General features: G+C 45.5%; 1 protein-coding gene across 9 annotated transcripts; it reads left to right on the top strand.

Moving 5' to 3' along the window:
- Window positions 1-94,745: 94,745 nt before the first annotated feature.
- On the top strand, window positions 94,746-271,421 carry LOC121445049 (DNA-binding protein SATB2). Of its 9 annotated transcripts, XR_005973869.1 has the most exons (14): window positions 94,746-94,971; window positions 99,032-99,114; window positions 102,062-102,248; window positions 103,551-103,799; window positions 124,981-125,157; window positions 172,587-172,713; window positions 173,862-173,985; window positions 181,160-181,262; window positions 197,085-197,557; window positions 213,878-214,090; window positions 218,742-218,897; window positions 233,851-234,048; window positions 268,181-269,324; window positions 270,570-271,421. XR_005973869.1 is itself a non-coding variant. In XM_041647026.1 (13 exons), the coding sequence occupies exons 4-13, from the start codon at window positions 103,610-103,612 to the stop codon at window positions 268,640-268,642; spliced, it is 2,223 nt and encodes a 740-aa protein (XP_041502960.1). In that variant the 5' UTR covers window positions 94,746-94,971; window positions 99,032-99,114; window positions 102,062-102,248; window positions 103,551-103,609; the 3' UTR covers window positions 268,643-271,421. The 9 variants fall into 9 exon arrangements, 8 of the variants coding, with proteins under 8 accessions (XP_041502960.1, XP_041502963.1, XP_041502967.1 ...); XM_041647026.1 differs by having other exon boundaries at window positions 268,181-271,421; XM_041647032.1 differs by having other exon boundaries at window positions 94,747-94,971; window positions 103,551-103,778; window positions 268,181-271,421.
- Window positions 271,422-288,358: the final 16,937 nt, after the last annotated feature.

Genomic DNA, 288,358 nt, shown 5'->3' with positions numbered 1-288,358 from the left:
CCCGGGCAGGCCGGGAAGAGCTCTGCTACTTCTTCTCTCTGTTACATCTTCTCTCTGTTACATCTTCTCAGCTGTGCCCCACCCTAGTGTTCTCTTTGAAGTAGATGCTAATAATTAGGAGAACGGATGCGGATATGTTACAATTAGTTTTAATAGATAGAGAGGTAGCTGAGCCGCTGTCTCTTACAGATGTGCGTTTTCTAATGACTCTCCTTTTCCATCTTGTGTACATCGTGTGGGATAACAATGCTCCCTTTAGTAGGCCTTCCCACCTGGGGTATAGGTGAGATGGTACCTGGGCCTTTCACCTAGGATGCTCGCTCCTGGCGTTTTCTGCTTAGTGGCTGTGCTGGGAAGACAGCTCCCATGGGATTCACTGGAGGTTCTGGCCTCAGCCTCTTCAGTCCTTAAGATCAAGGAGGCAGAGTTTAGAAACAGCCCAACCAGCAGACTATCAGAGAGCCAACAGCATGGGAAACTACATTTAAGAAAAAGAAAGAAGTGGATAGAATTTTACATAAAGTACAACATCTTTTACTGTGGCCCATTCAAAGGGGGCAACCCTTGAACAGCAGATGTAAGGTGACTTCTGAAGACCATACTGGGAAACTGAGTCACGTAGTGGCTCCCTTGGGGAGAGCTCATTGTCTCACCGGTTTCTACTTAATTGTGGGTCAGATAAAAACACACAACCCCAACACCTGTGGCCTGGGGACACAGAGCAGCCTCCAGGAGAGAGAGCAAGGCTGAGGGAGGAGCCCCTTTAAGGATATTTATACTCTGAGCGCCTAGATCAGTTGGGTCCTTTTCTGAGTGTCCAGCTGAGGAAAGAACCTGACTGGGTCCCATTTGGGACCTGGGAAGACGGAACATCTGTAGGAAATGACAGACTGGTTCTTTGCAGATATTCGGTCCTTGCCCTCTTATATCAGCCTCTGGCTTCCAGAACATCTACATTCATGTGGCTCACTGGGAAATCCCACTGTTTTCCTGCCAAAGGCCTTGTTACCTAGGTTTCATGTCTGTTTGGAATGTAAAGTATAGTTAACTTGTTTCTGTGGGCTGTTTTAGAGAGATATGTAAAACCAAAGTTAGAGCAATGGAAAACAAACATTAGAGGAAACACATAATTAGGGGATACAAACTCAAACTTGGGGGGGGGGGCTGATTGCATAAAGAGGACTGTGTGTGGCCATAGAAGACCAGAGAGGATATGCCAGCCTGCCCCCCCCCCAAACCCTCCCTCCCAAGTGGAATACCGGGAGCTAGCAGGTTAAAGGAACCTGGCTTTAAAAAGAGTCCACAGCCAAGTCATACCTAAGAATTAAGACTGTAATTACTTAATTGCAAGTATTCTCATTATCTCTTTTAAATGGTGCAGTTTTGCATGAAGCATAGCACCTTAAACTGTTTTTACTCTTTACTTGTTTACTTAAAAAATTAGCTTGCACAGTCTTAGGTTTCATTAAGGCACCTCAAACAAAATTTGCTGTTGGTTCTCTTCCGCCACATTCTTCCCTGGGCCCAGTTGTACTCTTCCGCCCTCCTGACTTCCTTCCCACTCTCCTGCCACATATATCCATCCTATGCTCCTTTCTCCGGACTCTTGCCGCCACCATTACCTCCTGATGCGCTTCCCAGCCTAGACCTACATACGGAGACCTTAAGCTGGGATCCGCGTGTGACAGAGAACGCGGGGGACACCCTGAACTCTTATTCACTCAATGGAAAGGTGACCTGGATCCTTCAAAGCTGGGTCTCTGAAGACCAGGCTTCATAAAGTTAGCCAGGACCGGGTCGCCGTCGGTCTCCCTGGAGATGTTTTCTGTGAAGAGTGAGAACTGCGTTGTGGTAGAGCCTCAGGGAAGAGTGAGGGAGAGCGGCGAGGAGAGAGAGAGAGAGAAAGAGAGAGAGAGAGAGATCCCTCTGTAAGAGGAGAAAGGAGAAAATTTAATAAAACTAAATGTACCTACTCCCCCAAAACGTCAGACAGCACTATTTCTCAGAAGAAAGATAAAAGAAAGAAAATTCTCATAAGAAAACCAGTATGGCGCTGGGCTGGTGTGTGTGTGGGGGGGGGGGGTACGATGGGCAAGGAGAGTTAGAGCAATGACACTGGGTGGGTTTCTTTTCTCTTCTTCAGGGTGCAAAAGCGGCAGTCATTTCAATGCCGTCGAAGGGCCTTTCAGCCCACACAAAAGAGCAGACGGTTCCACTTACTTCCGAAATTAGATGCAATCATATCTGTGAATCACGCAGCAGCAAACCACCGTAATCTGCATTACAATACATTATCCTGCCACGCTCCCTAACTGCAGTCTACCGCAGCAACAGAAACACTTTGCGGTGACCCGCGCCGCTCCAGCAGAAGCGCCAAGCCCCGCTAAGGCAGCGACAGAAAGGAACCGCTTTCTGCTGAGGGAAAAAAAAGAGCAAATTACAACAAGAGTCAAGTCTCTGCTAATGCAAGACTAGTGTCTTCTTGTTCACAGTTTGCATAATTAGATATCCTGAATAGGGTTTTTTTATTGTTCTAAAAATACGCCTGCTTTGTTTAAATCAGCTATTTCCTTAACAGCATGACTTTGGTACCAGAATTAGTGAGGTAGTTAGGGCGGCAGCAGAGATAAGGGACTTTTAGTTAACATTTAGAGGGGGGATCTCTTTATGTGCGGTTTCCTTCCTCCCTCCTAGCAATTGCCCACTGAAATGGCAGTGTGGATCCGGTGGAGGGTGGAGCAGCTGGGGACCCCAGCATCCTAGGACTGCTCAGATCAACTTTTATAACTTTTTTTTTTTTTTTTTTTTTGGCATTTAGAACCATTGCAAACATTTCACCAACTAAGTCCTTAGTACACTAGGGCCCGCAGTAGGGATACATAAAGTCCAAGAGACAGCGCGAGGGTTCAGGTCCCAGCAGAAAAAGAAATCACTTTGACCTGAGTGGTGAGAGTCATGCCACATTTTCCGCCCTAATGAGGTGAAGAGCAGAGGGTTAAGGCCCTAAAGGCTTCATCGTGTGCCTCCTCCCTCCCCTCCTGACTGTTAAAGGGGGAGACATGAGCGCTGGTGTTCTCTAGGGATTAGTTTACTTAGTACAACATATATTGTCTGTGTGTGTGTGTGTGTGTGTGTGTGTGTGTGTGAGAGAGAGAGAGAGAGAGAGAGAGAGAGAGAGAGATGGGGGAGAGAGAGTAGTACTGGCGGAAGAGAGAGAGTAATACTGTGTGATGTGTGTGTATGTGAGAGAGAGAGAGAGTAGTAGTAATAGTAGTGTGTGTGTGTGTGTGTGTGTGTGTGTGTGTGTGTACGCAGCCTGTAAGTCTGACAAACCACAGCTGACGAGTTCATTGGCAATGACCCGTTCTCCCGTCTACCTTAAGATCAAACACCAACAAGACTCCAACAACGGAAGGTGACAGAAAAATTGTGGGCAGAGATTTTTCTGTCTCTCTGAAAGCCCAGGTCTAGATGGCGAGTCCCTTGGGCTGGTAGACTCCCAGCAGCCCCACCCTTTTCTCAAAGGCCAAGGGAGCCTGGAGCCAGTCTCCAGGACAGGCACACTGAACAGATGGGCTTCTCAGGGGTGCCCTGGCATCCACTTGGCAGACGGTCCCTAAGACCCTTAGTGCATGCTTGACCTTTGTCCTTTGTAAACCGCATTGTGATATCTATAAACATACAAGGATTACGGCAAAGGAAAGAGCATTGAAGCTTTTACTTTCAGTTAGCATCGTCCGTGCTCTGCCTAAACGCTTCCCCTTCCATTCTTGTCTTTATATGGAAGTCAGTACTACTGTTGTAGTTTTTCAGATGGAGGCATTGTTCCTTTCCTCCTGAGGACTAAGAATAACCACAATAATGAAGCCGGGTTATTGATGTGCAGTGACCTACCACTTGGTAAAAAGTTAGCTCTCCGAGTCTCCCGGCTGGGGTTTCCAGCTGACGGAAGCTTGGGAGTTTGAGGAGGTCGCCTGATCCATTCCTCTTCCTCCCTGAGGTCATAGGAACCAGAAGCTCCCATCCTGGGCTAGGTCCTCTATGTGTCTCTGACGGATCGAAGTCCTGGGGACTACTGCTGTGGTATCACATCAGTAAAAGGGCTGAACCTTCACCGGGAACGTGGCTTAACCTTCATGAGGTCTTGGGTACAGTGCCTAGCACTGGAGATGAAGGAGGGAAGGAGGGAGAGGAAGAAGCAGGGGACAGGGACAGGGATTGCCACCGTCCCTTCACACCCAGTTAGAACTTTACAGCTACAATCCCGTCTAAATTTAGAGCAAGCTGGCTTATTAATATTTAAGAGCGCAACGGCTACAAATTCCCTACAACACAGGAACTTCTTTCTGCTTTATCTAAAGCTTTCCTTGTGCTAGAGATGGAAAATTCGGCTTCGGCAAGCCAGTGTTTATTCTTCCACCACGGAATCAGCTTTCGTCTTTTCTTATAGACATGCACTACTTTTGTAGTCTAATCTCAGCAAAAAAATAAAATAAAATAAAAAGAATAAAAATTCTCCTTAAAATCCAGCATCGTTTTTTCATATTTCTCTCTGGGTAAATTTATCGTCTGTTTTGTTTTTCTTGAGATGCCTTGACCAGAGGCTCATGGAGCAACACAGGTGGAAATAAATCCTGTCATAATAGGAACCTGACATTGTTTGTAGGATCGAGAATGCCCCAACTCTTGGCTTCTTAAATCTAAATAAAGGTATCTTTGATGCTTCTAATAAAACACACTTAAAAAAAAAAAACTTCAGCCTTCAGACTTCTACAGATAAAGGTTTTCTTGGCCTCATATTAATATATCCCCATTCATAACTGAGTGTTCTGTGTTTTAATTGTAACATGAGCTACACCGTCAATTTAGGTATTGCAAATTATTTCAAGAGACATTTCCAATTTTTACTTGTCGAAAACTCGACGTGGCGTCTCCCCAAGAGTTAGACACTGTTGATGCATGAATTCTGACTTTCTTTAATTGTCTGGAAGCCCTAGGATAAGTTTTGGGCATATTACAGTGTGCCCTCTGACCCCTGCTTTCTCGTTCCAGGCCTGTCACATCTGTCCTTGATTTCTTGGGCAGAAGAAGTGACAGCAAGCCCAGCAGAGGTGGGGCAGGGCGGGGGCTCACAGACCGGGATAACTCTGTATCAGTGTGTTCACGGAGAAGAAAGTAAAGTTCTACCAGGCAAGCAGCGATGTGGCGTCCACACACCCCACCCCTTCTCTCCAAGCCAACTGCCAACTCACTCGACATTTCTCATGGTGATTATAAGGGACGCTTTGACAAAGGGGCATTCTGGGTATCAGACAACCACATTATAATTCTCCTGAAAAGTGTTCTTATTGTTTCTAAATTGCTGGTTAGAGTGAGCAACCCTTGTGACTTGGGAAGGGGGGGGGGGATTCTGAACAAACACATTTAGCCTTAAAGCTGCGCTCTATGAATGGTGAGGAGTGGCTGATTCGGACGACTGGTATACCTTTATATGCAAAGTGGCTCTGGCTTCCTATGCAGGCCCGTTAAGTTGCAGCATTGCAATTAAACAGCCTCCTAGGGTACCCACCGAGGACGACCGTGATGGGCACGCTAAGTTCTCCCATAAAGGACACATAGCAAGCCTATATCGGAGCCCCGCGAGCCAACAGAAGCTGTTTCTTCTTTTCTATTGTGCTTTCCTGACCTACAGGGGTATGTGCTATATGGTGCCAGTCTCCAGGGTCCCTGCGAGAGTGAATTTTCTGGGAATGATCCATATTCTAAAGTTAAGACAATAAAATGACTCTCTCCCCACGTTATCATGCTGTCCTCCACACCCAAGAGAGCTTGGTAAATGCAATGCAATTCACGCACTTCTGAGCGTCGAGGAAGCATTAAGAATCCCCCAACCCTGGGTTTGTATGTTATCTGTGCTAGCGCTGTCTTCCAAGTGAGCCTATGTAATCAACACATCGCTTATTTTCTCCAATTTGCTTGGCTGGTTCCGAGACCTTCCGTAATCCCTCTGAATTCTTGAGTTCTGTTTACTGATGTGGAGACAGAAATCACAAGAGGCAAGCCATGCGTCTCAGAGCAAGCCGTGCTATGGGTATGGGACAGCAGCGGGTCCTGAATAATGATGGATTTGAGAAGCAGCGCTGGGTGAAGTCTGCTGTGGGTACCATTCCCAGCAGGTCTGGCCTTGCCCCCCCCCCCCCCCCCCCGGAGACGACCAACATGGCAAGTTTCCCTACACTCTTGTGGTCACTGCTGTAAGAGGAGAGGATAATAGAAGGCTCTTTGGTCTCAAACAACTGATTTATGATGTAAAACTCCTGAATATTTTTGGCAAGGGAATGCATTATTCTTTCTTATTTCTTGCTAAAGCCAAGACCTTGAATATTTGACCAGAAATATTGACGTCTACTTTATATCCCTAGGCAGTATTGCTCTTTAGATCACCGTAAGCTGTAGCTGTGGGCTCTTTGGTCCCCATCTGCCCTACTGAATTTCCCTTTTCACTCCCCATCTGCCCTACTGTCGACTGAACAAATCATAGAACTCAGCTTTTGTGACTTGGATATCACAGGTAAAATGGGGGAGTTTCTTCATTTGTTTGGAACTCGAAAGAGCCCTTCATTGGCTAATTTTGAACTAAGGGCTGAATTTCTCTCATATTTCAGCCATCACAGCATTGAGAGTTCTAGGTGTATAAGCTTAGAGAACTAGGTGATATATGCAAGGATTGGTGAGTGACCCCCGTGTCACGCTCTTGATAGCGTGTGTGGAGACACGGAGGCATCAGAGGCTGCACCAGAAGCTTGAGAGTCCAGCTGGCTCCTGCCCTGAGAACTGTTTCTGACATCAGCGCTCCTCAGCAGCCAGACACCAGGGAGAGGTTCTTAGGTCCTCTGGAAACTGAAAGTCTTGGTCTAAAGAGCGTCCAAATAAAACCTGTTTGGCTTTAAGCATCTAAGGGTTTGGGTATTTTTTGTCTGTTTTGAGACATTGTACAAGCCAAAAAAAAAAAAAAGGAGTGGGAGGGAGGGAGAGAGAAAACACAAGACAGAAAGACAGGGACTGAAGCTTTGAGAATGAGAGTGAGCCTTCGGTGCTCTGAAGTCGAACAGGGTTTGCAACATGAGACTGTCCACAGGCTGAGGTCCAGAGATGCAGGGACACACAGCACGAGACTGTTAACAGGCTGAGGTCCAGAGATGCAGGGACACACAGCACGAGACTGTTAACAGGCTGAAGTCCAGAGATGCAGGGACCTGCAGTACAAGGCTGACTGTCAACAGACTGAGGTCCAGTGATGCGGGGACACACAGCAGAAGATTATCAACAGGCTGAGGTCCAGTGATGCGGGGACACACAGCAGAAGATTATCAACAGGCTGAGGTCCAGTGATGCGGGGACACACAGCAGAAGATTATCAACAGGCTGAGGTCCAGTGATGCGGGGACACACAGCAGAAGATTATCAACAGGCTGAGGTCCAGTGATGCGGGGACACACAGCAGAAGATTATCAACAGGCTGAGGTCCAGTGATGCGGGGACACACAGCAGAAGATTATCAACAGGCTGAGGTCCAGTGATGCGGGGACACACAGCAGAAGATTATCAACAGGCTGAGGTCCAGTGATGCGGGGACACACAGCAGAAGATTATCAACAGGCTGAGGTCCAGTGATGCGGGGACACACAGCAGAAGATTATCAACAGGCTGAGGTCCAGTGATGCGGGGACACACAGCAGAAGTTTATCAACAGGCTGAGGTCCAGTGATGCGGGGACACACAGCAGAAGATTATCAACAGGCTGAGGTCCAGAGATGTGGGGACCCGCAGCATGAGACTGTCAATAGGCTGAGGTCCAGAGATGCAGGGATGTTGTGCCGATAGTTTTGAGGGCATCAGAGCCATAAGTCAAAGGTCTGGCTCGCTGGCGAGCGGATACACACACAGGGACTTGCAGACCCTAAACCCTATTGCTTTAAGCGGAAGCATTCTGAGGGAAATTTGAAGAGAAGGAACGGTGTCCAGAAACAGGACAGAATCCATTTCTGAATATGCTGTAGCAGCTTCCACATGGCCCCGTCAGTCGGCCTGGAGGAATTCAGTTTCTCACCTACACAATAGAGATGATGTCTCTGACTTAACCTATTTTTAAAGAATAAAATGGATAATACATTAGTGATTACTGTCATGAAATATACAGTACAAACGGCAGTATTGTTGCCCAGCTTAAAGTCATACTTCTGCGGGAGCCCCAAACAGTTTTTAGAGGCCCCAGGCTTTGCTCATTCAACAGGAGGCATTTGCAAAGTGTGGGAAGGAAACTCAGTCTTTGAAAGCTGTGCCCTTCCTACCTCATGTAACAAAACTGTGCTCACAGGAAGAAAGAACTAGATTGCCGACGCCCGTGTTTCTCACTTGAGGAAACCAGCTCTGCAGAGATTTAGGGGGCGTTCCTAACCCTGTCAATCTTCGACAGGAGCCAAGGTAGATTCTTGGCCTCCTGTCAACCCATTAATTTGTTTTAAAAAATTGTTCTTCCATTTTTCTTCTTTTAAGCATACTCTAAGATATGTGTAATCATTGTCCATAGACAGACATGTGATTAATATAGTACCCCAGGTCCTTAATGATAATTTTTCTTTAGATGTTTAATAAGAAAGAAATGGATAGTGGGATGTAAAACCAGGTTGGAGCAAGGCGAAAGGAAGCCATGATGTGGAGAGTGAGAGGGGGTGGGACCAGAGAGGGGTGAAAGCATCCTTATTCAGTCATTACCAGCGGACAAGTGACATCTTTCTAAAATTTCACATCGGGGGCCAAGATCTATCTAAACGCATTGTTTTTTAGGCCACTAAAAGAAATACGGTGTGAAACTCCTGATTCTCATTTCCCAATGTGCTCATCATCCTTATTTATTCCCTCCCAACCATTTTTGAAACAATCTCTCTCTGGGACAATTGAATCCTGTGTATCCTGTCAAATTTTAGTAGAAAGCAAATTTTTATAACCAAATTATAAAGCTCTCAACATGGAGGCTTATTTATGATGGGAACAATGACGGGATGTTAACGAAGGCGGCTTCCATGACACAGACTCCAGAGAGACAGAATTTCCGAACAACAACAAAAAAAAAAAAAAAAAAAAAAACCTGGCAAAAATTATTAAGCATCTATTTTAATGCCCTTCCTTCAACATTGTGCGCCATCTCCCTCTGCCCTATTTTAAGAGTATTTTATCCATTTCGAGGATGTTTTTATTTTTCAATGTTTGATCGCAATGCTGTGTATCAATTGAAAAAGAGAACGTCGTGTTGTGGGTTTTCTTTCCTTTTTTCTTTTTAACGGTAACACCTGTGCTAGATTCCCCCAGTAATTGCTATAAGAACAAGATGTGGCAGAGAAGTATCCGGCAGCTGTTTGATGTTGGACCTTAAACTTAGCTCCCCATCGCTACAATTACATCTCCTAGACTAAAGCACACATTTGCTTGTTCCCCTGAACGACAGTTGGGACGACAAGGAGAAACACAAGTCCAACCTTTCTTTATAAACGTCATTCGCCGAGTGCAAACAGGCATTGCTAGGACTAAGGGAGCTCCGAAAAGCCGCACAACTTTCGGCGCATGGACTCCTGGGAAAGACTCCTACTATGGTAAGATTTTCCCAAGCTTCGCCGACCCAGGTTAAACTTAGTAATGAAATCATGGAGGAGAAGAGAGGGGAGGAGGGGGGGGGCAAGCAGTAAAATATGAAAAACAAGCAAACAAACAAACAAAAAACGAAACTGAGACCCTCCCTCATCTCAGGAAGACCACCCGGTGCACGTACGTGGTTCTTGGCTGAGGACATCGTTTCGCTCTGAAATTGCAATCTGTGGCAGCCACAAACCCCCAGCCTGGTGTGGAATGAAAACGATCATCCCAAGAAGAGACCAACTGGAAAGAAGCAACTCGTTCAGCTCCGAGGAGCCCGGGGACTGTGTAGGCAAACGCTTTCGAAGGCTGTGTCTTTCTGACTTGGAAAAGCCATGTGGATACAAGGTGTCCAGAGAGAGGGGGAAAGCTATTAAAAGCTCGTCTGTGTGGAGGAGCGGGAACAGCAGTGCCAGCCTTGTCTGAGGACAGAGAAAGGCCAGGGCGTCAGGGGGATGAGAAATGCAAACGACATTGTCTTCTCCAGAGCTGACAATCGCCACAGAGAAGAGCAAAGGCGGAAACGAGGCCCCTGCAAAGGTGAACCTGGAGTTGCTGGGACTTTAGTGATCGAAGAGCTGTTACCATCCTTTAGGACAATCATCTTTTTTTCTTTCTTTCTTTCTTTTTTTTTTTTTAAACAAAATAATCCTTTTGGCTGTAAACCTTTGGTGACATCATGCTCGGCTTCCTTTCTTTATGTAAAGCCACCAAGCCTTCTAGTGTATTAAATAATTTCCCCCAGAAAACAGATAAAAGTATAATTGAGAAGTCAAGCCAAGTGTCTTTGGCGCCACCGCGCCTTCATCAAAAAATGTGTGTCAAAGGTCAAAAAAGCACCGCTTCCCTGTCTCTTAAGCACGTCATTGTCATAATATAAAAACTGACTTACCAACTTAGATTATTTGGAGAGTTAAGTGCTTGTGTTATTGCAAATTAAACTAATTAGTATCATTTCCTGGCAGCTGCAGCTAGCGTTAGCAATTCCACAATTTTCCTTCAGCCTCTAGAGTGGGATGCAAGGGAGGGGGGGAACGCTGTCATTTAATGGAATGGGACCAGCTTCTCAGACTAAGGGCACATCGTGACACTCCATGTCCCTCCCTGGTTTGCTTCCAACTGTGTGAGCGCACCGATGAGAGGTGTCAGTGGTTTCCGAGAGAGAGCCCCAGCTGGTTGGAAAGACATTGGAATTTGCCGGTAACATTTCCCTTTCAGAATGGCTGAGACTGTGCGCTCCATCCTTTCGACCAAAATTGTAGCTGCCCATAAAAGATGCTGGAACTAATCTCCTAACCACAGTTAGCTTAATTCTTATAAAGCAGCCTTGTAGAGAAGCCCCGGATGGGGCTTTTCCGCATCTGTGAATGGATAACTAAAGAGAAAAGCTTCACTGGGTTTTTTCCCCCCCTCGGAACCCACATTTAACAAAGCCCACGGACTGCAGGTGCTTTGCCACACCCAGCGCAGGAAAACTCACCCGACGGCATCACCCTGAGGAGGCTCAGCAGTGAAGAACAGGTGCCGCTCTGAAAAGCACCTGAGTTCAGGTGCAAGCATTAAACAGATCACAACCACCCTGCAGCCCAGCTTCCCGTGGGGTGCCGGATCCGACAGCTCTGGCCTCCACGGATGCCTGCATTCACAGGTGCATACCCCACACCCCCCCACACACACATACAATTAAAAACTAAAATAAAAAACAAATCATCCTGACTGGATGCTGCTAGCAGGAACCTGATCCACATGGAATGATTGCCACGCTTCATAGCAGTGCTTCTCAACCTGTGGGTCGTGACCCCTTGGGCAAACTTCTAGCTCCAAAAGCATTTGCGTCATGGATTCATAACAGCGGCCTAACTACGATTCTGAAATAGCAACAAAAATAATGTTATGGTTGGGGGTCAGCACAACATGAGGAACTGTGTTCAAGGGAAGGTTGAGAACCACTGCTCTTTCCTACCCGTTCAAGAAGGGGCTGCTATCTTTCAAAACAAGCACGAAAAAGGAAAGGAAGGGGAGGGAAGGAGAGAAAGTGAAATATAAAAAAATGCATGCATAAAAGGAGAAAGCACAGATCTGCAAGAGTTGCATGTAATAATGCAAGAAAGGATTCAGATCACTATAGACTCTCCCACCTCTTTCTTGACTTCCCTTGTTCCTTCCTTCCTTCCTTCCTCCCTTCCTTCCTCCCTCCCTCCCTCCCTCCCTCCTTCCTCCCTCCCTCCCTCCCTCCTCCATTTCCCCATCTTCCTTCCTTCCTTCTTGATTTCTTTCTTGTCCTTGCTACATAGCCTATGCTGGCCTCAAACTCATGTTTCCTCCCTTAGCCTCCTGAGTGATGGAGTCCTATGCATGCACCACCACACCTGGTGTGATTTGGCTTTGGGCATCTCCTAATACCGATTTCATCAACCCACATTTCCTAAAGGAGTGGAAGATCCAGCAACGTCTCTGGGACTTCTTAAGGTGAGGCAGTGGAGAAGTGAGAGAGGGTGATAAGCAGGAGGACCTCGAGCCTTTCCTTTCTCACATTCCCGCAGCAGGTTTTTGGTTTGGGGTTTTTGGTTTGTTGTTGTTCTTTTATGCTGAGTCTTTCTGTGTAGCCCAGGCTGGCTCTTACAATCCTGCCTAAACCTGGCCCATGCCAGGATTGCGCATGGGCTCCCTCACAGCTAGCTTCCAAGAACAATGTATTATTTTCGCTTGAACAATTTTTTTTTTGACTGCCTAGGTTATCCATCTGGATCAACCTAAGCATGTCCAAGGGAGAATAGTGGGTCTGCAATCTAGACCTGGAAAACTGCAAATCAGAGCCAGCAGCCAAAGCAAAGTATCTGAGAAGGCGACTCTGACCTTTTTAAAGGCCCCACGTTGAACGTGATGTTCAGTACTCTTCAGAAACAGACTCCTGTAGAAATTAGGATTTTTTTCTGGAGAAGTTCCAAATAGCAGGTGCAGAAGAGGTTACTGCCCTTCAAAACCCCAAATGTTTTATTGAATTGTGGAGGACGTGTCAGAATTGTGCCCGTTCCTGATCCTGGCAGCTCCGGTCAGAATATTCCACAGCTATCCTCACACAGATACACATGTAACATGCAATCATTTGAAATAGCAAAAGACTGTAGAAAGCACAGGGGGCACCTGGGTAAGTGACCTGTGTGCAGATGCGCAAGTTAAAACACGACACGGATGTTAAAGAGAGTGAGGGAAGCCCACGGTGCCAACACAGACCAGCCTTCAGATACATTAACCTCGAAAGTCGAGAGCAAATGATGTGCTATCATTTTATAAAGAAGAAAGGATTGGGGGATGTATTTGTTTGCATAATCATAGACTATCTATGGAAAGACGGATAAAAAATCTGGTAAGCATAGCTGCCGTAGTTATCTCTGGGGAGGGGATTTGAGAAACTGGGAGTCGAGAAGAGGAGGAAGGGTTCCCACCATATGGCCTTCCCTACTGCGAGGACTGTTTTCAGTGCCCAGGGCACTGGAGTAATAATTCATTTTTATAAAGTAAAAAAAGAACCCTGCTCTAAAAAGCTACTTTGTAATAACATACGCAATTGTGAGCCCTCAGTGTATACCTTAAGAAAGTCTTCTGTCTTTGTTTAATATAGCTAAGCAATAATACCTAATTCTTTGTGAACCCTTTTGAAATTGGTTCTGAACAATGAGTACTGAGCCTGATTCACTGCAGTGGAGAATGTTGGGTGGTATGTACTGAGCCTGATTCAGTAAGGGGGAGAGTGTGGGATGGTATGAGGGTATGTACTGAGCCTGATTCACCGCAGTGGGGAGTGTGGGATGGTATGTACTGAGCCTGATTCACCGCAGTGGGGAGAGTGGGGTGGTATGTACTGAGCCTGATTCACCGCAATGGGAGTGTGGGGTGGTATGTACTGAGCCTGATTCACCACAATGGGGAGTGTGGAGTGGTATGTACTGAGCCTGATTCACCACAATGGGGAGTGTGGAGTGGTATCTACTGAGCCTGATTCACTGGGGTGGAGGTATGCTTAAGCCGCAGTCTGAAGCAACTTGTTCCAATTGCACTGTGAGAACATACAAGATGAACCTTCCTATTGTGAGCCCTGGGAAACAGACGAGGAGCACAGGATTATAGAATGGTATAAGAGAGGAGAGAAAAGAAAAACAACAGAAATTTCAAAGTCTGAATTTTTGGTGTTGTGTGTCTATGCCAAAATTTTCAGTGGTCCATATTAAAATAAAAATAGTTAAGAGATAAAGTGGACTTCTGAAAACTGGGTTTATTTGATTTAAATGTCTATTTAGGCTCATAGGTTCTTCTGAATCTTGTATGGCATACTTTCATGAACTAATGGGATAATAAATAATAATTATCAGATTTTTTTAAAGATTTTATTTAGTAAAATGAAAATTTGGTTAAAAACCTTTGTTGAGCCTCAAAGTTTTACTGTATTTATTCGTAAGTGTAAGAATGAGGAGGCTGGAGAGATGGCTCGGGGTTTAAGATCACTTCCTCCTCTGGCAAAAGACCTTGACTCAGGTCCCAGCACCCACGTGATGGCTCAGAACCCATTCCAGGTGATCCAGCACCTCTGAGGCTATGTGTGCATGTGGGGCAGATAAGCAGATGCAGGCACACACACATTACACACACACACACACACACACACACACACACACTGGAAGGTAGGTAGATAGATAGATAGATAGATAGATGATAGATAGACAGATGGATAGATGGATAGACAGACAGACAGACAGATAAACAGATAAACAGATGGATAGATAAATACAAAAAACCAATCAGGTTATACTGAGAGATATGAAAAAAAATCAGAATAAGCCCAGCAGTGGTGGTGCAGGCCTTTAATCCCAGCACTTGGGAGACAGTAGGCGGATCTCTGTGAGTTCAAGGCCAGCCTGGTCTCCATAGCAAGTTCCAGGACAGCCAGGACCACACAGAGAAACCCTGTCTCGAAAAACCAAAACCAAAACCAAAAACAGAAAATCAGGATAAAAGAACAATGGAAAACAAAAGATTTTCTGTTAACTGTGTTGGTTGATTGACTTTCTATCAGTTGATCTGAATAAGAAATTATTTATATGTAATAAATATGAACAATAAACTTGCAGGTTAAATATTATTTGTTTTTAAAAATAATCATCTAGTATTTCTACCTTTTTTTTGAAATTTACTTGGAAGTGGTAACTCTTCTGAAATGATTTTAAGACAGTTGGAAATGAAACCTAAGGCCTTCTCCTGAGTCACCATGAGAAAAGACTCTAGTTAGCTGAAATATGGGCCCCTTTAATTCCCACACCCTCTCTTACCCTTGCTGCTCTGAAGGCCTGCTCACCATTGCCAAAATGGAAACAATATCAGAAGTACGACGGCGATTTCAGTCTGTTGAGAACAATTTTGTGGTTTTCAGGGTGTAGGATTTCTTTAAGGGAACACGTGACCTTGAAGCAATGACCTTGAACTCCAGGGATTAAATGCTCTGCTGGAATTCATTCAGAGGAGGGCACCTATTGTGTTTCTATGACTTGTCAACCTCCATGGGTACCACAGTGCCAGATACATGACATCCAGTCCTGTCCAACTGCCGATGGCTCGCCATCTGCCTAGGATCTGCGTGTGTGTATTTGCTTGTGTCGCCGTTAAGTATCTGACTAAATCTATGTCCTGCCAAAAATAAGATCAGTGCCCCGATGAGACAGTTGAGGGCTGGGATCCAGCTCTACCTGAATCAGGACAGCCTCTGGAGACTTTGAAGAGATGACTAGTCTTTTAAAAAGATCCATATTTTATATAATAATTTATTTATTCCTTGAGAATTTCATAGATATATGTTAGATTTTAATCGTAACCACCTTTAATCCTCTCTTTAGTACTTTCCCCTCTCGGCTTCCTGTCCTCTTGTTTCTTGTCCCCCTCCACTGAGTCGTGGTGCTGCCCCTGTGAGCAAGTCTGAGACCATGATGGCTGCTTCTAAGGAGGATCTCTGCAACCCGAGAGGCTGCTGCTCCAGCAGCTGACCCTACACTCATGCACACACTAAGCTAGCTATATGCTATCGGTGGGTTTTACAAAGAGAGCATGTGAGGCTGGAGGTAATTGTGGTCTAGGAGAGATAGTGGAGGAGCTGGAGGCAGGATGGGGAGGCTGGACATCCTCAAAGCATATTCTATGCATGTATAAAATTATCAAACAATAAAATAAATAAAGTGAATCTTGAATAATGAATAGTAAATAAAAGGATTCCAGTAGTATGATGGAAATTATTCCCAAAATTATGGGATAATGATGCTATTTTCCATATTCAAATGTGAACACCTTAGGGTTACAGCTCTTTCTTATTCAACTTTGTAATCTCTACCACTAAACACCAGGTCTGCTACATAACAGGGATTCAAATATGGGTGAAAAAATAGACAGATGGGTAAAGAAAATGGCCCCCAAAGAGAGTGGCACTACTAGGAGGTGTGTCGTTGTTGGTGAAGGTGTGGCCTTGTTGAAGGAAGTGTGTTACTGTAGGGGTGAGTTTTGAGGTCTTCTATGCTCAAGCTACACACTGTGTGTAACACAGTTCACTTCCTGTTGCCTTCGGATCATGATGTAGAACTCTCAGCTCCTTCTCCAGCACCATGTCTGCCTGCATGCTGCCATACCCCACCATGATAATGGACTAAACTTTCAGACTGTAAGCCATGACAATTACATGTTGCTGCTGTGTTCATGGTGTCTCTTCACAACAATTGAAGCACTAACGGAGACAATGACTAACAAAATGAAATTTAAAAGGCAAAGGTTTAGGAATTCCCAAACCTTTAGCATATAGAAAATCTAGGACAACCAAAGAAACTCTAACCTGTAACACAGGTACAGTTTCTCAGCTACCTAAAATGTCTTGAAACATGTTTTCTGCTGTGAACGTAGTATCAAATCTTATTTATTATCGTTTGTCATTGGTGAGCAGATGCTGAGCTTTAGTGACAGGAATCCTGAGGCCTGACTAAATGTTGAAATAGCCATGGAGAAGTTATGCAGCTTGAGAGAGGACACAGAACAGTTAATCAACAAATGAAGTGGCTTAAGGCACTGTCTATGTTCTGAAGAAATTAAAATCCATCCCATTTGAAAGAAAACTTGCTTGATTTCTTGGGTGGTTCCCCTGGGGAAGAGAAGAGAAAACATTTTTCCTTCCTTTACTATTTTTTCCTCACTTCCTCCTTCTCTTCTTCTTCCACCTCCTGCTCCTCCTCCCCACTTCTTTCTCCACCTCCTGCTGTTTTTCTTCCTCTTCCTTCTGCTCCCCCTTGCATTTCTTGCTTTATTTTCATTCTCTGAAAGCAGGCAGGCAGTTCTGGAGTTCCAGCACAAGGTTATCCTTACTGCACTTTAATGTTCTGCCCCATCCCTTCATCCCTCAAGAACTCGAGGAATGACCCCATTCTTTTTTTCTACTCATTTCCCCCTTGAGTAATATCCACAAAATCCTAAGATATCACCCTATTTTTGCACGCACATGCCTTGGCTTCCACAGAGACCAGTTCCAAGGTCCTCCTCAGATACCAACATCTGTGGCTATTGATGTCCTTTGCATAAAATGGTTGTTGTCTTTGCATGTACCCTGCTGTGAGTCCTCCCCCATTCCTATTATATTGTAAATAGATATGTTGTTGTTTGCTGATAAGGAGGAAAGTCATTGCATGCTAGGTACAGAGACAATTCATCATTCCCTTTTAATATCTAATCCTCTGTTGGTTTAACCTACAGAAAGTGAACCTGAGAACACAGAGAGCCACTTGTTCTTGCTGCAGTGACTCTGATGGAAAACATAGCCCCCCCTTGGTGACCCCCTCCTGAGCAGAGGAGAGCGATACCCTGCAGGTTGAGATTACCTAAGTACATGGGAGACAGGGAAGAACTTACTAGACGCTCTGTATGCTGAATGGTTTTCAGCTGCTGCTACCCTGGTGATGGTAAAATGCTATGCTCCGTGACATTGGGGCAGTTACAATTTTGGTACCCAGGTAGAGCCATCACCTGGGCTGGTTTTCCATATCCCATCTCTGTAACGACACTTACTGTGGAGTTTGGCTCATGACTGCAGTGTCAGAGAAGCACCCGTATCTATCTTTACACTGTGGAGCAGAGAGACTTTGGCTATGTGGAGCCAGATACTCATTTTTTAAATAGCCTGAGTAGGAATGTAAATGGTTCTTGGTCGCAGTTCAGAACACATTCTGTTCTCTGTAAGAATGGCACACACACACACACACACACACACATACACGCACACACGGTGCAGGCTTGGAAGGAGAGCTAATGGGTCATTGGGTAATGAACACGTATGTTTTATTAATGGCCTAAACAAGCATCCACATCAAGGCTTCACGGGGGTGGGGTACACGCAGCCACTCTTTCGGGCCTCCAGACATGGGTCAATTATTGGTTCTTCTACAGAGTTCTCTACCCAGGAAGGAACACGTTAAACAATGGTTCTGAATGCCAAAACCTCAGTCTCCCCTGAAGGTGTTTCCCATTTAGACTAATGGAAATTTGGCCTGAGCTCCAGGAAGGGCCAGAACAGCAGTGGTGTAGAATGACGAAGTTTGTCATTTCTGAATCTTACCATTGCCAGTGGCTCCTTTAAGGGAGAAAACAAGGTGAACCCTTCCATGGACAGAAATGTCTGATACTGCGTGACAGTCAGATAGGCTCCCTAATGCTGTCCCTAGCTCAGGAAGGAGTAGCAGGCAGAAAGGAGTGAAATGGAAGGTGAGACAGAGCCTTAGAGACCCAGGGCTTAGCAAGCATCTTAGGGTTTCTATTGCCATGAAGAGACACCAGGACCACCGCAACTCTTATAAAGGAAAGCATTCCACTGAGGTGGTCCATAAACAGAGACTGTACTTCTGTTTCCTGAATGCCTAGACCCCAATAATCACACAGAAACTATATTAATTACAAGACTGTTTGGCCAATGGCTCAGGTGTATTCCTAGCTGGCTCTTTCATCTTAAATTAGCCCATTTCTATTCATCTGTGTATCACCACTAAGCTGTGGCTTACTGGGAAGTTTCTGGCCTCTTTCTCCTTCAGCAGCTACAGTCTCATTGACTCTGCCTACTCTCTCTCTATATCTCTGCTTGGATTTCTCACCTGGCTGTACTCTGCTAAGCCATTCGCCAAAACTGCTTTATTCATTAACAAATAAAGGGACACATATACAGAAGGACATCCCACATCATCGGTCGCTTACAGTTCGGAGGTCTAGTCCATTATCATCATGGCAGGAAGCATGGTGGTATGCAAGCAGACATGGTTCTGGCTACATCTTGATCAGAAGGCAGCAGGAAGCTGATGTGATAACTGGACAATATCTTGAGCATAGGAAACCTCAAAGCCGGCCCCCACGGTAACACATTTCCTCCAACAAGACCATACCCACTCCAACAAAGCCACGCTTCCCAAGCGTGCCACTCCCTATGCGTTTCTGAAGACCAATTACAATCAAGCTACCACAGCAAGCAAAAGCAGTTCATGAAGACCTGCTGTGTGCTTGCAACCGGATAGCTACTTCAGTCTGAGTTTAGATAATCAATAGCTTTCCAATTGAAAACACTGTTATTGTTACTATTGCAAGGACAGCATATTTCAAGTTTTAAGAAGAAAAGCCATGAACTCATATGCAAACTTACTATCTCCTTTCTCAACCACAGCCATAGAAAACCCCTTGGAGTCATGGTCTCCCTCTAGTGCCTTCTTTTGTCTCTTATTGTCTGTTCATATTATCTGTCCATATTGTCTGTACATAACAGAATATGTAAAAGCTTTAAATATGCTACGTAGGACATAACACACTGCTCTCTGGTCCTTTTTTTTTTTTCACTGAGAAATCATGAATGTGTTTTCATGGAAATAATCCAAACTTTTAATGACAAGGGCAGATGCATCATTTAAACCATGCAATTAGGTGGCAGCAAAGAAGAATGTTTGAGGGGGAAAAATGCTACATAAATAACCAATGTCAATGTCATTCTATTCCTCTCCCCCGCCCCCGTTTTTTTTTTTTTTTTTTTTTTTTTTGGTTTTTCGAGACAGGGTTTCTCTGTGGCTTTGGATCCTGTCCTAGAACTAGCTCTTGTAGACCAGGCTGGCCTCGAACTCACAGAGATCTGCCTGCTTCTGCCCCCAAGTGCTGGGATTAAAGGCATGCGCCGCCACCACCCGGCTGTCATTGTCATTCTTAACATCAATGCTACTATATCTCTGCAGTCTCTCATTCTTTTAAGCTATTGACCATGATACCCCACTATACACGATAGGTAATTAGCTATACCACGACTTTTGTTACTACCAGGTACAATGACGGTTCCTTCCAGCATTTCCTTACTCATTTGCCTTATCACAAAAGGTTAGAAGTAAGATTCTGGGGTCAAATTTTGTACATAGTATCCCTTGATCATTAAAACAAACAAACAAACAAAGCTAAGCCGGTAAGATACTTAATGGTAAAGGTGCTGGCCACCAAGCCTGGCTAAGTGGGTCCAGCTCCCAGAATTCACATGGGAAGAAGGGAACACCAACTCTTGCTAGTCATCCCTTAGCTTCCGCGCGGGTAAACACACATGCACACCATAAATAAATAACTGTAAATTTTAAAAAATCAAAGACGGAAATGTCTACCCTGTCATGAAAGTAGTTCTGATAACAAACATCTCTGAGGGCTTTCCCATTGATCTAGACAGTCAGGGCATCCTTTGGTGATTTACGTATTCGTGGTTGACCTTATCTTTCTTGGTCATATTCTTCGTCTTTTTGTTCTGGTAGGAAGACATCTCTTGGTCGTGTATACTGCTATTTGCTTTTCTTTGGGGGACCTGTATCCTAAGAACATCTCCTGGTTGTGTTATATTGCTATGTGCTCTTGTCTGTGGGAACCTGTATCCTAAGATTTGGGAAATTTTCATCTTCATACCATCCATTTCCTTGTTTCGGTGCTAGTGATGCTGTTGAAATGGAGTAGAATTCTCTGCTCTCACTTCTAAATGTGTGTTCACTGGGAAGTGAGCTGCTTGTTCACATGTGTGTGGCAGCCAGGGACCACCTTGAACGTCCCTGAAGCACCACCTTCGTTTTTGAAACAGAGTCTTTCATTGGCCTGGAACTCACCGATAGGCTTGACTAGCTGGCCAGCCCATGTTGGGGAGCTGCCCAGTTCCACCTTAGCGTTGGGCTTTTTAATTAACGTGGGTTCAAAATCAGCACCTCACGCTTGCGCAGCAAGCCCTTTGCCAACTTATCTCACGTCAATCACTTAATCTTGAAAGGCAATAGGGCTTGTAAAGGCAGGTGTGCTTCTTATGGGTTGAGATTTTATATGAAATCTGGATATTGTACGTCAATAAAAAAAAAAAAACCAAAAACTCTACATGGTTTTTGAGAAGGAAAAACTCATTCACAAGATGCATCTCGTGAATCGCGTTCAGTTATGAGTCTTCGACCTATAGATACAGAAAGCTCTGCCTCAGAAGAACGCGCTCAGGTTTGTGGTGGTGTTCGCTGTGGCTTCTGAAAGTAGAGCAAAGTAATCCATAGGGTTTCTGTCGTTCTGTTCCTTACCATCGACCATATTGACTCCCTGGCTTTCGGCGTTGTCTGGCTCAGGGAACACCCACCGAATGGATGTGATAAAGATCTACCAGGGAGAACGCCGCCGTGGCGGGCTAGCGCGGACTAGAGGAGCTCAGGATGCTCGCTTCAGCCCCACAGCAGAGCCGGGGGGCTCCGGGTCTCCTCTAAACACTTCAGGGTCCCACTTAGCAACTGTCAATAGGAGAATACACGTTTGTCTGCTTCCCGTGAGCTGATTAGAGCTGTGGTCTCTTGTAAGTCGTGACGTTCCGTTGTATTTCTTTCTCCCGGAATTTTCAGGCTGAATGGCTGTAACCAACACGCCCCGACGTCTGCAGCAAGGGCCCTGACCTTTAAAACCCTCCCTCCTAGCAGAAAATTGAAGTAAGAAATTTCAACATAATAAATGCTTTAATTTTTTCTTTTGCTTAATCTTGATCCAGAATTCATATGGTTGAATTTAATTATGTCAGCAGCCCGTTGCCACCAGGATCAGTTTAGATGAAGGGGCTTGGAAGATGGTCACGATAGGAGAGAACGAGAGAGATGAGATAATTCTATTTGCAGCTGATTATTAGAGGAGGGAAACGCAAACTCAAAACGAGAGACCCTTTGGTCTTTTCTGCAATGATTTGTGCCCACAGCTCAATTGGAGGGTAGATTGGAGGGCCCCCTGAGCTGTGCAACCTGAGATTCCTTTTGATCTTCGGCATGTAGCCGAAGAGTCTTGGTGCCCACCAGTTGATAACAAAACCACCGCCTATTTGCCGTTAGCCTCTTGTGTGTGGGATTAGGGGAGGTTTCGAGGAGATAGCCGGAATGCGACATGTCCTCGAGTTGGTGGGGAGGCTGCAGAAACGGGATCTAGTGACTTCACTTCTTCTTCTAGGAACCACGGATCTTCTCTGGGGAGAGGGCAGAGAGGAAGTCATCTGAGATATTGTGACTGGCAAGTCTGTTATGCTTTGGTTCGTTTGTTTACATCTGTGTTCTGGAACCCTTTAGAAATAGGGAAGCCCATTCTTTCCTCCTGAACTGGGTGATCCAGAGGTCTCGACTAGACTGGGTTCTCTGGCTCCGTCTGCCAACCCATTTCTGTAAGTTCACGGGAGGAGAAAGTGTCTAGTCCCTGAAAGGCCTCTAGAGCTAAGGGCAGAGTGGCTGGCCATGTGATTCTGCTACAGTTTACCCAGCACATCATGGGTCACTGTTTGATTTGATTCTCAGAATAGCAAGCGTAACAAAGAACGCCATGCCTGTACTGGAGAAAACACGCTTAAACATATAGGGATGTCCCCCAAACCGATGAGGGATGAGAGAGAAAATCAGGAATGAACATAGTTTGCAAATGATGATCCCTTCTCTTTCTGTGAAACTCCGAGGGGGTCAGAAAAAGTGTGGATGGGTAGAGGTTGGAAGGAGAAGGCTGCTGACCCATGGTTAACACAGCTGTCCTCTGGGGCTCCTGGGCTTACGCTTGAATAAAAAAACCCAAGAACATACAACCCCCATTTCTTGCACAGTGCAGCTGGCCTAAATGAATTACCAAATTAACTTGCAGCCAACTCAGGATTTGGGGAAATCTCTAGTTAGCTCATAATTCCCACCTACACTGATTAAAAAAAAAAAAAAAAAAAAAAAAGATGTGATTTGTGCCTTCTTGCCGCTTTCAAGGCAGAGCGGGGAAATGATGGCTTAGTTCCCAGGCAGTAACTCCAAGACATTGACTGACTCTGGGAGAGAGGAGAGCAGGCTTCCTTCTCGGCAGTTGGAAAGAGTTTGAGTAATGAAACATAGCAGAATTGTTTGGAAAGACATGCTAACTCTACTTGTGTGGCCAAGGGCCTAATCAGGATCTCCATCAAAAGGACTAAGCCAAGGTACATATGGGACTCATTCCTACATTTGTATGGCTTAAAGACATGAACTGTGTATCCCGTTACACAGCAGACCAACGGGAGTGTGGGCAAGATAAGGTCGAAGAAACACAGCAACTCCACATGGCACTGTGATAACCTTTACATCAGACACTAGAGGCCGAGATTGTGTAATGGCGCTTTCTTTTATTGGGGTTTTTGCTCACTGCCTTCTGTATTGACAAATGCGTGTCTTGAAGAAGCCTATCGCCCTGTGTCACTTGCTAACGGAGTGCCACCAGAATACTGTGGCCCCTTGTGGCTTCCGCAACTTCGAAAACCTGCAGAGGGTTCAGACAGGACTTCAAAATAAAAGCGCCAGAGAAGGAAGGGCTGGAGCAGGATGAAAAGGACTGCTTTTTTGCTACGGTTTAAAAAGCTAGCGAGCCATCACGTCAAAGATTCTCATATAGGGATGGAAGCGATCGTTTTCTCCTCCTGTCTAAAACAAGAAAGCAAGAAGAGACTCAGGAGTTTGGGTTTCTGGTTCATGGACTCCCAATCTAAGGACAGGCTTGCTGCTGAATTATTTCTTGAGACCTTCACATTGATTTTATTTAATCCAGCACTAAAAGCAAAACAGTATAACATGTTGTGAAATGTTTGCTTTTAAAGGGAGACCCGAGCAGCCAGTGAGATGGTTCTGTTGGTAAAGTTACCGCCTCCAACCCTGGCAACCTGATCTTCATCCATGGGACCTAGGGGTTGGAGGAAAAAACCGACTCTCGTAAGTTGTCCTCCGACGTCCATACGTGGCCCATGACAAGCCCCGCTTACACACAAGTAAATTAAAAGTGTAATATGTATGTAATGCATATACATAAAATTAAAAGGGGTGTTTGCTTCTGAAAAAGCGAGAGTCGCCTCTCGTGAGCATAACCGTGGGGCGTGGGCATGCTATGAAAGTTAACTTCCTTCCAATAAACGTTGTTCACTGACCAACAGCGATCTATGTTTTGCTAGGATAAAGTAACTAAGGCCATTATGGTTTCAAGGTAGTAAGGAGTTAGTATAGACTCAGCCTACAGTTATTCAATGAACCATAATCCACGTGTCAGTACCCTGTAATCCGTGCTCAATATGACTTCTGGCTTCCGCTTACATATTACTGTTCATCATCAAAAAAAAAACCAGGACAGGAACTCAAGCAAGGCGAAATCCTGGAGGCAGGAGCTGACACAGAGGCCATGGAGGGGTGCTGCTTATTGGCTCGCTCCTCATGGCTTGCTCAACCTGTTTTCTTAGAGAAACCACGGATAGCTCCACCCACTGTGGACTAACCCTCCTCGGTTAATCACTAATTAAGAAAATGCCTTACACTCTTGGCTACAGCCGGATCTTATGGAGGTTTTATTTCTCAGTTGAGGGTCTTTTCTCTCCTGTGACTTTAGCTTGGGTCAAAAGGACATAAAACTAGCCAGCATACAGTGACACCCATCTTTAAACAAAAAGGCAAACATTTTTGGTAGTAAAAGCATAACTAATTCCTGTTTAATGTGGCACAGTTAAGAATATGGTTGTTGGTGTTCACATTCTTCTCACCCTGGCAGAGATCCTTACATTGAGCACTTAGTGCAGGTAAGCTATTCACAACGGCCAAGTGACAGAGCCACCTCAGTGAATAGAGAAACCAAGTGCAGTGACATCCACAACAGATGTTTTATTCAGTCACAAAGAACGCACTTACATGGTTTACAGGGGTTGGGGCGATGAAATTGGAGGACATCATCTCAAATGAATTCAGCCAGCAACAGCACATCAGATACCGTAAGCAGACGCTCCTGTCCTGACCCTCAGAGTCTGAATGTGAATTATAAATGCTCGGCCAATAGCTCAGGCTTATTACCAGCTATTTACGCTCTGCCATGTGGCGGTACCTCTATTAGCACAGCATGTTCATCTCTTGCTCCCTCTGCATCTGCTGGCAACTCCTGACTCCGCCCTTCTCCTTCCAGTAATCCTTAGTTTGGTCGCCCTGCCTACACTTCCTGCCTGGCTACTGGCCAGTCATCTTTTTATTAAACCAATTCGAGTGCCAACTCCTTACAGTGTAGAAGAGGATTATTCTACAGCAAAATACTACACGTTCTCTCTTGGCTTTATAGACGGAAACAGTCTTATATGTAGAGATGCCAAAGTAGGAATGAGTCTGGGGTAAGCAGGGGTGGGGGAGGTGAGAAGAATATGGGAAAATCCTTTTAAAGCACATCACATAATTGTGTGAAAGTGGCCTGCATAATCCTGTACAATTTTTTTAAATAAAGAGGTAGGACACAATATATAATGCAAATTATTTGTTCAGCTACTAATATCGAAATGTATTGCACATGGGTAAACATAAATTATTGATATGTTTGTCAGGTGGTCAGTACTTCAACCTCAGATAGATGTAAGGACCGAGAAAACTTGGTGTTTGATATGAACCATGGTGACTAATGGCAGATATACATGAATGACCACTGCCCATCATTCCCATCACCTTCTGTTAAAACCATCGCATAAAATGGGGCACTGATCTGAACAGAGAATTCTCAACAGAAGAAGTTCAAATGGCCAAAAGATACTTAAGGTCATGCTCAACTTCCTTAGCGATCAAGGAAATGCAAATCAAGACAACTTTAAGATACCATCTTACACCTGTCAGAATGGCTAAAATAAAAAACACCAATGATAGCCTTTGCTGGAGAGGTTGTGGAGAAAGGGGTACACTCATCCATTGCTGGTGGGAATGCAAACTTGTGCAACCACTGTGGAAAGCAGTGTGGCGGTTTCTCAGGAAATTCGGGATCAACCTACCCCTGGACCCAGCAATACCACTCTTGGGAATATACCCAAGAGAGGCCCTATCATACAACAAAAGTATATGCTGAACTATGTTCATAGCAGCATTGTTTGTAATAGCCAGAACCTGGAAACAACCTAGATGCCCTTCAATGGAAGAATGGATGAAGAAAGTATGGAATATATACATATTAGAGTACTACTCAGCAGTAAAAAACAAGGACTTCTTGAATTTTGCATACAAATGGATGGAAATAGAAAACACTATCCTGAGTGAGGTAAGCCAGACCCAAAAAGAGGAACATGGGATGTACTCACTCATATTTGGTTTCTAGCCATAAATAAAGGACATTGAGCTTATAATTCACGATCCTAGAGAAACTAAATAAGAAGATGAACCCAAAGAAAAACATATAGGCATCCTCCTGAATATTAACCTTCATCAGGCGATGAAAGGAGACAGAGACAGAGACCCACATGGGAGCACCGGACTGAAATCTCAAGGTCCAAATCAGGAGCAGAAGGAGAGAGAGCATGAGCAAGGAACTCAGGACCGCGAGGGGTGCACCCACACACTGAGACAATGGGGATGTTCTATCGGGAACTCACCAAGGCCAGCTGGCCTGGGTCTGAAAAAGCATGGGATAAAACCGGACTTGCTGAACATAGTGGACAATGAGGACTACTGAGAACTCAAGAACAATGGCAATGGGTTTTTGATCCTACTGCACGTACTGGCTTTGGGGGAGCCTAGGCAGTTTGGATGCTCACCTTACTAGACCTGGATGGAGGTGGGTGGTCCTTGGACTTTCCACAGGTCAGGAACCCTGATTGCTCTTTGGGCTGATGAGGGAGGGGGACTTGATCGGGGGAGAAGGAGGGAAATGGGAGGCGGTGGCGGGGAGGAGGCAGAAATCTTTAATAAATAAATAAATTAATAATACTAATAAAAACCGTCGCCTATGATTCTCCAGTCTTATGGGCGTGGTCCACATTGTTTTGTTCTTGCAGTACTTTTAGACCATCTGATGATTCATTGTGTTGATTTGTTTGTTTTTAGAGACGGAGTCTGTCAGTGTAGCCCTGGCTGTCCCAGAGCTCTCTGTGTAGACCAGGCTGGCCTCTAACTTAGAGATCCGCCTGCTTCTGCCTCCCAGTGCTGGGATTAATGGCATGCACCACCATGCCAAGCTGTGAGGCTGACACCCTCAGGATGCACTGATGTGGGTTACCAACTCTATTGCTCCTGCTGCCGCTGTGGCTACAGCTGATGGCCTTCTGACCAAAGTCACAGTGCCTCTGCTCTGTGCTTTCACGAATACACCAAGATTCTGGGTCTTCTCCTTCCCCTTCCATTTTCTTCATGTTCTTGGCAGCGAGCCCAGCATCTTTATTTCCATCAGCTCTTGCTTTGCTCTGGAGAGAGATTTGTTGAACTCTAATACTATCAGCAAAACTGTCAGCCACACAGACGGGTGGCAAAACTCTGCCCTTCGTGGCACATCTCAGGGCCCCAAACTGAACATGGTAAGACAGGAATGAACTGGCTGTGGTACATAGAAAAAGGACTTGGTTATTGACAGGGAACACCATGATCATTACCAGCATTTAGCTTATTTTTTTTTTGACTTACAAACGCTTCGTCTGGAAAATATATTAAATAGGATAACACTGGCTCAGAGAGACCAGTTAGCCCGCCTATGTGGATCCTCGCTTCTAATTGTTACAAATGTGTGCTTGTGTTGAAGGAAGTGTGGATAGAGGCCAGGGAACTGTAAAAAGAGGCCATGCAGCAGGAAAGAGGGACTGTCCTGAAAGGGGACGAGGAGGGTAATGTAGAACACAGGTGTATGAACAGAGAAAGGTGGAACATTGGGAGCAGTGGGTACGGTGTGGGGGACATCAAGGACATCAGGGAGAAGGTGGGAAGAGCTCAAGGGAGAAGCGTTCGAAATGACATGTGAAAATACCATGAGTGAGGGCTGTTACTTTGTACACTACTTTCAAAATAACTGCGAACAGCTGTGATGCCAACCTGGTCTCAAGAGCAAATTAACAGGCCAGGCAGCACAACCTAAGACCCTGTGTCAAAATTACTTAATTTAAAATAAAAAGCCCTAAAGATTTTTTTTTTAAATGAAAATCATAAGGGCTGGAGAGATGACTCAGTGGTTGAGAGCATTTGCCATTCTTCCAGAGGACCTGGATTAAATGCCGAGTACCCACACGAGGGCTCACAACCATTTATAACTCCAGGTCCAAGGGATCCATTACCCTCATCTGGCCTCAGAGGGCACAAGGCACACACATGGTAGATGCAGAGACATCGAGGCAGGCAAAACACTTATACACAGAAAATAAATAATGATTAAGTGCTTTTAACTAGCAGTAAAATATAGAGCTTCTTTTAACTCAATACCTAAGTGTGTGTGTGTGTGTGTGTGTGTGTGTGTGTGTGTGGTATATCCCTACATAGGCAATTAGTTAATTAACGTCACAGAGTAGATGAAGACCACAAATTACTCATGTTTATGTCATTAATGCCGAGAGTACCTCCAGTCTTTCTCTAGTTCTCCCCTTGTGTATGGGTCATTGGGTAGGAGCCCTCAAGTTTAAGGCCTGCCTTGGCTACAGAAGAAGCAATAGGCCGTCCAAGACAACAACATGAGACCCTGTCTCACACTAAGAAGTGAAAATAATGCTTGGGTATGTGACGCTGTTGCGGGTCACCTGCCCAGCATGCACGAGCCCCAAGTTCAAGTCTCAACACCACAGAGCTCAGAAATGATCTGAGTCGCCTAACAAGACAGCAAAGCAACACCCTCATACAGAAGCAGAATGGTGTGGTATGTGAGATGCTTCAGGTCCTGTGGACACCTAGATGCCCATTTAGTATCCAGGAATAGAATAGTTCTACATTGTCTTCATTGCTCACCTGTTATTCTTCAAGAGTAAGCATGAAATCAATGAAGCGGACTTGGGTTCCCTATACACAATTAGATGGTGTGTACAGCTGACCCGGGCCTAAGTCGTGAGAGCAACAAAGAGCCCATTTCTCCTGTCCCCACTTCTGGTGTTCAACTGCTCTCCATCTTTCCCCTCTGGCTGTTTTTATGCTTGGACACTAAAGATTTGGTGGGAGAAACACACCGAACATTATTCTTTTCTCCTTTTTCAAAAGTTGGAGATCCTGAAATCGATGATGCTCCTCAGGAAGACGAGAAGTTAATTTATTCAATTAACCAGTTTTAATCAGTGAGGGAAAGAAAGACACACACGGTTAGACCCTGGGGAGGACGCAGAGAGGTTCAATGTAATCCCTTCTTTGAAATACATAATTTAATTGAAGAAGCAAGGATAAATACATTTTAGAATTTAAAGTGATACAAGTACAAGACATAAGTGGTTAAAGTGTATGATAATTTCTAATTACACAATCAAAAGAACAAAAGTGACATGATCCTATACACGCAGTGTTAAATGGCAATTTGATAACCCATGTACTGCTAACGAAATTCAACACTAGTCTTTCGGGTTTTGTTTTTCAAGACCAGGTTTCTCTTTAGCTTTGGAGCCTGTCCTGGGCCTAGCTCGTGTAGACCACGCTGGCCTCAAACCCACAGAGATCCACCTGCCTCTTTCTCCCGGGTACTGGGATTAAAGGCATGTGCCACCACTGCCCAGGTTACACCAGTCTTTTTAAAGAGATTTTTTTTTCTTTTAAAAATATCACAAATTCTAATATTCTATGTTCTAGACTACTCAAAAGTCAGTTGGAGTCAAAATTCTGTTTAAAATATGTATTCAAATAGTATTAGATCATTTGGCTATATCTAATCTCTAGCCCTGACAAAAAACTCTCTGCAATGGGAAATAAACCGAACTTCAGTCTTATAAAGACCATCTCTGAACAACCTACAGTTAGCATCCTTAACAGGAGAAGTTTCAAAACTCTAAATAGGTACGAGTCAAGCCAGCCTGCATCTACCACTGCTCCCATTCAGACCATTGTAGTCAGACAAGAAAAATAAATTAAAAAGCATCCATATAGGAGAGGAAGGAACGAAATTGTCTTTATTCGCAGAGACCATCTCTATATACAACATCTGATTGGATCTACAGGAATTCAGAGCATGTGCGTTCACAGAGACGTCTAACTACCAGATGGATATTTCTTAAATATTGGTTAAAGTCTAAAAGAAATGTTATAAAGAGTAGCAGGAGGGAGCGTTCCTTAGAAATAAAATTGCCAAAAGATAAGGCTGTGCTATCACCACTGAGAAAACCCAAAGGTCCCAGTGCATAAGCTGTTACAGACATGTAAATTTAGATCAGCACGAGGGGCTTGCGGGGTGCCTCTGTGGTTAAGAGCACTTAACACTCTTGCAGAGGAACTGGGGTCCATTCCCCATGCCCAGATGCTGGCTCACAACCCCCTGTGACTCCAGTTGAACGTATCCAATGTACACTTCCGGCCTCTGCGGGCGCCGCACGCACACGGCACACTTGTAGACACACGGTCCAAATGCTCTTACATATATAATAAAAATAAGGTTAGGGGTCTTGAAAAGTGGAAGGAGATGCCACGGCACCCCTTTAAAGATGAAAATGAATGACCACCAAGTGTGGATGAGGATGAGGAGCAGCAGGATCTCTGGGCACCGTAAGAGGGAATACATGATGGTATGATCATCTGGGAAAACAATTACTGGTTTCTTTAAAACGTAAGCGTGTATCTACTATGTGAATTAGTGATTCCACTCCTAAGTCTATCTCAAAGAAACGAAAGTAGTGGCCTGTAAATGAATATCTCTAGCAGGACTGGAGAGATGGTTTGGTGGCTAAAAGCACTTGATCTAAAATCATGAGGGCCAGAATTCAAATCCCTACATTCGTGGAATAAGCCAAGAGTCCCCACAAACTCCTGTTACCCCAGCTCTGAGGAGGGACAGAAACAGGACACTACCAGGCCTTACTGACTTCAAGCTCAAAAGAGAAAACACGAGCCGTTGGTTTAGGGGAGACTAACTCAAAGAACAAGTGCAGGCTGATCTAGAAAGGCACGCAGCACCCCGTATGGCCTGCGTGCATGGGTGTGTTGCGCAGGCACACACACTCATGGACATGTGTTTATATATACTCGTAGAGACTTGAGAGTAGAGAAACATAGACACACACGAAAACAAACATAAGTATCAACAACAAATTTGTTTATAATAGCCAAAAACTTGAGGCAATATAAAGGTATATGTACACAAAGATTGTAATACCTCTTTATCTAACAAAAAAAATCATTCTTTTTTTATTTAGGTATGTGTGTTTCTGTGTGGATCTATGTCACATGTGTGTAGCTGCCTGAGGAGGCCGGAAGAGGGTGTGGCCTCCAGGGGAACTGCAGCCACAGGACGTAGTGAATCTCCAGATGTAGGTTCTGGGAACTAAACTCGGGTTCACAACAAGAGCAGAAAGTGCTCTTAACCACTTAGCTATCCCTCAAGCCGCAAGGTAGAGCTTCCAAGAAAGTAATTTTTGCAGAGTCTCTTTCAGCTAGAGTCACCGAGGAGTCAGAATCTGTGGAGATTCTTGGAGTTCCGCCCTCCTTACGAGGGCCAGCAGTTTGTATGTACAGACAGAAGGATGTGGAATGCAGACATGGTTTGACAGGCTCCAGGTTTGCCTTCTGTGAGCTTCGTGTGCTGAAGCATCTGCCCTCTTCTGGACACTGGTCACGTGGTAGCCTCTGCAGGGCTGATGCTCAGCTGCTGGGACTGGCTGAGACTGGGCTACTTGCTTTAGGAAGGCCCTCCTTAGTTGTCTTGTCATTTGTACACATACTAAGTTAGGTTGCAGTTTACTACATACGGGAGCAGGTTTAGCCTAAAACTGGGTTTACTTAACGTATTGGCACAACAATGGCACTTGCCAACGAAAGGCGAGACATTCCTGATGTGAAGAATAGCACAGATTTGTCTCAGAACACCTCCTGAGGGGATGGCGAAAGACGGGAGCAGATGTGATTTCCCCGAAGTATAACTAAAGAGTTACGCAGTAGGCTTGGGGAAAAAGAGTCAAAGGGGAAATTATAAGGAACTAGCAGGAGATGTGGGGACCTTTGAGAACAGTTAGCTAGTATATGCTTGTTGGGGTGTGTGGATATCAAAACAGATGCTATATATGTGTGTGTATACATGTATTCATATATATATGTAAATATACATGTATATACCTATATATAAATTTACAAGAAGTTTGCAGTTTAAATCTACTTTATACTTTAAAATATACATTTTATATATATGTATCCTATTTTTCTGTCAATTATACATCAATAAAACTATTAGATTCTTACAGATTCTCCCAGCCAATACACTTAATTCTCTCAATCAATACACTCAATCATTTCAGAAGCTAAGTAATATCTCCAATTATGTTTAAAATGTTCGCCGTTTCTTCTCAAATGACACAAACCGTAACCGGAAAACTTAAATTTTCACCCACTGCTTTATGAATCGTTCTTGAGTGCAAAGTTGACAATTCGTTATTAAAATAATGCCTTTCACAAAGGCTTCAAAATGATTTCCAACCAGACGACAGAAATCTAACAGAAACAATGTTGCATGGAACCCAAGCTGGAGTATAGATGGGATATATGTTCCTATCTACACAGGCACATACACAGAGACTCTGCAGAAAATCCTAACGGGCTTCTCTCTCTCGGTGCAGTCCTGAGCCTACGATGAGAAATATCTTTCCCTGAAGTGTATAATTACCCTCTGTCACTCTTAAATCTCCTCGGTATCTAAGCTCGCTTAATAATGGTGAACAGATGAGCAGAAATTAAAAATAAAGGCCTTCTACCAATTTAGCGCCCCACACATAATGTACCTATAATGATACTTTGATTGCTCATGCCCATTATTTTGCTGCCGTCTTTTTTTCTATTACTGCACAAGAGCCCTAGGTTTCAAGAAGAATGCCGCTCCCTGCTCTATAAAATCAGAGCAATTTACATGAACGCCGGCTTTGGCCTGTATTAGAAAGATGCACGGGATAAAACGGAAAACATAATGTAATGCTACGTGGACCATTTAATGTCGGCGGCACACTCTTCACTTAAATATCATGTTACATTTTGGTTAATTTATTTTCCGGGGGGGGGGGGAAGCAAAAAGCATGAATTTTTCTCCAGCAGACGAGGGGAGAAAATTGAAGTGTTTATGACTATTAGGGATGAATAAGAAAAAAAAATACGTTGAAAAGAAGATAGCAGGTCTCCTACAAGATTCCCTTGGTAGCTAGAGAGCAAGTTTTTAACAGTTATTAAAGGTAAGAGACCAAACAAGATTATTCAGATTTAGTGTAAACTAAAAGGAAAAAGTCATGAAATAGCACTATCATTTTAACGATTCCACCTTTAAAATTCATTCTTAGACTGTTTTTATTTTGTTGGACTGTATGCATGCTTGTACATGCATGGGAGTGCACGTATATCCTTGGTTGCATGTATGTGCACACAGAGACCAGAGGCAGCCTCTGCTATTGTTCCTCAAGATCTGTAAATCTTGGTTTTGAGGCGGGGTCTCTCAGTAGACCCTGAGGCTTGCAGGTGAGGCTAGGTTGGCAAGGCAATGAATTCCAAGAATCCTCCTGCCTCTGCCTGCCCAGCACTGGGATTATAGGTACAAGGACCAGGCAAGGCCCTTGATGTGGCTCTTGGGGTTAACCTGGGTCCTTCTGCTTGCACAGCAAGCTTGTTACTGCCTGAGCCCTCTTCCTGGCCTTAGTTGCTGCACTCCCTCCAGCCTTACTGAAAAGTTGTCTCCCCAGCCCCCAAACTTTTAGCCAGCCATTTATAGGTATTTTTCATATTACCCTTCTCCCAAGGGCAGCTTATTATCCCACAAAAAATTCCTATTAATGTCTAACTCGTTTGAAAGAGAAGCTCAAACAGGGTCCTGATATCGAAAGGCTGTGATCCTAGAAATTTAGGATTTTTTTAAATGTTGATTATTCATTTATTTATTCAGAACTAACATTTATTCAGAGCTAATTGGGTTCCTCTGTAGCTTTGGAGCCTGTCCTGGAACTAGCTCTGTAAACCAGGCTGGCCTTGAATTTACAGAGATCTGCCTCCCTCTGCCTCCTGAGTGCTGGGATTAAAGGCATGTGCCACCACTGCCCAAAATTTAGGATTTTAGAAGCCAGCCTGAGCTACAGGGTGAATTTCTGCTGCCAAACAAAGAAAGGAAGAGAGGGAAGGAGGGAGGGAGGCAGGGAGGGAGGGAGGGAGGGAGGGAGGGAGGGAGGAAGGAAAAGCCAACCTTCACACTACAGATAAATTAATAAGTTGGATGGTTCTCATTTACTAAAGATGACTTCTTCCACTCATTAAAACTAAGTTTGTTTCATTATTTTAGTAAAACATGACGTCGCCTAAAATACCAATGACCCAGGTCCTCACTGAGGTACTCCCTTTGGGAGCTATTCTTGGCTAATGTATAGGAAGGATTTTAAGCCCTTTGGGTGCGCCATGTTGGGCCGCAGATGTGGACGAGCGTGGGAGATGACTGGTTAGCACAACCTATTTAGAATCAAGCGTTCCCCCAAGTCCCGTTCTGTGTGAAGGCCTCATCTCTAACACGTCGACTTGGTGCCCAGCTGAGGGCTCAATTATCACCAGCCCTGCCTGGCGGGCCTAAAGTCTGTAAACAGCCTGTGGTAATATTGGGGGCCGTATCTCACGCCCGTCCAAGATCTTCCTCTCGGCAGACCTATGAAGTGGCCCAGGGGAACTGTGGATGGTTTTCAGTTACCTTCCAAACATCCCATATAGGCCCTGCTTGTACGTGGACAAGCAGACTCTATGGATCATTTGTCATTGTGTGTGTGCTTAGTCCCACCCTCCGCCACCTGTACAAGCAACCCCAGCAGCCGATGTGAATATCTTCAATCATTAGAACCTTTTCCTCAGTCATTTCCTTAATTTTATGACAAACTTTTGGTCTGTTTTCCCCTTAGATGTTCTGTAGCTTGCATAGGAATACAAGTCAATTCTTTGAGCGATTTTCTCAGTCTCGTTCTGTGTGGGGTCCTGGCTATGCTTGTCAGTGGGCGAGGTGATTCTGGGGGATGAAAACCCCTTTTGCCCTCATGCTCCCTTGTCTCCAGGGGAGGTGGGTATTGCAGAGAACACTATTTTACACATAGTAAGTGCCTCTGAGAGCCGAGTCCTGTAGCGAAGCCAGACTAGATTTTTGTTCAAAACAAGGGTTCACAGACTGGAGCTGGTGGGGGATTGAGAAGAATCCCTTTATTCAGGAGGCTAACACAGGGGTCAATCCTGCCTCGAGACCACATTTAGACTGCTCAGGGCTACAACAGTCTCTTAAGCAGGGTTTAATGTCAGTGAGCTGGAAGCCGTGCAGAAGAAAAACAGCAGAGGGTAGGAAAGGCAAACCACCTCGGCAGCAGCGGCTGCGGGGTCGCCCTTGCTTGGCTAAGTGATGGGCCATGAGCCATGTCAGCATCTGGGAAACTCCTGCAGGGCAACCGCTCTGAACAGCTCGGCCGTGCTTAAGGGGACAGGACACGGCTCATGGGTGTCCACCCTTCCCTCCTAAATTGGCGCCAGAGACTTTGGGCAAAGGTCAGAAGTTTTCAGCGGGCAAATTTTGGCGCTGAAATCTGATCAAATGCTTGAGAGAGCAATGGATGGGAGGGGAGGCTCATTTGGGTTCATGACTTGAGGGCTCCATGCAGCCTGTTGCTTCTTGGTTTGTGTGTGCTGGGGCGGAGTTCCACCAATCAAGAGCCAGGTAGAGCAGAACTGTTTACGTCATGGTGGACAGGAGGCAGAGAAAGAGAGAGACAATGAAGACTATATAGGTATACATATATATGTATGTATGTGTAGGTATATATATATGTGTGTATATGTGTGTATATGTATATATATATACACATATATATACACAGGGGCAGGGCATATATAGCCTTTGAGGGCACAGTGATGCCCTTCTCCCTGCTTGGCCTCACCTCTGAATAACCCCGTCCACTTGGGAACTCGTTAACAAGTTAATCTATTTGTGACGTTAGCAACCTGGGAGCCAAGCACCTTTTGGCTGCATCACCGACTGAGCGCCAAACCTTCCACTCTTGCCTCTTGAGGGAGTTCATATCCAAACCACAGCAGATCTGTCTTCAGGAGCCAAATCCCACAGCTATCATGTCTTATAGCTGGCCAGTGCCCAGGAGACAGACAAAAGATTCTGTGAATATGTCTTACTGTTTTCTCCTGTCTCCTCCATGGCACTCACAGGTCCAGTAGACTCTAGGCAGGGATGGCGAGCTGCTTCCCAGGGGTGGGAGGTAAGGGCACAGCAGCTTGTTGGTACCAGGCCCGGAGGGGAGCTAGTCTCTATGAAGAAGCTGACTTAATAAATATTTTCGATCTCTAACCTCAGCAATGGCTTTCATGTATCATACTTCAGTGAAGAATGATAAAAATCAAAGTTTCCCCGGTTGGATAAGACCCTCAGTTGCTGGAGTAGAATCTTAAGCCATTCTCTATGCTAGAGAAGTCACTACACTCTCTTGCTAGACAATGGATGTCTTCCAACCTCTGCTCAGATCTATAAACTTGGAGAGTGCGCATCCTTCGTTTCCTCCCTAGTTACACGGTTATCCCTGGTGGTCTCCTCCCCACTCACAAATCCACCCCCCTGGGACCTTTCCCTGCCCCTTTCTCCCTCTGAGACAGAATACGTTTCTCACTTCCAATGGAGAGTTTCAGATAAATTCTGGTCGCAGCCGCAGCGTCTCTCTGTGGGGCAGGAAATGCGGTCAGAGGAGAGAGAACATCTTCCCGAAAACTGTTTGATTTGCTACACTTAATTGAGTCCCGGTGGGAAGTCAACATCCCTCTTGCTATTTTGGAAAATTCTCGGAAAGGAGAGGTACAAAACGTTCAGCAAAACATGTTCAACCCTAATGACGTCTGTAGGTTGTCCCAAGGTAAGAAAACAGGAGATGGAGAAAGGGTCCCTAAAAGAAACACAGCTCCCCTCCAACACTACGAGGCGGAGGGCATGCTCACTGAACAAGAATCCTGGTTTGGGAATGCTCTTGTCCCAGAGAAGGTTAGTAGCACAGAAAGTCCCATACAATCTGTTTCAGATCACATTTTCTCTTCAGGATCTAATGGGCAAAGCTATGTTCAGAACTATGTTTGCTGGGTCAGGTCTAGTACTCAAATAAAACCCAAATGATGTCACTGGCGGTTCAGAAGCATGAAGCCCTAGTGGACGCCTCCCTGAGGTCCTGTGTCTTTAAGATGCTTACCTCCGTTCTAAGGCTTGGTTTGAGCCTCTCATTTTTTTTTTTTTGTTAAGATTAAGGACACATTCTTTTCAGGAGATTATTGCTTAATGAGAATCAACACTGAAGGGGTAGCAGCTACCAAGAAAATATTCTTTTTTTATAGAAGCAAACCAACTGGCTATCCAATCCCAAACAGTCAGGCCTGAGAACAAATACACAGTAACATGTTACAGACTGAGCATATTATATTTGATAAAAATACATATATAGATAGATAGAAATAGATATAGATATGCATGTAATAATTATTAATTTAAAAGGCAAAAATTTTGAAAAAAGAGCAAGGAGGGTTTGGAGGGAAGAGAGGGAAAGGGAAATATTGTGATTATATTCTAATTTCAAAAAGAAAAAACTAGAAATGTATTCTTAGGGTTCTTTTTTTCATCAGACTACCCAAGAATCTTTTGAGGAAAGAGTGGCTTTAGCTTGGAACCCACACCCCCACAAAAAAAGCATGACCCACCTTCTCTTGCCTAGTCCAGGAAACAAGAAGTTCAGTGGATGTGTGTTGATCCTGAGGTTAGTGTGTGATGACAGAGAAGAAGGAAGCTGTCTGAGAAGTCCTGTGGTCAGAGCCCTTTCTCACAGAAGAAAATGGGGAGAAGCCTCAGAGGGCAGCTTGGAAGCTAGTGGAATATCCCTCTGGACCATCAACTGCCTTTGAAAGTCTTTATACAGGAGACTGTTCACTGTATGTGCTTTAGTATGCAATCATATAGCATTGCTACATACATAGTTCCGTGTCATAATTGTGCCCTGGGCATCTTTTCATGAAAGGGCTCACTCGGTATCACGTCAAATCCCGCACGCTACCAAATCCTACCCACCCTTGTTCCTCTCCCCACCACCGTCTTCCCTGTGTGGCCGTCGCGCTGGCTGCAGGTCCTCGCTGTGGATTTTTGGGGAGAAGAACCACAGAGTGTGTGCCCTCTGGCATCTGCTTCTCATACTCAACACTTTGTCCATGGACTCCATCTCCTGTGCTGTGGGTAGCAGCTTGATGGCCGTCTGAATAGCACAACTTATTTAGCTATTCTGCTGTTAGACATCGTTAGAGGTGCTTTTGGTCCCTATTTTTATGCATAAATAAAACATTTCTATGCATTCTGTTGAACATAGGTATCGTTACTGGTGGAGAAGCGCCGAGTCATAGACTATATGAGTTTTACCTTAATAGAGATTACCTAACAATATTCCAAACCAGCCCCACCCACTCCACCACTCTGCAACCAGAGGCTGGAGGCTCTGTTAGCCAGAAATACTGGTTTCTTTCTTTCTTTTTTTTTTAAGAAATTAATGTGATTGCATTTCTTCTGTTTGTAGAAAAGTTGGAGGGAGAGAAGAAGAGAGAGTTTCTGTTTCCGGATATTTATATATATTTAATCTCTTATGAGATGCCTCAAGTCCCTTTGCCCTTTATGGCGGCCTTTGGTGAGTGATGGCAAACTTAGGAGTCTAACAAAGACTCCAACATGCACGCTTCGCTAAGATACTGCAATTAAGGATCATTTTCATCGGCCGCTAAAGTCTTATACATTTTAGGGTACCTTAATGAGAAGTCTACATTTTCCAATCAGCCAGGATCACAGTGGGTTGTTCTAGGATGGTTTGATAGCTGAAGCCCAGCCTTAACTCTGAAGAGGGTGACAGAAAGGAAGAGGTGAGGGTGTGAAGGTGCATCACGGCGCCACCTGTGGGCTAAGGGCCAACTTGGAGCCTACACTTCTAGTTAGGTTTGCGAGGGTGTTTACTAGGGTTATAGAGGCACAATGAAATCAGAAAAGAGCTACAAATTAACAGACAATAGCAAACAGTCATTGCCTTTAAAACCCCAACTAGTTTTTTTAAAATAATAAAACCTTAAGACCTCAAGCATTAAGTTCAAAAGTAAGATTGCACCCCAAACAGTCTAGTATTTTTTATGCTGAGTTAGCAGCCGTTTGGTAAGCTACTATGAGACCGTCTGGATCAGCAATATTTGAGCACACACTCAAAAAAAATAATTTATGTCTCCAATATCTAGGGTAGGTATAAATTACTCCATTAACTTAGATTTAACAATACAGTGCCACTTATGGGAACCTTACGCGGCCTGTATATCAGATAATACTCTCTTTGCATAGACAAGTCCATGGACAGACGTCGCCCTCTGACAAAGCCGAATTACATCTTCCGTTTTGTATATAAGGAAGCCAAACTGTAGAAAAGGTTGAAAGAGCATGACTTTCCCTAAACTGCAGAGCCGGGATTTGTGGCCAGGTCGGCGGTGTTCCTGGGTGAGCCCCTGCCTTTATCAGTCCCTGAAACACACAACAAACTACAGCTGGGCTCGGACCAGAAAGACTTCTGCAGGTGCCCTCAGCCCCGTGCCCCTCCCACTTCCCTCTCCACCTGCCCCTGCCATGCCCGCGGCCACTTTTCAAAGCCTGTCCGGATGTCACTCACCGGACGGACTCTCGCTTTGGAAGGTGCAACCGGTGTGTTTGCCTCTCCCGGTAGATCTCTGACAGGAAAGGCCTCACAGCCACCGTTCTGTTGGAAACAAGCTCCAGCGGCACCGTCTGCCAATTGGAGAAGCCCCCCCTCCTTTAATTAGGAACGCTGAAATGTCGGGAATCCAGGCCAGCTTCTAGCATTACCGAACAAACTTCGGGTATGGAATCCGAAGGGGTGGAAACCGAGAGCCGGGCCAAAAATGCTCAGGGAAAGCACACAACTGTACAGGGCTGAGGAGACATAGAGCCTTGTGTCCAGCCTGCGGGAGGTGGCCCTACCCTGTCAGCCCGCATCCCCCAGTGGTCTCCGAGGTCACACTGATGGTGTCGGGTGTACCGAAGGAGGTGTTCGGTTGTGTTCACAGGCCTCTCGCTCGCGTCTTCCCTCACACGTGTGGGCGTAAAGAGGCCAGCCTCTTTCTGCATTGTGGTTATTCAACGGATTCAAGCCATTTTTCTAACCGCACCAAAGACAATGTCCAGAAAAGCACTTTGAGCTCAGATCTCGGGTTGTGTCCTTTCTAAACTATGGAGAACAATATTGGATGGCGTGAGAATTATTCCTTATCTAACATATAATTTGCTCGCCATTCATTGCAGAAGTAAGGTATTGCTTTAGTCTTTTAAAGATACTGTTTATTAGAACAAGTAAACTGTAGTCATGAAAGACAAACTGAGAATTTTTTCTTTGCATTAAATAGATTTGAGTACAGTCAGTCCTTCGATAAGAAAGCAAATGGGCAAATTAAAATGGCAGATTCATTTTATTTCAATATTTGATATTTTTCAGTAATAAAGGGGCTGTTTTATTTCTAAATTTAGACATATTTTATTAATTTAAAAAATAAAGCATTATTATAACATACCTGATTGAATTGTTTATTGTTAAAAGAATTTTATAACGTAGTTTGACAGTGAGACTCAACTCTAAAAGTAGATGTGTGTGTTAGAACTTAAGGCTATGATTGTATTTAATATTAAAAACTCAGAAGAATGAACACAGGCGAGATTTACTTTTAAGGAAGTACATAAAATGTCAACTCCTAGATGAAATTCTATTAGGCAAACTCAAACAAGAACCATAGTGTTTCAGCATTATCGTATTCCTGTCTCTGTGGCTAAAATCTCTAGAATGAGGTCAGCAGACACAGCTCCACTTGGACTATAATTTATAGAATCAGCAGCATTATTACATAAACCCTCTCTAAAAGGGCACACGAAAAGGGAAATGAAGACATGGTCTCAATGAATAGAAGCCAGGTGATATTTAGTCTAAGCAATCGATTATCGAGATAGAATTTTATCGATCTTTTGTTCCTCACTTCACAAAGACAAGTACAAACACCGAGCCTTAATCCCGAAGGATTTGGTATCATGCTAGAAATAACCCATACTGAAAGAAAAATTGCTTTCTGCCATGTTGCCTTGATTTGCTCATGGAGGATGCGCTTACGTTAGGAGAGTGTTACAGTAAATGCCTTGGCTAAGTAGGGCCTTTGCTCCTACTTCTCTCAGATAACCTGGTGTTATCCATAGACCAGTGATTTCACAATCGTGGGCTTTCCTGGGAAACATAGTATAAAACTAGTAGCATATTATAAAACATACATCCCCTGGTCAGTCCTGGGCCTCCAGGTAACAGTTTAACATCCTTAACTCCAGAGTCAAATCTATTCATTTTTAAATCATATCACGGTTTCAGGCAGTGGCAGCCAAAGGGTGCCCGGATCCTGGATTTTAACTGATAAGAATCGGATCCGATCATCCGTGCTGCACCCCATGCTTTCTTTGGTGTTTCTGATACCTACTGTCGATAGCTCATTCTATGTCGCTTTCCAGAATGCTATCTCACAACCGATCTTCCTGGAGCTCCTTTTCCCCTCTGCTTGTTCCGTCTGTCAGGAGTCCCTGGCCTGTTGGTTCCGAAGTTTAGCTCTTGGAAGGCTAGCCTCGACAAGCCTTATGGCAGAATTCAACCCCTCCTCCCTATGCCTCCCTTGGACTGAGCACAATTGGCTGTTCAGAATCACCGATATAATCACATCAGCTTCCTTCCAAAGGATTTTCCAATCAGTGATGTTCACCCTCGTCCCTTTAACTTTTTAAAAGTCACCTAAAGGTCTCTGGTATAGGAGTCAGGAGTGACAGATCCCGCATCCCATGTCACCAAATAAGGGTCTGTCCTGGCAAATGGATGGATCTAGAAAACATCATATTGAGTGAGGTAACCCTAACCCAGAAAGACAAACATAATATGGACTCACTCATAAGTGGCTTTTAGACAAAAGTAAGAAAAAAAAAAAGCCTACAATTCACAACCCCAGAGAACCTAGACAACAAACAGGACCCTGTGAGAGACATATGTGGTTCTAATCTACAAGGAAGCTGGAAAAAGACAGGATCTCTCCTCCTGGGAGGGGTGAGGAAGGGAAGGAAACAGAGAAAAATATATAGCTCAATAAAAACAATAAAAAAAAATAAGGGCCAGTCCTAAAGTGAGCTGGAGGTCAGACACAGATTATTCTTCCTTTTCTCAACAGTTTCTTGGGGTCTTGAATTCAGTGCAGAGAGATCTGACCAACCCCAGCTGAAACACACACGTTCAAAGACAAATAATTGTGAGTTCAGCAATGACAGGCACTGAATTTCAGGTTCGAGGTTTGTCTTTTTTGTTTGTTTGTTTGTTTTTCAACGTGGTTCTCAACCAGGTAATCAGCCTTCTCCAAAGATAGGTGGACCTTCTCTGTTCAAGGAATGGACAGAGAGGACACATAGGGCTGACGTGGTGTCTTCATTGGATACTTTTTAGAACATTGAAAATGAGATGTTTTTCTTTTTTTTTTTCTTTCTTTCTCTTTTTTTTTTTTTTTTTTTGCACACTGACATTTTGTCCTACCTGTTTTGTAATTAGGCTCCATTGTAGCGCTAACGACTCCCCTCCTGGTGTCCTAGCCACTGTCTAGCCTTTGTGACATCTTTTAGCATTTCAGGCATATTCTTTATGGGTTTCTATTCCAGGTGATCCAAGAACGGACCTGATAAGGATGTTGAGAGACCAGGTTTAGTTCTGTCGCTGCGTCAGCGAGTTCTTCTCTTCCTATGACCATCCCGTGCGTGTGCCACGGAAACGCGAAAAAACATTATTTCCCTTTTTTTTTTTTTTGGTTGCCACTGAATCACGACAAACAGAATGTGGGGAAGACTCTTTCTTCCAGCCAGCGCCATGTGGACTCCTCCTGGTCCCAAGCAGAGCTGTAGCTCAGCGCAAAGGGGCTGAGCAACACTCCCAGGAGCCTCCTTCCCAGGTCCAAGTGAGCGGCCCTGTCTAGCGCAACTTGAACACAGGCAGGGCCCATCCCCACGTTAGAAACTCACGTGCAAACAGCCTGTCTGTCTAACCTCGCTTTCAAGTCAGTTGAGTTTATCTGAAGCGTGATGGCCCCGGGAGGGCAATGAAGGCTGGCCAACCTGGTCTGGCTAGCATTCCACCGAGATTTGTGGCAGAGTTTGTGGGGGCGGGGTGACGCTTCATTACCAAATAACTCAGACAGGGGATTAGCCACATTTCTACGCAACTGTGGCAGGTTTGAGTTTTATTTTTACCCCGCAGTCCTTAAATTACGCTACCTCTTTTGATGTGACGTATGCGCATTGTGTATTCCTAACTACTTATTTGGATACATTTGGGAATCTCGCAAGCTCTTATTTTTTTTTTCACTATAGATGGCAATAAATTTGTCTTGGAGGGAGGGTAAATTGCATTTTATATTCCTGGTTTGGGGATCCTAATAAGAGCATTTAAACTTTATAACTTAGTAACAGCCGTGTCCCCCTGCAGCACACCGGAGGGCTTTTATTCCCCTTAAAAGGAAAGATGTGGGGATCTTTCTCTGACCCACGTGGAAATTCTGAGTACCGCTATTGTCTGCTGTTTCCCTGTGAGAGCTGAAACTGTACTCCACTGAAGGAGAGCAAGAGAGTCCTCTGAAGGGCTCTTCTTTCTCTCGGGTAGTCCATTTTATCCCCTGGCTGTATGATCTTGTCCCTATTGACTTTTGACTTTTTTTTTTTCTTTCCTGTTCAACACCTGCTGCCGTCTAAGGGTTTCTATACTCCCCCCGCCCCCCCAAAATTCGTGTTTGGAGACCTCATTCTATGTTGGTAGTCATAGGATCCAAGGCCTCTCCGAGGCATTTAAGATCTTGAATGTGGAGCTCTCGAGACACGGATGAAGGATGCCCTCACAAAGGGGCCCGACTGCCTTGCTTGCAACTTCCTCTTTGTAAGCACATGGGAAAGGTATTCTCTGTGGATTGAGAGATGGACCCCCAGGCTTTCCCAGCCTACCTGAATTTTAATATTGCTCTTTCCAGCATCTAGACCCTTGAGAAGTAACTGTTGCTTGTAAGCCTTTGGTGTTTTTGTTACAGTCTCCTGGATGCACTAAAGACAGCATCTCTGTCTTATCTAAGGCTGTGCTGACATAAGTGATTCCTGAGTGTGCTTTAGGGCAAATGGGCAGGAAGAGCGACGATCCACCAAAGAGCTAGGAAGCTGCCAGGACAAAGCATGGTGCACAGCTCCCGAGCATAGAGAGAAGATAGGGAAGAACAGAGCACAGCGTAGCCTAGAATCCCTCAACCCGAGCCTGAACTCCCTGCCTTCTGATGAGCAGCTTCATGCTCTGAAACCCCCACATTCCTGTCCCACTTGTAAACACAGAAGAGAACATAAGCAAAAGAAAACAGGAACCAGAACTACGACAGAGGAGAAACAGCAGCTTGTTACCCACCAGATCTGCGGCTGAGGCCCCTGGAACTGCAGACAGATGAGGGAGAAAGAAAGCCAACAAACTGGTTGCATGCTTCCTAGATACAAGAGTCTTCGCGGTAAAATTAAAATTTGAAGAAAGGGGTAAATTTGTGTGCATGCGTGTTGATTCATGTTGGGCCTGAGGAAGAAGGGATTGTTCTGGGGACACAAAGGGGCTGAAGAAAACGATCCAATAATGACACACCGGGAGGAACTGTGACAAGTGGTCCACTTGTATAGCGTTCTCCTGATGTCGTCAGGATAAGGCTGCTCCTTGGCTGCTCAGAGGTGGGCTAAGAATCTCACGACCTGCTTCAAGGGACAATCAGAAAGTTCTTCTCAGAAACCAGGCCCTATTAGCACGTACCTATAATCCGAGCATGCGGGAGGAAGGGCACAAGATTCTTGAATACAAGGCCAGCCTGGACTCCGTAGTAAGATCGTGTGTCAGAAAATAAATTAATTTTTTTAAAAAATGAAATTTTTAAAAAGGAAGAAAAGGGAGAATCCTTAGTTCCTGTTAGTGGTTTCAAGGGGACGGGCCGAATAAGGAAGGAGAGGTAGTCTCCTGTTTCTGTGTTTCTCTCAAATGTGTGGTGGCGGATTTAGAAAGGGGACACTCAAAATCCACCCGTATTTAATGCTCACCAGTCACCAGACGCCATCTGGGATGCATCCGTGTGAAAGTCACCTCTAGAGGACTGCGGTTCCCCCATTCTTTTCCAGGGCTGAGGGGCCATTCTGTTCAATCCAGCAGTTTGATGACTGGGCATATTTTATGTCTCTGGACTCTCCTATGTGAGGGCCGAGCAGGAGATCCGGGGTTGTGGTTGGATTTCTCTGCCAAGCATAGCACTGTATGTTGCCCTGACCTTTCTCTGGAGTTCTCAGGGCCCTAATTAAGAGGGCCTATTAGTGGTGTGCTTTAGAAGAAAACAGTGTAAGGAGAAGAACAAGGACTGTCCTGTAATCATGCATGTAAACTGCATATTGCAAAACCCACTGTCAACCAATACTCAAAAAAAAAAAAAAAAAAAAACCCGATATATCAAATTGACTGAGACGAAAACTCTTTTGGAAGATTTGCTTTTTTAATCTTTTTAGTTATTTGAAAATTTTTATTTTATAACACTTAGCCACTCTTCTGATTGCGCCCTTTGGCCTGGCTTCTAAAAGAAATAAAATCTATTTAATTCCATAGGAATGGTAGTGGTCACAGGTGGGTGGTACCTTTTATAGGTTTTACCTGATTGTGCTAATTATAGTGAGATCTTGAACAAGATAGTTAATTTCTGTTGATAAGGGTAGGAAAGCAGGTGGATCTTGGACCAAAATCCTTCCAGATTTTCAAATAAGTTTTATTTGAATCTTAGAAAAAATGTAGAAATTCTCAAAGAAGTAAAACAGAGGCAAATCTGCATTTATGGAGGCAAGAGAATGCAGTTTCTTAATTAACACATGAGTACATCACATTCCAGAGGGGACGGTCTACTTTGAGTATTATTGGGTAGATGAGATGATTATGCAAATTGCTTCGCATATTTCTGTGTTTATAGGAGTGTATGTGTACGGAATCTGTGGGCTTTCTTGTGTGGGTGGATGTGTGGTCAAATTATGTGGACGAGCTTGTTTGTTCGAAAGTGTGGGCTGTATACAGGAAATTAGGAATTAGAAGTCCTTATGGTTTTACTTTAACAGAGGTAAGTATGGATTCAAGTGGTTTTCATTATTCATATGAAATCATTTAGACTGGCATTATTCTCATAATACACATCAAACGTGAACCCAGGACGGTTTTAAGAAATGAATTAGACAAAATTAGTAGGCCGATCTTTGCATGGAAAATACCTGACCCACCACGCAACAATTTCATTTCTATAAATCTGACTCCAAGGTCGTGGAGGGAACAACTCTTCTACACCTTCGCTTCTTCAAAGCCAAGCTGAATAATTTAAGCCCGCTGGAGACGAGGAGTTACGTCACCATCTGCCGAGATGCGCTTAACCCTAAGCCAATGAGTGCGGTGAAGAATGAGCTCAATGAACGCTCCAAAAGAGTACAGTCTGCTGCACGCAGCGCAGAACTGAAAAAGGACACCCGCATCCACAGATGGGTTTGCCTACCACATTGAAATCAACATGGCAAAGATGGGAGGCATCGAGCCGTGTTTATTTCCTTGGGGAACCTCATCTATTCCTACCAAAGGGAACAGACATTTTGTGAACGCCTACTATGTGCCAGACCCTGGGTTAGGTGCCAGGGACGAGCCACGGGGGAGCCTCTTCGCATCTGCACGGCAGCCATATGGATGGAGGACGGGAGCGTCTAGTCTGGGAAGACCCCTGACTGCATCCCGGGGAAGGGTGGACTACGCCGGGGGACGTGACATTTGGGTTGTGTCCTGAAGGATGAGGAGAAAATGGGATGACAGCAAGACAGCCCCTGGTGAGGTGCGCTTGGTCCCCGGTGTGCGCTCTGAGAAGTTTGGTGAGGGCTGAACTCAAAGCTAAGCAGAGAGCACCAAGCTCCTGCCACTCAGGAAAGAGGTCACAGTCTAATGTCCCACTCCATGCAGTTGGCAGACTTTTTTTTTTCCTTTCTTTTTGGCCCATGTAGTGTTTTAAAAATATTTTGAATTAGTTGCCAAGATTTGAAAATTGGAAGATTTCTCATAAAATTCCAGATTTCTGGCTTCTCTTGGGAAGAAAAAAAAAAGCTGAAGATCTGGCAAGATCGGGACCACATTCCCACATGGCAACACATGACTGAAGCTAAGCCGCGGCTCCCAGGCCCCGCCCTCTTTGCAAGAAGCCAAGCTCGCCAGCTCACCGTGGCCCCACCATGTCCCCACCATGTCCCCACCATGCTGCATGATGCCTCGCCACCTCTGTCTGTCCTGACTGGTTTTGGAGAGAATGTTGGACAGATCACCAGGACTCTTCTTCTTAGGTAGCATAGAAGCGGAAGACTTCCTGGGGCGCTTGGGTATGAAAGGAAGTTGGGGCAATGTAAAAAGGAGGTGCTCTGTATCTTCTTAAGGAATTTTGCCTTCATCCCGTGGGCCTACAGGGAAACCAAGAGTATTCTTAAAATTATATGATTAACTCTTTGTTTTGGAAGTCTGACGTCAGGGTGGCAGAAGATTCTGGAAGAACCGGAAGGAGAGATTCCAGAGCAAAGAAATAGGCAGGCAAGCTGTGGCCGTGGCTGAGAAACCCTCTACGTAAGATCCTGCCTTCGTTTGCATCGTTCTGCCTGCTGTTTGTGACGAAACCTTATGGTTTCTGTACTACCCATCAAATGACCCTCGGTTCTAGAACTCTCCCCACATTCCCTCCCTCAACCTTCCCCTCCCTTACCCCCTCCACCTGATCCTCCAGTTCCGGTTGCTACCACCACCAGCCCATCCATAAAAATCTTCTCCATTTTCTCCTCCCAGGGAAATCCGTGTGTCCTCTCCAGCCTCGTCCTCTATATCTAACCTCTGTGAGTCTATGAATTGTAGCCTGGTGATCACTGACTTTATAGTTAATATCCACACATAAGTGAATTCACATCACGTATATCTTTTGGGGTCTGGGTTTCCTCACTTGGGATGATTTTTTTTTTCTGGTTCTATTTATTTGCCTGCAAATTTCAGGATGTCATTTTTTTTAACAGCTGTGTGCAGGGATGTATGTGTGTGTGCCGCGTGTGTGTGTGTGTGTGTGCACACGCATGTGTGCGAGCAAACACACACACACATGCTACCATGTATCAGGATACTCACATCGTGGAAACGTATAGAAGTCAGAGAACAACTTGGGCTGTCTGTTCTATGTTTTTTTTCCTTTCATCGTGTGAGTCTCAAACGCCAAACTCAGGCAGCCAGGTTGGCAGCAAATTCTCTTACCCACTGAGCCACCTCCTCCGTGTCCTGTGTTTTAAATTTCATATCATCCGTTTTATATGTTTATTCCATTTAAATATTTTATTTCCAACTTAAGCTACCCAAAGACAAAATTTTTATTTTAGATAAATGCTAATAACCTTCCAAGTGTGTCTAAATGAATGCTTTCTTCAATGAGAAATCCTGAATGAGATCCATAAGTGCTCAAAATGATGATTCTTTGTTTTGTTTGAAACAGGGGTTGCCATATAGCACAGGCTAGCCTCAAAGTGCTGGCCCTCTTGCTCTTGTCTCTCCCAAGTGCTGGGATTTTATACATGTACGACTCCGCCTGAACAGAATAAAATGTTTCTTTTAGAGATTTATTTTAGTTAAGTTATGTATACATGGGGATGATGTGTGTCCCTGTGAGTACGGACGCCCTCAGAGTCCAGAACAGGGCATCAGATCCTCGGAACTGGAGCTCCTGGTGTTTGTGAGCCACCGTGTGTGAGCAGAGAACTGATCTCAGGTCCTCGGCAGGAGCCGCGAGGGCTCTTAACCGCTGGGCCGCCTCTCCAGCTCCCAGAATTAATTCTTAATGGTACCAATGCCTTACTAGAGATTCAACTGACCTTGTGTCGAAGCAGTATGTTGGGGTCAGCAAGATGGCTCAGAGGGTAAAGGTGCTTGCCAGCAAGCTGAAGACCTAGGTTCAAGTCCCAGGACTCCTGGGGTAGAGAAAGAGAATTGATTCTCAAAATCTGGGTTCTGACCTCCGCATGAATGCCCAAACAGGCCCATACCTGCATGTGTGTCATACACACATATACATACATACTAAATAAGTAAATAAATGTATTCTAGGTATATTGAAAAAGCAAGAGTTGAGCAGTTCACATTCTCAATCAATTACTAATCAATTTCTCTCATGTCACAAATGTAAATAAAAATCCTTACTGTTCAAAAATCCTGAGGGACTAAAAACTTCACAATCTGATATGAAAAAAGACTTGTTAATATCTTTTTTCCCTTTGGACTTCTTTGGTAGCTATGTCCTTCTCTTTTTAGTATGACTCATTGGTAACATTAAACTATTTGCTAAAGATGACTGTCCTGTCTTCAGATACCCATTGGAATTATTTAGGGAGCTTAAGAACATATTGAGACTCAGAGATTCTCAATGACATGGTCTTGCCTTCGAGTTTTTAAATGTTCCTTAGGTATTTTTAATGTGCTATCAACTGGGATTCAATATTCTAAAATAAGCCAAATTAGCAATAATTTCTCGCCACACCATCAAACACTGTCATCAACACTGCCCCCTGTCCTAAGCTTTATCTTTTGGGGCCACCAATCAGCTTACACATGTTCCCAACCATATCTTTTAACTTAAATTAACCTGTTTCTCTTTATCTACCTTTTGACTCTGGGCTGTCTTTCACTACTTCTCTGCATTTGCTGCCTAAGGTCCATTTGACTTCTTGCCCTGGGCATCTCCCTCATCCTCTCCTTCTTCCTTTTCCTTTTTTTCCTCTCTCTCTCTCTCTCTCTCTCTCTCTCTCTCTCTCTCTCTGTTCAGCTTTTTATTAGAACAATCAGGTGTCTTAGACAGGCAAGGTGAAACAGATGTAACACATCCTTACACAATTAAACACACATCTGCAACATAAACAAATGTAACACACCTTTGCACAGTTAAAGTCACATTCTGCAGCACAAACAATATAACACATCTTTGCCCAGTTAAAATAATATTCCACAACAGACCCCAATATCTTAGTGGTGGGGTTTAGGAGTACAACGGTGCCAACGTAGGCAGTCTCTCACTTTCAATTGAATGTACGTTAGGGCATGTAACTGCGTGTTGTTTGTTTGTACAGTCTCATATAACTCACGCTGGCTTCTAACTCATGACCCCCCCCCCTGCATCCACCTCACAAATACTGGGAAGGCAAGCATTTGCTACTACATCTGGCTTTAGAAAACATAAAATGATACAAACTTACATTCTAAAGGAAAACAGAGGCAATGTTCCACCATATGCCAGACCTTCATGGATGTCCGTGAATAAGGATCTGTGTTGACGATCTGTGTTTACAATCTGTGGCATTCCCACTATGTCCCCCTGAATAGGGATGAGATCTTTTGACTAGTGTAGAGATAGAAGGATGCTACTGTTGTTAATCTCTGTCCAATGATGCAATAAGTTACATCAGTCCGCAAATGAGGTAGACCTTGTTTTCAAACTGTGGAAACTATGGCCTCCGATGTTAACCTTCCCCTCCACATCAGTGGCTGTCACTCTCTGGCCATTCAAAGACCATATATGGCTCCATAAAGAAGGGCTTTCCCTGAGGATAGTGGCTCCTTTGGTAAATCAAGTCCATCTTCAGAGTGAGAAGCGGTGTGGGCTTCAAGTCTGCCCTGTCCAGTGCTAGTCTCTTGTCACTTGTCTCTACTTGACTTAAATGAACTGAAATAAAACTGAGAACCTCCGCTCCTGACTCACGACTCTTATTGCATGCGGTAAGTAGCTTCTCTGGCGGACACGACAGACGATAGATCATGTCCATATTCAGCGAAAATCCCATTGGTGTGATTGTTAGTGTTAGTAAACCATCCTATGGAATCTCGAATCCATCAAAGGTCGTTTTACTTTTTTTTTTTTAATGCTGGAGAATGGAGAGCCTTGTCTTATCCAGGCCAGGAGTCTGACTGCCCTGCTAAGCGTTAATGCTGCACACTGAACTGCAAGGGAAATCTCTACCTGATGGTCTTGCTAAAGTAGCTGATTGCCTGGTTGCTTGTCATAGGAAGATGGCTGCATGGCGGGCAATGGAAGCCGCTCGTATGCTTCGGGGCGAAATGTGAACATCCTTTGCGAACTTTTCACACGGTAAACTAAAGTAGGTTGGGTGGTAGTACGATTCTATATTAAGGTATCACACAAAATTAACTTGCAAGTACTTCGCCAATAATTATTCTAGGAAGAGCGTATTTTTAGATAAATCCCCAAGCTTTTGATAAATCAAAAAAATATGTATTATCAAAGTCATCAACTGACATTTTATATTTAAACTAGGAGACAAAAATCTTCACACTATTGCCGCATCTCCATAAGTGTGCCTTCTTAACGTGAAGAGTGTACAATAAGTGACATGCATTTCTAGTTATACACTTTATTTAGACATAAATTCAACACAGAAAGATGAACTTTTCTTGAATTGTGAGATTTTTTTTTTAATTCTGTCAGGTGTAGTATTACATACTTGTCCCAGTTAGCCAAAAAACTGAGGTAAGAGGATTTTGTGGGCCCAAGAATTCAAGGATGTCCTGGGTAATACAGCAAGACCCAAGTTCACATATAAATATAAATGATATAAATATAAATGAATATAAATATAAATAATAAGTGTGGGTATGTATATATGTGAATTCTAGAAGGTTTCACAATAATCTTGAGTTCACCTGATTTTTTTTAAAATAACAAATCCATTCATTTTTTTTAAGTCCCCAGAATCCAAACCAATGGCTTGGAAATTCTCTGCAAGCAGCCCTAATAAGAACCTACTGATTGCCATCTATTCTTTTCTTTATTATGTAAAGGAGCAAAATGATATCTGTTCATCATATCTAAGAGATTTCCGATAGGGACCTTCAGATGAAGTCTCAGAAGTTTGTCATCTGCAAATAGGGAGCTTTGGGTTTCTTCTTTTCCTGTTTGTATTATTTTAATCCTCTCTCCTACTTCATGGTAACAGGCAAGGTTTTAGCTGTTATATTGAGAAAGAGAAGTAAATGTGTGCACCTGTACCTCATTCTGATTTTAGAGGCGATTTTTCTTGTCTTTATTCATTTAGTATGTTGTTAGCTAAAGATTTGTTGATAAACTAAGTCTTATGATGCTGAGGCCTGTAACCTAGTCTTTGTTTTTACAGCTTTGATTGTGAGAAGATTTTGAATTCTTCCAAAGGTCCTCCCTGTGTCTATTGAGATGATTGTGTGTTTCTGTACATGTATTTGTCCATGTGCTGATATATTTGTTGAGTTCTGCATTTTGAACCATCCTTACCTCCCTGGGATGACACCCAGTGATTATGGTGTACACTCTGTTTAATGTGGCATTGCCTTCTGTTCCCAAGGCTCATTAGAAAAACTGGTCTTTAATTTTCATCTGTTCTTGCTATTGTCTCATCTAATACCAAGTCATCTGTGCCGGGTGACGCTGGACTCACGGTGGTTTCAGAATGGCCCTTCTTTTCTGCTTTATGGACCTGTGTAGGCATCTCTGTCAGCTCTGTAGAAGTTTGTAGAATCCATCAATGAATCCATTTAGTCCTTCACTTTTCTTTCTCTTGAGGGGTGGGCACAGAGACTCCTTACCACTGACTGCATCCTTCCTATTCTTTATGGATCTGTTTCAATCCATACCCTGGGCTTTCCGTCTTTCTCAAATGTAAGTCTTCAAATGATTACCTGATGATCCTCTGGATCATCACTGGTATCTCTTCTCATGTCCTTATTTCATCTATAACTTTATTAATTTAGGATTTCTCTCTCTTTCAGTTGGTTTAGATACAGGTGTGTTGATCTTTATTTTTCTGAGAACCACTCTGTCTTATTAATCCTTAATAAAGTTCTCTTTCACCTCCATATCATTAACCTCTGCCCTAATCCTTGTTTCCTTCTGGCTAAAGCATTGAGTCTGGTTTGTTCTTTTTTTTTTTTTTTTTACTGGGCCCTTTTGATGTATTGTTGGAGTATATCTCCTTGATGTTGACAACCAAAGCACTCAGGGCCTCAACTTTTCCTCTCTGAAAACTGTCTCTGCTACATTCTAAGTGTTCCAAAAAAGGCTTTTAAATAATTTTTGAAAGATTATATTTTAGAGTGTGTGTGTTTTGCTTGCACCATGTGGGTACCTAATAGCTATGGAGAACAGAAGCTAGTGCCTTGTAGTTGGGGGTTTTAAATGTAGTTGGAATTTTCTTTTACTCCAGCCCCATGTTGGAATGCCAAAATGTTGTTGGTTGTTTTACTCTTATTACTCGTTTAGGCTCTTTGGGGGCGCCCACCACCCAGCTCCCAAATAAATCACACACATGGAAGCTTATTATTATTTACAAATGCCAGGCCTTAGCTTGACTTGTTTCTAGCCAGTTTTTCTTAAATTATCCCATCTAGCTTCTGTAATCTTGCTTACACTCTTACTCTATGGCTGGCTGGGTGACTGGGTGGCTGGACGGCTGGGTGCTTGCGTGGCTGCGTGGCTGGCCCTTGACCTCCCCCTTTTCCTCATCCCTTCTCCTAATTCTTCTCTCTGCCTGGCAGCCCCGTCTCTCCTTTCTCCTGCCTCACTATTGGCTGTCCAGCTCTTTATTAGACCATCAGGTGTTTTTAGACAGGCAAAGAATCATGGCTACCCAGAATTAAACACATCTTACCATCATTAAGCAAACGTCCCAGAGCATGAACAAACGTAACACACCTTGAAATAATACTTAGTGTCAGATCCCCTGGAGCTGGAATTACAGACAGATGCGGGCCACCATGTTGGTGTTGAGAATGGAACCCACGTCCTCAGGAAGAGCAACCAGTGCTCTTTACCACCAAGCCATTTCTCTAGGCCTATTCCAAAAGTTCTGATCAGTTGTAATTTTGTTTTCAGTGGATTCTGGGAAACTAACATTCCCTCTTTAATTTCTTCAGGAACCTACTGGTCGTTCAAAAGTGTTTTGTTTGTTTGTTTGTTATTTGGGATTGTTTATTTGTTTGTTTTTTGAGACAGAGATCTTTTGTCTTCATAGCTCTGACCACTCTGTAGACCAGGCTGGCCTCACACTCACAGAGACCTTCCTGCCTCTGCCCCCTGAGTGCTGCTGGGATTAAAGGCATGCATCACCACAACTAGCAAGTGTGTATTGTTCAATCTCCATATATTTCTATAGTTTCCGTGGATTCTCTTGCGATTGATTTCTGGTTTTGCTCTACTATGATCTAGTAAGATACAAGAAAAAGTGGTCTATCATGAAGAAAGAGCCATCAGCTACTGAGAAGATGCATATTTTATAGTCATCGGATGCAATATCCTGTAGATAACAGTTAAATCCATTTGATTTTTGATGCAGTTTAACTCAGAAGCTCCTTGGTTGATTTTTTTCCCCCCAAACAACCTACCTATTGTTAAGAGTTGGGAGATGAAGTCACAATGCTCTGCCTGGATCTAGCTACCCCTTTATGGCCAGCGTGGCTTTTGGTTTATAGAATTAAATGCACCAATGTTTGCTGCGTACATATTTATATGTATATATAATCACTGTATGCTCTTGATGGCTTACTTTCTTTAGCAATATGTAATGACACTCTTCATGTCTTCTGTCTGATCTGGCATGAATCCTGCTGTCAGATGTATAAATGCAGCCAGCATTTCCTTGGGGGGTTGCATTTGATTGACCTCCTCGTTCTCAGTCTCTGCATCTGTGACATGCTTTCCGTAGTCAACACACAGTTGGATTTTGTTTTTTAATCTTATCAGCTAGTCATTATTTTTAAGTCGCATTACACATAGAATTTTTTTTTTAAATTAACCCAAGTCTGCTGAATCCGCCCATAATTTTGTGAGTTGTTTTTCCGTTGGTAGGAATGTTATTTGTTCTTTTCTTTCTTACCTATTTGTGTTAGCGGTTTACTGGCTTACTGAGCTGTACACAAATGTTGCTCTCCTAACTCTCCTCTGCCAACCCATTCTTCTCGTGAAATGCAGCCTTCAGAGTGCTCTCTTGATGGTGACTACCTCCTCGAATGTGGTTAGAACCCTGTTCATGTCATCTGCCGTTCTATCTTGGTAGTCTCCAATTAAGTTTAGGCTTGTCTTGAAGGGTCTCGATGTCTCCATTGACTTTCTTTTTAAGTAAAATCTATGATGGATCTACTAATCTTGGTTCGCGGTGATTTATTTTTAGCTCGACGTCGCATTGCACGTTTTCCTAGATTTTAGAATTTCTGCTGAGAGAACTGATGTTATTTCAATAGGTTTACCTTTATAAAAGAGTTGACATTTTTGTCTTGCATATGTTAATATTTCTCTAAGTTTAGGCACTTGCTTGTACTGTGTCTTTGATCATGTATTTTTGGGTTATATGTCTCTTATACTTGCATGTCCATCTCTTTCCCTAGATTAAGGAAACTTTCTGCTTTAATTCTATTGCATTGAATTTGGGCATCTTTAGTTTTTAACTTCAGCTCCCTCTTCTGTCTTCTGGATTGTGGGGTTTCATTTCTTTCCTTTTTTCCAACATTTTATTTTTACTGATTATTTGGGAATTTCATGCACCCCAATCACACTCACTTCCTGGTTGTCCCACGTCCAGCCCCAACCTTGTGACCTCCTCCCCCCTCCCCAAAAAAGAAAAAAGAGAACAGGAGTCCAACTTGTGTACCCATATACTTGCTGGAGCATGGTCAAACCCCGAGTAGCCAACCCCCTGAAGCAAACTGACGCTGTCTCCACCTGCGCCCCTGCCAGAAGCCTTGTGGGAGCTCCGCATCCTTATCACAGTTTTTCAGAGTGCAGACAGGCAGTTCTCTGGGTTTAACTAGCCTGAGCTGTATGATGTGTTCCAGAAGGTGAGTGGCTCCTGAGGAATGACGTGAGGTGGCCTTCTGGTCCCCAGACTCAAGCAAACACGTGTGCGTGTGTGAATATACACATGCACACACTTGCACAGGCATGTGTGTGCACATGAATATATACACACATTTGCACAAGCACTGTGAGCATGTGAACATACACACACAATCGCACAAGCATGTGTGAGCATGTGAATATACACATGCACGCTTTCACAGGCACGTGTGTGCACATAAATATACACACACATTTGCACAGGCGTGTGTGCACATAACTATACACACTTGCACAGGAACGTATACGTGTGTGAACATACACATGCACACTTGCATATGCGTGTGTACACACATGACTATACACATGCACACTTGCACATGTGTGTGTGCACACGTGACTATACACATACACACTTGCATAGACGTGTGTGCACACGAGAATATACACGTACACACTTGTACATGTGTGTACACACGTGACTATGCACATGCACACTTGCACATGTGTGTACACACGTGACTATACACATGTACACTTGCACATGTGTGTGTGCACACATGACTATACACATACACACTTGCACAGGCATGTGTGCACACGTGAATATACACATACACACTTGTACATGTGTGCACACACGTGACTATGCACATGCACACTTGCACATGCGTATGTACACACGTGACTACACGCGCACACTTGCACAGGCATGTGTAAGTGCATGAAGAAAGTCACTCTGGAAAAAGAAAAAAAAACCCAAAGATCCAATTTCCTCTCAGATATATTGATGTGGAAAATCTGCCGCTTGGGTTTATCCTGCAAGCCTGTATTTGACGGGCACTGACACAGAGGGTTGCGTTTAAGTGAGGGGCGATGCCCTGCAAGGGCAGATGAAAGCTGCGGTCTCTGGGTGTTGCTCTCGGGTGAACAGTAGCTACCGTCTCCTCCAGAGAGTCACCAAGTTTGACGCTGGAAGGGAAAATAAGAGCTGGGATGAATCTTAGTATCTCTGGACCCGAATATCTGTGGAGTGATTGCATCAAGAACCTGAGTGCTATTGAAATGGAGTGTTGGGATGTTGTTTTCCTGCCTGTGGTCTACTTGGATTCTGAACCACACCGGCTGCCCTTTGACCCAGGGGTTGGATCTGTGTCCACAGGTGTCCAATAGCCAGCCCCGTCTCTACACCACTGTTCTAAAGACCTAGGGAATTACAAACATCTCTGGCGTCTTCTTCTGCACACCCTGTTATCTTAACATTACAAAGGGCAAAGATAACGATCATCTTTCCTTATCAATCCTTCCCTACCTGTAGTCACTGGTTCTCAAGAGTTTCAGCAGGTAGACAAATTATACACTTCGTATTTAGGGATGTCTAGTTAGAAAGAATAGGACCAGCTTGCTAAAGAGCTTTTTTTTTTTTCTGCAAAAAGTCTGTGATAAAGACAATTAATTAGAGAGTGATATCCTATTTCCACTAAAGTTGTGAAGAACTAAGAGTTAGAAGTGTCAAAGAAACAAGAAAAGTAAACATCCCTAGAGACCCAAGTACAGACAGCACGGAGGCCTGGGCCGACTCCTGTCCACTCAGTGTGGGAGATGTAGTTTTGTCATGGTGGGCTCTAGACTTGGGGACCTTAAGCTTATAACTATTGTGTTTTCTGGATGTGTGGATGAAGTCTTCGTTCTTAAAGTCTCTATTTGTCTATCCTTAAAATGGTTATTAAAATATTAGCAAGCTCACATTTTTTTCATTCTGAAAGCTTAACAAATTAATTCCTATTTCTATCCCTTGTGTATAGAGAGTTTGTTTAAGCCCTGACTATGACTATCTATAAAGTATAACATCTTAAGACTGTTCTCATTTTGACATTCGTCATGGATTTGGGCACTCCTCCCCGCCCCTCCCCCCCACTTCCACCTGAAGGTTTGGTAACTCACTAGAATTCGTAAAAGCTCTTGCCCTCACAATCTCAGTTTACTAAAGCAAAAACACAGAGTCTAAGGAGAAATGCCCACAGAACAGGATATAGGCAAGATTTCTGGGCCCCTTCCGTTTCCCTCACAGGAGGGCTCGTGCACCCTCCTTCCCTCCTCCGGCAACTGTGTGCAGTACTAGACAGCACCGGGGAAGCTCTGTCTGGAGTTCTTCTTAAGACTCAGCCACAGCCAGGTTGTTGACTGGCTGTAGGAGACCTCAGCCTCTAAAGATCAAGCTGATAAGGCTTGGCTGAAGGTCAGGTCCTCCCCACTGTCAATCACCAAGTTATTAACACAGACCTGGCCTGGCCCAAGGTCCCAGGTAAACAACAAACACTCAAGAAAGACATTTCGAGAGCTGAAAGGTTGCCTTCCAGGAGCTAAGGGCAGAGGTCAACCTCTTAGGAACAATGTCACCCGTTACTACACATTAGCAATGAGCAACCCCTTTTTGCTCTTCCTATAAACCCACTAAGATAAATTGCAGAACACTGATCAGTTACTAATTAGCTCCTGTATTACAAATGTTTTAAGCACTTACTATGATCCGTACAATCTACTGAGAATGCAGAGCTCCGTGGGCCAGTGCCTCTCAGGCTAAAGAAGAGATAAGATGTTTAGACAAATAATTAAAGTGGGGTGGGGGAGGGGGAAGTGTTCAGTTTTGTTTGCCAGCATGGGGATAGGATAACTTCTTTGACTCAGGAAAACTGTTATTTATTATTCTAAAAGCTAGATGCTTCAAACTTGAAACAACGGCTCCGGCAGGAATGGCATTATTGATGTGTGAGCGGGGACTAATAGCAAGGCCCTGATGGTTGATAAAGATAGTCCCAGTTTTTCGAAGCTCACCTTGTCACCCTCTGAGCCAATCCCCAGGCTTAATCCTTCGAGGCTTTATGTGCCTTTGCTTCCAGAAGTCTCAGGCATAAAGTGAGGGGGAAAGAAGAGTTTGCTGCGTGTTTAAAAGTGATGCTCACATATTATAAGTACTCAATTATTCAGATGGCAGAGCAGCAGGTAAGTATTTTGGATCTTGCAGGATTGTCTAACTCAACTCCGTCTCTAATGTGTTAAAGCAGCCAGCAAAACATGCATTAGTGAATATAAATTGGTCCTGAGAAAATAGAAACTGACTTTCTTGCAAAGCTGCAGCTGGGCGTGTTTGACTATGGACTCTAGCTTGTTGGGTGTTAGTCTAGCTAGGTCATGCATTCTTGTATCAATCCTGTTGAGTCACCTGGTGCTGAAACACTAGAGGATGAGACGTTTCCTAATTTAATGCAAACATCTCATTAGCTTAGTCCCGTAGTTTGAATCTGTAGTGTCCTTCACGGGTTAAACACTTAGCCCCCAAATCGTCCCTTTGGGAGGGGTGATGGTTATTGTATCTTAGAAACTTGACTAGATTAACAAGAGCCTAGGGGACGTAAGAAGGGCCCCTGAGGCTTCTCTTGAAAAGACTAAGGGAGAGATGAAACGGCCTGAGCTGAGAACCCAGGCTGAAAGAAGAGAGGGCAGTGTAAGTCCTGGTGAGAATCAATGATGGATCATCTCTCTCTGCTTCCTGACCGCACACATGATGGCAACAGCTGCCACCTTTTGACCCTGATTTCTTTCTCAGTGGAAATCTGATTTTACTGAGTTGAGCAAAATGCCTTAACAAAAAGAATTCAATTTCTCAGATTATTTTTCCAAGTAGAGATAGTCCACACGAATTAATTCTGGTCAATGAGATATAGAAGTCAACTAGGTATTAAAAACAAAGACACATGGTGGCTCACAGTGGCTCATGACTTTCATCCTATACTCTGGAGGCGAGGCAGGAGGATCTCTATGAGTACAAGGTTGTACTGGTCTATACTAAGTTCCAGTTCAGCCAGAACCCTATGTCTCAAAAGTAAATAAATAAAAATATAAATAAAAACAAATAGACCGTTTTTCCTTTGCTAACAAAAGGCTCAATTCGGCTGTTAGGTCCATACTTCATTTTTCTTGCTAAAAATTCAGATGTTGTTCTTAAAGGTAGAGCAAGGGAGGAAATCAAATATGGTGTAATACCAAACAGAAGAATCATGGAGGATGCTCAGTCCATGCTGATTATCCTAATGACTACAGTGCTTCCTTCCAAACTTCTTTATTTGAAAAACACAAGACTTCATCACGTAAGCCTCTGTTGGTGGCTTTCTATTAAATGAAGCTGAAGCAACTGAATCAAAAGCCGTCGGAATTGGCCCATTGTTGGTTCTGAAATGCTGTTAGGGGTAAATTATAAAACCATGACTTTGCTGTGTGTGTGGACAGCAGGGTTGAGAGCCAAGTAGTGCCAGAGAGGCCACAGTTGTGGTTCTGGTCTTGTTACCCTTCCGCATCTCATTAGCTGAAGTTCCCGGATGCTGAGTGGTTACTGAGAAAGGCATTTCATGATGACAGAGCCTGGGCCCATTAAGGATTCTGGGTGGCTGAATACACTGCCCCTTCAGGCTCTATACATTTACCATAAGAAGTTCGACCAAAACTCAACAGGCAAGCAAGCAGTCAAACAAACAAACCGACCAACCAAAAAGAAAAGTTCCTCTCGACTTCCGTTAATTAGCTCAACTCCCCAGAGAGTGTTCCTGCATTTTTTTTTCTGTTATCTATGTAGTTCTTCAAGTTAATGATTCTACAGAGAAGGGGAAAAAAATGTTGTTTTTGCTTTTTAAGTTTTAATTATCCATTCCTGGTTCCCTATGCAGCTTTATAAATAAACTTTTATTGAAACCATGTTTATGATGAGCAACTCTTTAAAAAATTTTTCTCTTAAGAGCTTTTCGTCATTAATATTTCAGTTAATTAAAATTGCATTATGCCTTAATCCTTTGTTAAGGGCCCAACAGAATAAAACAGTTTACAGTACTGTTGTCGGAAGGTTCCTTTGGAATCAGACGGCCAGGCTACATTTGGTGGCTTATTAATGTGAACCCGGTGGGGGGTAAGGCGGAAGACATTTTTTTGTTTGAATGTTTGCAAAAGAGATCACATTTACAAGGGCATTATTTCTTTCCTACTGAATTTCTAAATGTTACTATTAAAAGACAGAATATGTGCAACACAAACATGCGTGTCCCGAGGGACAGTTCAAAAAGAGTTCTAAACGTGGAAAGTTTATGGAGCCATCCAAAGTCAAATTAATATCCCAGAGCCTGGGCACAGACTTGGATGTGGAATGCTTTCCCGGATTAAAAGGGAGTTTGGGTGTGGGGCTGGCTCCATATGGAAAACATGTATAATTTATTTAAAAGACCAAAGTAAAAGTGAATTCACAGTTCAAAATCTGGGTAATGACGCTATAATTAAAGGTCTAGCTTGTTTTGTTTTAAAATTATTGTCTTCAAAGTTTCCGCCCAGCGCCCACGACTATTCAGGGATTCCAAAGCCTGCTTTATTTTTAAATGGGCTTTTCATAGCCCTGCGAGGTTTGTGTCTCTCACTCTCCATTGAATGCAGTCAAAGTCAATATTCTGTACCCTCTTCTCTCCACAGTCCCCTGGGGGAAATGCTTCTGTCCTTCCTCTCATATTGACACCCTGCTTTAAAGTTATAACCAAAAAAGGTAAAAGAGAAAAAGAAGTGAAGAAATAAGTAAACGGGTTTGATCGGCTACCTAAAAAGTGAGTCAGAGTGAAAACACTATACCTAATCATTTATTCAGGATATATTTACTGGACCACTTCCAGATGTTGAATGTGATGGGTATACCCTGGAGATGCAGTCCCTACACCCCAAAGATTTACAGTCATCGTGCTATACAGGTTCCAAAATATGTCACCCGTGACCCTCCCTATCATAAGATAAACAGGAGGTCTTCAACAGAGTAGATCATCAACTCATCTTCTCCCTACATTTTATTAAATCATAATCAGAAACCTGGAAGCTGTATTCAAGGGAGAAATACAAATTTTTCCCAACCGCTAAAAGTTCTGCAAAGTAGATTCCAATGAATAAATATACATCGGCTTCTTCCAAGACCATAGAGAAATGGTACTAATTATATATTCAATTACAAAGACTAATTTTGAGGTAAAAATACCCAAGATGCAAGAAAGTAAAAAATATTTAAATTGTGGTAGCAACTAAATCTTTGTTTCCACATCCTCTCTCTTCTATGTGTATATGTATTATTTAATTACACGTTTAAGTTGCACAACATTTAAGTCACATAGCATTTTTTAATATGTGATAGAAGCTATTCTATTAGACGCCCACTCAAGTAAACTATAGCTTGAAGGGATAATGTATACATCCATGCTTCTGACATAAATCCAACCAAAGTTTCACTTCAGAGAAACAAACAAAAACATACCTATTATTCTGAGACTGCCTTCATGAAATCTTGATTTCATTTATTTGATCCAACACTATAGAGACTATTGCCTCTTATATAGCCTAAGCAACAGCTTGAGGGAAATGTACTCGAAAGGTGTGGTCAGCTACAAGTTGCTGATAATGTTAGTCTGACCCGTGTTTAAAGATAAGCATGATCAATCTGATAATGTTAGTCTGACCTATGTTTAATGATATGCACGATCATTCTGATAACAAGCCTTAGACTTCAATCCACATATAAGCTTAGTTCGTGGTAATAGTTAATATTGCTTAAGACCAGATTTAGCCTCATGATGGGTCATCAGAGAGTAGGAGGAAGAAGGAGAGGCCTGTGATGTTAAAACCTGTTCTGGGCGTCCTCAAGAGGAAGGCCTTGAGAGTCAATCCTTACACAAAGGCAGGACTCACTCTTCTCTCTATCTGCACCAGAAAGACAGTGTTTCTGCCCGTGTTAACTGAAGAGCCCCATTCTTGTCCAACAATCAAATCACACTGACCATGGGTAGAAGTTGTCCCCACTTTCTAATTAAACAGAAAGAGCACCACAATTGCTCCAAGGTCTACGATGTCATCCTCTAGTGTTCAGGTTCCGTTGTGTGAAGGTAAGGGTGGTGAAGGGAACAGGAGAGGAGGAGGTAGCAAAGGGGGCAGGAAGGAAGACAGGAAGGTAAGGAGGGGAACACACGGTGGGGAGCACAGATGAAGAGAAACCAGGCAGAACCTGGAAATTTCTGAAGTGAAGTGGAAAGGACAGGAAAGAAAAGTTAGACACTGTGAACAGCGAAGTCCCAGGAAGTTTTAGATGGTAATTAGCAAGAGAAGGTCTTTTCAGAGAAAGTCTGCACAGTGTGTATCGGCTTCAAGGAAACATGCTGTACGACTGAAACTGCTAGTGATTTGAGGCCTTTTACACACCAAGTCTGCTTGTACTGTATCTGAGGCCTTTTACATACCAAGTCTGCTTGTACTGTATCTGATGCCTTCTTTCATGTAAAAATAATCAAACCTAAATCACTTTTAAAGTCAGCTGCAGGTTGGGTTTTTAAAACTATGAAATGTGGTCTCGTAAGACCTGCCCGTCTTTTTTTTTTTAATTACTATATTTATTGTGGGTGCGGATTTGTCCGTGAGCTCTGGTTCATGTGTGGAGACCAATGAGAACTTGAAGGAGCTGGTTCTCTCTTTCTCCCGTGTTCTGGGGATCAAATTCTGGCAGTTCAGCCTTTACCCACTTTCTCTCATTGCCCCTTATCATTTTTTTAATTAAACAGAAGTATTCAATCTCAACATTTCACCCTTTATACTGAGAGATCGAACTCCATTTCTGATCTCAGAAATAAAAGTATTTAATAAGCACACATTGGTAAACTACAACCTTTGACATCTATTAAGTATTGCCGACTTAACTATATCACTGACGGTGTAAAGTATCTGAAAGAAATTTCACTGTAAGCTGAAGACAGTAGAGACCAGCGAGGTTAATTTGAAAAAAAAAATGTGGTCGACTCTGGTTGGGGAGGGTGCTTCTGAAAGAGAGATTCAATAAGAGTACAGAGACAATTTCGATGGCCGTTGCGGTTGTGCACAGGAAGTAAATCTAGTCTGAACCGGGAAGTTCAGTAGGAAGGGGGATGGAGAGAAAAAGTCCATGTGTGTTAGGCTCTCAGTGTATGGCCACTCCCATCTGAACTGATATATGATTTATTCTAGAAAAAATGAAGGAGGGGGAGGAGGAAGAAGAGGAGGAAGATGTATAAGATAGAGATCTATAAGATGGGAGGTTGACCCATTTGCTCACAGAATGATGCTGAGACTTGGGACTTCTGAGATAACAATGACAAGGGTATGAGATCCAGTCTACACCTAAAAGGAAGAAGCCCAGAAACAGACTTAAAAGAAAAAAAAATAGTGGAAGAAAGATTTACCCCAAAGACTAAATTTAAAGAGACTGGTGATTCCCGAGTGCTGAGGAGGCCAATGCAGCTGAGGTTTCTCTCTGATGCCAGAGGAGGCAATGGTGAGGATGTCTCAAAGCTGGTCGGCTGTATGGGTGGCTAACCGAAACACAAGAAAGGCTTATACTCTCCTGAGACACACAGACAAGAATGCCCAGTATATACTCAGCATGACTCTCACTTGTTGCTACCACAAGATGTACAGAATTCCTAGTGCAGTGTGTGTGTGTGTGTGTGTGTGTGTGTGTGTGTGTGTGTGTTTGTGTTGCTGGGAGTGGAGCCCAGAGTCCCCACGGTAGACAAGCACTCTAACGCCGAGCTACAACCTTGGCTCTTAGTAGTTCATTTCAAAGTCTCCCTTTGTATTATAAATTCTATTTCCAGAAGATTCAATTTTATTTTCATTAGGCTTTGTAATTCTAATTTCTCCCGGTCGGTCATTAAAAACACTCAACTCGGCAGAGCTTTCATTCACACTTTTAAGTGGCTACAAAATTAAATATTTTCGCCATTGGATTGTCTCTTAATCTTGTAAAGCTTCATTTATGTTACTGTATGTATCTCAGTGTTTCCCCTGCACGTGTGTGTGCGCTGCACACACGTGCCTGGTGCCTGCGGAAGTCAGAAGATGGTGGCAGATCCCGGGGCACTGGAGTTACACACGGTTGTGAGCCACCATGTGGATGCTGAGAACTGAACCCACGGTCTCTGCAAGAACAGACAGCTCTTAACCACTGAACCGTCTCCAGACTGACAGGTTAACCCCGTTAACAGAATTGGCTCTGTATTGGAGCTCCTCGTGTTATCATCCGTGCATCTTAAAGTGCAGCGTGGAAGCGATGTGTCAGAGTTATAAGGAATCTTCCAAACAAATAATAGGAAGTTAGGGCAGTGTGAGAGGAGAAAGCAGGATTCAGATGAACTCTAATCCCATCACGACTCACCAAGGGAGAAAGTGAGCAAGTATACCAGAAGGAACTATATTAGTGTAGTTGAGGAGTTTTTTAATATTTATTTATTTGTTTATTACGTATACAATATTCTGTCTGTGTGTATGCCTGCAGGCCAGAAGAGGGCACCAGACCTCATTACAGATGGTTGTGAGCCACCATGTGGTTGCTGGGAATTGAACTCAGGACCTTTGGAAGAGCAGGCAATGCTCTTAACCTCGGAGCCATCTCTCCAGCCCAGCGTATTGAGTTTTAAGAAACATGTATTCCCTTTTATTGCTCTGTGTACGTGTGTGTGTGCATTCCATACCATGTGTGTGGCAGACACCGGCAACTCTGTGGGGCTATCTTCTTCCACATGTCCGTGGACTTCAAGGATTGAGCTCAGGTCACCAGGCTTGAGCACCAAGTACTTTTACTGACTATATATCATCATGCTAGTCCAAGTGTAGTGTTTGATGTTAGAGTTTTCCTAAGGACAATTCCATCAATGTGTCGCCATTTAGCGAATTTCGGATTCGCAATTTCAACACTTAGTTTTAAATGCAATACTATCATCCCCCAGCTCTTGCCTTTTAATCCAAGTGTAATAATTTGATGTTTGATAGTTGATATTTCCGTAAATGCAGAAATGTGTTTTAAGTACACAAATCTCAACAACTATAGCTTTAAGTACACACAGTATTTAACGTTCGTGTCTTTTTCTGGCTTTCTAGCTTACGTTTGTTCTCTTAGAGAATTTGTACCTTTCCTTGTTTTAGGCGACATTCAGATTTTGCAGATTGTGAAAGATGAATTCTGTCCCTGGAGGGAATGAGTCGTCATGCTTGCTGCAGTAATTAGCAAACAAAAAAGAAACAAACAGGAAATGCCGCTTGCTTCTTCTTGATCAAGACGCTAACAATTTAACTCTAGCAAAACGTAAAAAGGATAAAATATTGTGGCCAACTGGGTTTGAAACTCAAGAATGCCAGACTGGTTTAGCATTTTGAAATACCAACCAAGAGGAGCTGAAAGAGATGGCTCCGTGATTGGGAGCACTGGGTTCGATTCCCAGCACCCATGGCACATGTGTGGTACACAGACAAAAGATTGTGCATGCAAAATAAAGATAAACAAGATCTCAATAAACAAGTCTCTCTGCATCTGCAGAATTAAAGGGAGTGGCCATATGATATCTTACCAAATAAGATATCAAAATCTTATTTGACAAGAGCCAATGCTGTTGTGTGATAAAAAGTCTCAGCAGCAGCAGAGGAGAGAAGTGTCCTGTTTCTGATGGAAAGTGTAGGCACAGCGATCAAAACACAATTTATAAGGCAAAAGAATTGGGGTGCCAACATAGCCATTTGCCACTGTCCCAGTACCAGGGTAAATAAGCCGTTTTCCTGAATCATTCGCTTCAAATACCAACATTAACAGTTACTTAATCCTCTGTAATCTGGGTAATCTGGACCTTCCTTTCACGGTAAGGTCTGTTCCATGAATCATCTTCAACAACTAACATAAGCCAAACCCAACAACTCTTCCCTCTTCCAAAAGCCCTGAAGAGCACACTGGCTTTTAAGGGATCCTGGAGAAGGCGCTGGGCATCTGTGTGCAGTGTGAACTGGTTCATCCCTTCTAGAACTCTTTTCCCTCTTCTCAGAGCTTGATCTGATCATCTCAAACTCAGCCCCCAAACTATAGCTCTCAGTGGCCTTTTAGCTTCATGCCACCATGGTAACCATGTCCTCTTCCGAAAACTGCAAGGCCAATGGAGCAGCTCCCTGGGACTCAGGCATAGGGCTGGCTTCAGATTCTCTACCAGCCCTGCATGGTCTATGCACCACTTCTAATGCCGTGGGTTTCTGAGGGATTTACTTATTGATCAATAGAGTGTCTGAATGAGTGATCCGTTATCTGAGGGCCACTTCATCTTCACATTTTTCGCTTTCTTATGTTGGCTAGAATTCATATACTAATGCCAAAAGTAGAAGTGATTGTGGGTATGTACATAGAAGTCACATAAAGTCAAGTTCTTGACTGAAAGAATTTTAAGTGTCTTGCATTAAGAACGTGATGTCTAGCCAGGTGGTGGTGGTGCATGCCTTTGTACCAGCACTCAGAGGCAGAGGCAGGAGGATCTCTGTGAGTTTGAGGCCAGCCTGGTCTACAAAATGAATTCCAAGAGAGCCAGATCTATTACACTAAGAAACCCTGTCTCAAAAAGCCAAATGGGGTAAAATAAGAATGTGATGTCTAGTATTGGCTATTTTCAATGTTTGTGGTAATAGTTTTCAGGCATGCATGCAGATGACTAATGTACTGCCATTCTAACTTTAAGAAAACAAACCCAGGAGACCGAGACACAGAGCGCCCAAACCTGCCGGCCCACTCTGGTGAAGCATTCGCCGTACGTGGAAGTGTGCTTCTTCCTGCCGTCACCAAGCCACCGGGGACATTGACTTTGAAGGTAAGAAGGACATGGCCGCGCAGGGCTCACCGTTGCCTGCGTTGTTTCACATGTATGAAGCCTTCACCATGACATAAGGTAGAGAGCTGCCAGATACAACTCAGAAGCAGCAAATTCTTTTGTCCTTAAAGGGCTTAAAGCAATGAGGAGCGTGGACGCGTAAATTGACGGTCACAGTACTGGAGAGAATAGGGTGAGCATTTGTCTGAGTTATAGGAATGCCTGAGATATCTTCAATGATGGGGAAATACGGTTTTGTTGTGGTTTGTCTTGGTCTGTTGTTTGTTTTGGTTGTCGTTTGTTTTTGAGAAAGGGTCTCTACAGGTAACCCTGACTGTCCTGGAAACTTATTACACAGACCAGGTTGGCCTTGAATTCACAGAGATCCACCTGCCTCTGCCTCCCAGGTGCTGGGATTAAAGGTGCGCGCCACCCCCACCCAGACAAAACTTGTTACATCATCTAGATTATATAGAGTTCTATTGCTGCACCTTTTATTTTTAAAACGTTGACTTTCTTAAAGACTGGAAAATTTCTTAGTCAATAAAAGTGAATGTGATAGAATGCTCTAATTTCTTGAATTCTGTCAAAATCTCTGACAAATGGTAATTTCCATTAATGAATTGTTGGGACGGCACAGGTGGTGAGAGCCATGGGGACTCTGGAGCAAGGAGCGCTGAAGATGGTTGAGTGCTGAGCATCAAGCTTAGACCTGCTCCCCAGGTCTAGGGATCTAGAAGTGAGGATTTAAAGTCGTGAGGTTAATACTCCAGAGTGTCCTGTAGACAAGATCAACATGGAAAAGGAAGCTAGAGGAGGGGAACTCCGTTAAGATCACATATAGGAGGTTTCTGACGGCTGGCTACGTTACAGAATGCATTTCCATAAGTTGTCAACATGAGCTATGCCAAAGGTTGGTGCTATCAACCTAAACTTGACTTTGAAGATTGGTCTAGACTGTTGGCTTTTCCAAAGAATCGTCATTTAGGTGCCTGAGTTGCTTGTGCTATAGGGTCTGCTCAAACATCAAGGAAGTCTCTTCTTTGCTCACATAAATAGCCCCAGATGCTTCCAAGTAGTTGAAAGCTTAGGGTTGGGTTAATAGAGAGAGCCTGGTATCATACAGATTAGGTTATCTTTACTACATGGCTTCTAAACTCTCTGTAGGTTTCTTTTTTTTTTTTTTTTTTTTTTTTTTTTGGTTTTTCGAGACAGGTTTCTCTGTGGTTTTTTGGAGCCTGTCCTGGAACTAGCTCTTGTAGACCAGGCTGGTCTCGAACTCACAGAGATCCGCCTACCTCTGCCTCCCGAGTGCTGGGATTAAAGGCGTGCGCCACCACCGCCCGGCTTTCTCTGTAGGTTTCTACTTAGCCTGACAATAAGAGAGCATACGAGATGTGCATGGGCACTCAGCTGCAATTCTAACACTTGAGAGGCAGAGACAGGCCAGCTCAGACTACATGATCTCTAGGCTGGCCTGGGACATGTGGTGAGGCATTGTCACAAAAACAAAAGAAAAGAAGAAAAGAAAAGAAAAGAAAAGAGAAGGTAGGAAGGAAGGAAAATGGAGGCAGAGACAGAGACAGAAAGATTGCTTTTAAGATTTCATGGGCCAGGACTCAGACGTAGAGTGTAGTGCTTTTATTAATGTGTTGTTATTGGCTAGAGCACAACCATGGGGATGTTTCTGACTTCCTGAGAAAGTGGGAAGGAAGATCTATTATATACCCAGGAAAAGGAAACCATTTTAGTAAGATGATACTTCTTGTCATTGGTCGTATTGATTTTCCAGACGGACTAAGGGATTTTTTTTTTAGTATGAATTCTTCCTCAAAATAGCCTGAAGTATTCCTAATTTTGATTCATATACTCATTCCGGCAATCAGTTCTTACTTGTGGGAATTGCCAGATACTCCGGCTTCTAGAGTGTGAGAAATGTTTGAGTACATTCGTCTCGGGGAGGCCCGGGCACTTTGCGGACATGAATCTTGTCTACAAAGCCCTCATCAGTCTATACTTCTGTCAAACCAGACACTGAATTCCACCTCCTGTCTGTCTGTCTGTCTCTCTCTCTTTGTGTTTGTGTGTGTGTGTGTGTGTGTATGTGTGTGTATTCATTGTACGTGTATCACTAAGGGCCTTTCCACACAAGTATATATCCAAACACTCATTGTTTCAGTGAGCACTTAAGAATTTTTGTGGCAAAGAAAATGCTGATTTTTCACATCGAACTCAGTAACTCCTCGAAAGCTTGGGTGGTGGTTTGAAAGAAAATGACCCCATGGCATCCTAGCCAGTGTGGCCTTGTTGGAGGACGGGTGTCACTGTGGAGGTGGGCTTTGGGGTCTCATATGCACTTAAACTATGCCAAGGAGACAGACCATTTCCTGTGGCCTGTAAGTCAAGATGAAGGTAGGACTCCCAGCTCCTTCTCCAGCACCGTGCCTGCCTGCACACCACCGTGTTGCGCCATGATGATCTGTAAGCCACCCCAGCTAAAATGTTTTTCCTTCAGAAGAGTTGCCATGGTCATGGTGTCTCTTCACGGCAACAGAAACCCTAGCTAAGACGGCTTGTTATTCCCACTCCAGACAAACCATCCTTTTTTTTTTTTTATAACTATGCAGGATGTTTAATGAGTGCTTTATTGGAATGATATTTGAATTGCACAGTTGACTGGCCACACATATGACTCCTCAAACTGGTCTTGTTCTGTTTTTTATTTTCAAAATTAAGTACTAAAGTTTAGAATTATAATTATGATTACATCATTTCTTCCTTCTTCTCCTCCCTCCAACTTCTCCCATGTCCCCATTACCTCCCCCTTTCCAATTCACAGCCTCTTTTTCTGTAGTTGTTATTTTTCCATATACACACACTCGGACACACTAACAGCTGAGTCCAGCTAGTGTTTCTCATATGTGTGTATTTTTACAACTGGCAGCCTGGTTTTAGATGACCAATGGGGGGGGGCTCAATCCTAAGAAAAATTAGTTATTTCTCTCTCAGCACTAATTACTTGTCGATCTAGTGGTGGGGTCCTGTGAGTTTTCTGATTTCCGTGTTAGCGTGTCCACCGACGTTGTCCTTGTTCGAGGTCTTGTTTGGGCAGCCATGTGGTCGACATTTTATGGCTGTGGCATCCCTCACAGCAGATTTCCGCATCCTTTGGTCTTCCGGTCTTCCTTCCACATCTTCCCCAGATGTGACGTTGGCTATGACGCAGGAGGGGTTAAATCAGGCAGACACAGAAGGGCTGGACTGATAAACAGGCTGCTAGCCCAAGCCTGGAGGCTGGAATCACAGACGCAGGGCTGTGGGACAGGCTTTGGTCTGAGGGCTGGGGAGGATGTGGAAAGGACAGAATCAGAAGACTTACACAGTCTGGCCAAGATGGGTGGGCCAGGCCACGCTTAGGTATGGCATCGGTGGGGATGAAGTGGAGTGGCTTTTGTAGTGCTTTTTGAACTTGGATGTTTGACAGCCTGTTAAGTGGAAACTCTTACCACGGAGTTACAGAAGGTTGCGAGACATCATGTTGGGACAAGGAGCTGAACCCAGGTCCTCTTTAAGAGCAACCAGGGTTTTGAACCTCTGAGTCATCTCTACAGCCCTTGTGGGATGTCTCTTAATATCATTTTCTTCTGGGCTATTGGCAGTCCTCTGACTGATTCATAGGAGATATAAATACGGGGGCTCTTACTTTCCCCTCCAGATAAAGAAGAACAAGTTCTATGTGTGTGCTCAGGAAGCAGACTGTGGGATAGGATGCCTTAGAAAGGAAAAGCTAATAGGAACTGGGGGGCGGGGGACACCACATATTCCTCTCTCTTTCTCTCTCCTTGCTCTTGTGACCTCAGAGGTACAGATGTGGTACAAATTCACACTTCACTGATCTCACTCAGCACTGTGAAGACTGTCCTGTACCAGGAATCCATTTTGAAAGCAAGACAGAGGTGTGTTTTTCATCTTGCACAAGGCTTTTCACATCCGAGAGCATAACAGCCAAAACCCAGCGGCAGAAACACCGCGAGCTTCCTACACTCGTCCCCCAGGTGCCCCTTCCTCCCCGGTACCCAGCACCCGTCGAGGGCCCTGCACACAGGAGCGTGGCTTAGAAATCTCTTCCTGCACAATTGAAGCCTGGCTCTTATCCACAAAGCAAGCATTCCTGTCCTCCAATCATAGAACTCTTACGCTGAATGGGAGGAGGTGTGGAGTGTCATCAGAGATAGACAGGACTCTTGTGTGTGCAGTGTTCTTCAATGGCAGCTCTCAGCCATGCCTGTATCTCCCAGGCCTCAAGTAAAGTGCAATGGACTTGAAGTCTAGGAGGGTAATTAAATATGAAGTTCCTCTGTTTCTTTTGGAGTGGACAGCGAGTGCTAAGTCAATGTAGACATCTTATGATATTTCTCCACCCGAGAGCCAGCTACCTCGGTGAGGACTTCCAAGATGCTGGCGGTTCTCCACCCCTGCCCTCTGCCTGAGGTGGGTAACTTGAAGACTTCTGCAGAATCCCCAGCCTGAGCAGGGGCAGTTGCTGTCTGAACGGCATTCTGTCAGCTCAATGGCTGCATGAACGTGTCTTGTCTGTCAGAAGACAAGTACGGCACAGCCTGTTCGGGCTGTCCTGGAGTTTGCCATGTTTCTCAAGCTGGCTTGTTACTCACAGTTCTCCTGCTTTTGCCTCCCAAATACTGAGGTGATAATCAGTTAGTAGAATATGGCAATAAGTTGGGTGCAGATGGGGCATGCTTCTCGGGAAGTAGAGTCAGGTGAAAATCTCTGTGAGTTCAAAGCCAGCCTGGTCTGGTCTACAAAGTGAATTCCAGGATATTCAGAGCAGTTACACAGAGAAAACTTGTCTCAGAAGTGTGTGTGTGTGAGAGAGGAGAGAGAGCATGTGTGTGTGAGAGAGAGTGTGTGTATGTGTGTGAGAGAGAGAGAGTGTGTGTATGTGTGTATGTGTGTGTGAGAGAAAGTGCGTGTGAGAGAGAGTGTGTGTGAGTGTGTGTATGTATGTGTGTGTATATGTGCAAAGACAAAGGTTCTTCGGAATTCCTTTCTACACATACTAATAATCTCATTGCTCGTGTCTTGGATAGTTTTAAAAACACAGGAATAAGGCTGGAGAGATGGCTCAGGACTTAAGAGCACTGACTACTTTTCCAGAGGATTCAGATTCATTTCCCAGCAACCATATGGTGACTTACAATCGGTAACTTCAGTTCTAGGAGATCTATTGCGCCCTTTTCTGACCTCGTGGGTACCAGCCCCACATGTGGCCCACAGACACGCGTTGTGGTGGTTGAAGTGCTTGGTTTCCAGTTAGTGGAACTATTCGGGAAGGATTAGGAGGTGTGACCTCATTGGAGGAACCTCCTCTCTAGAACCCACCCCATGGTGTCTGTGGCACACAGCCACCAGGAAGGCCTTGCTGAATATTCCATCATTCTCCTCCAATCACTCCCTCAACACTCAGAGACCCCGAGGTCCTTACTGCAGCCCTCAGGCCTGGCTGCACGCCTGCCTCACCTCCTAACGCTCTGTGTGCTCCTGACTCTCTCTAGACTCACCTGCCCACCCCTCTCCAGACACCCTCGTTTCGGCCAGACGCCAGCTGCTTCTTCACCTTGTCTCCCCCCACCCCTACTCCTGCCTCTAGACACCCACTTGCTGGGACCTCTGTCCAAAGATCACTTTCTCAGGGTAGCCCTCCCCCGACTGTGACTAGCATATGCAAAACAGGAACAATTTGCAACTTCTAGGTTTGTTTGTCGTCATTGTGCCTCCAGTTCCCTTATTTTTTTTTTTTTGCATTTTTAAAAAGCAACTGACGTTAAGTTAAATATTTCTATATCTTTGGTTTTGTTTTTCTTCTCTTCTTGAAGGCACTCCCAAGGGCTTAGGCTATAGTTCAGCTAGTGGAATGATTGTCTAGCACGTACAAAGTCCTGGCTTCAATCCCCATCACCACATATACTGAGTATGAAGAATAGGGTTTGGAATACCAGCACTCAGAAGGTCTCTGGAACAAAACCCTTCATGGGGGCTCTATGTCTGTCTCAAAATTAGATTCTTCATAGTCCACTACATCAGACCTGCTCAGACATGCCAAGTCCCAAGGAAAAGAAACTTCAGGTCACATCAGACCCACCCAGTGCATTCATCATATGCTCAGGTTTTTGGACATTACTTGTGTGTAATTTTTTTTAAAAATGCAACTAGCTGGACGGTGGTGTCACATGTCTTTAATCCTAGCATGGGAGGCAGAAGCAGACAGATCTCTGTGAGTTCGAGGCCAGCCTGGCTACAGATCGAATTCCAGAATAGCCAGGGCTGTTACACAGAGAAACTCTATGTCAGGAAGAAAATAAAAAACAACAACAACAAAATAATCCATTAGTACTTCCCCGTTATAAAAAATACAAATTAAACAAAACATATGGAGTAAACTTGAACGGCTCCTTTCATGTCCTCTCCTTGGAAGATTAAAAGTCCACTTCCGAAAAGTAAGATGCCTCTCTTCAGCCAGGCGGTGGTGGTAGCATACACCTTTAATCCTAGCATTCTGGAGGTTGAGACAGGCAGATCTTTGTGAGTTCAAGGCCAGCCTGGTCTACAAAGAGAGTTCCAGGACACCAGGGCTACACCAAGAAACTCTGTCTCGAAAAAAAAAAAAGTTGGGTGATGGTGGTACACCCCTTTAATTCCGGCATGGGAGGCAGAGGCAGGTGGATCTCTGTGAGTTCAAGGCCAGCCTGGTCTACAGAGCAAGTTTCAGGACAGCCAGGGCTAAACAGAGAAACCCTGTCTCAAAAAATTAAAGAAAAATTGCTTCTCTTCAATCCTTTATTCTGTGCAATTACCCATGCGTATAATATGTTTATAGAATATGTATGATATTTTCATATAAAAAAAACATATGGCCTTTTATGTGATTAACTTGGGCTCATATTATTTTGAAACGTATATGTTGTTGGCTGTTTTTACTCTTTACTCTTTGAGCTTTTTTGGACTTTTGGGGGAGGCCCACCTCCCAGCTCCCAAATAAATCACACACTGAAGCTTCTTTTTGGTTTTGAATGCCCAGCCTTAGCTTCGCAAATATCTTGCCAGCTTTTCTTAAATCCTCCCTTACCATCTTTTGTCTCAGGGTTTTTTTCCTTTCTTCTGTATATCTTTTTTTATTTTTATTATTTATTTATTTATTACGTATACAATATTCTGTCTGTGTGTATGCCTGCAGGCCAGAAGAGGGCACCAGACCCCATTACAGATGGTTGTGAGCCACCATGTGGTTGCTGGGAATTGAACTCAGGACCTCTGGAAGAGCAGACAATGCTCTTAACCTCTGAGCCATCTCTCCAGCCCCTCTTCTGTATATCTTGCTTTCACTCTTTCTCCATGACTTGCTGTGTAGCTGGGTGGCTGGCCCCGAATGTCCTCCCTTCCTTGTTCTCTTTTTGCTCCTTCTTCTCTTCCAGATTTCTCCTTCCTGCTGCCAGCCCTGCCTATCCTGACTCCTGCCTCACTATTGGCCGTTCAGCTCTTTATTAGACCATCAGGTGTTTTAGACAGGCGAAGAATCACAGCTGCACAGAATTAAACAAATGCAGCATAAACAAAAGTCACACACCTGAAAATAATCTTCCCCAACGCTTATTCCACCCGACAGTGTTTCTTCACAGGTTTTCTCTTCAGTAAATGAAAATCTTTTATAGCGACTGAATGATAGTAATATAGATAGGTTTTCTGTTCAACCGTCCGCTACCCTCCGAGGGGTCCTCGGGTGTTTCTAAGTTTCTCTGGTGGCCATCTTTGTGTCCCTGTTTTTGTATGTGTTATGCATGCTTCTCTGCAGCACCCTAGGAGAGGCAATGAGCGGGCAGATCTTCTTGCTTTCTCTTCGAATTTCGCTACGGGCTGTGAGTTTCCTCTTGTATCTCCTTAGATGCTTCTAAGGGCTAGTCCTCCACGTGAAGATGTCTGCCACTGCAAAGTTAGTGATTTCCTAACAGGATCCATGCCCCAGTACTATCAACCCAGCAATATGCCTGGCAGTCCCTCTGATGGTTGTGCTGGATCCTAGGAAGGAAGGAGTATGTGACCTGGTCACAAGGGCAATCCTTCAGGCTTTTAAAGCTAGTTGGGAGTCTCTCTAAAACTTTGAGATATGAAACTGGTTTACTTCAGTACATGAAGACAAAGCTAGAATGCCAAAGCCAGTGTTTATTATTTATTTTTAATTGTTAACTTTTATTTACGTGAATGTGTCTCTTTGTAAGCGTATGCTACATGTGTGTGCATGCCCCTGGAGTCCAGAAGAGGGTGTTAGCTTCCCTGGGGGTGGAGTTACAGGCTATTGTGGATTAGCCAACCCAAATGCTGCACCACAGACTAGCATTCTCTATGGACTCAGTACATGCTCTGAGCATTCTCTCCACTCCCACACCCTTTATCAAGTCCTATGGCACAACACTAAGCCAAAATGGCTGATATGAGGTTTGCTGGTCACGAATGTTTCACTTTTAAGGAGCCCTGGGTCCTCCTTAAGTCTTTGTCTGAGCCTGTCTGCTATCTCAGTTTAGGGAGCAACCCTAACATCTTGGGTTTTCGTTCCCACAATCAAGGGACATTGATCTAGAAAATAATTCAGAAGCTGGAGCGTCTGAGGAGAATCCTATCTGCTTTTGCTGTGAGGCCCAATTCTACTAGAACCCAAGTGGAGGACTTGACTCTTTTGCCCAGTAGGGTGCAGTATTGAGAGGAGAATTACCCTTGGCCAGTGGAGAATATTAGGAAGAAACTTGGCAAGGTTTTTCCATCAGTTCACCAGCCACTGTCTGCCTTCCTAAGACTTCAGGGAAGGCAAGACAGAATGGAAACTGGGAAAATTGTGGGTAGGGAGGAAGAGGCAGGATGGGCCAAGGGGTGGTGACACACATCTTTAATCCCAGCCTTCAGGAGACAGAGGCAGGCGGATCTCTGTGAGTTCAAGGCCAGCCTGGTCTACAAGAGCTAGTTCCAGGACAGGCACCAAAGCTAAGGAGTAAACCCTGCCTGGAAAAACAAAGCAAAAAACAAAAACAAAAGCAAGCAAGCAAACAAACAAACAAACAAAAAACAAAAGCAAAAACAAGGCAGGAGGAAGCAGCTCCTGGCTCTGCTCCTTGTTTGCCTCCAGGACTTCATTGCCAGCAGGGAGGTAATGCTTACTATTCTTTATGCTTAGTACCATATTTCAGCAGTGCTTTGGGTTGAACCATCACTGCAGAGTAAACAGAAGTCTGATCAACACGGGTTCACTTATTTATAACTCTAAGAGATCCTCATTGTGTGTTGCTTGAACATTGTGCAGTAGGATTGCGTCAAAACTTTTCTATGTAAATATTACGTTGTACATCGAACATTTTCTTCTTCATTCCCCACTCTTCTTCCCTTTCTCACCTCCCTGGGTCCCCTCTGTCCCCCAGATTGTTTCACATTCATGGGATGTCTGATATCCATACGTGGATTATTGAAATCAGGAGCCATGTATGAAAGGAAACATGATATTTGTCTTTCTGAGACTGGCTTTACTTTCTACGTATGAGTCTTTCCAGTTGTATTTATTTTTGTGGAAACTACAGAGCTTCCTTCTTGCTTGTGATGGAATCCCCCCCCCCGCTGTGTGCACACACCCCACTTCTTCCTTGTGATGGAATTCCCTCCAGTGTGTGCACATACCCCACTTCTTCCTTGTGAAGGAATCCTTCCATTGTGTGCACACCCCACTTCTTGCTTGTGATGGAATCCCCTCCATTGTGTGCACACACCCCACTTCTTCCTTGTGATGGAATCCTTCCATTGTGTGCACACACCCACTTTAAAATCCATTGTTCTGCAACACCAAAGTTGGTTCCACAGCTCAGCTTTTGTGAACAGTGAATGCTACAGTAAATATGGATGGCGAAGCATCTCTGTGATATGTTGGCTTCAACGTGGCAACATGATTCTCTTTTCCAAAGAAGATTGTCATTCTCTGGAGACTGTTCCAGAACCCAGGCCAGGTTGCTGTGTCCCAGGTCTCTCTGTAATGAGATCTGCGTGGGCTGCTTTATGGGTTGACCTGGCTAAGGCACGTTAGTTTTTCATAGGTCTAGGCTGATGGTTTTGCAGTTTGCAACATGACCTATGGCGTTTGGAACTTTGCGTGGGCTCACAGCCTGAGCGCATTCCTAAGAGGGCAACTGTGCCTTTGGCCACTGGGGCCACGAAGTCTTGCAGCCTCCCCTGTGTAAGCATTGTTGGTGGTCTTCTCTTTGTCCAACTTGGGGCTCTGCCTGCACCCTTAATTTGACCACTTCCCACCCTTCTTCCACAAAAAATACTTTATCACACACACAGAGAAAAAATATATATGTGCACATATATGTATATATGCATATATGTGTATATGTGTTTATTTATGTATATATATATATGTAAGTATGTATTCAAGATCAAGATCTGAAGACCCCAATCTTCTCCTCGGTCAGGCAATAGAGGCTGAAATTGTGGTTGTCACCCTAGAGAGCCCCTACCTCATATACCCAGCAAGTTATCACAGGCAGAAACAGAGTCACCCGTGGGTTTCAGTGTCTGAAATGTCCCCAATGCTTATGTGAAATAAAGACTATGTCTGCCTATCTGAAATAAGACTGTGTGGGAAGAAGGAAATATCAAAGGACTTTTGCTCTTGGCTGAGATCGTATAAGCTTGCCAGTTGTGACATTGGCCTATGGAGGTAAGGAAGTCCTGGGTCACAGCTTCAGGGCACTCGTGTCCGGCACCCTGTATGGCAGTTCATGCTTCCTGAATTAAGTGTCTGAGGTGGTTGCCTGCACTAACTCCATCCTTCACTCATTGGAAAGACTTGTCCCTACTCAGGAAGAAGGAGCTAGGCTTACCCGCTTTGACCTGAGGATTCTGGCGACGGTTTCCCATCTATCCAGTTCACCAGCCACCGCCTGCCCTCAACTTGACATGAAACTTCCGTCAATTACACATTGTGGGGTTTAAACCACTGGTCCCACTTAGGGGTAGCTGCTTCTCAGCAGGGAGCAGGGTTGATGAATGCGAAGTTGAAAACAGCTAATCAAAACTGCATCTGGGGGGACTGGAAAGATGAATCGGCTGTTAAGAGGAATTGACTGCTCTTTCAGAGGTCCCAAGTCCGATTCCCAACACTCATGATGGCTCACAACAGTAGTCCCAGGGGATCCAATGCCCTTTTCTGATGTGTGGATGTACAGGCAGACAGAACGGCCATCTGCATCAAACACAGAAACAATAAATAGTTTCTTAAGTATTAGAAGAAAAGGACCGGTCAAAAATGCATTTACGGGGCTGGAGAGATGGCTCAGTGCTTACGTGCATTTTGTTCTTGCCGAGGACCTGAATTCAGTTCTCAGTACCCATGCTAGATGTAACTTCAGCTCTCAGGAGATTGGGCACCTCTGGCCTACAAGGGCACAGGCAACCCTCTGCACCTCTCTCTGCACGCACGTGCGCGCGCGACACACACACACACACGAGTTTTGAAAACATTTAAAACCTTTTGTAAAAATGCGTTTGGCATTCCCAACCACCCGACTTCACAACTTAGTGCCCCTTGGTAAAGATGGTTTTCCCTTGTGATTGCACGGCTGGCTGTTAGCTTCAGCTCCCCGTGACTGCCCAACTTCAGAACTGGATAGTGTGTCTCTGGCCTGGGGCAAGCTGACAGTTCCCCCGTGTGGGATATGGTTTCTAATGAGCGTACATCATCCTTGCACCGTGATCATGTAAATAAATCACAAGTCAGGGCATAGTAAGCTGGAGACTGTCTGTATGTCGGTTACTCAGAGGAGGGGGAGGAAGCGTTGCGTGTGCCAAGTGTACCAGCGTGAGTGTGCACAGTGTGCCGTGTCTGTGAAAGAGGACTCTTCTCTCATGACCGCTGAAGACAGGCGGTTTCTATCAGGTCATGGCACCGGTGCTTCTGGAGCCTGGGAACATTGGCTTTGAGGATAAAGGCTGGCGAATAGCGGTGACTCATTCTCGTGCCACGCTGTCAAATCTAGCAGCCACTGACCACACAAGGCTCGCCAACTCTGGAATTTGACTAGTCCAGACTGCTGAAAATATAACAAGCTTGCCTTTTTTTTCTTTTTTCAAAGATTCGGTGTGGGAACGAGAAAGAAAGATAAGAGAATTTGTTGGCAGCTTTCATATCGATTGCTTATAGAATAAATAAAATACACAATAACTTTGTTTGTTTATTTATTTATTGCCCTCTATTTTTTTCATTTTTGAGACAAGGTCTCATGTATCCAAGGATGGTCTCATTGGTTAAGTGTCCAAGAATGACCTTGAGTTGGTGAGTTTGCAAATGTTTCCAATCCCTGGTTTGCCAGAATTACAGGTATGTGCCACCGCACCTGGTTTATGGGGTACTGGGGATCAAACAAACCCAGGATTTGGGGCACTTACCTATTTTTAAAAGGTGGTCGGTCCCTCCAACATCTGAGTTTACATGGGTGGCATATTTATATTGGACAGCAATAGCTGATATGACTTAGAAGAGCGACCCCACCCTAGAGGGCGCTGAAGTCCAATGAATGGACAGAGGTGCCTCAGGAATGAGACCGACCTGGAGAAAAGAGCCGCCTTATCACAGGGCCTGTCAGGACCAGGACCCCTGTCTGATGGATTCTCTTCTCTGACCTCCGGCCCTACAGAACCGGAGTGGGGTGAGGGCTTATATTCACGGCTCTGGTTTGGGATTCAGATCCGAGTAAGTAGCTCTTCCCTTCCTGATCCCATGTGTGGAATCTACTTTGTACACTCACAAGATGCTTGATGTGAATCTGATGCTTCAGTAAGCTGGAGAGGGCCACTAATTCTATTATTCCGTCGGCACAGAAATGTCAAACTCAGCGTGGTGATGGGCGGATGCCTGTAGTGCTAAGCACTTGGGGAAGACTGAGGGGGAAAGACAGGAGGATCGGGAGTTCAAAGGCCAGCTTGGGCTACGCAGTGAGTTTGAGACCAGCCTGGGCTCCTTGAAATCGTGTCTCACGCACACGCAATTTTTTTTTCTTTTTTCTTTTTTTTGGGCAATACGTTTTGCGCGTAAGAGCTTGTTTTATTGTTTTCCTGGGCTGACAGGAGATCGACACCGACACTGGTGTCGCTCAGGAATAACCGCATTTTGCATAATAGTTTACAGTTTTCCGTGCCCTTTTCAACAGATTGCCACTTTTAATTGTCACAACATCTTGCGAGGCGGGCGAGGCATGTATAGATTTTTTTTTTCATCCATATGTTATAGCTAAGAAACTGAAAGGAAAAAAAAAAAAAGGTTGCCTTGACCAGCATTTGAAAGCTGTTTAACTGACAGAACTGGACGTGGGTTGGGGGGAATCTGATTCGATAGGTCGGCTGCTTGTCTTTGGTGTCTTTTCCTTGTACCCAGAGGGGCGCAGAGATGGGACCTGCTGGTGAGTGGCTTACAGCTTCCCTAATTCGAGCAAGCCTGACCCCTTAAAGATTAGGAAAGGAAGGGTCACAGACTTCAATATTTGGAAAGATGCCATCTGGGAATCCGGGAAAGACCCTAGTTGGATCATTGCTTCCCATTCTGTGGGAATGCCTTTGAAGTCCTTGTCTCTCCTGAACTCCTTCAGGGGCCTCCCTGGGAGCCCTGGGAGGCTCTGAGTGACAGATGCCCTCAGAGGATCCTGGGGGCCAACTCCAGGGTGAGGCAGAGCTAATGTTGTCAGCTTTTTAAAAACGGGGCTGTTGGTGGGGGAGGAAACCTTGCAAAAGAATGGTTATACAAGGGGCTGGAGAGATGGGTCAGTGGTTAAGAGCATTGGATGCTCTTCCAGAGGACCAGAGTTCAATTCCCAGCACCTACACGGCAGCAACTGTCTGTAACTCCAGATCCAGGGGGCCTATACCCTCATACAGACATATATGAAGGCAAATGTGTATTAAATAAATAAATTTTTAAAAAAGAATAGTTCTACAAACTGAGGCACTGCTGTAATCCCAGCAGTCTGGGAAGCTGAGACAGGAGGATGCTGCAACTTTCAGAGCAACCTGAGCTACCCATCAAGTTCAAAGACTGTCTGAGCTGCACAGAATGGCGCTGTTGGATCTTGAGAGTTTTCTATCATGGCTGATGACGATGATGGAGGCGATAGTGGGATGTGGTCTGGAAGCGTTAGAGAATCTGAAGCAAGTTTCTACCTTCAGATTAAATTAAAGCTGTTAGTCTTCAGATGTCAGCCAAGAATAAGGGAGAAGCATGAAACAGGAGCTGGTCTTGGCCACGCTTGCCTGTGTTTGGAGACTGCCACGTCCACTGGCACACGTATGATGGCGAAGTAGGTTCAGCTACTTGTCATCTAGAGCACAGCAAGCAATTGCACAACCCAACTTAAATTCCATTTTCCATCCGAGTGAAGGAGTCACAGGTGACTCAGGAGAGAGCCCTATAAGGAAAACAGGATTCAGAAATGACTGTGGTCAACGGTCAAATCCGTGGTACTTAGTGACATAAGAAATAAAAAGCAGCCCAACCTAATGGTCAAGAATATTAGTTCATCTGGGCCTTAATCTCAGGAGGCTGAAGCAGGAAGATCACAGGTTCGAAGCTCACCTGAAGGGGAGAGCAAATTCAAGGTCAGTGTCTGCAACTTAGTGAGACCCCCATCTCAAGGAGGGAGCAGAAAGTGTGTGTGAACCAGACCCGGTAGACGGCGGTAAAGAAATGGTGTGTTTTGGAGGCTGCGAGGCAATTGCATGTGTGAGTGTTCACCAGTTGTGATCGTGTGCACCAGACCCGTGCAGTCTCAAGACAGAACCAATCACAGGGTGGAGGGGAGGGGCTGGACGTGAGATATCCACAATTGGTAGCTGCCGGAGGAGGGAAAGTCAGTTTTCTCGAAGAGTGTAGCCCCTGTTAAGTCAGCCGAACTCCAGTGGATAATCGTATATGGATATTATTATATAAGAAGAAGAAGAATATATGGATAGTGTAAGTTTGACTCTATGAGTGTGAAAAAAGAGAAGACAAAGAGAGAACACAAAGTTTGGTAGGTCTGGAAGGAGAGATGGACCCGGGAGGAGATAAGGGGCATGAAAATGATCGAAACATGTTATACAAAACTCCCAAAGGCAATATCTGTGTGTAATCTATATATGTGTGTGTATGTGTGTGTGTGTGTGTGTGTGTGTAATATATGCTGTATGTATTTATAAACTGGGGGAAGGTAAACAAACGGGCTGGGGACGTGACCGGCAGCTGCATACTTGTTGAGCTTGTGTGTATGAGACTCCAGGTATGACCCCAGTGTCATAAAAGAGAAAGTAAAAACAAAAACTTGGCTGTAGAATCATATCTGGCTCAAACGGGAGCTCCCGCAAATATTCGTTCTATGATATTTAATAAGTTATTTATCTTTCCTTTAAAAATTGTTTTCTTGACTGTAATAGAGGAATAAAATGTTTCTTCAGTTGAAGGTTGGTGTGTTGCGTGGAATATAATAGCAGTGAGAAGCTTGTGTATAAAAAAAGTCATTCAATAAATGACATTATCAGAACTCAGCTTTGTGTGTGTGCGCGCGCGTGTATATGTGTGTGTACATGTGTGTGTGCGTGCACATGCACACACACATACTTGTATGTAGAGATCAGAAAATAACTTTTGGGAATCAGATTTCCACCCCCACCATGGGATCCAGGATCAGACTCTGGTCCCCAGGCTTGTGTAGCAAAAGCCACACTCACGGATCCTGTTGTGACCATTCTATTCGAAGGCTGTGAGACAGAGATCAATGGAACAAGCTAAGTCTAACTGAGTCTCGGCCACCTTCCAGATTAAGTCAGTTCATAACCTCGGGTCCCTTCAGTTCTTCTGCTTCTCTGTCATTTTGGTGGTGTGTCTCTGTCCTATACTTTGGGAAATAAACTTTTGCCAACTGTCTGCCTTGTCTTCTTGTCTTCTCAGTGAGTTCCCAGTTCTTCAAGGACAAGCATAGAACTCTGAAAGCCCTCTGGCAGGGTTCTAAACACGTAATAGGTCACCTGTTGGTTTTCTTTTGAGCCCTTCATTCACAACATCTACAGCTGCGTTAGTGCGTGTCTTCCCTCCTACGGATATTTATAGAAGGCGTCCACAGGCATGAGGGTCATGAACTCCGGGGCTACGGAGGCCTGAGGTGTCCACAGCAAGTTGGCGGGGTGGCCTTGGAAAATATCAGCGTGCCTTAGTGTGCCAGCCAGCAGCTCTCTCTGAACGTGTCACCTGTCACAAGTACCTGCTCCGCTGGGTTGAGCTGGCATCCTTAGGAGGCTGTGAGCTTCTCTGTCTTCCCCAGACTCCCTCCTCCGTGGCTGTGAGGCTCTGTTCATCTGCCTCATTTTCAGCAGCACTGGGGGTGCCCTCCTGTCTCCAAGGATCAGCCCCTCCTCACCTGCTGGAAAGTCTCCCTTTGTGGATGCAGCTCTTTGACAACGGACGTCGCAAAGCATGAACTGTGCCCTTGCGCGCAGGATTCAAAATATCTACTTACTCTCTCTTCTGTTTATTTAATTTTTGTCTGTTGTCTGTGTGGTCAAGCAGGATAGGGTCCCCTGATAGTTGCGCTTGATGTAAACTCGAGAGGGATGTTGCGTTTTGTTTTCTAATGTGCTTGAGTTACTCCCTGGCTCGCAGCAGCATGTCACCTTCACTAAGTGGTGCCTAACCATCTATTGGCTGTCCTTGCTGGACTGGTGACAGACCCTGACAGAGAGAAAGAGCAGGCGGCTCTCATACTGATTAAGTCCCATTCCCCGTTCACACTGTGTGACTTTGTGTTAATTATCGACCTCTCTGAACTCACTTTTGAAAGCGAAGTGGAGAAGACAGAACTTTCCTTATAGTATCCTTGTGAGGACTCCCCGAGATAGAACAAGCAGGATAATCAGTGCCATTAGGGGCTGTTTGTTACCGCCCTCTCAGGACTCCTTAAGGCAGAAAGCAGCTGAGCAATAAGGCAAGTGGACGGTAGCCCAGGGTTTGCTGCCTAGGAGCAGATCAGTGACCCCACATCCAAGGCCCTGATGTCACCAGCAACCTGAGCCCCTTTGAACTCAGTGTGAAGACTGCCAGTAGGAGCCCCCTACTTTCCTTTTGGACAATATCCACAGTAGAAAACAAAACAAAACAAAACGCACTCTGAGGTAGAGAGGGCAGAGCGAGAGTTGTTGCCTGCCTCAGACTCCAGGGTGATTTCATTGCAGCTTGAATCACCTCAAGTGCCTGGGCTTCAAGTTGAAGTCTTCTCTGAGGCTGCTCAGGAGTATTGATTGGGAGAAAGCCATTGATTTGTGTTAGGTTTGTCAGAGCCAACGCAAGGACAGGTCATCGCGGTTTGATTGTCTGAGTATTTGAAAGTGATGGAAATACCTAGGCAGAGCTCACAGAGGACACAAGGGTGAACCAAAAAGAAAGCCAGACAGAGGGGTGAGTCAGGTGCCCCCCATCAGGTGTCCCACTGAATAAGCTGCCTTTCCATCCAAGGCAGCGGTGGGCCCAGTGGATCAAGACCACTTCTGCCCCAGCTGAAACCTGGAGCTGGGCCTTTGAGGCAGCCCGGCCTGGAGTCGTGTGCCTGTGGATCCTCTTGGTTTCTGCTTTTGGTCTTTCCCTGAGGAAGAAGGCCTCCCTCCCTCTTCCCTGCCCCTGTCCTGGGGTGACAAGTGTCCTCAGAGTGGCCAAAGACCTCAGGCAGGAATCGATCTCACCACAGTGACGGCAGAGTGGGTCTTTGTAAATCAGACCTTTGGGGACTACGGCCCAGGCTGTGAGGTGTAGCTTCTGTCTTTCATAAAACCAGACAGGGGAAACGGCGTTGATTCATTTCTTCTGTCTTATTGCACGGTGTGCAAGTTTAGTACAGAGCGGTCAGGGAGCTGTTTCTCAGAGACACCCCAGGCAACAGGACACCCCGTCCCTCAGCAGGAGCAGAGACAAGAGGGCAGCCTAAGCCTCTTATTCTCTACCCTGTGACAACAGAATGCCATACTTTAGGAACTGTATGCTAAGAAGTTCCACCTATTAAGCCCAGATTTCTGTGGATCTATGCCTATCTCCATGACACCCTGCTAACTATGGTAGAGTTAATGTTTAATTCCTCATTTAAATACGGGAGGGGGAGTCATTAGGTTAATGATTATTATGTCTTACACACAGATAAATAGATAGGGATTTATTTTCAGCTATGTTCCAGGAGAGGGTTCCAAGGCCGAGGTCCTTTTGGCAGCACTCAATATTTGTGTGTATGTGTGTGTGTGTGGTGTATGTGTATATCTGTGTGTGTGTGTGTGTGGTGTGTGTATATCTGTGTGTGTGTGTGTGTGTGGTGTGTGTATATCTGTGTGTGTGTGGTGTGTGTGTATATCTGTGTGTGTGTGTGGTGTGTGTATATCTGTGTGAGTGTGTGTATGTGTGTGTATATATCTGTGTGTGTATATCTGTGTGAGTGTGTGTGTATGTTTGTGTGTATATCTGTGTGTGTGGTGTGTGCGTATATCTGTGTGAGTGTGTGTGTGTATGTGTGTGTGTATCTGTGTGTGTGTATGTTTGTGTGTATATGGTGTGTGCGTATATCTGTGTGAGTGTGTGTGGTATATGTGTGTATCTGTGTGAGTGTACACTACATGTTTGTAGGTACCCAGAAGAGGGTGTCAGATCCCCAGGAACTGGAGTTGTTTCTTTACTGCCATGCCTGGAACAATGACAGGTATAGATTGCCGGAAGTTTTTCTGTCCATAGCCTTTGGACCACAGGAAGCCCTTTTGCGATCAGCCTCACATTCAGGTTACTCAGGGCTACCGTGCAGCTTCTGGAGTCCCCAGCAGCATGCATGGGCTTGCATGTCAGGAAGCAACAAAGGAAGTGCCTCCCATCCTCCTCCCTGTGAGCCTCCTCTTAGCCTACCGCCTCTAGCCTTGCAGTCCGACTGGAAACCTAGCGGGCTCTGACATCTAAAAGGTTGAGATTTGATGGACAAGTGAAATGACCGGGCTGGGGACAGGCAGGTGGATGCACTGAATGGTTTCAATGGCATCCCTTTATGAAGCTCAGCAAACAATACTTCTGCTTTGTTGAGTGTGTCAACAATTTGTGTGGGATACAGGGAGTATTGCCTCTCTCAGCCAACCTGTGCTTTTTTCTCCTCCTCCTCCTCCTCCTCCTCCTCCTCCTCCTCCTCCTCCTCCTCCGTTCTCTGCAGACTTTGAAGAAGGGGAGTCAATAAATCAATGGGTACCTTGTCCGATATCCATTTCAATGACATCACAGCCCCATTTGCTAAAGATCAGACATTGGTTACGGAAAAAGACACAGACGTTTCCATTCCTAATGTGTCTCTGCCTTCATGAACAGGAATACAAATAAGAATGATGGAGAGAAATCATCAATAATAGCATTTGTGTTGGCATCACAAAAAAAATAAGAAAAAGGGAACTAGGGAGGGTGACAATGTCACTTACCTTTTATTTATAGGATTTAGTACAATGATGATACAAGTGTCAGATAAAAAATATAAATGATAGCATTAAATAGTATGCCTTACGAAACTATGTGGAACCTAAATTATCCTGTAGGGATAAGGCACCCGGCCTCCACAGCCCTGTTAGACTCAGGGCTATGGAGAGGAGCTCCAGGCTGGGCTCTTCCTGGAGATTGGCTCTTTGTAGTCCCACTGTGGTGGGTAGACCAGATGATCCTTAGGCTTGATTCCCCCAGTGTGAAAATCTCTGCTTTTGCATCCTCTGCAAAGTGGCTTGGATGCTGTGGTTAGGAGAATACCTCCCCTGCTGTCGCTGGTGCATTCTCCTGGGAGGACAGATTGGTGTTCGGAAAAGAGGCTAGTTTGTGTGTGTGTGTGTGTGTGTGTGTGTGTGTGTGAGAGAGAGAGAGAGAGAGAGAGAGAGAGAGAGAGAGAGAGAACTGACCAGGGAGTCCACACTGGGCACAGGGGATTTACAGTTTATTGTTTTGCACTTGGCCCTGAATTTGTGCTGTCTTTCTTCCTTTATTCAAATGTTTAGTTAGCATACAGAAAAGTGGATTTCATCACAGTGCTTAGCGTTAGACCAGTCCCCTAGTCCCCGCCATTGCTTCTCTTTAACAGTAGCCACACCTTGACAGCTTCCAAATCCTCCGCGAAGTCCTTGGGGTCAGGGGAGGGGTTCTGATGCTGATATTCATGAGGCGAAGTCTGCAGATCTTGGCTCTCCGATTCCTCCCGAGGTTACATAAAGCTCCTGGAAACAGCTTGAGGAATAGAATGGAAAGGGATTGAGATGGCGTAAAATATTTAAAACAAGGCTTAAAATCTGTGGCACCAAGACTCCGCGACAGTATTTATGCATGCACGTGCAGGGTGCAGGGAAAAAATGCAATATATCTGCGTCTGAACATAAGCAACCTCCTCATTCCCTAACATGCTCAGGCTCAGCTACGCTGCTTCTTTTGTGTCTTTGCGCTGCAACAACCGGAAATGAACAACCATCTGGGCACTGGGTTCCCTTCTCTGCTCCAGGCTCAGGTATCCGAAGGCCAAATGAGGAAGCTACCAGCAAAAGGTGTGCCAGGTAGACTCTGGCAAGCGGGGTGACCCTAGGCCGGGACCTAGTAGACACAACTGCAGGGACCCAGAAGACACAGCTGCCTACTTAGCACCTTGGCTTCGAGGGTGAGCTTAGAAACTGCGGTCCGCTTGTGTGCCCCCACCCCCACCCCCAGAAGGACCGGGCCTCCGGGCAAGCAGCATTTCCCAGCACAAGCAATTAGCTGCAAATAACACGAGAAGCACCGGCTCTGTAAACCATGCTAATCAGTGTCCACCTCTCGCCCTCTAACACTAGGGCCGCAGAGGCTGGACGTGGAACCTTTGGGAACGGGAACGTGGCTGGGCCTAAGAAAGATCCTGGGTGCTGACCCAGGTCTATAGGGAGGTGTCTCCCTGCCACAGGAGTTCGGAGGAGGCTTTTCTTAAGTTGCCACAAAGTCTGGGCCACACTGCAAAGAGCCGATTTGCCTGTTATATAGAGCCCCCTTTCCCTGCTTGGAATCATCTCAACTCTGATGCTCCTGCGGGGACCTGGGCTCGGTCCGGGGCTTCTGCATCCTTTTAACTGAGACCCTGGAAGCCAAGGTGCCAAGTGAGCTGAAGAGGCCCGAGCCCCTGTCCCTGTCCCTGGTCTTAGGCACTTCTCTCCCTTCTCCCTTCTCCAAAACCAAGTCATTTAGGGCGAAAAACTAGGGTTCTGATTAGTTTCAAAGAAGAAGGATGTTAGCAAGAGGCCGGGGTGCCTCAGTGCCGGAGCTCCCGCAAAGGTTAGCTCTGAATTCAGGTTAGTGTAGGGCGCGCTCTGCTGGGTCAAAGCAGTCATCAGGAGTGCCCAAGGGCAAGCTGCCCGGGGACTCAGAGTGAATGGGGAGCAGACCGCCGAGTTAGTCAAATAAGCAAGCTAACCCAGCTCATGGGGCATTTTCTGGGGAATGCGCTAACAGACTATGGCTGTCACATACCTTACAACATGAGGTGGTGGAAAATACAGAGTAAAGGTTTGTTGCACCTCTGAGTATCCTGCACTCGCTTCCGGCGTAGGCCAGGGCAGTTCTTTACCCCCCACACACAGCTCGCAGCGAGTCTCACCTGTTCTCTCCCGACCCTGCTGAGGCCACGATCTGTGGGCTCAAGACCCCCAAGATGCCCTCCACAGAGGCAGGGCCTAGCTAGAGGACCTGACGGTGAGGCTGGGGCTCAAACCAGGGATCAGACTCCAAAGAAGGAAGGGCTGGGTGTCGCTAGCTACTTTCCGGCTACCCGCGAATTAAGTTGCCACTTAGCCTTTCCCCATATAGGTGACTGTGGGTCAAGGGCGCCACCGAAAACTGCTAAGGCCATTTCCAGCCACCCGCACTTTATGACGGTAAGAGGCTGAGCCCCAAAACGTGGTGCCCATACAGCCTCACTTCAGGTTTCCCGGGGCAGACGGTGAGGTGCAGGCCAGGTTTAAAGGTCTCTCTAGCAAAGAAGGGGGAGTCCTCTTTTCAGAAAACGCTCACAGTGTGCATTTGGGAGTTAGAGAGGGTCTTCCTAAACTTCCCGCCCCTCCTGTCCCTGTCAGGGCTGCCCGCCCGCCCCCAAATCAAACACACCTTTCTCTATGCAAATGACTCCACAAACTTGGTGGGAACAGGGTAATAGGTGCGAGAGGGGACTAACTAGGTCATCTGAAGTGGAGCCGAAATAACAGCATGGGAAAGGGCTTTTGTAAAGGGATTTTTACACGGTGCTGATGTGCGGGGCGCTGAGGAGATCTGCTTACTTGCTTACTGGCGAACAAGATGCCCGGTCTGGCAGCAGTGGTCAGGGTCAGCTATGTGGGGCGCTGGAGACAGTTTGGTCTCAGCATCCCTGGGCTCAGGGCCCTAGGATTCTGACACGGTCCAGGAACAACAGGTTTCTGAGTCAAATTAGCCACCTGGCTTCTTTAGGCCTGAGCGACCACACTACCAGTCTCTCTCCTCTCCCTCCCCTCTCTATCCCTCTCTACCCCCCTCTTTTGTCCCCCTTCTCCCTCCCTGTTGTAGACAGGTAGCCCCGAAAGCAAGACGTGAGAGTGATGAGCGAGCAATGAGCGGAGCGATCTAGGGGCTACCTCTTCTGGATTTAGGACCCTTGGGGATCAGGGAAACAAGAGGCGAGTCAGAGGGGCATCCGACTCTCAGAAACTAGGGCATGGCTTACTTCCCCCAGGACGGGCCAGGTCAGGGCTAGAACTCCAAGCACAGGGCTCTCTGGGACGGCGGCTCTTCGAGCATGTAAATTCGGTCACGGGATCCAGAACTGGTGAGTGACCCTTGGTGATGACTATCAGGTTTGGCAGTGCCCTTTTCGGGTCTCAAGATGAAGAACTCCGGAGGTTGTTTTGTGGCAGGATCACCCTGGCCACTGCAGCCTCCCTCTTTCTGGAGATTGGGATGTTCCTTCAAAAACAGAGTCAAGGTTTCTGGCCTGGGCCCTTTCTAGTCTTGGATAGGCCTTTATTAGTGGCGATGCTGAGGGACTCATGGCAGTCACACAAACCTGTCCGTTCTTGACGCCCACCTCAGCCGAACCGCGCTCACCGGCTGGGTCCCCTTGGTCTCTAAGGTCACCCCTCCCCCGCAACCACTTGTCTGAAATTTACCAGATTCCAACCTTAAGGCAAGAAAAAAAGTGTTTCATATACAAACCGATCAGGGTATTTGCAGATAATTGCAAATGTCAAATACTCGGGCGCGATGACGAAGTGCAGAGATTGCCAGGGCCGGAGCTGGGCCCGAAGGGCGGGGGTTTGCTGGGCTGCCCCACCACCTCAATCCTGCCCAGAGGCGGGCCTTGGGGGCGGGGCGGGGGGGTGGGGGAGGCGCTCGCCAGCATCTGCCCACAGTCCAATTAACTAAGATTTGCTTCTTAGAGCTAGCACCAAGGAGTTCGTTCTTATATCCAGTCACAGAGCGCTCTCCCTAGCTGCCTCAGCTAGGGTAGGTGCCCAGGGTGAAGACTGCACCAGATGTGACCGGCCCCTTCACTTCCAGTCCCTAAGCATGAAGTACACAGTCACCAGGTGTCTGGGTCTCAAAGTAAAGGCCCTGCCACCTGGGTCTCCCACGGCTAACCCTACTGTGCTTGTAAGACAAGCAGGAAGGAGACTCATTGGCCACTCTGGTAGCAACAGCTTTCTAGTTCCAGGGTTGGTTTTAAACAGAAATAGAATAAAGTCGGGGGTGGGTAAGACAAAAACCCCAGCCTTTTTTTTTTTTTTTTGCCTTTTTTGTCCCAATAACTAACATGGTTTGAAGAGGCCTTGGCGTACCCCTGGAGGGGATACGCCTTCAGCCTGCCAAAATGGACCCTGCCCGGGTTTCAGCAACAGTCAAAGGGGCAATTCCCTGCAGCTTTTGGTCAAACCTTCCCAGATTCTCTCTTCCATGAACCGCGCTGCGGAAACAATCCCAATGTTTCGGGTTCCTCCAGGAGCAGGGCTAGGGGAGAGGGTGGTAAATACTCTTCCTAGACTTAAAAAGTGCTGGCAATCAGGCATCTCTTGCCCCTGAGGATACCCCGAAGCTGGTGGCCGAGCTGTGATTTTGTGAAGGATGGTTCTGGAATTTCAAGGTGACAAGGAGTAGGTTGTTGGTCAGGAGGCTGGAGTAGGTGGGAGAGGAACAGCAGAGGAGGTTCACCACTTACACTGATATCTATCCAACTGCACACCAGGCTCTTGGGTACAACTCTGCAGGGGAGGAGAGTTAGCCCAGTTCTTCACCTGGCCCTCACCTTTCCTTTTGAGAACAGAAGACTTCAGGGTGGAAAAGGAAAGACAGAGAACGTGCCTGCATGGCCGCCTCCCTAAAATGTTGCATTCCAGTTTCTGGGGACACACTAGAAAGCCTTCCAGGGCTGGAGTGGAGGACCTAAGAATTGAAAGGAGGGAAGGCATATCTTAAGGATTGTAGAGAGGCCTGCACCCGGTGAGGGGGGCAGAAGCGGCGGGTCGAAGGCCTTGGGATGCAGAGCTATCCAACATTTGAAAAAGTCGCATCTGGCCCCCCGGAAGTCCGGTACCAGGTCCTTAGCCAACAGCCACCAGGAGCGCTCTGAGCATCCAGCCCTTCACACGCCTAACCCTTCCGGAAGGCATCGATCTGGCCTGAAATCCTGACTTGAGGTTCCTTGGAAGTCAAAGAGCAACTTGTCTACAGGGAATCCGCCCAGGTCCAGGGAAGTGGCGCAGGACGACAGCCAAGGTTTTTGAGAGCCTGGGCGGCCAGCGGCGCCGCAAGTGTAGGATGTGATTCTATTTGACTTTCTAAATCAAAGCGCATTGATTGGCGCCTAAAGAGTTCACGGCACATAACTGTCTTAATTAAACCTGCTGTAAACAGACAAATCACTTCTTGCTCTTGCACAGAGAATTTGGGGAGATGGCAGAGGGTCTGGCAGAGACTGGGCTTGAGGGATGCGCTTTTAAAAACACACACACAAATGAGGCAAAACCAGAAAAAGAACAAAAGTGAATTTTCCACATCCCCGGAAAAGAGATGAACTGAAACAAAAACTCAGGATAGCAGGGAGTTTTGAGGGGCAGCCAGGATTCCCTCTGCAATGAGTCTGGACGCAAGTCCGCAAGTCCGGAGGTCAGAACCAGCAGGGGAAAGGCAGGAAGGTTGAAGAGACTGAGGCGGCAGGTTAGCCAGACTGGGCCCTGAACTTTTCTCTTAACCTGCCATTTCCTCAGATCCCCACAACACTGAGGGGGTACCTCCTTCCTCAACGTGGCCACTGTGGAGAACAAAGATAACTCGCAAAGAGCGAGTGGGTGCCTGAGAAGATGAGACTACCGAAGGTGATGTCTGTTGGCAGGAGCCCGGTAAAGGGTGGGTGGAAGGGCAAGGTGTTTGCCAGTAACCCTCTTTGAGAGCCAGGAGAAGAGGTGCTTGGTCACTAGAGCTTCAGGGTACACTGGTGTTGGCTGGAGCTGAGCATCAGTGGCTGGGGGAATCTTCAAAAGGGTGAGAAGGGCCGAGGACCCCGTGTTGGTGTTGCTGGCCTTTGGGATAAGGAGGGTAGAATCTGCCAAGGTCAGCGGGGTGCCTTTTCCGCCAGGACCTTGAAAAGGGATGGGTCTATCTCGGAATAACCTCAAGCCCTCCATAAGTTACCTGGCCTGGACAACCCTCCACAGACTTCAGGTCTCCCAGCCTAAAACCACTGGAACAAGAAAGTCTGTCAATTTCCTAGCTAACCGCGGAAAAGAAAAATTTCCCCAGTACAGTGAAAATACAGGAGATACGTTTGCACAGGTTTGGGTATGCTTCTGGTAACTTCAGGAGTGAGCCCATTGTCCCTGGAAAACTTGTACAATACTTCTTTTCTCTGTCTTCTTTGGTATCGGAGCCCAGTAATATCGCGGAGCCCAGTAATATCGCGAAGCCCAAACGGCTCTTCATTTCCTTAGGCTGGCGTCTGTAGACAGTAACTATTGCTGTCCTTGAGGGAGAATTTAACTTCAGGTAAATTATAGCACAACACATTTCTAAGTTTTTTTTTTTAAAAAAAATCCGTTTTTAACCTCCACGTGAAAAAGAAGAAAAACAAAACAAACAAGACCCACATGCTAGGTGAAAACCGTTCTTAGATTGTGTTTAGTTTCCAAGATTTTTGTATAGGTGGATACAACCCCAAAGACACTATTTAACTGGCTAAAAGCAATTCTTGTATATGGAGAAAAAAAAAATCTTCTCTACTTTAAAAAAAATCAAGGTTCAATTCACAGATGGAAAATATCTACTTTTGAGAAAACATGCGTAAAATAGAAGTAAAAATAAAAATTTAAATTGTGGAATGGTATAGAATTTCGGCTAAAACCAAGTTCTCACTAAAACCTAAGAGTCCGAATGCAGTTAAAATTAGTTAAAAGGGAAAGCGTGCAGCCCCCCCATCACATAAAATGGAAAAGTCTTTAAGACCCTTCCCTCTCTTCTATTTTTCTCTTCCTAAACAAGAACCGTCCACCTTTTAAAATGCTCCGCTGCCGAGCGCGATCCTGTTTATTCTGTATGCAGAGGACTTTGAAAACAAACAACTTTTCCACACTCACAGCCACTAACACCAAACGTAGTCGCCCGTTTTTTTTGAAAACGGGGAGGAGAGAGAGAGAGAGAGAGAGAGAGAGAGAGAGAGAGAGAGAAGAGCTTAGGTAACCAACAAGCCCAATTACTAAGCTTTATTGATACTAACAGGAAAAGTTCCCCCTCGTAAAATTTCTCCGAGGTTATTAGTTATTTAAATCAGCCCGGGGCTGGACCTGCGGCTCCTAGGGCACCTTCCTTGGCTCCTGGAGGTGAGCAGCCTACTTCGGCGCCGCGCTGACCCTACCACTTCCCACTAGGGACGGGGCCGGAGGGGCGAAAGCAAGCGCAGATTGCTGAGGTGAGCCACTTGACTAGGGGTGCCAGGCTTGGCAAGGCCGGATGGTCATGGGTACCAGGCTTCAGAAACGAATCAGTCACCACCGCTGTGGAGGCTGTGGGAAAGCAGGCCAAGTGGTCACGGAGAGCCTCAATTCAACCCTCCCGACTGCAATGGTCTTATCTCTTGGGTGGCGCTGGTCACCACTGGTCCCAAAGACCCGGATCTGGCCCGGCATGGCACCCGCCGGTTCCGGGGTCCAGGGCAGGCTCCTGTTATAATTGAGGTGGGCTCTAGGTGGATTTACATCTTTCTGGGTGAGCTATTGCCAGAATAGCCAGTTCCACCGTCTGTGTGTGTTTGTGTACGTGTGTAACTGAGCGGGTGGGTAGGGGTGGGTAGGGAATTGAATTTATGAAGACAACAGCAACCACAAAATACCTCTTCCTAGCAAAGTCCTCTAAGCAATTCATGGAGGCTCTCACGTCTTGTTGTAACTTCAGAAAGGTGCCAGGTGACCTGATGGCCACCTCTGCCGGGCTTGCCCTTCTCACCACAGGAGGGAAAGTGAAGAGGACTGAGTCCCGGGGAGGACGGTGGAGTCTCAGCCAGAACTTTAGTCCGGAAATCAAGCCTTAAAGGGCTAAGTTGGTGTCTGGGGGACATCGTGCAACCCTGGGGAAAGCGAAAGCCCTAACCATGGACGCTCTCCAGGTCCCCTAACAGGATACACCTACTGCGCGGCTTATCCGTGGTTCCAATAAGAGCCCTGGACGCTGCCTGCTAGCTGTCTCTGCTTTTCTGGGCGCCTCAAGCTTAGCTCGGGCCCGAGTACCAGTGTGCCCCGGCGACTGCGCTGTCCTGGATCGTCTGGCATCCAAAGGCCTGTGCTCTCCAGCCCTGGACCAAGGATAGCGCTGGTCGGTCGGCCAGGAAATAGGAAGGAAGGAAGGTTTAATGATATGCCTTGAGGTTTTATATTTGGGTGTAGTTTTCATTACCAGAGGTTGGGGGCAACTGCAGGCAGGGAGGTTTGGCTTGCCGGTCGCATCTTGGTGTTGGGTGGTCTGATGGTTCCCCAGCCCGGGGACCGCACCCGCTCCGCGCCTCTTTAACCTGAGGATTCTCGGCGCTGCGCAGCCCACGCGGTGGCGCTGTAGGGAGCCGTCGCCTTCACTCGGGGCGGGGACCCCTGGCTGTGACCCGGTCTTGGAGGTGGAGGGACCCTTGACAACCAGCCTTGGCCTCTAGTTCTCCGCTTTGGGACGGGATTCCTCGGCCTCCGTTGGTGTTTCCCCAAGGAAAATAGCGCAGTCCGCGCGTAGCCCCAAGACGGGGACCAGTGGCCGCGGCGGTTCCTTTGGCCTTTTCTCCCTCCTCCTGCTTTGTTAATTTTCATCATTTATGGTAGAGTTCTACACTGAGGTTACGTTAGCGGGGCGGTCGTATGCTCGTTGCGCCGCTGCGGAAGGAAAACCACCCTTTAAGACACTGAAAAAGAACGTCGGATCCCGGGAGCCCTGGCGTGGAGGGAAAGCGTCCAGAGGTGCAGCCTTCCAGGACTCTTCCCACCCATCCGGTGACCACGAACCTGACATCAAACCTTCGCCCAAGAACTCTCCTAGCTCTAAACCCCGTCACCCACCTTCTAGGAAGCAGAGCCCACAACAGACGCTCAGCTCTGTCTCCTAGGACCTCAGGTGTCAGGAAGCCAAAGAGATTCCCAGCCACAGTTCGCCGAGCCACCCCGGAGACTCTGTCCCTTTGCGCTTTGGTGCAGTGGGTTACCCTGAACTCCAATTCCCAGACACTTTGGCAGCTTGGCTCCCAGGACTAGTGTCCCACCACCCTTTCCCAAGACGGGGCATCCTCCGGCCGGTCTCACCTCCAGACCAGGCCTCAGTGGCGCGTCCCTCTGAGGTCCTTGGAAGAATCCCACCGCACCGCCCACTCCTAGGCCCCTAGAGAGTCCTTTTTAATCTTTGCCTGGCGCGGGTTGATCTCTGATGCCAAGGAGGAAGCCGGGTGATAACGAAGTAAGTGTTCCCTGGCCCTGCACTCCGGGCAGTCCCCAGGGTAGTCTGAGAAAGGGCTTAAGGCACCCTTAGTGGACTTGGCCTTCTTTCCGGGGCTCATCCTGGTTCCCCGGCACCCCGGGGCCTTCGATCCCTTGTCCACTTGACTCTCTGGATTTGACATCTAAACGCAGTGGTCTCCTAACTCTCCACGGACAGACCGAAACGGAAATTGTCTTCAGACATGACATGGGCATCCTTAGAAAGAAATGAATGATCCCCCGCCAAACCCCATCTCTACTAGAGAAACATTTGGCCTGTTTTTGGTTCCTAGAAGCCGTGGCCCGCCAGCTAAGGCTTTCTTAAGGTGGCCATTTCCAGGAAGGTTTAAATGCGTGTCCTAGAGTGGAAAGAAAAAAAATCGGACCAAACTTTCAGTGCTCTGGAAGAGGTAGCCTGCCTCTGGAAAGGCTTCTTTGCCTGGGTGACCAAACTTGAGAACCAGAGAGGCCAAGGGAATGCCGGACCTTTAGGGCCCGAAGCCTGAAAGCAGAAGTGCGGAGAGCTTGGCACTCTACGTCCTACCAGGGCAGTCGGGCCTAGGTGGCCCACAGCCAGAATACCACCGAAGGTTGACTTGGGCTGAACGCCTGGCAAGCCAAAACCTCAGAGGAACCAAGCAACACCGTCATTAAAAGTGCAGGCCTTAAGAGGACTTAGGCCTGGGAAGAAAGAAAAACAGCCGCGAAAGAAAAACTATGAGCCTTAAATCGGAGCCTAGGAAGTCCCATTGCTTTTTTGTTGTTGTTGTTGCTTGAGAGAAATAGATAAATAAAAACAACGGAGAGGTTGTGAAAGAGGAGACCTTTGGCTACATAAGGGGAAAAATTAGGGCTAGAAGCACCCTAGAAAAGTCTCTGTGGATCCCCCTCAAAAAATGTAGGTCGGAAGCAAACCAAAGAAACATATCCCACCCCCAACTTCGCATTCTGGGGGGGGGGAGGGGGACAGTTTCCTAATCGGGTGTGTGAGTAGGGGAGCGAGCAGGAGTTTTGGATTATTAATTTAAAAAGACGAATGCACTTATACCATTTTTAAAAAGGGTGATTTGTTTCAAAAAATGTTTGGAGCCAAACCGTCATGGGGAATACAAAATGAAACCAAACCGTTTTTTTTTAAACATCATCAAACATATTTATTTAGTTTTGAAAATGAAAATCGTAACAAAAGGTTTCAAAGAGTTCTTTAAAATCTATCTTATTGTAGAAATTAGAAGTGTTTGAAATAATTAGTTGAAATGGGGTTAGTAACAAAGCTGGGCTGGGCAAAGCATGTGTAACTTGAAACAGAAAAGGCCTTTATTAGGGACAAAACTAAAGGGAAACTTCACACTGGGCACACTTGGCAAAACTTTCCAGAATTCTCCTTTTGCGAAATTTGAAAAATGAAATTTGAAAATTGAAAAATGCTCTACTAAAAATAAGTCTGCCAACATCCAAAGTTCAGTTTTGGTAATGACATCGAATTGGACGTTTTTATGTATTTTAAATGTAACTTGTTTATTTTTTGAAATGTAATTCTAAATAACTTAGACATTTTTTTGTTCCAAATGGCAGATCTTCTTTTCATTATCAAAAATAGACAAGAGAAATGATGAGTTTGAAAGGGTGGTGAACCTAAGCCACAATGCACATTTAATTGTACTTAATTGTATAGTTTATTTAAGTAGACTTTCTAGGGGGTTTTTAATAATTTAGAATCAATAGTTCCCTTCAAAGAATAATAAAATATTTACTCTTTATAAAATATTAACTGATTAACAATACTGCCATATAAGAGTGCGTAGTAGCCGAAGTCCTTAATCACGCTGTTGACAGGAGCCTGGGAGGTTAGCGAAGCGATCCTTAGGAAAACGCAAAGGAAGATTTTTCCGACTGTGGTTTTTATAAAATAGCTCATTAATGACTTGGGGTAGAACCGTTCCAACCATTCGCATCATCAGATATAATAATACTGACGAATCAGACAAAAAAGATCCCCACTAAACGGTTTGCATTTTTTTCCAGGAGTACTGAAGTCCTAATATCATCAATTCTTCTTATTTCGCGGTCATTGGGCTGGAGGTGGATTCTGCAGTTCTAACATCAAGGTAAGAAAGGAAATGGGGGAACTTATTGTTGTTAATATATAAATAAGATATACGCAATCCTCATCTTAAAAACGGGCTAAGTTTGACAGTGATAATTAACTTTTTGAAACTCCCCTTTCTCATTTAGATATGCTATTACAGATTTTTATTTTTTTTTTAAGCTTGTCGATCAAACTTACAGTTTCTTTCTTTCTTTGCTTCCAAAACTCCTTTAGCTACCTTCATGGGGCTGATTTACTCGACCTATTTTGCTTTGACGGGCTTCGAGTTTTCTCTAGCCCCTTCAGCTGGGCTGGTTGTTGGGGGTCGGAATTTGGGGGGGGGGGAGAAAAAAACAGGGCGAAGAATAAGCCTTCCTAAAACTGCGGTGGCTCCGCGGAGTATTGCTACCCTGCTGGCCTCTCTCTGCTTGGCTCAGCTCCCCAGTCGCCTGGGGCTTCTGCTGAAGTTGGTGGGCCGCTCCTCGGAGTAGGGCTCGCCGAGTTCTGGGCACCCAGATCTAGGCCAGGGACAGGTTTCGTTTTGGGGACCCTTCGGCTTTTAGAAGCCCTCAGTCCTCGCTGGCAGTGAGCCTGGGGCCCTTGGGGCTTTGGGGGTGTTAGGGGTGGGGGGAGGGAGGTGACAGAGCGACTGGACGGCCGCCTAGGGCTCCAGCTCGACCCGCAGAAGCCACCTCCACCGGCCCTTCTCAAGGCCGGGATTTCGAGGTTCGCCCCGAGCGCGTTTCCCGAAACCGAATTTAGTTTGGCCCTCTGGCGCCGCCGTACAGCCGACGCTTCTTAAGGGGGACTAGTGGCTCTGGCAACCCGTGGTAGCGGAGTCCTTGGGGTCCTGGGGAAACGGGAGGGAGCCCGGTGCCCAGCATGGCCGGGAGGCGCCGCCGCTTCCCGGGGCTCTCGGAGCCCCACGGCCGGAGAGGACCGACTGCTATTTCCTTCCCCGGAGGTCCCCGCGGCTGACGGGCGCCCCGACGCTGCGGGCACCAAGCCGGGGCCGCGGCCCCTGCCCACGTGCTTATTCTTAAGGAGGTCCGCGCCCCAGCCGGGCGGCCGAGACAAAAGCGCGGCCGCGAGCCGGGTCCAGGCGGACTGTGCTCGCGCCACCTTAAAGGAGCCCCGCGGCGGGAGCAGGGAGGCCGGGGCCGCGGGAGTCGGCAAAAGTTTGCAGCCTCCTCAACCCCTGAGGAACCGGCTAGGGGCGCGTCGGCGTGGCCTCGCTCGTGGGGTGGACGGGCTGGGTCCCCGCGGCTCGGCTCCGCTCGCTCCCGCATTCAGTGGTCTTTGCAAGACCCCAATGCCGCAACCCGAGGGTTCGCAGCCCTCGCCGGGCACCGCGTCCCCGGCCTCCCGGGCGGCCCAAGCTGTGCTGCTCGCAAGCAACGTCGCCCGCGTGGCGAGAGTGGCAGGGATGCGTCCCGCCCTGCGCCCACCGAGCGAGCGTGCGTGGGAGCGAGCGAGCGAGAAAGCGACCCTCTCTCCGGTGCCACCCACGGCCCGGCGGGCGGTGGCTCGCTCCGGGCGTTCGGGACACCCGGGCTATTGTTTCGGACCCGCGGCGGCGCCCGACCCGAGAGGGACAAGCGGCCTTCCCCACGCGCGGCCGGGAGCGCAGCGGGCCGGGCCGGTCGGCACGGAGCTGATGGGGACCTCGCCCGCACCGAGAAAAGTTGCTCCGAGGGGCGGAGGCGGTGGGTGGTGGGCGGAGGCGGTGGGTGGGGGAGGCGGTCGCCCTCCTATCTCTCCAAAGTCGAAAGTACTCGGCGGCGCAGTTAGCAGAGCCCCGGAGACGAGGCTGCCGCCGCCGCCGCCGCCGCCGCCTCCCGCGCGCCAGTCTGCGCCTCTGCGGCGAGCCGCGACACCGAGCGCCCGCCTAGTCGTCGCAGCCTGCGCGCCGGGACGAGTGCGCCTCGGGGCTGGGCGAGGCGGCTGCTCCCTGGACTTGCCACAAGGAGGAGGACCAGACCCTGGGCCCTGGCGTTCGTCAGCGCCCGGACGCACCCATCCGCCGGCCGTGGCCACCGCCTCGCGCCGCACTCAGTCCTCAGCCATCCGTCCTTCGTCGCCCGGTGCAGGAGGTCCTTGCCACCCCGCTCCCACCGCCGACTCTCCCCTTCCTCCTCCTTTCTCCCTGCCTCCCACCCCCTTGCCTATCCCTATGCCTCCTCCGCAGCCCGGCTCGTTGGGTCGCCGCGCTCACAGCGATTGATTGATTGATGTTTAATTTCCTGCCAGGCGGGGCCCCCCTCCCCCCGCAACCTCCCCAGCCCTCCTCCCCGCCCCCCACTCCCCTCCTTCATTGCGGTGGACCAGTCTGGCTTGGGTTTAGATCCGTCCCCCCCATTCCCATCCCGAAATAACCCAGAGACTTCCCCTACCCCCACCCCAAATTATTATTTTGAAGGCGCTAGATCTGGGGACCGAAAGGGGGAGGGGGAGAAATCGGAAACCGAGGACAACCCAAAAGGACTCACTTTGCCTGATGACTCAACGCAACTAATAATCATCTCCCTCTCAGTGTGTCTCTCTCTGCGGCTTGTCAGTGAGTCCGGCTCTGGCTTCTGGCAGAGGCGGCCGCGAGGGGAGAGGTTGGAGGTGACAGCTTGGGCGGCCGCGGCGTTTTCTCTGGAGCGCGGTCCGGGGTCTCCGCGCCTCCTCCGCTCTTGGTGGCACGGTCACCGCGGCTCCGGCCGCGCCTCCTCTGGAGCTAGCGGCGGGTAGGAGCCGGCAAGCCCGCGGCAGCCTCCCAGTCCTCAGCCCTTTCTCTCCAGAACCGGTCTCCTTCCCGAAGGTGTGAAAGGCTCATTCAGCCCCCTCTCTCCCCCCCCTCCCCCGCCGTCCCCTCCCCCGCTCGCTCGGGTGCCCCTTAGGAGGAGTCCTCCTTCCCCTCTCCTCCTCCTCCTTCATCCCCCCCCCCACCCCCCATCATCATAACAACCATCTCCGAACAGAAGACACCCTGACCCAGGACCTTAAACGCTAGGACCCGGGGAAGAGGAAAAGGAAAGGGGAAGGAGGAAAAGAGAAAGGAAGACTAGGACAATCCTACAGATCACCAGAAACTTTCCACCCTGGATTCTCTACTTTTGCTCCATGGACAGAGCCCCAGCCAGCCAAGTTTCAGACAGACCGTGAGCAGTAAGTACGCTGGGCGAGGGCTCCCGCGCGGCTCGGAGTTCGGGAAGCCTGGGGCGCGCTCCCTTCCCCGGCTGTCCCCGGTTGTCCCCAGGCTCCGGCTCTGGCTCTCACGCTCCCAGGCGAAGCTGGGAGCTGCGGTGGAAGCCTCTCTCGCTACCCCTCCGCGCACTCCCTACCTCTCTCGCCTCCTTCCTTTCCCCACTCGGTCACCCCCCACCTCGTCTCTTCCACCCGAGGCGGCTAGGCTTCTCCCGCGTTCAAAGCTCCCTGGAGGCTTCCGAGCGCCCCAGGTGTATTCGGGGGTTCCTCTCGCGGGTGTCAGTGACATTTCGGGCGCCGGTTCATCAGGTGTTTTTCCCTTCTTCCGGGTCACTCCTCCAAAATTCAGGAGTGCGGGGGAACTGCGTGTAGCGTTGCCTGCTTGCTTAAGGACCCCGAGGAAAACTTCCCAGATTTAGAAATTGGGGTTAATGAGGGCTGCTCCTGCACCCAAGATTCTAAATTTCTTTTTTTTTATGTTTTATGCTTATTTGCTTTTTACAAAAGCACTCGGGAACAGATGAAGATAAGAATGCTCCGTAATAATAATAATTGTAATCTTGCGATGGAGGAGAGCCTCCAAAAACCTCGAAGTGTTTGGGATGCTCGTTCCCGTGGATTATAGTTAATTTTTTTTGTGCAAAGGTGTGTGTGTGTGTGTGTGTGTGTGTGTGTACGTGTGTGTACACGAGTGTACTCGTGTACTTGATCCAAAAGGTAAAAAGCGGGGATTCCATGGATCCGTTGATCAAGTCTTTGGCTCCTGCCTGGCCTTTCATAGCACATTTATCAAGCAATTAATTTGCTTAAGGATCCGTGTCTGTCCTGGCTCCCTCCCAGGTCGGGTGGGGACCTCTTGCTCTGAAGTACTCTCATTTCGAAACCCCGACCCCCACCCTGTGGAGAGGGCGGGGGTGGGGTGGGGGCTCTCCATCAGAGAAGGGCTAACGAGGCGCTGCCCGCTATGAATGGGGGAGCATTGCTAAGTGCTGTGAGCTCCTTCGACTCTGTCCACGACACCGAGGACTAACTCTTGGGACCTGAGGTCTCAGTACCTCAAGTCCTGGGCAGCTTTGGGGCCTCCAGTGTTAAGGTTGGGACCCGCTATCCTGGGACCCTTTGGGACCCTTATGAAGCGTGGGAGGAAGTTTGTGTGGCTGCGGTGTAGCGCTCTGCCACTGGCCTGATCGTCTATCACGTGTGTGAGCGGTTTTCCCTCTTTTTTTTTCCCTCCCCCTTCCCTCCCCTCCGCCCCCTCCCTAGGTCCCAGCGCGTTTTATTGCGACCTGCCGGTGGGAACTTTGTCTCCAAATCGGAGCAGCATGGAGCGGCGGAGCGAGAGCCCGTGTCTGCGGGACAGCCCCGACCGAAGGAGCGGCAGCCCCGACGTCAAGGGGCCTCCCCCGGTGAAGGTGGCCCGGCTGGAGCAGAACGGCAGCCCCATGGGAGCCCGCGGGAGGCCCAACGGCGCCGTGGCCAAGGCCGTGGGAGGTAACAGCCCGGAGCTGGGAGGTGCGCGCAGCCGGAGGCCCAGTGATAATGGCCTGGGTGTCAGGGTTCAGGTTGATTAGGCGCTCTTTCAGTGTAGGATTACAGGAAGTCAAATCCAGGTTGCCAAATAATGCCCTGCTTGCCTGTCTTGCAACTGGTAGTAGCTTCATCTCGAGTTATAAGAAGAAAGTGGTTTACCCAGAGGGTGGCATTTTTTGGGCACTTTGCCACCGTGTGCCGAGGTGTTGGCAGGTCTGTGTCACAGCCAGCTAACTGTTTCTAGATTTTCCTAGAGAGCTCTTGCGTGTTTAACTCCTTTGCCTTGCCTAGGAAAGGTTCTAGGGCTGGAGCTTCTAAGCCTTGATTTTAGTGGGGCATAGAGGGAGGATCAGGCTAGAACAGGGGCAATGTTTTTTTGTTTGTTTGTTTGTTTTTTTCCTGTAGCCAGGACAGGGCTGAGGGACGAATAAGTTCTATGAAAAAGGAAGAATCACCGTGAATCCATTATGTTCTTCTTAGCGGATTTGATGCTAAAGTTGCCTGCGGAGTTGAGACACGGGCGGTTTTTTTTTTTTAACTTTGTTAGGATTTAGAGAATTGGTCGAAAAATAGCAAGCAGCTTCATTTGCTGCCTGCTGCTTCCCTACCCAAGATTTAAATATTACTTAAAGATAATCTTTTGATGTTTTCATTACTTCTGCAAATACTTTATTTAAAACTGGTTAGTGAGGAATCTCAGAAAACTAGATCAGAGAAAGATTTGAGCACTGAACTATTTTCTGGGTTGCAGGCCTGTCCACTAGCTGTCTGTTAAATAGGAAATGTACAATTTTACATGCCATTCAGACTTTTTTGTTTGGGATAAATCATTCCTTTAATTTTATCATGCCCGAGATTCCCCTTCACCCTAGACATTTTCAGCAGCAACATGTTTAATGTAATTCTTTATGTTGACCAGCATAAAATGATACAACTTTATGGTAAAGTTTGGTGATAAGGTCCCACCCCTGTGTCTGCGGTGTACATAGAATTTTGGAGTAGACACTTAGCTTGAAACATCTCCATGCACCTAATAAGATGACACTTGTCTGTTTTTAATTATTTACTATTTTTCTTTGTGGTAGACGTTAAGGATGGCTCGCCTTAAATCTTTGAATGGGCCATTTCTCTTGAGAAGGAGTCTTCCTCTCAATTTTTAAAGTTTTGACAACATGATTTGGTTTCTGTATAGTCTATCTAGAGATATGAAAATATGCTTTCAGTTTGACAAAAAAAAAGGAAGAAGGGAAGGAAGAGAGAGAGAGAGAGAGAGAGAGACACCACTTTTCAACGTGGGGTTTCTGAGTGCCTGTCCTAAGACTGGAGCAATGACTTTAGCCTTGCTGGATGTATATGTACCTATGTGCACATCACAGATATGGTAGGAACCAAGCTTGGGCTGCTGTATGTGCTGCTAATGTCTGGTGAAAACAGCTTTGGAAATCCTCGGAGAAAGTGTATTCTGAAAGTCACTTTTTATGTAAGAAAAATCTTAGACCTAACATTTCTGTCTCTGTTACTTCACTGCCCACTCTGAGCTCTATGAGGTCCCTCCACAGTTTGGAATGTAAACTGTTAGAAATTGTGCTGCCCTTCTGCGATGTTTTCTTCGTGTCCTATTGGACACTGTGAGAGGAACTGCTTCTGTCTGCTGACCAGGGCACCTTTAGTGTGGAATGGTAGTCCTTTTTGCAAATTTTCTGAAATTATACTTGAATTTGTCTACAGGCTCTAAATTTGATAGACACTAAAATTTACTGCCTTTATGAAGAATAGTAGATTTATTTCAATCGACATCTCCGGTCACCATCTTGGAGGCTCCATTTTATTTAGAAACAGTGAGGATCCTATTAGAGGTCTCTCAAGCTGGAAGTGAGATGACATTTACTGCAATAAACACTGTTTGCAGTACTTAATAGTAAGCGTGTATATGGTGTCTTTGTGTACGGTGGACTTTTAAATATGCTCTTAAAGCTCAGTTCTCTATGGCAATATAGATTCTTTGGAAATAAACTAATTTAGAGATTCAAAATATCACAACTTGGAATATGAAATTTTGGAGTGAGAAGGTTTTGACTGAGCATTAATAATGATTTTGTGAGGTCCAGCTGACAGAGTTTCCACAGGTATTCTAAGATGTTGTCGGTTTTATCTGTATAACCTCTAACCATGTAGATATCACGTAATCTTCGTGATAGGCTGGCTGAAAGTCAAGACTTCTACAAATGTGCATCCTGAATTTAAGAGATGTTCAAATTATATTTCTAGTTAGAAATATTCCCTAATTGAAACTTTTCTCTTTTAACGTAGGATAAATATAAAATAGATCGTATTTCCACCATTCTACCTCTTTTGTTGAATTTTCCTCATAAAGCAAACACAGATAACCACAAAAATACTTATAGCTGAGTCATTTATTATCATTTTGGGGTCTGTTGCACTCTTTCCACGCCAGGAGAATGGACATAACGCTCTCAGAGCTCAGTCCTTGGGGGTGCATGCCCGTTTTTCTTGAGTTCTTCCTGAAAATCGTTCTCATAGCAATGAGGGAAATCATTATGTTTATTGGTTGCTCTGTAAAACAGCAATTTATCCCACCGGTTTTGATGAGCAGGGAGAGAGACATGCTTTTCGCTGGCTGCAAGAGACAATTCTGTTGCTGTTCTCCTTCTTAAGGAGAGGGAGCTTGATAGGATTTTTGGCGAGACTTAGATAATTCATAAAAAGGTGGGAACTGAACGGTCTCGCAGGTTTGAGCCGGTGGCAGTGGTGTGTGTTCCTTCCGAGTCTCCCGAGTTGTCTTCTGAGAGGAAACTTAGGCTGACCCAGATCCTTGTTTACAATGTGGCCAGCCATAGACGCCCATCAACAACTACACCGGTTTTTGCTTTGTCTTCTCCATCTCCCCTAGTGTATTTCTGCTGCTTGTTGATGTTGTGTTTTTCAAGGCATGTGTATAGATGCAAGTGCCCAGCTGTATCTGACAGTCGGCTTTTGTCGAAGGTCCTCAGGGGGAAGAAAAAAAAAAGGCTAATATCTCTTTAAAAAACATATGAAGGCTGAGAGAGAGAGAGTTTAGACAGGCAAGAGCCCTGTGGTGTTGACAGCTTTATATTCCTGCTGGGTGACATTCACTTACTAGAACTGGCGTTCCCTCTCAGCTAGTAATTCACTCCATAAGGATGGGGGGAAAGGATGATGAATGGTGGGGACATTTATATTTGCGCAATTGTTGATTAAAACTTATAGGTCTATTTGAAGACTCAGAAAAGAAGGAGAGGATTAAAGATGAATTAACGGAGGACCAGATGACCCCGAAAACAGTTCTGCTGTGGGGAACCTACAACCCAAAAATGAAAGTGGGACCCAGGGAAGGTTGCAGAGGAGGCCAGGCCTCTGGCCTTTTCCAGGCCGGTGCCCAGCTCATTGTTAGCAGGAACATTTTCACTTTTTGGGGTTTGGCTTCAAGAAGAACTTCCAGACAGCTTTATTTAAGCTGAATGAACAGCACTTGGCTATACCAGATGGTGTATTTGCTGATGGGAGGCATTAAACACCAGAAATCTTTTTGGTATTTTTCTTTTTCCTATGATTTTTTTTAATGTTTTTTTTTAAAAAGGGGGTCTTAAGTGTCCTAGATTTTTTGGGGGGGAATGGGTGGGATTTAAACATTGGGAATTTCTTATTGAAATATCTGCTCCTTCTGGGAAAAAATTTATTTTTGAAGAACATTTTACTTAAAAAAAATAACTGGATTTTATTGGAAGACTGCCGGCTGGGGTCACCTGATACAGCAAACCTGCCTGACGTGGATGCTGGCCTCTCTTCCAGGCCTGCTCAAGCACATAGCCGCCTTGTTGCAAGGCGAGGGGAATGCGTTGTTATACAGTGCACACTTGATGCATTGGAGCAGGCGCAGAGATTGCTAGGCAGGACCTCATTGGGAGCCGGGCATCATCTCCCAAGGCAACATTTGGCTCAACCGTCTACACGGGCAGCCTTGCCTTTGCAACGGAGAGTCCAGGACACGTGCACCAGGTCAGGTGTAGACTCGCCATCAGCTGGAGAGGAGCAGTCATCTTGCTCTCTTGAGAGACGGGCCGATGGGAAAGAGCAGAGATATTTATATAATATTGAGATGTATAAGATACTTAGAAATAGAAATTGTCAACACCGGGACACGGGGGGGGGGGGAGAGAAAGAGAGAGAGAAAGAGAGAGAGAGAAAGAGAGAGAGCTCTGTTTCCAAGGACGAATGCCATAAGGTACCCTGGCAGTTGGAGCATATGTTCAGAGGGAGGACTCCGAGCCTCAAGAAAGGCTTCCCTTGCCTAGCCTAGCTACCCCGCTATTACTATTTTAAAGGTTTAAGGTCTTTCAAGAAGAGCGTGAACTTAGGCTCCGGGGTCACCTCGCCGTCTAACGTGGCCTCTGTAGTTCTGCTGAGGTAGAGAAATAGCTCTTCCCTAAAGTGCTTTTAGCCCTTGGCCTGTTATTAAAATAAAGACATACTTGGTTAAAAAAAAATATATCTATGCAATAGAACATACACATTAAAGAGAACATAGGGTATCCGCCCCTCAGCGTCCTGAGTGTAATTTGGTGTTTCAAGTAATTTTCAAAGTTTCATGTTCCATCAGCAGAAACCCCCTGACCATTATATAGTGAAGATCTGTTGCAGTGGCGTGCTCTGTGAGCATGTGTGTGCATGCGTGTGTGTGTGCGTGTGTGTGTGTGCGTGTGTGTGCACGCATGTGTGTGTGTGTCAGTGTGTGTGCACGCACGTGCGTGTGTGCGTGCGTGTGTGTGGGGTTAGTGTGTGCATGCGCGTGTGTGTCTGTGTGTGTGGTGTTCAAACTGCAGAGATGTCCCCTAAGCCTCTGTCTTAGATGACACTGGTGCAGAAAATAAGCCATACCGTCATTTCCTGGAAGTTGTGGCCAGCAGGGTTAGTCTGTGCATCTTAGAAATCCTTCCTTCCTGTACTGACTTCTTTTTCTTTTTTTTTTTTTTAATTCCTCTTTCTCCATGGGAAGAGCAAATAGATTAATGATCGTCGATAAGATCGCTGAGATGATGAATTTGGGTAATCTTAAGGACAAGTCAATCAGTTATTTCAGGCAAAGACTATGGTGATTTTTTTTTTTGGGGGGGGGTACTGCTGTCAGGACAGCCCTGTGACTTGATCAAGGCTTTCCTTTGGTGATTTGAAACACTGTTACTATTGCTGCTGCTGCTGCTGCTGCTGCTTCCGCTTCCTCCCACCTCTCTTTCTTCTGCAAAATAAGAAATCAGTGAGCAGTTTATGCGAATATTTAAGAAGCGTGCTACACCAACAGAGTTAGATATGCTTCGTGCTGTATCATTTTCTCTGGAGACAGCTATCATTTCAGAGTTGTGTTTTGGTTTCTGTGGAGATAAAGTTGATATAGGTTCTTAGCATGAGAACGAATGAGTCCACATTTGGTATATAAGTCCACAGCTTGTTTCGCTTCGGGATGCTCCGTGGCAGGAAGCCTGCCTATCACTAAGATAGTTGCATATTTTTATTTAATAAGTAGGCTGTAAAATAATGCTGGAAGAAGTGTGCAATAGCATAGTAACTTTTACTATGTTCTTCACGCTGACGCTGAGGTACAATGGCATTTTGGAACATATTTAAAGACAGAGCACTTGACAAAAGCTGTATGTGTAACAGTTTGTCAGGGAGAAATGACAAGTGGTAAGTGACAAATGAAATGTTGGCATCATCAGGCTTTATTTTGATAAAAATGTCTCAATTTGCAGTGATATAATCCTGCTTCATATTATTTCGTGAGTGGTAAGAGATGCATCAGGAGAATTTAGATTTTGTGAACGGGAAATTAGCAGCCCAAACTCTCAGCTCAGAAACTTTGGCAGCGTGTCCTACCCCCTGCTCCCCGAGAACAGGAACAGCAGTGAAATGTTGGACCGAACCCATACATTTTAACTCATTATTTTTTTTTTGAAAAAAAAAAGAGGGGGGGTAACTGAAAATGGTTTCAAGTAGGAGACCTTTATGCTGAGCTGAAAAAAAAAATGGAGAAGAGTTTGCCTTTTCGTTTCCTTATTTTCTTTATGGCAGTTTGAAAAGGAGTGATTTCCCTCTTGTCTCTGATTGCCTGCATCTTTCCTCACGCCCAGGCCTCAGGGCTCTTCAGCCTTAATTTAGCGAGCCAGCAAGGTGAGCTGTGGATTTCTCTTATTTCGCGGAAGAGGAGAGGTTTCAAAAGTGTCTGAGTCTTAGAAGCAGATCTTTAAACACAAAGGATCCCTCATCCCACCGCTCGCTCGTGGATGGAGCTGGTGGTGTCTCCAAAGACAGAGTAAATGCCTGAGAGCAGCTGAGGTGTGAGTTAGAACCACAGTCAAGTCAGCCGGGGACTTCCAGAGTTTTGTTTTGTTTTTTGAAGGCACAGGTGGAGCTGCTACGTAGCCCTGTTCACCATTTTCCGAGGAAACCTTCCTCCTTTTAATCCTGTCCAGCAACCCAGTGTGTGGTTTTTTTCCCCTTTATGTGGAGCCCCCATGAGCCTGACCTACCATGGCGTGTCTGTAAAAACCTTCTGTGACATTGGCCATGGTGGCTTCTGCCTGTAACACCAGCCCTCCAGAGGCTGAAGCCAGAGAATTCTGAGTTCCAGAGTAGCCTGGACCGAATGTTGAGTCTGGGCCACACAGCAAGACTGTGGATCTCAACAGTGCTCGGACACAACAGAATATTCCCTGGTGAAGTTTTCAAAATCATGGAACCTAATCCAATATTATATATTATTTTTCACTCAACAGAATTGTTTTATTGATTAATTGCAAATGATTAAAAACTGATAGGTATAATTAGATGCCACCAAAGTCGTCAATAGTTGTCATCTATTTTGTCCCTGGCTGATATTGGTGAAGCTTTACGTAATTGCAGATTAACAAAAGCATGATAAAAAAAGCTGTAAATGCATAAGTATATTTTAGACGTGGCGGTCACGGTCACTGAATTTATGGCGTGTATTTTAAAATGAATATCTAGACCTCTAAAGCCAAAACCAGAAAGTCCCGGAAGGAGGCCGAAGTGTGGCGATGATAGATGGGTATGAAGAGCCTGTGATGAAATCCAGCAGGTTTTGCTCACCTAAAATAATGATAACAGTGAGGAGGCAGATCTAGTGGGCGTTACAATTACAGCTGGGGCGATGCATAGAAAACGCAAAAATCAGCAAAGCCGCCGCAAATCTAACCAAAAAGTGTAAGTTCATGAAGGTGTCGACAATTTAACCCTTGACATACAGCTATCAGTAAGTCATGTCAGCGTAGGGCAGACCTATCCGTTAGCTGTTGCTCCTCTGAGGAAACGCACCTTTCAATTTCACTTGTTTCTGATACTGTTAGTTACCGTATAAGGCAAAATGACTTCTCTTAGCCCCTTGCCTGTTATCACAACAGAGTTCTGCCCTTGCGCAGCTGGGTATTAAGCTGTGGTATTAACACGAAAAGAAAGATTTTTTTTTTTTTTAAAAAAACTAGAGGCAGAAGCTAGCACCACCAGTGGCCGTTTATCAAAGCAAACACATTTTCCAGCCATGTTTGATGCCCACTCGTGGGTTCACGGCTCCACGGGGCTCAGCGCCTGCCTTTGTTTGCATGAAACCTTGTACAGATAGGGGCGAGAGTGGATTCCAGATAAGAGAGTGTTTTCTAAACCCCCCCCCCCCCCCCAAAGTCGGGCAGGCAGTTTGCGGGCATTCTCGGGGATAGCTGGGGCTCCAGCACAGTCCTGGAGCTTTATCCCTCTCTTCCTTCCTTCAGAAGGTCCCTGCTTGGCTCTGGCACAGAACTGGAAGACAAGCATATCAGTCCTGCCCCAACTAATAGTTTGATTCTACGTAAGAAAATCTCTTCTTTGCAGAGAGAGCCGCACGGCTCTGGAGAAATGACCAAAGGCTTACAGTAAAAAAGAAGCCATATTTTGATATTTTTCTGATTATGTCAGCATGAAAATTAAGCATTTCACTGCTTTAGTATTTACACGTACAAAGAAAGCCAAAATTGATATTGCTGATAGCTTATTAGAAAAATGCATTCATATAAAACTCTTAAAATTGCTGTGTTTTGAAACATTATTTGTTTTTTTGGTTAATAGGAAGAAACTTTCTTTTGTCATAATCTGAAGACAGTAACAGAGGCACATGATAAATGTCTCTTTAAGTGTTGTAGTAAAAGAAAATGGCCTGTCTTCTGAGGCAGTAGAGACTTTATGTTGCCTTGGACCCATTTCCAAGCAGTGATCGGAAACAGATTACAATAACAATTATACAGTCAGAAGATGCAATATCCATTTCTACTTTAATTGAGTGAAGGAATAATAAAAACATCATTAAGAAAAATGAGCTGGACCTGTCGCAGAGTGTACAAAGTCTTAGGCTGGTCGGCGAGGCAGGGTCGACCACAGTGCTTCTCGGCTTCTGTGGGGTTTATTAGCCGGGGTCTGCCTTCCCTGGGACGTCCACAGAAAAGCCCGTGGGAGTGCGCCCAGCCACCACAAGCATGGGCCCAGGCACCACAAGCCTGCACTTGGCCTAAGGATATGGCGTTTTCTTGCCTTCTACCTGAGGTGCAAGGGACCCTCTTTTAACCTTTGGAGCTGGATGTCCACAGAGATGACAACTTGTCCTATGTTAGCAAGAGCTAGGGAAGTTCCCCCGAGCTCCTCCTCCCAAAGTTCCCCAGAGTCGAAGCTGAGAAGGTTGAGGCCCACCTACAGCTGTCTTTCTTCTCCCTAGACATGGGGGAGCCTGCACCTCGTCTTCACCCTACCTGCTGTCCCTCAGGTGGCGTGGACTGTCACTTGAACACAGAGCATCCGCCTTCCATTCTCTGTCCTCATTTCTTTCCAAGCAGCTAAGTTTTCTCTCTGGGTTGGGTTTGCTCCTGGGACACCTAACAGTTCTGCAAACCTGGCGATGACAGTGTGGGTAGGGTCGGCAGCCTCTCGTGGCCGAGCCCAGAACGCAAACTCTGAAGCCCCTAGCACAGTTACAGCCCAAGCTTGCGCTCAGGAGACGCACTTAGGACGAACTATTTTTTTTTTTTGACGCGTTGTTGAACATTTTCTTGAGGTCATTACTTGATCAGAGCTTTCTGGGAGCTGCAACATGAAGGATTAAGATTGGTGGTACAGCCTGGGGTGGAGGGTCCAGAAGCCCTGGCCCATCCCGGGGAGCACCCCCTTCAGGGGGGAATTTATATCGAACAGTCTATAAAAGCTTACAGTCGAATGCACCGTAGACTGTTTAGTTAATAGCATCTTCATTAAAGTAGTTGGTGTCAGCGAAGGGTTTTCCGTTTTACACTCACAGAACCTAGCAGTTCTGAGCTTTAAGTGGCTAGGAGTGGTTTTTTTTTTTCTCTCTCTCTCTTTTCTGGGCTTTACAGTTCTAGCCTAAATATTAATTCTGGGTGGAACTTGGCATAGCATCTTTTCACCTCGGAGGGAATTTTTGCTGTACAATAAAAAGTGGCATTTCTTTCATACGAGCCACCTTCTCCAGGTCCCCCCTCTTCTCCAGAGCAAACACCAATGAAGTAGTCAAGGGTTTTAGGGGGTGTCTTTATTTATTTTTTATTTTTTTTAAAGGAACGACTCTTTTTAGGTTAACAAGTTTCCATCAGTTCACATGGTGAACTGTTGCTCTCGGTAATAACAGGAAAGATACATGGAGTTGATAATAGGATGGAAACATTGTTCTTCTCTCTTCCTCACCTGTCCATAAAATTAGGAACGTTCTGGACCCTGACTACCGGTTTAGAAGTTGAGAGTGTTACCTGCGATTCTAACGTTGATGGAGAGAAAAGAAATTTGAATCTCTGTCTGAAATGACTGAAGTCTCCAATCTTTGGGACTTCCACTAAATTCTCAAGATGGCCTTTTCTCTGTGTTAATGCTGTGCTAGGACCGGATTGTCAGGGAATGAAAGGACTTGGCTTCTCTTGATCTGACAGCTAGCAGGCTCCCAGAGTGTCAGTGACGGTGGGTGTGGTCCACGGCAGAGCAGCCCCTCTGGAGACAAAGGTGTGCTGAACAGGGGCATGCAGGGCTGCCGGCCATACTGACGTCCCAAGGCACCTTCAGACAAGTTTCTGTCTCGTAGATTTGGCAGCAAGGTATCGGGAGACTCAGAGCCCCTTGCCGTAGGAACCCAAGGAGAAAAGATTGCTCTTGGGATAGGAAGTCGTTTCATTTTGAAGACCTAGGTAAAGTGAGTTTTCAAGGATAAATAAGGTGATTCTGATTTTTTTTCCCTGCCCCTCTCAAACGAATGTCTATTAAATTTTCAGCAAGACTAACTCCATTTACAGGCTCAGTCTAGAGCAGGTTTGTGCCCTAAGCACATTTTTATGGTTAACTTACATTCTCCACCCCACACTGGAGCTTACCTTAGAAAGGCTGCCAGTGATCATTAGCTCCCAAGGGATTGGGGGAGAAAAAGAACCCCTGGGAGCGATGCACCTTTGGTGAGATCATTAGCATTGTGATTTTTGCCTCCACGGGAAACTGGAGTCAACCCGAATGTCAGGATGACGGTAAACTGTCTGACAGGAAAGAGTGGGATTCCAATTAGCACAGGGTCAGGTATCAATACCTCTCTCTTCTCACACTTCCAGCGGTTAGTGGGGAAACAAGCTGCACAGTAAACCCCTGGGCTCTCCAATAAAAAGATTTATAGCAAAATAATTCTCGGCCTCATAATGGGAACCGTTGTAGGTTTGTGTTTGATATTTGTAAGGCTGAAATACAGTCCATGTACCCAGACTAGGCATTTATTGTAAACAAGCTAACTGCCAAGAGCTTCTCTTCTGTCAAACATCATTATATTGAAGATTGATGTATATCTTGAAAGCAAGGTTGAGGGAGACGATTCTTCTTCACCAAGGAAGGCTTCTGAGATGCGGCTCTCTGCTTCGCTGATAGTAATGGCTCAAGAAGCCACCTTCCTCACGGCCAGCCTTGTGTGTAATAAACACAGATCTGTCTGTCTGTCCTTCTGTTAACAAAATAGAGAGGTGAACTTGCACCCCTGGGAGCTGCTATGTGCTGTATGCGTTTCCACCCATCTTCTGGATCCGCATCCGGCAGCCCTGAGTTTGAGCCAGAATACTTGCTCCTGCCCCTGGCTCTGCTCTAAGCCACCCACAAACCTGCACCTCTGCTTGTGAGCTAACCCCGCACGGGATCCTCGTCTCCTCAATGCTGGGCCCGTCTGCTGGCTCCTTTATGTTATTCTTGTGACTTTAGAGCCATGGAAACTCTAGCCTTGAGTTACAGCACGCTCAGATTCAGTACAAGGCTTCAGAAATGAGAGAACCTATAAATCTAGTAATCTAGGGGAGGCGAAATCTTTTTGAAGCTGAGATGTACGTACCTGGAATTTCCCCAGTTTAACATGCTACCAAAATGTTCCAGGGCTTTTTGCTTGGAAGAAGGCTGGATTTTGTATTTTATTTAGGGCAAGGGCATCTCACTTTTAATTTGGGAAACAAGTCATCTTAGGCTTTAGAGACATTTAGTTAAAAAATACGGAATTGCATTCTTCCTTTGGCTGGGTGGCAGCCTGTGACCGACCGTAGTAAGGATGCAAAGCGCATTTTCAAGCCGAATGTGAGGGTTCATGCTGTAACCCTGCCACAGGAGAGGCAGAGCAGGAGAATCATGCAAGGTTTGTTTGGGGGGTGGGGGATGGGGCTAGCCTGGTCTACCTAGTGAGTACCAGGTTATCCAGGGCTGGGGAATGAAACCATGTCTCAGAAAAGCAAAGTGACGAGAATTTCAGTGGGTGTCACAGGCAGTTGGCTTACACAGTTTCTAGATTATAAAGAGCATGTCTTAGAATCCAAGAGGAGAAAAAAAAATATACCGGTCTTCTGTTTTTACTAAATAATTGCTGTACATCATACAGGTACATGTGTACTTAAAATATCGTGACTGGGAAGTATTCCACCAGACCCTGCTTCCCTGGCTTTGTTAGCTCCACTGAAGTCATAGGAATAATGCCCTCTGTATTGTAGGCAGGAGAGCTCATGGTCCCTCAAGAGACTGAAGGACACACACTTTGATTCTGACTTTGTGGCTCTGCTTTCCTCTTTTCCCTGGCCGTGTGGGCGCTTCCCAGATGCTGGTCCACGAGGGTCTGCTCTCTGGAGTCTGCACCCATTTATTTCATAGTGATGATTTAGTTTACACGTCTGTTAAATATCCATCAATGTTTTGCTATTTGAACCCTGGACATAGTAGGATTTTTTTTTTTTTATGAGGGAGAAACCTTTTTTTTTCTTAATATAAAAACTTTGCTTTTCGGTTTTTTATTCGATAAGAATCTTTCTGCGCTCGTGATTTCCTGTGAGGCTTTGCACCAGTGTTGATCTCAATTTTTAATAATTTTTTTTTTGAGTTACACTCTCCAAAGGAAACACGCGTGTGCCGTGAAATATTCCCACTAGAAATATAGTAGTCTTGTCTTCAGTGAGAGCCAGTACTCGATTCCTTTATTAATTCCTGGCTAGAAAACATCAGCACAGTTAACTACACTGGCAAATTAATCAAAGATTTTTTTTTTTGAAAAAAAATGTTTGAATTAGATAAAATAATATTTAGGCCGAGCTCAAAACCCAAATTAACGAGGCAGATAGTATAAGGACAGTTTTTATTGTCTCCCTTCTCTTGACCTCGGGGACTCTCCCTAGCAAATGGCTTTTGCACACCCATGCTCTGGGAAGAAGCAGAGGTAAATGCCTGTCTTCATGAATGTGTCTGAAAACCTACCCTCTTAGAAACCTACCTGCTGGATAAAATTCCATTTTGACAGAAGACACGAATCCTGACGATATCGAAATATGCTATCATCCCTTTTAATACCCCGTGAATCTTTTGATGGGCACGTTTTCACAAGGATGAAAAGAACGTTTAATTTTTTTTTTAGTTTTGAATTAAGTGTCTTGAAGCAATATGCCACGGGCTTGACCTCTTCTGTAATGTCCAAAGTTAAAGAAGACGCCACAGTCCTCCAGAGTGCAGGACCTGGTGGGATGGCTGACCCACGGCCTCTCCACGCCTGGTACATGGTACATGGTGTGTGCATCAGGCTGAGAGCCACACAGGATCAACCACAATGTGCTGTGTTCATATTCCAGCAACCTGTGCCCACTTGAGGACATGCGTGACCTTGTGGTCTGGCCTGCTTCCTCTGCCCAAGGGAAAGCCAACTCCTGAATCCATTTGTGTCCAGTCTTTTTTCCTAGAAAGCATTCCCCGGTCATCTGATGCTCGCTACAGGGCAGGAGGCCCACAGAGAGGCTGCCAGTCTGACAGCTGGGAAATCTGGGGCCAGGGGGTGAACACTTCACACTGCTTGTTAATAGAGGTGATTAATGTCTAGATGCAGTTAGCGTTTTGGTAAATTGAACCTGCTGTTTGTTTCGAGCACATCGTGGGTCAGGCTTGAGGCGGGGTGTGGCAGAGTGGAGATTTGGCTAAAGGGGGGCTTCTCCCTGAGCCGGCCGCAGGCCAGGTGTTGCTGCCCACCCGGGGATGGCCATGGTGGTCTGCGTTGGTGTAAGCCATTCCTTGTTATCTAGGTACGTTAGTTACCACAGTGTGCCTCTGTGTGTTTGTGAAGTCTCCCTGTCAGACTGCCTTCTGACTTGATCCTGCCCCTGAGTTCATCTGTGAGGTTCAGTGTTAGTGAGACATTTACCCTTGATCCTGCCGACCTCCTTTAGGTGGAGTTGTGATGGCTAACCCTGAGGACCAGCCTGGAAGCAGAGGTAGGGGGATACCACAGTTGGCGCTCCGCCCTGCCATGGCGGGGCTCGCACTGAACCCTGGGGGGAGCCACACCCACCCACCCCTGGCTTACTTTTGCACCTAATTCCTAAGATTAGGGTCAGCTTCAAGGGTTGAGAAAGAATCTGATTTTCACCACAAATAATTCTGAGAGTCAATGATCGCCTGATAATCATTCTTAACCTTTTGTGCTCCCGAATGGCGAGGGTGGGAGATCCATTAAGAGGTTTTATTGTTGAAACTTTACTGCCGGGTTGTCCAACCATGAGTCACTGTGGAGAGGAAATCAGACTATTGTGTTTATGGCTTTCTTCTTCGCCTTGGGTTGTTTCTGCAGAGCTGACAGTAACCCTCCCTCTGGGGACCTTCTAGAATTTGCTGCTCTCCACCTTTGCTTAACGAAACCAACAGCCCAAGGAAAGGAAGAAATGCTGGGTCCTGGGGCACCATCAGGGAGCCCTAGGTTGAGTCCTGAACCCACTCCTCCTTTACCCCTACCACCGATGAAAATTTTATCGCTGTTTTTTGAACACTACCTGACATTTTTCTCCATTAGGCTTATTCGGAAGGAAATGTGATGCTCCGGTCACGTCATGCACACGGATGTCCCTGTCAGTCATAGAGTGTGTGTAGACAGTGGTCCCACAAGACCGCAACCTGCCGTGCTGAGGCAGCCATTTTCGGTTTGTGTGAGCATCTGCCGGAGGTTTACAGAAGGATGAGGGACGCTTTCTTACACTGGCTTGTTAGGGGAAGCATGAGAGTAGAGTGGAGGAGAGGAAGACACTATGGCCATTCATAGCAAACCTTGGAGTTTTTGAAACAAATGTTGAATGGACCGTAGGCCTAGCACAGGCTTGGCTTGCTAAGCGTTCTACCCCAGAGCTGTGTCCCCACTCCTAAAGTATCACAGCTTTTTATCGGTTAATCTCAGAAAATTTCCACATCATCCCCTGAGGGAGCAGGCAGCTGGGTTTGGAATGTGGCTGCCTTAACCTCAGAAAGTCGTACCTGAGAGAGAAGGAAAAGACACCACGCAGGGCCAGGGCAAGGTACTACGGGAGAGACACATTTGGTTAACTTTGAAATTTTGTCTGTGGGCCCAACCAGGAGGTGAAAGATAACTCTAGTTTTGTTTTCTGTTTTTGGTTGTGATTCTTGGCACTCAAATTTTGCTGTTTGTTTTAGGGTAGGAAGAAAAGGATAGGATGTTGTTTCGTTACTCCTGTTCGTTCTCTCTCTCTCTCTCTCTCTCTCTCTCTCTCTCTTTCTCTCTCTCACACACACATACAGAGAGAGAGAGAGAGAGAGAGAGAGAGAGAGAGAGAGAGGATTATACAAGTAAATCCTTTCAATTTTCTAGTAAATTGTAACAGGAAAAAGATGGCCCTTCCTCTCTCCCCAGCCTTGGAAAGCCCTATATTAAGTCCATGTTGGAAATTACTTCCATCTTTCTAGGCTTCCTCCAGGATTTATTTATTATAGAAGCTGTCGAGGTATTTGCTTCAGTTTATATAAAAGCACAGAGCGGCTCCGTCCGCAGCCTTTGTAATCTTCAGTTAGTCCTGGAACCTTCTCAGGTGATAGGACTGGACAGCCTGAAGGCCCCAGGACAAGGAGTGGTCATGTGACTGCCTTCTCTCCTGAAATGGGTGGGCCCTAGGATCCCTGAGGGGGTTGCAAAGCAGTGCTGCTACCACTTGGGACTCAGCTGTCACTCAGTGGGCAGTTCCAGGAATGTGGGTGGACTCTGAAGACAAAGGGACTGGGAGGGAGGGTGGAGTCTGTCCCTTGGCCTTGAGTCTTTTTCTGTCCTGGTTTGTAACCCTGAAGAACAGAGGTTCCTTTTGGAAACTGCTTCAGGCCTAGCGTGGTACCCACGAATGGGAGTCCTCAAAAAACTTACCAAACCAACAGCATAGGCCACTCAGGGGTGTAGCGAGTGGAAAGGGTCGTTGGCTAAAAGGGCATGGTGTCAGATTTTCTGTGGGTGACATTCGGAATAGTATCAAAGAATGTGGGATTTAGATGGGCTGGGTTGATCTAGTCTTCCTTGGTTGCTCTTTTACTGATCATTACAGACTCTTAATTGATTAGAGGAGGTCAATAATAACCCTTTCCTGGGATAAATCTGAGGACAAAGTAAAGGTCTCCTTGCTAGCTAGGCTATGTGATAGGCTGATTCCATCCCTAATGTCGGTGTCAACGTCTCGCCACGAGGATCCTATGTTGTTGGCCTGACTTTCATCTCTCCTCGCTGAGGCTAAACACTCAGAGCTTTGGAGATTATGCTGTCTCCTCTCATTTTGCCCGGGGCCGGGGTGGTAGCACCCCTTGCAGATCGTGAATGGAAAAGGAGGTGGCGTAGCCTTGGTAAGGACATAGCATGTGTAGTGTGAGAAATCAAGTACCGTCCTCTCAGCACAGACGAGAGGCAGTCACACTAGGGAATCTGGGGAGATAAACGAGAGAAGGACTTTTGTTCCAAGGTCACCTAAGACCAAGAAGCCAAAGGAAAGAGCCTCACCTAAGGTGGGCGGGGCAAGAAATGGTCATAGCAATCACACACTTGCCTTCATATTGGTTTGTGGTGGTTTTGCCCTGTGTGAGAGAAGCCATTGTGTGTGTTGGTGTTTGGCTGACTGCTCGCAGCAGCCTTGAGCGACAGAGATATCACACAAGGTGCTTCTGTGATTGCTGACGGCCCCACTTAAAACCAGCTAAAGAAACAGATACCGTTGATTTTAACTGTATTTAATTCCACTTATTCAAATATTATTTCTACATGGAATCCATTTTCTAAAATATTTTACAACGCAATGACTTCTGTTGCTTTCTTGGCGTCAAGCCCTTGAGATCGACTGTATCTTATCCTTACAGCGTGTCTCGATTGAGGAAGAGCCACCCAGGGCTGTACTTTTCACGGTGGGGGCTGTGTTGAATGCGGTCGGTTTTTCTTGTTCGTATCATAAGCCCCATCTAGTGATCATCAGTTCAAATGGTCATTTAGCCATAGGCTCTGCTCAGTTACTGTTAGTGTCATTTTTATTGGAAGAAATACTTTTTAGTGTCGTGAGCATTGCTCAACTGGAAAGTATCAAAGAGATGGTTCTCCTCCCCTCTGTAAAATGGCATCAATACTCATATATTAAACAGAAGCATAGGTAGAGTGTTTGAGAATTGCATCTGAGATGGCCTAGATGTATTGCGTGTGCGCACACACACACACACACACACACACTCATTTCCACTTTAGCTAGGAGAATTTGAGTCTTGAGGAGCTCCAGATAAGTTAAAAACAGTCATTGACATTGTTGAAGAGTCACAGTGGCAGGATTTGACTCAAGGGCCCCCTGCCTTCCACCCCACCTCCCCGCCTGTCTACCCCCCACCACGCCAGGTGTTGGGGCAGAGGCTGTCACCATGGCCTGCTTGATGCACCCACCGTGAAAATGGTCGTCCCGGCATCATAACCAACGGCAACCGTCATAACCAACGGCCACCAGGGAAGCAGCTTTTTCCCTAGTGGAGAGAGCCATGTTTTGTGTCCGGATGAGAGAGGATGGCTTCTCTCCCACTTGCCTGAACTAGTCTTGAGTTTTTAGTGAATGGCTGGGGCCCAAGTGCCTGTCCTCGCGTTAAACTACCTGCCTCCCTCCCGCAATTGTAAAAGGCTTAGCAAGGCTTACGATCAAAAGGTCCAAAGTTCTCCACTTGATCATCTGGAAATGGGTTTGTGCTACAATAAAAGCCAAATAATGCCCTAAGCTCAGACGCAGGGCCAGGGCCACAGGGCTCCTTGTGTTTTCTCTTTCTCTGTGGCCATTTATAACCTGTAACTCCGTTGAGTTTTATGCTCTTGGCTTTTTATTGAACTTATTTTATTTATTCTTCCCACTGTGAAATTTATTTTTGAAGTATTTTGAAAATACCCTACCTGCCTTTGTTTTTTTTTTTTTTTTTTTAAGTCTTCCTTTGTTTGGAAGCAGTAGTAGGGCCAGCTGAGTGATTACTTCTCTTTGGGGTCCTCATTTCTATCCATGCTTTTATGGCTTCCCTCAGGGGTGACCTGTTTTCAATGGCTCCTTACCCCATGCCTTAATTTTCATTTCAATTATAGTATTTTGCTGTTACTCACTTCTTTGGCCATTGTCATTAGTCACTGCATCCGTTTCTTGTGCCCTTTTTTAGTGATAGCTGAACTTTATTGTAAAACTGTAATTGTTAAATCGATCAAGTACTAGCAAAAAGGTTCATTTTTATAGCGCTGAAATGCAGCCTATTATGATATGTGTGTGTGTATGTGTGTGTATGTGTGTGTGGCTTGCTCTGTGTGTATGTGTGTGTGTGTGTGTGGCTTGCCCTGTGTATGTGTGTGTGTGTGTGCGTGTGTGTGTGTGTGTGTGTGGCTTGCCGTGTGTGTGTGTGTGTGTGTGTGTGGCTTGCCCTGTGTAATATGTGTGTGTGTGTGTGTGTGTGTGTGTGTGTGTGGCTTGCCCTGTGTGTATGTGTGTGTGTGGCTTGCCCTGTGTGTATGTGTGTGTGTGTATGTGTAGGTTTGAAGCTGATGTTGGGTGTCTTCCTCTATCATTTTCTGCCTGTTTTATTTATTTATTTTTTGAGGCAGGGTATCCCGCTGATCCTGCAGTTTGCCATATTGACCAAGCTAGCAGGCTAGCGAGCCTGGGGAACCTACTGTTTCACGGCCCCCAGTGCAGCCTTTCCAGACACGCGTGCCACTGTCTCCAGCTTTTATCCTGCGCTGGGCATCTGGGCTCTGCCTCATTTTTACAGCAAGCCCTTTCTCCACGGAGCCATTTTATTTTTCTCCGTAGGTGATACCCAGAAGGAGACGGCCTAGAAGGGATCTCTGCTGTTGGGCTACTTAGCAGTTCCTCTCTACAGTCATTGAACTAAAATGCTTAGGAAAGAGTTCCCCTATTGACAGCTATAAAGCAGAAGTCTCTTACATATTATAGATCCCCGGGATTTTATGTAATATTTTGTACATATAAACGGGATATACTGCTACTTTGAAATTAATAGGATCTTTTCAGCTGGTCTTGGGCTTACTGTAGCCGTGGGTGAACGCTGGCTTCTGGAGAAGTCTGACTGGTTGAAAGGCCTTATCTGTAACACTCGGATGTTGACAGTAGGAACCTCACATGGATTTTCAGCACTGAAACTTAAGTACACACAGGTCTTAGTGGGGAAGCCGCTCATGGCCCCGCTGGCTACGTGGCTGTGTGTGTGCATATGCTTAAATCACCAGCAGGAGAAATGAGCCTGCTTCCTTTGACAAAGATCATAGGCCAGCATGCAAGAGTTAAAAGGTCTAAATGGGGCTCTCTGTGCTGGGACGGGCTCTCTCTGGATGGGCTGTGTAAAATGCCATTGTGCCTGCTTAGGAAGGTTTTACAATGCCTCCAACTGCAGTGTGGGCAGAAGCCATAGGTGACTCTTTCTTATCTATCTCTGTGGAGCGATGGGTTAGGTACCTGGCACATAGTAGGTGCGATGAATACATACTGTCCGGATGAACGATGGAAGGATGATGTGGACCATATCTAGTCTGTACCATCTATTATGTATGTGCAGACATGTTTGGGAATAACCTCCCATAAATACATTAATAAAATCGTAAATACTCCAGGAACTAGGGCTGGTAACCGAGGAAAACAGCCCTTGATGAATCATGTTCTTTCCCGAAAACTTGGGCTCCCTCCCTCCCTGCTCCCTTGATTTTCCACGAAGCTCTACGAAGCCCTGTGCATTCGCTGTGGGGAATCATGCCCTGCGAATCAAGAGCTGTCCTGAGCGTGGTGTGGCGAGACACGTTTGACTGCTGTGCGGGCTTAATAATAATTACCCTGAATTTCAACGATAGCGATTCTTAATGTGTATGATTATTGTTAATAATGATAGTTAATAATTGTACCCAATACTTATTATCTTTAATAATAATAATTAGCACATGGGAACCAGTCGTACCATTGTGTTTATCTTTAGAACAAAAACCTAGATCTATGGGCCGGGAGTCTGCAGTGTCTGCTTCTCCTCTCGGCTTTGCCAGGTCACAGTGAAGTAGGAGGCACCTGGGGTCAGAGCAGGGAAGGCTTTCTAGAAGCCTTCTATGCGTTCTGAACATGGGGCCCATTCCCAGTCATTTTACAGAGGTCTTGTTCTCATGGGGTGCCTGTCCCCAGACCACCACAGCCTCTCAGGCCTCCCTCTGCCTGCTCATGAATCCCTTCAGAACTTTTGTGTTTTGTTGCACGGAGACCCAGAGCAGACCCTCATCCCATCATGTCCTGATTTGTGTGAATTACACCGGGCAGAGTCCATGTTTATTACTTGTACATTGGCGAATCTTTGATCTTCTTCTGTTTCGGCTATGTTTAGATTTACATGCCTGCGTGATTTTTTTTTCCCCCTTAAAAAACAAGGTCTAAAAAGCGGTTGGTGAATTAAACATTTTTAAGGTTTTCACACTTTGATACGAAGCAGAGAAATATTTCAGTGACAACAGATTTCAACAGATTTCCCAATAGTCGACTTTGCTTTATTCTCTGGGATAGTTTATGCTTTCTTCTTTGCAAACACTGAGAAGTACTCTTTCCAGGGGTGGCTTGTGTCCGTGTATAAAATAATTCCAAGGAGGTAAAGTTTGCATTTGGCTGTGTGTTTTATATTAGTTAAACATTAGCTGAGATGTTCACGAGGTGTGTGTGTGTGTGTGTGTGTGTGTGTGTGTGTGTGTGTGTGTTTTCAGGCTCACTTGGTGGGTTGTTTACTGAGATTAAAAAAGAGAAAGCCTAGAAGAGGACTTCTTTTGAATTCTTGTTGACCTTCCTGTATATAGTCACGGGCCTCTCAGGCCTGAAGATCTAACGTGCCTCCTATTGGGTACTATAGGCAGCTTTAAAATAAAATTCCAGACAAAAGCAGGGCAGACCTGAAAATACAAGTGTTTGTAGCGAAAATAACAGTAAACATTAAAGGTGCTATGGTCCCCTCGCCCTGGGCCGTGTGCTCAGATACCCTCAGTTGGTGTAGACTGCCGTTTAATCACTAGAACCTGAGATACTCTGCCCTGTCACCCAGCAATGCTGCTGCAATGGCTCAGTCATAGAGACGACCTCTCCCTTCACCTGCAGGCTTACAGGGCACCTGAAACAGTCAGGCCTGTCCACCCCACACTGTTCGGGCGCGTCCTAGCTGACATAGCTTTTAGAACTGTCTTGCCCTGATCCTCCCGGTGACCCAGACTGCCTTGTAACGTCCCTGTTTTGCTGTTGGTTTGTGTCCCTCCCAGGTTTGATGATTCCTGTCTTCTGTGTGGTAGAGCAGCTGGACGGCTCTCTGGAATATGACAACAGAGAAGAGCACGCCGAGTTCGTCCTGGTGCGAAAAGACGTGCTTTTTAGCCAGCTGGTGGAGACCGCGCTCCTGGCCCTGGGCTATTCCCACAGCTCTGCAGCTCAGGCCCAAGGTATTCATTCAGCTTTCTTTCCTCCCTAGCCTCTCGTGTGCTCTGAGGAAGAAGAATAGCTTCCTCAGAACAAGGCCTACAAAATGGCCAGCTGTCAGATGCCACATCTGACAGCAGGCAGCAGAAATCCTGCAGAATCTTGTTGTCTTGTTCTGCCAAGTATTTGGCCAGAGCCTCGAAAGCCGCCCTAATCGACTTGTGTTTCAAAGCAATCCTCGTGGTGTTTTTTGCATTCATAATTTCTGATGATTTTCACTAAGTCAGCAAGTTGGGGTTCTCAGGGCCAGTGCTGAGAGATCTTTGACGGCTGACTTATCCGAACTCTAATATATGATTTATAAGCATATGAAATGTATTTATTTGCAGCCTCAGGCCCACGGTTTCTGCAGTTTGCCGTCAGGTTTTAATTAAACAGAAAAGCAGGCGCATCTTGTTCTTTTGTGCCCTTTGAAAACTGTCCTACAGTTTTGATGTGGAACATTCGTTAAAAAAAAAACGTCACTTTCTCTGTAATCACCCCTTTTACCTATTTAATTAACGACTAAAGCTGCATAATTGTGTTGGTCATACCGGGGATCTTATGTGAGTTTCTCTTTTTTTCTTCTTTTCGAAGCTTAGTCCATTGTTCTCCCTCGCCGAAGCCTCAGCAAAATAACAAATAATTACAGTATTCCTCAAACTTTGAATAATGGGGAACAACCTGAACCAGTAGAATTCTTACCCTTGTTTTTCAGATGAAGTGACTGAATAGTTTATGATAATGTTTATAGATAAAGGTGAGACATTTATAACACCCTGGTCTCACTTTCTATGCTAATTTCCTATCTTATGGTGTTTACTTAACCTTCCTGTAGGTCCCAAGAATACTTGCTGTATCTTGAATCTGACTTCACTTCTTAAGAGAGATGAATTGACTTCAATGGTTCTGATAAGGGGGCTGGGGGGGGGGGAGGGAAATCAAGTGTTTATGGAGTTAAAGATGCAGAAGTTGGGAACACAGGACCCAGACTTGCAAGCTCATTCTATAGGCACATTAGTGTTTTTTTGTTTTTTTTTTTTTTAAAGTAGACTTTGTTTAAATTACAGTTTAAATCTCTCAGGGCAGTCAAGAATATCCTCCCCATGCCCTGGGCATATCCTGTACTTAGCCAGGCTTGGCACAGGGCTGGCAGCAACTGTGGAGTCCCCTGCCCTTAGAGCAGCGTGATGCAGGGTGCCCGTCTTCTTTCCTGGAAAACTTCCTTTCTTGTGTGTGGGGTTCAGGATTTGGCCACCACTGCTTTTTATTTCGCGGGATGTGCCCGAATGAAATAAAAACCTTCTCCCTGTGGCCCGTAAACTTTCGTGCCACTGTGGGGGGATATTTTTCTTTGAGTGTAAAGGTCATTGTATCCCACCGCTTGCATCCTGGCATGCCAGCTTCCTGTCTGACAGGGCTATCTGTCTCAGTTAGCGTAGCTGCTTGGTGCATCGGGAGCTCACATGTGGAACACGGAGCACTAAGTGGCCAAGATTTGATTCTTGGCACATGCCTAGGGAAAGGACTCTCAGGAGAGGTACCCCAGGGAGCCCCACTGACTTCCAGCGATGTGGGCTGAGTTTTGCTCACCAAGGTGAGCTGTGCAAGCCGTGACTATTGTCTGCCGCAGAGCACTGAACAAGGGGGCGAGCCAAAAAGAATTATTTGCTTGCTAAAGTGTTTGAAAACTAAGGTTAAAAAAAACACTACTTGTTGTGTTTTTTTTTATGTTGAATCCACCATCAAAAATGCTGTCTAGATCAATACTTTATGTTGGAGGGAAAGGTTTATTATTATACACCCCACAGACTTAAAAAAATCAGAGTGGGTTTATTTTTTCTTAAGCTGGTGACCTGAATAGATGGAAAAACACACAATTGCTCATATTTTGAAAGGATGTTATTAGTTCCTCCTTGTCGTTCTGGCGACTAGAAGGTTAAATACCTCTATTATGGAAAAGTGGGAAATCTTGCAATATATTTAGATCTTTCTTGTCATTTAGATGATTAAAAGATCTGTTTGGGACAAATGGAAAAACAGGACCCTTCGTTCCTCTGAATGGATGCATTAGGTCTTGGTTGTCATTCAGGTGATGGGGAGCATGTGGCTTGCTGCCTACTTATTAAATGACCTACTTATTAGGTGACCGGTTATTCATGAGTCAGACAAACAGCTTGGTCAGTCCAGTGGAGGACGTGATGTCTGTGACTTAGGCAGAAGGTTTATATGTGTCGTTTTTGCTTTGTTTCTTTGGTTTTGTTCTAGTTTTTCCATGTTTTTATAGTTCTCCCAAGGTAGGTTCTGTCCCGGGACCCTGGGTTCTATCCCCCTGTGCCCGTGGTGTGAGGGAGACTTAGGCCACGAGGATATTGGGTTGCTTATACCTTTTTGAAAAATTGATGCTCTTGAGACATGATTTTTCATTTTGACATGACCAGAGAAGCATCTCGGTGATTGACCTGGAGGAGGAGTTTAGATGCCTGTGAAAGACTAAATATGTCTGCGGTGTGGTTTTGCAATGATGCCCAAGTCCGAGTCATCAGGGGTGTGCTCAGCCAGTTCCAATCAGGGGTGTCCCCATGCTTCTGTAAGCATGAGATTGTCAATTTCTTTCACTGAGAGACTATCCCCCCAGGTGAGCTGCGAAGATTTTCATTTATCTGCTTCTAAAGGAAAACAGTAATTCTGCTGAACCAGAAGTCCAAGGACTCCCCTCCCCATGTTCACAAAATATTTATTTAAATGCTGGATATTGGCACCGGAGACAAAGGCAGCAGACACTATCATAAATCACAGGAACTATGTATCTAGCTGACTTATACTTCTCATTTACCAGCACACACACCACTAACTGTGTGACTCTGAGTGAGATGCAGGGTTCATCTGAACCCGCGATGGTACATACACCACAAGCGGACGCCTGCACTGTCTGCTAGACTGTGAGCCCATCACTCTGAATCACAGGCCTTAGGTTACCGGAAGAGAGGGCTCTAGGAAGCTGCTGCTGTATGGGGTTCATCAGAATCCCCTTTCCCCGTCTTAACCTCACCGTTCTTATTTTTCCCTTTCCAACCTTTCAACTTTGTCCCGTGAGGCTTTCTGTAACACCCAAGCAGCTCCCACGCCCTCCACAGGCTCTTCAGGTAACTCTCAGACTTGGCCAGCTTTGGGAGGAGACACCTGCTACGGCCAGATGATGTCACCATGTGTGTAACTGGCTTAATTTGCAAATGGTCATTTTTATCTGTAACACTCTTCCCTCAGTGAGCTTCAACATTAATTTAATTAACAATTTATCTTATGCATGTGAGTGTTTTGCCTGCATGGATGTACATGCACCCTGTGAATGCACCGTGTGCATGCTTGGTATTTGTAGAAGTCAGAAGAGGCATCATATCCCTTGCAATTGGGGTCATGAGTGGTTTATCAAACCACCATGTTGGGTTCTGGGCTCTGAACCCCAGTCCCATGTTAGAGGAACAAATGCTCTTAAGTGCTGAGCTACCTCTCCAACTTCCAAATTTTATTTTTGGCTGGTAGATTATATTTAAAAACAAATAAGCTAAGTGATAAGGAAGCCAAAGTCTTCCTTGGTAGGTTATTTTTGTCGTGAAAACTGTAGGTTTAAGAAAGGGTGCGCCAATTAATCGTTATTTCTCATTTATGTTGCAATAATTGCATTTGGGAAGTCATTTGAAAATTTTTTTTAATGGCATAGAGAAATGTATTTAGTGAGTGTTGTGTGACTGAAGTATGGTGCCAGGTAGCCTCAGTTTTCCAAAGTTTCACCTATGTCCAGAGAAGAAAGATAAACACAGCACATTATCTGACTGGTGCTGGGTTTGGTGTAGGATGAGGTAGGATTCCTTTTCCTTCTAATGAGAACAGAAGTCAGTATAAACCTCTACGTCCTCCTCCAATTCTCTGAATAAGTGTGAAGTTGTTGCTTTGAAGGTCCTGTGTCTTGTTAAGTTGTTCCTTTGCTCCTGTCGTGTGTGTGTGTGTGTGTGTGTGTGTGTGTGTGTGTGTGGACACACAAGTCCAACAGTGAGTGTCGCCTCTGTTGTCTTTCCATGAGAAGATTAGAAAAGACCCTGCATGCTGTCTGGGCCTCTAGGAATGGGGCAAAGCCATTTCTCGGCAAGACAATGCTTGGAGCAGTGAGCTCCCTCAGACTCTGTTCTCAGAGATTTGCCTGTTCTGGTGCATTTGATCAGCATAGCAGCTCGCTGAAGGTAGCTCCTGAGTGCTTCCCACTTTACAGACAGGGACATCGAGGCAAGGGAAGAGTGGGGAGTTGCTTTCTCTGGGGCCCAGGCCCATAGCTGAGGAACTTCCTGCAGGGTTGGAGTGCCTCACCCCAGAGGTGCTCTAGGAGGAAGCTAACCCTTTGCAGTTTCAGAGTTGGGCTGGGGGCTAGTTCCCCCAATATCTTCTCTTCACTCCTTGCCAGAGGCCCCTTTTAGACCGTGTGCTTCCCAGATACATGATGATTATCTATTTGACCATACTAAATCATGGGTAGTTTTCGTTTTCTTGAAAAACATGTAGAGATACCTTTGCAAAGCAATGGAGACGGACTTTATTAAACATGAACAAGCATCCAGACACCAGAATTGTTTTTGATATTTTTTTTTTTTTTAGACCAGGTCACACTCTGTAGTCTAGGCTATCCTTGAACCCTAAGTAGCCTGTCTGTCCCAGCTTCCTGAGTGCTGGGGTTACAAGTGTTTACCACCACACCTCACAGCCTTCTAAAACTAAATAAAGGGCACGACTTTTTCAAATAAAGTCAAATAAAGAATTCCTTAAGGTCAGGCCGAAGCTTGATGCGAAAATAAAGCTTGTTTCTTAGCAATTCTGACCTACCTGCTAATTAAATCCTCATTTCATATTTATTTATTTGTTTGCATACTTATTTATTATTTTAGGTTTTTTGTTTGTTTGTTTGTTGGTTTGTTTTTTTGAGACAGGGTTTGGTCTCCATTGCCTGGCTGTCCTGGAACTAATTCTGTAGAGTAGGCTGGCTAACCTTGAACTCCGAGGCCTGCCTGTCCTGGTCTCTCAGAGCGAGGATTAAAGGCTTGGGTCACCACACCCAGTGATGGGCTCTCTCTGAGGCCTGTAAGGAGGTTGACCTGAGGTGGTGCTGTTTCAGCTTTTGGAAGTCAAGAGATGGGAAGAAAAATGCTCTTTTCAATGAGCTTACATTTTATGGTTTAATTATACATAAAAAAATTAAGTGTGTAGAACTCTTTAGATGATTTTGACCTTCTGAGCTCAGATATATTCCGTCGTAAGATTGATAGGGCATAAACATATATATGATTTATTTATTAGTTTGGTTCTAATTTACTTATTTTAAAAAAATGTATTTATTTAATTAATATATTATTTTAATTTATCTCTATATTGGTGGTTATTTGGTGGTTAGTGAACTCCTAGAATATGTGCAAGAATTCCTTGTTGTCTGTTGCTGGAAGTAGTTGGCAAGGTGGGACACAGGCATTAAGTGTCTTAGGGAACTGTTGCTTCCCAAGAGAAAACTCCTCCTTTGCTAGTTCTTAACGTTGTTTTCAGGATCTTTCTCTTGAACTTCGGCTCTTCACGTGGCGAGTTCTTCCTGTCTCAGGCCCCCGTTTCTTCAGAGTAGGCTGGCCTGTGGCTGACACTCAATTCCGAGCAGTCAGTAGAAAGGATAGACACACTAACTAGAGAAACGTGTGTGTCCCTGGAGTGCTAGCTTGCTTTCTTCAGTGTGTAGATCTGAAACCCACCCATTCCCTCACAAGCAGCTACAATACAAAGTACAGAGCGAGACCCACAATCCAATGCATTTGCTAAATTTCTGAGAACAGGTTTTGTTTTATTTAATTTCAATTTTTACCCCTATGATGTTTACGGGAGCCTGTGCCAGAGTGAAGGGGTGAAGGTCAGAGGTCAGCTTCCCATTATGATTCTAACCTTTCACCTTGTGGGTTCTGGGACTCGAACTCAGGTCACCTGACTTGGTCGAAGGCGCTTTCACCCTCTGCTCCACCTCACTGGCCTCCAGACTGTCTTTTGAGTTTTGTATTTTATTAAATCTTATCCACAAAGGATTTTTTTTTCTCTAGTGTGCCATGAAGTTGGTTTTCATTCATGATTTAGCTGTTATGTTACAGTTTGAACTGGAATGTTCTTAGATTCTCTGTTCATCCGCCTGTGCTGAGTTATTCAAGTCAGGAGCCATGCACATCTATAAATGATATATGGTTGATATTTCAACCCAGTCCTTTTTATTAATTACATGGGCTTTTCTATCCACTTACATGAAAGACATCCTAGAAATTTTATTTGGTGTCTCGATTCAGAGTGGGCTTTTTTGTTTTGTTTTGTTCTGCTTTTTGTTTTTCTGAGTTTTTTTTTTTTTCTCTAACTTTTGTGGAAGCCCTGACCCTAAAATTTCTTCATGGGAACAGTTAGTGAGCTGAGTCCAAACTTCAGAGAAGGGTTTGGAAATTCACACGTCCTTTGAGGAAGAATGTTAAAAGACATGTGGCTTGGAGCTGAAAGGTCTCCGTGCCTTGAGGTTTGACATTTTCCCTGTTGAAGAGTTTAGAGCACTCTCTCTTCTATCCTCTTTCCCCCCCCCCCCCCCGGCTTCTTTCTTGGCTTTATTTATTTATTTATTTGCTTTTGCCTCTTTAATTAAGCTCTCAGGCTTGGGACATTCTGACTGCCCCCTCCCCTATAAGGACATATTGAAAATGGCCTAGATGTAGAAGTTTTAGGCCTTGGAGCAAACTTTTAATAAATGAGCTTCTTAAAAAAAAAAAAAAAAGCTGTCCCTAAAATAGCAGGAAAATGTCCCCCAAATTGCCGTCACCCTTCCTCAGCCTCTTGGGATGCAGGCGGGCTAAAGTGTAGACCATGGGCTGGGGTGGCGCATGTTTTTAACAGGTCCTCCTGTCATGCCGGCCTCCTCTGCTGCGTTCCATCGAGTTCTCACACACGTGGGCAGCTCTGTGTCCACATGACAAAACCTGAAACACTCCCTGGAGCTACATACCAAGGGGAAAGTCCTATTATCTATGTCCTTGCCCAATGTATAGTTAAGATGAAATATCTAATATAAATGTTTATCGCCTTTCCATCCCTGTTTATTGTGTCATAGTGTGCGCCATTTTGAATATGTAAATATGTAATCATAGCTCATGTGAAGGTCAACTGATAAAAACATGGTCTACATGTGAATTCAGATAGGACGAGACTCCCTAGCCAACGCTTGGGATGCCTAACATCTTGGCGGATCATGCTTAGGGAAAACCATGGGGCGGGGGGGGGGGGCGGGGTGGGGAAGTGGGGGGCTGGGGATGCGGCTCATTTGGTTGACTGTTTGCTCAGCACGCCTGAAACTCAACACATGCACCGCTACAAGTGGGAGTGGTCGCACACACTTGTGATCCCAGCCCTTGGAAGGTTGAGGTGGAAGATTCTAGAAATCCAGGGTCATCCAGCTACTACATAGAGATCAAGGCCAGCCTGCAACACATAAGACCCTGTCCCTATAACAAGCACCTGAGGGCAGAAAATGCAAGGTGATCTCAAATTCTCTCTGATCTCGCCATTTCTCATCGGATACATATTTTAAAAAATATCCAGCCATGTGCGGTAGCCCAGTGCTTGCGATCCTGGCACTGAGGAAGCTCATGCAGGATTGTAGTCTAAGGCTAACTTGGCTGCATAGCAGGGAAGATCCATGACCATGAGGGGCCGAGCGGCTGACTTCTGTACTTTGGGGCTTGTGTGGAATGAGTCAGGTGATCCAGGTGGAGCAGGTTGACCCTCCAAGACAGACAGCTTTTATTATTAAACTAAATGACTGACTGGCTCCGTCTGTTGTTCCTCTGTAATTTCGTGTATTATGCACTTCTTATTGCACACTTTCCGGTGTCTCATGCGTGTCTCTGGCTGTGAGTGCTACCGGAAGGGGTTGCAAATGCTGATGGGCACTCCAATATGCTTTATTCTGTATTTGACTTCGCGACTGTGATTTTAAATACGAGGTTAGTCGTTGGCTGCGTTCTTGGTCTGTTTGTGCCTTAAGATGCAGCACAGGCTCCATCAAGGAGTTCATCACTTATTAATGTACTTACAGATATCCTCCCATGCTGCCTTCGCCCAGGCAAATCCTTCAAAGTTGCCCATCCACGTTGGTCCCAATCTTTGTTTTTACGCCATCATTTGCACCTAAGTAAAATGTATTTTGATATTCATGTCGGATTTTGTAATCTTAAAATGTTAAGTAGAAACCTTCTTCCATATCTCTTCTTCGCTTTTGGGGGAATGATTGTCATGTTTAAAGCCCACAATTCCGGTTAATTCTCTGAAACGGTGAGGCTCCACCATTATAAGGCCTCTCGTTCCATGTCTTACATCTAGACTTCGTCCAACATTTCTGGACATTTCTGTAGTCTTATGGGACCTTGGTTCTGCCATTGCTCACTCATCCGTGTAGCATCAGAAGGCTGTGACCTGTCCCCTGCTTTGGGCAGCTCTGAAGGCTGACAGAGGAAAAGCTCACCGGTGGCTTTGTAGGGCAGGGGTGAAGAGCAAGCGCTGAGCTGGCCGCTTGGTCACACATGGGCACCTTGGTTGAGTTTCACCTGGTGCCAGAGAGAGCATAGGGGATGGCAGGGGCATCTGAAACTGGGTACTGCAGTGTGTTTTTGAATTCTAGTGGGTCTGACGTTGGGGTTTTAGGACATGTGACATTTCTTCCCCGAGAAACTGTGATTGGCGAAAGTGTTGGTGTCAACATGAGGAATCACGGAGGCTTTCCCCTGCTTGGTCTGATGAGATATCAGTCAACACAGAACTGGTCGTCTGTAGGCTTCTTACAGAAAAGTTGCAGTGGCCTATATGCAAATCAGACAGTGCCAAGGTCCCCCAGGGCTCCCAGCTTCCAGCTCCAGCTTGGCAGAGAGCTGCTTCTGACATATTCCTTATGTTGGTTTTGTGAATCAGAGAGTGGGCTGTGGAACGCTTATAGCACATTCCCGACCTGTGTGCCCTTGTTGGTTCCATCACATAAGCCTGGTAGTCTCCCATGGAAAACACCCACCAGCGAGGGAGCTCAGTTAAGTGGGAAGTCCATTCCTGCACAAGGCATGACCAGGTTGACCAGCTTCCTGTTTGGAGGATTGCATGTTCCAGAGCCGAGACGATGAATAGCAATGCAGAGTGTCTGTGTCTCGAGAGGGTATTTTGTAAGGGGGTGGAGAGACTTCACTTCAAGGGGGCTGGTTTCACATAACCTGCATGGGAAGAGACATGTTTTTAGACCTTCAGCTTTTTGAGCACCATTTCAAGTGAGTGGAGAGTTGGAAGGGCGTGCCTCGAGTCTCTGGTTCCCCAGCATGCTATCTCTTCATGCTATCACTTAACTAATTCTTATTATCAGTTACACACATGGGCTTGTTCCGTCATATATACAATGTCCCTGCCCTGTGTTCCACGTCGGGAAAATATTCAGTTCACTGCGTAGTAGAAGGTTGGAGGAGCCCCTTAGGTGCCCCATCTGTTGCAAAGGCCTTGGCTTCTGGGGACAAATGCTTAACCAGTACAAAACCGAAGGTTTTAGGTTGGTTTTAAGGGTTAAAAATGAAACGATATGAACAACAGAAAGATTAAAGTTCTCTTTCTTCCAAACAAAATCTGTTAGCCGTGTGCAGTAATTCATGTTTGAAATCAGCCAGATATTGCGTTGCTAGAATGAGTTGCTGTTGGGCTATGGTTTAGTTCTTATGAGAGAAATGAAACTTTGAATAACAAGGCATGTGTGTGTCATGTAAGTGCATGTACTTCAGTCTCTCATTGAACCCAGAACTAGACTGGTCACTGCAAGCCCCAGCAATCTTCCTGTCTTTCCTCCCTACCCTGCCCTCCAGTAGTGCTGGGGTCACCAGCACACAGAGCTATGCCCATCTTTTGACTGAAGTGCTGGGGACTAGAACCCAGGTCTTCTTCCTGACTGTATAGCAAGCATCCTTATCTGCTGAGCCATACACTCGGTGGCCTATTTCCGATAATTGGCGTTTATCAAGTGCTTCTACTGTACCAGCTCCTATGGCTCTGTCAGCCATGCCTTAACTTATCCAGTCCCTAGAGCAACGCGGTAGTTTGTATTGTACCGCCTGCATTGCAGCTGGTGCTTGAGAATCAAAGGGGTGAATCGCTCGACCCCAGAAGCACTGGCCACAGAGAATGTGTGCCAACCACTGCCTGCTTTTACTGTGTTTACAGGTTGTCAGTTTAGTCTTCATTTGTTTGTTTGTTTATGTTTTGTTTTTGAGATAGGATCTCTCTGTTGCCAGGCAGGCCTCAAACTTGCTACTTGCTGCCTCAGCCTCCCAAGCCGGGGTTCCAGGCTGGACGGTTTTTTATAAAAGCCTGTTTTATTTGTTTCTCTTTATATATATATATATATATATATATATATATATATATATATATATCTCAGCACCGTATAAAAGCATTAGGCCTTAACAATCCCTTTTTCTAATAATAAACTGATGTCCATTAACTATAGAAAAATGAGCAATTAAAAAGTAGAAAGACACCAAAATATCTCCCATGGCAAACACTAGGGAAGACATGATGCTACTTCTCTGTGGTCCTTTTTCTATATACACAGCATTTCACCTGGCAGCTTTACGATATCCCCACGCTCCTATTCCATTTTCTGTATTATTGTTCCCCATGTCACACAGCCGTGACGCTCTGATCGTCACAGTAAACGGGAAAACCTCGTTCCTTTTGTCTTCCCTTCTGATGTTTGTTAAACAGGAGCAGTCTTTAACATCAGAAGCAGTAAGTGCTGAGCTGTGGCCACCCTGGGCTGAATCACCAGATTTATTCCATCATCTAGTGAAAAGATTCTTGTTTCTTAGAAATCCACTTCTTCGCATTGGGACTGTCACAGGTGGAAGGCCAGTTATTAAACCAGGCCCCCATCTGGGGCTGCTTTCTTCCCACCCCTGCCTTGTGGTAAAATAAAGAGTTAAATTTGTGTTGGAGGGCTTCTTTCCTTTTCATTTTTTTTCTCCTTACCTTTCTTTTTCTTTTTCTTTTTTTTTGTAACATGGAAGAAGGGTATTAAAACTTCGTGCCATTCAAGAAACTCCAGTTAATTGGTTTCATATTTTGTTTCTGCAGCCGTCTTGCTGTGGCCCGCGTGCTGGGCTTCTTTCCTCCCTGAGAAGCACATAGGCATCGCTGTGTGGGCCAGTGACTGAGGGCTTACGAGCTCCACCATGACAGCCCTGGGTGAAGATGTCCCTTGGCCCGGGGATTAATAGCTGATGACAGATTGTCTGTTAGCTTCTGGTTTTGCTGTGCGCACCAGGACGGAGCTTTGCTGAAAGTGTCATGGGGGACGCTCAGAGGGAGTGTTTTTCTTGTGTTCGGAGTGACTAAAGACAGCTGGAGGTCGGAGGTCGGAGGTAGGGAATTTGTCAGGCAAGTCAGGAGCGCTCCCTCCCTTGCTGGAGTCCAATTGAGGCCATTTCTCCCAGACCTCAGGTCCTACTGGATGAGATTAAACATCTTGCTTGGGCTCTCTTCAGCATTTTGGAGTTCTAACATGGGTCTGGCCTCTCTATAGTCTTAGCAGATTGGATGTGGGCCTGGTTATAGCTTTTTGTGTATTCAATCTTGGCATTGGCAGAGTCCTTACCTGTAAGCACAGGCGGCCCCCCAGGTCCCCCAGTTGGTATCCTCTGCTTCTGGAGTCACCAGCTCACGTGGGAGCTGCCCTCGCAGGAGGAGAGGGAGCCCTTTCTCTAGGAGTACGCTGGTGGCTCCTGGATAGGGAGGTGTCGCTGAGGTTCCTGAATAGACCTAGCAAGGGCTGGTCAGTGTTTTAGGTGTCAGACGGCTGGAGATTTCTCTGTAACACTGATTAGGGTATCGTTTGCTTCTTGGTCCCTTCTAACTCTGGGAGATATTTAAATCTACCTACTTGTAATTTAAATTAATGCAGTTTAAAAAAATAAATAAATGCAGTTGAGATTAAGAAGATAAGATAAAAACCCCTTTTTGGCTTTTGGAGGACATTTCCGAGGTGGCTGGTGACGTACCACGAGCTTGCTCAACTCCTGGCATCGTCCTTTAGCCAAGTCAAGGAAAAGGAGTGGGCCAGTTGTGACGGCCATCGGTGTGAGGAATCGTTGGGGCTGGGCCATCTCATCTTAGACAAGGTGCTTTGACTGCAGAGTTGAGTTTAATAAAGATGTTTTATTATAGGCTTAAACATAAGGGGTAAGACGAAGACAGACACTCAGAAGGAAAGACAGACAGACACACCCAAGACCATGGGCTTCTCAGAGTCACACAAGAAAGACTTCCCCAAGTGTGAGCTTGGGCTCCTCAAGGGAAACTCCCCTGGACTGTCTGGAAGTTTGTTAACATAACCAGCTTTCTGAACCACGCCCCTGAAAGTGTGCTTTCCTCTTCTGTGCTGTTGGATGCCTTCTGAGTGTCCCTGAGAACACAGGCTCCGTGGGCTCTCGTGCCTGTCTCATGCTTTGACAGGGAGTGGTGCGGGCGCCGTTGCCAGTGAGGGTGTTAGCCAGCAAGCAGAGCTTGCTGTGCGTCTATTTGATGCATAGGAATCTTGTGCGGTGTAACTATTCCCATCTCCTAGCTGAGACAACTGAGACAGAGGGAGATTAAACGACAGGCCCCAGGGTCCACTGTGGAGACGCACCACACCGCAGCCAGTGTCCAAACGTTTAAACCCAGTCTTCCTGCCTCTCGATGTGATTAAGGCATTGTTGTAACAGTGAATTACTATTAATAATATTTGGGCATGATGGTGCATGCTCATGATCCCTGCACACAGGAAGCTGAGGCCGGAGGATAGCTGCATTTGCGAGGCCATCCTGGGCTATGTTGTAAGAACCCACTTTCAACCTCCCCATCCCCCAAAAGCATAAAGACTGATATCAAGCCTTACATATAACTAGAGTCACTCATTGAAGTGCTAAATATTTCTCTTCTCTTTCCTTTCTTCATTTTTTTTTTCCTTCAGGGTGTAGAATGGGAGGAAGGGAGAGACTTTCAAAGACATTGCGAACACATTCTACTTAATCTGAAATATTTTGACGCTTCTGGAGAAGGAAGATGATTTAATTTCATATATAATTGCATGAAGAATTATAAATTATGTTTTCTAAAATACCTATGACACTAAAGCACAAAATGAACAGATAAAACTGATTTGTTCGCTGACAAATCAAGATATATGGCTGTGTTTTCATTACGAGTGCTGCTCGCGCAGAGGGAACAGCCGAGCACGTTGCCATACGACGCGAGCCGTTTCCAGGCGGCGCAGCCTCGGCATGGGCATCTCGAGGTGATTTATCGCCACGCTCAATTATTTTCTCTAAAACACACTGGCAAGCAAAGCCCAGGTTGAACTTCTGAAGTCACAGCATGCAGAGACATCTTTCTGATCAACCTTTGGCGTAAGCTTCCTCCTCTGAAGTAAGGTGTTCTGTTCTGTGAAGGGAAGAGACCATTTCCAAGGGAAGGGCTTGGGGGTGCCAGATAAGACATTATCTCTCAACGCTCTGGATAGTATCCTGGAAGGTATGTGTTGACCTCTTCTGGAGGAGAATTTATTCATAGGAAGAGTGAGCAAGAATCTTTTAATTCTTCCCATTAGACTGAAGCCATTGCGTGTCTTCTAGCTCTCCGTGGTGGAGGAAGAAAACAATGCAAAATTCAGATCTTCTAAGTTGAAGCCCTTTTCAGGGGACCCCTGTCCCCACACTGACACAGACCTTGGTGTATCCTGAGTTTTCAAAGGGGTCCAGCTGTTATTGAGGCTAGGGCTATACTAGCGATTGTGGATAAATGAGAGAGTCATCTTCTTTGTGGAGCCGTTGATGTGGGCTGTGGTCAGTGCAGTCTGCAGGGGAGGCACTGGCTGCTACTCCTCCCTTTTGTGAATCACCTGGTTGGTGATGAATGTGCAGGTTAGAGTAGAGAGCGGATCTGGGTGTCAGAGAGGAAAGGGAGAGACCCATGTGGTAGATCTTGAACCCTTTTGTACCCACTTGGAGCACGACAGGATCAGACACAAAGGGTTACGTCACTTTCTTCATGTGCATCATATTCAATGCCTTATTACCTTCCTTTCTTCTTATTTATCTTTGAGAGTTGGCTGGAAGCGACTGCTTTATGGTATGAAATGATGTGGCCTTCCCAGTAAATGAGGTTTGAAAATAAAGGTTTCTAATAAATTGAGCACTGCACATCAGTTCTGAAGCACCTTTAGTTTATGGTATAGTAAACACGAATGCTCAGTTGGTTTACTAGTTTCCTGTCTCCGAGAAACTGGTAGGATTTGCTCCCGATGAGTGTGGTGGCTCTGTCACTGCCCTGGGACCCTGTGAGATCACGCGGGAGCTGGCAGCGTGGCCTGTCTGAAGTGGAGGGTGGTGACAGAGGGCTTGCCATGGCCGTCACATGTTCCTATTGTGTGACCACCTGGCGGTAATCTTGGTGATTTCAGACTGTGACTCTGCTTCAATTTTTCCATCTATTCAACCAGAGTGATACTAACAGTTCTCCCTCTGTAGAGTTGTCTGCCTAAAAGAAATAAGTCATGTAAAGCAATTTACGTTGCCCTTGACCCATAGCAAGGGTTTGGTCCCCAGGACCCATGTAAGGAGAGAGAACTAAGGCCAAAAGGTTGGTCTTGGACCTCCACACACAGCCCATTGCGTGCATGCCCACACAAATGCCTACAGCCTTGCTATAGTAATAATAATGATAACAATAATACAAAATCACTTTTAAAAATATTGTTATTGCTAGGGCTAGCTGTTGGCTCAGTCAGTAAAATGTTTGCTGTGCAACCGTGTGGACCTGGGCTCGATCCCCAGCAGCTGTATAAAAGAGCCAGGCGTGCTAGAGTGTGGCCATAATCCTAACACTGGAGCGGACGGAGACAGGAAGATTCCTGGTCTGCCACACTAGACAAATTGGTGAATTTTGGGTTATGAGAGACCCTGTAGCACAAAACGAGATGTACAGTGATTGAGGAAGACAACTGACCTTGATATTCACAGACACACCACACACAATATACACACATACACACACATGTGCACATACACACACATACACAATATACACATTCACAATGCATATACACACATATACACATACACACATGCATACACACATACACATACACACACATACACACATATACACACACGCATATATGCACATATGCAGATACATACATACACATGCATACACACATATACACATTTGCATGCATACACACATACATATCACACACACAGAGTGTACCACAAAATAGATTGCTATTGTTAATATAGAGCACAGAAGCCAGATAAATCTGTTTATATCTTTTGTCTTCTTGGCTTCAATGCAGCATTTTAACCTGAGATACTGGGTGTGAATTACCGATACTATTTTCTTGCTCTCTATGTTTCCTTGTGATATAAGAGGACTAGGCATAGACATAGGGACATTTCTATGTTTTTAGTTGGTGGTATCTGTCCCCCACCTGCCACGGGACCCACGAAGGTCTCTGTCATGCTGTAAGTCTTTCGGTATCCCATTCCACAGCTGTACTGGGAAAGGTGGTGTTTGTTTGTTGTCTGGTGTGGAAGAATGATCCTGTATCCCATTGTTGACCCCCCCCCCCCCCCGTAAAGCACTTGGAATATTTTATGTAGGCTGGCTTTGAGCTAGAACTCCTTGCTTCATCTACACGGATAGTACATACATGTATAGTACACATAGGTATAGTACAGGGAAGCCATTTAAGCCAGTCACACATGTCTTCTCTTCTCACGTGGGTCTGCCTGTGGGATTGCCTTGCATGCATCTGGGGCCAAGTGGAACAGAGGAGGCAGCCAGAAACAAATCATGTGAATGACGTCCTCTGGGTCCCCTGGAAAACGTGAATCTCGCGAGAGCTCAGCTCTGCGCCTTTGCCTCCTGGTTCCCCCTTGCCTCCTTTCTCCTGCAGTTTTCCACAGGGGCCTGCTTCACTCCCCAAGCCGTGTTATTTGGGGCCTTTGTCATGTACCAAATGACTCCAAAAGAAGCTGCAGTAAACCTAACTAAATAAAGGTTGTAGCTTGCATTATGGTCTATCTGGCTATGTTATAGTCTCATGCAATTAGCCAGTATACCAAGGGATAGGGAATCAAATGGCATTGTGCTCAAAAATAGCTTTAGATTTCGGTTTATTGATTATTCCCTCCTCATTTCTCCGTCACTTTCTGTCTCACTCTTTCCTCCCCAATCCTCACTGTTTAAACTCTTCCTGTTCTCTTCATTTTTTTTTTCTTTTTGGAGCAGTATTTTCCTCTTTAAAAAAAAATCTAAGTGTGGGGAAACCAGCATTTGAAGGAGGCCTGTCTCCTGCCAGACAGCGGATGTGTGGTCCCCACTCTGGGTCGGTGTGTGCTTATTTTAATGTTAGCATCATCAACTGAAAGCTAATAATACCTTAAGAAAAGTATAATTATGAAGGTAAATCTGTATCAAAAATTGCATGGTGTGCCTCGAAGTCAAATATAATTATTAGTGACTAGCCCTCCATTTAATAATTCTCCAGTCATAGAATTGTACATAAAGAGTTTCAAAAACTCTGTACTTAGAAAAATCATTCAATTTCTTATAAAACGTAATCCACCAGATCTTAGACAAAAATAATCTGTTTTGGTATAATAGAACCATACCTATATGGAAATAACCGAAACACCCTGCAATAGATAGAACATTATGTCTTTCTGTTCAATGGAGCTGTGTGGTTACTGCTGAGCCCTGGCTCTCACTGCTTTTTGAGTTTGGTGGTTCTAATTTTACTTTTCTGAGTATTTTCTTCTTCTGGCCTTGGCCTCGAACAGTCACCTCTGCACTCTGGGGCCCTTCGTCCCGGCGGTGTGGGGCTACGGGTGTTGCAAGCTGGCACACATGTTGCGAGGGGCTAGGATAGCACCACCCTGAAGGGTAACTAGCAAGCAGCGGTGTTTGGCCTGCTTGGTGCCTTTGGAGGTGACAGAAAACAAGTAAGCAGACAGCCTGGATCAAGACAAAATCAGGGGACACCGGTCCAGTCTCTGTCCTAGCAGATTTGTGTACCTCTGGAGGACTGGTAAGGGGAAGTGTTATGGGGGTGGAGGAGTGAAGGGTTCATTCATTCATTCATTCATTCAAATGTATGTTGAGTGAAGTGTACACCTTACCTTCACGGAAACCCTTAGCTCCAGGATTGCAGGCAGCCTGGATATCCTTGCATGCTGTCTCAGTGTGTACTCAGTGATTGTTTTTTGTTGTTGTTGTTGTTTTGTTTTTGTATTTAAGACAGGGTGTCTCAGGGTTTCTGTTGCTGTGAGGAGACACGGATACCGTGGCAACTCTTACAAAGGGAAACATTTCACTGGGGCTGCCTAACAACTCAGAGGTTTAGTTGGGGCCGGCGGCAGGGCAGCACGCAGACAGACGTGGTGCTGGATGGAGGAGGAGCTCAGAGTACCGCATCTTGGTCCACGGGCAGAGAAGCAGTTCCTGTCCCTGGGCATTGCTGGAGCATAGATGCTGCGCATCCCCCAGCAAAGCCACACCCCCTAATAGGACCACTCCCTGTGGGGGGGACCAGTTACATTCACGCTACCACACAGGGTCTCTCTACCTGTCCTGGAACTCACTATGTAGACGAGGCTGGACTTGAACTCAGAGAGACCCACCTGCTTCTGCCTCTGGAGTACTAGATTGAAGGCGTGCACCGTCGCACCTGGCTATGCTCAGTGGTTTTTAACTCGCATGCAGTATTGACATTAAAATGCCTGTTGTCACGGTACTGTGCCAATCATACGCATAGAAGTTAGAATAATGCCAGGTAGCGCTTTAATGACCGTGTGGCTAATGGTGGCTATTTATAGTCATATTTATGACCTAACCTCCATTTTTTATTAGTTGTATGTAACAGTCATTTTGTTTTATTAGTATTATTTTCCTCTGCTGCCGGGAGGTTGAGCCTAGGGTGTCGCCGCACACGCTAAACCAGGTCGTTCCACACACCTGCACCCCCGTGTCTGTTATTTTAAACAGTTTTATTTATTTGAGACAAGGACTATTGACGGGATAGAAAACAAAACCGTTCTTTTTTTAATTGGGGATAAGTATCGTGCCCCCCCCCCCACTCTTTTCTGAGTAGTTTTGTTCACAGAGTCTGTTCCGCTCAGTCTGCACAGTGTCCTCTTCTCCGTGTGCCCACTGGCTCGTATTCTAACATTTGAATACTGCTCCTGTTGTGGTTTTTCCTTCCCAGCAGACAATGTCTTTCTCTTACCACAGCATGCTACCTGCTCCTGTCTGACTCATGCGCAGGGGCTTACTACGCCTTGGGTGGGGTCTCCACGAGACTCATCCTGCGTTGTGAGTGTGGGAAGCAGGTCGACCAGTAGGCCCTTTCTCCTAATCAACAGCCACATGGCAGTCAGAAGGAGAGGTCTGTGCAGGCAGGGGCAGTGACAGCAGCAGCGGGGGCTGGCACCGCGGCGTGCGTGCGTGAGTGTGAGCGCTTTGACACACGGAGTCACAGCCTGTTATCACTTACACTGGTGTCAAAACAATGCAGCAGCCCGAACTGCAGCTTGGCTTGCTCCCCGCTGTCACACATGCTCCTCGTAAGTCATTAGAAGGTTGGCGTGGGCTCCTTCCGGGATCACTCAGAGCTGCATTGGGGGGGGGGGAGTACTGGTTATTCATCACGTGTGGCTAATTGTACCGGGGCCGTTTGGGGGTGTCCTGATGGCACGGTGACAAGGGCCTGATTCCCAGGGGCCTCTTGTCTGGGAGAGCTCGTAAGCACAGTGGCTTTCGTAAGAGCCATACGGGAGTGGATCAGGCAGATCTTCCCTGAGAGTTAAAGGAGGGTGAAGCCTCATTGGGTAGGGAAGCTTGGTTCAGACCGAGACAGAGGGAATTGACTGACAAGGCCGTAAGGTTGTGATGGACAGAAGAAGGGAGATGGTTGGCAGGAAGCTCCGTCTGGCTAGTGTGCATGGATACTAGGGGCTTTGGGGCTCAGAGAGAAGAACCTTGGATGCTAAGCGGAAGAGTTTTTGATATCTTAGCAGTGTCCTGCTAGGGACCACCACGGAAAGGTGCTGAATCCGCGCAGTTACGGTGTTTGAGAAATATGTGATTCTGTTGATGCGTGGTTGAGGTGTTAATCAGTGAACCGCACAAGTGACTAGGCAGAAAAGTCCTCTGGTATAATCAAAGAGAAGTTTTTTTTTTTTAAATTGTTATTGTTTTTGTTTGGTTTTGTTTCAGGGAGGTGACCAGTTCTGGCTAACAGTATCTTGGCAGTGTCATCAGAGGCCCAGGCTTTCACTTTTATCCGGGCTTCTCTTAGTATCATTGCAAAATGGCTATCACAAGTCTAGACTTCCAGTTCAGATCCCAAAGACTTAGAAAAGGGGAAGAGAGAAGAGCCAAAGACAGGACCCCCCGCCCCCCGACCTCATGAAACGCCCCTCTTCTGGTTCTGCGAGGAAGGCCTTCCCGAGGACTTTACCTTTTACTGTACTATCGGGTCTTTGGAGCTTGGGAAATCAAGGTTTTCATCTGATACAATGCATCTCAGAAAAAAAGAAAATCCGGGATTCTCTGGGAAGGAGGAAAGGAAAGTGGATACTGGTCGGCGTTGGCCACAGCGTGTTTGTGTCTATCGTGGGAAATCAAGACAGCCAGAGAACAGAGGGGCAGAGAGCAGAGAGTGCCAGCAAGACATCCTGATTAGACTCAGACAAAACAACCCCAGTTTCATTTTAATTCTGGGTTTGTTTAACAGAAAAATATTAGGCAATGAATTAGGAAAACGAGGCTTCGAGTCCAGCACTGCTCTTATTTTAGACCTGTGCAGGGGGAAGCAGGGCTCTGAGCGTTGTTTTTTTGATCTGCATGAAACTGGGGCTTATGGGAACACATACACAGGAAAATGGGGACTTCAGATCCAGAACGTGGGATGCCGAGAGGAGACCCGTGCTTTGGAATACTGCTTTCAGATTAAACGTTGAGTAAGTCATAAAATTAAGCATGCAGGTTACGGGAAGGTACACGTTTTATTAAAAACTCGTCTTTCCCTACTTTGTGGGACTGATGAACTGGCAAACGTGTTTCATGAATTAATTTAATTCAAACAACCCTCTAATATTCCTTGGCTCAGTGAGCGTTTCTCTGGTCGCCCGTACGAGCGTTCTCAGGCTGCAGGGGAAGGGGGGCCTGGCAGATTCTTGCTCCTCCTCCAGGGACGATTTATACATGACAGTTGATCATGCAGTCTTCTCCTGATAAAGAGTTGGTTATGCCCTCCATACGTAGACACTCTCTCCTGCTTGCTTCTGTCCATGGAAAACTTAAGATCAAGGTTCAAGTTGAGTTGACATCCCAGGAGACAGGGGCTTGTCCCCACTGCACTGCCTGCCCAGAGGCACTTGGGTGGCTCTCTCTGTTTGGCATTTGCCCTGGGAGCAGAGGTCCACACACTAGCTTTATCCACTCCTCACCTCTGTTCTCTCCTAGCCTGTGAGTTATCCTGCCCTATGCACACCTACCACCTCCTGGCCTAACTGCACAGCAGCTACCAAGGGCACCCGTGAGCTGGTGCAAGGCAAGGACTCCTAGGAGGACCCTGCGCTTGCTGCTTGGTGATACTGTATCTCTTTTATCTCTAGACAAGAATGGTATACATGCTTAGCACATTGTGAGGATAAGATTATATTCAAACAGTGTTCTTAGCGCTGTGTTTAACACCTGGTAGGTGTTCACTTTAAAAACTTGGGTGCTGGGAGAAGGCTCATCCTTTGAGAGTTCCCAAGAGCCCTGCCAGGCATCTCTCAACTGCCTGGAGCTTCAGTTCCCAGGGCATTGATGCCTCTGGCCTCCACGGGATCATGAACTCATGTACATCCTACACAGAGATGTGTGCACACGCACACACATGCGCACACACACACATACCTACAAATAATACAAATGAATCTTTAAACATTGTTTGAAGGATAGTAAGCAGGACAGTGTTGATTGTTCAGGAATGCAGCCTCTTTGGTTTGCTTTGTGCTGTTCTGCAAATAAAAGCAGAGAATTAGAAGGCCGTGCATCAGTGCACGCTGCCCCGGGTAGTATATTTCATTCTCTTTAGTATCTAAGGGGTTAAGTTTTGAGTGAGCATGGGATGGCAAAGACAGAAGTGAAATTTTTTTTTCCCTATACATAAAGAGAGCCTTGGAAAGAAGGAGGCTAAGGGGTCTCTCTCAGAGAATGGAAAGGGAATGGAAGTGGGGCAGCAGAGAGTAAATGATACAATATGATTTGAATTTGATACATAGTAATACCGCCCAACTGAGATCTTTATCATAGGAAGAAAGGAACTACTCAGGATTCATAAATGCCGTTTATTAGCAATTACTATTTGGGCTTCTTTAACTAGAAAAAGTCTCCAGGCATCTGAGATCACTAATGGAGCTTCGGAGGTAAGAAGACAAAAGGACTTTTATGTTGTTGGTTTTATTTAAAAGCTAAAACAACAACAACCAAAAACCCCTTTTTATTTTTGTATGTACAAAGGTGACTATAAATGTTTTACCAGCCCGTAAGTGTATGTTTTGATCTACGTTTACACTTATTAATGGCATAGTTACAGTAGGAAAATTCATCACAGGTTTTAACACTTTCTTTTATGATAGGCGGGATGATGTCATTCATATATAATAAACAGTGACCACCCGGAGCAGACATTTAAAATAACAGGGGCATTCATTCTCCTGGAACTGCTGCCTAAAATAGGCCACCGTTAAAGTCGTAGTAACATGCCCTGGGAGGGACACTTTTGGGGGGTCGAAATCCCACTGCTGGGTTGGAAATTTGTAAAGATGATTAAGCTGACAGATGACACTGGGGAATTCTTAGCCCCAGGGCTTGCACATAGCCCTATCTTATGGCGTGGCTTATCTGCACTCGTGTGGGCGGAGCCTGTCTCACTTTTATCATTTTAACTCAAATACCACAAAAGTGCCCCACCCCATGACAAGGACTGCTTTACAATCCACAGATTTCAGCATTCCTCCCAGCTGCCTTAGTAGTGATCTCAGAGCCTGGGATTAGGTTTAGCAGGGCAAGTGTCCTTGGAGGTCAGAGTTCAAGGAGTCTTAGTTAGTTTTCTGGGTGCAGGGGGAAAAAGGGAAGACAGTCACTCAAGATGCTTTCGGAAACAAAGGTTTCATTCTGTAGGGCTCTAAAAAGAAAAATCCCTCAAATAGCCTCAACACACACACACACACACACACACACACACACACACACACACACACGCAGTTTGTAATCTCTACGGTTAGCAAGTTTACTCCCTCCATTAGTGATTCTGGCCTATAGAGTGTGTGCAAACCCAAAGGAAAGGAAGTCAGTGAAGGTGGGGGTGTCGGCGGGAGAGGCAAGCCCTGCCCACAGACTCCCTCCCTCCCGCCCCCATTCCTTGCAGGCTTGTAATTACGTCCAGACTTGCTGTAGTATCATTACACAGTGAAGATGAGCTGGGAGCTCTTTTGAAGTTAAGTTTCTGAACATTACCCCCTGCTGTCGAAAGGGCATTGCCTTGCTGTGACCAAGCTTTAAAAACAGAGCCCTGCTAAGCAGTGCACGCCCCTTCCTGGTTCCTGGAGGAGGAGCCTCCTCCGGAGGGGCCTGGGTATTTCTTGCAGGTGGTCTTGCAACACCATAGGAAACTCTCAGTCTTTCAAGGCTGGTGTTGAGAACTTCAAGTAGGCAGAATCACAGGGTACCGATTAATGTAGCCACCAGAAATGCATCAGCTCAGGCTCTGTGAGTAGGAAAAGCTATGGAGAGGGGGCAGGGTGTGCAGTGCAGTGTCCCAGAACCCAAACTGCTCGGGAGAATGTTGGAAGAATACATATGATCTAAATTCTGCTTTTTGAGCTCTCACTCTGATTTTTTATATTGTTTCGTATCAATAAATGTACTGCGAAGCCCCTCCCCCCAAGTGGAATCTGGTCTGTTGTGAAAATGAATGGAATGGGGTATACGGACAGAAGGGAGGGTGGTAGGAGGGATTATATGTGCAACACAGCACACTTAAAGATTCTTTCTTTCCACACCCACCGTATTTAGGAATCTCCCCCTGACTCCCTTGGTGTATCTCTGCTGGGCTCTCCCCAGGGATTTTCTGGGGTCCTTCCTGTGTCTCACTTCTTGGGGAGTCTGGCACCTGCAGGATTTGTTTCACGATTCTTTTACAGGTTAATTGTTATAAAGTTGCCTTTGACGTTTATTGTTGCTAATTCTGCAACTTAGGTGTTCCGGGAAGTGTGACCACGCCTCCCCTAAGACCCCAGAGGGCGGCAGAGGTCTCCTCTGTGTGTTTGGCCACTCTTCTGTCACTTGGTGCTCTGTGTCACCCTTACATCTTGTGCTGTCTAGCTGTCGGTGGCTGTTCCACACTGACTCGGCTCATGCCTGGGCTGTGATCTTGACTGTCTAGAAATGTATTAATTCTTTGTCAAGAGGTTTACAGTAGTGGCTCATATGAAATCATTGCAGTATTATCAAGTTTGCTTTCACATCGTTTCAGATGGATTTATGTCAGGTCAAAATTATTTATATATGTAATTAAATATAACTTAAATTAATTTTTCTTGTTTTATTTTGCCTGGTTAATTGCTTTAGTTACTTCTCTCTCTTTCTTTTTGGTATTTTGAGATGGGTTGTGTAGGCCAGATGACCTCAAACTTGCTATTACCTAGTATCCTGGCCTTCCTGCCTCTACCTCCCCTGTGTTGGAACTATAGGCCTGTGCAGGCCTGGCCAAGTTTGAATCTGAACCAAGTCATCCGTCATGTTGGCATTCTGAAATCTACAAGTTTTTATATGCATCATCCTCCAAACGACTGACAAACTGTGAAGGGGCAGAATGACAGATAAGATAAAATCCCAGGCTGTGAGGCTGAATACCGGCTTCCCAGCTGCTAGTGGTCAGGCTCACGCTTTGGGGCTGTGATTTGCACCACCAGGTTCACTGAGTGGAAGAGCTTCAAGTGTTTCTCCTCTCGCCAGGACGAAGGAACACAGCTGTGGTCTAGCGCGGACCCAACCTATTGAGTTCTATTTGTGCTGCTTGGGAATTTCTGTTTCTTCGTGACATTATTTATTTGTTTATATTACAATCAGTTGTCCTAGAACCAAGAGACTTAGATTTCCAGCAGTCTGTATTCTTCCCTAAGGTCCTTCCTGTGTCCCCTCTGAGGTCCCCTTAGCCACCCTAGCATTTCAAGCTCCAAGCAGCTTCTGCCCCAGCAGGTGAGTTAGAGAGTAGGTGGGCAGTTGGTTTTGGCTCCAGGCTCTGCATCTTTCTAACGTGAGGTCATCTCCCACCAGCCCAACTCCTATCTCTCTCTAGATCTTTGTCCCTGGCTTCACTCAAAGCTGTTAAAGCCCTCGGGGGTTCAGGATCCAGATCTCTGGACCTGCGCATTCCTTAGAAGATTCCTAGAGATTCCCTGGCTCATTTTCCGGAGTTCCTGGGAGGCTGAAGAATTTAAGGGCCTGGAGAATTTCCAGAGCCACCAAACAGAAGGCTAGCAAGGGTAGTATTAGACTGCCCCTCCCTGTGAGGTAGCCACCTGACTTACGGGAAGTGCAATGGGCTGAGAGCTGTCCTCACTTTATTGATGATCATGAGATGACTTGGTAGCCAATGAGTGGTTCTCTTCCTGCTGTTGTTTTTCCACTCTGTTTGCTCGCCCATCCACATAACTCTGGTCTCACAAATCTTTTCACGGTGTTTATAACTTTTAAGTCATTTCCCCGAGACAGCTCCATTTATGAAATCACATTCACTTTCTACCAGCTTTTTAATAGGTCTTTTTAAGTTATGAAATACGCAGCTCCTCTAAGAATCCCACTGTTGTAACCTCTAGAAGAAGTTGATTTTTATATTTCTTTCTTTTCTTCTTCTCCCCCTCCCCTGCCACAGGGTTTCTCTGTGTAGCCCTTGCTGTCCTGAAACTCCATAGAACAGGCTGGCCTCGAACTCACAGAGATCCACCTGCCTCTGCCTCCCGAGTGCTGGGATTAAAGGCGTGCACCACTGCCACCCACCTAGTCTTTATAGTTCTAAGACTATGACTTTGTACAACTTTATATTCTTCTGTGGCCAGCAAGATGGCTCTGCTCTTGCTGAGGACCTGAGTTCAGTTCCCAGCACCCCTGTCAGGAGGCTCACAACCACTTTTAACAACAGCTGCAGGAGGATTTGATGCCTCTGGCCTTGGCAGATGCCAACAGTCAAGCGCAGACACCCTCCTACCACCCCCACATAAGCAGACAGCTAATGAATTAAAGCAACAAATCTCCAAGGAAGTGTATTCTCCTGGATTGAGGCTGGCAGGGTGTGTCTACACGACGCTATTCACTATGTTTACCATAACGAGCCCTGTGAAACAGAGGACTGCCTGGCGGCCCCAGCGTTCTAGGTGCTCAGCTCCCAGAAAGCCCTGCGGAATTGTCTGCTCGTCAGTGGGAGATTCTGAGACTTTCAGATTCTTTCCTGGTTATTTTTTTTTCACGGCTTATTAGGAAAATGAAGCCGTGTTAGTGTATAGAGTTTGTACTTAAAGAAATGAGACTCGCGGTAGCGTAGCCATGAGACTATAAACTACATTGTTTGCCTTGCAGCTTGCTACAAGGCCAACATGGAGGCCCTGCCTTGGGTGGGGCGTGCGTGCAGTGTGCAGGCAATAGGAGTAGGAGTGACTTTGGACTCCTTCATTTCCATGTAAGCCAACATGCCTAAATGTTTAGAATTTCTCAATAGGAATAGATTCGAGGAATTTTACCCAACAAGCTTCCCCCCCCCTTTTCTTTTTAAAGAATATATCCTCTAGAAATAAGCATGTGGAGTTTGATTTCTTTACCATGAATAATTGCGCTAAAATATCTCAAGGACGTGTTCTAAATTTGCAGTTGTTGTTGTTGTGTGTGTGTGAAGGTTCAGAACGCTTTTCAGGAAACAGCCTTCCTTTTCCCGGAAGAGCGAAATAGCAAAACAAACAAACAGCCCACGGCCCTTACCACAAATCCAGTCAACCAGGCCCCATTAAACAGAGAAATGTTCCTAATGAGGTCGAAGTATTCCTTGGGCCTCCATTTATACAAGCAGGGTGCAAGCACACCTCACCTCCATTCCCTCTCTGGCCCTTTTGGGCATCCTTGGGGACACAGGGTCTTTCCCTGAGCATCCTGCCAGGCTTCAGGGTGCTTGCTTAAATACAGATTCCTAGTCCCTGGAGACCCAGTGTATTGGGTCCCCTGGTGGCAGACCCTGGAATTGTTATTTTCACAGGTTCTGTTGTGTGTATGAGAGGGGGAGGGGGATATCTGTGACCCTAAGTTTGAGAGCCCACGTCGCCATCCCGTTGTCCTCGGCTTCTGCTCCCTCAGATGAAGTCGATATTATGCAGGGCCCCTTCCGGAGCTCTTTGTTGCCGAAGAACAGGCTGCTCGGTGGGCCAGAACAGATTGTCACCATGTAAATGCAGAGTCAAGGGACATAATTTTACGGGCTCACACCTATCTCCCAGCCAAAGGCATTTCAGGTTAGTTGTTTGCCTGCACTGGCGAAGGAACAACGGGCTCATCTGAACTGGGACAACCCCAGCTCTGGGTACATTCTGTGGCGTGGTCTTTGCCAGCTCCCATTCAGCCCCGCGCATTCGTAATTGTCAACTGTTTCCTTGCATCGAGACATGGCAGGAAACCTCTTCTTTGTAGAACCTCATTAAGATTTCAGTTGCTAACAGATTTTATTTTACGGTTCCAGCTTTCATGATATTAAGATATGGAGATTCGGGCTTCTGGGAAGGGCTCTTTACAAGGCTAAAGCGTTCTTTTGCCGTGGGGGGAGCATCACTGTTTCTCTCCGGGCACAAGGGGAAAGGGAAAGGAAAGGACGGTCAGACATTCTAATTGATGTGATGTCCGACTTTGACAGCACAATAAAGGATTGCCAAGTCACTCCCAAAATATCATTTGTTTGAGACCTGTGTGGTTTTACTTACGATGGCAATTAGTTTCCAATGATTTTGTAAATTTTGTTTGGGGTGGCCAGAAAGACACACCACATTGGTAAAACAGGAACATTTTTAAATGAATATTTTTTTTATGTTTGAGGTATTTATATGGTAAATAAACAAGCCCTGATATAAATGACCCCCCTTCTTTCATGGTAGCATGAAATTATACTATGTCATTTTATATTTTTATGCTGTTCACCCTTGTGCACTTGAAGACCTTTTTCTAAATAACGTGTACTACTTAACTACAGTTAGTGTCAATAGGGTGCTTCTAGATGCCTGCTGTGTCCAGTCTTCTCTTGCTAACTTGGTCATTCCTTAGGCCTGCACCAAGGGGCCCTGGGCTATACTAGGGAGCACAGGTGTGTCCCTAGCTGGAGGCGCTGGTCTGTGAGATGGTGGTTGTATGTGAAATTTCCCTTCTCCAGATGTGATGTTGCTGTACCTTCCCTGAGGAAGCCAGCCCAGCTGCTCTTGCAGGTCAGAGGCCATCTCTGGTTTCTCCCGTTTGCTTTGCCTCCTCCTCATGTCCCTGAGGACCCTCCCTTGAGTCTGTTCCCCCTCCCCCATCCTCACATCACCTGCTCTCTGTGGTGATCTGATGGCCCTTGTGGACAGTGCCTTCTAGTGAGTGCCCCTGTCCCTGTTTGGAATCCTGCCGTCACAGGAGCTGCTGTGAGGGTGTTCAATGAAGAGGAGGAGGGGGGCTGACCTTCTGCAGATCTACCACATGAGTGGTTTGCTTTGTTGATGTCGTCACTATATCCTTGCCTAGCATCCTCTTGGGCAGTGCCATGTCTGGTCATAATCCGAGCTAAAAGTTTCTAAATTAGAGGCCTTCTCATTTCAAAACAGAATAGCGTTCATGAAAGAACTGGGATTTTGGAATGCAAATAGCTCTTCAGCAGTGTGTGGTTGCCCTGCTAATTTCCACGGGAGTGTAGCAGTTTGACGACAGTTGCATAATTCCATTGTGAAAAAAAACCTGTCGGGTACAGAATGGGGTGAAGGACAAAGTGGATGGCCTGTCCACGCCATGTACAGCGTGAGGATGCGTTCTTCCAACAGATGGGCTATTGCAGTTAAAATCTGCTCAGTAGCCCATAGTGTCTTTCCTTCCCGCCACAGAGGCAATAATGTATATATGCGATTAATATACACATGCTGTTATGCTCACTATACACATGTGCATATCTGTGTCCACACACAAGCACGCATGTGTATAAATCTACAGTCTGTATCTTTGCCCTTACTAGCGTTTTTGGTGGCATGAATTTTGAATGCTTGTGTGTATCTGCATGTCACCAGTGAATCAACTCATTTGGTGTAGACGATCACACTGTTCAGAATTAATTTCTACAAGTAACTTTTTTTTAATAAAACAGTTATGCATTTGGATTCCATTCTGTTTGGATTAATTAGTTGGTGGTAGTGGATAATCGTTTAAAATAACTTTCAAAGTCTAGATTCTATTCCTAGTTGACGCTCGTGATTGATTTTCATTGACATCTAAGGTGTCATGTTGTCAAATTTCAGACTTTGCATTTAATTAGTGTTTTTTTTTTTAAAAAAAAATTACAGTTATCTTAGAATTAAGGTTTTCATGGCCGGAGGGTGGGGCTGTCTCTGGCTGGCCTCAAACTGTCTGGTTAAGAATGGTCTTGACCTCTTGATCCTCCTGTCTCTACCTTCCAGATTGGAGTTCAAAAACGCACAGTTCATTCGAATGTGAGCTGATGGCACCGTCCTGATTCAGGGGTCAAATTGGGGGAGGGGGTCTGTAAAGCATCCTTAAATGGACAAGCTGCTAAGTGGAATATTCTGAGGTATAACAGTCACCCAAAGGTTTTATTGTGAGGTACGCCATGCTCACCAAGTGATATCTATGTTTAGTATTAGAAAATAGATACTAAAACAAGCATTCGGGTTTGTACCATACTGCTAGAAAAATAGAATATTGCGAGTACCTTCCAAACTGTCTCTTTTTAATTGCTAATTTATTCTTATCAGCGTAATTTATTTTTTTGTGAATGTGCCAAAGAGCTCGGTAGCCACAGAGGAGCCTGGAAAGAGTCAATAATTTCTGTTTGTTCTGCCTTTTCCTACCATCCCTCCTTACTTTCTCCGTCCTACCAGTGTCTCAGCCTCCTACCCTGGTCCTCTTCTGCTGCCCGCTCCCCCGCAGCAGCAACAGTGACCACAGAGATGGACGGTGTTGAACAGCACCGTCATCTGATCCACCTGACCGCCCTCTGTTTGGATTTTTCATGTTTTCCCTGCAGAGTCCCTGGTGATCTGTGCTGGGCCCCTGCTCACCACTCAACCCTGTCCCTGCTCCCATCCACTGCAGCTTCTTAGTTCTCCGCTCAGCCAGGTCTTCTGGCTACTGTATGTGAGGCGGGCTTCTTTTCATCCCTGGGGGCCATTTTCCTTGACTAACTGACCGGTCTTTCTCTGGGCATACTCTTAATTTTTGTTCTTAGCACTTGCTAAATTTTTAATTAGACCTCTGCTTATTGGTGTGTAATCTTTAAGTCTGATGAGTGTAGGTATATGCCTGTCTCACTCACCACCACACTGCATTTGCATTGCCTGGGTATACACGCATGAATGTTGGAATAGATGAATGACTGAGAGTTTGGCAGTGCCTTTTGAAGAGACTGTTCTCTGCATGGTCTTAGTGATGTGTGGTACCTAGTGATGTGTGGTTCTAGTGAGGCATGGTACTGGTGATGCGTGGTGCTAGCGATGCGCTGTACTAGCGATGCGCGGTGCTAGTGATGCGTGGTGCTAGTGATGCCTGGTACTAGTGATACATGGTTCTAGTGATGCGTGGTACTAGTAATGTGTGGTACCTTGGTGTAGGAGGCCATGCTCCTACTACAGTACCTAGTGATGCATGGTACCTAGTGATACATGGTTCCTAGCAATGCATGTTACATAGTGATGCGTGGTACCTAGCCATGTGTGGTACCTAGTGATGCGTGGTACCTAGCGATGCATGGTACCTAGCGATGCGTGGTACCTAACGATGCGTGGTACTAGTAATGCATGGTTCCTAGCAATGCATGGTACATAGCGATGCATGGTACCTAGCGATGCGTGGAACCTAGTGATGCCTGGTACTAGTGATGCATGGTTCTAGTGATGCGTGGTACTAGTAATGTGTGGTACCTTGGTGTAGGAGGCCATGCTCCTACTACAGAACCTAGTGATGCATGGTACCTAGTGATACATGGTTCCTAGCAATGCATGTTACATAGCGATGCGTGGTACTAGTGATGTGTGGTACTTAGTGATGCGTGATACCTAGCGATGCATGGTACCTAGCGATGCGTGGTACCTAACGATGCGTGGTACTAGTAATGCATGGTTCCTAGCAATGCATGGTACCTAGTGATGCGTGGTACCTAGTGATGCGTGGTACCTAGCGATGTGTGGTACCTAGTGATGCGTGATACCTAGCGATGCATGGTACCTAGCGATGCGTGGTACCTAACAATGTGTGGTACTAGTAATGCATGGTTCCTAGCAATGCATGGTACATAGCGATGCATGGTACCTAGTGATGCGTGGTACCTAGTGATGCCTGGTACTAGTGATGCCTGTTGCTAGTAATGCATGGTTCTAGTGATGCGTGGTACTAGTAATGTGTGGTACCTTGGTGTAGGAGGCCATGCTCCTACTACAGTACCTAGTGATGCATGGTACCTAGTGATACATGGTTCCTAGCAATGCATGTTACATAGCGATGCATGGTACTAGTGATGTGTGGTACCTAGCGATGTGTGGTACCTAGTGATGCATGATACCTAGTGATGCATGGTACCTAGCGATGCGTGGTACCTAACAAACAATGCGTGGTACTAGTAATGCATGGTTCCTAGCAATGCATGGTACTTAGTGATGCGTGGTACCTAGTGATGCGTGGTACCTAGTGATGTGTGGTACCTAGCGATGCCTAGTACTAGCAATGCGTGGTACCTAGCGATACGTGGTACTAGTGATGTGTGGTACCTAGCGATGCGTGGTACCTAGTGATGCATGGTACTCAGGCAGCTCTCTTGTCTTGTAGTTGCCTGCAGTGAGTTAGTGAGGGTACTTAGTGGTGGAACAACAGGGATGCAGTTACTTGGCAACAGTGTGTAGTCTTTGAGTTCATTTGCTCATTCACCAGCTGTTTTTGAAGATGTTCACATTAGTGCTGGGACTTCAAGGCCAGCAGGATAGGAAATGAGAGCTTACAGGCAGTAGTTCTTGGGGGTTGTGGGGAGGGTGCTAGTCCCCCTGGAGGTCTGTGTGAGGTCTCACTCAGAGGCCGGAAAGATGCTTTAGAGGGGCCAGTCACCTTGATGCTCCCAGTCAGACAAACCTCAGTTTCAGGGAAAAATCTTTGTACCTTAGGCAAATTATTTATCCTAACAGGAAGTGGAGATATTGTATGTCACAGGATTTTTGTGAAGATGAACTTAATGAGAATGTTTGAACATACCATGTGCCTTTGCGATCACATGACATTTTGTCAGCCTTTGTATATACCAGGAGATTGTGGAATTGCTCCCAATCCCAGGAAGCCATCTCTATAGGACTTTACAAGGTTACACACTTGTTTGTTGTTTTAAACTTTGTTAAGCCTAAACCATATGTTTATTGGTCAAGGTTCAGAGACTGGTTGGTAGCCACCATCTGCAGCTAGCTCCTTAGAACTTTTGCTTGGCCATGTAAGCCTCACCCTTATATCCTCAGGTCCCATAATGCCTTTCTTGCTTGAGATTCTAAGCCGGACATCAACCGTCTTAACTCTGCATTTTGGCTTTGTAATAACCGCCCACTCCTTCTCCTGGCACTAGTTGGTGGTTGTCTTTGTCTTAGTACCTGGCCCCTCAGGAAGATGCAGAAGGCATGAAAAGCCAGACACAGGGATGTGTGTGCCCCCGACATCTATCTCCTTCCCCTGCCTCTGAGGTTTTATATATGCTCTGTTTCAAAAACCAGCTTAAAAAAAAAAAATGAGGGCGGTTGCAATCTGCTTCCCTCCGTGAAGATGAGGTATGCCACCTGCCAAACTTCTAATAAGCCCTCACTTGGGCCCGGCTATTGAGAAGCCAGGTCCTTCCGTTTAGGACAGAAATGGATTTGCTGGGCCACGTTTCCACTAGTAGATGTGGGTCAGGTCACGGAAAAGCACACTCTCAGCATGCGCATGAGGCAGATGGGCCTCACACGGCGATTTCCTCTGTTATCCTTGGCTTCTCCTTGAGGGCAGTGAGGTTCCCAGAGGCCAGCAGGCTTGTGGCCTCTCTGTGCTGTGGCTGGTTTGACAGGTCATTTCCTGTACATTTCATATGAAAAATGTTATTTCAATAAAACATGTCCATAAGTCTTATATTGTTGCAACAACAAATATCTTTATTTATCCAGAATAAATGTTTTTTTAAGGATGCCACCCAAGGAAGTTAAATTTTTGGATTATCATGGCAGCCATTTTTAATGTTCCTGAGTAAGGATTTACCTTTCAACAAGAAAGTAGAGACAACAAGAATCCCCACCCTCCTGTTTTGAACTCTTTTGGAATGTATTTTGCAAAAGTAATTTGAAAAAGATTGCAATTTGTGGAAAAAAAATTTAAGTTTTTTAAATTTTTTTTTAAATTTTTTTTTTTTTTTTTAATTTTTATGAACTAACGTGAGACCGGAAGCCTCCAAGAGATAGAGTTGGGGCCCCTCCTCAGGTCCAAATGGGTGTGTAAAGAGTATGGCAGTTATCCAAATCCAGCCCATGGTCAGTCTTGATAGACATTTAACTTGAATGTACCTCATGTGAGTTTGTAACCCAAATTACTTCTAGATCACTGAGTAACAAGAAGCAGCAGATTGTTGACTGAGGTGTCTGTCCCACCTGATCCCTGTCTTGCCCGGTCTCCACAGTCATTAAATCCCAAAGAAATCACACCGAGGTCTACATTAATTATAAACTGATTGGCCCAGTAGTTCAGGCTTCTTATTAATTAATTCTTATAACATGTATCAGCCCATAATTCTTGTCTATGTTAGCCAAGTGACTTGGTACCTTTTTTGGTGAGGCAGACACATCTTGCATCCTGGTAACAACTACAGACTGAGCTTTTCTATTCCCAGAATTCTCCTGTTCTTGTTGCTCCACCTCTACTTCCTGCCTGGTTGTCCCGCCTATACTTCCTGCCTGGCTACTGGCCAATCAGCGTTTTATTAAAATACGATTGACAGGGTACAGACCCTTGTCCCACAGCACTAGATCCTGGATATCCAAGAGAGAAGCAGTTCTATCCCAGATACACTATGAAAGCATCACGTTCTTTGGTTCACAAAGTGGTTTATGAATGAATGACAGAATTCCACTTTCTGGCTTATTATGAGCATTATTATAATTCGGCACCAACCCAACCGAATGCCGTGTTATTAAGTAATTTTGTAGGATGGGTAAGAACAGCAAAGCTTTTGTTTCTTATTTCTTCGCTTTATTTGGGAAAATATAAACTAAGTTCTGAAATTTCATATTGCATAAGTGACACTGGAAATGAAATTTGCAGACCTTTTTGGTTCACACAGTTCCCAGAACACACTCATGTTTCAGCATCATTGTACAAGGTTCCTGTACTTTTGCTTTTGTTTCTATTGAGTGTCAGGATCAAAGAAACATGGCTGCTTGAGCAACAGAGCCGTCTCTGGTGGACTGACTGCTTTCGAGATGTGTCCACATGTGTAGGGACCACAGACTAATAAACAGGTGCCCACATGCATTTCACTTACTTGAATTTAACTGACCATGATTCGTATGAAATATTATATAAGTACTTAAAAATTAATGACCACTCTGTTTCTGGTACCCGTCAGTTTGATTCTGGCTATGGGTACATTGGTTGACTACTTTCTTCTTGTGGAGTGGCATAGAATTCCATGAGAAGCTCAAAGAAATGCTCCATTTCTTGAGGGGTTAATGTAAGGTGAGGATGGCAAAGAACACTGGACAGCTGAAAATGAGGAGAAGGAAGATTTGGGCGCAGCAGGTCCCATCCTCACACAAGGACGAGGCACGTGGGAAAGCAAGATGCTGGTAGGGGCTGTTCCCGAGTTTTCATCTCCATGAATGATGGGGTGTGTTTGTTAAAGCAGAAGAAGGAACACACACACACATGCATACACACACATGCACACACGCACACATGCACACACACAGTAGGAAGTGAGAGTAAGTGCGTTCTCTTTTTTTTCCAGTTAGGAGTGTGAATGACTAAATGTATAATTAGGTTCGTTACTTTCCTTCCTTTGAGAGGTAGGCAGCTTGATAATAGTTGGCTATTAGAGTAGAGGTGGAACACCACCCTGGTTTTTGGTTTTGTTTCTCTGTGTAGCTCCGACTGACCTAGAACTCACTCTGCAGACCAGGCTGGCCTCGAACTCACAGAGATCCGCCTGCATCTGCCTCCCGAGTGCTGGGATTAAAGGCGTGTGCCACCACCACCCGGCTTCGTTCTAGTTATTTTAAGGATGGTTGAATTAAAGCAAAATGACAAAGAAATCCATGGGACCCGTTAGCTCTTGCCTGGCTCCCCAGCCGACTTCTACAGCGTCAGCTCGCACGTAAGTTTCCTCTTCCCTTCTCTATCAGTTTTTTTTTTAAATCACTTAATCTTTTTATTTAAATGTTTGTGTGGTTTTGAGAACGGGTCTCACTATGTAGCCCAGGCTAGTCTTGAGCTAGCGATTTTCCTGCCTTGGTTTTCTAGTTGCTAAGGTTACCACATACACTCCCACCTTCAGCTCGCCAGGTTATTTTTTAAAGTCTAACTAAGCCTCACCTCGGGGAGAGGCTGAGCCTGCCCTTGTTGGGGAGCAGAGAGACCTTGCTGTTCAGTTCTGGCACTCTGCAATAGAGAGGCTTATTCGTGCCGCTGTGGGCTTAGGCGCCCTCCTAGATGCTGTCACCACAGGGAAGGACTGAGCGTCTCCGCAGGCGTCCCCGGTGGAAAAGACTGGGTCCTCTTGTCATTTTGAGATGATTTCGAGACTTCTGCTCCTTGATCTCAGCTGTACCATGCTTTATAAATCAGATGTATTTTCATGTGTAGGCTATAGGAAGGAGGACTTTGAGGAGCAGAGACGATTGGTAGAGGGATATGAACCCTATCCCGTCTAGTGCTGAGATCTGAGAGTATGCGTCCTACTAACTGTTGCTGGTTTTGCTAACGTCAGGGAATCTCTTGGGTAGCACCACTTAGTTTTAAAGTAGAGAACACAATTCAACTTATTCAGGTCTAGTCACTGTCTTAGTCATGGTTCTGGTACTGTAAAGAGACACCGTGACCACGGCAACTGTTATAAAGGAAAATATTTAACTGGGACTGGCTTACAGTCAGAGGTTCCATCCGTTATTGTCATGGCAGGAAGCATGGCAGTGGACAGGCAGACATGGTGCTGGAGAGGGAGCTGAAAAATCTACCTCTGGATCCCCATACAGCAGGAAGAGAGAGTGACCCTGGGCCTGGCTTGGAGCATCTGAACCCTCAAAGCTCACTTCCAGTGGTAACACTTCCTCTAACAAGGCCAAAGGTCTTAATAGTGCCACTCCCTGTGAACCTAAGGGGGGCATTTTCGTTCAAACTACCGCAGCCACTCATAGTTTGTAGTAAACAGTGCAGTTGGTGGAATGACACTTGGTTTTTTTTTTTTTGATTGAACTATGTTCCCTTTACTGATTGATGTATGTGCCATTGTTTGGTGCACCAACTGGCAGACCTTCACTTATTCTGATGTGGAAGTTGTCTGCTATACTTAGAAAGTCAAAGGAAAAAAAAAATTAAAGATCCCTTCCTGAGAAAAATAAAGTTGGGTGCTTGCCATTTTTTTTTTCGAAGTAGAATTTTAATGAAGGACGTGCCAACCAATCCAGTGTCGAGTTTTTATTCAATGTTGTCAAATGTGAAGGCTTAATGCCTCTTTCAAATGACAGTACTCAAAGCCACCATGCTTGGACCCTGTGTACTTGGGAGGCCTTTTGGTCTAGGGTGTCAGAGCTGCAGCGGCAGGGAGACACCTGGGGAATCTCTTGTAGTGCAGGGCATCGCCTGTCAGATGAAGCTTGAGGACCTCAGCCCCTGACCTTTCTCAGCCTTTTGGAAGGCATCTGTAAGTGTAGCGGATCTCTGTGATCATCGGCAGAGGGCAGGTGATACTTCCTCTCCGATTGCGTGCTCCCCTGACAGCGGCAGGATGGAGGCCAAAGGGACTCTCTAAACCGCCAACTCCAGTATGTTAGTCAGCTGTGACAAAGCCCATAAGAACCTGACTTTAGATGATAGAAAACTCATTCAGGCTGAGGCTTTCTGAGAGTCTATTACGTAGGCAGCCGGTCAGTTGCTCTCAGACCTGTAAAAAGGCAGTAGCGTCACAGAGGAGGAGAGCTGCTCACTTGAGGGTAGCCAAGAAACAGATAGTGCGGGCTATGGAACCATTACATCCTTCAGAGGACGCCCTGGTGACATATTGACCCTAACTAGGCCCTGCTTCCCAATCCCCTGTTTCGCTCTGTGCTCCTGGCTGGTGGGGTTAGCACTTCCACAACCCAGCCACCTCTCAGGAGTCTTACCAGATGGGGACACGCAGCCTTCAACCCATGAGCCTTTGGAGACATTTGCAAACCAGAACGCCAGCTAGATAACGCCGCTGCGCTAGCCGGTGACATTTTAGGATATTCAGCGTTTTGCTTAAGGAAAGGCAACTCTCCCTCGAAAACCTTCTCGAGAGCCGAGTGCCTTCTTCTCCTGTGTTAACTTAGCATTCACAAATGCCAGCGCAGACAGATCTTCAGAATTTCCTTAATTTTTTTTTGCATTTGTTTACCTGTGCATGCACATGTCACAACACATGTCACGTGTACATGGAAGGCAGAGGACAGGGTCAGCTCTCTCCTTTCACTGCATGGGTTCTGGGCATCCAATGAAGTCTGATATGACGGCAAGCGTCTTTACCTGCTGAGGCGCCCAACGTAATAACGTTCAGTGCAGTTTGACTTGCGTTCTTCTGCTGTGGTCACCGTCTTGTGAGTCAGGCAGGGGCTTTCTTTGTTTCATCTGATTTTTCTTTGGCTTTTAATGCCTCGTGTCCTAGCGAAGCATACAGGGGCTCCGGAAGATACAGAGCCACAGCCAAAGTCACCTCTCTGACTCCCCTCCTGCTGCCTCTCAGCGGAAGGGCGCTGTTGGCATGAAATCCATCCTATTGCAGGCATCCTCGTGGTTGGAGGGCTAGGGTTATTAAGACAAGTTAAATTGGCATAACCCTGTTTATTCGTATATACAAAACCATTCTTAACCTCCCGTATTGCTTATTCAATTCGTGCCAAGGCCAAGTTCAGGAGGAGAAAGACGTAGTGACAGTGAACCCCGCCCACTTGCTTTGCTGCTGTAGCATCGCTTGCTTCAATGTTTTGTCTTAGCCGACCAGAGCAAGCAGATTTGCTGGTGAATTAAGAACGAGACTCTGTGGATGGATCTTCGTCTTCTGGCCATGGTGGTTTTTCGTTTGTTTCGTTTTTGTTTTATGTGGGGACCCTAAGCAATGATTCTCAAGCCTGGCTTCTTAACAGCCTCTCTTAGGATCCTCTCCACAGGGCTTGGGTTTCATAAGCCAGAACGAGGCTCACGATTGATCTGGGGTGACAACGGAGCTCATACGTGCTTAATGAGTCCAGCCTTTGTAGCAGCATCCTTGCAATGGGAAAAGAAGAGTTAGTTTCTGCCCCTCTCCTTCCTCCCGGATCCTCACAGGGTATTCGGCTTGAATGCCACGTCTAATCATATGTGCAACCAGGACCGATATCTCAGTTTCTCCTTCTCCAATTGCCCTTTCATTCCTGTGACATATTTCTGACATGCCTGAATATTCTATGGGGCTCATATAAGCTGCTATCATTATTCATCGCCATGTGTGTTATGACTGTAAGTCTGCCTTTGATCCAGTGCAAGAAGCATTTGTCTGCCGAGAGAGTTACCTCTTAATGTACTGGTCCCTTGGCTTCTCCCATAGCCGTTAAAAATGATGGTGGCATATTTCAGATTTCGTTTCGCAGTATCTGAATATGACATTTCCAAAAAAAAAAAAAAATGCAGATGAAGGAGCTGTCCGGACATCTCTTAAGTGTGAAGTATCTGAGACCTGTGAATCATGGGCATTATAAGACTTAATGGGATACACGCTATGCATCTCGTGTACACATACAGTTGCACAGAGAGTGAAAAGCCATTAGAATATCCCGAAGGGAACGAAAGCTAACACTCTCCGCGTCAAACGCGTCCCTTAGTTTCGCCGATGTTCTCCATGTTTGCGCTCACATCTCTTACTCCTTAGTGAATGACTGTGCGGTCTGTCGAGTTGGAACATGGATAAAAGTGTGCAACGTAGCCAGATATGACGGAGCACACCTTTAATCCCAGCACTTGGGAGGCAGAGACAGGAGGATCTCTGTGAGTGCGAGGCCAGTGTGGTCTACATAGCGAGCTCTTGGACAGCCAGGGCTATTGTAGAATTCCAAAAGGCGCATCATAGGAAGGTACTTCTTGCCTTCCTGTGGCCCCCTTTCCTTTGATAGTTTACACGCCATCATAATAACATCCTTAAGATAAGGCATTATGTAGACTGAGATGGCGGGAAACAGAGTATGCCTGAAGATTATTCTGGAATATGTAATTGGAAGCACGAGATCGATAAAATTTCCCAAGTCTGAGGAGCCAGGTAGTGGAGTACCTGCAATGCCAGACCCTCAGGAAACTCTACTAAAGCCCCTTAGCTCCCCTCTGGAAAGATTATGGGTAATTAGTTAAGATGTGGAATGTGGCAGTCCTTTTAGCTCTTCAGTGGGTATTTCTTGTTCCAGAGTATGCAGGAACACTAGCTAAGTATCTTCTGGAAAGCACAACAAGTCTCACAGAGTGTGCATTCCCTGTGCCTTGGATTATTGGGGGTGTTGGAGCAAGGTAGGGATGGGGGGAAACCTTTATTCCAATGTATTTCTAAGTGGAAAGGAGGAAGGAGAGGAGGAAAGGAAGGGGAGGAATGAACGGGAGACCAGAATAAGAGGCCTTGTTTGTGTTACCTGCCAAAATTAGTCCTTTAATTTGAAATTCTCTCAGACAATTGTCAAAGCTAGAAACAATAATAAGAAAATGTATCACAGATGAGAAATTCCTAACCAGCGCTCGAAGTGACCCCAAATAAGTCCCTGTGACACTTCTCCCGTGGCGCTGTTCTTCCGTGTGACGGCTCCAAACAGTGCTCTTAGGAAATAAATAACTAAATGCCAACCATATTTTTTTTTTTTATAGGCTGGCCGATATTTTGGCTGTTTTTCAGGAGAATTGGAATTTTCAAAATTAAATAAAGGTTTATAAAATGCCAACTTCAGAAAGTTTTATTTAATTTGTGGAATAATTTTGTTCGCCCTGTTTTTTTCCCCTCCCCTCTCTCTTTCACTCTGCGACAGGGCCTTTATTAATTTAGCCTAGTTACTTAGTGCTTATATTAAATAACCTAATAAAAATCAGAGCTGTAACGTAACAGTTCCCAAATGTGAGGCAGCGTCGATTACACGGGACAGAATCTCTATGTAGCACAATGTTAAAACATGTATAGAATTACAGGACACCAGATGCTACTGTATATGTATGTGCGTGTTTGTGTGTGTGCGCATGTGTGTTTGTGTGTGCGCGCGCGTGTGTGTGTGTGTGTGTTTGTGTGTGTCTGTGTGTAGAATGTCCTTAAACTGTAAGGGGGCTGGCTATTTCTAAAAAGTTGAGAAATGCTGTTTATTATAGAAACTGCTCTAAAGTTAATTTTGGTTTTTAAATAACAATAATCTTCCTTGTAATTTTCCTTAGTATGATTTAAAAATCAGTTAGCTGCTTTCAAAATTATTATTTTATGTCTGTGGGTGGTTTGTCTGTATATATATCTGTGTGTACTACATGTGTGCCTGTTGCCCACAGAGCCTAGAAGAGGACATGGGGTCACCTGTAATTGGAGTTACAGATGGTTGTGAGCCACCATGTAGATGTAGGGAATTGAACCCAGTTCCTCTGCAAGAGCAGCCCGTGCTTTTAGTGGCTGAGCTATCTCCCTAGCCCCTAGGTTAACATCCTTCTGAATTCAAACTTTGGCAAGTAATAGTCAGACTGTTGCAAGTGGATCAAACGTGTGGGGAATGGAAATCATGTGTGTGCACTCATGTAAACACATGTGTATGTGTGCATTGTGCCCTGTTGATTTCTAGATAAATGTGTATGTGTGCGTGTGCATATATGTATGTGTATACGTATGTGTGTGCATATATGTATGTGTATATGTATGTGCGTATGTGTATAACTATAGAGCCTCAACATTTATCCTGAGTGGCGGAGTTGTTTGTTTTTGTTTGGCGTTTGTTTATGTGCTGTTATAAATACAGGCCTGGGTATACTACAGGCTCCCAGGCCAGTGTGTGGAGAGGCTTCATTAATTTGTGTGCCTTCCAAAGGCAGCTGAATAAAGCAGAACACCTGGAGAACGCTATTTCATTTCCATGTCCTTTCCTTTGAACGCAAAGCGGTTGGGATGTGTAGCGCCTCAAAGTTAAAAGTGGAAGGTGTTGAAGAGAGGTTCTGCTCCAGTAAGTTAATGTTGGGGTTCTGCTAAGCTGTGAATGAAGAAGAAAGGCATTTCTGCTTCCTGTTTGCCTTCTCTTTCTCTGTCATCACCGGGTATCATCCCACCACAGGTTCAGCGATTTAACTGCAATGTATGACTACAATTCCCTGCTCCAGTCTGATGATACACCCCAGTCGGGCCACCTGTTAGAAGCACAGGCTGAATTAATCCGTACTGCTGGGTGGCGATTTCCTGTGAACTGATCTATGGATAAATAATTCTATGTTCTTATATAGGACAGACAGCTTTTAGTTTCTTTAGCAAAGCACAGCCCAACAACAGAAAATTATATGCTGGAGTGTGGGGACACAGTCGCTCGGAGGAGGGTAAGCAGATGCAATCAATGCCACCAGTTCCGTTTGTACAAGGGTCTCATCAGCAGTTGGTGTCTTGTGGAAATAATACCGAGAAGCAGAAGCCCCCAAGGCTTAGTTATTCTGAGACTGGAGTTTTTATTGACACTCTTGCTGAGATCTTTTCCAGGGAGTTATGAGATATATAAACTCCAGCCTTTGGATATTAAAGCTAATGTCTCATTTCTTCCCCTCAGGTTGAGTTTCCAGTTTGGTTTTAGAATTAGCGTCAGGGCATACCTGGAATAAAAAAAGTTGTCCATGGAGCGGAATCCCGACAATGCTGTTGCTGACTTGCTCAGCTGCATGCGTCTGTCTCCGAGATCCCTCCACATCACTGTGGGCTGTGAGAACTTCCGTGTACTCACAGATGACTTGACACAAACCTTCGTGCATGCGATGGTTCTTGCTTTGGAGGCACAGGAGCAGAAGTATCATCCTCTCTGATTTGGGACGTAGTTGTATGCAGTTGTGTGTTGAACTCCATACAGGATGCATTGGCTTGTGTTCGCATATTCGTGATTCATAGAGACACCTGAGAAACTTTCCCTTCATGGATGACCAGGACCTCATGCCAGCTCGTGTGAGCTTCCCTTGGTCATACTCTATATCACCATCTTAATGGCTTCCTCAAATCTTCCGTTCTGTGCTGTTCAGTTATAGTTGGCGGTATCCCCCCCTCTCTGATTTTTATATATTAAAGGTTGATCATTTGAAAGACAGGAATTGTGCTCTGACTTAGCAGAGTATGTGGTTTCTCTTAGACTAAAAACGGGTAAGATACTGAAGACCCCAGCACAAGCGCTGTTGATGGCTCCCCCTGTTAAACGTCAACCCTTTGACTCTGAAAGGATATTACATTGGGAGACCGAACAAGCGGTTTCCATTGTTGTATCTTTTTAATTTTAGACAAAAATTGCTTCCATTCCCAACTTAATTTTATGTCACTAATGGGACATTTACCTACAATTGCATTTTGTTATTTGGTCTGAATGCATTATACAGAGAGTGGATTGGCATTCTGTATTTCAGAGTGAACAGATTTGTCTGGATACAAACAGTTTTATTTATATTGTGCCCGACTCAATCGTGTTAACATTCCTATGAATTTCAGCTCCAAGAGAAAGGCCCCTAATTTGTGATTCAGAGACCTTGGAGCTGCATCTGCAGTAGTCTTGGACACGGGGCGCTCCAGATGTTCACAGATGTTGCTTTTCTTGGAAATAGTGGGGTGACTTGGAGGACACTGTTGGGGACCGCTTTCCCCAGAGACCTCCCAGGTGTAGCCGACTCTTCTGCCTTCCATTTGCGCATTGGTTTCATTTATTACCTGTTTTCTGAATAAACGTCAATGCCCCGATTGACATATGATGGCGAGTGAACATAGCCCTGCCCAAGGGACTTGTCCTGGCACGGGGAATTGGCATTGGGGCTCATGCTCAGAGCAGCGGAGCTGAGTAGGAAGGTCTAGCGGTCTGATGAAACCCGGTTTTTAGTCCTGGCTGGTCCCCACTGATTTTTAAAACCACTTTTAACAATAACTCTCTGAAGATGAACAGATGGTTCTAGAAAGCACCTGGTGTTGTGTGGGGTAGCTCACATCTCCAATCCCTGTACTCGTGAGGCCGAGGCAGGAGGATCATGAGTTTGAGCAAACTTGGGGTATATTGTAGTCAGACCCTGGCTCGAAAATGGACAAAGAAACAGACAAAAAAAAAAAAAAACCAAATCAAAACAAATAAGAAGACTTGGCACTTGTAAAGTAATATAAAAGAATATTGTGAAGAAACTCAGAAGCCACGCATGGGTTCTCTCATGCGGCTGTGCCTAACAAAGACCCTTTCGGATGGCTGCTTAGTCCTAGATTAGAGGCTGAAGTACTTACAAGATTCTAGAAGCAGCTCCAGGAGGTCAGTGCTCTAGGTAGAGTTAGAGTGTGGTGCCCATTCAGAACAGGAAAAGGGGTCTCCGGGTACTAAAGATCCACCTGGTGCCGGACTGGACATGCGCACACGCCCCGCCTGTGTGTCAGAATAACCAGACCAGCATTTCTCTCCGTTCACACTCTGGAGTTAGGAAGCTTCGACTGAAGTGTTACAGGCAACATCTGTATTCCAGTGATTCTGCTCGGATTATTGAGATTTCCCTAATACTCTGAATCAGAAACTGTTTCTAGGGGGCCTAGGTCAGTTTTCTTGTCTTGTCTCCCCTGCAGGATTTGGTGACCCTACCCCAAAGGCCGGAATGACATTGCTAGTTGTAGTTAATCCCACCTGGTTCATAAATTCTTTACTCCTGTGGACTGATTTTCTCTTCTCATCCAGCCTCCTTCTCCTCCTCCTCCTCCTCCTCCTCCTCCTCCTCCTCCTCCTCCTCCTCCAGGAGACATTCACCTCCTATCGCATTGCTTAGGAGCTCTTATCTCTTATGTCCTCACTCAGAAATGTGTACAGCCCCCCCCCCCCCCCCCCCCGAGCATTTGTTATGGCGTGGTAATCCCTGTGTATTGAAAGCCTCATAGCAGTGCAGAAGGTAGGCGTGGTCATCATCCCCACTTTGTAGACAGGAAAGCTGGCATGAGGAGAAACTAAACAACTGGCCCCAAATCTCAGTCAGTACAGAGTGACTCTCAACTTGCTGCCAATCACCAGCCTGTTCTGGAGGAACTGAGGCAGGCGTTCAGAGCCATCCAAAGTGTGTATGCTTCTCTCCAGCCTTCCCTTAGGAAGCTCTGTCCTAAGGGCATTGCATGCACTTTACAGGAAGTACTTTTTCATCCCATTTTACAGATGAGCGGCTTGAGGCATGGAGAAATTAAGTAATTGCTAGAGTCACATGGTTAGAAGCCAGTGGAAGCCAGGGCCAATCAGCAGCGATCTCCCTGGAAGCCCGTGCTCGCTCACGGTTGCTGAGGTGCTGCTTCCCAGTTTGATTTCTTCAATTAACATTTGACTACTATTCTAAGTAATATTTTTGTCATTTGTTTTAATCAGGGAAGGAGACCGTTCCAAAGGGTGTTTTCCAGAGTGGTTAGTGCACTCACTCACCCTCGCTGGAGGGAAGGCACACTGAAGAGAGAAACTCTAGCTCTTCTGCCCCAGGGGGACAGTTGAGGAGGTGCTGTAGCCTCTAGATGTATAGAGAAGGAAAATCGTGCCCTGCCTCCTCTTGCCCTAGAGAACAGTGCATACCCTCCGTTCCCTTGAAACTGTAGAAACCAGCTTGGAACAGATGTGGCGGTATCCATTGGTGTGAAGCAACTGAGTGTCTGGTTCCAACCTGGACAAGTCTCCTTCTGGCTTATCAAGGTGGGGAGGGAGTTCACCTCCACGGAGAGATCTGTCTTCAGTCTATTTCTTCTTGCACACTCCCCCCCCCAAGGGAAGTTGAATATGATCTATTTTTTACATACTGGAGAACCTTTTGTGTGTTTTGGTGTTTTGAAACAAGAGTCTCACTATGAAGCCCAGTTACCTTTGGACTTTTGATATTTCTTCATCTTTTGGGGGTTATAGGCGTGTGCTTCTATACCCAGCTTTTGTATGTATGTATGTGTGTGTGTGTTTGTATGTGTATATGCGTGTCATGCACATGTGTGTCCAATGTGTGTGCGAGCGTGTGCGCATCTGCTCACATGTGTGAGCGCACTTGTAGGCCACAATTAGACATCGTGTGTCTTCCTTCATCACTCACCTTATTTTCCGAGGCAGGGGCTCTCAGTGAGTCTGCAGTGAGTCTCACTGACCAGCTGAACTGGCCGGCCAGCAGTTTCAGAGATTGGCCAGTCTCCTGTCCTTGCTTTAGGTTGCAGGTATACCCCACCATGCCCAGCCTTTGTGTGAGTGCTGAGGATCTGAACTCAGTTCCCAGGCTTACCCAGCAGGCATTTTCCTGGCTGAGATGGCCCCCCTTTGATGTGACAAAGTCTTTCCTTATAGCTTAGGCTAGCCTCGAAATCACTGGATAGCCTAGGGTGATTTTGAACTTACTGCGATTACAGCCATTTGCTACTCTGCCCGGCAAGCATCATTTACATACAATAAAAATATTCATATGAAGAGGCTGGTTTGATGCATTTTGACAGATCGAGACTCATGCAGCCACTAGCCCAGACAAGCAAATCCTTCCCAGTGAACTCTCTTGCCTGCTCTGCTCTGTCTCTTCTGTTCCCAGGGATGGGTCTAGCTTCGTTTGGGCTTTATATAAATGAAGTCACGCAGCTATATTTGGTTGTGTCTGGCTGCCTTGTGGAATCCTCCTTAAAAATAAAAAGGAATGAACCACCGTCACATACACGGCAGGATGCATGTCCCAGAGAACCGTGCCGGGAAGTTTGCAGGGTTCGTTTTCTTCAGGTCACCTTCCCAGTCATAGTAACCAAAATGACTGGCAGATCCTTCTCTGTGCCCATCACAGAACACAGCTGACATCCGTTTTCTCCTCTGTTCTCTTGTAATTAAAACAATTCACCTTTAGGGTATGATCGCTTTATGCTTAACCTGTGGGTGATCGTCATAACGACTTTTTTAAAGGAAGTGAAAATTACACAACGGTGTTCTTAGAAAGGTGGCGGTCGGACATGTTACGCCATGTCTCGAAAAGGAGGACGGAGGCAGATCCGCCCTCTCAGGGTGGCTGTCCAGCAGGCCGAGGATGCTCATTTCGCGTCTCCTCTGTGCTGCGTGCTGTGCACTTTTCATTGTCACGGGAGGAGACGTTAAGGAAGCTATCCCCCATGAAAAACAGCTTTTCTTGGCAGGGGAAGGAGGGCTCCAGGAGCCAGAACTGGAGACATAAGGCACCATGAATGAGAGTCGTGCTGCCTAGCTGGGGCCGGGTCCAGGCACTATTTATACTGTAGCATATTCAGGAGCAGATTGTTAAGTCTTAATACTGCAACAGTGTATCATTTTAATATTTTTGTTCTGCTTCCTCCCTGTTTTCAAGCATTATGTCAGGCATTGCGCGTTCATTTCTTTCTGTCTTGGACAGGACGTGGCCCTCACCAGGAAGGTCATTTCCAACCCTTAGAGTTTTGTCTCTCAGCTCCAGAGTCATTTTGAGAACCTCTTAACAGTACCTTTGGCGGTGCAGGTGTTCTCTCTTCAATGATAAAAAGGATATATATGTATTTTAAAGGAACAATGTAGTTGGACTCACCTGTGTCGTCAAAAGGAAGAATAAAAACACTGTTTTTCTACTATCTCTAAAACGTAATGTTTTTATATGTGACAATCTCTGACATCCCGTGGGGACCATCAGAGTTTTCATAGCACAGAAATAAAAATTTTGTTACCCTGTGTCATTTGTGAAATGAGTGTCTCTATTTTTCCTCATCAAGTTTCTCGGTGCCCCGCGCTCCAGACCAGAGGGGCCCATCTGCCCATATGGTGCATAAGCCAGCATTTCCCAGGGCTGTCCTGGAACCCATGAATCTTCCAGCAATAGGGATTACCTCTCTTTGAAGCCCTAGCTAGCCCAGGATAGCTTTGTTCTGTCTATCACCTGGGCTTACCACCAACAGCAGGAAACCCACAGGGGAAAGGTGCCATTGTCATTCTAAAAAGAACCCAGTCATAAAAACCAAGAGGCAGCTGAAGGCATCTTTGCTATTCTGAGCTGCAACACTTGGACCAGAAGGCAAGGTGAGGCTCCTCTGGGGGCTGCCGGTGCTGTGTGCCCCTGGGAGTCACACCACACTCAGTGATGGAGCGTGGAGACTACACAGCAGTTTTCTTGTTCAATTCAAAACCAAGTCTTATATTTAGGTGAAGCCTGCTTTTTTCTTTTAATTTTTTTTTGTCTATGAAATCAGCCATCTTGAATATTTAATCATGTCAGTATTAAGTTAGACTGTGAAACAAGACTTTGGAGAAAGGAAATATCCGTATGGTTTTTTAAGTAATTCAAGGGACAGAGAAACATAGAAGAATCAATTGTCTATGCCTAAACTTTATCTTTCCCATGCCCTATCTTCCCCACGTAGTTCCCTAACTCAGTTGGAGCCAGAAAAGAATGCCTCCTTGCCTGTAGATTCTCAGAGTGGGCGTCCAGTGGTGACCATTGGATGGCCTTCTTGACGTTGAACTCGCTGTGGAAGGGTTTATCACATCGCGGATATATGTTTATTGTGTTTCTCTTCCCTGTGCAGGAATAATCAAGCTGGGGCGGTGGAACCCCCTCCCGCTCAGTTATGTGACAGACGCCCCTGACGCAACCGTGGCCGACATGCTTCAAGACGTCTATCACGTCGTGACGTTGAAGATCCAATTACAAAGGTGTGTATGTCGGAGCGAGCATCTGTCTGCTTCCTCGCAGAGCCCCGGCGTGGATCTCAGATTCACTGTGGAGACCAGCTTGTCTCCCTTCATTTCCAGACAGCGGGTGAATGGAGGAGGGCAGTGAGCAGGGGGTGCTGCCCTGGGCATCATTATAGTCCACATTCCAACTGGTTTATGCTATCTTCAGAGGCACTGAACTGGTCACCCAGGGGCTGCTTGATCAATCATTGAAAGTCTTTAGGGCAGGGTAAAGAGGGCTCCACACAGCCCCTTTTCTCGTGGCTTCTCCGGGCTTTCTCAGAAGCCAACAGCAGAACAAGTGTTGAAACATCCAATCCCTCTGCTGGCTGAGAGTTTTCTTCTTCCACGGCCTTAGAGGTCTCTCTCTGGGATGGCCACTCAGTGAAAGGGAGCCCATGATCTGTAGCGGGATCCAGAACGCTGTGCACCTCCCAGTGTCTAGGGGCTCTCTGTGCCCTTTCCCCCCTACGTGCCTGCGAGTTGTGCCTTAAGCCATGGGGTCCTTCAGTGTAAGATTTTTAAAGGTGCATTTTTGCTTTAGCGGGGACCCATCACCTCTATTCTTTTCTAGCAACTCTATAGAGTCTTTTCTAAAAGTTTATAATAATAATAATAATTTTATTATTTTATATAGTAATATTTATATCATGTTATATATTATAGTAATATAAATAATTTATTATTATTATTATTATTATTATTATTATTATTATTATTATTATTTTGACTGGGAAAGTAGCCGCTCTGAATTTTTCTGGGGAAGGTGAGCCTTTGTGCTTTGGCTTTGGTGGAAGTGTGCTGACATTTAACCTTAGGAAGACCCATAATGAATCTGTGCTGGGAAAGCCGTCCCTATGTCATTTCACCAGGGCTTCTAAAGAGCTGATGTTTAGAAACAGCACAGTGGCAGATTCCATGGGCTGTTAGGATGTGGGGTTCCGCCTGCTGGGGCGTACTGAAGTCTGCAGAAGGAAGACCACAGAAGGGACGTGTGCTCCCCTTCCTTCTCTCGGCAGCCTCCTAAATGTCCTACTGTGGCACTGGCAGGGGACCCGTGTGTCCCCTGCAGCCAGGACCGTGGCGGAGGGTCACCTGCTGCTCACTCTTGCCCTGCTGTTTTTCAGTTGTTCGAAGTTGGAAGACTTGCCTGCGGAGCAGTGGAATCATGCCACAGTCCGCAATGCCTTAAAGGAACTGCTCAAAGAGATGAACCAGAGCACATTAGCCAAAGAATGCCCTCTCTCCCAGGTCAGTGTCTTCTCCGGGGGCATCTTCTACGCTCCATCTCTGCGGTCACACTGTGTTTCCGGGGCCCATGGAGAGGGGGGTGCTTTCGGTTTCAGGGTAAAAGTCATCATCTCGGGGATGGCTTCCCAATGACTGTAGATCAGTGAGAGTGTATGGGAACACTGACACACGTACTCATCAGCTTTCCCACGGCGTAGCGTGGACATCGTGACACGGGGAGTTGCTTGAGTTTCATGTGGAAACCACTTGTACTGGTTAAGTGGCAGACTGAGGCCTCGTACCGGACCTCAGTTCCATAGTCGACATTCCCGGCAGTCTCTTTACTCCCTCTGCTGGGTGGGTCGCTATGCCCAACCTTTATGTCTTGGGGTGATTGGGGCATCCTTTGCCCTGTTGGTAGTTAGAGGTTGATCTTTACGGTAGAGACATTTGTAGAGGGTCGTTCTGGCTTTGTTTTTAAATAGTTACCACACAGAAATGTATCACTCCAAACAAGGGCAATCCCCCTTCCCCCTCCCCCCCCCTTTTTTTTCATGATCATACCCTTAAAGAACCATGAAAGTAAGAGGCTGAAGTGCTCCAAGGAACCAAAGCTAAGCCATATTTAGTCTTCCTGCTGGAACCTGTATGTTATATAAAGGCTCCGGTGGCTCGCATATGTTTTCTCGAACATCCCAGTGGCCTATAATTTACAAAAGAAACCCTGAAGACAGAAAAGAGGAGTGGAGAAATCTGTAAAAAAGGCAACGGTTGCAGCCTGTGTATTTAAAGGAAGTCATGATTTAGCTAGTCTGTCTGGCAAGGCTGCTGGGGAAGTACAGGTTGTCGTTGTGTGTCTGGGTATTTAAGTTTGATTTCACCTCTCTAAGCAGGCTTAAATCGGGGTAGCCTCTTCCTCATCCCGAATCTAGCCAGTCAGATAGACTGTCCCTACAAAGCAGAATGTGTTCCACACACAGCTTCCGCCATCATATTTGCTCTTAGTTTTTGACTACGAAACCTTGGGTCTTGAGAGTTTGGTTTATTTAAATCAGTAGAGCTGATTTTTGGTCTACTTTTTGGTCTGATGACGGCCAAGAGGGCTGATGGTACAGACCTAGCCTTGTTACCCGAAAGTCAGAAGGGAAGACACATCATCTTCAAAGCCACACACCTTCCACTGGTCCACAGTGTCTTGATGGAAGTTTGGCTGCGTGCATGCGTGTGTGTTAAAACGTCTGAAGGAAGGTTAGTTAGTCTCTCAACTCTTTTAAAGCTGTAGGTGAGCAGTATTGAGTGCAGTCTCAATGCTGTGTAGCTGTCACCCCTGTCTCTATAGCATTTGTCACTCCAGACAGCGTCTGTAACCTCTGAGCAATAATTCCCCATTCTTCCTTCTCACTGGGCGCTGGTAACTTCTCCTTTCTGTCTATGGATTTGCGTAGTCTCCATCCCGACACAAGTGGAGCTGGGAAAGACGGTAGAAGGCCACTCAATGACGTTGGACGAATTTTATAGGACAAGAGAATGCCTCCCAAATCATCCTTTGCCTTTAGTATGCTCAAAATTCCATAATAATCTTGTGTTTAGTGTGCTTCCTAGAACACCACAGAAGAGCTTAAAGGGGAAGAGAGAACAAAGAGAAGGCAGGTCACTCACTGCCTCCCTCGTGCCCTTACAGAGAACTTAGGGAAACAGGGGACATCATCCTCTTCCCACGGAGGATATTACTAGTAGAACGGCTACTGTTCACTGGGTTTTAGATGTTCTCTCCTAGCAGATACATTATGTATCTCCACCTCAGCAACTCTAAGGATCACACTGCTATTCCCACCAATCAACCCCACCCCGCCAGTAGGAGCACGGTGAAGGCCGTCTGATCTTTTCATCTTTCAGTCTGGGAGAAAGGTGGGCACTGAGGACCCTGTCTTTCCGAATGTGTCGTACAAATAGTGACCTGAGTGCAGGTGTTAATCTCTTCTTGTTTCCCATTGTTGGTTTGCTTCTGTTTTGAGACACGCTCTCTCTGTGTAGCCTGGGCTGCCCCAGGATATGTGGTGATAATCTCACCTTCCCTCTTGAGTCCTAGGATTAGAGAGGGGGTGTCCCATGCCCACTTCTATGAATGTTTAGGATGACTTTAGATCTCTCCCCTTTCTGGAGTTCTAAATTCCTTGACTCACTCATGAGGGACTAGTAGCTACCGCTTATCCGTCCATTATGTTTGAGAGACAGGGTCTCACTTCATAGCCTTGCTTTGACTGGTGTGGGATTTGCTATATATAGATCAGGCTAGCCTTGAACTTATAGAGTCCTCCTGCCTCTGAGTTCTAATGCCGCTGGGACTGAAGGCATGTACCACTATATCCATGTCCATACACAAAATTAAGGTAGCTCAGGCTAGCCTCAAATGTGCTATGTAAGTGAAGTGGGCTTCACTTCTTAATATCCCCATTTCCTGTGCTGGGATTCCACATGGGTCCTACCACACGGACCTCCACTAATGCTTAAAACCACGAGGACCAGTGGGAGGATGCAGCAGGTAAAGGTGCCTATTGCCAAGCCTGAAGGCCCACATGACGGGAGGGAAGAACTGGACCCCGGAAGTGGTCCTCTCACCTCCATGTGCTCACTTATGCATGCACCTCCACACAAGCTGAATAAAGAAATACAAATGTAATTTAAAATCTAAGAGTGTGGGGGCAGGAGCTGGGGGGCCATGAGTGTAAGCAGGAGATTTCGCAGGGGAGTTTCTTTGTGGCACTTCCCAGGACTCCTAACTCTGGCCAGTGAGCATTCTCTTTTTGAGTCTCTAAGCCCTCAGTTTGGAAATTAATCCATACTTATAAGTAGGTGTGATATCTGTCGCCTGGGCTAGTTAAAAAATAAAAAATAAAAACAAGCATATTGAAAATTTATCCCAGGTACCTAAAAGCAAACTTATTTTTAGCCATGGCAATCTAGCTAAAATAAGTATAGCTGGCCATGCGTCCCTTAACGATGGAGATTCATCTTGAGAAACGAGCCTTCTGATGATTTCATTGTCATGTGGAGGGAGTGTGCTCACAAAAATCTAGGCGGGGCGGTCAGCCACTCAGTGTGGCCTTCGGATGCAATCAAGGGATGCTGCACGTGAGCAGGGCGTAAAGGCCCTCCAGTTGGAGTGTGGGATACGGCTTTCGGCAAATTTCTGTATCAAGAGGGCACACCCTAAAACAGGAAGAGGAGAAGGGTATAGTATTTGCATAAACCAGTACCAGACCTGTTTGTGATCATTGCCAAACACTGTATATTAATATAGAGTAGCTTGTGCTATATTTTTATAGGACTGGCAGTATAGTAGGTTTATCTGCCCCAGTGTGACTGCAAACACACAGGAATGGCGCGTTTAGTTACAGAAGTATAGCTCTGGGAGGTAGATGTTTTCTGCTCCGTTATAGTCTTCTGGGACCACTGCTGTCTGCGCTGTCTCTCGCGGAGCAAAGCATCCTTCCACAGCGCGTCACTACGTTGACTATGTCCAGTTCTCTTGCACTTGGATTAGAATAATTTCAAATCAGCTAGTTGGTTTGGAGGAGCTAGAACAATTCCAATATATTTCGATTCTCCAAATACCTTATTTATTTATTCTTAATTTTTTTGAGACAAGGTCTCACTGGGTATCCCTGGCTCTCCTGGAACTGGCTATGCAGACCAGGCTGGCCTCGAACTCCACTGGGATTAAAGGTGTGTGCTACCATGCCCAGCAAATACTAACTTATTTTATGGAAAAGATTCAGTGCTGGGAAAATATTTCGGTGTATAAAAGTACTTGCCATACAAGTGTGGGGTCCATTCCCCCCAAACCCACGTAAAACCAGGCATGATAACAGACACCTGTAATCCCAATGTTCCTAGTGTGCATCTCTCTCATTAAAAAAAAAAATTACTTCCAAGTACAAGTAGCAAACCATGTGTAATGCTAAGTTGGACTACAAAATAGCACACATGAATCTTTATATTTAAAAATTCACATTCATCATAGAGTTTTCAAGTGTTTCTGAGCTGGAAAGGTATTTTCAGCCTTCTGATTTGTGAAATACATAGTGCTATTCATAAAATAGGTGTACCTACAATCGCTGTTTACGTAGTTTGTAAGCCATAGGCTGCGTGCACAGCCTCAGGCTATGTACAAGTAGACTAGGCATGGGGGCTGCTTCCGGCACCTGTTATGAAGGCACCCTCATCATCTCACCTCGCTCATAACCCGTTACCGAGACAATCAGGCACGTTCTGTAAAAGCAGAGCCATTTTAATACCAGTCCCAAGAAGACAGTTCATTTTCAGTGTTAGAATATCAATACACACATCTCCCAGGTTATTTTCATCCACGCTGCTTCACAGTAACATGGTTATTCCAGTGTTGCTTGCATCCCAGGTTTGCCAAAAAGATACGGGGGCGGGGGGGGGTGGTCCGGAGACTCCAGCTGTGTGGGTTGTTCTGGACAGAGTAGAAAGCAGAAGAGATCATGAAGGCGGGGGGGGGGGGGGGGGTTCGGAGACTCCAGCTGTGCATTCTGGACGGAGTAGAAAGCAGAAGAGATCATGAAGTGCGAAACCACACACAGCCTGGAGGGCAGTAAGGAGAGTTGTGTACAGTTGTGGGGAGGTGGAAAAGAGTTTAATCAATACTCGTCCCATTCTGCCTTCACTGTCTCACCTGGTTTAAGATGCTATTGCTTTGCGCCTCACTAGCTGAGTGCGGAATTCCTAGAATACGGCGGGGGGTGGGGGGGTGGGGGGGGTGGGGGGTGTACCACCAGCAGTAGGGATGACCCTGCACTACCTGCTCAGGCTTTTCATCAGGGTCCCCTGATTCAGACTCAAATCATGAGAATACGATTGTCTCTTGTGGGAAGTGGGATAATCCCTCATGATGTACCCACCTGTGTTTTTAAGGTCTCACGTGTGTAACAGCTTACCTGTAGAAGTACTGAGTGTATCCTAGGCAGAGAGTTCATAGTAATAATCGTACCACAAACTCGGTGAAGTGACTCTGCTGTTTCAAAATCCCGTTAGCCAGGGAGGGTCTATTTCTTGCTTCCCTATTCCTTTGCTTTGTTCAGAATTGAAATCAACCCTGTGTTTGGTAGCAGCAGGGATACACCTTCAACATCATCTAGGGAAGACAACATGACGGAGTTAGATGCCCAGCCTCCTGCTTTTTGAAGTTGTGTGTGTGAGTTTTGGTTCCCGGTGGTGGAGCCAGTGGGGGAGACCTCTTCCCTGCCTCCCCACAGAGGCTCAAAGTGGGGTAGCTGGAGCAGGGTCCAGAGGAAGGCTAGAGAGTCGGGGAGCTAGGGAATATCTGGGTTCAGAGTGATGTGGGCTGCAGCCTCCCCTTGTGGGCCAGGAAGAGTTACGGTAGCTCCAGAAAGTCCTTGGCCTCCTTCTAGACTAGCTTGTGAGAGGCGGTTCCACACTGACTCCTTCTGCGACCGTCTGTCCTGTGCCTTCCCAGAAGACAACGTTCATTACAAGAGAAAGAGACCGTAAGCCCATGTTTAGGAGTTCACACCTTGTGTGGCGGTGCCAGGCAGCTTTCATTAGGTAGCGTTCACGTTAGAAGTTCTATTATTATGACATTTCAGTTTGGCATTTCAGAATTTCATCCCGGTCCCTTGTGTGTTAGATTTCAATGACTCAGATATCCCACATCAGAACTATGTGAGACACGAAGAAGAAAGAAAAGGGGGGGGGGGGGTGTGGAGATAGCAGCTAGTCACTCTCCTCAAGGTCCCGCTGTCTAGGAAGAGCAAATGGATCTCAGTCCAGAGAGGGAGCTAGTGTAGCCGGTACTGCACAGCTCTATCTGGCTACAAAGCAGGCCTTGCTGAGGCAGAGTCTTGAGGGAGCAGGCCAGGCCTTCCAAGTCTTAGGAGACGCTTGTGCTGGTGAACTTTTGTGTCCTCGGTGCTGCGGTCTCGGTCCAGAGCTCCCTGTACCACCTTGCCTTAGTGATCAACTTGGGGAGGCTAGCCCTCTGTGGTGTCGAGCTTTCTGTGGGTTGGATTAGAGACTCCTTCCTCTGCCTCTGCATCAGGGAAGCGATTTTGACGTTTTAAATGCAAGGTCTGTCCGCTGGAGTTGAACCTCCCGCTAAGACCATTGTCATCCTCTTTATGTCCCCTACCTAACGGAAATGTCAGCAGAGGTTCTAAGCTGGTCTGAACTCTTCCCTGTCTGGGGATGACATTTTGGAAACAAGACAAGACTTTAAAGGCATGATCTCAAGCCTCACGAAAGTCATTAGGGTCGTTTGAGTGTTCATGTTCATTTGCTGGTACACAGCATTTCGAGAAATCAAATCTGTATAAAATGGACATACGGTTCAGGTATGAGTTGGCTCGGACATACCGTACCACCAGGAGGTGCCTCTCTATAGGACATTCGAGTCAAGATGTGCAATTAAAATGGAAAAGTCCCAATGCTGCGTCAGGCCATGCTCCCTCTAACCCCAGGGACCAACACCTCCGAGGGGAGAGGGGAGGAATAGCGGGAACCCTCACGAATGTGGGCGCTCAGAAAGCTTTAGCATAGACTCATTTTTGGTTGAAACACAGCCGAAGTGTTAGGTTCGGTTTCCCCCGGCTCGAAAATAGCACTGTCAAGTTTTTCATTTGGTGAATTTTCACACAAGTGATAATCACACGTTTCTATAAATTATATTAATTTAACTTATTTCCCTAAACGTTGTTCTGTAGTGCGTAGCACGGATGTTCTCAGATTCTTGGCTGTGTGAGCTTGTTGCAGTTGGAAGAGGAGCAGAGACATCTGAAAAACATTATCTGGATGGAGGGTGCTGGAGCGGCCGATGTCACCTTGTGCTCTGGCTCAGCCGGCTCAGCCAGTCCCTCCCTCTGCATTTAATCCTGCTTCCTCCATCTTTGATGGCACTGGAGGCTTGGCTTTTTTTTTTTTTTAATTTTTTTTAATATTTTATTTTTTAGAAATCATCACTGTTATGCAAGTGTACTTAAGGGACAGTGAGCTCAGGCCATCCCGGTTGTTATTAAATGATTTAGTCTGCAGAGGAGTTGTGGCTTTAAGTTTAAAAGACAAAGGAGACCAATAGGCTGTAATGTGTCCCTTCGTGTCTTTAAAAACAGGGCTATTCATGTCTATGAAAACTAACCGGTGTCCCCCTTCTTTTCAGAGTATGATCTCATCCATTGTAAATAGCACGTACTATGCCAATGTGTCAGCAACCAAGTGCCAAGAGTTTGGGAGATGGTATAAAAAGTATAAGAAGATTAAAGGTAATCTCCGTTTCTTGTTTTTAAAGCCGATTTGTAGATCCTCGGGGCGATAAGTTGTTAGTTTTTTTTTGACATGGATGTTAACTGTAGCTGTTGTTTATCATCTATGCACATGTATGTGTGTATACATACAGACATACAAAAGTATTGATGAAGGTAAGATTCACAACATCTCTGTCATAAAAGTCAACCCTTCAAAGTAAGATGGTAGTCAGGCTACAAGGAAAAGTTTTAGTGTGATCTATCAACTTCATGGTTTTCACCAGGGATGCCTGTAAAGGCGGAAGTCTTTGAATTGTATTTAGGAGTGTTATTTCAAGTTACATAACACTGATTGTTTGATTCCTGGTCAACAGCAGAAAGACTGCCAAAGCATCAGGAAAGCTTGTATTAGAAATAGGGTATCAGTGTGTTTATTGGAGACAAACCCTGAGGGATAAGGTAAGTTTTCTGTGGTCTGGCATATTTGAACTCAGATCTGGGCCTTTAACTCGCGAAGTTCCGTGAACTTGGTCAAATCACTTAATCTCAGCGAGATTCAACATCTTCATCTAAACATCAGAAATGAAAGTATCTAGGTCCTTTAGTAGCCGTGAGTACTAAATAAGAGAATATTAATATAGAATCAATCCTAAATGACTAATAGCTGTGATGTAATAATGGTAGTAAGACTAGACATAATACATAAGAAATTATATGTAGCCTTGAAAACACCGCTCTTTTGCATAATGAATATGCTAATTAGACTGCCCGGCCTTTTAAATATATTAGTGTTATTTTACCTTTGCAAGCATGTTAATGTAGAAATCTTTTCGTTCTTTCCAATGAAGGTGAATGTGACTGGTCTTTGATATTTGGGCTACTTTTGGTGACACTGGTGTTGATGTCTGAGCGCCACACCAGTCTCTAACGGTGACACTGCCCATTAGACTGTAGTGTAGGTGTTCTCCGTCTTGGTGTCGGCTCACTACCCCCTTCGAGGGCCACACGATTCGGTGGGTGGGTGGATGTGAAGGTGGATTGAGCTTTATTATTGGCAGGCTTCCTCGAGGGAGACAGGGTAGCATGAAAGCAATACTTCTGGCGAGTGAGTGTCGGAGAGCTTGTTTACAAGATTGCCCTTGGGCAAGCGAGCTCTTGCTGCCGCAATCTCCCGGTTCAGATCGAGAAAAAGGGTGAGCATTGCACGGTGAACACGCAATTTAGAGGAAAGCAAAGCAGCCTCCCGGTTCAGATCGAGAAAAAGGGTGAGCATTGCACGGTGAACACGCAATTGAGAGGAAAGCAAAACTGGCGAGCTATCCAGAGGTTAAGTGTACTGCAAACCGAATTACGATCAGTTTCTCTTCAGCATAGTCTCAAATTCCTTGAGCCCTTTAGATTCTGGTTCAGGTGTTTGTCTTCAAATACTAATACTCACTTCTGCGTAGGAGAAGCTGAGTAAGCCCTCACTCTGAGGTGTCATTGTGTGGTTCAGAAGGGTTTCCTTCCTCCAACTGTCGCCTCCAAGTTCTTCTTTTGAAATTGGATTGTTAAGGTGCTTGAACACATCGACTTTGACTAAAAATCAAAAGAATCGCTCAGCTTCAAGGTCGTTGGCTAGATCACATTTACCTGCTAGGCGGAAAAGGAAGAGAGCAAGTGCATCCTTTTATATGCTAGACTGTGATTTCAGCTTCAGCAAGCCCGGGAACTCTTCAATGGTGTGATTTCCCGGTTGCCACCACAGTGGTGTGTGTGTGTGTGTGTGTGTGTGTGTGTGTGTGTGTGTGTGTGTGCGAACACTCACATTGTCTGCTCTTTCAGCGATTCAATTCTTTAAACTCTGATTTTTTTTTCAAGTTAGTAAATGCACAGCTAAATCTTTAAGTGCCAATCAAAGCAGACCGAGGCCTTGATTTCATCCAGTAGATCAAGCCTCCACATCTAAAGGGGCCAGGAGGCACCCTGTGTACACGGGTTGTTCAAGACACTAGCCATCGCTGTTGGGAAGTGTGTGTGTGTGTGTGTGTGTGTATCCGCGTGCGTGTCAGTGGGAGGAAGAAAGGAAGGTTACGGTATGTGTGAAGTAAATACAAGCTGCCACACACAGTTCAAGTGTGTTGATTCATCAGCCCAGGGAGTGGGAGGAAAAACAAAGAGCACATGACAGGTATAACGGCGCCGCGCAGAAAAATAAACACCAGAGAAGTTCATTTTGTTAACTTCCCACCCTCAGGATGCAGTTCTAGGCTCAGCACTTCTCTACCCATAAAGGCTTCTTGCCGAGGATAGATATGGCAGGGAGCCCCTCTCTTGATCCATTTCTCATGGAAGGATCATGGTTTGGTTTCAAAGATCTGCTTGGGACCTTCCCTTTTCTAGATGAACAGAAGTAACAATGTTCCAGTCTGGAAGTCGGTAGCAGCCCCAGCAGACCGGGCCCTTAGGCTTCCTCCTGAGAAGGCGGAAGTCTGAGAGGCCCGGTCCTCCCTGCCGTCCGCTTCCCGCGCTCACCTGGTTTCCAGTGTGCATGCACCATGGCTTGTGTTAGCTACAGAAGAAAGTCTGCAGCTAACTTACTGATGTCCTAAGCAAAATGTAGGCGACGTCGTTAAATATGTTTCCTATTATCTGCTAATGTCTGTTTTAATAAAACAGTGGGAACTAAATGGTTGCTTCTTAATCAAAACCATGACTTTCAAAACATAAGCTATGTGATTCTGTTACAAATTGCCACATCAGGATCTCCTAGGTCAACTCTTTTTTTCTATCCTCATAGAAATAAATAAACAGTAGAATAATTATATACTCTAAAGATCAAAGTAGAATAGGACTCAAACCTGGCAAAAATAAAAGTCTACTGGAAGGATAAAAAAAAAGAGATCAGATTGCAAATTCTATAGTCAATGCTTAAATAAATATGAGAAAAATGAACAATCGATAATTTGATATCATTAAAAACAGACGTGAACAGTGTATACAAATGGAATTGTCGAGATTCGGCAGTAAACATTCTAATGTGCGTTTCTGGATTTGTTGTTGCCCCATCTAAACTATTTATACTCACTCTCTATAAAGTCCTCAATTGGCTTGGCTTAGTGTGTTGACTTTATTTTCCCCAGTGATCACAGTCGGCCTTGCTGTGTTTACCTTTTCCCTTTAATCTCAAAGACAATCAAGGTTGGCCGAGACATCCTTGAGTTAACATCACCACGACTTCAAGAGAGACGGAGAAACAAGCCTGTATACTCTGGTTTCAAGGTCCTACCATGAACCTTGTCCCAGGACTTTGGGCTCCCGAGGAGCAGGGGGTGGTGGGTGGGCACGTTAGGTTGGTCTGCACCTCTTTGTAAAACTTGCCATTTGGCTGCTTCTGGGCTAGATTTTCAAGAGCGCTCAACTCTGCCGTGTAAGGAACACATTGTACCTTTATCCAGAAGGAAGGAGACGAGCCACTCAGTGTCCAGTGTTTATGAGCAATGGGCAGAGGTGACCCGTCGCCACCCAGACACAGTCATGCTGCTGTGTAATCGTTTTTAAAGTTTGGGGATTTATTTATTACTCTTATAGCTGTTTTTTTTTTAAAGAATTACCCTTTAATCTATTATTTTTGCAAGAGCTCCAGATACGAACTATCCCGTAACTTTTATGAAGCCCAAGGCAATTGTGTTGGTGGTACCACTACCGATCTCATTCTCTTACATGTTTGGCTGTGAACCTAGCCTTTCATGGCCAAGCCATCTCTCTAGCCCACCAATTCCACTCTCGTGCATTCATGGAGTCCTAGGCACAATGAAGACGTGAATTGACAAAGGCAGTTCACCTCAGGTTCGAGTGGATCCTTGATGAGTAAGTTCAAATGACTACATCCAAAATACTTTTTACGAAAATCGGAACGAATTGTCTTTCCTGGGATTCATCTCAAAGTCTTTAGTATGTCTCAAGAATTGAAGGGTCATTCAGAGTTCACACAAATACTGGTGGCTATTATAAAATTATTTATGTCGTAGAATAATACCACCAGAATGAATGGGCCTTAACCAAACCCTGTATTTTGGTTAGGGCTGAAAATCATGCCCGTCACTTTCCTCTTCTTAATCATTGCTCAAAAACATTCTGATTGCTAGTTTTCTTAATTTTATTTGTTTATTTGGGCCTATTTTGAAAAAAAAAATATTGCAAAGCTGGGAGAAAAGGGGGATTTCTAAAGCCAGTGTGAGCTTCCTCCAGTCTGGTTTATTCTAGTAATCAGTATATTATCTGACCCTGTCTAATCTACCCATGCAAGATCAAACGTCCAGGCCAGCAAAGCAGATAGTAAACAAAGCTCGGAGGAGGCTTTCAGGAAACACAAAGATCAGATGTTGAATGAAAATGGAACTCCTTGAACTAGTCCTCTGTACTCAAGTGGTTAAGTGGGTTGTGATTAAAAGAAATAAGTAATTATGATCATTATAGCCGAAATGATATAATGTTACCACATGTAAAGCACCTCCCGTACCCCGAAATGATTGTGTCATTTACAAAGCGGTGCCTCCGAGCTGAATGGAGAATCAGTGTCTCCTGACCTGCTTCGCCACGGTGCTGTCGGTAGCCAGGACAATGCCTTTAATCAGCTCCCGGTCCCCCTGCCTCTGCTGCTGCCCGGTGCTGATGAGGTGGAAAGGAACTTACTTTTGTCTACCTGATTCTCTTGAGTTACGGAAGGAATTTGCTTTCACCTTCGGGTTCTGAGGAAAGGTGGCTCACAAGGAAGCCGACATTATGTCTTTGTGCAAGTAATGCCAGCATCGAGTCCTTTGAGTTTTATATAAATATTGGAGTCATGAGAATAGCAACAGCACTTCTCCAAACGACCATTTCCAGCATGCTGGTTGGGGGCCTTTGGAGGAAGAGCCTTGTGCATTTCCGTGTGTTTCCTGGTCACCCCGGCAGTCCAGTTGGCAGTGCCAGCAAGCAGAAAAAAATGGTGTGTGAGGACCGCTCTGAGTGCTTGGCCTGCGTAAGTCAGTTCCTTCCTCGGATCTCCTGTGGCTCAGTTTAGCTATGCTGGTAGCTGCTTATTTTTGGTGTGGATATATTTATTCATAAGTGTTTAAAGAGCTATAAATAATTGTTCTTAATAACGTAGTTGATAGAGCAAAAGAAACTTATCTGCTATTTCAATTAATTTAAAATATATTTTAAAAGAAGATAGGTTTCCGTTTCCTTAGCTATCAGTTTTCTATCTATCCACCGTCTTCCATCCATCCCATCATCCGTCTATCCCAGAGAGTCACGATCTAAAGAAGAGTTCTCAGCTTCTACAGAACTCTAAAGTATACAAAACAGTTAATAGGGTAGCATGGGTTCTAACATTTGAAAATAAGTTTGAGCTTTTCTCTTACATTGCTGGAGGAATTCTAACGGTGGGGCCATCACAGGGAGTCTTACGTAGGCCTTCTATGTCAAAAAGACAGCATGCTCACAAGAAACAAAGAATTGCTGTCCTAACAAGACAAAGACTGTGATTACACAAATGTCTAGTGAGCGCATACGTGCGTTGATGAGAGTGGGCAAGGAGGTAGAAATATCAGCGAGTCATTCAAGATGAGAGGCAGCGAGCAGCCTCACGAAGAGCTGGAGAATGATTAGTGCACACACTTTTGGGCTAGGTAGCTCAGGTGGACCCGAGGGAGCTTTCTTGTTTTCCTTTAGTAATACTTTAATTTTTGTTTGAAATAAAAATATAATTACAATTTTTTCTTTCCTTTCTTCAACCCCTCCCATGAAGACACTCTTGTTCTTTCTCATTCATGGCTGCTTATTCTTTTGTTTCTTTAATTTTATACACACACACACACACACACACACACACGCATTTGCACACACATTACCCATGCTCAGTCTATATAAAGTCTCTTGTATGTATATGATTTCAGAGCTGACCATCTGGTATTGGACAATCAGTCTGGGGGCTCTTCCCCCAGGGAATACGATTTCTTCCACTCTCTGCACTCTCAGAGAAAGGCTTTCAAGGCAAATCCAGCTCAGGTCCTTCCTGTGTTGTGTGGCATCTTCAGCGAGGGCGCTTACCTGCAGCCTCTTGGCAACCAAGGGTAGCAGTAATTGCCTATAACGTCTGGGCCTCTCTTGAATTCAAATTGAGTTCGTTAAAGAGCAAGTGCTCTGTGATATCCCAGCACGGAAGTCCAAGTGCCTCATGGGAAACGGTTCTCCAGCCTGCTCCTTGCTCTTCTGAAGTGGCCTTCATTCTGCCTTTTGCAAGAACTTGAGCTCATCTGAACCCCTAAAGGAATTCCCACGAAGCTAGAGCAGTGGTTCTCAACCTTTCTAATACAGTTCCTCATGTTGGGGGACCCCCGACCATAAAATGATCTCATTGCTATTTCCTAACTGTAACTTTGCAACTGTTACAAATCATAATGTAAATCTGATATTCGGGAGGTCTGATATGCAGACCTTAAAGGACCCACAGGTTGAGAACAGCTGATCTAGAGTTGTCTGGAGTACGGGTCCTTCTGGGACAAAAGAGCTCCAGGGTACACATCTGTTTTGGGCTCTCCTCAGACTAGCGAATATAAGGCATTATTACTATAAGAACTTCGCGTTAGTAGGTAGAATTGAATGTACATGAACTTACGTGAGCAAATGCACTTGGCCTTGTTTTGGCAGATATTATTTTGTAGCCAGCCTTATTTCTGACTGAGAGCTTAAAACCCCTCAGTTGAATGAAAGAAAAAGATGATAATTTTGGTCATTTAATTCATATAGCTAATGAGCTTAGGAGGCTAATACTCTATTCAAATAATCCATTCCTTTCATATTAATTAGTTATTGAACTAAAGAGTTAGAAACGGATAATTATAACTTTATTAACTGTAAATTGGGAATTGTTTGCACAAAGAAAAATACCTCTTTGAAATGTTTTTTCCAACCAGTTTATTATTTTTCCTAAAAGAAATGGCCTATAACATTTATGATTCATCCAGTCAGGGAGACCAGCCTTTTGGAAAGATTGAATCAGGGACGATTGTCTCCTTGATGAACTTTTCTCAGGAGGTTGAATTAAAGAATTAACATGCATTGAGTGCTAAATGGAAGAGGCAGACTGTCTGAATCACAATGTTGAGTTTCTGCATGTGGTTCTTTTCTGCACCACGGGCTGAACATACTTTAAAATTATAGCCTAAATTAAGACAAAAGGCAAAAGCATAGGCACCCTCAGATACAAGCAGTTTCATCTACACTTACAGGACATTTGGAATGATCGGTGCTATCAAACTGCTTAGAGCCAGGATAACTGTGTCACCAGGGAGGGGGCGGGGCTGTGTGGGCAGTAAAGTGGACAGTGATCACTTTTTCCGTGGACCTTAATGGGTCCTGTGAGCTTGCACTGCCAAAGAAACAGAGGCGTCCATATCCCGGCTGCTTTATAGCAGATGTGTATGTTCTAGAGAACTTAATACGGGGAAAGGAAGTTGATAATAAGTGGAAAGTACACCTAAGGAAAGCCAGCATACAGCATTATCACAGGCCTGGCTGGTACCCCTCGCTCACAGGCCATTTTATTGGGAGTTAACAAGTTGGCTCTGGATGTCTTGCTTGAGGCAGAGACCTTGCAAACGAATTCCCAACCCTGAGACAAATTCTCTACAACAAATTTAGAGAAAAGGAAAAAAAAAATCTGTAGACTTGGTAGTCCTAAGAGATGTAGCCTCTCCACCCCACCCCCAGCCGCCTTTACCCTTCGGCTCTTTCAGACTCCTAAATATTTTCTTTAATTATATTTAGTCAGCTCTTCTTCTCCGGTTGTTGGTTTCGATGGTGTGGGATTGTATTTGACGGATGGAGGCCCCTTTGTGTTTGTCTGTTACGTTCACCGAAACTGGCTTCCAAATAGTAAATTGACTTGTATTTACAGTTATTGACCAGGAGATAATAAATCAGAAATACTTCATAGATAGGCATATTCAATATTGGTCCACGGGACACGTTTTTTTTTTTTCATTATGTTTACGTTTTTAAAAGAGCTACATACAGCAGAAGACTTCAGGGGGCCAGTAGAGCTGTTAATACTTGTCCAAGCTCAGAAAGAGGAGCCAAAATAAATACCAGATTTAACCACACGAAATTGCCAGTTTTGGAGGGCCAAAATCATTGCCTGATTGCCCACTTCATGAAGTCAGTCTTATGTGAATTCGCTCTGATTGCCTGGGGCCTTAGGGTGTTTGTTACCATGTCATGTGTGTACTGCACATCTGACTTATTGTTGGCCGTTTCAACCGAACACTTTCTGTGTACACAATTTACCAATGGTGCTTGCTTCTTCTCTCCCTCATTGGTCAGGTGGGACACAAGCTGATGACCTTCATATTGGGGCAAAACTCTTCAGGATGCAAGAAAAATAAAACAAGGGGCTTATCATCATGTATTTTTATATCTCCAATGAGTAGTTTAATTGCTAAGGAACTGACAGGTACACACTAAAAGGAGCTTTTGTTTTTCATAGAAAGTCACAGTCATAGGCGGAGGTTCTATGTCCACCTGTGTGCACCAAGTAGGTAATTTATCAGAAGCAAAAATGCAGGTGGAGCTTTTCCTTAAGTTAAAATTATTTGGTATTGTGCATCTAGGGACTGGCATGATTCTTGGCCGACAATCATTGATTAATAAATATTTTCATCTCAACTAAAATGAAGAAGAAAGCACGAATAATCTTTCACTAGTGATTACTTAACTCAGCTATTGGTCTTGCCGTCTCTTTTGACCTGACCAGCTTTTGCGGGCTGTGTCACCTCGGAAGGCTCTGCAGAACACACGTGGACCCTCATGGCTCATGAAATCCACCTGGCCACCAATTCACACGTGTAAATACTTGTCACAAGCCTTGTGTGCACACTCGTATGTCCCGCCAAAAGCAGGATTTGCAGAAGGAAGTTTGTTCGTTAGCTCTGCTTCTAACCCTAAAATCTAGTAATAAGTGTGTGCCAGCTTGGACGGTGTAGCTTCAGCTACAGACCCCTGGCACCAGGAGCCTGGAAATGCCACTTTTCCAGCTCTCTCACCTGCTTTGAGTTTTCTGAGCTTCATCTTCCTCTACAAACTGGAGCTGTTTTTATTTAGGCTTCACAGTTGTGGGGAACCAAACAACAATAAGGTTTAGAATGAACCCTCAGCCGGGATACAGATGGCAGGGCCTGCTGGTACCCCAGGCCCTAACACTTTCCAAGTGTTGCACTGGCTTTACAGACTGGGAAATTTCTGGGCCTCATGTATCTTGTTTCTAAACAAGATTTGCTAGGGGGCCAGCAAGAGGGCTCAGCGGATGAAGGGCCTGCTCCCACACCTGGCGATCTGAGATGAGTCTATGGGATCCGCAAGGTAGAAGGAGAGAGCTGGCTGCTCCAAGTTGTTCTCTGACCTCCATATGCCCTGCTCTCCTCCACGTCAATAAATCTAATAATTAAAAGAAAAAAAAATCCATCAAAAATACTCGTGAAACATCCAGGCAGTGAGTGTGTCACTTCAAGTTAAGCAAAAAAAAAAAAAAAAAAAAAAAAAGAAAGAAAAGAAAAAGGAAAGAAAATCCAAATCAACAATAATAAAGGCTAGTTTTGATTGCCTTCACGATTTGTTTATTCTAATCATGCTAGAGCTATAGTGCTAGCTATTTGGAGTAATCCCAAATATTTTCTATATCTAAAAAACTATTTGACTCTAAACAAGTTTTCTCACTTGTGATTTTAAGGAACTCATTATCCATATTACCCCTGAGGTTTGGGGCGATGTAGCAGAGAACTTGGGGTAAAGGTTTAGAAACCAAGGCGATCCTGACTGCCTTATCTCTGTATTATACTCAAGGTTCAGATAAGAACTGGTTTGGTTGGCAGAACTCCTACCAGGAGTGCCCAAGATGAACCCATGTCTGTCTCACCTCTGTGAAATCACTTGCAGAGAGCTTCTGAGGGCTTCAAGTGGCATTGAGAGGGTCTGTTTGTTTGTTTGGTTTTTCCCTTATGTTCTTTTGCCCAGGGTGTCCAAATGAGGTTCTGGGGAATACCAGAGTGTTATCTTATTAAGGAATCCATTAGCACCCACTCGTGCTAATCTGTTCACATTTGCATAAGCATCTTAATGGCTTAAAGAAAAATCCATAGGCCAGAGATTCTGGAAGTTTCTCCTTGCAAAACCTTTTACCCAGTTCATTGCTTTTTTGCCTACTGTAACTATGGGCAGATTCCAGGGCCAATTCACAAGGCAACTGTATTAGGTTTGCCTTGAGATATCCCTCAAGGGCTGGCCCCAAATTCATGGCGATCCTTCTGCCTCAGCCTCCTGAGCACTAGCCATGCAGGTGTAAGTCACTGTGTTTAGTGAATAAGGTTATTTTAAATCTCCTTCCTACTCTGTTTGAAAGAAAGAAAGGAAAGAGAGAGAGAGAGAGAGAGAGAGAGAGAGACGGGGGGAGGGAGGGAGAGAGAGAGAGAGAGAGAGAGAGAGAGAGAGAGAGAGAGAGAGAAAGAAAAACCCAAGACATTGACCAACTACTTTAAAGGATTCTACAGGATGCATATTGGCCAAGAAAGTGGATTTATTGTTTTTCATGCGGAAAACCGAAACTTAAATGTACTTGTATTGCATTTCTCCGAATTTTACTCTTCCAAACGTTTCCATTTCTCTTTGTGTGCACGGGTGTGCACGTGGAAGTTGGAGAACAGTGTGCTGGCAATCTTTGCCTTCCTCCCACCACGTGGACCCAGAGGATCGAACTCAGGTTGTCAGGCTTGGTGGCAGACACCTTTACCCGCTTAGCCTTCTTGCCAGCCCTATAACTTTGGTCGTAGAATTGTGGGGTTTTTATCATTGCATCCTCGTTCTGTCTTATCGCCTTCCACTTCAAGGGATTGCTTACCAACTCCGGTGTTAAAGGCGGGCGTTCTTGGCACGCGGGCTGGCTTTACTGTGTAGCTGAGTACGGCCTTAATGTCCTGTACTTCCTGTTCCCACCTCCGAGAGCTTGGACACGGCTGCGCAGCTCCACCACACCCTGCTCAGTGTAGGAACGTGTAAGCCTCGTTTGGAGAAACTGAGCAGTAGTATCATGTTTGTGTGTGTCATGGGGCCGACGATTCCATGGGATAGTGAGTTATTTTAAAGTAAAGGAATTACGTTTTCCAAATTGGTATCCATGGAAGAGTTATGCAAACACAAGGAAGAGGTTCTTTTGCGAGACAGAAGGCGTTGGTTAGAATGTCCTAGTTAAAAATGTCAGATAAGAAGGTTTATCTGTCAGTCACAATTATACAAGTGTTTTCTGAAATGTATAATATTAATTTAACAAACATCTTAATGATATTGAACTTTGAAATTTTACTCTCAGAATTTTAAGATAAAGGTTTTCCTAAGATAAGAATAAGGTATAGGGCTGGACAAATGGCTCAAAAGTTAAGAACACTGGCTGTCCTTCTAGAAGATCCAGGTTCTGTTCCCAGCACCCACATGGTAGCTAACAATAGTCTGTAACTCTAGTTCCACGACATCCAAAGTCCTCTTCTGGCCTTTGTAGGCACCAAGAGTGCATGTAGCACACAGAGATACCTGCAGGCAAAACACGCACACATAAAATAAAAATAAGTAAGCCTCAGGAAAAAAAAAATTATGTCCGTGGAATCTACTATTTCTTTGAAGTCTCCCAACCAATAAAAAAATATATTATTCAGTATATTCTTCTTGAATATAGCTTTTAAAAGCCAGGTTCAATCAGAGTTTCTTCAACAAAAATATAATGGTCAATGAATATAAAACTATAGGGGAAATTCTGATTGCTCATATACGTTAAAAATATAATTAAAGTTCAATAAGATGATAGCCTTTCTATTAGGAATTAGATTTAGCAGGAGGAAGCAGCATCAGATTAGAGCACAGATTATACAGTGGCATCCTCTTATAAACAGACATGCCCAAGCAGACACAACATGGTGTGATCATCCTTGAGCTTAGACTGCTTGAGTCCAGTCCCCACGACCGTCCCTCACCATCTTCCTGTGTGCCGTGTATACGGAAGGATCTCACTCGAGTATCTGCCAGACCACAGGCCTGAAGTGTGTGGCCGCCAGTGGCCATGTGAAGCTGATGAGAGAGAGGCATGAGCTCATTCAGTGTCCATCACCTTCCTTCATGGTAGGAGACATTAGCGATGAAACATGAAGGCATGGGGAAGTGGTCACATACCTGCCGAACTGCTGTGGTAGGATGCAGACCTGGCTTGTGGCTGTGAAGCCCCTGCTCGCAGCCGTTACACCACACCCCACTTCCAACATCTGGAAAGATTTGACTTAGAGTTTCCAGAAAGTGAATCAGGTGCCAGACTATTGGCCTGTAAGCCTTTATGCTCTCCTTTCCCCCTCTTTTGCATGCATATATTCTGTATGTATAATATATGCTTCAATATTTTCTAATAATTTAACATATATACGTTTACCACAAATTTGTTATGTTGTTACTTTATTCTAAGCAACTGTGCTATATAGACTGAAAACTATTTGTTGATATCCCCCAGCCGATTAGAAGTGGAGTCTCCCTAAATATAGCTTTTAAATATTAGGCTCAATCAGTTTCTTCAAAAAAAAAAAAACCCAAACAAACAAACAAAAACAAGACGATGGTCAATTCTTGGCAATAGTTTCTGGCTATAGTGCAGTTGCTTGGAATACAGTAGTAGCTGGGACAAATGTCTTTTGTTCATGATGAGGATGACCTCGGAGAAGAGAGTATCTCTCTGTGCCCTTTGGTAGAATGTGATGCCGAGGGCCTTGTGAGGCCTCTGATGCCCGTGGGTGGTAATACCGTTTAATAATGTTGACTGTCACTGGCCTTGCCCTGCAGTCTCTGAGTCTCTGAACTCTCAGGAACCCAGAGCAGACCTCAGGTCTAGCCCCTACACCCTGGCTGCACCCTCCCTTGAACTCACAGAGATCCCCCTGCCTCTGCCTCCAGAGTGCTGGGATTAAAGGCGTGCGCCACCACCAAATGTGGCTGCAGATCTGGGGGCTCTTAATGATAGATGTTATTATGTGTAAACTTAAAGCAATATGCGCTAATTATTTTGGCTCATCATACAAACTCCTATAGGTTTTATTGATTTCTTATATTTACATGTAATTTACATGTATTTACATATATAATCATAACTAGATCTGTAATTTTTTTAAATTAAAGTTGTCATGTAGCTATAGCATGTAACAGTGAACTCATTCAAGTGTAGTAAGTCTTTAAAAAAGAAAAACGCTAAACGTTTGGATAATTAGCTCTTGGAGGGTGAGTCTCTGTGTTTTGGGTAGGAAAATGGGGCTAAGAGTTTGTTAAGGACTTGGGAGTGATTTAAAATTTGAATTCATCGTGACTTTGACTGGATTTGGAAACAGCACAATCAAACCAGTGAGTCAGACATTTACCCGAGACCAAGCGTCTGTGTCCGTGAAGCCTAGCTTTCCTCTGGAGGTAGTTCATGCTCTTCACATCCTCTTTCAATAAAGACGCAGGGGTCGTTCTCCCGCCAGGGGAAGCCCTATTGGGTTACCTTATCAGAAGGCTCGTAGCCCTTTGCCTGGTTCAGACTTAAGGCCGTGTACTTTAACGTTTAATTAATACAATGATTGGAAAATGCCTGCCTTCAGAGGAGGTTAAAGCAGTTTGTTTGCCTTGAACTTTCTGCAGGAAAGGTGGCGTGGCGACCAAATGAAATTACGTTCAAAGATGAAGTAAGACATGAAAGAAATTTGAAGTAAACTTTTGGCTTATTTGGTAATTCCTAGGAAAACTGAACAAAAGTTTGGTTCTTTAGAAGAAGAAAAAGAAATGCTGTATATATAGAAATATGATCCTAAGATAGGCCAGTCACCTGACTTCCTCCAAGAAACTCTGGAAACACACAAAGCTTTCGGACATGGACTAATAATGGCCAGTATCCACTTACATTTTGATGTGCTGTTTTATGGCCACAATAATTTTAAGTCACATTGTGGAAGGTATTAATTTAGAGGAAAACCCCACTTTCTTCCACTTTTTGATTGATTTTCTTTAGACTGTTTATGTGTCTCTCTGTTTCCCAGCCACTGCCGTAACCATCTAAATTCTCTTAGTCTCTATATTTTTTACTTACTCCTTATACTAAATTCTTTCAATATAAGTTGTATAGCAAACTACAAATGCTACATTAATGGTAAAAAGTAGTTCTTTTGAGAAGTTTTTCCTGGGGATAGAGAGATGACTCAGGGGTTAATAACACCTATTTTTGCAGAGGTCCTTTATTCTTTCTCCAGCAGCTGACTGCTTGGAACTTTGCCTTTGACTTCTGTGTGTATCTGAGCTCACAGCCACATACCCACCTACATATACCCAATTAAAGACAATGAAAATAAATCTTAAAAGAGTGTTTTTCCTGCAGGTAAATAGTTCTGATTTCCAGCATGTAACCACCCCAAATAATTCTTGTTGAATTTACCTTTAATGGATTTTTGGTGGAGATGGCTGTCTTGGAACATTCTTTGTAGATCAGGGCAGCCTTGAACTTACAGTGATCTCCGCCTGAGCTGCTATACCGAACTTCTTTTGAAGGTTTTTGCAAAGTTATCTCTAATATTTGAAGTCATAAGTCAGGCTTACTAAGGCTGCATGGAAATTCGTTTTCAAATACACTCTCAAGGTGACACCTGCAAGCCAACACTTGTAACAGCAACAGCTGAGTTGTTCCAGTCTTGGGTGCTTGCTTCAAATAAAACTGTTGTGGGCAACAAAGTACAGTTGTGTGGGGAACTGAACCCAGGTCTGCGAGGAGAGCGCCAGTGCTCTTAACTGCAGAGCCATCTCTCTCACAGAGCGTAGGTAAGACGGTGGTCCCCACCCCTGTCCAGATGACCGATCCCATGACTTGACTTGAGCATCTGTGAGGCAGTCTCTCCCTTTACTCTTTCAAGGATATTCTTTAAAGCTTTAGTCATCTCTGCACTAGATAGATAAATAGATGATAGATAGATAGATAGATAGATAGATAGATAGATAGATAGATAGATGGATTGATGGCTGGCTGGATGGATGGATAGATAGATGGATGATAGATAGATGGATGGATGGATAGATAGATAGATAGATAGATAACCTGCAGCAGGAAAGAATCTTATCTAATGTCCTGTCAAGGTGATGTGATTTTTCTGGGGAGTGTTAAAATATCCATTTCCAAAAGAAGATAGCAAACGAGGAGATAATGGGTATGTAGAGAGCACGTCCACAGACGTCTCCAGCATTTTTCAGCATGGGCTGTCACGTGATCAGTAGGCACTCTGGAGCTAAGCTGTATCCCTGGCGCACGCCCGGTGGAGAATGAGAAGGTGGCTAGCTTGGCAGGCAACATTGCCCTTGCTGTTCTCCCCATAACTCTGAACTGTTCTCTTAGCCACCAACTGTAGACTAGAGCGGTAGGGGTTTTGTCACTAACGTTGTTTATGGAGAGTGATCACAAGGCGTAGCGATGTCTGGGACTTTAGAATTGGATTGACTGGTTGTTTTTTTTTGCCTTGGCTAGTCTAGGAAATGCTTACTTTTTTTGTTTTTGTTTTTTTTTTCACAAGATCTTAATTTTCATATCTTTTATGAAAAATATCTATTAATATAATGATTAAGTTAAACCTAGCTCATTCTTTCTTTGGAGTTTTTCTGACTTTTGTTGAAAATATTAGTATCATAAATGTAGCAGATACATAGCAATTCGGTACTCTATATATTAGCAATAAATTATAACCATGAAAATAATGGTGAATTTTTGTTTGTCTCTCTTAACAGTGGAAAGAGTGGAGCGAGAGAACCTTTCAGACTATTGTGTTCTGGGCCAGCGTCCAATGCATTTACCAAATATGAACCAGCTGGCATCCCTGGGGAAAACCAACGAACAGTCTCCTCATAGCCAAATCCACCACAGCACTCCCATACGAAACCAAGTGCCCGCCTTGCAGCCCATCATGAGCCCCGGGCTCCTCTCACCCCAGCTCAGTCCGCAGCTCGTCAGGCAGCAGATAGCCATGGCCCATCTGATCAACCAACAGATCGCCGTCAGCCGGCTCCTGGCTCACCAGCACCCTCAAGCCATCAACCAGCAGTTCCTGAACCATCCCCCCATCCCCAGAGCAGTGAAGCCAGAGCCGACTAACTCCTCTGTGGAGGTCTCTCCCGATATCTACCAGCAAGTCAGAGACGAGCTGAAGAGGGCCAGCGTGTCCCAGGCTGTCTTCGCCAGGGTGGCATTCAACCGCACACAGGTACAGTTAACACCACTCTTCCTAGGGACTAAGAGTCAGTGTAAAGAGCTGGGCAGTGGTGGCGCACGCCTTTAATCCCAGCATCCGGGAGGCAGAGGCAGGATCTCTGAGTCTGAGGCCAGCCTGGTCTACAAGAGCTAGTTTCAGGACAGGCTCCAAAGTTACAGAGAAACCCTGTCTTAAAAACAAAACAAAACAAAGAGGGTAAGGAAGAAATGTGACATGTCTTCACCTCTTAATAATGTCTTCAGAATGTTTTATGGAGATGAGGAGTTTTGAACTTTAAAGCCACAGGTCATCTGTGGGAATGTGCCATGACTCAAGATGCAACCTTTGATCCTAGGAAGTCTTTGGTTTTTCCTCTCTTATTACAGCAGGTGGCTAGGACGGCCAGTTAGGAGACTGCTTTGAGGGACTGGCAGGAGTGTGGGGGAAGAGCCCAATAAAACCCACAGCAGGAGAGAGGAGGGGAGCATCAAGAAGCATGCTGGGAGTAGAATTGTAGCTAGGGTGTTAGCGGGCAGATCCAGGGGGATGCAGTAACAGTGGTGGCAGCAGCAGTGGGGCTTGATCCCGGTGACTCCCAGCAAAGGTATAGTTATGAGAAACAGCCCGGGAGACGCCGCAGGGGCGGCTGAGAAAGGCCACGGTGATTGTTTTTACTTTCAAAAGACTGGCAGATTTCTTAGGAAGACTGGCAGTGAACATCGAAACTGTAAGTTTGGCACTGAAAACAGTGGGTAGGGATAGACCAAGAGATTGGAAGTGTTACAGAGCCCGGGATTTAAGCTAGAGGAGGAAGGGGAACGGATGTGATGGCTTGACCCAAGCCATCGTGGTGTCAGGCTTCCCAAGGAGTTGTGCTGTTTCGGGAGGTCAGGGGAATACTAGGAGGTGTCTTGTTGGAGGAAGTATGTCACTGTGGGTGGAGTTTGAGGGTTTATAGCTTCCTGTTTTCTTTCTCTGCTTACCTGCGTGTCCCTGAAAATGTAAATCTTCCGGTTCCTGCCAGATCCCACATCTTTCCTGCCCTGTAGGCTTATAAACCATTTAGCTTCTCCCTAATTTGCGTTTGTTCCAAGTTTGATCACAGAACTAGAAAAGTAGCTAATGCAGGTAGTAACCAGGCGAAGGGAGGAAATGGCAGCAGGGTCCTTCAGAGGCCCTGGAGTCACAGAGAGGGAGGTGATCACAAGAGGGAAGAAAGGTGAGAACAAGAGTTCTCAACCTGTGGGGCATGACCCCCTGGGGTCCCATGTCAGGTCTCCTGCATATCGGATGTTTACATTACAATCCATACCAGCAGCAAAATTGCAGTTAAGAAGTAGCAATCCTTGTTTGGTTGGGGGTCACCACACATGAAGAAGTGTATCCAAGGGAAGCAGCCTTAGGAAGGTTGGGAACCACTGCTCTAAAAGACTCACATGTGGGGGGAAAGTCAAGATGTAGGGAGAAAGAGAAGCTTGACCTTATGTCCGAGGATTTGGCCTGATGTCGGTTGGTGGGGAGCCCTCCGCCTCCTATTTCTGAGAATCGGTTTCTCGCAGTGGTGAGGACAGGAGCGGCGCTCCGGGGTTAAGGTGCCACGCAGTACCAGGGTGCAGAAGCAGGTTGCTTTTTCAAAAGCAAGCATTAAAAAGGCAGCCAGGAGCACAGGAACAGCTTGATGGGAGTCAACTTAAGACACGAGGTGGTTTTTAGCCTCAGATCGAATTAAGGAACATGAACCAGAAATGGAGTCGTTGATTGTGGTTAAACAGTTGCTGGCTGGGAGCAAAGACGAGGCCCTGGGGCTGTTGGGGTTCCATATTCATGTGTTTGTTATGCAGAAGGACAGAGGTGGAATCTCATGCTCCCTTGGTGCACAGCTACCTTGTACATTCTACTCATGGTACAGCCTGTTCCCATCACTTGGAAAATGCATTTGGGGGAGACCCACATATGTTTTATCCATCTTCTTGTGACTTAAAAGACTCAGGCCGCACTTTCGTGTTCATGGTTACCTAGGCTGGAGTCGTATAAGGCTCCGGTCCCTTGGAGAAAAATCTTGTTGCCCATCACTGAAAATACGAAGTGGAGGGATACGTCTATCTTCTGCGGTTCTTTATTCTGTCATCTGTGCTCATGAATCGACATTTCATGCCCAGCCAGCATTTGATTGCCTAGTTATGTGCACAGCTCTTTTTGGCTAAGGATAAAATCGAGAGCGTAGCTGTACCGCTTTGGATTTTCGCAGCGGAATGCAGTCTACATTCTGCCCAAATAGCGCGAAGCGTGGGAGAAGACTCCCAGAGAGTCAAGACCACAGACAGATGTAGTGAGAGGGTCTGCTGTGTCAAGGCACCGGATTCCTGGAGCTCCGCCTCCTCCTGAGGAATCCTCCACATCTCTTTGTCAGGATTCAAGGTTTTTCCTTGGCGTTGCCACCTTCGAAGGGCCGGGCTTTATCAAGGTCTAATTGAAGCACAGAACACGTTTTATTATTTTCTCCCCCATACCATTAAATTTGTAAGAGGGCTACACCCAGAAAGAAACATTCCCTTTCAGTCAGCACGAGCTTTGAGTTCACGGGCCAGCCTTGAGGATATCAAATGGAAACCACATAGGGACGCAGGATTGTTTCCTCTTTAAATCCTGCTTTTAATTTGGGAAAGCTTTTCATCCCTCTGGGATCATAACCTGTTGTATATGAGCCCAGCCTAATCAGGGTAGATGGTATTGACAGAGTGTGAACTCGCGCGGGAGGTCAGCAGGCAGATTGTTTCTGCTCCACGTCCTGCGGTTCCACTAGCAGCACAAATGGGCAGCTGGTTTCGCCAGCTGTATTGTTAAATGGGAGACACTGTGTAGTCTGCCCCATGAAACCAGCCATGGGTTTTCCAAATGGGGAGCCTTTTCTGAGTGGAACCAGACACTTCTGGGTGCTAGAGTAGCTCGCCAGGTAAAATTCATGGCAAAAGTGGCTGATGGCATAGTAACCCTTTTCTAGAAGGCAGGTTAACTTATAGACTGTACAGAGCCAGAACCATTCCTGTTGACAGGCATCTGCAGACATCATCCGTGGCTGCTCTCTTGATGGGTAGCATCTTCTCACGTGCCTGAGTGTTTTACAGAACTCACTGGCTTCTCCAGGACTCATTCTGTTATTCTCTCTAATAAAAAGGGCCGTGTCACATGACAGCTTGTGTCCCTGGATGTCTGTTTGAAGGTTTAGCAAAAAGTCTTAACTAGTTTGTGTGTGTGTGGGTGTGCAGAAACCAAAATAGCTTGCAATAACTCAGCAGTCCATCAAGACTGTAAACATGGAAACCTTGTCTGCCTGCTTCCAAGACTTCCAGATGAAAACCTCACGCCGATGGTAGATGGTATTGGAGAACTATATGTTATTGAAGGAAACTTGCTCATTACCTTAGATGCTGATGCATTTGCTGTTTGATTAGGCAAAATGACATCATTAGGGATTATATTTCCAAGAAGTTTTTAAATTTATTTTTTTTAAGTTACTACATAGTAATAGATGTTATCATGGAATTTTCATCCACAAATGCTGTTATGATACCATATAGTCTGTTCTCACTGTTGCCTTCCCCTGCTGTCTTCCTGTGTGCCTTGCCCACTCCCACCCCTACAGGCTTTCAATACACTTTAGTTTTGCTACATAGGCCTTTCAGAGTCATTTATGCATCTGTCTGGTAACAACTTGCTTTGCTTCTAGCTTGGGAACTAGATAACCCCTTTGTAGTTTTCTTTTTACTGTCTTTTGTTATTATTTGTACGTTTTTCTTCTCGTTCACCAACAAAACGTCTGCCATTTAAGCTAAGAGTAAGCAAGTTGAGTTCATCGTCCGCACAAGGGACTTATGACGTATTTATGTCAGTATTTATGTATTTATGTATGACGCACTTATGGCGTTAGTGCCGGGACGTGAACTCTCCAGCATGGCATGAGGCTGCTAGAGTTCTGAACGCAGGGCACGCAGCAGCGCCGCATCTGTGCAAGCCTTTTGGAAGAAGCGGTTAGTCCTGCTTGGCGTGCTATTTTGTAGCCAAAGGGACCGCAGGAGAACCCTGAGCTGGCAGCCGTAACTGTGTGCTTCCCTGCCCGCCTTAAGCACCTTCTCTTGCTGCCTCTGTAGGACCGCAGAGGCAGGCAAACACCCTTGCTTAGTTTTTGTTTTCCCCAGGCCTGTACTTCCGGTGCGGCTCTTCATTCGCAGGACTGTCCTCAGGCCCCTCGATGTTGGCAAAGAGCTGGAAGCGCTTAGCGAGCGTGTGACAGGAACCACGGGCGACAGCCCACTGCTTCCCTCCTCGTCGGGGAGATCTCTCTGGCACTCCAGAGCTCTCTGTATAATCCGCTCCAACGTGGCTTGAGTTTTGTCTTCCCTCGCTGTCTCCTACCACTCTTCCTTGGAAGCGTTTTACCCCTAAAGCTCTCTAGAATCTTTGTCTCGGGGTTGTGGTCCATGCCTTTTGGTCCTTGCCATGCGAGCAGAGGCTTGAGTAGAGCATAGCATCAGAATGGTGCCCGTCCATCCCGCAAAGCAACCGCCATGTGCCGTATGAGGCTGGCATGGCTGTGTCCTCGCTTGGGTGTTCGAACACGTCATCGTCGTCATTTGAAATACGAAGCCTGGAAGGTCCTCAGTTCGCTGAATGGAGAATAGCGTTATTGAGAATGACTTCGGGATATTGAACCAGGCGTTGTGGGGTCGCCGAGATTAGGAATGAGAGACCCTGAATATGAGCAGGAATGAGATCCAGGAGAGAAATGGGATTTGAAACCTTAGGGGTTAGTCCTACCACTGTTGCCCAGGATGGGAAGCAGCCTCTCTAGTCTGAGCTGTGACCCACATCAAGTGGCTTTGTCCCTTGGCCCTGCCCCTCTCTAGGGCTCTGTCACAGGTGCAGACGGTGCCTGTGAAATAGTCATTTCTGTCCGGGTCTGAGTTCTGCGCCCGTGTCTTCTCCTGCGTCTGGAACCTGAACTCATCCTAGGTTGGCCCCTTTTTCTCTCATTAGGTCTGTAGACATGAGGTAGCTCACTTGGTGATCTGCCGCGTTTGTGTCTTCGCCTCTTTAATGTGGGATTGGAAATCCTAATTATGAGCATTCTTTTTTCTTTATTAAAGTATAGACTTGAAAACATTGATCAGAGGCGAATGTATGATAAAAGGCAGTGTTTTAAGACTTAATATTACTGGTGTCCACTGACCTGTAAGAAGTAATGTCTCATTAAATATGTACAGTGACTTTTACTTAATAGGTAAGCTAGTCTCTGATTTATTTTAAAAAATCCAATGACCTATATATTCATATGTTCAAAAAATCCCCATTTCCTAACATGGCTTCTCCTCCGAGACCTTCCTTCCATCTGAGCAGATCTGTTAAATGAAGTAGAGGAAGCTTTTCTCCAAACTAGGGTAAATTCAGTGGAACGGCTGTACTGCCACTTGTGCCTGGAGCAGGAGAGTGCCAGAAAGGGGGAATGGGGGTGACCCTCTCATCCTTCTCTCCTCTTCCCTTCCCACTGTCCACAGAGTGCAGGGACACCCTCCACAGGGAGAGCAATTAGACCTTTGCCCCTTTTGGCAGTGAGGCTTTGTTCAGGTTTGTTGCTCATGTAAGCTTGTCCATTTTCTTCTCCTCGAGCAGAGAGCGTGAGGTAAGGCTTGCTGAGCTGAACCTTGGGAGCACACTTCTGGTAAAAGACAGGATGTGTGATAACAGTGTGCTCTGTCAGAAGAAGGGGGGTCTATCTGGTGTCCCGCCTTTCAGTTCAGTGAAAATACACAGGCATTTATCAGAGAGGCCTCACTGGCAAGGCCGTGTGTGTGCCCTGGTCTTATCTGATGGAGAACAGGACCTCCACAATCCTGAATCTGTGGGGACTCATTTGATCAACCTGTCCTCATCTGACTACATTCTATCTATCTATCTATCTATCTATCTATCTATCTATCAATCATCTGTCTGTCCGTCCGTCTATCTATCTATCCATCTATTATCTATCTATCTATCTATCTAATCTATCTATCATTTTTCTATCTGCCTATCATCTATTTATCCATCTATCTGTCTATCTATCTATCATCTATCTGTTCGTCTATCTATCTATCATCTATCTGTCTGTCTGTCTATCTATCTATCTATCTATGCATCTATCTATCTATCTATGCATCTATCTATCTATCTATCTATCATCTGTCTGTCCGTCCGTCTGTCCATCCGTCTATCTATCCATCTATTATCTATCTATCTATCTATCTATCATCTTTCTATCTACCTATCATCTATCTATCTATCCATCTATCTGTCCATCTATCATCTATCATCTGTCTGTCCGTCTGTCTATCTATCTATCTATCTATCTATCTATCTATCATCTGTCCGTCTATCTATCTATCTATCTATCTATCTATCTATCGACTTTGCAGGAAAAGGAAATCCACTGTTTACTCTGCAAAGCTACATCATTTGAAGGAACTTAAGACCAGGGTCATAAGTACAATTTATGAAGTCACTCAGCAACTGGAGAATGTTTTCAGCAGATTGGAAAATGAGATTGAATGATGTATCAGAAAATTTGGCAGGAAGGCCAGCTGCTGAACATGCAAACGCCATTGTATGAAATGGCATGGAATTTGATTGAAGCTTTGTTTACACAGTGTTTGGAATATATGCATGCCCCAAACTGTTAGGGTTACATTTATAAGAACTTGCTAAAAATTAGGATTTGAGGCAGCACAGTCGGAATGAGACAGGAGATGGCTAAAGGAAACTCTTAGCTACAGATTCTCAGGAGTCTGAGTCACTTCAGGAGGAGACAATAATTGCCTTTTAATTTCATTGTTTGAGTTACGAATATTGTTAGCCAGAGATGGGCATAATTTAATTATACATTGCAGTTTTATATTTGTGTAAAACTTTACCTCCAAGATAGGCATGCTCATTGTCAGCTGACATAGTGTCAGCAAGGATCATTTCTCAGTATCTTGTTGAGATCGGAGCTCTTTGCAAGTCCAGGACCACAATGTAAATGTAGGGTCTTGACTCCATGGTCCAGTGAACTGGTGATAAAATAACAAGGGCCCACGTGAGAGACAGGAAGTCCACTTCTGAGAGGTGGGCTGTAAATGTCAAATGTTGCAGATCAGGCATGAACCCGTTATTGAGTTTTGGAGTAAATAATATGTCCTCTTTTGATGTCAGAACATTAAATTAATAAAGTAGGCAGAGGTGGCCTTGCTTACTTCATAAAATAGGTCTTTCATTTCAAAATCACTGGCTTGAATTCTCAGATTGAAAGATTGCAATAATATTAATGTGTCCCAAGATAGCAGTGTCTCAGAGTTATTGGATGGTGGGGGGCGGGGGGCTCTCTAGATAGCTATTTTCCTTTAACACCTTCTGTACATATAAGGGTATTGTCAATTAGCACCTCTTAGGCAACCTCATCCAAAAGGCCTGGACTGGTCAGCTCAAGGACTAAACTTGTACAGGCTCCAAGCTTGCTCTGTCTGTGCCTTCGGTAAAAGGGAGGTCGACTTGGTAAATAGGAACCCTCACAACTCAACCTCCATCTCGAGTCCACCTGAGATAGAACATATAGGTAACAGAAGAGGGGAAGGTTTGCTTTTACTCTCCATCTTTTACAAAACAGAGAATCAGGGCAAGCCAACATGGTGTCCACTGTCCTGTCTGTTCCTCCTACCCCTGACCAGTGGCTTTACAAGTTAATCACTGAATACATTATAGTCAATTCAACTGTTCTATATTTGAATTAAAAATTCAAATTTCCTATGACTAGGAAATAGAACATTCCATTTTGGTGATAATTTTTAAGTCATTTTTCACCATTGTCAACCAAGGACTGGTCCTCTCATTTCACAGAGGATCGTCATCTTCAATATTTGTATTTCTGGTGTGAGCATCCGTTGTAGTCTCTCACCAACCTTTAAAGTCATAGATCAGATTTTACAGGTTTGTAATGATTTCACTGAGGCAATGGGAATGCTAGTCTTAGTTCTCATTGTTCATATCTTGTATGACTGTTCAGTTAATAAGCTTTAAATCAGTATGTTCAAGGGATCTTCCTTCCTTGGCTGTTGATTGAAATGAGGTCCAGTTGGCTAGGGGTTGCGTGCGTGTTTGTTCAAATAAAGTGCGCAAACTCTTCGAACCCAGAAATGCTGCAGCATGACTATATGACTATAACTGTATCCATTTGGAATCCGTTGGAGATGTCCAAGCAATTTCAATCTCTTTATATAATTTTTTTGTGCCAAAAATGAGCACTATAGTTTATAGCATCTACTGAACTCCTTGGCCATTACCATGCCCATCTGGAGCACTGGGTAAATCATGGCTGGGAGACACACACTTGTACATATATCATGCTTGTCCCCAGCTCTATGGATTGCTAAAGCACAGTCTTAAAGAAAAAGAAAAAAGACCCTTATAAAATCATATTCATTCTGCAATTGAACCACTTTGGTATTTATAGACTTCCAGTTCTTTAGAAAGGTTGGTTCTGATCTATGAAATCAGCCTTATGGTCCGCTACTATGACCCAAGATTACATAATGACAGCACTTAAGAATTATTTTAAATTACTTCCATGTTGCATATGGGCCAGGCGGTGGTGGCGCACACCTTTAACCCCAGCATCAGGTACCATGGCCAAGTCTTGTTGAATGCACTGGGAAGGTTTCTCATGACACAAGTATTTAATTTATAAACCGCAGGCCTAAGGTGTATGATGTAATTATAAGTGGAGTTTACATGTCGCGAAATCTCAGTTTCCGCGATTGCTCTCGGTAGGTTGAATGAAAGATCTTGAGTGCCTTGTGAGTTAGGCTTTCAATACGTGGCCGGCGAGGGCCTGCTGTAGACTCTCCACCCAAGATAAGACTCTCCCAGAGCCGTAAAGAATAAGTGTTTTCTTAAAGGTCTGGATTCTCCTCACCACCAGGTCACGGCCAAGCACAGAATATATAGAATCAGCCCCCGATGACCTTCTATGATGGGAGAGAGATAGTTTTTATAGTGGCCAGTGTGAACGAGGGTAGTTGGTACAGACGTGAGACCAAATTAGTCCTGCTCACCTCAATCCAAAGGAGGCCGGTATATGTGCACAGACCAAGCCTCTGAGTTCCTCGAGTGGCATGTCTCTGGCCTGTCAGCTTTTAGCTGTCAACTTTTGTAAACGCGTTTTTGTTTGCAGAGTACATTAATTCCCTTTAGATGTTCAGTTCCATCTAACCCGTCCCACAAAATATGACATTCATAGGCTGTCTCTCTCAATAAAGAGATACTGTAATAAAAGAGAGATTTTATTAAACTAATGCAATAACGACACTTTCTTTGAGGATCTAGCCCATCATTTTTAATAATAAAAATCAGATTGCCATTGTTGTGCCCAGTGTGCGTTTTATTCAAATCAGACTAAGTACTCTGGCTTCCTGGCTTTAGCAGAGCTCTGGGAGTTGGGGGCGGGGTGAACATTTTCAGCATTTACACAAATGAATTTCAGCAGCCAGAATCACGGTACAGTTGTCGATTATGGGAGATCTGTTCTATTGGCAAACAGGGAGCTATGCCTAGGGAGCCTCTAGAAGAAAACGGGATGAGGGAAACAACTTCCCGGGGTAGGTCGGCTCTTAATTGGTTGGATGCTAGGACGATCCACTGGCCTGCCGCTGCCTTCAGTGCTCTCTCTAACTCCTAGGGAATCTCTGATACATTATGAGCTTGCTGTGTGGGATCAGACTAGAAGCTGGACTTTACCTGGCTTCTTAGGGTACCAGTGATAATTGGTTGCATAATAACAACAACAACAGTCACAATAATATTCTCCTATTCTCCTGTTACCTGAGCCTTCAGAACTGTGTGACAGTTAAGGTTGATAAAAGACATAGTGGACTATACGCAACACAGAGCAGCCCCTTTCCTTCCTCTCTGCGTTCTAGGGGAGTGGCCATAAGCAGGTCATCCTCCAGGGAGAGGGACGAGTGGTCCAAGTCCCTGGCAGAGCCTCCTCTGGAAAATGGGAGTGAGCCTACGGATTTCTGAAATCTCACTCTTGGCCACGACATCTTCTGTTGTAAGGACGATGCCCTTGTATGCACATGTTTTCAGACTCACTGTGATGTCTTTTTTAATCGTACATTTTCAAAGGCGACGTCACTTGATCTCTGAAAAGGTTTGTCATTAAACGCGCTGTGTAATTGACTCACCTGCCTTGATCTAGCTTCAGTATGCGAATGACTAAAACACGCTATGTTCTCTGACGATGCCAGGCTGCATGTTCCTAAAATGCAGGGACTATAGGGTTTCTCGCGGGTGCACGGCTCGGCAGCACACGTGAAGGGCAGATGCAACCTCCTCACATCTGCCCCTTATCACATAGGAGCCCAGAGCTTACAGACTCTTTGCTACCTGGTCAGCGAGTTGCTGTTGGGATTGTTACCTCTGTCTGTTGCAATAACACAGTGAACACCACAAATGGCTGGGTTTTTTGTTGTTGTTGTTGTTTTTGTTTTGTTTTTTTTTGTCTCCCATTTCAACGGCCACGAGCAGCCATGTATGTAATTTATAGAAATGGAAATGGCCTCCAGCTAGTTTGACTCTTAGAGAAAACACCAGGCTTCAGCCCCTCCGCTCTCCCCCTACACACCTGGTGTATATCACTTTAAAAAATAAATTATGCCTCATTAAATTACAATTAAGAGGCATCACGATCATTTGTTTTTCTGGAAGGAAGATGTTTTGCATATTGAAAGCCTAATTTGTTGCAGGTGACAGAAAGGCTGAGCAGATTATCTAATATCGCTTCATTTGGGGGCGATGTCTGTTGCGTGGTGTGCGCCTACGCCAGTGCCTCCAGATCTCACCCATGTGTACGGTCGTCATCTTCACGTCTGAGGGTCTCATGCCTCCTGTTCTTGTCCCTTTGTTCCCCACTTGAGAGAGCAGACTCCCCTTGGATGTCTGGAGAAAGCCTGGTCTCGTTTCTCTTCAGATGGGTTTTTGCAGACCTTCCCTCCCCTTCCTGGCTGTACCATTATGGTTCCACGCAGGTGCTACTTTCCTTTGAAGCTTCAGCTAGATCCAATTTCACCCCCTCCACCAAAGCCGTCCCCCTCCAGCCCCACAGCCGGCGAATCTTCTCCTGATTTTGAACCAAGATGGTACTTGCTGTGTTTTGAATTTATGACGTTTTCCCCCTCCCCCTTTTCCCTTATTTCTCCACTCTTCTCCCCCGTGTCCTCCTCTCCTCTTTCCTTTCCTCTCCCCTGCTCTCTTCCCCTTCTCTCCCTTCCCCATCTTTCTTCTGTGTTCCTACTTAGGATGGGTCTCCCTGCATGACCCAGGCACTGCTCTGACCTCATGATCCTCCTGCCTCTGCTGGGACCATTGGTGGACCTGCCTGCACCAGCACACCCAGCCAGCGTCTTTTCCGGTGTGCAGTGTGCTCCTATAAACCCTTCCAGCCACCATGTAGAAAACTCTTTGCAAGCAGGTTCTCTCTCTGTTCATTCTTTTTGCCTCCCCCTGGGCTTTTCACCAAGTCATCACTGAGAAAGGAATTAATGGAGCTGCTGTTCTTTGCAGCAGGCGCACTGGGTTTGGGAGTTTCCTAGGCAGCCGAGTGGAGATATCTGGCTTATGGTTCCTACGACCAATGTAGCCTAACTATAGAAAGTGTCAAAACCTTGCAAACTACATGTAAGGCCGATCTGTTCAGATCCAGCCTTTTGTGACTTTAAAAATCGCCAGGTGGGAGAGAGAGCGCGACTTCAGATGTCAGGTGACAGGGGCCAGGAAAGCAGGATGCCTGAATCCTCCCATAGCCAGCCCCCCCGACTTGCCCTATGGGGGTCGGGACAGTCCTGAAACCTAGTCCATGCAGGTGCGTGTTGTGTCACAGGGTTGAGGGCCTACCTGAGCAGGTGCCTGCACACAGAAGCAAAAGCTGTATCAGTTGGTTAGGTGTTGAAACAGTCAGCGACAGAAAGTAGAATTCTTTCTCGGTGTTACTGAGAAATGCTGTTTTACCACAGACAACATAAGATCACAATTTTTTTTTTTTTTTTTTTTGGTTTTTTGAGACAGGGTTTCTCTGTAGCTTTGGAGCCTGTCCTGGAACTAGCTCTTGTAGACCAGGCTGGCCTCGAACTCACAAAGATCCGCCTGCCTCTGCCTCCAGAGTGCTGGGATTAAAGGTGTGTGCCACCACCTCCCGGCCACAAATTTCTTATACTTTAAAAATCACCTCAATTTCTTCCTTTTATCTTTGATGACAGCCTGTATTACCAGGCGAGCCAGACTACGTGATACAATTGTTGTTTTGTACTTTGAATTATTTTGATTTTACTGAGCTCCTTCCCAGACCTGTCTATTCTCCTGGAGCTGGCGATGACCTGAAACTCTTGTAAACTCCCCCATTGATGAGCCAGGGCAAACACCCTCTGAGGCGCTCTTTGCCTAAATTTCTTTATTCTGGTGATTTGGAACCCAAGAACTCATGTGACAGGCATGGGTACTTTGTGTTAGCCTGTGTCTTTGCCCTGGCAGGCAACAATGTTTCTTCAGGCAACAATGTTTCTTTGGCAACAATGTTTCTTCAGGCAACAATGTTCCTTGGGCAACAATGTTTCTTTGGCAACAATGTTTCTTCGGGCAACAATGTTTCTTTGGGCAACAATGTTTCTTTTTTTGTCTTGTGTAAAGTAGTCTGATACCACCGAGGAAACTGTGTGTCTCCATGGAGAAGGTTCTATTGCCCACAATGAGGCAAATACCTAATGGCCATTTTACTCAACAGTGGCAGTATGTTTTAATATAATTACTGATATGAAACTTTAATAAGCAATATCCTGGTTAATTTATTAATTTCCTTTCACGACCGTCCTGTTGATAGGAGTGCATCTTTTCCCCCCCCTTCCAGAGCCCAGGTGTCACAGCACATTTTCTATACCTCGAGCTGCATAATGGCAGTGTCCAAGTGACGCCTCCTGTTTGGCTGCTTGATAATTAGAATGCCAGATGACATAGTAGGAGAGGCCTTAGAAATATTTATGTGAGATAAATTATTAATGTGTGTTCCATTCAAGACAGAGTCAATATGATAAGCATTTATTCATCTTGATAATTAGCGGGCGGTGGGGGTGGTTTGTGTGGATGTGGGAGTTAGGCTATGGATTGTGTGTATATGTGTGTGTGTGTGTGTGTATGTGTGTGTATGTTTGCGTGTGTGTCTGTGTATATGTGTATGTTTGTGTGTATGTGTGTTTATATTTGTGTATGTTTGAGTGTGTGTATGTTTGTGTATGTGTGTATTTTAAGCTAACGTATTTTCACATGTGTGCCTACAGAATTTAGACAACACTTTTAAAAACCTTAGCTTATAATAGTTACAGGTGAGCAAATAACCAGTGTAAAAAAATGTCAGAATCAAACATCAAAGGTCTTGTGTGCTCCAGTTAGTCACTTTCAATTGAGACTGCCCTGTCCTGCGTGAAAAGAATGTCCTTTGGGACCACTGCCACGCCGGTGAGAGTTGGCACAATGCTGTAACTTGCTGGGGGCCACACAGGAAGGGAAGGTGGCCCTGGCTAAGCCTGTGTATTTGAGACTGTGTCTGCATTCAGGTGAATGACTCAGTAGAAGCCTGTAAGCCACCATGCACTTAAGACCCAAACGCTGTGAGCCTTTGACTCGGGCAGGGATACTGAGCAGCAGCCATCCTCCAGGGTACTCTGTATGTGCTCCCCAAGAGATGGGTGAATTTGTGTGACATATGACAGATGCAAAAGAAGGATCCTCTGCAAGAAACTAACAAAAAACACTCCCTACTTTTTAATGACTTTTTTTTTAGTTGTTGGGGGACTTATAAACATAGTTTTTGGTTATGGCACTCAAGAATAGGGTTTTTGATATAACTTTCAAATGTAAGAAGCCTTTGCTGTAATACACTGTGTGACTCATGGAAATAGCTTCATGGAGGAAGAATAAGTTAATCTCTGCCTTTGAGTAATTTTGAATTATAATCATAGCAGATATCTCCATGATGACCCGAAAACACTTTTATTATAATACCGAAGGTAGGTTGGAGAGAGAGAGGAGAGGAGAATGGGGGAGGACAGGCGCGGGGCGGGTGGAAGAAAAGCCACTCCTTCTTTCTGTGCGTGACTCATCATGAAGGAAAGCTCAGAAAGTATCTGAGTGCTGTATCGACTTTGGAACCTGGAAGCAATTTCAAAATCCACTTCCTTTTCTCATATTAATTTAGAGATTCTTGTAAAACAGAAAATCTTTGAAGCAAATCCATTATGAATATATTTCAGGTTGCTCATTTAAAATGGGAAGTAGGGCAACCCGAGGCACAACCGACTCTTAGTTCCAGAAAGGGAATGGATTCCCGGGCTGCGTCACGCTTTCCTGGAAGACGGGCACCTCACTTGTCTTCTTGAGGCATGCCACGAGATCTGGATTCCCTTCCCATCACTGTAGCAGTGGGGGATTTTTACCCACACACACCACTTACCTCACTCCCTCCTTGAGCACATATGTGTGTGCCCACATACCAAGCCGCACACAGCCACATGTACACACTCACGTGGCATGGCATGTTTTATCCTTGTTTACATGCTGACCTCAAACAGACGACATTGTGTGCTGTGTTTCCATATGTACTTCTTCCAAGTTTGAGGATTCCTTTAACCAAAGTAAGGGTGACCTCTAAATCCAGGACTAGCATAGGTTCCTTGTGGTATAGTTGTTTAATGTGGGTCAAAAATGATTCAGTTTATTTATGTGTGTGTGTATGCATGTGCACATGTGTGTGCATGTGTGTGTGTATGTGGGGTTCAGAGGAGAGCTTGTAGTTCTCTCCTCCTCTCATGGAAGCCCCAGGAATTGAACCGAGGTCATCAGGCATCTTGCCAGCCCTTATGTGCTATTTCGAATGATGATTGTGTTTCCCTGAAATGTTGGTAACCATGTGATGTGCCTTCCTATAAGTGACATTGGTTATACTACATTATAATACACAAGTTTATATGAAAATGCCCACTGTGCCCTGCAGATTTTTGACCAGCCAGAGAATATTTCTTCCCCTCCCATCCACCGCTGTTTTGTATGTGAGCTGTGTCTCTCGCATCTCTATCGATTTCCCTCAGAGCAAACATCATTGGCACTTGCAGGGCTTTGCTGCAGTTCGTAGAAGTAACTCTTTGTGACTTGGGGTTGCCCCATCTGTTCAAAGCTACAGGCTTAGTGTCTTAGCTCTTCCCGGGGGGGGGGGGGGGGGAGAGGGGAACAATCCTAAACCGTGGTCTCATAGTGCCTTGCAAAAGGATGTCAGCTGAGAATATGTAGTGATGTCTCTGTGAGTTAATCCACAAGTGTATGGGGTCATAATGGCCCTCCCTTGTCTCTCGCTGCCCTCTTAGGCCATGATGTGTTATTAGAGTATCGGCAAAATCTTTGGCAATTGCGTCCACAGAAACACCGCACTTGGAGCTCCCCAATTTGGTTGAGTTGCACATTGAGGAAGTGCTGGAGCCTATCCACGCTGCAGTTAGAGCGTGCTCAGGTCCCTAGCTAACGTGACCACATTTCCATCACTTTAACTGTAAGATTAGAGCTTCCCCAAGAAGCTACCTCACAAAACTCTGGGGTGCCTCATGTTACCTGCACAAGTGTAACTACTGTGTGCAAAATTATCAGAGCTGACATATAACAGCCATTTGCTTTCTATTTTTCTATTTTCCTTTTTCTGTTTTTCCCCCTTGCCATAGGAAATCTCTATTGAAACCAGTGGCCAGTCATACATAAATTCAGCCAAACTTTTATTTTTTTTTAAATCGATGTAAATCTCCCATGCTGTTTAAATGTCGGAACTAAATTTACCAAACTTGGCAGATTTGTAAAGCTAAGCAGGACTGCCAAGAGTTCCCAGTTTCAAGCAGAGAGAGTTCTTACAGCTCCTGAAATACTTGCAGGAGGCACCTGGCGCTAATTGCAGCCCCACATTTCCTCCGGAGCGCCTACCTTTGCTAGCTGGCGTTGCCTCGTTTGGGATTATCGCGGTGATGATGAGGTGGCAGAATAGAAGTCCTAAATGAGGCACAGCCCCGGAAGGGGGGGAGCACATCCCCACAGATCCCTTGCGAGCCTGCAGGAATTAGGCATGTTCCCGGTATCCTCTCATGCTGGCTATAACAGATAGAGGGGCGGTAGGGCGGGAGACGGGAACCACACCCGTGAACCTGCAGACGTGACTTTGCCTGTTTCTCTCCTCGGCTCCACCAGGGATTACTGTCAGAGATTCTGCGTAAGGAGGAAGACCCCAGGACTGCCTCCCAGTCTCTGCTCGTAAACCTGAGGGCCATGCAGAACTTCCTCAACCTGCCCGAAGTGGAGCGTGATCGCATTTACCAGGATGAGAGGGAACGGAGCATGAATCCCAATGTGAGCATGGTCTCCTCCGCCTCTAGCAGCCCCAGCTCCTCCCGAACCCCACAGGTGAGCCGCCTGTTCCATGCATCACTTACGAACCTCTTGTGCCATGGATTCTGTTTTCCCTTGAAAACCAAGAGACGTGACTCAAGAGCTTCTTAATCCAAGGAACGGGTCAAAGGGTATGGCCTGTAGCTCTGTCATGTGGTAATCCCATACTGTGGAATGTTATTCCTTCCCCTTTGGGGATGTCCCATTCTTCCCATGAGCAGGCAAGAGTAGTGGGGTGATCCACTACCCACTGTGCAGTTTCAGAAGAAAGAGCCGAGGGGTGGGGTGGAAGCTGTGTTTGTATAGCAAGCCCCAGAGCCACAGAGAAGCTCTGTCTCAAAAAACCAAAAACCAACAAAAAGCCAAGCACTTTATTTTCCTTAAATTGCTTGGTTATTGCGACAGGGAGGAGAAAGTTGAGGGCAAGAAGCAGCAGTTCAAATGCTGCTGTAAGCAGTCCAGCAAGACAAAGCAGAGGGCCAGGGAGATGGGTCAGCAGTTAAGAGCGATTATTACTTTTGTTTGCAACTCCACCTCCGGGCGAATCCAACACTTCTGGCCTCCTTGGTACCTACACTCCTGTGCACACATACCTCCCCCCAGTAAAAAAAAAAAAAGAAGAACTTTTTGGTTTTTCGAGACAGGCTTTCTGTGTGTCTGTGTGTAGCTTTGGGGCCTGTCCTGGCTCTTGATCTGTAGACCAGGTTGGCCTCGACGTCAAAGATCTGCCTGCCTCTGCTTCCTGAGTGCCAGGATTAAAGGCATGCACCACCAACTGCCTTGCACCGCGCCCCCAGCGCCCCCATGTCTGCGCTCTGTGTGCTGGCACCCAGTTACCAAGCTTCGGACAAGGGGGCTGGAGGTTAAAATACGAAGACACACAGAGAGACAGAGAGACAGAGAGACAGCGACACGGGTCATCCTTGAATTCCCCAAGAATGCCCCCTTTATTGGGTTCAGGGGCAGATTATATAGAGATAGCCACGCCCCAGCCAAACCCACCAGAAACCACTCTCCTGCCATCAGGAACTCCTGAAGGTCTTGTGCTCAGAGCAGCTGTAGGCACTCAGATCAGGGGATTACAAGAAATTCAGGATCTGGGGTCTCACTGCTCCCAACAACCAAGGCCTGGTGGAAATAAGAACTTTTTAGAGACACAGTGGAGAAACCCTGTGTGTAGGGAATATGGTAGCTGGGTGTAGGGATGGGTCCTGGCGATAGGAGGCCTCGGTTTGCCCCTCTTAGCTGGATTTGGGAATGTCTGGCCTTCCTGTCTGCTCACTTCTAAAGTGTTGAGAACATGAGGTAGGCAGGGCACATTTCCAATTCAGATGTAAGCCACTCAATTCTCACTTACTTCCTGTTTCCCTTCAACTTTCCCTACTTGTTGACTTATGATCAAACCATTCCATTCTCTGGGTTGCATAGATTCTGACGGTTCTCAAAGCCAACAGTTAATTGGTAGATACCTATCTGTGCAAACCTGAAGAGTGAGCCCATCAAAATAGAAGGTGGCTCTGCTTAGATACTATAGTTTTGTTCTTACTTGTTGGTTTTCTGGTAAATTCCAAGAAGCTGCTGAAATACAGAACCAGAACTGTGTTCTGGTAGGAATGTTAAACCCTTCACAAGTTTCAATATCCTCATTTTCCCCATCTACCTTGACGCTATTTTTGCATCCTGTGGTGGATTTGTAACTAAAGTCCTGTCCCCTCATGCCCTGCTGAATTGCATTACTGACACTTCAGGTTTTAATAAAACATGAGCCATACTTACTGTTAAAGTCTTGACCGCTTACTTTGGACATGTGCAACCAAGCCTTTTAATTTATTTTTCTTTCAATATCAGTGAATAAATAGTGAACAATTGTTAGGACCTTGCTAGTTTGCACTAATATCGCCTGCCAGTAAAGTCAGTAGTATTTTTACCATGGTTAAAGGCTGTGCCGCCTTTGGGGAGTCCAGCCATACTTCCTACTCCACGTCCCTCCAGCCAGGCTGTTCTCCTGGAATAAGGCCACCGGTACTTTTTGGAAAGCCACACAGGTCGGTAGGTTTTGCTGTCAGTGTCTTTGCAATATTTTTCTAACGAGATTGTATCTTCGGCAGTCTTCCAGAGACCTGATCACTTCCAGAGCCTGGCCAGCTTAATATGGCTTCACAATTCAGACAATATTTGCTTTGTTTGAATCAGGATCAGAACTTGAAAGTTCCTAGATAAAGGTTTCTTTAGGGATAAGTACAGGAAGTTGAACATTTAATTTTTATAGCTTTTTGGATTTCCGAAAGTACACATGAAATATACTTTTGAGGAGTATGATTCTAGGACCACAATTGTACCTTCATTGCCATTTATTCTATATTTGTGGCTGGAGATTGGGAAAGAGAAAGTTGTCTGAATCTTTCAAACATTTCCTGCACACCTGTGTCCCTATGTGTTTAAAATTCTCTCTGGCCTATCTCAGCAGTGAAGGTGTTTTGTACAAACAGTGACAACAGAAAGCCAAGCATGGCGATACCTGCCTGGAATCTCAGCGAGGTCGTCAGTGACATAACAAGTCCAAGGCTCTGTAGAGCGTTCGTTTGAGAATGGAAGAGAGTAGGGACCAGACAGCCCTTATTTGGAGCCAGCAACTTCGTACACAAAGGCAACTTTACACAAATTATTTTCCAGATCCCTCCAACACTTTATAATCAGTTTCACAACACACCGGAGACATTTCAGATTAGAAATTAAACCTCCAGTATCTCCTCACACTTCCTCAGTGGCCAGCGTTTTACGGTGTCCTTGGTCACAAAGCGGCACAGGAAGAGAACAGAGTGGCCGTCATTCACATCCAGCTTTGGCACAGCAAGGGCTGTGGGCCGTCTGTACCTGCTCCACCATCACTGTTTTGCCGTGATGTTCTTATGTGACCCATGAGGAGGCGGGCTCAGATGGGCTAAGTGGCTGCTAGAACTGAGTTCCATGGCTGAGGGTAGAGTTAGCACTCGAACTGTATGTCGTTATACTTATGCCGGATCCCAGACTCTGGCCACAGACTGCGGTCACCGCTCTGTCCTAGCCCTTAGTGTTCAAGAGAAGATATAAGCAGCCAGGTTAGCAGAGGCAGCAAAGGAAATGCAAACAGGTGATAAATGTAACACCCTTCACCTAACGAGGCGAGCATGGCCTGTCTGCTAGAGATTTTGCAAAAAAAAGAAGGAACTTCTTGAAGAAACTCGAAGACTGAGTTGTTACGGGAAGCGGATACCTGCCCTGTGTGGAAATAGGGCAACAGAGGTGCACTAAGTCTCTGGCGCTGTGCTGCATGGACTCAGGGTGCCTTCCCTTACTGTTCCACGACTGTTAGACCAGGTTAAGACCTCTGCCCTTTCCGCTCTGATACCTCACTCAGTGGACTTTTACAAGAGTTGTGTCCTAGAGGGCTTGGCTCACAGAAGCCCGGAAATTACACACTGTGACTTGGAAGTAATGAGCAGAGAAGATGGGGTGGGGAGGGAAGATGGAAGGAAGATGGAGGGAAGAAAGGAAGATGGAAAATGCCACTGTGCTGTCTCAGGGAGCCAAGCCTCTGTGGGAACTCAGCAGGAAGTCCAGGCCCAGGACAATCCTTGCACAGGACGCTGTATCCCGACTGCAGGCTGTCTTCCACCAGACCTGCATAGTGCCAGCTGAGGGGAGGGCAGCAGCAGAGGGAAAGATGTGATCATTCTTACAGCACTGTAGCGTGGGCGAGGGCAAAGCAGAACCCGAACTTGGACCCATTTAGTCAACAACGTCGTGCACACAAGGATGGGTTGCCAGCGTTAAGAAACCTGCTTGGGTCTTCCAGGTGGGGCAGCCTGAAGATCAGACTAAGCAAGCGATGCCTCCCTGGCAATCTTTCGGACCAAGTTGCCTGGGATGTTTTAGGGTATTCCTACCCCAGGAAGCCCAACGCCTTCCGCGTTGTCCTTCATTTGTCTCTGAAGCTAATGGGAAATCATTGGATTAAAACGAGCGTGGCAGAAGCGCACAGAACCACAATATGAGTTTAAGGGAAATGAGAACTGGGTACGGAAGGCACCCGAAGCCCGGTGTTATGAAATGAAATTCTGTTTCATTTCCAGTGATTTCCTAGGTGAAATTAGGTGACTGTCTGGGTAGCATAACGACGGTAATGAGGAGAACTGCACATGCTCAAATAACATACATGAAGCCTTAATAAAGAGCGAGAGGTACTCGCGGGAGCGCATTAAATCGAGTAATAATTTATTATTTAGAGACCTCTACCCATTTACTCTGCTGATTTTTTTTAAAGAATTGATTCTTGCTGTAAAGTGTACCATTTTTTTTTTTTTTACAAAGAAAAAGGTGGGCGCGTTCTGTGTGCCTGCTCGCAGCTCGGTGCCATGTTTGGGTGCCCAGGGCTGCCTCCCTACCTGCGAGGCTCCAGGATACCGTGAGGGGAGGCAGGCGCTGACAGGCCTCTGTCTGTCCTATAGGAATGCATTGCAATTATTTCCAATCACAATTAACCTGATTAGAATAATGGACAGGAAGTGTCCCTCTGTAGCTAATGTGGTTTGGCATCAGCTGACTGAAGCCCTCTGATAATTTCTGCACAGATGGTTGCTCTGAATGCGGCACTTTTTAAATTACTATTTGCACGGTCTCTTGGTAGGCCAAAACCTCGACACCGACAACAGACCTCCCTATTAAGGTGGACGGCGCCAGCGTCAACATCACAGCTGCTATTTATGATGAGATCCAACAGGAGATGAAAAGGGCCAAGGTGTCTCAAGCCCTGTTTGCCAAAGTGGCTGCGAACAAAAGTCAGGTGAGTGGTTTTCTTTTTCTAAAAAAGAGCAAAACAGAGGGCTGGGACTGCTCTCCTTCCCCTCCAATAAAAACACATCTGTTTTTATAATAATAATAACGGTAATAACCCCTGGGGAGCCCATCATGTTCTGCCTTCTGCCCCATGGCTTTGCTGGAACTCCCCCCGGAGCTTGGAGTAGAGACAATGCCAGAACCTGGCTGCAGTCTCTGAAATAAAAAACAATTTTATAATAAAAAATCAGGGGTGAAATAGTCCCCCCTCATCCAAAGTCTGCTGCACTCATTGAAGAAAAAAAAATTGTTTGTTGGGAAGCAGATCATTTTTTTTTTTTAATTTAAAGGCAATTTGGCCTGTGCGTAACACACACACCCCTCCCCCCCTTCCTTGAGACCACATTTAACTAGGACTAGTCAGTCACCTTCCTATTCCCACCAGGGCAAGGGCTGATTTTGCTCTAATCACTACTTTTGCTCAGCCCCAGAGACACCTGGCCATTGTCAGGTGTTTCGTTCACGTGTAGAATACAGTTGTTTTTCCAGGAGGAAACAGATGTGGGGCTTCCAGAATAAAGTGCTAAAATCTTTCAGCAGGAAAACATAGCTGCCTCCCCAGTGAAAGTGTTCAGCAACAGGATGGAGGGGAGCGCAGTGCTCAGGGGAACAGCACGCAGATGCTCGGCTCTGCCTCTGAGAGCAGCAACAGTTGACATATCCACCCTGCTTTAGCTTGTTCAAGGGGGGGAGGTCCTGCTTGAGGGCCCCCTTCTCTAGCCAGAAGATAAATAGTTCCTGCAGGGTGCAGAAATGGAAGCTAGCTGCAGCATAACTCTGAGAGCCCTTTGATTTTTTTGAACATGATTTCCACTGTGCTTTGCATAGCAGATGTTTTCTTTCCTACATATGCAAATTGTAAAATGGCCCTTACCCTCTCCCCAGCAGATCTGCTGGGTTCTGTAGCTACTACTGTGTGCTGTAGTACCGAGTTCCTACTGTGTGCTATAGTACCAAGTTCCTACCGTGTGCTATAGTATAGAGCTCCTACTGTGTGCTATAGTATAGAGAGTTTCTACTGTTGGCTATAGTACCGAGTTCCTACTGTGTGCTATAGTACTAAGTTCCTACTGTGTGCTATAGTACCGAGTTTCTACTGTGTGCTATAGTACTAAGTTCCTACTGTGTGCTACAGTACTGTTACTGGCTGTCACATTCCTATTAAGCAAGGAAAAGTTCAATAAAAATTGTCCCTAAAATGATAAATGTTATATTTAGACTAATTGTTTGCAGGTTAACTTTTTTTTGAGTTTTGCAGTAACTTATTTTCAGTTTTTAATAAGTGAGAGAATCCCAAAGGAGTTTGAAGAGGATTGAAACGTTCATTTCTCTTTTTGCTTTCCAAATGACTCTGACTCCCTCCGTCAACCAAACTAGTGAACCAACTTTGCTAAGATCCTGTCCAACCGTGGGATGAGCAGGCCCAGAAAAGAAAGCACGCTGGAGCCCCCTACACTGTTAAACGCATAAAACCCCCTGTACCACATGGCGAACTCTAATGAGAGCCGGAGCTGCTTAAGAGCTGTTAAATGCTAACGCCACTTGGCAGAACTACTGTGCCTTTAATGGTTTTCCACTGGGTAATAAGGGACATATGCGCGAATGCGCAGTGGGTGTCAAAAGCTGCACAATTGATTCTGCAAACCCGACCCTCGCTTGCGTCCTGGATGCAAATCTCACGGTTTTACCTGGTCCTTCTTTTGTAAACATCTTTCGAGATAAACCAAAGACCAGAGTCCGGGAGCTTGGTTGACGGGGCCATGGGTTCCTGTTGACATAGGATCATGGCTGTTGGAATCAGCGAGGCCTCCATCAGCCTCCCCCAATTGTCAGGTGTCTGATTGAGGGCTGAGTTTGTCTGTTGGCAGTTAGCAGTTGTGAGGTCGCCCTGAGAATCCAGTAGTTCTGATTCTGTAAACTCTGGAAAAGCATTCCTGAGAATTATATTCCAAAGGATAAAACTGAGCTGAAGTAGGGATGAGAGTCTTGGACATTCCTCCTTTCTCTTCAGAAGACTGGTCTCTTTCTGATTTTTGGACAGAGAACCCTACTGCAGATAGCTGACCAAAGAAGTATTTCAGGCATGATACTTCTAAAATAACGGGACTGCCAAACAAGATAGCTTCAAAGGCAGCTCAGCAAAAATAGATAATCTACTAAGAAATGCCGGTATCTCCCACAGCAGACCCGCTGATGGGGTGGTTCACGTATTTCATGTACATTTACCGTGTGTATATGACGGTCAGCCAGACATCCCCTTCCCACGATGCATACATACCTCATTAGGCTGTGAGAAGATATCGAACCATGCTTTTCTCTTCTCCTCCATGACCTTCTTGATTTCTGGCATTTTTCTCTCTGAGGGCTTGCGCGTTCTCAGGGTAACTGAGGAGGTAAATACCTCTCTGGGAGTCTCCACTCATATAGAGTCAAAGGAGTGAAACCTTCAGTTGGGAACTCTTAAGAACCAGAGGAGCCTGGGAGCTCTGGGGTTTAGGGTTGGGTGGCAGTCCTCGCCTTGATTAGAAATTAACTTTTAAATCGAACTGAATCATGTAGTAGATCTGTTCACTCCGTGGTGTCAATTGCTGAAATCAGTTATTAAGGATAATAGGGAACACGGCCCTTTATGTTGTGGAAGTAAAAGTTTTGGGGGTGACTGGTCAAGCTGCTCTTTGAAGGCTTGGGGGTGGGGGCATTTGGGATGGAGCAGAAGGTTGAGCTGGCTGTGGAAATCAAAGCTTAAGTCTTTCATCTGGGGTGAGTTGCCTCCGGTTGTGTCACGGCGGGGCGGACCCCCATCGCGTCTCCTAAGTGGCTTCTGTCTGACTCTCACCCCTTTCTTCCCGGGAGAAAAGTCAAAACACATAAAGGAAGACAGAAAGACCGACCTGTGCACGCATGCTTCGCCTGGTCCTCTTCACTTCCAGCCCCGGGTCAGTCTAGTTGCTAGGATACCACAATGGCCAGTGAAACACGGTGAAGCGGTCCTTAGCGGGAGTCAAACGGATGCGGGACATTATCTGCGTCGCGTGTGTCCACAAGACCACAAGGCCGATGTGCAACAGGGGTACAAGTGGACCCAGAAAATCCCCTCCCTCCTCAGCGGCCTCCATCCCTCTCCATCCACCTCATCCTTGGGTTTGTGGATCTCTGACATCCGCTTCTTTCCAGGAGCTTCTTATTAGCTGTCATCTTGGAAGTGAGATTCAGAGGAGAGAAATGAGTGGGCTGTCTCCTCCTGTGGTCCTCCAGGGAGGCCAGGTGTCATGGCAGCTTCTTCAGCCACCTTCGAACAGAATCCATCATCTGCTTAGCAGACTCTTGACTATCGTTGACCCCAACCCTGCTCTTTGCCGTCTTAGCATGCTAGCTGGTAGAGAGCTGAGAATCATTTGAGGTTGCTGTCTTTTTGAGAGAAGTGTGGATCTCCATTTGTACAGCCCAAACCTAAGTTTCCTAGTAGGCTTGGGTGAGGAGAAGGATGGACGGGTTTCATCTTAATTTCCGTTTCTCCTTTTCTCAGTTAAACAAATTGATGAACAAAGACGCTGGAGGGATGCCCTTGCTTTCTGTATCAGAGAAGCTGAGCTACAGTGTCCAGATGATGATGGTGATGGAAAGGCCAGGCCCAGGGGCTGCTAGCATAGAGCAAAGGAGGTGACTGGAAACACACAGGGACCCAGAGGATGTCACTGAGAGGATGTCCTGTCCACCCAGGTTTGCAGATGCCCAGGGATCCTGGAACGTTTTCCTGGACATGCTAGGCCTGGGAGCTTCTGCAACTATAACCAGAGGGAGGGTGGGAAGGTCTTCTCCCTGGTGCAAGAGCAGAGGAGCAGGCAGAATGGCGAGTCCTCCGCAGTCAGAGAGAGGAGAGGAGTTTCTGGGATCAGTAAAAAGCTCTATTATGTATTTCCATAAAACCTGTGTTCTGCATGTGAGCAGGTTACAGTGTGTTCATGCTGCATATGAGTGGGTTGCAGTGTGTTGGTACTGCATACGAGCAGGTTGCAGTATGTTCATGCCATGTGTGAGCGGGTTGCAGTGTGTTCATGCTGCATGTGAGCAGGTTATAGTGTGTTCATGCTGCATGTGAGCAGGTTATAGTGTGTTCATGCTGCATGTGAGCAGGTTATAGTGTGTTCATGCTGCATGTGAGCAGGTTCCTGTGTGTTCATGCTGCATGTGAGCGGGTTACAGTGTGTTCATGCTGCATGTGAGCAGGTTCCTGTGTGTTCATGCTGCATGTGAGCGGGTTCCCGTGTGTTCATGCTGCATGTGAGCGGGTTGCAGTGTGTTCATGCTGCATGTGAGCGGGTTGCAGTGTGTTCGTGCTGCATGTGAGCGGGTTGCAGTGTGTTCGTGCTGCATGTGAGCAGGTTCCTGTGTGTTCATGCTGCATGTGAGCGGGTTACAGTGTGTTCATGCTGCATGTGAGCAGGTTCCTGTGTGTTCATGCTGCATGTGAGCGGGTTCCCGTGTGTTCATGCTGCATGTGAGCATGTTATAGTGTGTTCGTGTTGCATGTGAGCAGGTTATAGTGTGTTCATTCTTCATATGCACTAGAATCAAATAGATTCTCTATATAGACCTCTACGCCTTGTTACTACATTTCCATTAGCAATGCATGTTCTGAGTTTTCAACTAACAACTCAACAAACTGTAGTTTGGTTTTCCCATTTCTTGTTCCCACACCACCACCAATGTGAGTTGATTTTTCCATATGGCGTGATAGTCCAATTTCTTTCTTTTAGATATGGAAATCTAGTTTTCTCAGACTGTTTTCTAATGGTTGGTGGGTTGGTTGATTAAGAGGGTCTCAGAACAGACCTGGTCTTGAACTCTCAGTCCTCCTCGCACTAAGCTCCCAGGAGGCATAGCCTCATTTGTGTCTTTTGCCCTCCTAGTTAAAGATCAGTTGTGTATGTTTAGATCATTTCCCAGCCCTCTATTCTGTTCCCCCGCCTGTGTGCTTGTGTGCACAGCAACACTCTGTAGCTTTGACGACTGTGGTCTGTGACAAGTGTTTATTCACTGATTGGAGGTGCTGGAGGTCAACGCCAGGACCCTGCGTGTGACAGGCAAACCCTTCATCACCGAGATACAGATTGTCATAATTCAGGAAGTATGATGTCTCTGACCCTTGGCTCTTTGGGGACTTTTGTAGTTCCTTATGAATTTTAGAACCTGTTTCTCTATTTCTGTAAAGGATGTAATTGATGTTTGTTTGTTTGTTTCCTGGTGTGAGAGACTGTATCGGGTTCTCATGCATGCCAAAAGGGTGCTCTGCCACTGAGCCGCGTAGCATCGGCCACTGGTTTCTGATAGGGATCGTATTTATTGATGGAATTTATCTGATAGGATGTATTCATTGCTTTGAGTAGTGCAGACATTTAGAAACTATGATATAATTCATCTAGCAAAGGGAACACTTTCAGGTGAGAAAGTAAATTTATAAAATATAAGATGTTTCCCTTAGTTTCATTGGGGTAGTTCCTTAGCCTTTATTGCTTATGTTGCATGTGATCAAACTGTTGCCATCTTGTATCCAGTCACAAGCAATGATTTGATATTATTTTATGGTACCTTTATGGAGATAGCCAGGAAACACAGGCCAGAAGGTGCTACACCTGTGATAAGTTGGCTCCTCTGTCTCGGGGCTCCTGGTTCTGTCTGGCTGCTTACACTCAGCAGGGGCAGGTTAAAATGATGAGGGTAAATTTGCCGGTATCCTAGGGCCTTTGAGATGGCCCATCCCAGAGCGGTTCCACAACCACTTGGGTGCTCAAGCCAGCAACGAAGACTGCAGGGGTGATGTGTGTGAAATCCCCGCTCACCGTTATGCCCGTGGAATACCGTGGTCCCTGGAAGCCCCAGTCGATGAGAGCGCTCAATGGCTTTTTCATCAAGGTGGCCCTCCAGTTGCTGCTCTTCCTTCTCTTGGCATAACCTGGAGGATTGTGAACCTGTTTGGGAGTAACCTTCCCAGAGGGTTTGTTTTGATAGCAGCCTCATGATGAAGAATTGTCTTCTTCTTTTCTCTCTGTTTTATGGCATAAAACTGATCCTTTTTTATTTGTTGTCATTGTTTACTGGAGTTGTTAACTAAAGGCTGATGAAAATCGATCACGGTACTCATGCATTTCCTAAAATCGGAGTATCTTTAAAGTCCGTGCTGGCGTTGAGCTCCCTCTTTTCTGTACTTTGAGCCAGATGTCTTGCCTGTTGATGGCATGGTTCTTTAGGAGACTTGGGTGACTTTGAAGCAAACTCGGCTTCCTGTTTACAGGCCCTTCTCTGAAACCTCACCAGCCCAGTGGGGAAACACATGAGATGTGCCATGATTCTTCCAGAGAAGAACGTGGGTGCCTAGGAGTGTTTCCAGCCGTGTTGCTGTGGGAACTGTTTTGTTGTGTTGTTCTCATAGGGTCAGGGCAAAGGAGGAAACAAGCTAAGGACCTATGATGTACCCTGTGAGATAGTATCCCCTGGCGGTCATGTACTCCATCCAAACCATGCACCTTTTGTTAGTAAGGGACCGGAAGTCTCGTGGCTGTTTTCTGTTTGATATTGTAGTATGCATACTTTGCTGTTAATAGATTTCTAGTATGAATGGGGACTACAAGATTTCACATTTATTCTTTTGCACATATATGAATGAATGACCTTTTCAGCTGTGTGTATCCATATATGCGTGTGTGTGTGTGTGTGTGTGTGCACATTTACACAAACCAGCAAAGTGACTCTCCACAGACTTGTGTAATTGAGCATATTCCCGCCTATTTGTGGCAATAAAGGCAACACATTCTTATGTAATCCCCTCTTGATTTGAGCCCTGCACAGCGGAGGTGAAAGAATTGTTCTGAAACAAAATTTTCATTACTCTCAATTACAGACTCAATCTTTGTAAACGCATCCGCAGCAAGGCGAGAGAGCTGCTTTAGGCAGCCCAGAGAAAGCTGAAAATTGGTCCCTGGGAAAATTCAGGGTAGGACTTAGTATACAATTTTGGAAACTAGGAAAAGCAGCGGATAGATCGCTTGCACTTACCTGACCAAAGGTAAAACACAATTAACCTTGAACCATAACGAAATGCTCAGTACGTTTCTTGTTTTCGGGTTCAGATGACTTCCTCATCAGAGATTCACTGAAGCCCTTGACAGGTCTCCCCCGTTATCTAGCCCCTTATCTATTTTGGCTTTCTTGATTAGGTTATCTTGAATCATTAGGGGGTTATTTATTTTAATCGACACTTATTGGATTCATGAAAAGAGAATTCAGCGACGAGGAAACAAGAGCAGAATATTGCCTGGCTCATTTCACACTTCAGAAGAGTCTCACCCAGCTGAAGAGAAACCCTCTCCCAGTGACAAAAGTTTGTTTGGGGACTGTCTGTGCTTCCCTTAGAAAGCGAACTGTCTGTGGTTAATAATATGAATCTCCTCCGAAGACACTCAGAAAACATTTCCTCTCGGTTACATATGCTGACATTTTCTGTATTGGAGATGTGGGTGAGGGAATGGCCCTGTTGCGTTCCTGCAGCAAGAAGCTTGAGTCATTCCCAGGAACTGTTCATTTGCTCATTCTCCCATTCATTAGAGTTCCTAGAGGGGCGGAAGGGTGGGACTTCCTGTTTAGAGGCTGGGGTTCGCTCGCCAGTGCCCTGCAGACACATTGGAAAGAAGGGTAGTCACCAGGATGAGGCCCTGCCTTCTGGGATCACCCAGCCTCCCTCACTGGGGGCAGCATTGGTTTTGCGGGAGACCAGAGCAAGCCAGGAGCTTGTGTTTAGTACCAGTTTGTATTTATTCGGTGATAATGTAGAAACGGAAAATTTGGAGCTGTTGATGTGGCTCAGGGGGTAGGGGCACCGAGAACCCCAGGACCCACATAGTTGATGGAGAAAATCAAGTCCCATGATTTATCAACCTCTTACCTTCACACATGTACACACACACACACACACACACACACACCACACACACACACCTCACACACACACACACCTCACACACACACACACCTCACACACACACACCTCACACACACACACATACCACACACACACACACACACACACACACACACACACACACACTAAAAAGTAATTAAGAAAAAAATACCTGGGAAATATGTCATAAGACCAGAATATATATACGCACACGTGTATATATATATTGAAGCAAAATTCCAGGCTGGCCTAAGCCTTCTCTGCATCTCCCTCTGCATCCCCAGTGCTGGGATACTGTTGCTACTGTTACAAAGAAGATGTAAGGAATGGTAGACGTGGGAGTCGTGACCTGGTATCTTGTAGGGAAACTTTGCCTCTTCCTGCAGGACACAGGCATTTCAGGACCATGGACAGGACACACGGCTTCTAATCTGCTGGGTTCCCCACCATTTCCCATATCCCTTTGACCCAAGGTTTAGAGATTCCATTTCAATTCTTGTCTGATGAGTCGCAACTCAAGCCAGGCCTTATTAATGTTCTATGTGTGACCTCTGTGGTTCCTTAAGAATTCTCAGCTTGTGGTGACTAAAAACAGGAATAGGCGTTGCCATTTTCCACATGGGCATTAATAGCAAGTCCGTACAGGTGCCCACATACCGAGAAAGCACTCAGAATTATGAGAGCAGCTGGTCAAATGGTTGGTTTGATGTTCGTGCCGGGTGCTGTCCTTTTCAGAGTGAGAACTCCCCAGTGCTGCAGGCTGGGCTTCACTGCCAGGCCATGTGTGTTCGGTTTAGGATCCACCAACATGGTCCCAATGTCAATAAATATGTCTAGGCTAAGTGGCCTTCTTGACTTTGTCATGCCCCCAAAGGACCCTTTGCTAAATAGAAAGAAAAGAAATGTGACAGGAAAACAAAGAAGAGAGGATTTCCTGACATATCCGTTAAAACGCCTTCAGTAGCTCCCAGAGCCTATAGAATCCAGCTGGGATGTTTTCATATTAGAGTTTTGCAAATTGGCCTTTCAGGGTCAGTTTTTGAAACTGGTGCCCTTCAACGAGAACTGACGTTGAGGTGGCAAAATAGTCCCCGTGTGCTAATTTCTATATAGCCCAGTAGTGCTATTTCATCTAGTTAGCACCTGCACAACATCTACCATGTGCAAGGAAGAGTATTCTGCTCCGAAGAGACTAGATCAAGACGCCCGGCCTTGTTCTTTGTCCAGAAGGGGCCAACCGTTCTGAAGAAGGCACAGCAGACACGCCCACCCTTAATCACATAGTGAATGAGTCTGCCGAGTGCTTGGGGCTCGGGTAGGAGTGAACAAAATGTCTTCACAGGAGAATAGGTGAAGCCTTGTCTTGAGCGCCTTGAGGAACAGTCTCTCCAGGGATCAGAGATCTGGACGGGAGGCCTTACAGCCAAGAGGGTAGCATGGCAAAGCACGGAGGTGGGAATTCGAATATAACACATGTCTCGGGGGACTGAACAAATTCATTGTGCCCAGAGAGTTGGGTCACCAGGAGACCTGTTGAGAGACTGAGCCAACAGGAGCCACTCGGGGTTCTTATCATCTCCAACTGTGAGCCGCTGGCCGTTTCCTTCCTGCACCTCATCAATACAGCTCTGTTTTCCAAAGTCCGTCTTCCAAAAGTACCCGGAGGGCCATCTCTTCAAGTAGGACAGAATCCTACCATATCATTTACAGTGCGGTCGGGATTGGCTTTGCGAATTTAGATGGGCAGGCAGCTCTCAGGGACGCGTGGATTGCAAGCAGATGATACTTTGATGAGCATCGCCTCACCTGTGGAGTTAGGGAAGGTGGTCAGGCTTGGTTTCTCTACAGAGGAAACCTGAAGAGATGGCAGGGACATAATGTTAATAAGTACTATTTGCTTAGGCTCTGAGGGTTCCAGAACTTTCAGCCAGTGGCTGAAAGGAAGCAGTCTTTGATCGGATGCCCCTTCGCTGGGTTCCAACTGTAATGGATTCTCTGGAGTCACCATACATAGACTCCATGTATGTTTTCACTGTAAGTTAGTTCTAATGGTCTCTCCAATTTTTAAACTTCTCCTTTTGAACTCATTTTAGATATAGCAAAAAAATTTTTTTTCTAAAAAAGCATAGAACTAACCATATTGTGTTGCATATCACCCCTGTCCCAATTTGTTTCCCTTAATGTTGACACTGAACATCACCGAAGGGAAATTGTTGAAAATAGTGCAGCTGACAAAGCCAGGAAATCCGCCATTTCTGTATCAAAAACGTGGTTCTATTGCCTTAGTTCTTCTACCAGTGCCTTCCTCTTGAATGCCCAGAGCTAATAGATGGTTTTGATTAGCCTCTGACTCCTCCTAGCTCCTTCCTCTGCCATCTCTGAAGGCTGCTGATTGGTCATTGCCTCAAGCTTCTCTGGGTCTGGATTTGTGGCTGCTTTTTCCTGATTGAGCTGAGATTATGACGTTGGGGGCAAAACTACCTTCCGCAAGACAGTCTTCCCTTTGTGGTACAGCATAAAACAGTGTTTGTGGTGTCAGCACGCTTCACTAGTAAAGCTGACCTTGACCTCCCACAATGATTAGTCAATTGGCCAAGGTCATTTCTCCCTTGTATTTCAAAACACCAACAACGAATTACTTTCCACTCATGACAGGATCAGGTAACAGATCATGAAGAGCAGAACCAGGGGACCCCATCATTTTTGTAAGGTTCCCCTTGAATACCCAGAAGCTCCGACAGAGCAGCCGCGTCCTCAGAGGTCACTTCATGACAGTTACTTCATGACAGGGCAAGGACCTAGTCCTCAGGTCTTGGGGCTATCAATGTGGATGCTGTTGGCCATTCTGAGCTGTGCCCAGACCCTGAAACCCACAGAATCCCTGCTTATTCGACTCGGAAAGCTAACCGGACTGCATGGCCAGGCAGCCCGTCCCCAGTCAGAACTTCCCATCAGACCAAGTGGGAAGCCACGGAGAGGGACCTAGGCAGGAGCTGCTGGGCCTGGAGATCACATGGGCCACAGTAGTGCTTCCAAAATGAAACTACTTCAGGAATGCTCCCCTAAACAGATAGCGAGCAACACAAAAAACCTACTTGAGATTTTTAACAGAAAAAGGAGATTTGTTTATTAATAATTCATGAGTTCCCATTGAACATGCACGGCAGAAACAGTGCTATTCAATAGAGAATACAGTCATCTGTCACTGTTTTATTTGACATTTACACTTTTTTTTTTTTTGCCCGATACTGCAAAACTTTCTTGGATGGCATGCAAAAATTATATAAATGAAAAAAAAATCCTTACATAGGGACCATTTATTTCTCCTAGGATGGGTCCACTCACAGTTACACAGGTATGTGTTCCTGCACTGGCCAGACACTTCTGTGTGCAATCATTAGCCACCAGGCAAGCAACTCTGAGGCCCTACTGAGAAGACAGAGATCCATGTCCAAATGGCCTGGTGGAGGGATGGCGTGGCCATGGCCATGATGGGCGGGGTGGCGGTGAGGAGGGGGACATTCAGAGGGCCAGCCAACCAGTGAGCCAAAGGGACGAGCTTGCAAATCACGGCCCACGAGAAGAGAACTGCCCCCCCCAAACGCATCGCTGTTTCAGATAAGAAATAAATATTTATAAATGGCGTCACAGGAGTCCTGCTAGTGGGAATACCATCGTTTTGTAAGAGCAGATCTGAGCTAGGAAGCACCTCACCACCTTGGGCTGGTAGGAGGCTCTCCACAAGCTTTTTGCTCCACGGGTTGGTTATTATTTATAAAAATCACAGAACCAGCTGATACATTCATAAGCTAATTATTGAAGCAGCTGGGCACACACGGTGCAATATGGCCAAGGCTGTGAAGTATCACAGATTTCTTGGGGCCTGCTGCGGTGGGGGGGGGTGTGCCGTTGAAGGCTCCATCCCTTAATCCGATCAGCCAAGCAAACACGTTGTGGGGAAACCAGATTAATAACCCTCTAAACACCACGAGTGTGCCTTCATCTTCAAAACCAGGTTCCCTTCAACGTTCCACCCGATCAGCCCATCCGGGATCTGGGGACGTTCTCTGCCGTCCTGAGAACGGGGCCTTGTTGGCTTCTTCCCGGTGCCAGGAATTAATCAGGAATTAATTTGGTTTGCTTCTGTCTGCCCACGTGGTCACATTTGTCTCTAATCCACTCCCTAATAGCTTCAAGGTCAAGACCTTGCGTGTCAGTGGGCAAATTGAGCACCGCACTCCCGAAAGACCGATGGCAGGCCGCACACAGGGCCGTAACGAGCCTACAGTGTGGTTCTAAGTGATCGTAATGAGGGCTGATGATCACAGCGCCTATAAATCAAACGCGGCCCTGGGTGTCGGGCAGGACACTCCAAGTGTCATGCGTGGGGATGCCACTCAGATGTCACCTGTCCCCTTCCACGCTGCGGCTTCCCACAATGCAGCTCACCCCCCACGCAGAGCGGCAGGTGCTGTCCTCCTTAAGGCCCGGTTAGCTCAGAACTTCATCTTTGAACAGATGTAGGTTTTTGTTTTGATTTTCCATTCAGTGGCTGGTCTCCATGCGATCGCCTCCCCTGGGAGATGTTAAACATACCTGTTTGAGGCATTTGAAAGAGTTCACTAGGTACTTATTCAGATCTGTGAAAAGACACAGAAATGGGACCTTAATTTTTGCCACAGATGGTTTATTTTCCATCTCAAGGATTCTTTCCTTTGTATAGAGAAACCCCTGAGAAAACACTTTGGGACTGGGAGATTTTTATTAAAATATAATTTATTTCCTAGTAGCGATAAAAATTTATCTTCATTTTTCGTGGGCATGGCACCTGAAAATTAACCATTACCTGTCTCTTGAGTCACGGGGAGGGACCATAAAAAAACGCTTGGGAAAACATTTCCAGGTGAAGGGTAAGATGCGTGGTTTTTCATTCTTCCTAACCCTCTAACTCTCCCCAGCTCCCAGTTCATCGCAAGCAAAGGATCGGGTCTGTGCAAATGTGGCCTCTCACTTGTAAAAACAAGGCAGTGTTGTGTTACAGATTAGTTTATAAATCCCTGGTGGCTTCACAGTTCAGCGCCTACAGCTGCTGCACGCGGGCCCGGGTTTTTGTCTCTCCTCGGTGCTGCTGCAGCCGGGAGTTGAAGGGGAAAATGGAACGATCAGGTTATTAACATGGAGGCCGCGAGGAGGAGGCCGCACAAAGAGAACAGCTGGTGTTGCTGTCTTGGCCGATGCAGCGGAGATAATCAAATCTCGCCTCTTTTCGGGGAAAAGGCAGAAGACACAGCAGAGAGTTAGACAAACAACAGCTTATGATATTACATGGGCTTTTTAGGATGCGTGTCAGGAGCTCACGCTGGCTTGCAAGTGATGCCGGAGAATATGGTGAGGGTTTGGGGTTTGTTTCTCACAAAGTCAGTTCTGTTTATGCACCTTTTAAGGAAAAAAAAAAAAAAAAACAAATCCAAAATTCCTACCCTTTCGCAAGAGAAGTAATGCGGGACAGTTCTTGTTTTTTTTGTTTTTTTGTTTTTTTTAAATTAGCGACGTAGCTTGGAGATGATGGGTTAGAAAGCTACCGGGGAAAATATTTTGACATGAGTCAGCGAGCGATGTTGACAGCCTCTGTATTATTTTCATATAAGCCATCATTTGCATCGCATTTTCTTTCTCGTGCAGCGGCGAGAGAGAGAGAGAACATCCGGATGGCAGGGATGGGGCGAGCCCCTTGCAGGTGCCGTCCTGATCCACGGCACACCTTCCTGCAGGTGTGGCTGTGCAGGAGCGGTGAGCCCAGGGCGGTGCTCAGAGATGAAGCAGACATACCTTTGATTTTTATTCTGGCCAAAGCTGTTGTCTCTGTCTGCAGGATAGCTAGCGATTGGAAGGATGGTTCCTCCCCAGAGGACTCGGTGCTATTGACACCAAGATTATTTTCCCGATTTCTGTCGCCATTTCATAATAGACATGTATTTGTCTTTCCTATCTTTAGAATAAAACACTAGCCAGTTGGGTAATTCCTAAAAAATTATGGCTGAAAAATTAAAATTACCTCTTTAGGAAAGTGGGTAACTATAATCCCATGTGTCCATCTAGAAGATTCTGTTGTAGTGTTTATTAAGAAACTCATTATGGGGTTGGAGAGATGACTCAGTGGTTAAGAGCATCGGTTGCTCTTCGAGGGGACCCAGGTTCAATTCCCAGCAACTACATGGCACATGGCAGCTCACAGCTATCTGCAACTCCAGTTCCAGTGGATCCAACACCTTCACACAGACATACATGCAGACAAAATACAAATGTACATAAAATAAAAATAATGATTAAAAAAAGAAAAGAAAAAACTCATTGAGAGCTGGGCAGTGATGGCACACGCCTTTAATCCCAGCACTTGGGATGCAAAGGCTGGAAAATCTCTAGAGCTCAAGGCCAGCCTGTTCTACCAAGCAAGTTCCAGGACAGGCCAGGCTGCTCTACCTAGCAAGTTCCAGGACAACCAGGGCTGTGCAGAAAAACCCTGTATCTGAAGAACAACAACAACAAAAAAAAAACTCATTGAGAATATGTCCTTTAGGAAGGTGTTAGAAATGTTGAATATAGATTCTTGGGCCTGGGATGTAGCCCATTGTGGCACAAGCTTGTAATCCCAGTACTTTGGAGCGGTAGGCAAAGGATCAGGAATTGAAGGCCATCCTTGGCTACACAGAGGCTAGCCTTGACTTATCAAACAAGAAGTGTGAAGCCTTTCGAACACTGGCGTAACAATCCGCGTGGTCACTGGACGGATATAAGAGTTGGACCGTTTCAGTCACTACTAGAGTTGGTGGGAATAATTCTGACCTAAAAACATGGTGGCTTGGGGAATGGCAGTCAACTTGAAGTCTAGGCTGGCCCAGCCGCTCCACACCGGCAGCTCTAACTCACAGTATCCCCTTCTCTCCAGGGCTGGCTCTGTGAACTGCTTCGCTGGAAGGAAAACCCCAGCCCAGAAAACCGCACCCTCTGGGAGAATCTCTGCACCATTCGCCGCTTCCTGAATCTTCCCCAGCATGAGAGGGACGTGATCTACGAGGAGGAATCGCGACATCACCACAGCGAACGCATGCAGCACGTGGTCCAGCTCCCGCCCGAGCCTGTGCAGGTCAGTGTCTTCCCAGCCCCAGCGGAGCTTCCTGCTGGCTGCAGCTGCCCGGGGTCAGGGGGGCAGACTGCCTCCTATGAGCGGAGGACTGGTACCCTGTCCCTGAGGACAGAGTGACCTGTCCTGACAGCAGATACTGTGCACGCGCTTACCGCGGAAGAAAATGACCAGGAAAGCCAATGCCAACAGCAGAGGCTCTCCTGGCATCTTTGAGGTTGTAAGTCTGGAGCTCTTCGATGTTAAATCCCGTCTCCATCCGCGTTTCATGGCATTTTAACTTTTGTTTATTTGTGTGTGCGCACGTCCACACGCATGGCAGTGCAGAGGAGACCGAAGGACAACTTGCAGAAATCAGTTCTTGCCTTCACCATGTGGGTCCTGAGGATCCAACTGGGGTCATTAGGTTTGGCATCAAATGCCTTTACCCTCTGAGTCCCTGACCCATCCGTTTGTGCTCTAAAGAAAAATTGAAGGAAATTTTGATCCAAAGTTCTTCAGGTCATATTTGATGAGTTGAAGAAATAGTCTCTTGACCTGAGAATTATCTTTAATTTCAACTGAAGCCTTAAGAGAAATCATGAGAGATTCTCAGAATTTGAAGACCCCCGCCCCTTCTACAGGTCTGCCTTGTTTGGGTAGCATGCTTAGGGGGCTTAGTTTTTCAATCAGGTCGAGACAAATGTTTCTTTCTGAAGTAGCTGAGTTTACTGTCTCCTTCTGGATCTAAAGCCAGTGACCTTCAGGAGCTTATAACCAGTGTGTCAGTAGAGTTTTGCACATGAATTGGTTTGGCCCTGTGGCCCTGTGGTCTGCAAAGCAGACCTCCAGAGCCCTCTCTCTGCCTTAGGTTTCATGCAGACAAGAAAGGGTTAAGGCCAGAGTGCATGAGTGTACATGAGCGTGCACAGGTGTATGAAAAGTACAACAGACAATTATTGGAGAAAGAGAGCTGCTTGTTGGTTTCCGGCTACCCAGCTAGCTTAGACCTGAAATATTCACACAGAAACTGTATTATTTAAATCACTACTCGGCCCATTAGCTCTAACTTTTTATTGGCTAACTCTTACATATTAATTTAACCCATCTCCATTAATCTGTGTATCACCATGTGGCAGTGGCTTACCCAGTAAAGTTTGGGCATGTCTGACTCTGGCACTGGCTCCATGGCATTTCCTAACTCCGCCTTCCTCCTCCCAGTATTCAGCCTAGCTTTCTTTCTCTGCCTACCTAAGTTCTGCCCTGCTATAAGTCCAAAGCAGTTTCTTTATTCATTAATGGTAATCACAGCAGACAGAGGGGACTCCCACATCAGATGATGATAATGAAGGAGAGGTAATGAGGTACAGTTTATGTCACAGATGTCCTAGAAGAGATGGTGAAGGGTGTCTCCTTTCCTGTTACTCCACCCTTCTATGTCTGGGGAGCAGCCACAAGTGAAGGGGCCTACCCAACTACATTTTATCAAACACCAACATCTCAGCTAAAGCCCCCAGGCTTTGATTTTTCAGTTTCTCTGGTTAGAGTCACACTGTGACTTGTGGGTTCATGGAGGCAGTGTCTTGCAAAGTTATGGGTGAACCCAGAGCTGTGGGCAGGAGCAAACGGCAGAGCCACTCACTGTGGGAGGCTGAGCCACAAGGCACATCTCCTTTCTCCTTGTCCTGATCTTTTCCTGGCTAGGGCTTCATCCAAACACCAAGGAACCTCCCTACGGATAATTAGACCAGTATACTGAGTCACATAGAGCAGTGGCTTTGAGACTTTTAATTTCTTCAAATTAAAGAGGGCCCTATATAGTTTCCCAACCCTTTATTTTAGAAAATAAATTGATTCGAATACTTCCAGAGAAGCTCCTAGTCATTCACAGGGTTGTTTCATAACGCTCAGTACTGTGGAATACTAAGTGTAGCCGTGAAATAGTGTCAGATGAGATGTCACACCAACCGTAGAAATCCATCCCCATGAAAAACTCACTATCAGCCCCCATTTCTTATTTTGCTATAAACTGGTCCAGACTTCTGTTTTGAACCAATAGAACACCAAAGATTAGTCAGAAGCCAGTCACTTTGCATGGACTTTTATTCAAGGTCTATCTTAGTTCTATACAATAGAAAAAAAAATTTTTTTAGGTTTTCTTCTTGATTGTATTGGCAGATGGAGCCATTTTGACAGTGAAAACACTCATAGGTTTTTGTTTTTGCTTTCTTGTTGTTTGTTTGTTGGCTTTTGGAGGCAGGGTTTCCCTGTGTAGCCCAAGTCAACCTCAAATTTGAGATCCTCCTGCCTCAGCCTCCCAGGTGATAGGATTATAGGCATGTGCCATCATGCCTAAGAAAAGAAATTTGATATAGCACTGTGAAGAGCTATCATCTGTCGTAGGGGAGGAACCCTTCGCTTTGATCATTGCTTCCACATCTTACTTGTCTAGCTTCCTTGCAGAAATCATGCGTGTGGCTCTGTGTTTAGGTAGATGAGAGAAAATGAAGTTTAGCATCCATGGGGTTGACCAGTTGACGTGAACTCGGTTGATTCGGTTTTCTCTTATGTTTCGTGTGTCTGAGCCAGAGCTTTCTGACAGTAGTTACTGGATGAGCAAAAGCAGCCTTTGCGGTTCTCAGCACGTTGTGCCAATTTGTGTTGACTTCCGGAACTACAAAGATAAACTCACTTACCCTGTGAAAGTTCATTCGTATCATAAAGATCTCAGCTAAGGGATTCATGAGAGGTGACTTACCCCGCACTGAATTGGCCTTGCATCCTGGTGATCCAGATCCTATCGCTACTAGAAAACCTGCGCCTCCCTGCAAACGGCACGGCTTTTCTCAATTTACGTCCGTCAAAGAAAGACAAAGGCAGGGGTTAATTATTTATTACAATCATAATATAAAAATGAGGGAAAACAACTGGAAACTGTTGGTAATCCTCTAAAAGACTAGCGAATGCAGCTGACGCAGCCTCGGTGCCGGGCAGAGGATGTTCTGAGATACACCAAGCCTCTAAGACAACGTCTGTGGTGCTAGGCCACTGGAATTAAGAGTTGAGATTTAACCTGTGTCCTTCTGTCGGCTGCAACTTTTAAAAAGGCAGGTGTGCTTGCATGCTGTAGGAGTTTAGAAACTCCTCAGTGAGCTTACCGTTGGTTTAGCGGTGCGGCATTCTGTGTGATTGGGTAGGAAATGCACCATCACTAAGTCATTAGGGCTGAATGAAATTAGCGATGGATAGGGACTTCTCATATATACAGCATAATAAAGTGCAGAGAGGTCTCCTCTCCGTGGTCATGGAAGAGTACCATTTAATTTCATTAGATAATTGGGTATACTATTCCCCAGCTTTTCTTAAATGATGAAGATCAGAGACAGTGATCTCTGGATATAATCACTCACTAGACTGGTATGCTGACCTGGCTTCTGGAGATACCCTGGGTCAGAGAAGGGACTCTCTGTGCCCCTCTCTATCTGGAGTTTGCCGGCACGCCCTGGAGATACCCTGGGTCAGAGAAGGGACTCTCTGTGCCCCTCTCTATCTGGAGTTTGCTGGCATGCCCTTCTGACCACAGCCCACTGTTTCTCACCCGTTGTCTGCAGACAGAGTTTAAAGACCACAGTCCTATGTGCATTGAAAATATACTTTTTTTTTGGAATCATAAAGGTTTAAAACATTAAACCTCTGATGAAAAGTCAGAAGAGTCTATATAAAACCCAGAGAGTTGGAAGATTTGACCCGCCAGGGTCAAGAAGTCCACAGCATTTCCATGGGGACTCACCCCCACTATGTCACTCTGTGCGTTTATACAGATATCCATTCCCCTTTCCATGTCAACTCTGCATTTGTGATGACTCTTCGCCACAGAGAGGTCACCTGACCCTGGAGGTCTCATCTATACTTCTGAAGCTACTGCGCCAAAGCCACGGTGCCTTTAATTATATCTTTGATTTTTTTTTTTCCTACATGCCGCCTACATTTGTTAGTTCTTTGAGAACATCACCCAGTATGGTTTGGTCATCTTGACATAAGCCTCCATCTGTTGGCTAATAAGTGCCCCTTTGATGGAATTTCCCACCAGAGATGAGTCAAGGTTATAGTTGAGACCACACTGAGCTTAGGGCCATGCAGGACTTGGTCAGGTGGAAGAATGATGGGCCCCCTCCTTGGAACTCATGTGTGTAGTCATGATGACTTAGCTGGCTTTCCTGGGTTTGTTTTGGGAATTCTAAGCCTCCTTAGAAGTCCCAGGTTAAGGCTGCTGAGTAGAAACTGGCTTCAGCTCTGAATACACATTCTAAAGCTATATATACACCCTATATCCACATGAAGAGGTGTAATATTGTCCCAAGGGAATATTTGATCATGGGAAAATTAAAAATCCTGGCTTCACAGAAGTGTGTGGTCCTCTGCCGCGATGCAGCATATAAAGAGGCAGCGAGCATCCCTGGCATTAACATTTTATGAAGAGGGGAGATATTTTAGGGACAGAAACAACATAAAGAGCCTCATTGGTGAGTTAATAACGGGGAGAAGCCCTGAGACATCACCAATCGACGTAATGCCTCCAGTTTAAATCTAGATACCACAGAGAAGATCGTGAGAGGGGAGACGAGGAGGCCGCAGGAATCTTAACTGATGGCAGTTAAGAGCACCTGTTCTTGGAGAGAACCCTGGTTCGATTCCCAGCATCCGCATGGTGGTTTATAGTGGACATGACTCCAGTTCCAGGACATCCCGGAACTGTCCATGGCACCAGGCACACACAGGGTGCACACACATGCATGGAAGCCAACCACTCATACACACAAAATATGTCAGGAAATCAGAGGGCAGGGCAATGACAAGGCAAACCAAGCCAAACGAAAGCATTCTGTAACAAAGGCAAAAAACGAAAAAAAAAATTCCATTTTTCACTCCAGCAAGTTGAGACAAAGTTACTTCTTGTGAATGTAGTGCTTTGTCTCACATGGTTATTACAACCCAAGGCCCTAGAGCAGTGGTTCTCAACCTTCCTAATGCTGCAGCCTTTTCATACAGCTGCTCGTGCTGTGGGCCCCCTCCAACTATAAAAATCAAGTTTGTTGCTAATCCATCATGGGAATTCTGCTGTTATGAATCATAATCTAAACATCTGTGCTTTCCGATGGCCTGAGGTGACCCCTGCGACGGGGTCATTTGACCCCCAAAGGGGTTGAGACCCACAGGTTGCAAACCACTGTGCCCTAGAGCAAATGGATATCCCCAGCGTAGGATCAAAAGCTAGTCATTTTCAGGTATTCCTTAGCACCAACTACACTTTACAGTTGGGAAAACCAGAGCAGCCACTGAGCCTCGGCTGAAGCCGGGGTCACCAGCTTGGTGAAAACACAGGTGGCTTTGGCGTCCACGCTTGGCTGTCACCACCTTTTTCTCTGAAGAAGACGGGACATTGCTCCTTCTCTAACTGGTCCCTGAGCAGGGCTGACTGGGGACATCAATCAGATCGTTTGTGTTGGCGGAGTTCGTGTGTTTACCGTTTTATTGATTCCACTAGTGTTTCTGTGGGCTGTTTTCTAAGTTCAGGACTTAGGAGCTAGCTCGGCACTTTTAAAACAAGTGCCGGTTTTAACATTCTATACTGTTCATTGATTAAGAACATGAGATCTGGTGTTGGTGGCTGCGTACCATCATTGTGCCTTTGCTTGTCTGACCTGAGGTTCAGGGAGTTCTTAGCATCTCCTGAGCCCTAGCCTTCCTGCTGCTGGTAGCCACCAATGGCTTGCCACCAGGGCAATGATGTGCCCCCCACCCCATGGGATATTTGATAGTGTCTGGGAATATTTTTGATTATTACAGCTTGAGAATGCTACTAGAGTCTAAGTGAGCACTGCCAAACACCCAGCATGTTAGACCATTCCCCAAACACCCAGCATGTTAGACCATCCCCAAACACCCAGCATGTTAGACCATTCCCCAAACACCCAGCATGTTAGACCATCCCCCAAACACCCAGCATGTTAGACCATCCCCCAAACACCCAGCATGTTAGACCATTCCCCAAACACCCAGCATGTTAGACCATTCCCCAAACACCGAGCATGTTAGACCATTCCCCAAACACCCAGCATGTTAGACCATCCCCAAACACCCAGCATGTTAGACCATTCCCCAAACACCCAGGATGTTAGACCATCCCCAAACACCCAGGATGTTAGACCATTCCCCAAACACCCAGGATGTTAGACCATTCCCCAAACACCAAGCATGTTAGACCATTCCCCAAACACCCAGCATGTTAGACCATTCCCCAAACACCCAGCATGTTAGACCATTCCCCAAACACCCAGCATGTTAGACCATTCCCCAAACACCCAGGATGTTAGACCATTCCCCAAACACCCAGGATGTTAGACCATTCCCCAAACACCCAGGATGTTAGACCATTCCCCAAACACCCAGCATGTTAGACCATTGCCCAAACACCCAGCATGTTAGACCATTCCCCAAACACCCAGCATGTTAGACCATCCCCCAAACACCCAGCATGTTAGACCATCCCCCAAACACCCAGCATGTTAGACCATTCCCCAAACACCCAGCATGTTAGACCATTCCCCAAACACCCAGCATGTTAGACCATTCCCCAAACACCCAGGATGTTAGACCATTCCCCAAACACCCAGTATGTTAGACCATCCCCAAACACCCAGTATGTTAGACCATTCCCCAAACACCCAGTATGTTAGACCATTCCCCAAACACCCAGGATGTTAGACCATTCCCCAAACACCCAGTATGTTAGACCATCCCCCAAACAAGATTTGGTGACCTGTTATTAGTGTCTTAGTTGTAATCCCTGCTCTGAGACTCACCATCAAGGCCACACCTGTGAAACAGAACATTGTATCTCCTGGCTGATTCTGAAATTTTCCCTATATGAAATCCAATATTAGTAATAACAGTGATACTTCTGCCTCCTCCTCCTTCTCCCTCTCCTCCTCCTCTCCTTCCTCCTTCCCTCCTCTGCTCCTTCTCATCTCCATCCCCCTCTTTCTCCTACCTCTTCTCCTCCCCCCTTCCTCACCCCTCCCCACTTTCCTCTCCTCCTCCTCCTCACCCCATCCTTCTTCTTTCTTCTCTGGCAGCAAGTAGTCTTTTGGAAAGCCAGCCTTTCCAAATGTGAGATTTTGTAATTTTGTCATCTTTACTCATTGTGAAAAACCAAACCAAGAGAGTGGTTGGTTTTTATCTACTTGAGAAGATGAGAAATTGAGCTTAAAGAAGTTGAGTAACTTGTTCCAGGTGAGAACTTGAATTCACATCCGTCTACCTTCTGCCTTTGACTTTCATTGGTTTCAGGGCAGCATTTCCTGCAAGCCTGCTGTCTGCTGTCTTGTATTGCTCACAGCTTTCTTATATGTATTTCATTTTTAATTATCCAGCTGAAAGATTTAGATTCTTGGGCTCTCTTCTTTGCCGTGAAAATTATACCACGCTGATTGGTGTGATGTCACAGACCCGAGATCGGGGCCATTCTCCCTGGTCATCAGCGGCATCTGAGACACCTTGGAATGTGACTTCTGTTACCCAGGGTTTAAGGTCCTGTCAACACTGAACAGAGTATCCCGCCTTCCCACTCTAACTGGAGAGACTATCTTGATTTATGAATTTGCTCCCAAAAGAACAGCTTCTAGGAAAATAAAAAGATAAGCCAATTAATTAATTAAGGATGTTTGCAAATTCTCTAACCAGGTTAGTACGATTCCTCCCCCCCCCCCCGCCCCATCTTGGATTCATTCCAAGCTCCCATGCAAAACCTGCGGTTTGACTGTCGTTCCAAAGTGATGGCAGTGAGTTCTTGCCCTGTTTCCTGGGGCAGGTGGTTGCAAAGAGGTCGGCCCCCAGGAGGAGTCCTGATTTCTGTGTTACCGGCGACGATTTCAATATGTCTAATTTTAAAAAGATGTTACACGGGAATATAGAGAAATTTGGCATTCTTTTCCACCAGTTCTTTTGATTCTAGGAAGCGGGTGTCACCCCGTGTTCACAGCCCTAACTGTGCTGAGAAGCTCTCCCCCGTGAAATGCCAGAGCTAGAGCAGTTCCTCAGGGACTGGAGTCAGGCTTGGACACTTGGCGATGCGGTTGGTTCTCAGTAGACATGTTAGAAAGGGGCCTGCTCACTTTGGTTAAATCTAATGTTTCATTAAAGTCTTTTCTCTTCCTATGAGATATATACATCTGTATTTGCTGCATTTGGAAACACAGTAGAAGGAACAGAAGGTGAAGCCTTGTGGAAATCTAGGTGGAAGACAGTATGGTTCGCTGTGTGGAGGGAGGAGGGGTGTCAGGCAGGCACAGCTTAGGGATCCCCCCACTTCTCATCTTTAGCACAGCCCCTCCCCCATGCCAGCTTCTTTCACTCACAAGTTTTTCTTCCAACCCCTCCCCCCCCATTTGCCCTCATGGTCTCTCTCAAGCTAGCTGTTTGTGTTCACTCCCTGTTGGCTACTGCAGATTACTCTCAAAGAGACTCTGAACTGTCCACTTGGTCCCTCCGAAGGCAGACTTTCTTGGATGGATTTCCAGCCAGTCCCACCAAGGCTTGGTTAGAAGGATACTGCACTAGAATGCATTCGGAAGAGCCTTGTTGAGCAAGTGTCAGAACAGTTCAGGAATAATGGGAAATAGAAAAGCAGTGGGCTGTGGACTACTTAAGATTAACCTGTAAACAAGCCATGCTTTAGCCAGGAAACTAGAGTCCCATTTAGGAGAACAGGACTCTCTTTTAGGGGGTAGGGAGGGGCCAGGGTTTGTTGGGTTTTTTGTTTTTGTTTTTTTTGGATCAGGATAGACGGTTTGCAACTGAGATGCACAAGTTTAATAAAATCATACCAAGAGCTATATTACCTGTTTTTGGATGTAAAGGTTTACAAATAAGTCCTGGGAAACCAGTGATGGAGGGAGACTGTAAGTTTCGTATACCCATGCTCTTACCCCCTTTTTATTGCAGTTTTCCTGGCATTTTCTGTTTATTTCTTTCTGTTCAGTCGGTGTGCTATGGATACTGGTAGAAGTTCATCTTAATTTCTCTCTGAATCTGCTGTTTGCTTTCTTTAGAGTGGGTTCAACCTCACCCTGGGCTCATTGCTTTAATAATTGGAACATGTGCTGCACATGAAAATATTCATATACATAAAATAAAATACACTTAATAAAAGAAGACTAAATTGGTATTTAAGCATAAAGCTTATTATCTTTCCTTCTAAGAATTACTCTGGGATCTGTTAAAGTCAGTTCAGGGTTGCTCACTTTCTGCCCTTCCCTCCTTCTTTTCGATAATGAGAAATGATTGTATTTTTTTCCTTCTTAACCCGAGAGCACAGAGGGCAAAGACTGCAAACGGAGGTGAGCCAGGCTGGCCAGATGCGAATGGCCCGGCAGTGAGAAAGAGAGGGACAAGGTGGAAGTGTGTGTGCGCGCGCGCACGGTCCTTCCTTGTCTCCCTCCTCTAAAGGAGCAACGATTAACCCAACCTGAGACGCGGGCACTCATTGTTCTATCCGAGACCTGCTCACAGCAGTTCACCTGACAAGAGGAAAGTGCCTTCCTTTCTGCTTCCCGAGATGGCAACCAACATGGAACCCTTGGGAAAGCTGATGAAAGTTGACCAGGAAACTTGTTTCCAAAGTGCAAGTTGTTGAGAAATTCCAGAGACCAGTTGTTTTTATTCTTGCATTTTGATGTCTTCATCCAACAAGTATTGAGCCCCTCCGTGTGGCAGGCGTCCTTCTAGGTTCCACATTTATAAAAGCGATTGCGGCAGGATTTCCCACCGAGAGAAGGATTTCCCTGTGCCTAGGGCGCATTTCCTACAGACTTTCATTTTCCTCTGTGCCCCTTTCTCTGAATCCAAGGTTCAGGCCAGTGATGGCGGCACAGGCCCTGTTTAGAGGTTCGTTCTGATACAGAGTGGCGTCTCTTCGCTTCCAGGTTTTTATCATTGTTGTTTTTGTTTGGTCAGTTTGGTTTGGTTTGGTTTTGGTTTTCTGTTGTCAGAAAGGATCTAGTAACAACTCTGAAATACACTGAGCCTCTCAGGAAGGACATTACCTTAACGCGCGCGCGCGCACGCACACACGCACACACACACGCTGTTCGGAGGTGTGAAGCAAGCAGACGGTCCATGTCAATTCTGGAGTCCAGAGCGATTTGCATAGCTCCACAGAAGAATCACATCTGCTGATTAGTAATCAAATGGTCTTTTTAAAAATAGTTTTGATGGAAAACAGATGAGAAACAAGTATGTCCACTCCACCCTGAATTTACCCCTGACCGCACAGACACTTTTCTGTGTCTCTGGCCTGGCTTGCGTTCATTCTTACCACCCAGACTGACTTCTCCGAGGGCTCATTCCTCGTCAGGGCACCAGCCAAAACCGCCTGGCTCATCCGGCATGCCTTGACTGAATCTGTGGCCCTTAGGAGGTTCGTGGCCTGTATGAGTCCCTCTTTGGGCTGAGCTGTTACATAGAAAAGCACTTTGGGAACCCCATTCCACATTTTCCCCTTCTCATCCCTACCAGTGTGCTTTGCACTCCTCGGCGATTGTTGTGAGAGGGGCCTTCCTCTTCACGGTAGAAACACAGGGCAGTCTGCCCTTAGGGGCTTTCCCTCGGGGAAGGTCCCCCACCAATCGCGTCTGCTGATCACCCAGGGTGATGATTGTACATATTTTGGTTTAGGCCTCATTACTCAAATAAGGTCACGAATCCTGGAGATAAATGCCTCTGACGTGATGTAGAAAAAGGCTGGGCGATAAAGCCCGTTGCCTTTCTGAGACTTTAGGAACCCGATGGAATCAGCAAACCTGGTTCATAAATTTAAATATTGAAATATTTCCAAATTCATCCAAATGAATCATCATACTTGTCCTGCCCACACTTTTAAAGAGCTATAAATCATAAATACCTAAGTAGACCAGGAAGCCGTGGCTCTGCGCATCGCAGGGAACACACAGGATAAGAGGAGGGTTTGAAGTCTAAAGTCACCCCTGTGAATTCTGGGATTACAGTGACTCCTGAAAATGTTTTGGAGATAGAGATAATAATGACCCTAATCTTGAGACTCAATGGAGCTTAAAGATTCAGTGTTTGCTTAGAGGTACTTGAGAAATGTCCATAAACTCTGAGAAGTATTCTCTGAAAAAAATTATTTTATGTGTATGACTATTTGCCTACATGTGTATCTGTGCATGTGTGTCTATGCCTGGCATGCATGCCTAGTGCCATCAGAGATTAGAAGGCTTGTCATCCCACGGAACTGGAATTTACACAGTTGTAAAATACCATGTGGATGCTGGGAGCCAAGCCCAGGTCCTCTGCAAGAGCAACAAGTGCTTCTAGCCCCTAAGACATCTCTCCAGTCCTGAGTAGTATTCTTATTAACTTTAAGATGAAGGAAATATTTTCTGCTCACGAGAGCTCAGAACTGAGTTGAAAGTGGTATCAATGCAAGCTTTTCTGTCAGTACGGTCGGAGAGTGACCCCAGCTCCATGGTCTGCTTGTTACACGGTTGGGACCCGAGCTCCATGGTCTGCGTGGCACACAGTTGTCTTGAGACAGTCGGAAAGACTCAGCAGTCTGCTTTCTCCTGACCTTTCTATACTTCAAAGTCCTTTAGAAGTCTTTGTAAGCCTTCTCGCTCTAAGTGAATACCCACTGTGCAGAAGAATTAAATGGAATTGTGGATGAGAGAAAATAGTTTGTAACTCGGGCTGCTTCCTCCTCCTCTTCCTCCATCATGCTTCCACTCTTAAAATGCAAGAAGATGCATCAACTTCTTGAAAACCGCTAAGAGCCTGGCTGGTTTTGAGACTGAGGCGCTGGGAGCCGAGCAGTGATTGCACTTGGATATCTCTGGCCCCGTGTTAAACTAGCATCTGTAACAGCTCTGTGATAGTCTTTGTGGACTTATGGGAAAATATTAACTGGTCTTGAGGAAAGAAGTATATTTAAAAAGCGTTATTTTAGTCCCATAGTTCTACTGGTTCCCAGCTAAGACCATCACTTAGGTCATCTCTTTGGAGCAACACATAGGAGTGAAGGGAGGTGGAGGGGGTTGCTTACCCCATAAGCCAGGAAGCAGAAAGAAGAGAGCCTGGGGTTTCCCACAGCTCCTCTGGAGCAGACACCTCCAGTGACCTAAGACCCCTCAGGAGGCCCTATGTCCATCAGCTTGTACTGCTTTCTATTAGTGCCGCCCTGGGGACCTAGCCTTTACCACAGGGGTCTTTGGGGTTCCCTCATCCAAGTCATAGCCCTTCCCGAACATTTGCTATTTTCTGCATGTTTGTTGACACCTTAGGACTTTCATGTATGATTTTCGGAACCTATGTGCCTTATGAAAAGAATAAAAATTATCCTCTGTGTCGATGAGCGTTCGGCCCAATGGAAGAAGAAAATAAAGAGCCCAGTATTATTTCTGTCAATTGTCGTAGTACAAGCTCGGCGGTTTCCAGACTCTTTACTGGAAACACGGCCTCTTTGGTTGGTTTCATCTACTTCATTTCAGTGAGTATCAGAAACAAAACAAAAATAAAGCAAAGGCCCACATCTCTGGGGAGAGTGAAGTACGTCGGGGAAAGAATATTAGGGAGGACTCAGCCGACTACGGACGGTTTACGTTAGACTTTGACCCAATTGGTTTGCTTGTGACTGTAATTGGACCTGCGGCATGAGAAAGCCAGCTCTAGAGCCAAATCTACCGGTATCCAGTGGCCCCTCAGCTGGTTCACTTAGCACGGAGATCTCACGTGGCTGAAAACTGCTGCTGATTTTTATTAAGTGGAAGTCGGGAAGTTCCTGTTGTAATGATAGAAAAGCACACTCCCAATCAAAGGAACACTGCCAAGGTTCTGACTTTCATTTCTTTTATTATTACTTGGCTTGACCCTAGAAATGGAGGGGGCGGGGGGCGTCAAGCAAACTGGCTTAGCTAACAGTCCCAAGGCCACAAAGTTCAATTTCCCCACAAGTTGTTCCTCCATCAGATTCATTGCAAACCATACCGCTCTTCGTCTTTCGGTGTGCAACTTTTTGTGGAATTGTCTGTTGTGTGGGGTCATCCCAATCATGTGGGTACCGGGAAAATGACATGTAAGCCAGGTCAAGCAGAGGGATTCCAGAAAGGTTGGGAAGCAGTGTGTGGCCTGGCAAAGGAGGGATGCAGTATCACTTTCTACGGCAGAGTCGAGGTGTCCTGGCAGAAGTCTATGCCAGCCTGTGACATTTTTGGAAACCTGAGAGGTTTGTTGGTACGCCATTGAGAGTGTAAAGCCCACCACAGTGGCCTTCCTCTGATAGTTGGCCAGCGAGCCAATTGGGACTGTGAATCCCAGAGAACCCATCTTTAAACACTCACCATTACAAAACTGAATAAACGCCGGACAACTTTAAAAAAGAGTACAATCTTTTGGTCATTCATGCCTTTATTTTTATTGTTTTTTATTGAGCTCCACATTTTTTGCTGCTCCCCTCCCTTCCTCTCCCCTCCCCTTTTACCCTCTACCATGGTCCCCATGTCCCAGTTTATTCAGGAGATCTTGTCTTTTTTCTATTTCCCATTTAGATTAGATCCATGTATATCTCTCTTAGGGTCCTCATTGTTGTCTAAGTTCTCTGGATTTCTGGTTTTTGGGCTGGCTTTCTTTGCTTTATGTCTAAAAGCCACTTCTGAGTGAGTACATATGATATTTGCCCTTCTGGGTCTGGGTTACCTCACTCAATATGATGTTTTCTAGATCCATCCATTTGCCTGCAAATTTGTCAAACACCATGTTAGATGTATTTTTTTTTAAGTCAGCTGTTTCTGAAACTGAATGACATCAGAAACCAGGATGTCAGAGGGCGCTGATGTAAATTGCAGGGGGTTTTACTTATTTCTCGTTTTCAGGGTTTCTCTGTGTCTGTCTGATGCGGTGTGAAAGTCTTACCCATGTTTCTACTTGCGTTCGTTGAGCAGAATCGCGTCACACGAGGAGCCCATGCCATTTCAGAGCATCCAGAAACGCAGAAAACGGGAGCAAATTATCCAAGCAGAATTGCTCTTTTAGATGAGACAAACTGAGCTCAGATTTCAAAGCAAGGTGTAGGCTGTTTGTTTTAAAGTCCCGCACACTCCGGAAGCTGAAAGCACTGGAACTCACGCAGACACCTGTGGCCCTGGAGACGCCTTCCCGCTTCTCTTGTGAGTTGAGTGAATGAATCATGAAAGCGAGCGTCGGCCTTCCACACACAACATCTACAACCCACGCTGGGTGTCGGTCCCCACCCCCCATTGTCTGAGACGGGCTGGGCTGCGTGGAGCTGAGGCTGACCTCAAGCTCAGTGTAGCTGGGGCTCATCTTGTATTCTGTGTCTCCTGCCTCTGCCACCCAGGTGTTGGGCTTATAGGTGTGCACCGCCATGCCTGACTCCCAGTGATTTTTTTTTTTCCCATACAACGCTTTCCCGAGCACTATGTTTTTCTTTTTGGTGGGATGGTGGAGCAGTATACTTATAAGTATACTTTTACTTAAAGTATAGCACACACTTAAAGGAATGGGGGTGTGCCCATGCTGAGCCTTCCGGGGTAGGTATAATTTCAAGGTATGCGTGTGAGAGAAATCAACGTCTGAGTCCTTGAGGTGGGATCCAAACCCTCCAATGAGAGGGAGGCTCCCTTAGTGAACAGCCGAGTGCTGTTAACACGCTCACTCCCTTTGGAATGAAAAGAGGCGCGGGATCCACCGCTCCTTTGGCTTGTGAAACATCATCCGAATCAAACGTCCCATCCTGTCCTATTAGCCGACAATTCTTTGATGCATCTTGGTATCAGGTGGACTGATGAGCCAGGCCAGGAGTTTTCGGGTCCCTTGATTGGCCAGAAGGTGGTCTATGCATTCTGCCTTCCTGGAGCAGAGCTAGAACCGGGTTGTCTCTGTGTGCTTGCCCACGTGAGGCAGAGGGATACATTGCACCACATGAACACGCAGTGCCCTCAGTACTCTGCCTTGCCCACATACAGAACGTGTCTGTAATCAGTGCTTACTCTATGGCATGTTCATCTGCCCTTGAAGTCTTTCAAAGCCTCGTCTGAAGCATCTCGGCCCAGATGGAAGTGCACAGTCCCCTTGGAAGTTCCAGAGCAACAGAGACACAGACCACACATCTGATATTAATAAATAGCTTGGGTGTGTTGGGAGGGAGGGAGGATTAGAAATCAGATTATTTATTTAGAAAGTTGAAAGTCTGCATTTGTGATGATTCTTCTGTTCTGGAAAGGAAGTAGGTGCTGGGTTTAGGGTTTTGCTTCTTTCTCCTTCTCATCCTCGCGTTTCCCCCTCAGCCCCTTTCTCATGGTTCAAATTAAAGTCTAAAGTCGGCCGGCATGGCTGTGTGTATAGCTGCAAGGATGTGGTAAATCACGGCGCGGTTTGCCATCTCAGACGTGGTGGTGTCAGAGACAGGAGACCAAAGGCGAACCCCCGGCTTCCAATGAGCTTCCTTGAAATCCTTCACCCTTGCAGGATCGTGGATAACAACTTATCATGGATAATTACATTTTTACAAACGGTAGAGAAAATCATTTTGACACACACATAGTATTTTCCAGCCAGACCAGCTTCTTAATCTTTTACAGCTTTCAATCATTAAGGCTTCTTTTTTCTTTGGCTTTGTTTTGTTTTAAAAATACTATCATTAATAATAGGTTTGTTCTATGATTGGTCTCCAAATAGAAGACACCAAAGAAGACCCGCTTCCCCCTTGCCCCAAGTCAAACATCTGATGCCCTTGCAGAACATGGCCGTCCTCATGATTTTTATTAAGCGAGTTATGGCAACCAAATTTTTATGCAGATTTCTAAAAGCTTTGGTCATTTTTTTCAGTTTATTGCTGTAGGTCATAGAATAAGTTATGAATAGAGGAAGTCACTGAAAAGTAACAATAATGACAATAATAATAAAAATAGGGGAAAGAGAGAGGAGAAATGCTGCCATTGATCTCTTTGCCACTGCTCTCCGGCGAAAAGAATTTGGACCAGCCAGCCCCAAAAACAAGCAGACTTGCTTCCTGCTCTGCTGACCCCCGTTACCTGCAGTGAAGTTCTAGGGGGCAGAAAAAGACGGGGGAGCAGTCCATCCTCTCTCCTTAACCCCTTCTGATCAGGCACAGTGTTTCACTTTGCAAATGAAACGGACTCCCCTGAGGCCATTGAAACTTTAATAATACCCAATAAATAAAATCATATCTAATAACTCAAGGCTCCCATTTGACACCATCATCCTCCAGACGTGCGCCAACTGCAGAAACATAAATACTCGCAGGCTTTGAAAGCCCAGCTCCTATTTGCTAAATAAACTTGGCCGGCTTTAAATTCCTCTGTGTACAGTCATTAATACAATGCACTGTGACAGCATTTAATTAAAGTGCTTTTCTCTGTTAAGTTCATTAAAAGCCACCCCCCCTCCCCAATATAGGACTGCTTTCCAGATGCTGAGAGGCACAAGGGCTGTCAGGCTCCTTTTGAAGAACTTCTCATTTCTCTTTGTAAAGTGTTTATTACGCTCTCTTTAGGAACTCTTAAATATGACTTAGGAAGGAAGGCGGGCTCCAGGACACATTCTCTGTCTCTCCAGCAATCTCTCAGAAAATGAATGTTAGTTAATGCATGTGGGTCAGCATCTACGTGTTTCCCCCACGCGGAGGGACACCTCCAGGCATTTGAGATGGGATAAGGAAGAGACAGTGTCCACAGCGGGGTTGAGGAATTTGCACTGGTTCCAAACAGGGCACTTGGCTTGGGTAGATTTGCCCACAGATTCGGGGGAGAGCCGGCGTCGCTGTCCGGTATTAATAGATTATTGACAGTTTAATGTCTTGGCACCTACTTAGCCCATGAAGTATAATAACCAGGAAGCTGTGTGATATGAAAGCAGTCAATAGTATTTCCAATCAAAACCTTTCAGTTAATTGCTGGCTGACCTTAGAGATTTCCTTTAGGCAATGCCGTTCTTAGTCTAGCGCGACAGGGCCGTATTGATTTGCGCGGTTTTATTCAGAGATGATTATTTAATGCCCACTGCTGAGTACACATGGTAAATTGTGCTTCCTCTGCGGCTGCCATCTGAATGGCCTCTTGACCATGTCCTGCCAAGCTCCACTTTTAAAATATTTTGTCAACTCTGTTCTCAGAACTAGGAAGTTGGGGTACCTGAAGTCGCACGTGACCAAGTGTGCTAATATGATTATAGCATTTTGGTGGCATTTGGGATCATAATTCTGGTAGAGACCCCGATGAGGCGAAGAACTGTCTTCTTAGTGAAAGTGAAGGGTATGGCACCTTCAGGCCAAGCCGTTCTCTGATGCCGCCCCAATGCCTTTTGGTCTCTATGGATATGTGAGGTGATTCTTATTTGGTCTCTAGACCTTCTATGTTTAGCTTCCATGATTTATTTAGTTGCAGTTGAATATTAAAACCCCAGATTTTGATAACATATCAATCAGCAGCAAAGCAGTGAGGAGTTTACTTTGAACCATTTCCTCTCTTTGAAGCCTGTGCTGTTGAAGCTGGGGAGACTGAGTGAAAGGGAGGCAAAAAAAAAAAAACATACTTGGAATTGATTCTGTTACTTTTTCTCTTTATTCTTCATTCAGATGGACTTCATTCATGTCTGCTCTAAGGAAAACCACACTGACATTTTGTATTTGTTTTGAAGAAGACACTAGGTATTTCTCCATAGCATTTTATAGGCAGAGAGCATTCTCCTGTATCTAAGTCAGGGGCCAGCACCATCTCCAGAGGCTGCCAGGACAAATAGGCTTCATTAGAAACACTTGTAGCTTTCTTAGGTTCTTTTTGAGTCCACGATTCGCTTTCTTTGTCTTTTATGGATTCTCCAGGCTTCATCTGCTGTCTGCTGTTTTGCCTGCAGCAACTTTTCTGGTCATCGCAGCTGTCTGCTGCAGGCCGTTTGAGATCTGCTGAAAATACAAATGTTTTTGCAGTGTGAAGAAGGGCAGAGAGACCAAATAAAAGCAAGTAAACATGTCAGTTTTAGTGCCCAGTGACAGTAACAACCTAAGTGTTTGTATCCTGGGTGTGAGTCACTTCCAATCAAATGATGTGTGGGATTTAGACAGCTATCTAGCATTGCATGCATGCAACAAGTCACTGCCATAGACAGCTAGCTAGTATTGCATGCATGCAGCAAGTCACTACCATAGACAGCTATGTAGTATTGCGTGCATGCAGCAAGTCACTACCATAGACAGCTATGTAGTATTGCGTGCATGTAGTAAGTCACTACCATAGACAGCTATGTAGTATTGTGTGCATGTAGTAAGTCACTACCATAGACAGCTATGTAGTATTGCGTGCATGTAGTAAGTCACTACCATAGACAGCTATGTAGTATTGTGTGCATGTAGTAAGTCACTACCATAGACAGCTATGTAGTATTGCGTGCATGCAGCAAGTCACCACCATAGACAGCTATCCAGTATTGCATGCATGCAGCAAGTCACTACCATAGACAGCTATGTAGTATTGCGTGCATGTAGTAAGTCACTACCATAGACAGCTATGTAGTATTGCGTGCATGTAGTAAGTCACTACCATAGACAGCTATGTAGTATTGTGTGCATGTAGTAAGTCACTACCATAGACAGCTATGTAGTATTGTGTGCATGTAGTAAGTCACTACCATAGACAGCTATGTAGTATTGCGTGCATGTAGTAAGTCACTACCATAGACAGCTATGTAGTATTGCGTGCATGTAGTAAGTCACTATCATGATAGCTATCCAGTATTGCATGCATGCAGCAAGTCACCACCATAGACAGCTATCCAGTATTGCATGCATGCAGCAAGTCACCACCATAGACAGCTATCCAGTATTGCGTGCATGCAGCAAGTCACTACCATAGACAGCTATGTAGTATTGCGTGCATGTAGTAAGTCACTACCATAGACAGCTATGTAGTATTGCGTGCATGTAGTAAGTCACTACCATAGACAGCTATGTAGTATTGCGTGCATGTAGTAAGTCACTACCATAGACAGCTATGTAGTATTGCGTGCATGTAGTAAGTCACTATCATGATAGCTATCCAGTATTGCATGCATGCAGCAAGTCACTCCCAACTATTCTGACGCAGCTCCCTTGCGGAAGCATATACTCTTTCACTAAGGTCATGGTCTTCCTATTATTTTTATCTTGAAGCTATTGGATGTCTTTTAAATTTTAGTAAGAATTTCAGTTTATTGAATGTGACAGTTCCTGCTACAGAAGCACTCTGGGCATTTTATGATAAATTTTATGGTTCAACTATTTACTGAAGGCACTGCCTTGTCCTGTGAAGTCATTGGTAGTCAACAACAGGTGACGGTACCACAACAGATAAATGCAGAGAAAACCACAGCAAACAGTGTCAATCAGTGTCCTAAAACTGTGGGGAGAGGACCCAGAGGATCCCCAAAGGGAACCACCCAGGGTCTCTCTCAGGAGCTTCCCAGGAGAGTCACAATGAAGCTAAGACTGAAGAGTAGGGAGGTTCTGGCCACAAGACTCTGATTGGTATATAGTCAACAAGGCAGCGACTGAGGAGCAAGAATAGGGCAGAGGGACAAACGATAGTCAGGTGACAGTTCTCTTGGCCACTCAAGAGACTTTGACCTGACTGAAGGCCACTGAAGGCCTTTGGCAGGGTGTTCTGTTCAAGCTCATTCAGGCAAGAGGGTATAAAACTCTAAGAGACATCAACAGGAGTATCTAGAGAGAGGGGACCTTCCTCCAAGAGCCCCCTAAGAGGGAGTCCCCTTCAGCACATGGGATGAGCAAGACGTTGACTACAGATCTACAGATGAGGGAAACCGTCGCCGAGAACTCTATGCTCTTGGCTGGAGCCAACATGGGGGTTGGTCTTGGAACACCAATCCCGAGTGTTAATGATTAATTCCCTGCTAATGCCAATTGTAAGTATATTTGTTTTGTACCGAGTTCTCAGCTATTCAATTAAATCCACCCTTAAGCAAATTCGCATTTGAAAGTATAATCACCCGACAGTTGCATCTTACAGAGATGACCGGCGTGTGGTAAGCCAATAGGCTCCAGAGAGCCACGGTTGTGTGGTATGTAGACAAAGTGGACTTGTTGTGCGGATTCAGGAAGATAAGGATGCTGTCTTACTGGCCTCATGGGACCAGCCCAGTCCTCTATGGCTTAGAGACTAGACTCTTTCTTGTGGGAAAAAGAACGTCTAATCCAGTTACTTTGCCTTAGGGAATTAAGAGACTGAGGATTTCCTTGCCGGTCACCATTCTGGGAGAAGAAGACTGGTTTTCACATCTTGTTTTTCATGGCTAAGTAGGAGTGCCCGGTCCTTCCAGATCCCCATCTCTCCCTGGGTGTCCTGGCACAAGGTTGCCATGCAAGAATCTCCTCTTAGCTTGCTTCAGCTAGTGTAATCATTAACACGGAGGAGGGGGGAGCTAATAGCCATCCCTACAGCGAAGCCGTTTAGCACTGAGAACTGACGGCCCGTGAACCTGTGGGAAGCTTTACCCCACACCGTTTTGTCTCCCCGTAGTCTTCTCTTGAAAGCAAATAGCAAGGAGCTCTGCCTTGATGGGATGAGATGAACCCGTGTTTGATGAGTGCTCTTTTGACCCCCTTTAAGCACTAAGCCACCAGGAATCTTGGCTCCGAGACCTCTTCCTCATGGTCTGAGGAAGAGCCCTGCGCAGAACATTTGACTCTCTACCCAGCCCGGTCTTCAGAGTCCAGTAAGCTGTGATATCTCTCGGTGGTGTGGCAATGCTAGAGGTTTGTCCCTCCCCGGAGCCGCTGGTTACAGCAAGCTGCAAACCCTTTGCTTTCTATAAAAGGCATGGTCCTGCTTTCATGTGTTTGATCCACACAGCGCCGTTCCCCCGAGTCCTGTTATTAAGTGGTTACATCCAGAAAGCGGAAATATGCTGAGATCATATATTGTTGGTGAACATCTAATACTTTCAGTAACCATAACTGTCAGATGGTTCTGCCTTCAGAAAGTCCCGACTGTATAAAAAAAAATATATACAGAAAATGTGGTACATTCCAGTCCTGCCCGGGCCTCGGGCACATAGATAACCCACCTCGGGGCCCCTTGCCCCCAAACAAGGAAACAAATGCCTTCAGAACTCTTCTCAATTCACGCCCTCTGCCTTAACCACGCCACTGACGTTGGCCGGTGCCACCGCTGTTTCGTTGTTTAGTGAAACCCGAGTTCAGAGTTGGCAGATCCCAGGCGTGGAAAAGGTTGTTTGCACTCCCATCACACTTTGACTTTCTCTTGAGAATTATTGAGCTAGCTGGATTAATTGCTTCAGGGTTCTGGTGACCGTATTAACCTGGAACCTCAACACAGGTTTCTCTCTTGGCCTCTGGCCATCCAGGAGCTATTATGATTTCCAGGTTGTTTCTTTGAATACTGTTTGAATTCCTGCTACTCAAGTCATCCTAACCTTTCACCCTCCTTGTCCGTAACTCTGGTTATCTTTAACCCAAGAACTTCTCTCCTGTGGGCTGGGACAAGAACCAGCCTTGCCCGCTTACACCAGTGAAGCAAGACATGTTGACTTAATAACCGCGTTCACAGAGGAGCTGTCAGTCATTTCCGTGGTTCTCTTTCCTGTTTTAACACAAATGGAGATCTGTGTAGTGTACCAACACTGCCTGTGCCTTGCATCTGGTCCTCAAAAGACAGGCTTCTTTCTTCCATGACTGTGTAGGTCAAGGTCTGGCTCTAAGAAGACACGATGGAGGTGCATGGGAAGAGGGAGAGAAACAGTTCACTTGGTGGGCATTGGAGACTGCTAAGTGGTCTGTCTTCCTCTTAGGTGTAAGAATACACAGTCATGGTCTAGAACATCCTAAAGAGTCTCATTTTGCTTAATCCTTGTTAGATTCTGTTTGCCGTGTTCGTGGAAGAATTCTTAGTTACATTATCCTTAAACGATGAACAAACTTCTCAGATGACGCTGATAAGGGGGAAAGAGCTTCCGTTAGATACCACGTGTGGCCAGTGCTTTGTGCTTCTTTATATCTAACCGGGGAAAGATCCTCTCTTCTCTGTCTGACATTACTTTTTAGATTTTTTTTTTTTTGGTTTTTTTTTTTTTTTTTTTTGAGACAGGGTTTCTCTGTGGTTTTGGAGCCTGTCCTGGAACTAGCTCTTGTAGACCAGGCTGGTCTCGAACTCACAGAGATCCGCCTGCCTCTGCCTCCCGAGTGCTGGGATTAAAGGCGTGCGCCACCACCGCCCGGCCTTTTTAGATTTTTTAAGTTTGACTTTATGTGTATGGATGTTTCCCTACATCTACATATGTGTCGTGTGCACACCTGGTACCTGCAGAGGTCAGGAAAGGAGGCGTCAGGTCCTCTGGAGCTGGGTACAGATAGTCACCACTCTTCTCTTTGGTGCTGGGAGCTGAACCATCTACTCTAGCAGAGCAGCAAGGCTTGCTGCTGAGTCATTCATCTCTCTAGACCCCTTTGCTTCTTTGCTTTTGGTTCTGATTTTTTTTTCTTGGTATCACTATGCCAGAGACATAGAGAAACACATTTCTGTCTTTCCACAATGTCAGGGTTTATTGAATGACAATAACTACATCAAGTGTAACCATTTTAACAACGGCAATTTGTCATATAGTCCTGTTTACTCTAATATCCTGGCTGGGGTGAATGCAGGTTTTTTTTTTAAATTGTTATTCCAATTGTAATTACTCATATTAACTCTTGTTCTGTGGCACATGACGCATAGTAAATGTATCTATAGGCCTATTTGCATTTGCAAAATGAATACAAATCAAAGAGGCTTTAGTGACTCAATGGAATAAAAAAAGAAACTATTTGCAAACTGGAATCTTCAAGGACAAAGAAGAACCTGAAAAATAAAACCCACTGTTGTATGCAACATGGAGTATTGTAGAGGAAGTCGTGGCCTAATCTCCACACTTGGCGGCCGCTTACCTGGGATATGGTTATTCATCTCCACCTTGCCGCTTTTACTGTGTCCGCTCACCGGCGGTATGAAGGAAGCAGTCCCTGGACCCCCTCTTAGATAGTCACAGATTCTGGCCATTCCTAAAATCATTATTAATAACTGCAACATATTGGTTTTACCCCCAGCTGTACCGTGTTGTCGGTATGGTTGTTCTCAATTTATTACTGGAGAGGAGATGCTATAAGCCGAGGGCTTCTCTTAGAGATCCACGCTTCCTCCAGCACCCGAGTTTATTTTAGCGGATTGTTGTGTCACGCCAGTGTTATGCTTTTATCTTTGACCCAAGTGTTTATTTTGAGAAACAATTATTAAGCTGCATTAGAAACATACACAGCCTTCCCATAGTGTCTTGGTTACAATATTACAGGAATCCCTGGCTAAGACTCGAGGATATTGAACATGGATTTCCATGTCAGACGCCCTATCATTTTGCTCGTTCGTATTGATTTCTTTTGACATGGTCTTCTTTTATTGGGCTTCGTTCTTTTTTTTTTCTTCCTTTCTTCCTTTTTTTTTTTTTAAATCCCCTTCCTATAGCCGTATGTGCTAAACGCAATTGTAAAAAAGGAAACCAGCTTATATTAAACCTGCCTGGAGTCAAAATGTAATCCAGCACCTGTAGCCCGCAATTTGTCTTCCACCTCACGGACACGCTTTTTTAATAACGTATTTCCGGAGTTTTGACCTTAGGATACTGTAGGAACCCCCCCCCCCCCCCAAAAAATAGCAGAAACTAAACCATAGTTTTTAAGAAGCCTTTATAATGTTAGGCTGTGAATTTATAGCCGTAAGAGCCAACTTAAGTAACATCATGTGAAGTTAGAAATAGGGCTGAGTTGTGAAGACGATGTTTTGCCTGTGAAAATGTCTCTGAGTGATAACGTCAAGAGGCAAATCACGCTGTGTGTGTGATTTCCCTACATCCCCGCTCTGGGCCTTTAGGTCATTTGACTCAAGCAAGGAGGCTTCCAAGTGTAGCATCTATTTTGAATTTTCTAGCAAAGAGCTTGGTGATCATTAGGGAGGGGCAGAGCTCTCTTTCCAGTGTGATTCAAAGAGTTCGGAAGTTTTCAAACTTTTTGTCCCTGCTATCTATTTTCATTTTTGTAACTGATGATCTCAGTAATTATATATTGTATATCAGTAGTACCCTATTAGTGATTAATTTTTAAACATTAAGTGTTTGCTGAGTTTTAAATAATTATACATGATATATGTAGATATGTAAAGGATATGTTCTATGGAAAATACCTTGCTGAAACCAGTATACCAGCCCTTTATACACACTTAAAGATTTAGTGTCTATTTTAATGCAAGGCAGTTAGGTTGTCATAATTGCTTCTGCGATTAACGCAGTATGTGTTTGAAGTCTGGTAAAGAAAACCGTGCTTTAGGAAGACGTGTGATTAGACTAGCAAGAGATATTTCAACAAGCATTACAGATAATTGTGAAATTCTTTGATGCTTTAGCAAGGCTTTGAAAGTCACGGTATTTTGAAGGTTATTTCAAAATGGAATTGACTCAACATATTAGTGACTATTTCATTTTTTTAACTTAATTCATTTGTCTCCACTTCACTTTGAATGGATCTTTTACCATTTGATAACATAGTAGCATTATGTATTAGTTTGAAAATAATAGTTTGTTCATTTATGTAGATCCTATAAATGTTGAGTCTTCTTTATATATTTTTAAAAAGCATTTTTTAAACTACCACCAATTATCATTAGGAAGCTTTTGATGTATTAGGATGTTGATAAGCTTACGGTAGCACTTTGGCCTTTCAGAATTCTAATTTTTACCTAAAAGGTCCAATCTTACCATGAGAAGTAAAGACTGACAGAGACTTTACTTAAAAGTGACAGGCTTAGCTTCATTCTGTGTTTATGTGTGCACATGTATGTGCTGTCCATGCACCTGTGTGTGCACAGGGAGAGGCTAGTTAACATCGCTCCCTGACCCCCAGACAGTCTCTCCACATATGAGGCCTGGCTGGCTGGAACTCACTCTGTAGACCAGGTTGGCCTTGAACTCACAGAGACCTGCCTGCTTCTCCTTCCCAAGTGCTGGGATTTAAAGGCGTGAAGCTGGGTCTACTTCAGTTTTGTGAGACAGAGTTTCTCACTGAAACCACTATTTCCACTAGAGTAGCTAGTTAGCAAGCTCCTGGGACCTGCCCCCTCGCCTAGTACTGCTAGGTCTCTTGCTGGATGCCACCACACCTGGTTTTTACATGGGCGTTGGGGATCCGAACTCGGTCCTCAACTTATACAGCAAACAGTATACCCACTAAGCCATTTCCCTAGCCTCCGACTTCAATTCTTAAGGAGCGATGTATCCAAATCTGACTCATCACAGGTTTGCTGTTAGTTGGTATTCCATGGCAGAGAGCTTCGGAGTCCCAATGCACGCATTTCCTTCTGAGAATGAGCATGGGCAAAGTCTTCTTCAAGACGACCGTGTGACGTCATTGTTGCCGAAGCGCTTCTCACCAGCGTTCTCATTTCCCTGCACAGAACACTAAAGAGAAATAGACGCTTAAGCGTTGAGATTTAATAATTAGTAGAGTTTCGTTGCTCGATCAAGACGATTCTCACACAGAGCGGTGCGCTTGCAGACGTGAGCTGGAAGCCGCTGTGAGTTCAGTCTGATGCCACCACCCTGACTACCACGGGCCACATTGCCCGCTCTGTGCTTTCGTACCTTTGGTGGAAAGTTTAGCACAATCGGAGCACATGAGTGACGTCTCCGCTTTTGCTGCAAGGTAGTTTTGATGCCGTGAGTGTCTTAATACAGCACAGGGCTTTTTGCAGAGGCCCGTGGATACGACTTTGAGGACCATTAATGAGGACTATCTCCCCGACAGTCCACGTGATTTGTGTAAGGGGAAGATGGGAAGATACCATTTCAGACAGGCTTCCAAAGTTGAGTTCTGTGTGGCAAACACTCCAGAGGGAATGCCCATGTGCCACGTACCATGGTAAGAGCGTGACGTCTGTGATGAAAGAAGTAAGAGAAATTACCAGCAGGCCATCCTCCTGTCTTTCTGTAGCATTCAAGTGAAAGGGCCAGCTACTAAAATGCATGTTGTTTTTTTTTTTAAATCATAAACGTATTGCTAGAAAAATACAAGAGGCACTAAATAGTTTTGATCTTAAAGTCTTCACATTTTAAAAGAAAATTGCTTGGAGCTAGTGAGATGGCTCAGCAGTTGTGAGCATATACTGCTCTTCCGGGTGACCCAGATTTGATGTCCAGCACCCATACTGGCCAGCTCATAGCTGCCTGTGACTCCAGCTCCAGGGGTCACCTCTGCCCGCTCCAGGCACCTGCGTTCGCATGCACACTCACTATGCGTATGCGAAGAGTGAATAAAAATCATAAACTTTTTAAAATGAAAACTGCTCATCATAAACGCTTTATTTATGATCAGATCGCTGTCGGGTACTTCATACGTATGATCTCACTTAGTCTTTTGTTCTTAATACTGTGAAAAAAGATCTTCTGGAACATCAAACACCGAGGCTCAGAGAATAGCTTGCTCCAGAGTTTCAAGGCTGCTAAACAGTGGAACTTGTTGGAGTAGGCACTGACTTGAAACCAGAACTTCATTAACCCCAAAATTTCTGTTTGAAGCTTCTGCACCATTGTATCTTAGAAGTTATCAGATGGCCTAGAACTTCTTTGAGAAAAGAGAAACAGACACAGAATTAGTTAATTAGGGTATGTTAAGTCATTAACATCTGGGCTCAGATGGGTACTAGAAGCAAACCCCAACGTGTGGTGCCAGAGCCTTTACGTATACCATGTACCTTGGCTAAAAAGGAATCAATAGTAAGCAGAAGAGTCGCTGGTGCACAGCAGGGATAGTGAAAGCCAGAAGCAGAGACCAGGGGATGTGGGATTGGCTCAGAGCAGCACAGCCAAGAAGTCCTGAGCACCCACCACGATCTAGGCCTGAGATGCTTAGTCCACAGGCTGTGGCCTAATGGGTGAGCTACAAACGTAATCGTCGACTCCTGCTTCTTATGATCAACGTTAGGTGTTTTCCCTGCTGAACTTTTGAGCTAAAATGAATAGTCTCTCCTACTGGTTTTGAGGGGGTGGAGGGAAACTTGCCACCAAGTTTGTTGAAACCTCAATTACATGACATCTTATATATAGTAACGGTTAAGAATAATAGCATGCAATCATTCTTCTGTTGGGTATGCTTCAGTGGGTTGGTGCTAGAGGCCTTGCAACCAATTGTTCTTATTGGTAAATGGACGTCTCTTGGAGTTTTTGATGCAAGGATGCTTTCCTTTTCTGACCGAGTAGCTCATGTTTCCTTGGCAGAGATGGGGTAAAAGGAGTAAAAGATATCTTGACTCTAATACCAAATGGATGTGGACGAAAGTATCTTCTCCATGTTGTCTTCGCCTGCTACTGTGTCTTCTGATCTCGCCCCAGAGAGCCACCCGTGGCCACCTGGGGAGCTGCTTAACCGCTCGCTCCCATCATCCCCTCCCGCCACCTCCTTAATAATTTCTCATCTTCTCTATATAAAAACGACCACAAAGGCTCGGCTTATTATAAGTAATCCAGTTCACCCCCATAATGATACAGTGAATTATATACTTTCCTAAACTTAATCATTCAAGATCTTACTTCCTTCCCTGCAGGCCAGGGCCATTATATTTTACACATGGCTCCCAGCTGGTTTTCATTGAGGCCTTCAGAATCTATTTGAACTCAGAGAGCTCTAAGAGGAGCACTTTATCTCTCTCGGCCAGCTTTTGTCATGGTATGGTGAGGTCCTTCTGTTTTCCAAGCTTTTAGCTTTGAGGCAGAGAGGCAACATTGTAACTGCTTTGTAACTGGTCAAGGAACTCTCCGGCTTTACTGGGGAGTTGTCCGTCCTTTCTAAGGCATTTCTTCCTGCATTTCTTCCTACATTGCTACCTTCATGTCCATCCTTGTATGCTTGGGTCATGTTTCAGCCCAGAGGGCTTTCGGAAAATAAGTAAAAAGGAATTTATCAGGCTTTGCATTTCCAGTTCATTTGTGTCCTGACCATACCTTATTTATTGACCAGCCCTTAATAGCTGCATCTAGACCTCCGTATTTAAAGCCCTCCAGGATTAATAGGTCCAATCGTTTAGCAGATAAACCCCAAAAGTATTTGATGAAGGGATGGGCTTTTTTCTCTGTCAGCTCAAGGCCAATTGTTTCAAACACAATTCCTTTTAGGTGCGGCAAATGTCCTAGCTAAAGAAGACAGCCATCCATTCAGTGTAAATACTATTCCTCTGAGGACATTGCTGGCTATTTTATATTAGTGTTCCTGTTTGGGATCCTTTGATGAGGATCCAGTAACACATTATAAGCTGAGTATTTTGGATTTGGCATATGGGTGTACAGGTATTTGCCCTTCTGTCTTACAACGGTAGCCCTTACGGCTGGAGCTCTGCTTTTGTCTAGAACAGGTTGTATGATTGCAGGTCTCTTGGTGTCGCATCACCCTGGTGATAGAATGACACCCTGCTCCAGTCCTGGCTCCATCTCTCTCCATTGTCACTGCTTGTGGGCACCAGGCTGCCCACCAGTATCTTCTGGGGCTGTGGAGGTGCCTTGTGCCCATGCTCTCCATCTGGGGGTTGTGCTCAGGGCCCATCCAAGCCCCTGGGGAGTATCCAACGTGACTGAAGAACTGAAGTCTTTTTTGTTTAACATTTAATTAATTTAAATGTAAGGGGAGATCTAGAGTGATAGCTCATTTCATAAGGTATTTGTTACCCCTGTACCAGGGCATGAGTTCATATTCAGAACCCATGGTGGTATGTTCGTAATCCCAGCCCATGCAGGGCTGGGATGGGTGGGTTCATGAGACTTTTTAGCCAGTCTAGCCTCCTTGGTGGCTTCCAGACCTGTGCCAAAAAAGGCGGGCGGGGAGTAGATGGTACCTGGGAACAGACACCCAAGGCTGAGAGACCTCCACACACACGGTCACACATTTATTTGCACACGCATGAAATAACTAAATGTAAAAACCCGCATGCAGCCACGGCAACTGCATTGGAGAACGCACACAACCCCAATGGGCTGGCCTGGATGTTTGGTCGCTGCTTGTTTGTCCTTTCCTTCCAACCTTTTCCATCTGGAGCTCTCTTCACACCCGCCCCTCACTGCCTTCAGACCCTGCAGCTACACTGCGTCCTCCGTGAGCCTTTCCCTGGTCACCCACGTAAACACCTCCTCTGTCCAGGACTTCCACAGCGTCGTCCTCACTCCCAGTCCTCCCCTGCGAAGCTTTGCTCGGGATCTAGCTCGCTCTGCATGCTTTGCTCCCGCCCTTCCCATCCAGACACACAGGTGCACAACCTGTCACTGACGTGGTCCTTGTACGTATTAGGAACAGTTTTCTTCTGACATGGGGGCAAAACATAGGATTGCCATGACGTCGGGTAAAAACATAGACTTGGAGCATTCGGGTCAGAGTTTGGCTTAGGAAGTTTCACGGGTGCTAGTGTCCTTTCCCCGTGTCTCTGCCACCGGAGTTTGTCGATTTTGCTACGACAGCTCCCTTCATAGCCCTGATGAGAATCAATAACCCATGCTACAAAGTAGAGTGTGTAAGGTACACATTCCAGGAGTCTCATGGCATACATACCACGCTTGCAATGGTGGCGGAAACATCCCCAACCCAAAAGACCCAAGATCTGGCAGATTCACAAGGCTGAGAGTAAAAGGCATAGCTGTCTTTACACAGTGACCCATTTTATTAGGTTGGAAAAAAAATCACAGGAGGATAGTGCTGCACCTTAAAGACTAAGTCCAGCTACTGGGCCTTCAAAGTCACACGCAGTTGTAAGAATGAGTCTCCGTAGGTAGCCCGAGCTAGCTTTGAGTTTTCAAACCTCTCTCTAGGTCCATTTCGCAGCTACACAATGCCACACTGGTTCTGGACCCATTAGCGTTTTTATTAATTGGGAGGTGGTGCCCTTTGCATATAGTAAAAGCATAGCTGCTCTTAAACATGCAGCTGGATAATCTTTCAGAAATGTTTTCATCCCTCCAATCAATGCCCACAGTGAGGCAGGGAATATTGTCAGCCTCCCCAGAAGGCGGTCTCCCAGCCTTTCATTCAGTGACTGTCAAAGACAACGTGCTGGTGTTAACTACTGGCTGTCCCGGTACTTGCTCTGTTGCCCAGGCTGGCCTCGAGCTCAGAGATCCGCCCGCCTCTGCCTCCTGTCTGTTGGGATTACCAGTGTGCAAAGCTGCTGCAGGCTCTTATTCTGTGTGTTCTTTGCGTTTTCTTCATGACCCTCCCATAAGTAGAATCTTGAAATCTTTAGTCTTTCTTATCTGGCTCCTTTCTCCCAACAGAAAGTCTGTGGTGGTTCCCCATGGTGGGAGAGTTAGCCCGGCATCTCTGTTGTGGGAGTTTGGTTTACTACACTGGGGGCACTTGCTTCTTTCTAGCTTGGGGGTTTTATGGCTGAAAGTCCTATGGCATGTCTTCTAGAGGACACAGCATTCTTTCTTTCTGTGTGTGTGTGTATTACTATAGGTTTTTAGTGACAGTAGATGTTATAAACTAGCCAGGACAAGGATGACACCAACGGTCATGCCAACTTGGAAGTGGGGAAGCTCCTGGGGCCTCACTCCTACATAAAGAACTAAAGGCAACTGAGGCATGAGAGTGAGAGAGAACCCGTCTTCCCTAGGAGAAGAGCACACCAGTATTAAATGGTCAGCCCCAAAAACACGCACACAAGTAGTAGTGTATAGGTTGAGCAGGTTGTATGTATCTGGGAACAAACACCTCTCTCTCTCTCCTCTCTCTCTCTCTCTCTCTCTCTCTCTCTCTCTCTCTCTCTCCTGTATTTTTGACTATTTCTTTCCTTGTCTGTGAGAAGATGCTAGCATTGGTATGTAGCTGACTTCATGCCTGTGTTGTCATGTCTGTGAGAAGATGCTAGCGTTCGCATGTAACTGACTTCATGCCTGTGTCGTCATACCCCACCCCCCAACCTACTCTTCTGTTTGGCGTGGTCAGAAACTGCAGTTCACTCTATGGGACATTTTCAGTGCTAATATTTCATCCAAGAAACATCTTTCTGGTCTGTGATCGGCGATGTACCTCGGAAGCCAACTTTTTTCAACCTGGCATCCCCCTGCGTTTCTGACTTCCAGTTTAGAGGCGCATCCTACGATGCAGCCTGTTTCCGGTTGCTTCTTGGTCCAGATCACAGCTTCACAAGGAACTGTAGGATTGCGTTATCCATGTTAGAGCTGCCTGGAACCAAATGGGTGCTTGCTGTTATCATCACTGTTGAGTTTTTCATGTCTGTCTTCTTTGTTCATGTGTGAGACTGCGCTGTGTTCTAAGAAATGAGGGGGAGTAGGGTACTCCTACTGGTGGGGCCTAAGGAGAGCAAATGCCCTCATGCAGAAAGATTATAGTAACTTCAAAGTACAGTTTTGGAAAAATCTCTTTAAATCTACTCGGTGCACAATGGAAAGCCCCTTAAGAACCAATCTAATTATTCAATTAAATGGAACCGTTCTGCTGACTTTTACTACAGAAGGCAGGCGTAATTTAGAAAATGGGGCATTTTAATTCTCTTTTGTTTTCCAATTAGCACAGCGGCCCTAATAGGGACCACTCCTGCTTGAGCGCATGGCCTGCTGGAGCACGCTCTGTCCCTCACTCCGGTCCTCCTCACCAAAAGCTGCGCCCCTCACCTGTTGGCGCGGAGGCTTGCTTACTGCCGCCCTCACGCTGCCCACATCGTGGGCCCTGAGCACATATCTTCCTGCCATCAAAGCCACCACCAAGAGCCATGGGAGCCCGCAGAGCGGCCTCGCTTTCCCTGGCGGGGATAATTAGGACGTTGGAGTAAGAAAACTCTCACTTTTTTTTGCTGATGCCAGCTTACCACATCAGACCACATGAGTTTGCTCTTAGTTGAAAGTGGTAAAGAAAACGCTAAGAACATTGCCCTTAATTGGTCAATGCTATTTGGATGCTGGTCCACTCTTTTATAGCCCTTTGTTTTCAGTTTCTTTCTGCAACCAGCCTCCAGCTTATTCCAGCCGGTAGTCTCATGATGTAGCCCAGGTTGGCCTTGCGTTTGCGATTCTTTATTCTCAAAGCCTCCCGAGAACTTATACAGCTGTGGGCCTCCGTGGGTAGCCTCTTTACCAGCTTCTACCAATTGATGGTAGTTATTCAAAAAGACTTAAACTTTTTCTGATGCTCCCATATTTTATCTCTTCAACTCTATAAAAAAAAAAAAGCTGACGTTTTCATATTGGTGAGAAAGTATGCTTTTCATCCAAGGCCTCTGGGACTGGAGCAAAGAGCTGTTCTTTTCTCTCTAACTGCTCAGATGGAGGCAAATGTTGGTCCTAAATAGTGGTCCATGTGGCTAGTCCCTGTGGGGGGAGGAATGGTGATTGGAAGATACCATGTTTTTTTTTAATGTAAATATATATATAGTATATATTTCTATATTGCTTGGGCTTGATTCTCTTTGGACTCTGGAAAATAGATAATTTGGAACCCTAATTTGGGAAAACATTTTATAAAACAATAGAAAATGATAAAGAAATGTGTGTTGTTGTTTGAGTGAACTTGTTCCTGTAGAGGATTTTGAGAGAGGGGACAGGAAGCCGGGCACTCTCTGGGGATGGGAGGTGTGGTCCTCAGCTCTGTACGTGACCTAACCCATTTCAGCAGTGATGGCTGCAGTGGCCAGCCGGCTGCCTGTGATGGCCGGGGCTCCTCGCTGGGTGACATTCCCACTTCGGGTCTTCATAAAGTCCTGCCCCGGGCCTGTGACGGTGGCTGAAGAGGTTTCTTCAGACAGTCTCCTTACATCGCTGTCTTTCTGTAGACATACCGATGTATTGAGAAGTTTGTGCTAGAATAGAAAGTTATTTCATACGATGATGATGACAGGCAGGTTCAGAGTAGAGTTACCCCCTTCAGGTTTTCTTCCGTGGTTTAATGAACGTGTGGTGTAGGTAGAGATAGAAAAGAGGGATATTTTTAAGAAGAGAAAAAAGAAAAAAAAATTAACAACCAGCTAGTAAACCTTGCAATTAAAAATTAAAAAAATAGAAATTTGGAAGTAAGCTCAAAATAGAGGGTTAATTAGCTTATAGCAATAGAAAACTGCCCATCTAAATGTGTTTAAAAGAGTCAATTAAAATTTACAGCATACAGAAGTTATATCTTTAAATTACTTTGAAGATTTTCATGTATATTATTTAAAACAATTACATTTAAAGAGCAACAACTAAGAGAAGGTAAAGTTATTCCTGATTCTACAGAGGTCGTGTTTTCTGTCCCAATGTGCCATCTGTTTCTCCCGAGCACCCACGGAGCGGTGAGGGCGAGAGTAGCAATGATTACCACAGGCTGACAGTTTGCCCCAAGCCACGGATGGGCTGACCAGGAGCTCCTGGGCCAAATCCAGTCTCGGGAGGGAACAGCTGAGCTCATTCATTTCTCCTGAGTGGCTCCCCAGCAGTGACTGTGGCCCCTCCTGTCAAGGTCCATCCCTCCTTTGGGAACCCTGTCCTGTATGCAGGACATACATCTGACATCTAACATCTAACATCTGACATCTGACATCTAAAGCGGCCCAGCCACTTTCTTGATCTCTCTCTGCCACGTGTTGAGACTGGGGGTAGGGGGCTGAAAGACATGCCTTAGCCTTGTGGCTTAACGCCTTAGCGTCTCACGGTCTAAACGCTGCTGTATACAATTCATTTGATTTTTTTTTCCTTTCTTTTTCGTTGTTTTTGAAACAAGGTCTTGCTAGTCTAGAGTGGCATCAAACTTGAAGTGTAGCCCAAACTGAACTCAGATTCATGGAAATCTCCCTGCCCAGGCCTCCCACCTTACCCAGCTCCAATGACTGTCATGAACCATACACTTCGTAGATGACATGATTTCTACTTCCTCACAAGCGACTCCAATCGAAGCGTGGCGTGCAGGAGGTAGCACCCGCTGCAGAGGTCTGGTGGCTTCGCAGACCTAAGGTCCCAGTCACACTAATGTTCTCCCCCTTCTGATCATCAGGTCCTTCATCGACAGCAGTCCCAGCCGACCAAGGAGAGCTCTCCTCCCAGAGAAGAAGCGCCCCCACCGCCCCCTCCCGCCGAAGACAGTTGTGCCAAAAAACCCCGCTCTCGCACCAAGATCTCCCTAGAAGCCCTGGGCATCCTGCAGAGCTTCATCCACGACGTCGGCCTCTACCCCGACCAGGAAGCCATCCACACCCTCTCGGCCCAGCTGGATCTCCCCAAGCACACCATCATCAAGTTCTTCCAGAACCAGAGGTACCACGTGAAGCACCATGGGAAGCTGAAGGAGCACCTGGGCTCCGCCGTGGACGTGGCGGAGTACAAGGACGAGGAGCTGCTGACCGAGTCGGAGGAGAACGACAGCGAGGAGGGCTCGGAAGAGATGTACAAGGTGGAGGGGGAGGAGGAGACCACGGAGAAGAGCAAGGCGGCGCCCGCCGAAACCGACCAGAGATAATGTGAACTCCACCAGATGAAGCAATATATGGGTCCAAGGACTTTCTGTTTTCGTTTCTTTAAAAAAAAAAAAAAATCTCTTGGCTTTGTTTTTATTTTGGTTTTGTTTTTATGGTCTGTTTTATTTTTCTTACCCGTAATGGCATTCCTCTGTCGCACAGGATCGCCTATAGACTGAGTAAACTCAGTGGTTCTGAGTCGGGTGTCACCTTGGCAAAGACACTAAGTGTCAAACTCTGACCATTGACTGGACCATAGTGATGCCAGTCACGGGAGACTCCGCCTTCATTCCCCTTGCTCTTATGGAAGAGACACCAGGCAACTTCCAGGACGGAAAGACCCACGAGATAAATGAAGGAAGCTACGAGTGTGTGTATATGTATATGTATATATCTCTATATTTACATATATATATATTAAAAATTGCATGGGACAGAGAACTTTACAATCCGAAAGAAGAGACTGTGAAATGAGTTCTTAAAGAAAAGACTTGTTTATGTATAAAAAAAAAATATGCCACTTCACAGTGAGTTGCTCTGGCTTTTTGAGAAACTGCGGCCTGCTCTCAGGGTGGGGTGACTATTTTTGAATTCCTATTTATTTTGTGTGTTTGTCCCTAATCTTTTTTTTTTTTTTTTAATTCTATGGCTTCCTATCTGGCAGCTTACTGGGTAATTTTTGAGGTATGTATTTAACAAAAATAACACTGCCAAAAAAAAAAAAAGTAAAGAAGCAAGAGAAAGGCAAGAAGAGAGTGAGCCAGAGGGAATCAGGGCCCGTTAGTAACGAGACAGTACACATTCCTCCGGGAGACAGGATGCACACTTGCGTAGGCTCGAGGACATGAGCCACCACTTTCCTTTAGCGTCAGCGAGCAGATGCGTTCTGTGGAATTCCTTCTGAGCCAAGTCCAGTGCAGAGGAAACTTGACCAATTAATTAGTGCAGTCTCGAAAGATGACATTTTGACATGGGACTTGCGGAGTTCATGCTATGAGCCACATTTTATCGTGAAGTTTATTTACCTGCTTGTGGCTTCAAATTTTAAAACTATTAAGCCTGCTCATTTTAAATTGTTGGTTGTTACTGTTTTTTTTTCTTTTTATTGTTTCTGGATTTTTTTTTTTTAAGAAATAGAACATAGTTCGATGTAATGTTAAGTTAGAGAAAGACGTTTCCGCCCAGTTAGAGGGGCTTCCACTCAAATAAATCTCCACCCGGCCTCTCCCCCAAGTGTTTCTTCCTCCCCATTTCGGACCTTCCTCTTCTCCGTACACATCCCATCCACTTTAGCCAAGCCTCTGCAGCCCCCCTGAGCTCACACGCTGCCTCCACGCCTTCCCCCTGCCACGGCAGCCCTAACAGGAACCTGCTTTCCAGATCTCTCTGCACCTCCAGGCAATAGAGTCAGTGAAGCATCTCAGCAGAGTCACCCAGTCCTCGGAAAAGGAAATACCGCCCCGTGCCCCACATAGCGCTTACCTGACGTAAAGCGGAACTAATGCCGAACGGGCTGTCTTGTGGAATGAGCGTTAAAGCTGCCATCTACTGCAGTTCGTCAGATCTCCTTGGGTTTCCTATTAGAAACAGTAGCATTACCTTCCAGTTCCACTGACAACGATGGCAGGAGGGGGACCTCCCGCTTTGGGACTGGCCTCCAGACCCTTCTTCAGGCTCGAGATGGCCGCCCAGCGGTCCCACGTGGTTGGATCTTGTCTTGTTTTGTTTTGTTTTTGAGTTGTATCCTCATGCAACCTTGTCAAAGACCTCATGCAATATCACTTTGAAATTTATTTTCTGTTTACTACACAAACATTGTAATATAACTGTTAATACTATTTATATATTTGAAAGGTATAAGAGGTAGGAGTTTAAAAAAAAATAAAAACCTCTATGTGTAGATATTAACTCAGAACTTACACTCTACAGGGAGAAGACACGTTGCAATACAAGCTAACTCTGGCCGCTTAGTAACCTCTGGAGTTCTCAAAGGGACGTTTTCCTGTACTTTTTCAAATAATGATGTTCAAAAAAAAAAAAACCGGTTACCTTGACAAGAGCGTCATGTGTCTTTGCAAAAGGACGGCTGTGTTTGCAGTTGAGGCCTGGGCCCACCCTTCCCGTTTCTGTAGATGCTGCAGCTTTAATCAGAAAAGTCCACAGTTGCTGCTTCCCGATCTCCGAGTTACTCCCTCCAAATTGTCTTCTGACACCGTTGCTGAAGTCACCCTGTACACGTCCTAGGCACCGATTTTTTTTTTTTTTGCCAATTTCTTACAGGTGGTTCATCGATCGATGGCATCCGCGTTTGATATCTTTTACACTTCAACCAAAAATTTATTAGGTATTTTTCAATGCTAAGTCTTGCCTTTTATTTTTTAATTTCACTGCCAAGTGTGCAGTGGTTCTAAGTGAATCTGTGGGCATTTTAGCCTGTGGTCTTGCCAGATCTTTGCGAATTACAGTGCTTATATGTCTATTTATTCAATACCTGTCATATAATATCTATCTGGGAAAAGAAACTTTCTCTTGTAGTGCCTCTCGACAAAGCACAATTTCCCGCCTTTTTTTTTTGTGAAATGAAGAAGAAAAAAAAACAAATTGTGTTTTATTGCAGTATCAATAATGTGAATAAGGATTAAGATATTGTAAATGTTCTTTTTTCCATGTAAATCAACTATCTTTGTTATCACTAAGTGATAATTAATTTTTAACTTATGTGCATTGTTAGGCTGTTAGAGTTTTTTGGTTGTTAAAATAAAATGCATTCAATAAACCCGACTTGGTTGGTCAAAATAGTTTTCTGGGCGTCGCCCTCCTTTCCCGTTTTAATTCTTCACTGGAACAGGACCTGGAGACTCTAAGAAAAATCTGCACCCTCTTTTCAGAAGGGAGACCGCGGTACCCACAATGGCAGATGTCTGAGTTCTGTCGAGTGCGTGGCTTTGATTGCACATGGGAATCCTGTGTGTCCCTCTGCATGTATAAACACAGGCATGCTCACATGCTGGCGTGGGCAGCCCCGGGAGTCATTTCTCCCATCGTCTTGTCGTATATGAGCACAATTCAAATGGATAAAGATATATTTATGGGATCCCTCCTTTATTTTTCTAGTGACTATTTTTCTGTTTATAATTAAAAAAAACCACAAATGAGTGCGTGTCAGGAAACTTTTGGAGCACATATGTCCGTGGTTAATGGACATAATAAAAGTCTTTTCTATTTAGAGCTCGGGTACCATAATGTGTGCGCATAGGAATGCCAGAGGATTGATGTATCTGAGAAATGTGCAAAAAATGATTTTTTAGAAAGTGCTTACGACGGAAAAAATTACTCCAAAGACTAAAGTTAATAGAGAAGGAGCAAATGTTTAGCTGCAGAGGAAGTAAATTAAAAAGTGATTTGGGTTTTTAAATACTTTTGGTTTTTCCCGCCTTTCTGCTTCTCCTACCTCTCTGCTTCGGTGGGTAGAGAGATGGACTTGCTCCCCTTTTCCAATGAGGCTTTGCAGCCCACAGACCGGTAGCTCTATCTTAAGGATAGTCAGTTACTACCGGGTGTTTAAGGAACTGCAGACAACTTAAGGCTTTTAAGAATAACTAGTGCCCAAATTGTGGCTACCCATATTCTCAATGCAATGTAAATGACCTCTGGTTTGGGGAACGGAGACCAGGAAGGAGAGAGAGCATTGGAGGGATAATTTGACTTTGAACACAAGTTTCTTCCCCATTCCCACGTTCTTTCTGGGGTTCCCTAGAGACAAACTGTAAAGTGAAAACTGCCAGCAGCCCGCTGAGCCGCTTTGCCTGGGGGACAGATCTTGTGCTGTCTGCTCCTGTTTTGAAGAAAACACTACCGAAAGAGCCACTCCTTCCTGGGCTGAACTATAGTTACATGAGAAAATCAGAACTGCGATCTAGAAGGCTTTTTGGCAGGCTTAGCTGCGTATACAAGGGAGGATTGGGGCGAGAAACAGGGATTCAAACTAAGACTTTATCGCTTCACAAATGCAGGAAGTAGCTAAGGTAAATTGACTCCGCAGAGTTGTCAGGATTACCCTCACGTCTCAAGCATACATCTCAAGCATACAGCTCCGTTTCCCCCCCACACTTGTTGCTCGGTTTCCTCTTTATGCTCCCAAATGACTCTCACAGGGCTGGCTGTCGTGCCCAGCATCCACAGACAGGGCAGAGAGAGCGGTCACCAATAATATACTCCTCCAGGAGCTCTCTCACAAGCCCTGCGTCTGTATCCACAGGAGGGAACTGTTTCTAGCTTGGTCCCTAGTTCCAGAAAGAAGAGCGGATTTGGGGAGACAGCTGAATCTCCTGCCCCAGACGACATCCAAAAAGGATGCCGAAAGTGACAGATGAGCAAAAGAGAAAGAGGCACCTTCTCCCTGGAAATCTTCCCTAGATCCTTTTCTCCTCCTGCTCCCCCTGCATTTATTAATTAGTTTTGGGTTTATCTAGTTCCCTCATCGTGAAGTCCTTTCTGCACTCCTCTGCCATGTGCTGCAAATCCAACGGCCATGTAGCTCTCAGTGCACGTCACCACCACGGATCTCACAGTATGTTGTGGTTTCTATGTTTAATGTGTCCCTCTTGAGCCCCAAGCCTTGCAGCTACTTCTAGTCATTGGGCTGCCCACCATCTACGACAGTGCCAGTATGTGACCAAGAGAAGAGATGCTTTTAGATGATGATGATGATGATGATAATAATAATAATAATAGATGGCTTATTAAATATTTGACAAAGGCTAGGGATGTAAAGTAGGCCTGAAGACCTAGTTTTGGTCCTAGCACCACATAAACTGGATATGATGTGGTGGGACAAGCCTACAGTCCTAGTGCTCAGGGGATAGAGATAAGAGAACCAGAAGCTCTCTGGCTACGTCATGAGTTCGAGGCCAGCCTGAGCTACAAAAAGAAGAGAAACATGCTTTAAAACAAGGTATTCCTAATTAGAGATAGCATACTCCCAACAGTGATGAGGAACACACTGCACACACAACAACAATAACAACAATTAATGGAAAAAGAGGCTGTGAATTTGAAAAAGCCAGGAGAGGTATATGGAGGATTTTGAGAGAGGAAAGGGAAGAGGGACAATGGTATAATCTCACACACAAAAATAGGCAATTAAAAGGAAAAAAAGTGACCACAGAATATCAAGAAGGGCCTGGCTTGTTGGGGCCTTTCCCAGAGCTTTGTCCTTTGGGTTCCTCAAGTGGTGTATTTTCAGCTAGCCTGGGGTAGGATGGGAGGAGGTAACTAAACTCCAGATTTCAAAGTGGGTTTTGTTTTCTCTGATATTTAGAAAATTATTCAAGACACAAAAGTTGGGACTCCTCAAATTTTTCATTCTTTCTGGATCTTTCCAAAGGTGAAAACTGGAAAACTGGGGTGAGGATGCTAAATTTTGTTCAAGTTGAGAATATTCATCCACTTTTCCCCCTGCATTTTCATGTTGTTTTTAATACACTCTGCAATGTTGGGGAAAGCCGCTTGTTCATTTCCCCGCCCCAGACTCCAGAAATAACCACACAGAAACTGTATTAATTACATCACTGCTTAGCTCTGGCTTCTTATTGGCTAGCTCTTACATCCTAAACTAGCCCATCTCCATTTATCTGTGTATCACCACATGGCTGTGGCTTGGGGGAGGGGTGGTGGTGAAAGGTTCCATCCCCAGTGTCTGTCTCCGGTGGGGCTACATGGCTTCTGCCAGATTCTGCCTTCTTTCTCCCAGAATTCAGTTTAGTTTCCCCCACCCCCGCAGAGCTCTGTTCCGCCTTGCTATAGGCCAAAGCTGTTTCTTTATTTATTAATCAATAAAATCAACACATATATAGAAGGACCTCCAATGTCACTACAATAAAGGACAAAAGCTAGACGCCGCAGCACACGTATGTAAACCAAGCACCCAGGAAGGTTTACAGGCAAAAGAGGATGTTGCAAGTTCAAGGCCAGTTCTTGTCTGTAGTGAGATCTTGTCAAGAAAAGAAACAAAGCTTCTCCTAAATTGATCCACCTTCACCTTCCAAGATCCCGGCCCATGGGGCATTCATTCCTCATCTCACAGCTCCTATCTGGGCTGCCCACTGGGCAGTCAGAGCCAGCCTTTGTGGCTAGTTCACACCTCTCATGCTGATGTTTGTAAAGAAAATCCCCGAAGACCCAAGGGGGTTTGGAATCGAAAGAGCTGAGTTCCCCCAGTGGCACCATCATTGCCACGGGGTGTAATATTGACTAAGTTGTCTTTGACCTGCTATCCTCATCTAAAACCAAGGGATGGACAGAGTGGAGCTCAGCCACTGAGCACACACTTAGCATGGGCGGAGCCCTAGGTTTAGCCTCCACAGCCAAACCCAAATCAGGGATGATGCACCTGACCCAACCAGTAGTGTTAGGGATGCTCCAATGGTTGGGAAGACGCTTGAAACCTGGAAAGCTTGGAGAATTACCACATGGTACAAACGGAACTTGCCAGATACACTCCCCTTAATTCATCTTTGGGACCTTGTAGGAAGTCCAGTGAAACAAGGTGACGTGTAGACGTTCATAGAATTTGTGACACACGCTTAAGATTTGATGATAGGGAATGCCGTGATCAATTCAAATGGTCTGGAAAGATCTATGTAGCCTAGGCAGCGTTTTTGATTTTTAACACAGAATCAAAACATCTCTGGATTCATTTAAGTTCATTATTGTAATCAAGACAAGGTGACTCACACCTATAATCCCTCCACTCAGTTAAACAGGCAGGAGGATTACTGTCAGTTGGAAATCGGCCTGGACAAGGTGGTAAGCTTTAGGCTTGCCTAAGCCACCGAGTGAAACCTGTCTCAAAATTAGTGTGAAAGATCTTCGTCTCTATAACGTTCGAAGATTACTGTTCAGGGAACTCTGAGAATGGTTGGATGTAGACATCCGTGTCTACAGAGCTTACTAGAAATAAGCATATGAGAAACATGTTCCCTGGTGGTCAGGGTCTGAACCAGTGGTCTCTCGGTGTCCCATTCAAGAATGAAATAATAAAGGTGTACACAGATCGTAAGAAGCAAGGAAACTTTATATAAATCCGTGTAATAGTACAGCTCAGAAAGAAATACGCAGCCAACAGTGGCAGAAAACCACATAAGTGACAGTAATCAAGCGCCCAGTTGTCATGTGGGGCTTTCCTTTTATGGAGTTTGACTGACCAGCTGTGTAACACAGGTGGCTCTCTGGCTTGATTGGCCAGCTTGGATGACATAATTCTTTGTTCATTGCACATATCCTTCCCCATAATGTATTTGATTTTAATTAAGAGCATGCCCGCCTAGGCATACATGGAAGGTCGGTGTGGTAGCAAATCTTGGTTGTCAACTCGACATACCTGAAAAGAGGGACCCTCGGTTGAGGAACTGCCTCCAATAGATTGTACTGTCTTGTGGGTTTGTTTGCGGAGTGTTTTCTTGATTTCTGGTTGATGCAGGAGGGTCTAGCTAACTGTGGGCAGCAGCGTCCCTAGGCACGTGGGCCAGGGCTGTTGAAGAAGAGTAGCTGAACATAAGCCAAGAGTCAGGCCATTGAAACAGCATTACTCCAATTCCTGCCTCTAAATTCCTGTCAGGAGTTCCTGTCTTGGCTTCCCTCAGTGATGGACCGTAACCTGTAAGGCGTCCTCGGAGTGACGTTCAAGGCTGGTATACTGGCTCGGATGCTGTGAGAGACAGGGAGTTGGAGAGGTGGAAAGTCAGCCTTGCAAGGGAGTAAATATCAGTAAAGCCAGGGTTCTAAGACTCCAGAGCTTCCATCTTCTCTCCGGTATCATCCTACCTCTGTGTTCAGTGTCTGCGATTGTCCCTGCCTGTGTCACAGAGGGTCAGGGCATTGGCCGCTGTGACACACTCGTGATCGCGCTTACACGAGCTGATCATTGCACTTCTCTGAACACACTCTCACAGTTTCGTCTGACTGGCATTTCAGAACTATCCCAGAAGAATCTGGAACAGTTACTTTGTGACTTTTTTTTTTAAAAGGAATAGCAAAAGCTTGGGAAATTCCATATGGAGAAATAATTACAAAATTATTCCATTAATGTTGCAGGGAATGGTACAGAACAGTAATAAATTGCAGAGGTAGCTGTGATTTTAATCACTACCCATCAACAAAGGTAATTCTACAGCGTACTAAGGGCATCGTGGGAGATTTGGTAGCAACGTTGAGCAGTTCTAAGAGCCCACCCTGAAACAAAAAAGCAAGGAAACACTTTTTGAAATCCTATCTCTCTCAAGTTGATCACGGGAAAATGCAGTGGGCTGTTCCTCCTGTCTGTCCATCTCTTATCAAATTTGTGGTTTGATAAAGTAACTTTTCAGATCCCCGGTTTTCTCATCCATAAAGCCAGACTAGTTTCAAGTTCTAATAATCAAATAACTATAGAAATAGCTAGACTATTTCCTTCCCTCTTTTCTTCCTTCGTTTTCAAGGAGTAAGAGATCAGGGAGCACTGAAATGTTCCAAATGACTTAGGAATTCAGGTGAGCTTTGAGTTAGGGTAAGATCTGATGTTTAGATTTAAAAAGAAAAAGAGCAACATTAGCGCCTGATTTCTGCCAAGGTAAAGAATCCAAGGTGATTCACAGCAATATTGCCCCGTCCTTACTTTCTCCTCTGTCCCTTCTCCTCCTTCTCCCTTCACCCCATTTCTTCTCCCCCTCCCGTTCTCTTTGTTCCTGTCAGAAGCTATATGATTTCCCTTCTTAATTCAAACCAAAACGAGTGTAATGTATTGGCAGTCTTTTGAAATCTTCAGAACGTTTGGATGCTAACAGCCCGGCAGCCACCTGCCCTGCTCTTGCTGTCTTGAGCAAATCCCCTCTTCTCTCCAGCCTGGAATCCTCGGGGTGTCCCTGGGTCCCCTCCTTGGTCCTCCTTTGCCCTGAACCATACTTCCTTTCTACTCAGCACTGTGACATTCATGAGCACACGCGCTGCCCAAATGGGGTTCTGTCTGCCACTCAGACCTTTCTAGCCTGAAGCAGTTAGGTCTGTTTGCCTCCTGAACCTCCTTACCTGGGTGGAAAGTTGAGAACCTTTCCCTCACACTTGGGCTGCAGGAGTAGTTCCATGCTTATGCTGTCAAACTGTGAGGGTTGAACAGGGTACCTGCAATGACCTGTGTAGCCCTCTGTGATGGGACCCTTTATGGACCTCCTTTCTGGTCTTTGGCCTCAGGCTTACTGGCTGCAATGCACCAGTCTCCTCGTGGTCTGGAACATTCTCGGGCTCCTCTTGACCCGGTACTCTGTTCTCAGAAGTATTCTCCTTTCCCTAATGGCCTCTCACTGTGTCCCAATGTCCCTTTCATCTGACAAAGCCAGCTGCAAAAGAACAGCAGAGATTAGGGAGACATGAAATGGGAAGGGGCCCTCTACCCGGCTCCTGAGTTTGGTTAAAGTCTGTTGCCAGCTGACAGTCAAGAATTCCAGCACAATTAGCAAAATTGGTTGCGAGGAGACCACATGGTTTCTGTATGTAGAGATATTTCGAGCAAGGATGGCGAAAACTCAGTGAGCCACGCTTCAGGCCTAGGCCTTGAGCTCCGTGAGGAAAGGTCTTATTCAAACAGCACTGCTTTCTTTGAAATCAGAAGGTTCCAGAAGCTGTCTGGTAGTCCAATGACTCTATGTATATTCCTGCTTTGTATAATTTTTATTTTGCATGGATCTCTGTTTACACATCTGCAAAAATAAAATTTAAAAAAGAGATAAAACTTTTCTCTGACCTTGAAGTGAGTGTATTTCGGTGTGTATGTGTCTGTGTGTGCACCTATGTGTGTGTATGTGTCTGTATGTGTGCCTGTGTTTGTGTGTGTCTCTGTGCATATACCTGTATGTGTCTGTGTGTATGGATCTGTATATGTAAACATATGTGTGTGTGCATCTATGTGTGTGCACACCTATGTATGTGTGTGTGTGCACGCACACATGTAGGTCCCTTGGAGATTAGAAGAAGGTGTCAAACCTCCTGAAACTGGAATTAGAGGTGATTCTGAGCTGCCCGATGTGGGTGGCGGGAATCAAACTCTCCCTCTGGAAGAGCAGCAAGTGCTCTTAACTGCTGAGCCACCTCTCCAGCCAACCACATTTTTAAAATGTGAAAATATTTGTTTAAAATTGTGGTGTTGGACTTTGAAAAGCACATGCATCGTTTTGTAACATAAGAAACAAACAATACAAAAACACAAGGCAAAGCAATGCAGATTCCCAGTTGACGGCGAGGCCTCCCAGTCAGGAGCGACTTGGAATAGCTTCAGATAATCCCAAGTCCCCACTTCCGTTTTCCATGGGGGTGACTCAGAGGAAAGTGACTGGGGGCGAGTGCACCCCGGCCATCCGTTATTCTGGATTCGCTGGGCCACTGTTAGACATTTTCAGTGGCAGAGCAACCAAGCAGATAATCTAGGATAGTGATTCTCACAACCTTCCCAGTGCTGTGACCCTTTAATGCCATTCCTCAGGTTGTGGCGACCCCCAACCGTAAAATTATTTTTGTTGTTACTTCATAACTGTAATTTTGCTATGGCTATGAATCATAAAGTAAATATCTGAAGCCTGATTAATGAAAACTCAGAGACAGATATTGGGGTTCAACCTGAAGATCAGAAAAGCAAAACAGCCAGCCATTGGCTCTTACCTCGACCTCAGTCAGAGATGGCGATCCTGCCTCCAGGAATCTCAGAACGAGGCTGTGACTGAGAGCTGTCTCCTCCCTTCTTATAATCCTCTCTAGGGCTGGGATTAATTATGTGCCAAGATGGCTGGCATGACTGTTTTACTTTTCTGATCTTCAGGCAAGCTGTAGTTATTAAAATACAAATAAAAAACAAGGATTGATGTTTTCCAATGGTCTTAGGTGACCCCCGTGAAAGGGTCATTTGACCCCTAAGGAGGTTGTGACCCATAGGCTGAGAGCTATTCATCTAGGAAAACCCAGGTTGTAACCGATTCTACTGTGGGCAAGCATTGGTTTGGGCTGCAAAGGATGGATCACTAAAGCATACTAGAACCTTCTGTGCCTTAGAGACGAGTCACAGGTGGCTCTGCTTTGAACACCTCCACAGTGAGTCAGCTAACAGGGTGTAAGGCAGTTATGCATAAAAGACATCTCCAAAGCTGTTCCCCCAGGAGGAGCCTTGAGTCTCAGGTCAGTGGCAATGAAGAGATCTGTTCTTCTGGGAATGGGGAAGCAAGCAGTCTCCAGTCAACTCAGGACAGGGGTGTGCACACCAGGTCATCGCAACAGCGAGGTCTCTCAGCTACCTGACTCCTGGGGAGATCTACTCCATGAAGACAGTCTATGGCAGTCACTTCTAAACACTGGGATGTCACAGACCCATAAGGGGTGGACTTGACCACCAATGGAGACTGTTCAGTTTCACATTGGCAAATAAACACGGTTCAAATGACAATGCAAAATATTGTGCTACCATCTGATCCAAAACCATCGCAACAAGCAGAAGACCAAATGCCCTTTGGTAAACGGGAGTATAATCTTATAAAAAAGCCTGGCCTGTGTATGTGGGAAAATTGAACCAAGTGGATGGAAACGTCCATGTCTTGCTTTTATTGTCCTCTTCCTGTTGGGGAGCAGTGAAAACTGGTAAACCCCTAGAGGTGACAACAGATGACACCTCGGAACGGCTATTCCGAGGCCATGCTGGACTGCCCACCGTCCCAGAAACCCCATCCTTTGAGGCAGCCACCAGGGGCCTGCACCCAATCCCAGATTCATTTAGGCTTCTCAGCGAGAAAGCCCCACCACGTGTTTCTCGCCAGTGGATTTGCTATTGCATTGTGAGTACAGCTGTTGCCAGAGCCTTTCAGTGGCTCCCAAGCGAAATTCTACACAAGGAGGTATGCGTGCAAGAGGGGTAGGCGGGTGTGCATTGCACCCGTGTGTGCATTACGCATGTGTGCACGCTCTCACCCAAGCGGTAGGGGTCAGAGGTCCACGTCAGCTGTCTTCCTCCATCTCTCTCCACTTTAGGTTCTGAAACAGAGACTCTTGCTGAACCTGAAGCTCCCGGATGTGTGAGACCGGGGGGGGGGGGGGGGCAGCAAAGGGGCTCCTCCAATCTCCACTTCCCTAACCCAGGGATGACACACGTGTTACCAGCTTTTATGTGAACGCTGGGGATCTGAGCAAGCGTCCTTAAGCCGAGTTATCTCCCCAGCCCCGAAACTAACCGAAAGTCACTGTTCCTCTATAGGAATGGGCACGCTACACCTTGAGTTGGCACACTTTGCGACTAGGAGGCTCGTGATTTATACTCAGTAGTGACTACTGGATTAATTCTGTATTTCTAAATGGGGAAAAAAAAGGTGGCAAGCTCAAGTTACCCAGAAAGTCAACTTTAGATAATATAGGATTTTTTTATTAGCATGTAATTACAAAATCAAGTCTGATAAGTTCCTCCCATAGATGGATCGATCTTTCTAGAGAGATCCAAAGGCTCCTTGAAGTTCATATTCCGGCCATCTCATAAGACGCTGCAGGTTGTTTTGGGAATAGGTGTTCACATAAATAACAAGCTAAGACTTGGCAAAGCACAGACTTGGTGAGCTGCTTCTGTCCGACATGCCCCTACTGTGGAGGCTCCTTAGCTTCCTGGATATTCTAGCATAGCAAATGACCCCCTTGGAGTACTGGAAAGTTTCCCTGCTGGTCACATGACCCCTGGGAGCTGGGCTTCACTATCTCTGGCCAGCATCATAAGTTCATAACTACACTGGACAAAGACTGCAGTCCAAAATTTGAGGTGTGGATTCTATTGACGGTGCATTAGTTTATACAATCGTAAGTAGGAAATCAGGCAGCTCACAAAAAGTCAGGTCTTGTCCTTTGTGCAGATGTGAGAAGAGGCTGGGGACAGCTCTGGCCGTATTCTGGCACAAACCTATCTGTTGCACGCATGTTGCATTATGTTGCACGCATGTTGCATTATGTTGCACGCATGTTGCATTATGTTGCACGTATGTTGCATTATGTTGCACGCACGTTGCCTGTATGTTGCACGTATGTCATGTCAGCACTTGTTTCTCTCTTGTAACGATATCATACCCGAGTCCCGCGGTGTGATAGCCGCGCTCTCTTCAGCTGTTCCCAGCCTTGCCTGAGGAGCGTGGACAAGCTCTCTCTCGACCTTGGCTGTGGCAGACTTTGGGCAACAATGAAAAAAAAAAAAGCCATCCACTTCTCCTCCCCCACCTAGGGTTTTAGCGCAGAGGCCAAGGCAGAAAAGAAGAAATATGAAAAACGCTGAAATTGTTAGTCAGAACTTTTGACTGACTGGTGCCTTCAATTTCCCCCAGCATGCCAGATGTACAGCCTTCTACTGTACATGGTTACATATGTGTCCTTTGCATAAAGCCTCTCTGGCTGAACCTCAATCCCTGACTATTATATATTCTGAATAAAAGCGAAACATCTCAGCATTTGCAAAAAAAAAACTTCAAGATTTATCAACATATTGAGCTTTTACTAAGTCATGAATTCTTGATTTGTATTCACAGGGCTCCTGCATATTCATAGCCCCCTTTAGCCAAAGATCTTCAATATTCATTCACGATGGAGTGGTAAGTCTATATTATTCAACTCCCTTTACCAGTGGGTAAACTGACGCACAGCAAAAGGCCTCATCAGAGGAGCTGAATAAAGAACAAGATGCCGTTAGCCCCTCAAAGAGAGCCTTCCTCCAGCTGTCTCCCTCTAGAGACGAAGGCCCATGGCCTGCCTGTCATTCTTGCTTCCCAAGTCCTGGGGGGGAGTCTGGGATCTTTCCCTCTGGAATGATGGGGATGTTTTGGATGGAGTTTCCTCTTCAAGTGCATAGAAAAGACCAACCCAGGGAAACAAAAGAGCGGCCTTTTCCAAATTGCTTCAAACCCACGATGCTATAGTTAATGGGCTCTATTAGCGGCTCCTAACCGCGGAGGTGGGTAGGCATAGGGCGCCGTTTGCTTGCTCCAATAACCAATTAATGCCATTGATTGGGCCAGGCTGGCCCCCTCTCTCCCATTTTCATTCGAGAAGCAGAGGTCAATTGTCTTAATACCTTCTCTAAACACAATCCATTGCTTTCTTTTCTAAGCAAGGTCATGAGGACTTCAGCAGTATGTTTGCCAGGGGCTGTCTGAAGGGGAGTTTGGGCAGAAGAAAACACATTTCTGGTTAGATCGAGAGAATAGTGAGGGATGAAATCCACAGAAGCTCCATGAGTAACCACCAGCCTTTGTCAGGCCATGGAGGATGCCGGGCCCCAGCCTGGATCTTGGCGGAGCGGATGGGGCACACTACAAAATGCATGCTTTATCAAAATATGTAGCCCTTTAGGTACAGAGATATGATTGTTTTTTTACCATTTTATTATTGATATTGTTGCTTTATTTCATGCATGTGGGGGAGGGGCAGGTCCATGTGGTGTGCGGGAGCAGAGGCCAGAGGCCAGTCTTGGTTGTCACTCTCTGAAATGCCTTCTACCTTCTTAGAGACGGGGTCTGTCTGTGGCCTGGAATTCACCAATGAGGCAAGACCTGCTGACCGTGAGCCCTAAGAATTGCCTTGTTCTTACCACCCTAACCGGGATGACAGGTGCACACTGTGACCTGGATTTTTAAAATATAGGCTCTGGAGATCTGAACTCAGATCTCCACACTTGCATGGCAAGCCATATCCCCAGTGCCCTGATATTGACATTTTTTTTAAATAAATGAACCATTTAGCACATTTTGAATTCATACAAAAGTGAACTCATGATAATACAGGGCAGAGCTGTCCATTAGATTTTTTTTCTGACATGATGAAAATATTTTATATCCATGCCGTCCAACAGGGCAGCCGCTCATGTGCAGGGACATGGGAGTAATCAAAAACTAGAACAAGGAACAATTTTAAGATGACCCGGTTAAGTTTGAAGTTTTAGCAAGCAAACAATATTTTTTTTCATGCACATATACCCCCTTACAACTCAGTAAACGCTATTATTTGCTCTCCTAGAAAATGATCTCAGTTCCTTTCTTTTGGGCATGGAAAGGACTCCGGTTGTCAAGTGGGAAGGGACGGCAGAGCAGAGGCCTTTGAACTGCTAAGGGAACCTGTGAAAACCAGAGTCTTGCAACATGGAATAAGACGGGTAGCATTTTCTTCTAACTCTGTCAGCTCCCACTATTTCGCTGCCGCCGACCTGCACCCCCAGCCCCGACATACGCATACATTAATAAGTTGTCATATATAACAAGTTTATGGTACTTAAAACATTTTGGTATCTCTGTTTAGTTTCGTTAAAGTATAGTATTGCGGTGATTTTCTTGGCAGAGAGAGATGGTGTACACATCATTTAACCAAAGTGAATCTGAGGGACGGTGTCTTCCTAGAGCTCTAGTTAGCATTAAGACAATCAGCCAGGGGCATCTGGCCCTCAGAAATCCAGCGAAATGGGCTGCTGTCCCCATAAAATCTGGAAAAAGACCACAAGGAGGAGGAGAGGGCGTATGCCATGGGGTCTCAGAATCCAGACAGGACTACCAATCTACGCTCCGCCTCTCTCCATCCCTCGGGTTCTGATTTGCCCGTTCTGCCTTACCTCGTGCCCTGAGAGCAGAGGACAAAGTGAGGGAAACTAAGCAGGTTGTCTCTCCGGATCCGGAGCAGACCCCCCCCCCCCCCCGAGGGTAAGGAAAACATCTGAGCAGCAGAGAGCACTCAGGACTGAGCAGCACTTAGGGCCGTCGACAGCATCGTCATTCAACAACTCAAGTCACACATTCGTGTACATTTTGGAGATCACAAACTAGCTCCTTATCCTCCCGGTGTATGAGTTCTTAATGTTGGGGCAGCCTGGAAAAATTTTATGCAAAATTAAGTCAGTCTTACAAGGTCTCCTCAGTTATGTACATATAAGGAAAGTCGAATATTGGAGTCAAATTATTTATATGGAACACAGACAAGAATTTTGCCCTAAAGTTGTAGTGTGTGTGATATGAACATTAACCACACGGAAAGCAATTATTTTCACATGTTGCCCCCTATCAAGATAACAACAGTCCTCTGTCTGATGTCTCGGGCTCATGCGCACACGCTGTCTCTAGTCAGAGGAACCAGATGGTTGAAATGGAGATAATCCTCACAGTAATTGGTGGTTTCTTATGCGATCTTATTGGGGGATAAGGGAATATCTAATTTGTTTATGACGGTTGGTGTTACTCTATTACTGCCATCTTTCTCGGCCGGTCGTAAAGAGGTATTTCTAAAACTTAATACGGCTTTTCAGATATCCGGGGGAACAAGGAAGGGGTCATGCGTCCTGCTCGTCAACCTTTTAGAAACCTGAGCGAGTTCAAGAAATTTACTCTGGAAACAGGGCAGCTCCTCCGGCTTCGTCTGTTCTGCTCTTCCTTCGCCAGGTTTCCCTATTGTCCCGAATAGTCCCAAACATGTCCCCTCAGTTGTACAAACGTAGAGCTGACTTATTTAGAATCTGATGACTGGGCCCCAAGTGCTGAGGCTGGGGTACAAGCTCCCCAGCCATTTGCTCCTCTCCCGTGCATTCTGTTTATTCATCGAAACGGATATAACTGCGACATGGATGGTGTGGAGGTGGGGGGGGGGGAGTTCTAGTCATCTTACATACTCTTAGCACATGGTACTCCATTAATACCTGTCCGCTATGATTGCTATTAAAGATTATCATTGGCTCACCTTACTTGGATCTGAACAGAAAGGAATCTGCAAGCTTAAAGCGCATGCATCGGACAGAGAGAGTTTCCTGAGGTTGGTGGAGTCACAGACAGTGAAGTCTCAGAATCCCCACAAGGTGAACAGAATGAGTCAGGGATTGGAATAAATTATATACTCTGGCCAAGGAGGCCAGAGGAGAGAAATTAAAACCTGGGGCCTTTCTTAAGGCAGTGCTCACCCCATGACTTGGCCTCCGTGCCCACCCCATGCCTTGGCCACATCACCAGAGCCCTCCCAGGGCATCTTGAAGCCTGCCCAGTATTTAGTGACGCTGTGGTCTGAATGCTACAGACAACCTCGTGAGAAATTAGAGGGCGCAGGTCTACGTATTATACATTCCCAGCCCTGAGTTTTGTGATATTCTATCTGTGGCCCAGAGCTGGGTGTGACGGAAGCATGATGGCATCGATATCAGCAAATTCTGCAAAGCAGCCCCGGCCCCCTCGGCCTTATTCGGGGAAGAGGCAGTTGCGAAGCCCCCATTACCCCACTGGCTTAGACATTGATCCTTGTCTGCTCGTACAAAAGTGAGATATTAGGGATTAAATTGAACCAATATTGTCAGGGAGCTACGCTGGGTGGGTGATTTCAGGGCAGCAAAATACAAAGGATGGGAAATTGATTTCAGCCCCTAATGAGTTCTAATGAGCAGCCACCCCAGAATGCTGATCTCCTGGTGTCAATCGATTCTATAGGAAGGGTTGTGTAGATCAGTGGGGGAGACACGGATGGAAAACTCTTCCTATGTTTTCTTTCCTCCTCTTTCTTGCCCTCCCTTCCTCCTTCCCTTTCCTTCCTCCTCCTCCTCCCCTCACCTCTCCTGCTCCCCCTCTCGCAGCAAAGTAGAAGACATCAAGAAAAGGCAAGTTAGGTTGGGAATGGCCACAAATGGAGTCTCCAACAACCATCACTTCTCACTGAGATACACCTGCCTCTGCCTCCCAAGTGCTGGGGTCAAAGGTGTGAGCCACTCCTGCCTGATGGACCAATTCCTTGAAAGGCACAGACTCCCCAAACTCACAGAAGAATAGATGGTAGAACAGATGGTCTGAGCTGACCTTTATTTATTAAAGAAAATAAAAGCAGAGAAAACCCATTCTATCCCATCCTATGAGGACGGTGTCATCCTGGAGTTAAAGTCAGACACAGATATTCTAGGGCAGGAAAACAGCAGACCAGAATCTCTGATGAACATACATGCAACACTACTCACAAAATATCCCCAAATCAAACCCAGCGATGTAACGTTAATTGAGATTTATTCTAAGTGGGCAAGGATGGTTCAACACTTGAATACATTATTGCAGTCTATCTTATGAACAGGCTAATAAAAAATCATGCTGTGTCAATGGCAGAAAAGATGTTCAACAGATCCAATTTATTATCTATTTACTGTAAGACACTAATACATAAATAACAGAGATTAATTTCCTCAAATTAAGAACATCCATCAACTTTTATTACTGGCTTACTTAAAGGGGAGAAATTAAAGTTTCCTCTAAATTCAACAACACAAGAAATGTTGTCAGGCTGATCCTGTTGAAACTCATATTGGAGTCTCAGGACAAGTTGTACAAGTTTGGGGAAAAGAATTAAGTCTCCTTTGTTCACTATGAGGCTGTATAAGGCCCCACGGCCCCAAGCACAACAATATGTACCTCTTGATCTCCTGGAACAACTCAACCGCTCTAGCAAAGTTGTAGGATTTAAATTTATTACTGAGAAATCCATTGTGGGCTGAAGAGACCACTCAGCAGTTGAATGTCTTGTTCTTTCAGCTCCGGGGGCTCCGACTCCCACTTCTGGCCTCTGTAGTTACCTGCGCTCACATTCATGCTCATGCATAGGTAACTAAAAAAATATTAAAAAGAAACTTAAAAAGTCAGAGATAGGGCTTCTCTGTGTAACAGTTCTGGTTATCCTGGAACTGAGATCCAGAGAGACATTTATCATTGTTTTAAATAACTAGAATTGAAAATTAAGACATGGTACTAATCGCTTTAATCCTCTAAAGTGAAATTGTAGCTAAAATTGACTATTAGCAAAAGCTTTATGGAAAAACTATAGAATTGACGAGAGCAGTGAATAAGAGCTGATTGAGTGGGAAGTTATCGTGCGATATGTGGAGGACACTGTGAAGATTCCAGTTCTTCCCAGTAGATCGACAGATTATATTTGGCCAAACCCAACATTCTAGCAAATTACTTTGCAGATACAAAAATGTAAGTTCTCAGATTTACGTAGAAGGAAACAAAAGCCCTTTAAGAGCCAGCACAGTATTGAAAGAGGTGAACAAAGTTGGATGATTGCTATTCCTCAACCCCAATATCCACAGCACGCACATAGCAAAAGTGGACAGCGTGACAGCAGCGAGAGGGTCTAGATCCAATGATCAGTGACACAGGACAGAGGGCTCAGAAATACAAACACACATGTAGTCAGCTGGTGTTTAACCGCAGACCAAAGCCAAGCCAATAGAAGGTGTTTTCAACCTGTAATGCTGGCGCAATTGGACACAACAAACTATAAGTCAGTTTAGGCACAGGCCTCTCATCTTTCCTAGAAATGAAGCCTAAGTAGGTCAAAGAACTATGTATAAAACACAAAACAAGACTTCTTTCTACAGGACAAGATGGGAGGGAATATCTAGGAGACCTTAGATTTGGTGATAAAAGAAGGAACAATTAACAAGTTGAACTTAGTTAGTGTTAACTTCTCTACTATATACTGCTACCTCCCCAGCACCACGCTTACCTTCATGCTACGATGCTTCCCACCATGACAAGACTAAACCTCTGACACGGTAAGCCAGCCCCAATTAAATGGTTTACTTTTTAAGAGTGGCTGTGGTCATGGTGACACTTCACAGCACTAGAAACCCCAAATGAAGACAGGAGCTAAGTGGTACTTAGTGTTGTGTGCTTTTGTGA

The sequence above is a fragment of the Microtus oregoni genome, unplaced genomic scaffold (assembly GCF_018167655.1).
Source record: "Microtus oregoni isolate MIOR12 unplaced genomic scaffold, Mior012 000154F_ref0000087, whole genome shotgun sequence".
In the NCBI taxonomy this organism is placed as follows: Eukaryota; Metazoa; Chordata; class Mammalia; order Rodentia; family Cricetidae; genus Microtus; species Microtus oregoni.
The sequence above is the reverse complement of the archived record's forward strand: the minus strand, read 5'-3'. Positions and strand labels throughout refer to the sequence as shown.

Excerpts from the sequence above, each read along its gene's own strand:
- LOC121445049 (XM_041647029.1), top strand. The coding sequence starts at position 103,610 with ATGGAGCGGCGGAGCGAGAGCCCGTGTCTGCGGGACAGCCCCGACCGA. Across the intron at positions 125,158-172,586 it reads CTCTGCAGCTCAGGCCCAAG|GAATAATCAAGCTGGGGCGG; the intron begins GTATTCATTCAG and ends TTCCCTGTGCAG. Across the intron at positions 218,898-233,850 it reads TGGCTGCGAACAAAAGTCAG|GGCTGGCTCTGTGAACTGCT; the intron begins GTGAGTGGTTTT and ends CCTTCTCTCCAG.